We start from the raw sequence: 261,820 nt of genomic DNA, 5'->3' as shown, positions 1-261,820 counted from the left end.
GACATTCTCTCCTGAAGAGCATTTATTTTTAGTTCCCAGCATGGAATGCTTTCTTCATTGGAGGTGGCAGCTAGGAATTTGTAAGACATTTAAAGCAGCAGCCAACACACTTACTGCCACAGTTGCCTCTCTTTATCCATCTGCTGGACACCAAGAACGGTTTATGCCTGTCCGTAGAGGTGTGATCAATAGAGAAGTTTCTCTGGTTTCCACTTCTCTTGACGGCCCCATCCATGGATTCAAGGAAACATAGGTCAGCTCATCTAACCTCTAGTCCAACACTGGATCCTCCTTTTGCCAAGTGTTGAACCTCTGCTTGAAAGAGAACTCACTATCCCTAAAGGAAATCTATTTAACTGTTGAGCAACCCTAATCATTGACTAATGATTACTTCTACTGAGCCAAAATCGGCCTCCAATGGTGGGATGGATCAGGTCCCAGGCTACTAAGAGTTTAACCCCAAGAAGTTACTTGCTTTTGAGCTCCAAGCTGATTTAGTTTTCAGACAACCAACCTTTGCTCTCCAGTTTTAGAAACATATTCCTAGCTTAAAATTTCACTTCTTAATTGGCTATAAGCATATGCCTTCACTTGCCCTTAGCTTCACAATACTCACCATTTAGCCCTTCACATTTGATTTCAATTTCTCCAAAGCCAGTGATTCCAAAGATGATTTACTTGGATATATACTAATACTTATTTTTATGGTTGGTTGGTTGTTTTGTTTTTTTGGGCAAATGATATAAAGTGCTCTGAAGTCCCCACCTCAATTTTATCAGTAAGCAATTTCAGCATGCCATCTCTAAAAGGACTCTTTAAAGAAGAAAAAAAAAAAGGACCAAATACCATGATCACTTGGGTCAGGAAGATACCCTGGAGAAGGAAATGGCAACCCATTCCAGTAATCTTGCCTGAGAAATTCCCATGGACAGAGGAGCCTGGTGGGATCCAGTCCATGGTGTCAGAGTCGGACGCAAATGAATGACTAAACCAACAACCACTATGATCACACCCAACAAAACTGATCATTCTTGTTCAGAGCTTCCTGATTGTCCCATAAACTTTTTTTTTTCCCCCTCAAATCAGAATCCAAATTCTAAGGGTTTTAGGAGCTCTATGCCAGGACTTCGGAGGAGACCTATACATATAATTTTTTTCCATTATTTCAGTCTTATAAACTTAGTTTTCTTCAAATAAGAATCCAAAGTAGAGTCATATTTATTTGGTTGATGTGTCTCAAACCTCTTTTTAAGATATAAAATCCCCTCTTCTTTTCCCTGCAATTTATTGCAGAAATTGGTTTTTGCATCTTATGGTTTCAGTCTGGGGTTTGCTGATTACCTTCCCATGGTATCATTTAACATGTTCCTCTGTCCAAAAATTCCTTTCAAAATATATATTTAAATAAAATGTTGACTAAAAAGCAATATAGGTGTGTGTTATTTTGGCAAAATTGTAAAGATAGTAGGTATCGATTTGGCGGAATGCCATTCTTAATTGTTCCTTATGTGCCAAAGTACGAATCTTCACATTACCCTGAATGCTTTCTCTAAAATCAAACCCTCAAATCCTGTGTGGAAACCCTTAAGGACTGGTAAGGTGCACTGCTTCCCCCTCCACAAACTTCTGAGTACACAGATTTAGCTACCTGATTCCTTCAGGATGTGGGCTGGGCAGGCCTCCTCCAGACCCATATCTGACTGCCTACCTTTGTCCACTTTCCCATTCATTAGCATCTTTGTTAGAGCTGGCCTTCAAATTAAAGACCAAAATGTTAAGTCTGACCACTTTGTCTCTTAGTAATGCAAAAAAAAAAAAGATTAGTGCAATACACATCTACAATACATTTTTAAATATCAGTTTTATTTTTTCCTCATTGATACAGAACATAGCTTACTGTAACATCAAGTCTTAGTGGGGAAAAAAAAGAAAATCAGAAAGCAAAACCAGCCCCAAACAAAGATAACACACAACCATGACATAATTTGGCAACAGTCTAGGCTTAGAAATTTAAGAAGCTTGGAAGAGGAATAATATATTCCTCTTTTGTTAGTTGTGTCCTTGGACTTAAAAGACTATTTGGTATAAAGACTTTTTGTTATAAGCTGATGGTTGTACTATTTAAGAGTACAGGGAGATAGAAAGAGGAGCCTAGTTCATCAAGAGAGACACATTACTGATTAAGAGAGAAGAGCTCATGTACACTTGGCAAGACCAAGAAGTTTTTGTCTGTAAACTGTGTTTATATGATGGCTAAGGACATATGACTTATTCCTTTCATTCATAAATATAGAGGCAGAGCTATTATGGTCTCATCTACTCTGTACAACTCATACATTGTGGACATTAGAATAAGTGTGCAGAATGATAAAGGTGCTCCAGTTGAGGAAGCCGCCTACTGAGCCATGGCTGTACCAGATCTGCAGCCTGCATCTGTGCCCAACAAAGCTTCCAGAAAGTTCTGTCGGTGCTTAAAAGGCACAAAGGAAAGAGAACCTTTCCTCACTGTTTCCCTCCTCTTTAAGGAATGGAGTTCTTACAAAATACAAGGTGACAGGTAAAAAACAGATCTATGTTTCTATCCTGCTCTTTGTCGTATTGTTTCTAGAAGACTTGGTAAACGCTTGCCTTTCTTAAAGAAATGAGCAGCCTATAGGTATGCAACTTAAAAATTCAAGCGTTTACAAGTTTTCTGGCATGAGGTCTTTTTAAAGGTTATAAAATATATACTTAGATGCTTGACTCCAGGGGTTTTAAGACAGAAGGGTTTAATAAAAAAAAATAAGCATACTATATTAATGATCTGAGTGTGAGCAATAGCAAGGCTACAATAGCTAGAAATTATCAAGAAGAACTAGATACTTTTGTGGAGGATAAAGAATCTCAATGTATGTGGACTATTAAGAAAAAGGAATTAATGAAGTAGTTACTTTTAAATCTTTCATTTTGAGGCACGTGGGTCGAATTTATTATTGTCTAGTTTCACAGTATGTATTTGCCAATTTGTGACCTGTGTAAGGGCTTCCCATTTTGGCTTTAGAAATCTGAGGAAACGAAGAGAAAAAACTCCTTTCTGCCTGTCCTTATTACTTCATCTTCTAATAAGCCTTATCCGTTGTATATGACTACATCTACCAACATCTATCATCAAAATCTATGCCAGAGCTATGATTAATCCACCTATAACTGATGAGTGTTTTCTGGTTGTATTTCTCAAAGGCAAATGTTTCTGATATATAATACTATATATTAAAAGCCATATAAATAGAAAGATGGGGAAACAAAAATACAGACTATGTAAGTGATAGAAGAGTTTGTGCAGTACTAGAAGCAAAACAGAAGTTCACCTCAGTCAGAGGTGTGGGGGTAATTTCTCTTGCTGAGGCTCAGGTTTCCCTTTGATGGGTCTCTAATGGTTCATCTAAGTTCAAGTGGAGGAGTATCTTTCTTCTTTTAACCAAACATGCCCAGGTAGAGCTGCTTCTCTTTCCGATGGTAGCTGCTGAGTTCCAACTGTGTCCGCTGAAGGTACCTCCGGACGTTGGCGTCTTAGAACAGGACAAAGGAGGCAATCAAAGACAGACCCGTAATTGTACGTCCAGGTAGGAGAGGACTGTGAACACCCTTCCATTTCTGAAAATTTCTAAGATCTGCGTATATCACAACTATTCTATACAACAGTACATTTCCTTCATTAATACCACTTTTAATCTCTAAAGAATCTTATACAGGGACTTCCCTGGTGGTCCACTGGTTAAGAATCTACCTTCCAATGCCGAAGGTTCGATCCCTAATCAGGGAACTAAGATCCTCTCTAGCTGTGGCACAGGGACTTAGCTGTCCCACAACATGTATTATCAGCTATTTTCAACAACATGTGGGGCAACTAAGTCCCTGTGCCACAACCAGGGAGGTCACGTGTGGCAATAAACCCTGATGCAGTCAAATAAATAAATATATATTTTTAAAAAATTATTGTACAAGGCTGAGCTGGTTTCTAACTTAATAATGAAAAGCAGCTGAAGAAACAGTAATTTTAAGAGCACAGCCTCTAAACCTACTATACATGGGTGGCAGTTAATCTGTGTACTTGAAAGAAACATGAGCAATGGTTCATATTTTATATCTTTATTAATTCATGACTTTTCCAGGCTTCCCTGGTGGCTCAGATGGTAAAGAATCTGCCTGCAACGCAAGAGACCAGGGTAACTAACACTTTAATGACTTTTCCATTCAATTAGAGTGGTGAGTTATTTTACGTTTGGGGACCCCCTCACTTCAGTAGCTGCTCTAAGCCATAATGCAAACTGGGAGACAATTTTCAGAGCTGACCCACCAACACAGGAACAAGTTTATCATTCTCTTAACAATATCCTTTTTGCCTTGGAAACAAGCCTCAAATTCTCAGGATGCCTGTTCTTCTAGGTCATACCTGGGGTTAGCTGAGCTAAAGGATGAAAGGACAGTCATGCAAAAGCCAGACCTCAGCTGGAAAACTGGTAGAAACAAGGATTATCAAGTTTATTCACTGGAATCTAGATCCTATTTTAGTCTCCATCTAGGAACTGAAACTTGGAATTCATGAGTAGAAGGTCTGTTTGTTATACATCGTCATACATCTTTTTATACTTTTTTAATATTGAACGTGTGAATATATTATTACTTATTTTCACAATTCAATACATTGGAAAATGAACTAAAATCCTCTCCCACAGATACTACCTCAGTGGGACTATTTTTTGTACTTCCCGCTTCAGCCCCCTTCTCTCACCTTTTGGCTTCCTATTGACAGCAGCCATGAGGTAGTGCCGGGCCTGGTCATAGTCCTGCAGGTGGAAAAAGGCCACTCCAGCCCGATACAAGGCCTTGGCATTATCAGGCTGCCGCTCCAGGACTTTCTGGCTGTATTCTTTCACCCGTTCATAGTTTACTGGTTCCATCTGAAGAAGACAGGCTAATGGCAGCAAAGGGAAGGGAGAGAGAAGAGGACCTTGTTACAAGATGCCCCATTGCCCAACACAAGGAAGCACCAAATGCAGGATGCTATCAGCAACACTCACTCACCCAACAAATGCATCTGCATGTCCACCGTGTGCCAGACATCATGCTAGCCGCTGGGGATACAGCAGTGGATACAAGTTTTACATACCTCACGGCCTACTTCACTATCTGTCAAATGCCCATTGCGTGCTGGGCTGGCCAAAAAGTTTGTTTGGGTTTTTCTGTAACATGTTATGGAAGAACTCGAAGTTTTTGGCCAACCCAATACCTAGCGTGGGTCAGGCCCAGCTATAAAAGTTGATAAGACTAGGGCTTCCCTTATGGTCCAGTGTTAGGAATCCGCCTGCCGATGCAGGAGACACAGGTTCGATCCCTGATCCGGAAAGATCTCACGTGCCACGGAGAAGCTAAGCCCTTGTGCCACCACTAGTAAGCCTGTGCTCCAGAGCCTGGGAGCTCAACTGCTGAGCCCACCCACTGCAACTACTGAAGCCCGAGTGCCCTAGAGTCTGTGCTTTGCAACAAGAGAAAGCCACCCAACAGAGAAGCCCGAGGCACCGCACCTGGAGAAAAGCCCGCGCAGCCATATTAAATCAGTAATTTTTAAAAAGTTGATTAGACTATACTTTAAATTTATGGGGACTTTCCTGGCGGTCCAGTGGTTGGAACTCTCGGGGGGCAGGGGTTTGATCGCTAGCATGCCACGTGGTGAAAAAAGAAATTATCCAAAACTCTTCATTGTCTCTCTTCTACTCAAGGCTCTCTATCTTGACTCTCCCATTTCACCACAATTCTTGTCCTGAAGTCCTAGGAACAACAACGACTGCCATTAATAGTGTGAGTAAACAGTAAGCACTGTGCCAGGGGCTTGTTTAATCTTCTCATCCACCCTCTGAAGTCAGTATGTGTTAGCATCTCCATTTAATGGATGAAGAAATCAAGGTTCACAAAGGTAAAGTAACTTGTCTAGGATCCCACAGCTTTTAGGTGGAATGAGGAAGAAATCTGAACCAAAGACTAACTCAAAAATTACCCTTCTTAATGATGATATATTATCTCCCAAATTCCTTGGATAAAAGGATGGGACCTCAAAATACAAATCTGTGTAGGAGACAATGTTCAGGTCAATGTTCTGTCTTTCTGTAATTAAAAAGGGAAATGCATTTCCTGTTTAACAACTGTGGGAATTACACACAGCATTATTAAATCATGTGCTGGGAAGGAAGGAGTATCAGGGCTGTGTCTGCATCCCTTCTACAACCCCACCAAGTGGCAATATGGTTCATACTTAAGTATTTCCCCAGCGTCAGCTAACCCATCACTGATGGGTTACCAAGATGTAACCCACTGTTCCTTCATTCTACAACTAGTTCTGGGGTAATGACCATGTGCTAGGTGGAGGTAGGAGCAGGAGAAAAAGAGGAACAAGACAGACACCTTGGTGAGTGATTAGAGCTTGCATCCTAATTCCCAGGCAGGAGGAACACGCTAACAAATTCACTTATTTATTAGTGCTTTGTGAAAAATAGAACTGTACTGGGACAGAGACTGAATTAGGTCAGAGTGATGCTTGATCACAGAAGGCATCCCTGAGAAAGTGACTTTTGGGCCAAGATCTGAATGACAGGGTCATTCAAGGGACAGGGCATTCTAGCCAAGAGAAGAGATCCTACCAAGCTGGAAGGTGGGTGTGTGTTTTGTGAGTTCAGTCTACGGAGGAGCCAGATCAAGTCAGGTTGTGCAGGTGAAAGTCAGAGTTTGAATATTTTCCTAAGTATAATAAGATGCCGTTGGAGGGTTTTAGCGATGAGGTCTGATTTCTTTATCTGTGAAGTAGGGAAAATCATTACTACCTTGCAGAATTTTTGTGAAGATGAGAGGTACTATAAATAAACTGCCCAACACATAAATTTCACTCTCATGTAAGTGAAATTTCTTAATTTTAGTGAGTCTTTAGGAAACATCTACCAAGCGCCTCCAAGCAGAGGGTCTACAGATGGATAAGCCAGTCTCTGCCTTCAGGTCCACCTGGACAGTCAAGATGAGTATCTATCTCATTTCCTTGATTTCTGACCAATTCCCCAAGGTGTATTCTATTCTCTAACATACAGTATTCTGCAATAAGAACTTAAGTACAGAGGCTTCCCTGTTGGCTCAGTGGTAAAGAATCCACCAGCCAATACAGGAGACATGGGTTCGATCCCTGATCTGGGAAGATCCCACATGCCAGAGAGCAAGTAAGCCCATGTCTCACAACTATTGAGCTTGTGGTCTAGGGCCCATGAGCCACAACAAGAGAAACCACCCCAATGAGAAGCCCAAGCACCTCAACTAGAGTGGCTCCCGCTCGCCAAACTAGAGAAAAGCCCTCGCAGCAACAGCACAGCCAAAAGATCCAGCACAGCCACAAAAAAATTGGACTTGCCAGGTTTAATTTTAGCTCCACCACTTACTAGATGTTCCTTAAATCTACCTCAAAGGATTGCTATGATACTTAAGGTTTATATGTATATGTGTATCAAGGGCTTATACATGGCATTTCATAAATGTCACCTTAATGAGCCTTCCCTGACCACTACCATGCCTATGGCACTCACTATTGCCATTTTCTTTCTTTTGGCTATGCCACGCTGCATGTGGGATCTTTGTTTTTCCACCAGAGATCGAACTGGCACCCTCTGCTTTAGAAGCGTGGTGTCCTAACGACTGGACTGCCAGGAAGTCCATACACCCATTTTCTGCTTTATCCTTTTCCACATTACTTATCATCTTTGTCAACTACAAATTGGTGCTTGCCAACAGCAGGAGGCTGAATCCTGGGCTACTGCAGCTGTAGGCCTTGACACGCCCTGAGGGAGTTCAGAATGAGGCACTTTGTGCCCCAAGAAAACAGGTCTTTAGACTGAACTCCCCCTTCACGAAAATCTTATATACTGACCTCCCCACACTGCCTCTTCGGAGCAGTTTTTTTTTGGGAGCTGTCTGAGGTGCTGTCTCCTGGGCTGCAGTCCTCATTTTGCCCCAAGTAAAACTTAACTCAAAACTCTCCTTGTGCATCATTTTCAGTCAACATTGTCTAATACACAAGTTACTTCTTTTGTTAACTATCCATCTCCCCATGACAGCAGGGACCTTTATCTGTTTTACTATACTGCAATATCCTCAGTATGCTGCTACTGCTACTGCTGCTGCTAAGTCGCTTCAGTCGTGTCCGACTCTGTGCGACCCCCTAGACGACAGCCCACCAGGCTCCCCCGTCCCTGGGATTCTCCAGGCAAGAACACTAGAGTGAGTTGCCGCTTCCTTCTCCAGTGCATGAAGGTGAAAAGTGAACGTGAAGTCGCTCAGTCGTGTCCAACTCTTAGCGACCCCATGGACTGCAGCCCACCAGGCTCCTCCGTCCATGGGATTTTCCAGGCAAGAGTACTGGAGTAGGGTGCCATTGCCTTCTCCAATCCTCAGTATATCAATAAATATTAATTTATTAAAAAAATAATTACTGAATGGACTGAAATAGTAGCTACTATAATTACGGTTACTTGAGTCTAAGAATAGCTTTGGACACATACTGTAAAACAGCTAGAATTTCACCAAATCATTGAGGACCAGGGTAGTAAAAAAGAAAAAAATTTAAACAATGATTACAAAGTGTATACTTCAAAACAAACTTAATTAGCTCTATGGTTACTTTGCCTGCCGCAGAACAGACTTCAGAAGTCTCCTTTCTTTCAGCAGATGAATCCTAGTGATACTAACTCTGGACTATTTCTCCATGCAAGGCCAGCTGGATATGGAAGGTACAAGTTACCCAAGATATCATCTAGCTGCTTTATATAGGAAGGAGGAAAACGAGGAAAAGCTATCCAAAACATCTAAGATGGATGACTTACACCACCAGCTGAAGCAAGTGCCTTCTTTCCTAAATTTTAAATATTAAAGAAACAACAGTCTAAACGTAGGTTTGATACTGTGCAGGGTCTTTGGGGCTCCTGGGCACAAGGGCTTTTTGTGTCTGCCATTTCTTCGATTATAGGAAACAGTCAGCATTCAGCCTCCACGACCTTCCCTGAGGTCTGAAGGGCAGACTCAAGCAATTGTTAATTAGGGAAGGGTGGGGCTGGGAGACCAAGGAGAAACAGCCAAGAGCAGCCTTGAGGAAAGGTCCTGTTTCCCCAACAACAGTCTCAACAATATCTTAAGCTATTTTGTGGATACAGAAACGACCTCCAGGTGGGAGAAGCTAACAATTAACAATGGTATGCCACCCAGGAGCAGTGTAGACCCCAGACCAGCTGAACTGGAAGGTCAATGATGCTTAGCCTTACTTACCTCACCACCAACCCATTAGAAAAAACGTCCATGAGATGATTACATTCTTTGGACAATTTATATAAAACCTCACAGTATCTTCTCCAGGTGGGGACTCGTGGTTTAGAGGGCAGGAGCCTGCTGTGTTCCCCTTTGCCTGGCAAAACAATAGAGCTATTCTTTTCTACTTCACCCAAAACTCTGTCTGTGAAATTTGATTAGGTACCAGTGTACAAACAAGCTGAGCTCAGTATCAGGTTGAGTATTTTCTCTATGTGTGTTAGTTCCTCGATCGTGTCCAACTCTTTGCGATCTCATGGACTGTAGCCCTCCAGGCTCCTCCATCCATGGGATTTTCCAGGCAAGAATACTGGGGTGAGTTGCCATTTCCTTCCCCAGGGGATCTCCCCGACCCAGGGATTGAATCCATGTCTCCCGCATTGCAGGCAGACTCTTTACCGTCTGAGCCACCAGGAAGTCGTGCAAAATTCCTTAAACCTATTAGCCATCACCTGGGAGTCTGATAGAAACGCAAATTGGTACACACAACTCACAAACCTCAGAACTATTAAATCGGAATCATGGTAGGCTCAAGAAGTTGTGTTTATCAAACTCTCCAAGTGAAGTCTAGAAGCACCGAAACTCAATTAGAGCCCCATAGATTGAAAGTATATTGCAATTCATGGTAGAATAACTAGATAACGACAGAAGAGCCGTCAGTGTTTTTCCCAATATTCTCAAACTTTCATATACCGGCCTTGACACTCTACCCTCCCGTCGGCCCTGTTCTTACCAGCCAGGTTGTTGTAGCAATCTGTCTGGGTGGTGTGAAGTAGGTTTTCTTGTTCAGGTGTGAGGGCCGGGCCCTGAGGTCCCAGATTAGGTATCGGGGAGGGCAGACTTGGATCCAGACCCCGCAGCTGCAGCAGAGCTCGATGGTACCCACTTACAGCATCCCGGTACTTCCCTTCCCGGTAACACTGGTTCCCTTTCTCCTTGTACAGCTGAGCCTCCTGCAGGCGTTTCTCCATAACTCTGTCGCCCAGTGCTCTTGAGGAACTGGGACGTGAAAGAACAACCGAAGCTCTAGGAATAGGAGCGAAGCAACCAATTTTGGCAGCTGACTTAAAAAAGCAAGGAAATTCTCCTTCTCCAGGAGGCCTCTCAGGGAATGACTGCTTGATTCTACTACAGCCCCTTCCTTTCTTCTCTGCAGTTACTTTTTAATCTCTGCAAGTGCAAGCATCTGATCAGGAAGTAGATGTGGGAACAGCAAAGCCTGAGATTAACTGATTTCCCAAAGCGGCGACTCCCGGGTGAGAAAAAAACCACGAAAACTATAACGCCGTAACTAAGGAATCGTGGCCGGCGTCTGAACGCCGGCGGCTCTTGTTTCCTCCTTTCGTTCGGACACACCTCCCTGACTCGGAAGCGGAAGGGAGTAGGCGGGAATAACGGCTAAAAAGGGTCTAGGGGGCTTGCCTCCATCCCAGCTCTTTGTTTGCACTTACTCAACAGCATTTGTTGACTTCTGGGCCCGAGTTGGGGAACCGAGGTGAACACAGTCCGTGCACCCCAACCACAGGCCGATGGTGATGCAGCCGTAGCGCCGCCCAGCTGCAAGCCCCCTTACCCCCAGCGGCCAGTTCCCCGCCCCCCTGCAACAGGCCAAACCCGTAGTCTCTTCGCCGCACTTCGCTTTACAAGCCGGGACCACGGAGAGGACAGGGTCCAGCCTCCCGAGAGTTTAATGTCTGAAGGGTCGCGCGCATTGCACCACGCGCCCAATCAGAAGCGGCCCGGGAAAAGGAATCCCACAGACACGACCCCGCCTCTCTAGCCTTCCCTGCGGACCAACCCAGTCGGGAGAGGGGAATCCCCCTGGCTGCTTCGCCAATTGGGGAAAAAAAAAAAAAAAAATCTGCAAGATCATAGAAGACCAATCAGAATTGCAGATGACGATTCAAGCTGGCCAATAAGGCGAGGTCAGAGTGTGTGTTGCTGGGTAGAAGTTGAAGGCTTGAGGAAATAGGAGGGCTGGGGTTACTGTATTTCTTGGGTTTGGAAAGTCCTTTTGTTAACTAACCAGAAAGACAATTGCCAGCAGGAGTTCACGTTTCAAGAGTCTCCTTTCTGGCTTTTTTCCCCTCAAGAAGTGGCTGCATGTATAAACTAAGGGACAAAAAAATAAATAAATAAACTAAGGGACAGAGACTAGCTAACAAGCCCTAAGACGACAGCACGATCGGATCAGACGGGACTGGCGGTGGGGGGGTGGTGGTGGTGACGGAGTGGGAGGCGCGTGTGGCGAAGGAGCGCCAGGCGGCTGCGCAGCCCCGGCTGGAAGTACGGAGAGTGGGGTACGCACACGCCTCGTTGCGACGAGGCACTTGGGCCGAAGCCAGTCTTTCCCCGACTCCGGCTCCGGTGCGGCTGCGCCGTGAAGCCGCCGGCGGCGATTGGCCTAAAGGGCGAGAGGGGCGGGAGGTAAACGGAGGGAAGTCCGTAGTCCTGGGCGCGCGCCCGCCCGCGGCAGAGAAGCCGACGGTCGGCAGGAGAGGAAGCAGCTTCCCGCTGCGTTGTTTTGGGCTCCGGGGGCCGAAAGGGGGAGGGAGGAAGGGCGATAAATAAACACTACGTAGCGGAGGCTGCGCGCGGCCAGCCGCCTGCCAGCCTGCCTGCCTGCGTGCGTGCGTGCGCTCGCTCTCGCGGGTTCCGTGCTGGCGCGTGAGGCGGAGGCGGCGCCTGCGCAGTCGGGCTCGGTCGACGGTTCGCAGGGGAGGAGGTGGCGGGAGGCGGAGGAGGCGGCGGCGATGGAGGTGAAGCGGCTGAAAGTGACCGAGCTGCGGTCGGAGCTGCAGCGGCGCGGCTTGGACTCGCGCGGCCTCAAGGTGGATCTGGCGCAGCGGCTGCAGGAGGCGCTGGACGCTGAGATGCTCGAGGACGAGGCCGGCGGTGGCGGGGCCGGGCCCGGCGGGGCCTGCAAGGCGGAGCCTCGGCCTGTGGCCGCGTCGGGCGGCGGCCCGGGCGGGGACGAGGAGGAGGACGAAGAGGAGGAGGAGGAGGACGAGGAGGCGCTGCTTGAGGACGAGGACGAAGAGCCACCCCCTGCCCAGGCCTCGGGCCAGGCCGCGCAGCCGCCGCCGGAGCCTCCGGAGGCGGCAGCCGTGGAGGCCGAGGCGGAGCCCGATGCTTCCGAGAAAGCGGCGGAGGAGGCCACAGCCGAGTCAGGTGGGGTAAACGGTGGCGAAGAGCAGGGCACCGGCAAGGGGGAGGAAGATGAACCGGAGGAGCGGAGCGGGGACGAGACGCCGGGATCCGAGGCGCCGGGTGACAAGGCCGCAGAGGAACAGGGTGAGGAGCTGGCAGCGGAGCCGGGCTCCAACCTGCCGGGTGCGCCCCTGACCCAGCAACGAGCCCTGCACCGCGGGGTCCGGATTCCCATCGCCGTTTGCCGGGACTCCCCAGGGGAGGTGGTTTTCGTCCTCTCTCCTCCTTTCCGGAGGGTTTGTCTACCTCTGGTAGCCCCACTCTTTGCAGGAGGGAGGTTCCTTCCTAACTTGATTGCTTACTTGGTGGTAGTGAATGGAAATAAAGCGGTTTCCCATGCGAACTGCTTACGAGCTACCTGTTGGAGCAGTCTCCCGCGGTGCTGGTTATCTTTTCCTAAACCGAGAATGCGCTGAGGAATTGTTGATTACATGGACAGCCAGACGACTGTTGGAGGCTTCGGCCTTTGGGCCACCGGACTGTTTACTTTTTCGCCATAAAATTAAGCAATAAGCTAAGTTCGTCAAGAGTTCGCCCCATCAAAAGCTCATTACTAGAGTTTGAGCTACGCCGAAAATCTGGAAATCTAACCTTGTTCTTGCTTTTGCAGCAGTAGCTTGCTTCAAGTAGCTTGCAGTGTGAGGGTGTCGAGTTTAATGGTTAACTACGAAAGAGAAAATCTTAATCTAGAACATTTAGAATAAGTTAGCTAACGTTTCTTGGCTAGGGGTTTTACCTTGTCTGAATTATGATTAAAATTTAATCTTTCATTTGAGTGGATATCGAAGGGCAAATTTGTATGTTTACTATACACTTAGCTAGCCTTTTACATTTTGGGTCCCTGATTTCCTGAATTGAAATGATTGGGGTGTTGGTGGGTCCATTGAATAACCTTGTGGAAGAGAATATATAGAGGTGCCCCAGGGAGTTAGTGACCTTCCTCACTTCCTTTGAAGTGATTGGATGATTACAGCTGATCCATAACTATCTGTCAGAGTGGGAGGAAAACTAGAGCTGCTTCCCATTCTTACTATGAAGTGGCTTGCTTTTAGTTCCTTTTATAATACAGTTTTTAGGCTGCTGCTGGGTATGATGGTATAATTGGAACCCATTCTACAACAGTTACATGCAACTTGCAGCTTGTGCTATGTCCTGGAACAAAAATCCCATTACATAATCTTTGTCTTAATGTGTACCCCCAAAGAGCAGGTAAAAAAGCTTGAGAGGTAAAGAACTTCTTTAGAGAGGTTATTATAAAAAACCTTTAGTGTTAGTATTGCAAACCACAGAAGTCCAAGAAAAAATTCTGTTTTTTTTTTTCCTCTTGTAAAGAATGTTACTAAATATATGACAACACCTTTCTGCCCCAAATTATGTGAGGTAAAGATGCAGTATTATTTATGGCTCTCTTGTGACTTAATGGTTTGTTCTTGCAAGTTTCAGTAAAAATCTATGGTAAGAGCTCTGTATAAAGTGCCAGAGTTCATTTGCTATGTAAGTAAAGCTGTGTATGGCTGTGCATTTTAAAGCTGGAAAGTCAAACTCTTCAAAAAAGAAAGAAAGAAACAAATTGAGGCTTCTGTACCACAACACTGGGAAAGTGTTGAAAAATATATATTAAGTCTCTAGCTTAAATCCAAATCTGATAGTCAAGAATCAAAGTTAAGCTATGAAGTTTTTAAAAAACTTATGGCATGTTTCTTTTATGTCATGTAAGTGGGAAAATCTGCAAGTTTGACCTGATTTAAGCAGATAAATTTAGAATGCAAAAATTGGCTAACTTTCAGTATACTTTTTGACTAAAATTAGCCCATAATGTCCTTTTAAAATAAATAAATAAATAATCCCATCCAATGACAGAAAAATAATCTTTGGAAATAAAACATTCTGTGGATGCAGTGGGGATAACCTGGCTCTTCTGACTAGGCAGATATGCCGGTCCTCCTTTAGTTTCTGTTGGTTCTGAGCTTATTCTACACTCCAGTATGAAAACTGCTGATTTTCTTTCCCTCATTTTTGTAGGAGATGACCAAGATAGTGAAAAGTCAAAACCAGCAGGCTCAGATGGTGAGCGGCGGGGGGTAAAGAGACAGCGGGATGAGAAGGATGAACATGGCCGAGCTTACTATGAATTCCGAGAGGAGGCCTACCACAGCCGGTGAGGGAAACAGTCCCTTTCATTGAAGGCAGTCTCTGCTCCAATTTTGGTATACCTGAGGTTGACTGGAGAGTTTGGAGAAAGGGGGTGGATTAAAAACGGAATAGGTTCTTATAGGCCTAAGTCTTTGATCGAATCTACCCTGAATGCTTCCGTTGCCCTTTTCTCATTTGCTGAAAGAAGCTGCCTGCTGGAATTCTATATTCACTGGTAGTTTAACAGACCTAAAGTCATGCAGACACCTCTCGAATTAAAGGACTTTGGTTACATTATATTTGCTTTTCTCTCATACATGTAGCTCCAAGTCTCCACCACCCCCAGAAGAAGAGGTGAAAGACGAGGAAGAGGATCACACTCTTGTGAACCTGGACACGTGTATGTATAAGGCAGACAGATTGGGGTTTTTAACCAATCAAAAGAGATTTTGGGGATTAAAAACTTTCTGGCCTGCAGCTTTTAAGAGATTTAGATTTTGTATCCATGCTTGAGAACTGGGTACCTTTGTGTTATTTTGGAGGCTGAAAATGTTGCCCATTGGAGTAAAAAGATTGCTTCTTTCTTAACAGATACCTCCGATCTCCATTTTCAAGTCAGCAAAGACCGCTATGGAGGACAGCCACTTTTCTCAGAGAAGTTCCCCACCCTTTGGTCTGGGGCCAGAAGTACTTATGGAGTGACAAAGGGGAAAGTCTGCTTTGAGGCCAAGGTAGTGTGTACACTACCATTAGGACCATTCATTTATTAAATTAGTCATTAAACTACTCTATACTGGACTTGCAGCCACCAGTATTTTATCAGAGAAAGGTACCATACTTGAAAGATGACCTTAGCTCTAGTAACCAAGGAATTAACCCTCATGACTTTGGTTTACATTCATTGACGGTTGTTTTTCTGACGCTGAGTTGTGATAGTTGTTTTTGGTTCGTATCAAAATTTTGTCTTCATAACTCAGACTTTGCTTGAGTTGGTCAGAATATCTGAAAAGTTCCTTTTCTGACTTGTCCAGGTAACCCAGAATCTCCCAATGAAAGAAGGCTGCACAGAGGTTTCTCTCCTTCGAGTTGGATGGTCTGTTGATTTTTCCCATCCACAGCTTGGTAAAGTTACCTTTAACTTAATCATGTTTGTGTTTGCTGCTCTGTGGGAAGTTTGAGTGTAGGTAAACTAATTTGCTGATTTTTCTAGGTGAGGATGAATTCTCTTATGGTTTTGATGGACGAGGACTCAAGGCAGAGAATGGGCAGTTTGAGGAATTTGGCCAGACTTTTGGGGAGAATGATGTCATTGGCTGCTTTGCTGTAAGTGCTCCTGAAAGTTGTGGGTTTGTAGCAAGGAGTGGATGGAGGGCCCTGGAGATCCCTTTGCTTCCCATCAGCTGCGTCTCTTCTGCAGTTGATGCGTTGCTTGCATAGTTGTGTAGCAGTTGAAGTTGGGGGAAAAAGATTGAACTGCGAGATTAATCAACTGCAAGGCCTGTGTGCCCATAAATGCTCTTGTCTTTTGTTATAGAATTTTGAGGCCGAAGAAGTAGAACTTTCCTTTTCCAAGAATGGAGAAGACCTCGGTGTGGCATTCCGTATCAGCAAGGAATCCCTAGCAGATCGGGCCCTTCTACCCCATGTCCTCTGCAAAAATTGTGTTGTAGAATTAAATTTTGGTCAGAAGGAGGAGCCCTTCTTCCCACCACCAGAAGAGTTTGTGTTCATCCATGCCGTGCCTGTTGAGGAGCGCGTGCGCACTGCAGTCCCTCCCAAGACCATAGAGGAGTGTGAGGTATGCCAGAGAGGGTGCAGAACCTTGGTGCTCATGCTTGGTTGGTCACTTTTCTGCTCAAGCTTTGCCCAACTGGGAGCTGGGGAGGATGTTCTTAAGCTGGGCTTTGTAAACATGACCCTCAGGTTTGTTTGTTTGTTTTTATAGCATTCCTGGTTCTGTTTACTTGCAGGTGATTCTGATGGTGGGACTCCCTGGATCTGGAAAGACCCAGTGGGCACTGAAATATGCAAAAGAAAACCCTGAGAAAAGATACAATGTCCTGGGAGCTGAGACTGTGCTCAATCAAATGAGGGTGAGTTGGTGGGAGGGGATAAATCACTCTGGTGTTCGCTTTTAAATACCAAGAAACTTATATAATCTTTTCCCAATGGAGTTGAATCTTTCAGGTGTCTGAGATCAGGGGCCCCACAAATAAGGAAATGAGTTTTTGGTTTTTTGTTTTCTTTTCCTTTGCTGTGTTATCAGATTTCTGAAAGCTGGTGAAGCCTGGGGTGTTTCAGGTATATCCAGATTGAGACTGGAAATAAGTCCTGTAGGAAATGGACAGCATTGACAGCTCTAAGGAATGGCAGTGAACCGATATGGTGGCATTGGTGGCATTTACCAGTGACTCTTGGGCTTTAACTTACTTTGTAATTTCTTGTTTCTCTTCCTCTTAAACTCATCAGATGAAGGGGCTCGAGGAGCCAGAGATGGATCCCAAAAGCCGAGACCTTTTAGTTCAGCAAGCCTCCCAGTGCCTTAGTAAGCTGGTCCAGATTGCTTCTCGGACAAAGAGGAACTTCATTCTTGATCAGGTATTGTTCAGAAATTCAAAAGAAATCTAATTTAACAATATTCCCAAAGATAAAAGATTTGGTATCCATTTGATTTTGGTATTTGATAAAATTGTTCAGAGTCAAAATAAGGTGCATATATAAAGACTAAATTAAGGAACAGAATCAGGTTACCCAGTTATAACCAAGAATTATGGTTGTAATTTTTTTTGAATTGAGAGATACACTTCTCAGTGTTTTTACAAGAGAGTATTTGGACCCAGGCTGTAAAACACACTATAGAGGTGATCGAGTGTTGTAGCTTTGGATTCATGACTCCACCACTTACTAGGTCTGTGACCTTGGACAAGTCTTGGTCTCTCTGACTCTCAAGTTTCATGTTGGGTAAAACAGGATAACATCATGTAGCTTTTGAAGAATTCAGAGACTGTATAAATAGTCCTCTTAATCTAGTGCCTCACTTGTGAAGGATTCTCAGTAAGTGTTGGTTGAATTTAACTTTTACTCCTAAAACATCTATTACTTCTCCTGTCCCTAGTGTAATGTGTACAACTCTGGCCAACGGCGGAAGCTGTTACTGTTTAAGACTTTCTCCCGGAAAGTGGTGGTGGTTGTCCCTAATGAGGAGGACTGGAAGAAGAGGCTGGAGCTGAGGAAGGAAGTGGAGGGAGATGATGTGCCTGAGTCTATAATGCTGGAGATGAAAGGTGGGCTAACCTCTACAAGTTAGAGATCCTGGCCTTGGTCCATGCACACCTCCCTAGGGCCTCTTAGCACCTGGAGCATTCTTCACATGTGTAAAGTATAAATCTGAGGAATAAATTAATGAATGTGATCACTTGTGGATTAATGAATGAGCAGAATGAATGGTGAAGCAATAACCCCTTGATTCATTCTGATAAAATACAAAAAAAAAATGGTGATAGGTCACAGGATAATCAAAACCCAAGGCAGAGGCTCCAGTGAGTCAGTTATTCATTCAGTAAATACTTAGGAGTGTCTGCTATTTGTCCAGTACAGTTCTAGACCTAGGGAAAGAATGAATGAAATGAAGCTCTGCCTTCACTGAATTTATATTCTAGAGATGGAACATTCTGATGGTTCAGATGGAAATGGTAGTGGTTGGAGTGAATGATCTCAGCAGTATGTTTTGATTTCTATATCATATTAGGCTTGTTTTGTTTTTTACTTTTGTTGTTTGTTGGTGTTGATTTTTGGTATGTGCCGTATAAAGCCTTACAGCAAGGTTCCCTGGAAGGCAATATTAACCTTCTTTATTGAGCTGGAGTTCTGCTCTTCACCTCTGAGTTTGGTTTTTCCCCATGCTGCCTTCAGCTCCTGGCATCCCACCCAGAGCCGTCAGCTATTGGCTCTTTGAATTCTGATAATGCCTGGGCATGGGAGCTGGTTTCACACTAAAGAGCTTAAGTTTACTCAGAATGAACTAGACCAGTCCATAACTGATTTGGGGGCACCTGGAGAAATTTAGTTCAATCTTATGAATCTAAGGGCTAATTGGATTCACTTATCAATCAAGAGCACCTCATTGAACTGAGTTCCACTGGGACTCAGCCTCTGAACTTGATGTCCAGAGACTAGCAGCCCGGAGACTGGTGCTGGCCCATCCCACACAGGTGGTTAGTGAGACCCCTGTACTCTTGCTTCCTGTTCTCCTCAAATGGATGAGTAAGTGCCTTCAGGCTTGGGTCAGTTTCTTCTTGAGTCTCTTTTAAAAGTGTATTTCTTATCTAACTACACCAAAACTTTCTCAGTTACTTTTACCCTCTGGCTGCCTGCTTCTGTCCTGATAAGAAACCTTAACCCAGTTCACTCTTAATTTATTATGGATCACTTGAGAACTTGTAAATCTACAGTTTGCAGATAGCCCTTTGCCTGGGGCTGTTGCAGTTAGCGAGAAACTTGTAGAATGAACCGAGCACATTTTTGTGCATTTATAGATGAGGCTTAGAAAATCTTGTTCTTGCTGTAGTGGAGTTTTCATTATGAGATATTACCCGTTTTTGCAGTTGGAGGCCCACAGAGCTTCTCTCTTACTCTTGTAGCCAACTTCTCTCTGCCTGAAAAATGCGACTATATGGATGAGGTGACATATGGGGAGCTGGAGAAGGAGGAAGCTCAGCCCATTGTCACTAAATACAAGGAGGAGGCAAGGAAGCTGCTGCCCCCCTCTGAGAAGCGGACAAACCGCCGGAACAATCGAAACAAGCGTAACCGGCAGAACCGAAGCCGAGGCCAAGGCTATGGTAAGTCCTGGGGACCTGCCAGCCCCAGCCTCAGTCTGTTCTCTGTGCGAAGTGCAGCTGGACCCACAGGAAAGGCCAGGCAACCACATCGGGTCACCAACATTAAGGACATCCCTTTATGGAGCTTATTTCTTCTGTGTCCTTTACTCCTAGCTTCTTGTGCTTTTCCCATAATCTTAAAACAAAAGGTAGTTATTTTTCAACAAAAGTATTTGTTTCCTTGAAGAGCAGTGCTTGAACCTGCGCATTTATCAGTTTTCGTTTTTACATATGGATTCCCCCTTCACTCTTGTAGTTTATCTGAAGGATTTGTGCAGGATTCTTTTTTTCTTTGTCTACTGGGTCAACCCAGCTATGTAGATCAGAAAGTGAATGCATTATTCAGTAATTTGGGGGATTATGAAGTAAGTTAGCTTATTAGTGAAATTAATTTCCTCTCTCAATTATCTAGTTTTGTCAATTAACCCCCTTGATCCCCTTCCCACAGTGTACATTCAAATGTGTGTGTGTGTGTATAATTTTAAGTGTAAGTCAGCAAAAAATTTTTTGAGTGCTTGCTATGTGCTAGGCCCTGGGAATACCAGCAGTTCCTGCTTTGGAAGAGCTTGACATTTAGACTTTGTTCAGTTGTATAAAATGGGTTTGGGCTGTGTGATACCCAAGATCCCTTCCAGGGCTGAAAGTCTGCACCTCCACAAGTGGCAGTTTCACTCGTGTTTCTAACTCTGCCATGTGTCCTTTGCCATCTTAAATGTTTTGCAGGAATTGGGGAGCTTCAAAAAGTGAAACCAAGGTGGCTTAGTTTTTCTTACATCTCTATTCCTCTGCCTTCCCCCCTCAGACTTTTTAAAAGATCCTGGCTGGTGCTTTAATTAACATTGTGTGAGCCTGACAGAAGCAGGCCTCCTATTCCCCCAGAATTGCCTTTGGCTCCAACTTTTTGATTTCCACTCAGATGTGGAGCCAGGACCCCATGCCAGCTGTCTGAGCGCGCTCTCCATTTCTCTTCCAGTGGGCGGGCAGCGCCGAGGCTACGACAACCGGGCCTACGGGCAGCAGTGCTGGGGGCAGTCTGGAAACAGAGGGGTGAGTGCAGCTCTCCTTCTGCTCCTCCCTCTGGGCCGCGACAGCCATTCCTGTTGGCTTTGGGGAGCAGAGTGGTTTGGGCTGTTTCCTCAGGGCTTAGGGTTTTGCCTGTTTAATTTGTTCATCTGGCAGAATTTATCCTGGGAAGATGAAACCTGTATATAATACGAAGCAAAGATATATCTCATTTAAGATGGGGGATAGCAGTGGATTGTGATGCTACAGACCCATGCATCTTCACTCCTTCTCTCTCCTTTTCTCAGGGTTACCGTAACTTCTACGATCGGTACAGGGGAGACTACGATCGATTCTATGGGCGAGATTATGAGTACAACAGATACAGAGACTATTACAGACACCAGTATACTCGGGATGTAAGTATCATCTGGGAATGGAGAGATGAAGGGGCGGGCAGGACAGGGGGAGGAGTATCGTGCCTCTCCGTCCTCAGCCCGCTGTGGCTCCACGTGACGGGGTCTCCCCTCTCTTCTAGTGGCAGAATTACTACTACCACCATCCCCAGGACAGAGACCGATACTACAGGAACTACTACGGTTACCAAGGGTATCGGTGAAGCCCCTGCCATTGTCGCCTGTCAGCCACGAAGCTGAATCTCTGGGGGTGCCAAGCACCCCTCAAAACACAACCAAGGAAAACAGGGGCTGTCGGGGTGGGGCTGAGCTGCCGGGGAGGGGCGGTGGGGGGAGGGTGCGCAAGCAGGGGTGGGGGAGGGGGGAGGTGGAAACAAACAACAAAACTGTACATTTTTTTTAAAGTTTGTTGAAAAGAATATTGTCTTATTCTATAAAACATTTCAAACCTAGTTAGATATTTGTAATCAAAAAAAAAAAACATTTGCTCAGAAAGCAGCACTTAGGGCTGCCTGTCCTATATACCCTGCAGTCGGACAGGAAAAGAACTGAATATGTCACCCTTCTGACATTCTAAGGCAGCTGGACTGGCAGCTGAGTAAGGGAGAGTGATGGTGAGGTGATGCGGAGAGGGTGGGAAGCGTTCAAGGGTGCCCACTCTCCACAGCAGGCAGGAGCGGGGCAGAGGGCGAGCTTGTGACTGGGGCAGTGAAAATAAACGATTGGCTCTTATCAATCACTTGCACCAACTAACCGTTTGTATTTTCTTTACCGACCTTTCCCTCTCGGGATATCTGGTCCGGTGGGCTGGGAGGCCATAGTGTCCCTATTTCCACGTGCCTGTGCCTCTGTGCTGTTCGGCCAAGGCATGGCAGCTACCAATTGGGTGGTTCTATTATATAGGATCCCCAGGCCAGGGAGGCATGGGGACTGTTGGTGACTGGAGAGTAGAATAGTTTGTAGCCTCTCTGTACCCGTTTATGGATTTCCATAAAATCTGGGAGAAGAGTTGGGATTGCAGCCCCCAGTCTGAAGATGTGATCTGCCGGTCTCTGCTCTCTTGTCTTCCAAGGCTGAGACAGGCGGGAAGTCTCTGAAATCATCTCTGTTAGAGAATCTGTCCTCTTCTAGTTCTAGAGAAGGAACGTTTCTCAGGGTTTCAGCTCACACAGAAACGAAGCAGGATTCTTTTCACTGCAGCAGGATATGTATATAGGTGAATCCTGTGGTGTGGGCTACTGGGCCCAGGTGCTGAGAATAGCGACTATTTTATACAGTGTGGAGGGCCAGGGCCCTGCTGGCTTTTTTGATACACAGGTAGAGAGTGACTAGAAAAGGGGAGGGTGGGGGGGGTGGGAGGCAGCTCAGTGGGGCTGCTGGAACTTGGGAAGAGCGTGAATGTGAGCGTGTGCATGCACAGGAGCACCCCTTCCCGACTTGTGGCAACAGGATTCCTCCTGGGGCGTCTTCCCTGCGTGGCCCAGAGAGACATCTAGCCAAGAGACTTCAGTTGGGATAGTAACTTTACCGACATCCTCCTAGTTCTTGACAGCTTCAGGTCGCTGGTTCAAGAATTTGGGTGGGATGTGGGAATGCTCTTTGAATACTGAGCTTCAGTTTTCATTCACCTTCCTGCTCAGCATTGCATCAGCCAAGAGCTTACTCAGCGAACACCTCACATTGCTCCACTTCCTGGCGAGGGGACTCCCAGGTTGTGCTACTAGAAAATACTTCACTTCCACTTCCTTACCTGGGCAGTCCTCTGTTGAAAATTTTGTGCTGAGATTTGATCTCCTTTCCCTCTCTCACGGTTACTGCCGTGCCCAGGAGGGTGCACAAGCCCTGGTTCTGGCCCTCTAGTCACCTGTCTAGGACACCCTTCTGCTCCACCAGGACCTCTGACCTAGAGGCTGGAATGGGTGCTGGTAGGCAATATGTTTGCTTGCTCACCATGACATCCTCTCTTTCTCTGGACACCTGCTGCTTCTGTGGGTTTGTGTGTGGCAGTGGGTGAAGTGATTGCCTGAAGTTTTCTGTAACCCACTTTTTATTACCATTAAGGGGAGTGTTTGAGAAAGCTTTAGTGCTTATAGTGTCAGGGCAAGGAGATAAAGATTGGAGCCCAAAGAGATTCCCCTTAGGGAGGGCAAGATTATAACAGAAAATTGACTCTCTGGCAGAAACTGCCAGCCCTATTCAAATGTTTAGTCCTGCAGCAAATAGCATCTTTTTATAATCTACAGCACGGTTTGGGGATGCTAGGCCCTCAGGGTGGGGAGGGGGAAGGACAGAATTTAAGCCGCTTTAGGTTTTTTTGGGGGGCGGGGGGTACTTGCTGTTCACTTTTGACACTGGAAAGTCGTCTTTTCATAAAAAGCTCTTTCTAGGTGGGTGGAGAGTGAAACTGCCACGTCCTTGTCAGTTTAGTCCAAGAGATCACTCGCAACAACAGTAGATGTCTGGGTTTTGTTTGTGTTTGTCTTTTTATTATGGAAAAAAAAAAAAAAAACAATGTTAAGGGGGGAAATGTGGATTAACAGGAGGGATCCCTAGCCTTGTTTTCCTTAGAAGACTTGTTTAGTGTTTTATCAGACGTCTGTTGTAGGTGGAAAAGCTTGTGAGAAAAACAACCACCACATGGAGCCTGTAAATGTTTTTGCACAACCTGTAAAGCATTCTTGGAAGTGGCCAGTAAAAAAAGGGTTTTACCGTTTTAAAAAAATGTAACTGTGTCATTGTTTACATCTGTAACTTTCTCCTCCCCTGTTCTCATTACAACATTCTGGCAAAAATGTAGGCACGGTAGCTACCAGTTTTAGAATAAATAACCATTTGGATTGAATTCACCTTCTCTTCTGTGGCTGCACTGACTGGGTAGAGTGTGTCATTGGGGGCTTTCCTTATGTCTGATGCTGCTCCTTAAGCTGTACTGGGTTCCAGCTAAGGGTGGCTTTCCTCTTTCAGAGCAATTTCTCCCTTCCATTCTACCATGCTTTCACTGGGGAACCAGCCACACCTTCACTCAGGGTTTGTTGGCTTACTTAAGTGCTTGCTTTTACTAAGAGTTTGAACAATTGGTGTAGAAGAAAATAAGTTATGACTTGTGTGTATTTGGTGTATACTAAAACCAGTTGAATGAGGTTAAATGTAGGGTTGTCCATTTAGGGGCCACATAAGTTTATTTGTGAGTAATTACCACTTAGGGAAGCCTTGGTGGCTCAGTGGTGAAGAATCTGCCTGCCAATGCAGGAACCGCGGGTTCAGTCCGTGGGTCCGGAAGATCTCCTGGAGAAGGAAATGGCAACCCACTCTAGTATTCTTGTTTAGGAAATCCCATGGACAGAGGAGCCTGGTGGACTACAATCCACAGAGTCGAAAAGAGTCAGACATGACAGCGACTAAACAACAAATTACCACTTAAAAGGAAGAGCCTACTTATTCAGCAGATGTTTGATGGAGATTCTTTCCTAGTGAATTTGTAGAATGAGAGGTAACTTTAACTGACAAAAGCATTTGTATCACTAGCAAAAAGCATTTGTGTCACTAGCATGGAACTGACCTTGATTGTAATTTCTAATGGTCAGGGACTTACTAAGGCTGGGATACCACAGGCTTATGACATGTAGGGTTTTAAAGTAGTGATGATATAAACTGCTGTAACGCCTCCCTTTGGACATGACACAGATTCTCACTCTAGAGGCTTATAGCTTCGAGTCCAAAGGCTATCCTTGATCTCAGTGTCTGCCCATTCTCTAGGATGCTTAAAGTCACTCAGTGTTATAGCTACTCATTTTAAGTGGTTATTTATAGCTTATGCCTTGTCTCTATTAACCTCTAATCACCCCCACCCTTTCCCTAACTAGGGCTGCAGACATTCACATCTAATCTGATGAGTTATGAAAATCCAGTATGTAGAACTGAGCATAGGCTGCTTTTAAAAAACAACAACAAACAAACATCACGTACATTTTTTTAGTACTCCTGATTTTTTATGAAGTGTGAGCAGATGTGGAAATTTTCACTTACTCTTCTGGAATTTGCCCAACACTGTGATAACAGGAAAAGAGAAAGATTGTTTTATGCCCTGCTTGCCATTTTGTTAGATATTTAAATGCCTGCTATATGCCAGACACTGACAGGATGCAGAAATTAAAAAAAACTTGATCCTTCGAGGAGTTTTCAACAGGCACTAAGAACTAAGCGGGATTCCCTGGTGGCTCAGATGATAAAGAATCCGCCTGCAATGCAGCAGACCTGGGTTCTATCCCTGGGTTAGGGAGATCGCTTAGAAGAGGGAATGGCAACCCACTCCAATATTCTTGCCTGGAGAATCTCCATGGACAGAGGGGCCTGGTGGGCTACAGTCCATGGAGACTCCAATATTCTTGCCTGGAGAATCTCCATGGACAGAGGGGCCTGGTGGGCTACAGTCCATGGAGACTCCAATATTCTTGCCTGGAGAATCTCCATGGACAGAGGGGCCTGGTGGGCTACAGTCCATGGAGACTCCAATATTCTTGCCTGGAGAATCTCCATGGACAGAGGGGCCTGGTGGGCTACAGTCCATGGAGACTCCAATATTCTTGCCTGGAGAATCTCCATGGACAGAGGGGCCTGGTGGGCTACAGTCCATGGAGTCACAAAGAGTCGGACACGACTGAGCGACTAAGCACAGCACAAGAACTAAACAGGTTCCAGAACAGAATCTGGGTAGGTCCCCACTTCAGGAGGGAGACCAGGTTACTTTCTCGTTTCTTCCGCTCTAGGATGAGGGAATTAAATATCTCCAGGGCCTATTAGGGATCAGGAATTCAGCAGCAGTTCCCCAAGTTCACCGGGTAGCCCTGTAGACTCTGGAGACATGCACAGGAATCTAAGTTATTCCCTTGGTTTCCTCTCTATTCTCCCCGTGCTTGTCTTCTGTGTGACAGTGTGAGGAAGCTGGGGGTGATATGCTTTCTCTAATATAGGTCACCCACGCCTACTGCAAAGCAGCTCCTACCCCTAAGTGTATCCCAGGACACAGCATGAGCTGATCTAGGCTTCCCCCCGGAAAGGATGTATTCCTGAATGGGGGGTGGGGAATCTTAATCCACGAGGAGCAGACATCCTGAGACTACTACCTTCTCTGCCTTGGCCTTGGTCCCACCTCCGTATGTCTTTCCTTCCCTTGGAAGGAAAAGGCTGCTAGAAAAGAAGTATTCTGGGGCTTTATAAGCCTCTGCCAAGGCTGAGCCCAGGAGGCGCTCGTGAGACAAGCCTCTGACCGGGCAGCTTGCTGGCTGGACCACTACGAGGGGTGGTAAGCGAACCAGGGGCGGGGACATTAATCCTAGCGGATGTGACAGAATGGGCCTGAATAGGAAGTGGGAGAATAGCAAGCCCCAGTTCTACCAGGAAGCCAAAACTGAACAACTTAGGGCTTATCCAACTCCTAGGGAGAACGAGAACCAACCAAGGAACAGCACCCCCAAGCCGAACGGTGCGGCAATTGTCGTCACACTTGTGTTTCCGCTCCGAAGCAGTTTCCATTAGGCAAGCTGTAGGGACCTAGATCCTCATAAGATGCACGCGACCGGCGCCTACTATATCGGCGTGCTTGCTGAGGTTCCCTTGTCCCAAGATCCTTGGTTATAGCCGCCCGTGTGCCTTCACCCGGATCGGGTGGACGTCGGCGTCCAGCCTCCGGGTTGGGGAGAAGTGGGTATCGAGTTGGCGCGGACACAGGCAGCCATTTTGAGACAGATGAGCACGGAAGGGACCATATTGAGACCGCTGGATGCCTGGGGCCGCCATTTTAAGTATGGGCCCAGCGGAGAAGCCCTGTACGCTGCAACGCTGTGACGTGCGACCGCCATATTGGCGCGGGCCCCATGGCGGCGGCCATCTTGGAGGGGGCCTGCTGTGGGCGCAGCCATCTTAGAAGTAAAACCGGCCCCTCCTCAGGAACTGGAACTGAGCTCCTCCCCTCTTGCTGGGTACCTCCTGTCTTCGACTTCCCTCGGGAATCCCTTCCTAAGTTCACCCGGTTCGGTCTGTTTTCTTTTTCATTTGTCTTCATTGCGTTCTTGCGTACGTGTAGGAGTGCTCTCTGTAGCCTCTGAGTGCCTGTTTGTAACAATTCTTCCCCTTGAGACCCTTTTGCTCTCCATCCCCTCTAACCCGACGGATCTCTGATCCTAGAGAAGGTCTAACGCGCTTTGACTGGCCCTGTTCCCTGGTTATGGCAAGCTTTTCTACCTGTCGCACCCACCACCAAATCTATTGACTGATGAGCCTCTCCCCCCAAGAACGGTAACACAGGAGCTGTCCTCTGAGACTCTGGATGACTTTATTCTTCACATGGCTTTAGCCTCCCAATAGCTCCAAGGTGAGACTGAGAGCAAGCACCCAGCCCATCCCTCTCTCCATTGTCTGAGCAGGTCACAGAGGGAAGCCGGCGGGACGCTGACGGAGTCTGACAGCCCTTCTGTGGGTGGAGCTACGGGTGCCCCGAGTCACAGGGTGCTTTGGGTCTGCCACAGTGGGCGAGGAAATGGAGTCAGCAGACAGGTGAGGGAGGGCTTGGGCTTCAGATAAGCTCACAGGGTTGGGCAAGGGCCAGGGGTGGGATGCAGGAATCCTCGGGGGCTCACGACAGTTACTGACATAAATAAGGAAGGGCCCGGGAGAGGGAAAGGTGAAGAGTTGTGAAGAGGAACAGGGCAGCTCAGAGGAGAGCACAGAAGAATTTCTTCTCCCGGAAAGGGTTCTCCGAAGTGGGCACAGGGGTGATGAGGGGATCCTCACAGGCGTGGGCATCACAATAAGTCATCAGGTCTGCTGCTGCCTTGGACACCTGGGGCACAGCCAGGAGGGGAATTGTTAGCCAGAAATCCCAAAGGGGGCTGCAGCCTCCTTCCCCAAATAGATTATCTTTTGCCATCTTTAGGACTCCGTAAGACAGTCTTCCCTCAGCACCCACAGAGACCTGGAGCCAGCTTTCCTTACAGACGCCAAGACTCCTTCCATGATCTCAAGGAGTCAGTGAAAGAAAGCCTCTCTTAGCCTCAGGTTTGGGTACCTAGGTACAGCCTTCCAACTAATGGGATCCAGGGCCCCACCCACCTTTATCCGGCACAAGCTGGCTTCAATCTTAAGCTGTTCCACCATCTTGCGGGCTTGCCCAATACTCATAGTGCTGTTCACAGGGGTCTCCCCTTTCATCCTGGAGGAAAGAGACAGCTCAGAGCGTGCTAGGGGGCCCTGCACAATCTCAGCTGAAGGTCCCCTTCCCCCATTACGCCTCATCAACCATTGCAAGGCTGGGTCATATGCCCTAATATTTTACCCCTCTCTTATCCCCAACCTCCCTGGCCTTTCCCATCTCCCAGTTCCTCAGCTAAGGAAATAGAGAAGTGAAGTGAGATGCTCCCAAACTCCTACAAGGGCTGGGCTTCAGATCATTAAACATATGGATGACTGCAGGCTTTACAGCCCTCAAGCTATGTGTTCCCAGCTCTGAAAACCACAACTACAAAGAGCCCCGCCCTAATGAGGAGGGCACATAACCCCCACCTGCCCCCTTGAGCCCCAAAGGGAGACAAGCTGGATGCTCCCTACTCACCTGAGGCCACAGGCAGCGACAGTCCTGGGGAATCTGATCAGTGGGGTGCACCAAAACCTTCTGCCTGAGATGGGTGCCCCCACCTTGCAGGGAGTTGCAGCTGAGAGTATCTGACGCAGCAGCAGAAGCAGCTAATACAGAGAAGGCCACTGGAGAGGGTCAGGTCAGAGGCCAGTGGAGGGCTGGTCCCTGTTTCTGCAGCTCCAGCACTAGCTGATACCTGAAGGATGAAGGATGCTAGAAGGAGCAGCTCAGATCCTGGCATATACCAACTGTCTGGCCAGTGGGGGAGCCTGGCTGCTGCCTGCAGCCCCTGTGCACACCCCCACTGTTAATGTCTCACTGCCTGCCCTTCCCCATTGCAGGCATCCAGAGTCTGGGCTAGAGCCCTCCCCAAAGGAGCTGGAAGTAGCTGAGCCCCAGGCAGACACCCCCCTCAAATGTGGTGGTCTGGACCTGTGACAGCCCCTGCAGTGAAGTCAGTACAGACTGCGTGAGACCCTGCTCATTTGAAATTCTGACATCAGCTGGCCAGTCGCCCCCTCCATCCCTCCTCCCTCTACTCTGACACAGCATTTAGCACCTGAATCTTCGTTTCTCTTCCAGGGACCCTCCATTCCCCATATCCAGGAAAATGTGATGAGCTACAGGTTTCAGCTTCTAGATCACCACTTAACGTTCTAGCTACAAGTGGAAAATCCAAGGGCAGCAAGGTCCATCAGAAAGGATGTCTGAAGAAATGGCAGACCAAAGAGAAGAAGCTGGGGAAAAAGAGGCATGCAGAGACCAGATCAAAGAATCCGACAAAGAAGAGGTAGGGGAGAGTCGGTGGGTGTTTCTGGAAATAGATGGGCTTACTGGATGCGTGTGTGTGTGTGTGTGTGTGTGTGTGTGTTGGTTTGAGAGATTGCCTCTTACGTCTGCAGCGTTGTGCGTGGTGCTGTGGGGAGTGCAAAGATGTGCGCAACACTGACCCTGCCCTCTGAGGAATCTTGTTTGGGGTGAATAGACATATACAAAATAGAAAGTGCCACCCACCAAGACCTAGTCTAGATAATGCGCTGTGGGAACTCAGAGAAAAAGTCTGGTTAGGGTCGGAGGAGGTCGATGACGCGTCTTTAAAGCTGGAGACAAGTCACGGGCCTGAAATGCTACCACTCTTGTCAGTAGGTGCCAGCCAGCCCGCCGGGGCATCACGCAAAATTCCCAGGTACCTGCAGATTGCAACGTTCCCGGGGTGAATGCTCTCTGCCTTGGAAGCCCAAGGAGATGTGCGCAATAAAAATCAGCTCCTGTTGGACGCCCGCCTCTCCCCTCTTTTGGGGTTAAATGATAATGAAGGTGTAGGCGGAGTGCCGCGATTGCGGCCTCGAGGGGCTGGCTGGGAGGGATGCTGCTGACTCATAGCATTTCCTGGAGCATATCTTGGAGCCTAGAGGGAGATGCCTATCCGCTTTGGTTTGGGTTACCAAAAGGGGAGGGGGCAACGGACCATGGGGAGGGAGAGAGCCGGCGCTTGGAGGTGGGAACCTGGCCTCCTAGAAGGCCCCGCCCCCTGCGCTGGGCCCCGCCCCGGACGAACCCCGCTCCCTTGCGCTAACAGAGGCGGCCGGCGGAAGGGGGCGGGACTTCCCTGGGAGGCGGAAGAGCCTTCTCGCCGTTGCCCTGGCAGCGCGCGTGGCTGGTGAGTCTGCGGAGCTGCCGCTGCGGGCTGGATGGTTTCTATGGTGGTACGGTTGCGTGGGGGCTCCGGGCGCAGTGCCCGTCACCGAACCGGAGGGGTCTGGCGGGGAGCGGCCGTTGGCCGCAGGACACCCTGTCCGGCGTGGGGCGAGGTCTTGTCTGGGAGCGAGCGCAGCTCCAGGAGGAGAGAAGCAACTTGGGAAGCAGTAGTGGCTGCGGTGAGGTTGCTGGCTTTGAGTCCAGCTGTGCGACCTTAGGCAGGTCGCGAACTGTCCGTGCAGCCACCTCGCAGTGTGGAATCGTGTGCATAAGTCCGCCTTAGAAGAATTTTAAGGCGTTCATCCTCTGTATGTAATATGTTTCTATGAATGACCATCAAAGTGGCCTGTCCTAGAATCAGGTGACCCGAGGATGGGTTCAGCTGAGGAACTCTAGCACAGGGGGGTGGTGAGAAAGCTCGGTGGAGGAAGGGAAGGGATAATTGGCTGAGAAACACAATCAGTTGGAGAAAAGCCATATGAAACAAAGGCTTTGCTATGTCTTGCTGTCTCTGGTTCCTCAAAGCCTTTCTGGTCAGCGTGTCCTTTTTGTCTTCACCTCCCGCGTGAAACAAGCCATTCTTTCCCCTTCTCCGTCTTTTTCCAGGAACCACCAGCTGCTTCGTCCCATGGCCAGGAGTGGCGTCCAGGTGGCAAAGCACCTAGGAACCCAAAGCCTGAACCCGGGGCCAGACCCCCTGCACTCCCTGTCATGGTCAATGACCCACCAGTACCTGCCTTACTGTGGGCCCAGGAGATGGGCCACGTCATGGCAGGCCGTGCCCGCAAGCTGCTACTGCAGTTTGGAGTGTTCTTCTGTACCATCCTTCTCCTGCTCTGGGTGTCTGTCTTCCTCTATGGCTCCTTCTACTATTCTTATATGCCGACAGTCAGCCACCTCAGCCCCGTGCATTTCCACTACAGGTGAGAAGGGTCTTCTATCAAAGTAGAGGAATCCTGTGAGAGAATTGTTGCGAGCACCGTTGGCACTTGTTGAGGACAACCCTCTTATTTACATACGAGGACACTTGAGCCTAGTGCACTTATATTGATTTATAGCCCAAGGTTGGGGCAGGTCTGGGCTGGTAGGGCTCTAGGGTCCTAGTCCTGTCTCTGGTTAACTGAAATCTGGTTTAAAAAAAAAAAACAAACACAAAAAAAGCCCTCTCCTAGACTGTCATTATGAGGGTCAGTTCAATTTAGGCTGGATCAGACCTCTCTCAGGGCTACTGTAGACTTTTGAGCTAACCCAACCTCTTAAGTCATCTCAGAACTAATCTGGCCTTCAGTAGAGAAGATATGAGGAAAGCGGTATTTGCCTTTCACATTATTTCTTCCCACTCCTGTTTGTCTGCTGTAATAGAGCTTATGAAAACAACAAGGTGTCTGGGTTCATAAACTCTGAGAGTCCTACTTATCTGAGTCCTCAGTTCCTTCCCATTTTACAGATCCTGCCAAATTTTCTCCCCTTCTTTTAAAAATGACTACAGGACCAATCAAGAGTTGCTATTAACAATGGTCCAAAGTTGTTTTCTTTTTCTTTCCATGTCCTGAATCCCTGGTCATGAGCCATAATTTCTAAGGCATAGCTGCTTAAATTTTTAGGAGGCATGGATCTCATGAAAGCTATGGCCCTTCATGTCATAAGAACCTACTTATTGATACATGCAATTTTGCCTACAATTGGAAGGGTTTGTGAGTAAAGGGTTTAAGAGTAAAGATCATCTGTGGGTCCCTTTGGAGGAATTTTCTTGAACTAGGGCCCAGATCAGAACTCTGGAATCAGAATCTAAAGGGGTGGTACCCAGGAATCTGTTTTATTTTTTTAGGAATCTGCATTTTTATCAGCTTCCCAAGTAAGTCTTTAGAAACACTTAAGTCTGAAACTAGTCAAGTAAGTGTCCATAGGTTCCCATTTAAGAATGTCTACCTTCATGAGAAGAAATAAACACAAGTAGCAGGAAGAGAATTTAAAAGACTCATTCTAGTGTCTTGAATCTCCTGGCTGCACTTCTTCTCTGTCTCTCTATAACAGAGAAGGATGCCTGTTCTGGAAGAAAGGATGGGGGACGGGAAAGGGAGTCCCAGGGGCCCAGGAGCTGTGTGGATAAGTAAGACAGACTATAACTTAGCAGAATATCATCCTTATTCTCATTTAGGACGGACTGCGAATCCTCCACCTCCTTACTCTGCTCCTTCCCTGTTGCCAATGTCACACTGGCTAAGGGTGGACGTGATCGGGTGAGTATGGGAGCTGAACAGAGGTTTCATTAGCGCTTTGATGACTTGAAACAAGAACACTTGGGAAAGACCTAGGTACCAGGGACTGAGTAAAAGAGACTGAAAGGAAAGCTTTCAAGGAAAGGTAGGTTAAAGAAAAATTGAAGTCCAAATGAATTGAATGGGTTATTCTTTCCTCCTTAAATTGTTTCAGCCAGGCCATATCTGCTAGATAAGGGGTGTTTTAGATCTAAATGAACTTAAAGAAACCAGCTATCTCACTGAACTAGGATAGAATCCACCCAAGAGTTTTGAAAGTGTGTTATTAATTATGACACAACTGAGAGATATACGTAACCTTCCATTACGAAGGGTACCGTGCCAGAGGACTGGCCAAATGCCAGTATATCTTCAATAAACCTGAAAGCCCTGGGAAATGCAAAGTGGGAATGCATCCTTTATTAGGCAAGTTGGTGGAAGCTCTGCAGAAGGGTAGGATCCCAGAACACTTCAGAAGGACTTTGGAGGATCAACAGTGTTTCTGGTCACCAGAGGATTTTGACTTGTCAGCAGCATAATGAGAAATAATCAGTGGTCAGACTAAAAGTTTAAAAATCATTTGAAAATGATTTTTAAAAAATTGTGCTTGGGAGGATACTGACCTGAAGATAGAAAATATGGAGGATAGAAATAAATGGTCATTCTGAAGGGAGGAATGTAAGCTATAGAGTTTTGGACCCCTTGGGGTTGACAATGCAAATAACCCGGAAGACTGTGTATCTTGTGATACCTTCCAGTGGACCACCAGAGTACCACTATCCAGAAAGCTTACCAGGTGGGATGAGTGGATCCCAAATGGGGATTTCAAAGTGGTGAAGTGGAGAATTTCCTGGCAATGCAGTGGTTAGGACTCCGTACTTTCACTGCCGAGGGTTCTGGTTCAATTCTGGTTCAGGAACTAAGATCCTGCAAGTTGCATAGCATGGTCAAAAAAGAAAGTGGTGGAGTGGAGTGTTGGGCACTGTGAGACAGAGGATTATCTGTTTAGTTCTGCTACTCAGGAAAGTAATGTGGAGAGTACTATAGAATATTCTGTGAAAACATTGGTTCAATCTGTTTTTATGGCTCAATAATAATAATAAATGGAATATATTGAGAGGGGAGTAGAAACAAGGCCACAGTACATCTACACCTGGGACGGTGCATGCTGCTGTGTGGCTTCCTGTTGTAGATCATAATGGTTGGTGACACAGGGAGCCTAAAACCATCGGGTACCAGGCTGCTGGATGAGGAAGGAATGGAAGGATGAAGGGTGAGGCCCAAGTTCCCCAATAAGTAAAGCAGGTTGACCATTTCATTGATTTCTGGTGAACATTTTTGAATGAGTGAGTGAAATAATGGGTCTGTTTTGTGGGTAACAGCTTGTTTAGAAGTAGATTTTGTCCTGCTTCAAAGAGCTGACAGGATTGACGGAAATCTCTACATTGCATTAAGTAGCAAAGATTCAGTTCCTGCATTTCAGAAGAATTTGTGAAGAATTAGGTCTTCTGGAGACTATGGTGATGGTGAGGCTCAAAGTGGGAATGGAGGAGAGTTTTCTGTCAGGCAGACAAATGTGAGTAAAAGCAGAAGTCCTTCACAAGATTCTGGTATTAGCGATTTTTGGATCCCCTTGGAGGAGATGACATAATTACTGGCTTAAAAAGAAAAAAATATATATATATATATCAGTTCAGTTCAGTCGCTCAGTCATGTCCAACTCTTTGCAACCCCATGGACTGCTGCACGCCAGGCCTCCCTGTCCATCACCAACTCCTGGAGTTTACTCAGACTCATGTCCATTGATTTGGTGATGCCAACTCTAAATAAATACATAAAAATCTTTATTGCTATATAATTTGAATAGTATACAAGCCACCCATTCAAAATGTACAGTTCAGTCATTTTTAATATATTCAGAGCTGAGCAACCATCACCATAATCAATTTGAGGACATTTTCATCACCCCCCAAAAAAAAACTCATACCCACTACCTAGCAGTCACTCCCCATGTCCTTCCTGCTCACCCAGAGAACTACCTGTTTCAGTGTTTCAAAGAATTTAGTGAAGCAACCAGCTTAGATTCACCTGACCTCTACATGGGGATAGGACTCTCATGGGATCCATTTTTTTCAAGACAATTCAGACTGAAGGGACTTCCCTGGTGGTTTAGGGGTTAAGACTCTGCACTTCCAATGCAAGGGGTGCGGGTTCAATCCCTGGTCGGGGAACTAAGATCCCATATGCTTCACAGTGTGGTCAAAGAAACGAACAACAAAAAGGTAAAAAATAATAATTCAGACTGAAAATAAGAATGTATATAAAGAAAGATTTTGATCAGTGGATTTTCACCTGTTACTCTAGGGATAAAATGCTCAAAGTACCTTCACAGCAATAAGTCTAGATGTTTCACTATTAGGGTTGTGTGCATTTGTGCTAAGTTACTTCAGTCTTGTCCAACCCTATGGAACCCTGTAGACTGTAGCCCACCAGGTTCCTCTGTCCATGGGATTCTTCAGGCACAAATACTGGAGTGGGTTGCCATGCCCTTCTCCAGGGGATCTTCCCAACCCAGGGATCGAGCCTCGGTTGGCAGATTCTTTACCATCTGATCCATCAGGGAAGCCCTCACTATTAGGGTTAGGGTACTCTTTTTTTCAAAAAAAAATTTTTTTTTTAATCCATTCCCTCTTTGGTTAAAACCAAAAGCTTTACCATCACCCTTGGAATCCTTGTGGATCACCCTGAGGGGGTCATGCACAGGATAAGCATAGTCTAATATAGGATTAGAGGAGTATAGGAATGGTCAGGAATAACTAGGGTATGTTTGGTGGCAAATCTTTAATCTTTTGAGGTTAATTCCAGTGAAGATGCCTTCCCATTGTGTCTCAGGGTTCTACCAAGAGGACCAAGGTAAGGGACCCAGAAGGACAGAGTTACTGTGGGAGAGCTGGCTAGGGAAATGGTGAGTGCTTCCGGCACTCTGCTAATTAGTAATTTAAGTGAAGGCAGGCTGGGCCTGAGGGGATGGCCTCATGGGGACAAAGAGGCCTGAGTCACAGATGGCCCAGTTAGCAACATGACGGTTCACTTTTGGAAAAGAAATGTGACACAACTTTTCTCGAACAGAGTGATTCAGGAGTGTAGATACTGAGGACCTCAGAAGTGGGAGGGATCCAGCTACCAGAAGGGGGCAGCAGGTTCTTGGGAAGAGGGAGATTTGAGAGGCCTGTTTTGATAGCGGAGGGAATCATATTTGGAAGGGTAGCTGGGAGGTGGGACAGGGACAGTGCAATTAAAAAATTTTTTTTGAAAGAGATGCTGTCCACCTTGGGCAGGTACTGATGTATGGACAGCCGTACCGCGTTACCTTAGAACTTGAGCTGCCAGAGTCTCCTGTGAATCAAGATTTGGGCATGTTCTTGGTCACCATCTCATGCTACACCAGAGGCGGCCGAATCATCTCCACCTCTTCACGCTCCGTGAGTGTCCATGGCCTGTCCAGGAGGTTGTGGAGAACGATAACAGATGTCAGAGTATCTGGGTGGGGCTTAAGGAGAAAACATTCTGAGGTCTGAGACACAGACACAGCATAGCAAGAGGTGTCAGGTTACCAGATAAGCGCCCCCTCCTGCCGCCAGACATCCGATGAGCACATCCATCTTTGAGTGGAGCCGCCCTGAAAACGGGCTTTTTTGGAGCCAGACAGACCAGACTCCGTTCTTAATTGTCAACAGAACCGTCTCATGAAGCAAATTCCTGAATGTCCACGTGGGAGAAGAAAGCCTCAGATGGTACACTGGCACGTGTACTAGTTCCAGTGTACCAGAATAGATGGTACACTGGTCTAGGTTATAGAACCATTCTGGGGAAAGGTAGATGACAGATGGTGTGGGGCTTCACCTGGGAGGCTTTCTTAGAAGAGGAGACTTTGTTGTATTGGAATAGAGACATGGTTGGGAAGGGCAGGGCAGGGATGCCTTCAAACTTTTGCAATGAGGGGGTTGAGACGTGGGGCGTGGTAGGAAGTGAAAGGGACTAGGGGACCTAAGGAAGAATCCGCCTTCATACCCTGCTCAGGGGTGGTTTTGAGGGTAGGCACCCATGCCCAGCCTCTACTCCCTGTTCAGGAGTGGTTTTGAGGGTGAGCGCCCGTCCCCAGCCTCTCTTCCCTGGCCCTGGCAGGTGATGCTACATTACCGCTCAAGCCTGCTCCAGATGCTCGACACGCTGGTCTTCTCGAGCCTCCTGCTGTTTGGCTTTGCGGAGCAGAAGCAGCTCTTGGAGGTGGAGCTATACCCAGAATACAGAGAGAACTCGGTAAGGAGAGGAGAGGAGGACAGGAGACAGCCCTCCCCACAAGCCCAGGATTTTACCCGAGGAGCTTCCGGGCTTGGGCAGGAGGGACCGCGGTGGAGGCTGGAAGCAGGCCTCAGACTGGGCTGGTACGAGTGACAGCAGGGTCCTGGCCTGATGTGCCGCCGCCACCACCCCCCTGCCCGCAGTACGTGCCGACCACCGGAGCCATTATCGAGATCCACAGCAAGCGCATCCAGATGTACGGAGCCTACCTCCGCATCCACGCCCACTTCACTGGGCTCAGGTGAGGCAGTGCCCACGTGGGCTGGGCAGCTCTCCTGGGGCTGTCCTTAAGAGGGTGCTAAGCAGAGGTGACAGATTTTACCTGGGCTACAGGTTCTCAGCCCTGGCTGCACATCACATATCAGGAGCCTGGGGAACTTTTAGAAAAATACCGATGCCTGGGCCCCACCCTCAAGACTAGGATTTGTTACGGTCATATTTGGCTGCCAGACTCTTTTTTTAGCATTTATTTATTTGGCTGTGGCAGCTTTCAGTTGCAGCTTGTGGGATCTCGTTCCCTGACCAGGGATCGAACCCAGGCCCCCTGCTTTGGGAGTGGAGTATTAGCCATTGGACCTTAGATAGGGAAGTCCCCAGCCATCAGACTTTCTGAAAGCACCCCAGGGGGAGATCATGTGCAGTCAGAGTGGAGAAATGCTGTCTTGAACCACTGGCTCAGTGGGTGGGAGGCAGAGGGTGGAGACCAGCTCTTGCCAAGCTCTGGTGAATTGCCCTAGAAATTACTTCTGGGAAATGAGAAGGCTGGCACTCCCTGGTAGCTGCTACTCCCCTCCTGCCTACTCCCTGCCTCAGGTACCTGCTGTACAACTTCCCGATGACCTGCGCCTTCGTTGGTGTCGCCAGCAACTTCACCTTCCTCAGCGTCATTGTGCTCTTCAGCTACATGCAGTGGGTGTGGGGGGGCATCTGGCCCCGACAGCGCCTCTCTTTGCAGGTCTCAAAGGACCCCTTCCTCTCCCTTTCATGGTTCTTCTTTGGGGAGTGGGCCGGGGCATGTTGGGGGCTGGGGCGGAAGGGCCCAGTCACTCTGGTGAGGGAAGGCAGTCCTTGCTGCTCAGGAGTTTCCCCTCCACAGGTAAACATCCGAAACCGAAAACGTTCCCGCAAGGACGTCCAGCGAAAGGTCTCTGCCCCTCAGCCAGGTAGAGGTGATGGCTGGGGGCTGGGAGAGGGGGGGCTCCTGTGCCATCCAGAATGAGGCTTTAGGTGCTCACCTACTAAGCTAAAGGTCAAGAGAAAGGCGGATTGGGGTGAAGTTGGCACTGCCATCCAGGCACAGCCACCCTAGTCCTGCTCTGTCCTCTACCCCCTTTGGAGGCACAGGGCCCCAAGGCCAGGAGGAGACCCCCCAGCTGTCACCTGTTACAGAGGACGGTGAGAGCCATGCGGATCCCTCCAGGACAGGTACAGTGCAGCTGCCCAACCCCCTTCCTGACTCCTCCTGAGTCCTCCCCTTCAGCCTCCTCCAGACTGACCTCTGCCTTCCCCCCTGGGGCTGCAGAAGGCCAGCTGTCTGAGGAGGAGAAAACAGATCAACAGCCCCTGAGTGGCGAGGAGGAGCTGGAGCCCGAGGCCAGTGATGGTGAGGGACCCTGTGCGGCAGGACCCCAGGGGGCATGTGGGCAGGGCGGAGGCTACCTTGGGCGGGGGCAGGGACCCCTGGTCTGGAATTTCCCCTTTAGGATTTGATTTTCTCTCCCCTGGCCCAGGTTCAGGCTCCTGGGAAGATGCAGCTCTGCTGACGGAGGCCAACCTGGCTGCCTCTGGCTCTGCCCCTGCCCCAGAGACCGTGGGCAGCTCAGAGCCCTCTGCGGGCTCTGTCCGACAGCGCCCCATCTGCTCCAGCTCCTGAAGCGAGTAGGGCCGAGTCCCCACATTCTGGCCCTTTCCCACCTGCTCCCTTTCTCTCTCTGGGGCTCCCCCAATAATAAACTATTTTCGTGCCAGCTGCCTCCCTGACTCTGAAGTGGATTCAGGGTCATTTAAAAACCTGGTGTTCCCCAGGCATTCCCCTCCCGGACTGGAGGAAGTTTTCTTGTCAGGGGCCACAGATGCAGAAGACCTCCAGGCCCTGGACTATTTTAGGCACAGCTGTTTTCATTCATCAGCCTGGAAGTCCAGGGAGTGAAAACCTGCCCACTCGGTCCTCTCCCTCTGGGGAGGGGGATAGCATAGGGTGGGGCTGCAAAGCTGGGATACATCATTCTGGCCTCCGCACCCCTCCCTTTCTCAATCCGTGGGGAGGCAGAAGACAGGAAATGACTGCCATGGATGTGGTATGATTTTTTTACCGAAACAGCATTTTGTGGCCCAGGCCCCATGCTGTCTGTAGCTGTTTTCCTCTCTGATACCAGCCAGGTGGCCCTGTCCCTTTCGCTCCCCTCCTCACCCCTTCACATGACTTCAGCCTTTGGATTCTCAGCCCCTGGCTGCTTTCCACATTCCACTGCTCTTTCAGAACCCAGGCATCCTGACCTCCAGCTGAAACTGCTGCATGTGGCTTCCCCCACCCCTGGCCCCGTGACTCAGGCCTTCTGAAGGGACCGGCCCTCTTCTTGGCACTCACCAGGGAGGGGAGCAGGGGAAGGGGGGCCAGGTGGTGACATCACAGTCGAGGGGTATAAAAGCTTTGGGCCGAAACAGAATTGAAATTGAAGACACTGACAGAACGTGACCACACAGCCTGTGTTCTTGGGGACCTCTTAGGAGCCCCAGCCTGCTACTCACCGCACCAAGGCCTACCTGCTGGTAAGGGGGTGCCTGTGAGATAGAAGTGTGGAGGGCAGGGAGGGACCAGGCCTTCGACAGGTGGGGAGGGAGGGCTCCAGGGCCTCTGTGTTCCTCTCTTCTCCGTCCTAACTTCCATCTCCTTTCTGGCTTTGTACATGTGTCGCTGACTAGCTGGTTGCTCTGGGTGGCAGCTGGTAACCATTCCACCTTCCTTACCCAGGCGGTGTAAATCATTTCCTTCTCTTCTCCGCCACAGCTCCCCCCAGCACTGTTTATTCATTAACTATTTCCAGCACTTCACATGTTGCTGATCGCACCTCTCCCTGTCGGCTCAGACCACATTTCATTCTTTTCCCCAAAACCAAGCACATAAGCTGTTCAGAAGCTGGATGGACACAAGGGTGTGTCGGAGTCATTCCCACCTCTTGCTTGTTCTCCCGGTTCCCTGTCCTGTTTCCCTTTGCTTACAGGTTTTGTTGAGGGACGGGGGGCCTGCAGGGTCTGGGAGCTGAAGAGCCTTTATTCTTTCACCTTCCCTTCCAGATTCCATGCCGCACTCTCCCTGCCTTCTGTGGCTCCTTGCTGTCACCTTCTCCCTGGTTCCCGGAATGCAGCCCTTGGTGGCCGGAGACTTGGAAGGGGACGAGCAAGATGAGACACCGTTACCGGCCGTCCCCTGTGACTACGACCACTGCCGCCACCTGCAGGTGCCCTGCCAGGAGCTGCAGAGGGCCGGCCCGGCAGCCTGCCTGTGCCCCGGTCTCTCCAGCGCCCTGCAGCCGCCGCACCCGCCACGCCTAGGGGAGGTGCGCGTGGAGGCCGAGACGGGCCGCGCCGAGGTGCACTGGTGTGCTCCCTCCTCCCCGGTCCACCAGTACTGGCTGCTGCTTTGGGAAGGCGGCGGGGCTCCGCAGAAGGGGCCCAGCTTCAACTCGACGGTCCGCCGAGCGGAACTGAAGGGCCTGAACCCTGGGGGCACGTACGTCGTCTGCGTGGTGGCCGCCAACGACGCGGGAGAGAGCCGCGCTCCCGGGCCCGGGGCGGAGGGCCTCGACGGCGCCGATGGCCCCAACTTAGGGCCCTGCGGCCGGCTGACCGTGCCGCCGCGGCCGCTCACTCTGCTGCACGCGGCCGTGGGCGTGGGCTCGGCGCTGGCCCTGCTCAGCTGCTCCGCCCTGGTCTGGCACTTCTGCCTACGCCAGCGCTGGGGCTGCCCCCGCCGAGGCCGCCCTAGCCACGCAGGGCTTTGAGGCTGCCCGGGCTTCCCCAGGGGGAGATGACGGCCCACGAAGGCCAGACTGAGGCTGGCACAGAAGGCCGGGCGCTGGGCCCTTGCTGAGTGGCTTCATGCCCCCAAACTTTCCACTCTGCTCCAAAGCTGAGGTTTAGAAGGAGTAGAGAAAGCTGACAAGATCTTTTCTTAGTGGACCAGATAGTAATTTAGGCTTTGTGGTTCCAGGGGATAAAATCACAGGTATTGTGTAGGTACTTACATAACCATGTAACAATTTAAAAATGGTTCTTAGCTCGTGGGCCTCACAAATCAATCTACAGCCAGGTTCCACGTGTGGGCCCTGTCACTGTGGTGGCTTCCCATGAGGTTTTGAGAATCAGCTGCTGTGGGAATGGGAGCCTGGGGCTAGAGACCACACCTCACTTGCTGCCTTTTGCTTAGATAGTAAGGATGCACACTGAGTTACAATCCGCTGTGTCTTAAGTCGGGTAGAACTAAGTGACTGACATGGGGTGGAGAAGAGGAGGATTGTCCAAGTGGCTGTCTGGGACAAGCTTGCTTATAAAAATATATTAATAACAAAGGATTTTCCCTCCCCCCATTTGTGTTTACTGTGTATTATCTGTGTTTGTTGTATAACATTAAAGGAAATGTAAAAGGAAGATGTTTTCATTTGTCATGATCCTTTTTGTTTAAACTTTTTATTTTAGAGTATAGCTACAGCCCATGGGGTTGCAAAGAGTCAGACACGACTGAGTGACTGCACTTTCAGAACATAGCTATTATCATCTTTTTCAATTCCCTGTCCTTGGGACTTAGCTGGCAGCACAGTGGATAAGAATCTGCCTGCAAGTGCAGGGGACATGGGTTCGATCCCTGGTAAGATCCCACATAGGACAGAGCACCACAACTAGAGAGTAGCCCACCCCACCGCCCACCCCACCACACACTGAAACTAGAGAAAGCCTGCGAGTAGCATCAAGGACCCATACCAGCCAGTAATAAGTAAATAAATTAAAAAAAAATTTTTTTAGAAACCCAGGCCCATTCACTGGGAAGGCAGAATCTTAGCCATGGGACCACCAGGGAAGTCCCTTGAGTTTATTTTTAAATTAGCTGGATGTAGAAAAGTCTAGGTTGCTACAGAGTTTATTCCTCACTTTTACTGCTCTTAAATCTTTAAAAAATTATAAACATAACACATATTTCAAGTAAAACTTGATAAAAGGAGAGTTCTCCTCAAGAGGTAATCACCCGCAGCAGAGCAAATCTTTCCCTAAGCGGTGGAAATATATTCCTGATTTCATTCAATATATTATAGACAATGTTCCATTGGTAAATCACAGCCTCCTTGGTTATGTGAATGGCCTAACTTTCCATCGGAGAATGCTCCTCAACTGACACTTCCCATGGCTCCTTGTTAGAACATTTGTCTTCAGTGTTTGCTGTGGACATCCTTGTTTGTTGGCATATCCTCACATGATTAGGTATTTCCACAGGGTACTTACCCAGAAGTAAGTGAGAGAGGTAGTACTATACAATTTAGTCATTCTTCTCTTTTTTTGTTGTTTAGTCCCTATGTCATGTTCAACTCTTTATGACCCCATGGACTGCAGCACACCAGGCTTCTCAGTCCTTCGCTATCTTTTAGAGTTTGCTCAAACTCATGTCCATTGTGTTGATGCCATGCAACCATCTCATCTTCTGTTGCCCCTTTTTTCTGCCCTCAATCTTTCCCAGCATCAGGGTCTTTTCCAATGAGTAGGCTCTTCACATCAGGTGGCCAAACTATTGGAACTTCAGCTTCAGCATCAGTCCTTCCAATGAATATTCAGGGTTGATTTCCTTTAGGATTGACTGGTTTGATCTCCTTGCAGCCCAAGGAACTCTAAAGAATCTTCAGCACTACAATTCGAAAGGGTCAATTCTTCGGAGCTCAGCCTTCTTTATTGTCCAACTCTGTCGCATTCATACATGACTACTAGAAATATCGTAGCTTTGACTATACGGACCTTTGTTGGCAAAGTCTCTGCTTTTTAATACGCTCGCTATCTAGGTTTGTCATCACTTTCCATCCAAGGAGTGAGCACGTTTTAATTTCACGGCTGCAGTCACCGTCTGCTGTGATTTTTGGAGCCTAAGAAAATAAAATGTCACTGTTTCCACCTTTTCCCCATGTATTTCATGAAGTGATGGGACTGAATGCCATGATCTTAGTTTTTTGAATGTTGAGTTTTAAGCCGGGTTTCTCACTCTCCTCTTTCACTCTCATCAAGAGGCTCTTTGGTTCGTCTTCACTTTCTGCCATTAGAGTGGTATCTGCATATCTGAGGTTGTTGATATTTGTCCCAGAAATCTTGATTCCAGCTTAGCATTTTGCATGATGTACTCTGTGCCAGGGTTCCCTGGTGGCTCAGATGGTAAAGAATCCGCCTTGAATGCAGGACACCTGGGTTCAATCCCTGGGTTGGGAAGATCCCCTGGAGGAGGGCATTGCAACAATCCACTCCAGTATTCTTACTTGAAGAATCCCCAAGGACAGAGGAGCCTGGTGGGCTACAGTCCATGGGATTGCAGTCAGACAAAACTGAGTGACTAAGCATGGCACAGTACTCTACATATGTTAAATAAGCAGGGTAAAAATACATAGCCTTCACAAACTCCTTTTCCAATTTTGAACCAATCTGTTCTTCCATGTCCAATTCTAACTGTTACTTCTTGACAACAGTTTGTCTGGTATTCCCATCTCTTGAAGAATTTTCCAGTTTGTTGTGATCCACACAGTCAAAGGATTTAGTGTAGTCAACAATTCGGAAGTTGATGTTTTTCTGGAATTCCCCTGATTTCTCTATGATCCAACAGATGTTGGCAGTTTGATCACTGGTTCCTCTGCCTTTTTAAATTCAGCTTGCACATCTAGAAGTTCTCAGTTCACCTGCTGAAGCCTCACTTGTAGAATCTGAGCATTATCTTGCTAGCATGTGAAATGAGCACAATTGTACAATAGTTTTAACATTCTTTGGCATTGCCTTTCTTTGGGATTGGATGAAAACTGATCTTTTCCAGTCCTGTGGCCACTTCTGAGTTTCCCAAATTTGTTAACATATTGAGTGCAGCACTTTAACAGCATCATCTTTTAGGATTTTAACTCAGCTGGAATTCTGTCACCTTCACTAGCTTTGTTCATAGTAATCTTCCTAAGGCCCACTGGACTTCACACTCTAGGATGTTTGGATCTAGGTGAGTGACCACACCATCATGTTTATCTGGGTCATCCAGACCTTTTTTGTATAGTTCTTCTGTGTATTCTTGCATACATTCTTAATCTCTTCTGCTTCTGTTAGGTCCTTGCCATTTCTGTCCTTTATTTTGCCCATCCTTGCATGAAATGTTCCCTTGGTATCTCCAATTTTCTTGAAGAGATAATCTTTCCCATTCTATTGTTTTCCTTTATTACTTTGCACTGTTCACATAAGAAAGTTTTCTTATCTCTTCTCACTATTCTCTGGAACTCTGCATTCAGATGGATATATCTTCCCTTTTCTCCTCTGCCTTTCACTTCTCTTATTTTCTCAGGTATTTGTAAGGCCTCCTCAGACAACCATTTTGCCTTTTCACATTTCTTTTTCTTGGGGATGATCTTCATCACTGCCTCCTGTACAATGTCCATAGTTCTTCAGGCACTCTGTCTACCATATCTAATGCCTTGAATCTATTTGTCAGCTCCATTGTATAATCAGGAGATTTGACTTAAGTCATACCTGAATGGTCTAGTGGTTTTCCCTACTTCCTTCAATTTAAACCTGAATTTTGCAATAAGGAGCTCATGATCTGAGCCACGGTCAGCTCCCAGTCTTATTTTTGCTGACTGTATAGAGCTGCACTATCTTCAACTGCAAAGAATATAATCAGTCTGATATCAGTCTGATTTCAGTCTGACCATTTGGTGATGATCCTGTGTAAAGTTGTCTCTTGTGTTGTTGGAAGAGGGTGTTTGCTATGACCAGTGTGTTCTTTTGACAAAACTGTTAGCTTTTGCCCTGCTTCATTTTGTACTCCAAGACCAAACTTGCCTGTTATTCCAGGTATCTCTCTCTTTTTAAAAAAACAAAAAACATTTATTTATTTTATTTGGCTGTGCTGGGTCGTAGTTGTAGCATATGGGATCTAGTTCCCTGACCAGGGATCAAACCTGGGCCCCTTGCATTGAATGCATGGAGTCCCAGCCCCTGGACCACTAGGGAAGTCCCTCCAAATATCTCTTGACTTCTTACTTTTGCATTCCAATAACCTATGATGAAAAGGATATGGGAATGACACACCACTCCAGTATTCTTTCCTTGAGAACCCCATGAACAGTATGAAAAGACAGAAAGATATGACACTGGAAGATGAGCCCCCCAGGTTGGTAGGTGTCCAATATGCTACTGGGAAAGAGGGGAGAAATAGCTCCAGAAAGAGAGTTGAGCAAAAGCAGAAACAACGCTTAGTTGTGGATGTGTCTGGTCATGAAAGTAAAGTCCAATGCAGTAAAGAACAATATTGCACAGGAACCTGGAATGTTAGGTCCATGAATGAAGGTAAATTGGACATGGTCAAGTAGGAGATGGCAAGAGTGAACATCGACATTTTAGGAATCAGTGAACTAACATAGACAGAAATGGGCGGATATAATTCAGATGACCATTAGATGTACTATTGTGGCCAAGGATACTTTAGAAGAAATAGAATAGCCCTCACAGTCAACAAAAGAATCTGAAATGCAGTACTGGGTGCAATCTCAAAAATGACAGAATGATCTCAGTTTGTTTCCAAGGCAAACCATTCAACATCACAGTAATCCAAGTCTATGCCCTAACCACTAATGCCGAAGAAACTGAAATTGAATGGTTCTATGAAGAGCTACCGGAGAAGGCAATGGCACCCCACTCCAGTACTCTTGCCTGGAAAATCCCATGGGTGGAGGAGCCTGGTGGGCTGCAGTCCATGGGGTCGAGAAGAGTCAGATACGACTGACTTCACTTTCACTTTTCACTTTCATTCACTCGACAAGGAAATGGCAACCTACTCCAGTGTTCTTCCCTGGAGAATCCCAGGGACAGGGAGCCTGGTGGGCTGCCATCTATGGGGTCGCACAGAGTCGGACACGACTGAAGCGACTTAGCAGCAGTAGCAGCAGCATGAAGAGCTACAAGACCTTCTAGAACTAACATCAAAAAAGATATCCTTTTTTTTTTTAAATATTATTTTTTTTTTAGGGGGCCATGTTCTGCAGTATGTGGGATTTTAGTTCCTGACCACGGATCACACCCATGCCCCCTGCATTGGGAGCACAGAGTCTTAACCATTGGACCACCAGGAAATCCCTAGTCATTTTTCTCTTATTGGAACTCTAGAATAAATTTAGAATATATTTGCTATCTAGAATATACTCACCACATTGCCACAAATTCTTTGTGTACGTTTGATTCCTGTATTTCCTCAGCATTTCAGTTCAGTTCAGTTCATTTTAGTCGCTCAGTCGTGTCCGACTCTTTGCAACCCCATGGACTGCAGCCCGCCAGGCTTCCCTGTCCATTACTAACTCCTGGAGCTGACACAAACTCATGTCCATCAAGTCAGTGATGCCATCCAACCATCTCATCCTCTGTCATCCCCTTCTCCTCCTGCCTTCAATCTTTCCTAGCATCAGGGTCTTTTCCAACAAGTCATATACAAATAGTGAGGGTCTACTCCCTCATTTTTTTCATAATTTTTCTTACCTACTATCTTATTATTAAAGACTCATTTATGCACTCATCTCACACGCTAGTAAAGTAATGCTCAAAATTCTCCAAGCCAGGCTTCAGCAGTATGTGAACCATGAACTTCCTGATGTTCAAGCTGGTTTTAGAAAAGGCAGAGGAACCAGAGATCAAATTGCCAACATCTGCTGGATCATGGAAAAAGCAAGAGAGTTCCAGAAAAACATCTATTTCTGCTTTATTGATTATGCCAAAGCCTTTGATTGTGTGGATCACAATAAACTGTGGGAAATTCTGAAAGAGATGGGGAATACCAGACCACCTGACCTGCCTCTTGAGAAATCTGTATGCAGGTCAGGAAGCAACAGTTAGAACTGGACATGGAACAACAGACGGGTTCCAAATAGGAAAAGGAGTACGTCAAGGCTGTATATTGTCACCCTGTTTATTTAACTTATATGCAGAGTACATCATGAGAAATGCTGGACTGGAAGAAGCACAAGCTGGAATCAAGATTGCCGGGAGAAATATCAATAACCTCAGATATGCAGATGACACCACTCTTATGGCAGAAAGTGAAGAGGAACTAGAAAGCCTCTTGATGAAAGTAAAAGTGGAGAGTGAAAAATTTGGCTTAAAGCTCAACTTTCAGAAAACTAAGATCATGGCATCAGGTCCCATCACTTCATGGGAAATAGATGGGGAAACAGTGGAAACAGTGTCAGACTTTATTTTTTTGGGCTCCAAAGTCACTGCAGATGGTGACTGCAGCCATGAAATTAAAAGACACTTACTCCTTGGAAGGAAAGTTATGACCAACCTAGATAGCACATTCAAAAGCAGAGACATTACTTTGCCAACAAAGGTCCGTCTAGTCAAGGCTATGGTTTTTCCTGTGGTCATGTATGGATGTGAGAGTTGGACTGTGAAGAAGGCTGAGTGCCAAAGAATTGATGCTTTGAACTGTGGTGTTCAAAGCATTTGTCCCCCTGCTGTGTAGTCTTGTTGATTTCTTAGCTTTCCACTGCTACCTAGGCTGTTTAGGCCGCCTAAAGAAAACTCTTGAGAGTCCCTTGGACTGCAAGGAGATCCAACCAGTCCATTCTGAAGGAGATCAGCCCTGGGATTTCTTGGGAAGGAATGATGCTAAAGCTGAAACTCCAGTACTTTGGCCACCTCATGCGAAGAGTTGACTTACTGGAAAAGACTCTGATGCTGGGAGGGATTGGGGGCAGGAGGAGAAGGGGACGACAGAGGATGAGATGGCTGGATGGCATCACTGACTTGATGGACGTGAGTCTGGGTGAACTCCGGGAGTTGGTGATGGACAGGGAGGCCTGGTGTGCTGCGATTCATGGGGTCGCAAATAGTCAGACACGACTGAGGGACTGAACTGAACTGAACTGAGAGACTTCCCTAGTAGTCCAGGGATTAAGATCCTACACTTACACCACAGGGAGCACAGGTTTGATCCCTGGTCAGGGAACTAAGATCCCACATGCCACATGCCTGGTGCAGCAGAGCCAAAAATACAAAAAAAAAAACAAAACAACAAAACCATGAAGACACGCTTTACATACATTCTCACTTAATTCCTATCACAATCATTCCAAGAGATGGTGTCACTTTTTCACAAATGAGAAGCAAGCTTGAGGTTTTAAACACTTTGAAGCTACAAGTCAGGATTTCAGCCCAAGTTGCATCAAAAGCTGATGCTCTTGACCCCACTACAGAGAGACAGCACAGCTTAGCCGTTTGATATCGCACACTGCATGGGTTTGAATCCTAGCTCTCCTACTTTACCAGCTCTGTCACCTTCGGTAAATTAGCTCACCTTTCTGTGTTTGTTTCCTGTGACTACGAATAGTATCTACTCATATGGATTATTGGGATGATTAAATATTAATTAACCATATAAAATTCTCTAGTGCCTCTATTATCAATATTAGTAACTTACTATTAGTCTGCCTCTAATAAACATTTAAAAATAAGTTTTAGGGACTTCCTTGGTGGTCCAGTGGTTAAGGCTCTGTGCTTTCACTTCAGGGGCCACAGGTTAGCTCCCTGGTGGGGAACTGAGATCTCACAACCTGTATGGCTTGGTCAAATAAGGAAAATAAAAGTGAGTTTTAACTTAGGCGGCCTAACAGCCTAGGTAGCAGTGGAAAGCTAAGTAATCAACAAGACTACACAGCAGGGGGGCAAATACTAATAGAGAAAATAGTGGTGCTGGGAGAGAGAGATGTGGTGGTCAAAGCACGCTTTCTTTAGAAAGCAAACCGCAGGAGCTTCCATCGTGGTTCAGTAGTTAAGCTGAGGCACTTTCATCACAGGAATGCAAATTTGATCTCTGGTCCGGGAATTAAAATCCCACAAGCCATGCTGCCAAAAAAGAAAGAAAGGGTCTGTTTTGCAATCTGCACAAGTTACCCTCAAGCAGTGAAAGATGAACTCCGTGCTAACTCTCTTTACCCAGTGCAGCTTGCCAGCCTAAGGCTGGTGCTGTTGTTATGCTCACTTTATAGATGGAGAATTAACAAGACACGGTAGGAGGAAGCCATTTAGGTGACTGAGGTATCATGGAGAAGTCTTAACCCAGGAGGTGATGACAAGATCAATTATTGCGTTTTGCAAAGATCCCTTGTGGCAGTCGAGCGGAGGATGGCTCAATTCTCCGGAGAGGATGAATAGGTCAAAGGGTGCATACATTTCTAAGGCTCCTGATAAACACTGCTTGCGGTGTGCTTAGGGGCCATCTGGGGAGCTGTCTTCATTCGCCCATGGGTTTCAGGACAGCATCGTTCTTTTTCTCTAGCACCAGCGGGCGCCCGGACTTGGGCAGGGGAGTGTTGGCTGCCTCCTAGAATGCGACTCCCAGGCACCGCCCATTCGCGTTCCCTCAGCAGCGCCAGGCCGGCGTTTCTGGCACTCGGCGGCACCCGTCCACGCCCGCCCCCACGTGACCCAAACAGATTCGGGCACTTCCGTCTCGCCTAGGCTTTCTTCTCGTAGGTGTCCGCGGCTGGTCCGCAGCCGGTGAGTGAGCAAGCACCCGGCTGGGGCGGTCGCGGGCAAGGTTGGGCGCTGGTGGGAGGCGCCTCGCGCTGACCCCCTTCGCCGTCTTCGCTCCCCTCTTTCCCCAGGTCCCCGCGGAAGCGGCGGTGGCGGCGTCATGGCTGAGCTGACGGCTCTGGAGAGTCTCATCGAGATGGGCTTCCCCAAGGGACGCGCGTAAGGGAGCCCCCTAACCCAGGGCCGCGGGGGTCGCGCACCTGCCCAGGCCTTTACCCCAGTGTGGCCTCAGGCTCTACGCCCCAGCCTGATCGTCGCCATGGCTCGTGGGCGCTATTCACGGTGTTTCTGCCCTCAGGGAGAAGGCTCTGGCCCTCACAGGGAACCAAGGCATCGAGGCTGCGATGGACTGGTGAGCGCTCAGACCGGTGGCAGGGGACGGGGAACTGCTGGGAGGGCAGCCTGAACGTTAACCTCCCTCCTGACATTCCCTGCCAGGTTGATGGAGCACGAAGACGACCCCGATGTGGATGAGCCACTAGCCACCCCCCTTGGACATGTCCTGGGACGGGAACCCACCCCCTCGGAGCAAGGTGGCCCCAAAGGTCCTGACTGAGGAAAACAGTGTGATTATTCAGGAGGGCCCGAGGAGGAGGATGAAAGGGTAATAATACTGATTGATTGTTTGTAGGACCTGGGTCTGCAGTGGGAGAAGGCAAACCTGTTTTGACTGAAGAGGAAAGACAGGAACAGACGAAGAGGTAGGAAGAACAGGCTCACGTTTCTGAGAGTCACTTTCCACCTCTCCCCACTACACAAATCTGGTCAAAGAACTCTCACTTCGCACGTTGTTTTTTCTTGGCCCTTTCCTTCTTTGTTTTTTTGGTATCTGTTTTGGGACTGTGTTTCTGGATTTTGTTTTCTGAGTCCCTTGTTATAAACTCACTTTCCCAATTTATATACATGTCTCTTGAATAGTTTCCTTTCTGCAACATAGGATGTTGGAGCTGGTGGCCCAAAAGCAGAGGGAGCGTGAAGAAAGAGAGGAGCGGGAGGCATTGGAACGGGAACGGCAGCGCAGGAGACAAGGGCAGGAGTTGACCGCTGCCCGACAGAGGCTACAGGAAGATGAGATGCGCCGGGCTGCTGAAGAGCGGAGGAGGGAAAAGGCTGAAGAGTTAGAAGCCAGGTCTGGATTATTGGAGTGTTGGCTAAGACATGGCAAAGGAATCAAGATTTGCTTTGTCAATGTCTGACCTCCTTGTGTCCTGTCTGCATTCCAGACAAAGAGTCCGAGAAAAGATCGAAAGGGACAAAGCAGAGAGAGCCAAGAAGGTAGGTAATTGGGTGGAAATCCAGGATGGTTTAGTGGAGGGGCCAGTAAATCCCCTTTTCTAGCTTCAGAGGGCGAGGATTGGCTTAGTGCCTGATTATTGAACTTTGTCTTCTAGTATGGTGGTAACGTGGGTTCTCAGCCATCCCCACCAGCAACAGAGCCAGGCCCTGTTCCCTCCTCTCCCAGCCGGGAGCCTCCCACAAAGCGGGAGTATGACCAGTGTCGCATACAGGTACTGATTTGGATTCCAGTCTTGCTCCTGGGACCCTTTGTTGGCTTACAGGGCACCCAACCGAGCCCAGCCCAGAGCTTTTTTCAGTTACTTTTCCTTTGCCAAACCTCTCCCTTCTTTGTAAATGACTTTTGAAATCCTACCTCCTCTGCTCTGAGGGAAGATATCAAATTTCACTTGTCCCAGTCTTCTTTAAACCCATACCTCTCTCTTACTCAGCAGTTGCCTTTTTACTTGTTCATAGTGTTTTCATTTAGATTATGCAGCTGTTTGCATGATGTGTGATATCTATCCAGATGTTTTATATAATTTTGTATTATGTTTTCGTTAAATTGTGAGGGAGCCAGGGGTCTCTTTCTTCATTGCTGAGTAAAGCACATTCTAAGTGGTTGTTCATTAGGTGCTTTCAATAGTAATTATCCTGGTCCAGTCTCTCTAAGTGGAAGAAGCCAACTTTGCTCTTTTTTCTTACTTGCACACCTCACTCAGTTAACGATATTCACAATACTGTATCTTTTCTTGCCCTTTAGGTCAGGCTGCCAGATGGGACCTCACTGACCCAGACGTTCCGGGCACGGGAACAGCTGGCAGCTGTGAGGCTCTACGTGGAGCTCCACCGTGGGGAGGAGCTAGGCGGGGGCCAGGACCCTGTGCAGTTGCTCAGTGGCTTCCCCCGGCGGGCCTTCTCAGAGGCTGACATGGAGCGGCCTCTGCAGGAGCTGGGTATGACACGTGAGATCTGAAACCAGGACTTGGGGGATAGCGGATGCTTGAGGAGAAGGGATGCAAAGAAGGGACTTTGTATAGAGATGGTGTGAGGGCAGAATGTGGGGCAGTGGGGGGAAGCAGATATCTTTGGGTTCAAATCTGTTTTCTTCCATCTTCAGGACTTGTGCCTTCTGCTGTCCTCATTGTGGCCAAGAAATGTCCCGGCTGAGAGGCCTTTATCCCACCATCCCTCTTTGACCTCTCTTCATCTTTGATAAAGCACTGACATTGCCTTCTTAATAAATAGACTCTCCTGAGTTCTGTATGTGCCTGACTCCTTCCTGAATGGCTGGGAGAGACAAGGAAGGCTTTCAGAATAGACACTATGCTTTATCTTAAATTTCCATGGGAGACTTGTTTCTAATCTCCAGGCCTGATTAGTTGTCTGGGAGGTTAAAGTGGGGCGTACATTGGATAGCATTTTTTGCTCTATGAGTAAGACAGTACCTAAGCTTGAAATCTTTACTAGCTATGTGCCTTGACTTCTTAAGTCTAGTTTCTTCTTTAGTAAAACCTAGATAATAGTACCTGTTATTTGGGGTTGTGGGGGTTACGTAATGCTTTAGCACAGTGCATGACACCTAACAAGTCCCCAGTTACTAGCTACTAAAAGAGTAGTTTTTAAAATGTGGCCATTCATAAAAAGTATTGAGTGCTTAATATGTACTGTGTATTAACTGAGATATGAAAGCACTATTATCTAGCAGTGGGTACAGTTATTCCATTTTAGAGACTGGACGTGAAAGCGCATGACATGTTCAAACTGACACAGGCAGCAAGTAGTAGAACCTGAACACACTCCTGAGGAGCCTGACTTTCAGGCTCAGGATCTGAACTGCCAATGCCAAGCTCCTGCATTCTAGCCTCTCCTGCTGTTGCTGCTCACCTCATCTCCGTGCTCCCTCAAGCAGCTGCCTCCTTCCTCTCATACCCTGGCTAGGAAAGAGGCCACAACTAAATTTAAAAGATCACACATGACAAATGTGTTTATGATTTCACAATCTAGAAGCACAAAACTGCACCACTGCTCATACATGGGAGCAGACCTCAGTGTTAGCAAGCTTTATGCTTTATGTAGTGTCCAGCTTTAATGAAAACAGCCTCCCCTGCGCCCCCACTGTTGCAATAGTTTAGAACCACAGGATGGAAAAATAAAAAGGAGAGTGAACTTATTGACTTGGCTGTGGGGCTGCCACCCCACTGACAGCTTTACCTCATCCCATCAGTGGCATCTCCAATAGATTCTATGACCACATTCAGACTGAAAACGACTGCAATGAACGCCTTATGGGAGGAAAGCCCCAGTGCATTTAGTGAGAGGCTGTCCTGTGCCTGGCACTTACATTCCTAAGTTCACCTTCTGACCACAACTCTCAAGATAATTGTCACCTTTATGATCAGGACTTCCCAAGTGGCCCTAGGGGTAAAAAACACCCCCCCATCCCTCCCTCCGCACCAATGCAGGAGATGTAAGAGACGCTGGTTCGGTCCCTGGGTGGGGAGGATCCCCCAGAGAAGGAAATGGCAACTCACTCCAGTATTCTTGTCTGGAGAACCCTGTGGACAGCTGGAGGGCTACAGTCCATAGGGTCGCAGAGTCGGACAGGACTTAAGTGACTTAGCACACACGGGAACAGGAGGACTGAGGCTCAGAGAGGTTCTGTAACATACAGGAGTTGAAACAAGATCTGTCTCAAAGTACACTCCGTTTTACTAGTACCACAGTGGCCTCCAAAACTTAAGGCCACAGAAGGCATCATGGCATATGTTAATTGCTAGAAGCCCCTCTTCAACCTCATTCGAAAGACAGGAACCCAAAGTGTCTTCTATGGGTGTTTATTGCACAAGAGTTTCCAGGCTACGTATAATTTCAAGAACATCATTTGGTTATCCACTCACACAAACCACAGATCTGACTTGTGTTTTGAAAATGTCGTCGCTGTGCCGATTGGGCTTCAGCCTCACATAGGGCGGGCGTGGCAGCCGGCAGCCGGCAGCCGGCAGCCGCACTCCAGCCAGGCCGCAGCACCTACCCGCAGAACACTTGGCTTTTATGGGCGTCCAACCGCAGGGCTCACTCTCTGGATGGAGGAACATGATTTATTGGTTCCTTCAGTTAGCCACAGCCCGCGATGTGGACGTTAAAACGTAGTCCTTGCAAGCTTTGGAAGAGACCGCGCTCACCCGGCGGCAGCTTCCCAAGTCGCGGAGATGCCTGCGCTTGGCATCCGGGTCTGGACTCCCCGCCGGCCTACGGAGGAGTCAGGGCGGCTTGGGCGCCTGCGCTGCAGCGTAAGTCCCGGTGCCCAGGGGAGCAGGTTCTGTCTCAGGCTGACCTCCCGCCGCCGCCGCCACTCATCCAGTTCTTTCTCCAAGCGACGTTCTCTTGCGTGGCCGCTGCTTCCTGCAGAGTGGCCAGCAGCAACTCTTTGGTCCTGGCCGCCTCGTCCCTGCGCTGCGGGTCCTGCTCCGGCATCTCCTGCAGGCAGAAAGAGTGGTTCGCAGCCCCGGCCACCAGCCCGGGGTTCTCCGCCCGCCCACCCCACCTCTGCCTCCCCAACTGCTCCCACCTTCAGCATCGCCTGCTTCCGCTCCTCACCCGGGGTCACAAGGGCAAAAAGCGCGGTGCCCACGCCAGCCCCGGCGCCCAGCATTGCGCCGGCGAGCAGCAACTTGCGCAGGGTCTCCATGGTCGACCGCGCGACCAGCGAGACGACCTCTGGAGCCTCCAGTAGCCTATCCGGGCCGCCGCGACGACTTAATCTGCGCAGGCTAGAGCGCCCCACACAAGATACCATAGAGACGGGCCCGGGCTAGAGAGGACCTAACCGGAGAAATGTTTCGAATCTGAAGCATCTAGGTCTTAAGACTAGGTTTAGCTGAGAAGGTTGAGCACATCAAGAGGTGTTGGGACCCAGGGCTGAGGGTGGGACCCCTTGTCATGAAATCCCGAGTAGGATTGCTAACGGGAGAGTGTCTTCATGGTTACTGGGAGTTTCACAATTGCCCGGTTCCAGAATGTCCAGATCAATAGAGGGCTAAGCCTGTGCTCTGTAGTTTCCTAGGATTACTTGTGCTTTATCCAAACCGCAGTATGTAATGACGTCCACGTGTTTATAAACATCAGTTTGTTGACTCCCTTCAATCTCTTCAATCCTGAACAAAAACTGAAAAACCAAGTGTACCGGATGGGGAAAAGGATATATTAATACATTTTCCTTTTATTTTACTTAGTAAAAGCAAACATTACCCTTCTCTTAGGTAAATAATCTTGGCTTTTTTTTTTTTTTTAAACCATGAAAACCACGGATGTTGTGTAACTTACCGAATTCTAGTTTGGTGAAGAAAACACCTCTTAGTTGTGTGACTCTGGATAAGTCATTTAAGTTCTTTGTTTTACGGTTTCTGCATCGGAAAATGAGGCTAATAACAGTGCATATGGACATGTTAATGGACATGAATTTGAGCAAACTCTGGGAGATAGTGAAGGACAGGGAAGCCAGGCATGTTGCAGTCCATGAGGTCGCAAAGGGTCAGCCATGACTTAGTGGTTGACCAACAACATCTCACAATTTTAGGATAATTAAACAATTTATATGACATGCATTTAAAACAGTTTCTGGTATCAACTACAGATTGGCACTTGCCAAGAGCATTTGCCAGTGACTGAACAGCAACAGTCACTGTTGGATGGGTGGATGGCATCACTGATTGGATCAACATGAGTTTGAGCAAGCTTCAGGAGTTGATGATGCACAGGGAAGCCTGGCGTGCTGCAGTCCATAGGGTCACAGAGTCGGAGGCGACTGAGCTAAATGAACAAAAACAAGAAGGGCATTTGCCATCTGCCTGTGTTGCTGCAACTGCTGACTTCTACACTCCCTAAAGGGAATTCAGGGTGGAGAGTGAGGCACTCTGTGCCCCAGGGAAACTGGTGGAACAGGTCTTTTAACTAGTTAGATATTTTCAGGAACTGATTTCATGATCTCATTTCTTGCATCTCCTCTAGAAAAGCACTAAATCCCTTCATGCTGATGTCAGCTACTCCTCCTGACTAGCAGAAAACCTTTTATAAAATGAGTGCTTGATTGCACTGAACTCCGCCTTCACCAAAATCTTATATTTTGACTTTCCCCACTGCTTCTTTGGAGCAGTCTCTCAGACCTGTCTGAGGGACTGTCTCCTGGGCTGCAGTCTTCATTTTGCCCCAAATAAAACTTCACTCACAACTCTCACGTTGTGCTTTTTTTTTTTAGTTGACACTATATAAATATTCATTAAATAAGATACCAAGAAACGTGAACTTGGGAGACCCTGTAAGAATCAGGAAATTTCAAACTCATTATTGAAGCTCTTTACTCACAGGGCTTTAATCCAAATGCCCTCCTTAACTCCTACTCCTCCTGCCTTTCTCTGTGTCACCACAGAGTGAGTGAGCTTCCCTGGTGGCTCAGACCGTAAAGAATCTGCCTGCAATGTGGAAGATCCCCTGGAGAAGGAAATGGCTACCCACTCCAGTATTCTTGCCTGGAGAATCCCATGGACAGAGAAGCCTGGCAGGCAATACAGTCCGTGGGGTCGCAAAGAGTCTTACACGACTGAGCGCCTAGCACTTCACTTCATCCCACCTCCTGGCGTTGTCCCCTCCCCTGGAAGGCCCATAATCTCCTTGCACGTCAGCCTCCTCTCCTCAGAAGTGATTAAGGGGCTCGGCTCCAAAGCGATTAAAGGAGCAGTCTGTGGGGTGCACTGGGCAGGGGTGCTCTACTGAGTTCTACTGCCCTGCATTCTAGAATCAGCACCCATGGCCCTTGTGCCGGGGAGCAGTGAGGATGGGCCTTGGCCTAGAGATAGCCCAGGCTCTTCCCAGCATGCAGAAAGTCCTAGACTGACCAACCGGCTTTGGAAGGAGAGAGGGGAAATTGACAGGGTTGAAGGTCACCAGGATGTTCAGGTTAGTACTTTCCCACCTTGTGTCCTGCTGTTGGTTCACCCTCCACTTCGGCCTGGTTCCCCTGCTGTGCCCATCCAGGTTATGTGTCCGCAGACACGCCTCCCCTCCATTGTGGTGGAAGCCTCTGAGGTGAGTGAAGAGAGTGGGGAGCTCCGGTGGCCACACGAGGAGCTGCTGCTGCTGACTGACGATGAGGAAGAGGAGGTCGAGGTGTTCTTCCAGGACCAAAGTGAAGAACCAGGTGAGGGAGGAGGCTCGTTCAAATGGGGCTGTTGCAAACTGAATGTTCTAAGCAAAACAAGAGGGACAACTTAGTTGTGTCCCCTGCATTAAGCAGCACCCAGTAGGTGCCCAGTAAACATCGTGAAGAGAAATGTAGAGGTGGGAGAGAAAAGTCAAGGTGGCTGAGGGACTTCCTTGACGGTCCAGGTCCAGATCCATTGGTTGGGACTCTGAGCTTCCACCTCAGGGAGGGGGAGGAGAGGGCTCAGGTTAGATCCCCATGGGTGGAATTAAGATCCCATGTGCCGTGCAGCTTGGCCAAAAAAATGAAAAAAGTCAAGGTGACTGGCAAAGTTGATGAATTTTTTTTATTTTTTATTTTTGCCCACCATGCCACACAGCTTGTGGGAGAGTTAGGCTCTTCATTTCAATTGCTGTATTATTTTTATAAGCAAAAAGAATTAAACAAATTTACCTCAAAAACAACAACAACAACAAAACCCAGTCAGGTACCAGGTATATTTTTCTCTGTTCTTTTATTATGTATTTTTCATTGTTAATGGGTTCTTTAACTCCCAGGCTGGACTTGGAGCTCCCTGGACCCTAAGTCTCCCTTAAGAACCTTTAACCCAGAACTCAGCTGGGGGCAGGAACGGGTAGATCAAGATGCTTCCTGGATCCCAGAGGACACAGACTGTCAGGAAGCCCCCAATCCCTGTCCTCTCTGGGACCCACCATCAAGCTCCCATGTCTGCAAAAGCTGCTTTGTGGAATATTCCCATTTCCTGCCTCCCAGGAGCTGTGAGGGTAAGTATCACTTTCTCCCTCAAACATTTTACCTAGGTTTTTGAAGTCCTTCCATCCATCCCTTCAGTCTTCCTCATCTACAAGTGAGAAAAATGGGGCTTAAAGGTTAGACCCCAGGGTCACACCAGTGATAGTCAAGGAATCTGGAAGAATTCTCATCTGTGCTTTTAAGATTTCAACTAGTTGGAGATGGGAAAGAATCCACTTGTACGTTTTCTATTTAGCACTCATTTTGTGCCTGGCACTGCTAAATGTTTCACCTGTCAATTGCATGTAATCACATAACTTCAGGTATTATTCCAGCCTTGCAGGTGAGTAAATGGGGCACAGAAATATTCAGTACCAGGTGCACCCATCTAATAAATGTGGAAACCAGCACCCAAATTTTCCAGTCATCTTGCAAAGACAAAAGTTTCCTCCACCTCCTCACCCAACGGAAAACACTCAGATCAGGTCTAAAACATCTTTAGTCAGAGCCTTGAACCATGTAAGCAAAGTAGGTGATGCCCCTGAAAGGGCCCAGCTCCTGTACAGTCACAGTCCAGCCCTGGGACCCTTTCTCTAGGCAGGGGAGCCGCACATCAGGATCCTCATCTGAGAACTGAATCAGGGTCCCCTGGGGGCTTAGGACCCTCAGACATTCTGCCAGGAGCTGGTAAGCCCCAGGCAGACCACCCCGGGCAACAGCATCCCAGGTGCCCTTGTCCAGTACTAGCTGAAAGGAGCCCGAGGAAGCCACTGGCTGCAGATTCTGGCCATCAGCCTGCATGAAATGGAGGCTTGACTCAGGGTGTCCAGGGCACAGGGGTGTTTGGCCTTGGCCACCTTCCAGTAGACTGTTCATGTGGGCCACAGCTACGGGAGAGAAGTCCACCCCCAACAGGTCCACGGGGTGCGGGCATTTGGTATAGAGGCCTGTACACAAGCTGGAGGTCCCACAGCCCACGTCCAACACCCGGGGTGGAGAGGCAGCCCATGACTTCTCCAACAGCGGCAGCAGGAGCCCCTGGGCTTCTTCGTATCCAAAGAACCAGTCGAAGGTGCGGACGCTGCCCTGACGCTGTTGGGCGTGGAGCTTATCCCAGAGGGAGCGGTCCGCCAGGCAGCTACCAGCCAGGGAACCTGCGGACGAGGGGAGGACACGCATCACCCAGCGCCCGGTTCTTTCAAACTGCTGCAAAATCGGCGCCATGTGCCCTGGGGTTTTAAGCGTCACAATTTCAATGACCAGGCTCTTGGGTAACGAAGAGCCCAGCTTGCCCTCCCAGTGTCCACCTTCCCTACCCGCCACGGTGCGGCGCGTCCCCGCCGCCAGGCTCGCCAGATGGAGGGTTCGGCGCAAAGCAGCCATCCGGAGGTGCCGGCAAGGTCGCCCAGAGAAACTTGCGTGAAAATGTCGCCCGTACTCCGGCTGGGGCCTGAGATCCAAGTGAAGATTTGCAAAATCCGCTGTGTGGAATGACGCGTAAAGCTTTCCTAACCCTACAGCTTCGGAAAAAAAGAACGCGGACACAAACTTAGTACAGTACGAATGACCTTTATTGTTTGCAGCGGGAAGTGGAAGAGGGGATATGGCAGCTCCGGCTCTTGGGGTGGCTCCACAGACCTGAAATCAAAGGAGAAGGTGTGAGTACCCCCGGGAGGAGTCTGCTGAACCTCGGTTCTGCCCTGCTCCTTGGAGCTCTGTGTCCCGGCGCTTGAGGATAGAACCGGCGGACTGCTGGCCGCCGATACCGAAGACATGACGCCGAGGGGGCCAGAGCCCGTTCCCTCTACCTCCGTACATTACGCGGATCGGGACTGCACGCCCGACCCGCGCCAAGAAAAGGAGGGTCCACAGGCACCGTCCCCGCTCCCCAGGAACAACAGCCCGATACCAACGCCTACCAGAACACACTCAATCAGTCGCCACCCTCGAAAAGGCTTATCCGCCCGCCGGGTTCGTTTATATAGTGCCAGGGCCTGCCCCCGAGTTGCGATTGGCTAGCACAGAGCTGAGGGCGGGGCGCACACGGACCCTGCGCACAGCGGAAACGTGGACCCGGAGCCGGCCTAGCGGCGCAGCTATGGGCGCACCGAGTGGAAAGATCAACCGGCCGCGAACGGTGACTCTGGGACCCCCGACATGGTTTCCCAAGCGTCCCAGAGCCTTTATTTTCTCCCGAGATGGAGTCTATGGGCCAGTGTCGCCGGCTGTGGGGTCCCAGGTCGCAGGGCGCGGCCGCCCTCTGATTAAGCATCTTCCTCTCCCCAGGAGCTGAAGAAGAAGCTGTTCAAGCGACGACGAGTGTTGAACCGGGAGCGGCGACTGAAGCATCGGGTGGTTGGAGCTGTGATAGACGAAGGACTGATCACGCGGCACCACCTCAAGAAGCGGGCGTGAGTGCCAGACCCTCTCTCCCTGCGTCCTCCCGCATCAACCCTCCTTCCCTCCTTGTCGAGCTCCGGAGCAGCTTAACACCATTTTGCTTTCCTTGTGTACTCACACTTATGCAAGGAAAGTTTGTGCCTAAACTTTGTTAGCTTCTCATTGTACCTGTAACTTGCAACCTTTTTTTGGTTCTTGGACCCCATTGAAAATCTAAGGAGAACTGTGGCCCCAGCCTCCTCAAGTAACATACATTCACACAGATTTCCTATAAGTAAATTTAAAAGCGTACACATGAGTGTGCGGTAAATCATTCGATGAATTTTCACAAAGGTTCGTGTGGGATATTGCATATAAGTTTGAAGGCCACTTGAGTTCTTGTGGAAGACTTCCCATCCCATTCTTTCACTGACTTGTTTACTATAATATTTACTTTATGAATTGGCATAATAAATATATTTGGTCCCTGTCGGGTTTCTGACAGAGCTGAAACCATTGGAATTTCCTGAGTGATAAGAGTGCCTTTTATTTCAAAAGGATCCCCTTTTGAGCACATCTAAACTTAAGCTGGGCTTCCCTGTTGGCTCAGAGGGTAAAGAATCCGCCTGCAATGCCGGAGACCTGGGTTTGATCCCTCTGTTGGGAAGATCCCCTGGAGGAGGGCAGCCCACTCCAGTATTCTCGCCTGGAGAATCCCCATGGACAGAGGAGCCTAGCAGGCTGCCATGGGGTTGCAAAGAGTCGGACACAACTGAGCAAAAAACTAAGCACATATTTATGCTAATAGTGATTTAGGGTGGGGCTGGTCTTCCAAAAGAAGACGTGATTAGAGGATTGGAAATTTAAACCCTATGCATTGACCTTTGGGAAGGGGGCAGGTGCTGGAGATTAAGCTCTATAAAACCTCTTGATAGCTTCCTGATTGGTGAACAAGTGGAGGTGCTGAGAAGGTTTAGCTGGAGAAGGCATGGGAATTCTGGTCCCTTCCATACCTTGCCCTATGCCTCTCTTCCATCTGACTGTTCCTGAGTTGTTCAATTCAGTTCAGCTCAGTCGTGTCCGACTCTTTGCGACCCCATGAATTGCAGCACGCCAGGCCTCCCTGTCCATCACCATCTCCTGGAGTTCACTCAAACTCACGTCCATCGAGTCAGTGATGCCATCCAGCCATCTCATCCTCTGTCGTCCCCTTTTCCTCCTGCCCCCAATCCCTCCCAGCATCAGAGTCTTTTCCAATGAGTCAACTCTTCACATGAGGTGGCCAAAGTACTGGAGTTTCAGCTTTAGCATCATTCCTTCCAAAGAACACCCAGGGCTGATCTCCTTTAGAGTGGACTGGGTGGATCTCCTTGCAGATTGGATCCTGAGTTGTATTTTATAGTAAATCAGTAAATGCAAGTATGTTTCCCTGAGTTCTGTGAGCCTTTCTAGCAAATTACTGAGTTTGAGAAGGGGATCATAAGAAGCCCAATTTATGGCTGGTCAATCAGAAGTCTAGGTGACAACCTGGATTTGTGATTGGCATTTGAAGTGGGGGAAACCCTGTGGAACCAAGCCCTTAACCTGTGGTGTCTGATGCCATCTCCAGGTATATAGTGTCCAAATCAAATTAAATTTGTAGGACGCCCAGTCTGTGTCCACTGCGAATACGGAGAATTACTTGATGTGGGAAAACCTACCATATCTGGTGGCAGAAGTCTCAAGAATGAGAGGAGGAAAAGTTTCCACTCGATACTAAATTTTAGCAATTAATGTTACTTTATGTATGTGTTAAGGTTAGTTTTAAGTAAGGTAACAGTTCTTTAACTTAGATCCAAAGACCTTTCCAGTAACCAGAACCACTGTGTGATCTGTTTTGGTTCAGATTCATCTGGTATTTTTGCTCCTACCAACCCTTTAGGTCCAGTGCACGTGCCAACATTACTCTGTCTGGGAAGAAGCGCAGAAAACTCCTCCAGCAGATCCGACTTGCCCAGAAAGAGAAAGCAGCCATGGAAGGTGAGGCTAGGGCCCAGAAGCTGGGGTGATGTAGCCTGGATTCATTCGGGTTCTTTAATGCTTCCTCTTTTCCTTTGTTCAGTGGAAGCCCCTCCCAAGCCAACCAGGACTAGTGACCCACAGCCCAGATCAAAAAAGAAGACAAAAGCCCCCCAGGATGTAGATATGGAGGACCTTGAAGATACGAGCTAAATCTGAATCTCACACCCCTTTCACCAGAAGATTCTCAAGCTGGAGCCAAGAGGACTCGATGGTTATTTCAGATAATTTTGGAGAAAGCATTGCTCCTTTTCATTCTCCCTGTATTCCTCTTCCCTAATGGCCTACTGACCTTCCCTGGAGGGATGTATTGAGAAAAAGAGTAGAAAAGAAAAATTGGAGAGGGAGTCCTAAGCAGTCGACTGCATTTGTAATAAAGCCCCCTCGCTCCCACTGAGATGTGTGTGATTAAATGTGGGAATTGGGATGGGAGAAGGAAAAGGGGCTGTGAGTGTGGAAACAAGACAACTGGAAAACAGGACTCACAGCGCTTACTTGAGCAAAGGCAACAAGAAGCTAAGCTCCCTGGTGGCCCTGTCTCCCCAGTGACAAAATTTCTGACAAAACAGGATTATTGTAGAGATGTCAGAGGAGGCAAGGCTCCTGATATCAGCCTTGCCACCTCCACTGTGTGACCAGGGTGGACAAGTGACCGTGATTATCTCTGCTTCCATTGCTGATTACATTTTTAATAAAGTGAACATTATTTTTCCCTTTTTATGCTCAGAAATTCTGTTTGTTGGAAGCCAGGGCTGGGGTGGTTAATTAAAGTGAGAAGCTGAATGTGCAGAGATGTGGTCACGGGGGAAAGAGCAACTCTCTCCTTCCCCTGTTTAATCAGTGCAAGCTTCCTGGAAGAAGGGATTTTGAAAATTTCAAACCTTCAGTAAAGTTAAGAGATGAGCACAATGAGCCCTTATGTATGCACTCTACCTCGGTTTACCAGTTTTTAACATTTCTCTCGCTATGCTTGATCTCTCTACCTGCTTGCAAATATGTGTTTGTTCAAGTACATATCACTGTTGTCTTTGCTGACTCATTTGAAAGTCAGTTGCAGGTGAGATTTTATCCCTAAGGCTATGTTTCTATATAGCTAAAACACCTAAGACATTTAACATTAGTGGAATAGCTAAAATTCAGTTTTTCATATTCAAATTTCCTCAGTTGTCCCAACAATATTCCTTATAACTGCTTATTGTTTCCTCAATCCAGAAACCATTAAGAATCACACATAGTATTTAACTGTCATGCCCCTTTAGTCTCCTTCAAATGAGAAGAGTACTCCTACCTTGTCTTAGATGACTGGTATTTTTTGAAGAGTCCAGCTCAAATAAAAGAGTATCTCACAATCTGGGTTTGTCTGAGTGTTTCTGTGCATTTCCTCATCATTAGTTGTAGGTTAGGCATTTCTGGGAAGAATTTGATGTAGGATATTGTGCACTTCTCATGGCATATCATCAGGAAGTATGTGTTGACCGAAAAATACACAAGATTGCGGGCAGGAGAAGGGGGCAACAGGATGAGATGGTGGGATGGCATCACCAACTCAATGGACATGAATCTGAGCAAAATCTGGGTGATAGTAAAGGACAAGGAAGCCTGGCATGCTGCAGTTTATGAGGTTGGAAAGAGTCGGACGCGACAGCGACAGAACGGCAACAAAAAGTTGAGAATTATGTTTGATTTGGCAGACTTGCAGAGGACTTAAAAGCCCAGAAGACAGCCTCTCAGATGACTGAAGGACTGCTCCCAAGAGGTAAGGGAGGAGCCTAGATAGAGAGTTTTTGTGACAAAAATCAGGTAGTCAGGGACTCCCCTGGTGGTCCAGTGGCTGACTGAGCTGTCAGTGGGGCCCTGGGTTTGATCCCTGGTCAGGGAACTAGATCCCACTTGCCATAACTAAGACCCTGTGCAGCCAAATAAATACAAATATTTTTTAAAAAATCAGACCATCAAGGATTATCATTAATTAGAATTAGACTTCTCAGGACATCCCTGGTGATTCAGCACTTAAGAGTCCACGCTTCCAATGCAGTGGATGCAGCTTCCATCTCTGGTCAGGGAACCAAGATTCCCACAAGCCTCAGCCAAAAGAGAAACTTACAGCAAAACACTAGACCTTTCGAGTTAATAAACTTAGTGCTCTTTTGTTTTTTCACTCTTTTGGTATGCACCTTAACTATCTATGGCCAGTATCCTATTCTTTTCCTTCCTGAATTCCCTCGGGGTTCACCTCTGGGGATGGCTGCAGAGGTTGTCCTGGTTTGATGGCCAGAGACCCTTACGGGTGACTATAGTGGCTGACTGGTTGATGGTCACAAGATTTTTTTTCTGATATGGCAGGCAGGCAACATTTTTTGTTCACATGTAATGTCAGTTTGTCTCATTGGTGCTTCTAAGTGTTAAGTGGGTCTCTGTTAGATTTCTCCACTGTTAAAGTATTCTTTTCCTTTATAATTAATAAGCAATCCATGGGGGCTTCCCTGGTGATCCAGTGGCTAAGATTCTGAGCTCCCAATGCAGGGGGCCTGAGTTCAATCCTTGGTCAGGGAACTAGATCCCATATGCTGCAACTGAAGATCCTACATGCCACAACTAAGACCTGGCACAGCCAAATAAATGAATTAATAAATAAGCATTGTTTTAAAAAAGCAGTCTATGAATGATACTTTGAGACTATATGATTTTCCTATTCCCAATGACATCGCAACAATGGTTTTAGTATCCATGCATTCGTGTTACTCATTTGATATACTCTGTAAAGGAAACCCCTACTCTCTTTTTTTAAAAAAATTATCATTTAGGTTGTTTTTCAATGTTTTAATCATCTGTTACTATCAATTTTTCATGCTCAAAATCATACCAAACTGACCAGCCAGCCTCTTTAAGGAGCTTCCTGTGGCTTCCCTTGTGGCTCAGCTGGTAAAGAATCCTCCTGCAATGAGGGAGACTTGGGTTCGATCCCTGGATTGGGAAGATCCCCTGGAGAAAGGAAAGGCTACCCACTCCAGTATTCTGACCTAGAGGATTCCATGTATAGTCCATGGGGTCGCAAAGAATTGAACACGACTGAGTAACTTTCACTTTGTGTCCTTTTGGGCTTTCCAGGTGGCTCAGTAGTAAAGAACCTGTCTGCCAACGCAGGAGACGCAGAAGATGTAGGTTCCATCCTTGGGTCGGGAAGATCCCCTGGAGGAAATGGCAACCCACTCCAGTATTCTTGCCTGGAGAGTCCTATAGACACAGGAGCCTGGTAGGGTTGCAAAGAGTCAGACATGGCTGACCTACAGAGCATGCATGGATGCTGTGTCCTTTTGATACACCATCAGTATTTGAGCACTTCCTTGCTGTCGGGCACAATATGTTCCAGGCTCACTTGCTTCTCCTGGGCTAAAACTTGGTATCAGCCATTTTCCCAGGGAAACAGTATTATGTCCAGTTTTGAATACAGAAAGGAAAAAGTGCTAGTGTGAAACTGAACTGTATTCAAGTGAAGTAAAGAGGGGAGAAGCTGAGGGGAGAAGGAAAGGCAATTTCAACATCTTGGTATCCCCATTACCCTGAATAATTTTCTTCTACCCCTATGCCTAAGGTGGGAAGGAGCTTGCTGAGGTCAAAGTAGAGTTTCTGTATCTGGTATTGTGCTAAGCTCTTAATACAAATAATCTGCAGTGATCTTTGCAAAAAGCTTGTGAGAAACATACCCATTTTACAGATAAGGAAAGGGGCTCCAAAACAGCTGAGTCACTTGCTCACGGTAACATTGCCATTAAATAGCAGACAGGAATCCAGATCTAACTCCAAAACAAGCACCCTTAGATTATGAAATCTTTAAGGGCAAGAACCACATAACAGTCTCATAGCTGGAAGAACTCCCCTGGTTCAAAAGTCACTTCTCACAGATCAAAAGTTGAGGCTGAGAGAAGGAAAGTGTTGGGTCCAAGTCTGAAGCAGAGCTGGAAGCAGAAACTGTCTCATATTTACTTTCCTAGAACACATATTTTATGAATGCTTGAACTTCTAAAATCTAAGAACAAATATAGAACCACCAGAATTAATCATTTAGCTTTTAAAACACAGTCACAGGGCTTCCCTGGTGGCTCAGAGATAAAGAATCTGCCTGTCATTGCAAGGGACATAGGTTCGATCCCTAGTCCGGGAAGATTCCATATGTCAAGGAGAAACTAGGCCCATGCCCCACAACTATGGAACCTGTGCTCTAGAGCAACTACTGAAGCCCGAATGTCCTAGAGCCTGTGTTCCACAACAAGAGAAGCCACTGCAATGAGAAGACCCTGCACTGTGGAGCCCAAGATCTGCTATTAGAGTAGCCCCTGCTTGCCAAAACTGGAGAAAAGTTTGCGCAGCAGTGAAGACCCAGCACAGCCATAAGTAAATAAAATCTTTTTAAAACCCTATTTTAAAACACTGTCACTTCAAAGATACCTTTAGGACCTACCATCTGCTGTTCTTCTAACTCACACTTCCATTGAGAACAGTAAGCTGTCTGGTTAATAAATACCTCAGAACCTACTTTCCCTTTCTTTCGTCTAAGCAACTATTAGGAACCTACTTAAAAAAAGACAACAAAAAACCCCCCAAACCTACCAAGTGCCAAGCAGACACCATTGTATGTGATGACGGTGAAGCCTTTAACAAAAGCGGGAACTACCTGTTGCCGAACACTTATCTTCTAGAGTTCACTGAAGAAAGAAAATAAAAACAGCAATTGCATGTATAACGTTTACCTACCATTGCAGACACCAAGTGTTATACAGTAATACTATTTCCTGGTTTCAATTTTCACAACAAGCCCCTGGAGTAAGTGTACTATTAACCATCGTAATTTCCAGAAAAGGAAGCAGGTACAGAAGGCAATGGCACCCCACTCCAGTACTCTTGCCTGGAAAATCCCATGGATGGAGGAGCCTGGTAGGCTGCAGTCCATGGGGTCGCTAAGAGTCGGACATGACTGAGCGACTTCACTTTCACTTTTCACTTTTATTCACTGGAGAAGGAAATGGCAACCCACTCCAGTGTTCTTGCCTGGAGAATCCCAGGGACAGGGTAGCCTGTTGGGCTGCCGTCTATGGGGTCGCACAGAGTCGGACACGACTGAAGCGACTTAGCAGCAGCAGCATAGACAGCTTAACTGAAGCACACAGTCCGTTAGCGGAATAGCTGGAATTTGATCTCGATAGACGGGTTGGAGAAGGCTCTCTTGATAAGGAGTATTAGGTCCTTAGAAAGTTATCAAACTCTCTGCTGCAGGTGGGAGAAGGTTCCTCCTCTGGGAGACTGGGGAGCCTGAGAAGGATTGTGGTGACAATTTAGAGCTGGGAGGACACCTTCAGCGTGGCCAGCTCAATTTATTTCAGGCTTCCTCCCGTTCATCTCTTTTCTTGTCTTCCCTTCACCTTCTTTTAGGGGTTTTCTCTCTTTACGCTTCTCCTCCTTCCTCTATCCTTTAACTGCTTTTTCACCTTGTCTCTGGTTACTGATTAAAAGGTTTCCTAGAGCTTCCTTTTTTTTTTTTTTTAACCTCGAGAGTTGAACATTTTGTATTTTTGGCTTAATTAGGAAAATTAATGAAATCCAATTAAATGGTCTCAGATAGCTTTAGAGAAGTGAAGTCGCTCAGTCATGTCCGACTTTTTGTGACCCCATGGACTGTAGCCTACCAGGCTCCATCCATGAGATTTTCCAGGCAAGAATACTGGAGTGAGTTGCCATTTCCTTCTCCAGAGGATCTTCCCGACCCAGGGATCAAACCCGGGTCTCCCACATTGCAGGCAGACGCTTTACCCTCTGAGTCACCAGAGAAGCCCTTCAGATAGCTTTCAGTTCAGTTCAGTTCAGTCGCTCAGTAGTGTCCGACTCTTTGCGACCCCATGAATCGCAGCACGCCAGGCCTCCCTGTCCATCACCATCTCCCGGAGTTCACTCAAACTCACGTCCATCGAGTCGGTGATGCCATCCAGCCATCTCATCCTCTGTCGTCCCCTTTTCCTCCTGCCCCCAATCCCTCCCAGCATCAGGGTCTTTTCCAGTGAGTCAACTCTTCGCATGAGGTGGCCAAAGTATTGGAGTTTCAGCTTTAGCATCAGTCCTTCCAATGAACACCCAGGACTGATCTCCTTTAGAATGGACTGGTTGGATCTCCTTGCAGTCCAAGGGACTCTCAAGAGTCTTCTCCAACACCACAGTTCAAAAGCATCAATTCTTCGGCGCTCAGCTGTGTCAAAGACCCTTGAGAGGGGCGGGAGGGTGGAGAAAGGCTGCGTAGAAGGTGGGTCGACTTCCCGCTGTCACCGACGCAGCCTCTAACTGGGACGCCGACTCAAAGCGGAACCAATGTGTGAGGGTCACGAACAGCGCCGGATTGGTTTTCTTGAGAAGCCTTTTCGCTGGTTCCTTTCGGGTTTCCAGTCAGCGCGCATGCGCTCCCTGCGCTCCGCCGCTCCCGCCTCAGGCTCGGTCTAGGGCTCCGGGATGTCTGCGTTGTGCGACCCTCCCGGGGCCCCAGGGCCTCCCGGTCCTGCCCCGGTCACTCACGGTCCCGCGCCGCTCAGGTAGTCAGAGCCCCTGGCATCTTTCCCTCCCACGCGGTCCCGCGCCGACCCCCAGCTTTCTCGGCAGAAACCCGGATCCTACCTCGAGAGCTCGCGTCGGGGTTCTCAGAGATTCCTGGTCCGGTCTTCCCCGAACTCAAGGACTGCCTCACCAAAACTCTGGGCTACAGTGCCCGCACTCCCAAGGTCTCGGTACTGCCTGCCCCTAAAGCCCAGTGTATAGTTACCCCCCTATCCTGGCCTTGCTTTTCCAAGAGTTGGGAATATCAATTCTTGGGAACCCGGGTGACCTGTCCTTTTTAGACCCGAGCTAACCCAGAGTCCCCTGACTTCATGGGGACTCCCTGAGCACCCAGGCCCCCCAGAATCCCACAGAATGCTTTCTTCTAGCCTTTCCCTCGCCCTCCAACGGAGACACTCCCCTCACCGTTGAGTGGTTTTGGTTTTTGTTTTGGAGGAACCAGAGAGGAATGGCACAGTCAGAGCTTACCAGTCTCTAGAGGATGCTGTCTTCTTTGGCAGAAAACTCACAAAGAGGAAGGGAATTTTGTCTCTCCCCATGATACTGCCTCCTGAACCTCTTAAGACTGAACCCGTATGTTTTAGGGTGGGAAGGGCTGGAAGGCATTACCTTGTCTCTGCCCTGGGCACCTTGGTTCCTGGGGCATATTGAGGGTACTGGGACGGTAGTGGTTGTTGATGTGGTGGAGTCCAAGTGGTGGGTGGTTATGGTGCTTGCAGAATATGGAAGGAAGTTTGGGGAGGAAGAGCCCTTAATGAGGGGCAAATTTGGGCTTAGAATTTTCTTTCCATTAAGGGCAAAATCCAGGGTACTTGAGTTGTATGGAGGGGGGAGTGCTGTAAAGCTGAAAAGGTGTGTTTAAATCAGATGTTATAGGAACACAAAATATACTTATTCAATTCAACAAATTATTATTATTTCCCATATTCCAGGGGCTCCAGGAGAAGGGGATTCAGTGTTGAAGAGCAGAGAACTGTTAACTACCCTCTTGGAGTTTAGAGTCTGATTATTTAACCTTGGTTTCCTTCTCTGTAAAATGGGATCATAATGGTATCTACCTTACTGGGTTGTTACCTGTATTGAAATAATACACGTAAAGTACTTAAAAGAGAACTTGATCTATTCCAGGAGTTACCTAATACTGATTCTGTTGTTATTAAAAGAAAAACAGCTTGCATTTATTAATTAGCGTGAACTAGATATGGTGCTTCCATACTTTGTGAACATTATGAGGGAGGTTCAGTTATCCCTATTTTACATAGAAAAATACTGAAGCTCACAGAGGGAATGTAACTTGTTCTACATCTTCCAACACTCTCACCCTGCTTTTTTTGCTTCCTTACAGTGCTCAGGAGCTGTCCCAGGAAATTAAGGCTTTTCTGACTGGTGTAGACCCTGTTCTGGGCCACCAGCTCTCTGCTAGGGAGCACGCTCGCTGTGGCCTTCTCCTGCTCCGCTCTTTGCCACCTGCTCGGGCTGCCGTGCTCGACCACTTGCGAGGTGTCTTCGATGAGAGTGTCCGGGCCCACCTGGCTGCCCTGGATGAAAACCCCGTGGCTGGCCCACCTCACCTCCGTCCACCGCCACCTTCCCATGTCCCTGCTGGGGGTCCTGGTCTAGAGGATGTGGTGCAGGAAGTGCAGCAGGTGCTGTCTGAGTTCATCCGGGCCAACCCGAAGGCCTGGGCACCTGTGATTAGTGCATGGTCCATTGACCTCATGGGGCAGCTGAGCAGCACTTACTCAGGCCAGCACCAGCGTGTGCCCCATGCCACTGGGTCTCTCAATGAATTGCTGCAGCTGTGGATGGGCTGTCGGGCCACACGCACATTGATGGACATCTATGTTCAGTGCCTCTCGGCTCTCATTGGCAGTTGCCCAGATGCCTGTGTGGATGCCTTGCTGGATACCTCCGTCCAGCATTCCCCACACTTCGACTGGGTTGTGGCACATATTGGCTCCTCTTTTCCCGGCACCATCATCTCTCGAGTTCTCTCATGTGGCCTTAAGGACTTCTGCGTTCATGGTGGGGCTGGAGGTGGAGCTGGTGGCAGTGGTGGAGGCTCCTCTCAAACTCCCTCTGCAGACCCCTTCCCTGGATCTCCTGCCATCCCTGGGGAGAAACGGGTGCCCAAGATTGCCTCAGTTGTAGGCATCCTAGGGCACCTGGCCTCCAGGCATGGAGACAGCATCCGACGGGAGCTCCTCCGAATGTTCCACGATAGTCTGGCAGGGGGCACTGGTGGCCGGAGTGGGGACCCCTCCCTTCAGGCCACAGTTCCCTTCCTCCTGCAGCTAGCAGTCATGTCACCAGCTTTGCTGGGCACAGTCTCTGGAGAACTGGTAGACTGCCTTAAACCCCCAGCCGTGCTGAGTCAGCTGCAGCAACACCTGCAGGGATTTCCCCGAGAGGAGTTGGACAACATGCTGAACCTGGCCGTGCACCTGGTGAGCCAGGCCTCTGGGGCAGGTGCCTACCGCCTGTTGCAGTTCCTGGTGGACACAGCCATGCCTGCCTCTGTCATTACCACCCAGGGCCTGGCTGTGCCAGACACTGTACGCGAGGCATGTGACCGGCTGATCCAGCTGCTGCTGCTGCACCTGCAAAAACTGGTTCATCACTGGGGACCGTCTCTAGGGGAGGGGTTGTTGAGCTCACCGCCACCCCCTCGCCCCGTGCCCTTTCTAGATGCGCTCAGAAACCACGTTGGAGAGCTGTGTGGAGAGACGTTACGTTTGGAACGGAAACGCTTCCTCTGGCAACACCAGCTCCTCGGCCTGCTCTCCGTCTATACCCGGCCTAGCTGTGGACCTGAGGCCTTGGGCCACCTCCTGAGCCGGGCCCGAAGCCCTGAAGAGTTGAGTCTGGCCACTCAGTTATATGCTGGGCTGGTGGTCAGTCTCTCTGGCCTCCTGCCCCTGGCCTTCCGAAGCTGCCTGGCTAGGGTACACGCAGGAACTTTGCAACCTCCCTTCACGGCCCGGTTCCTGCGCAACTTGGCGCTGCTTGTGGGGTGGGAGCAGCAAGGTGGTGAGGGTCCTGCGGCCCTAGGGGCCCGGTTCGGGGAGTCTGCCTCAGCTCATCTGTCTGACCTGGCTCCTCTCTTGCTCCATCCTGAGGAGGAAGTAGCCGAAGCTGCTGCCTCCCTCCTGGCCATTTGTCCCTTCCCCCCAGAAGCCCTGTCCCCTTCCCAACTCTTGGGACTGGTGAGAGCTGGAGTGCATCGCTTCTTTGCTTCTCTGAGGCTGCACGGCCCCCCAGGTGTGGCTTCCGCCTCCCAGCTTCTTTTGCGCCTCTCCCAGACCTGCCCGGCGGGGCTCAAAGCTGTGCTGCAGCTGCTAGTTGAGGGAGCCTTAATTCGTGGCAACACAGAACTATTTGGAGGGGAAGTGGATGGGGACAATGAGACTCTCTCCATTGTGACAGCTCCTTTGGCGTCTGCCTCCCTGTTGGACACAAACCGGCGGCACACTGCAGCTGTACCAGGTCCTGGAGGGATTTGGTCTGTGTTCCATGCTGGAGTCATCGGTCGTGGCCTTAAACCACCCAAGTTTGTCCAGTCACGCAATCAGCAAGAAGTTATCTACAACACCCAGAGCCTCCTCAGCCTCCTGGTGCACTGCTGCAGTGCCCCTGGGGGTACTGAATGTGTAGGCTGCTGGGGGGCTTCCACCCTGAGCCCAGAGGCAGCCAAAGCAGTGGCAGTGACTTTGGTGGAGAGTGTGTGTCCTGATGCAGCTGGTGCAGAGCTAGCCTGGCCTCCTGAGGAGCATGCCCGGGCCACTGTGGAGCGGGATCTCCGCATTGGCAGGCGCTTCCGGGAACAGCCTCTGCTCTTTGAGCTGCTAAAGTTGGTAGCAGCTGCTCCCCCAGCCCTGTGCTACTGCTCTGTGCTGCTGCGGGGGCTGCTGGCTGCCCTCTTGGGCCACTGGGAAGCCTCTCGCCACCCTGACACAACCCATTCCCCCTGGCACCTGGAGGCATCCTGCACCTTGGTGGCTGTCATGGCTGAGGGAAGCCTCCTGCCACCAGCCCTGGGGAATATGCACGAGGTATTTAGTCAACTGGCACCTTTTGAAGTGCGTCTGCTGCTGCTCAGTGTCTGGGGCTTTCTCCGGGAGCATGGGCCCTTGCCCCAGAAGTTCATCTTCCAGTCGGAGCGTGGTCGCTTCATCCGGGACTTCTCTAGGGAGGGTGGGGGTGAAGGTGGACCCCATCTGGCTGTGCTGCACAGTGTCCTCCACCGCAACATTGACCGCCTGGGCCTCTTCTCTGGCCGTTTCCAGGCACCTTTACCGTCCACTCTCCGGCAGGGCACATAGCCTTTCCATGCTCCAGAAGCCGAGGGAGGTTGAGCCATGAGAGAGGGGGCCAAGGTGCTGCAGAAAGGTGGGAGGTTTCTCTTCTAAGACCTTGGCTTAAAAGAGCGCTGTCACTTTCTTCCTCCCCACCCTTTTTTCTAAATAAAATTTGCCAAGTTGAGAAAAACAGGGTTCAGTGCTTCTGTCTGATGTTTAGGACCAGCCAAGTCGGACAGCGCCTGACTCAACAATCCCGCCCCCTCCCTCAAGCTCCGCCCTGGCACCGCCCCCATGAACATTTAGCGTAACCCTCCTTCCGCCAATGGGACAAACGCCCGGCTTCTGTGCGGTCGGGCCAATCAGGAGGCCGGAAGGGGCGGGCGCTAAGATACGTGGCTCAACGCGCGCTGGGGGAGGGGAAGCTCCGGGTCAAGGAGCAAACCCGGCACAAGATGGCGGCGGTAGCGGCAGTGGAGGCGCGTAGGAGGCGGTGAGGAGCTCGGATCCCGGGGGCGCGCACGGGACGCCCCCAGGCCCCTAAATCCCGTATCTTTCCTTTCTGTATGTTATCCTGAGACTCCGCCATCCCCGGCCTCGTGAGGACTCTTTGTTTCTCTGGAGCTGGCCTCAGGTTTCCCCAGCCTCCTCGCATTAGATCCGCGCGGCGTTGGGGGCCCCTTATTTCTGGGGCTCCGGACCGGTGGCTTTAGAAGGCCGCAGCCGTGCGTTTTTCTTGGTCTGGGCCGCTCTCAGCCGCCGCCCTCCCTGGCGGATTGCGGCGGTTAACGCTGCCACCTCTTTCCTGCAATGCGCGGGGCCGTCGGGGCGGGGGACGAGATGCGGCCAGGCCTCCGGGAATGCAGCCTGCTGCCCTGCGGCCCCCAGCCGGGCTGGAAGCACCGTAGCCAGCAGTCTTGCTTTCCACTGCCCTTGCCCTTCTCTCGAGAGGCCCGGACCCTGCCCTGCCCTGGTCTTCACGTGGACACCATCCCTGGCTTGTTCGGTGTTCACGGTCGTTGGGCATGGCTGGGGCAGGATCTCGTAAGTTCACAGTCAACCTGGACGATGTTGCTCAAACACAACAATGATTTGGTCTGCGTTCTCTAGTTAATATTACGGAAAAAACGGCTTGAAGCAGTCAATCAGTGCCACAAAGTATTTACCAGGATCTAACGGATGTATTAGGGTGGGGAGAGGCGTGTACTGTTGGCAGCAGTGGAAAAGCATGGATCGTAAATCCTATTCTGGAAACCTGTGATCTGAAACAATAAACGGGTGCACCTTTCCCTGCGACTCATTCCTAACCTTGACTTGTGACCACTTCTTGCTCAGAGGCGTTCGAGGCCTTCCGGATTTCTTAGGGCCTTCCAACAGGTTACATCTGAAAAATCTTCAGAAATCCTATCCACATTGGCATCTCTCCAAACCCATTTTACAGATGTTGCAAATAAGACTCCAGAAAGTATTTAACTCATGTACTTCTGCTTACCTCTGCCTTGGGCCGGTATAGACATGGGGTCAGTGGCTCATAGTGTCTGCTGCAGTCACTGCTGCTTGTGGTGTAGGGGTGGGGGGCGCACATGCCTTGCTTTTGAGTTTTCTGGGAGCATTTCTTCTGCTTGTTTTGCTGCTCCTTGTTCCTGCTTGGCCTATTAAACCACAAAGCCTGGTGTTTCCCTCACCTTTCTGTCTGGCCTGGTATGCTTTGCCCTTTCTTTTGGAACTGGAGGGCTTACTCTGTTCCATAATCTCCTTCCTGGTGAATTTCTTTACCTTTAGCTTTACCGCTGATACCGAGGCTAGTGGTGGATACCGTGTGTTTAGTAGGCCCTACTCTCTGGCTAGCAGGGTTTGAGTGGTGAGAAGTCTGTTTTGTTTTTCCCTCTCCTATATGGAACACTTTCTCAAAGTGTGCTCCTAGATCAGTCACTGGGAAAAAATGCAGATTCCCTGGGACCTAGGAATTTTCATTTAACAGTCACTGCTCATAATTCTTAACAGACACTAAAGTTGGAGAAGGCCTGTTTAGGATGTACTCAGAATGGAGAATATATCCTTAACAAACTGACTTGCTTAAGTAAGCCTGTTAGTCCCTTGTCTGTCACTTGATGGCATGTTGGGGAAGTGGCAGGTTTGTAGTAACCTTAGGGTGACGGTCCTCAGTGAGGCAGGCCCTGCTGGTGGTTGGTGCACTGTGCTGTACATCGTGCGGTACCTGAGCCCCAGAGTCACACAGAGTTCAATCCCGCTGGCACCTCATACTGTCTGTTCAGTCTTGGATGAATTACTGAATCTTTTATGTCTCAATGTACCCATCTGAGATCAATTCCAATCCTACCTTCACCAAGAAAACAAAGGGAAAAGAGTTAGTGCATAAAAAAGTTGGTTCTGAACACTGGTTGCCCATTGGGACTGTTTTGTTATTGTTCAGTCCGTGTCGTGTCCAACTCTTTTGCGAGCCCATGGACTGTAGCCTGCCAGGCTCCTCTCTATGAGATTTCCCAGGCAAGAATGCAGGAGTGGGTCGCCATTTCCTTCTCCAGGGGATCTTCCCCACCCAAGGATTGAACCCACATATCCTTCATTGCAGGCAGATTCTTTACCACTGAGCTGCTCTGGAAACCTTAGAATTATTTAGGGGAGTTTAGAATCTGATGCCCAGGTCCCACTTCAGGTCAGTTAGATCAGAACTTTGGGGTGAGACCTGGGCATTGACACTACTGAAAACTACAGATAGAGTTAAAAACTATATAATGCAGTTAGCCAGGCTCCTAGATGTATATCAGGACTCTATACAAGTTGAAAGTCGCTCAGTTGTATCCGACTCTGTGACCCCATGGACTATACAGTCCATGGAATTCTCCAGGCCAGGATACTGGAGTTGGTAGCCTTTCCCTTCTCCAGGGGGTCTTACCAATCTACGGATTGAACCCAGGTCTCCCACATTGCAGGCGGATTCTTTACCAGCTGAACTACAAGGGAAGCTCAGTACAGGTTAGCTCTTGTTATTCTTTTCAAGCTCAAGTGGTGATAGTGGTGACTTATGTCAAAGATACAGGAGTGGAGGTCTGAGGAGCACGATGATTAGAGCGTTAGGGATGTTAGGACCCCAGGAAGTGTGGCCAGCAGGCTAGCTGAGGGTATATCTTTAACTTTTTCACTGTCACTCCCCCCAGCGTCTTGCCCATGGAAAGGCATGGCGTGACTTTGTTTCTCTGTTCTACACATAGGATACTACCACCTCCCCTGGGATTGGCTGTTACTGTGCCTTTCCTCCGAGAGGCTGATGTAACCTGAGTCAATACCTGGCCTCTGAAGGCCAGGGATCCTTTGTCCACTTCCTCTGCCTTTTGAAGTGAAGGTGTGAGTGAGCCAACTCCTCAGGCCTTACACTTAACCCTGGGTCCAGTGTGCCTTCTTTTGTTGTTTAGTAGGAGTCTTAGCTTGCTCTCCTTTTAGGGTTGTGGTGGGGAAAGGCCTTCACCTCTGAAGTGGGGCCCTTTCTGACCCTGCTCTGATTATTCCCTCGTCATCCTTTTCCTTCTAGGTCTTGGACCGCTTTGGTACTGGCCTGTTTAGGGGTCTGTCTGGGAATTACCTTCGCTGTGGATAGAAGCAACTTTAAGACCTGTGAAGAGAGTTCCTTTTGCAAGTATGATATTTCTGGGAGACTGGAATGGAAAGTAGGGTAATGTGGGAGGTGTCTGGCAGGTGAGGTAGCGTGGGTCACTGCAGCTGATAGAAGGACTTAGGGGCCTTGGGGAAGCCCACCCCCTTCTCAATTGTTTCACTTGACAGGAGGCAGCGAAGCATACGGCCAGGCCATTCCCCCTACCGAGCCTTACTGGACTCTCTGCAGCTTGGTCCTGATGCGCTCACAGTCCATCTGATCAACGAAGTCACCAAGGTCAGGGGAGAAAAGGAAGAGTCAGATGGGGGTGGAGAAATGGCCGGGGGGAATTGGGGAAGGGGAAACCTATGGCCCACATCCCATGCCATCTAACCATGGGACTTTTACTTTGTGAGGAATTCAGGTTTCAGATCCCTTAGGCAAAGGGCTAGAAGGAGGAGATCCAGGAGGAGATCCCCTCAGGAGAGAAGTGGGTTCAGAGGGCATTCCTTGTGTAGCTCCTTCCTTTCTCCACTCCCTGACCTCTGCCCCCACAGGTGGTGCTGGTGCTGGAGCTCCAAGGACTTCAGAAGAACATGACTCGCATCAGGATCGATGAACTCGAGCCCCGGAGGCCCCGATACCGTGTGCCGGATGTCCTGGTGGCCGATCCTGCAACAGCTGGGTAAATTTCCCCTGAGAAACAGCCATCTCCATGGCCCTTTCCTCCTTCCTAAGGAACCTTTATTTGGCAGCTGACTTTCTTTTCCACATTGGAATGATAAATGAATAGCACCTTGCTGCTCTCAACCTTCCTTCATCTCTTCCTTTGTTTCAGTTGTTTTCTCTGTTGATTGACTGACTGAGCCAGGTGGCCTGTGGGATCTTAGTTCCCCCACCAGGGATTGAATCTGCACCCTCAGCAGTGAAAGCAGAGTCTTAACCACTGGACCGCCAGGGAACTCCCTTGCTTGGTTTCTCTTTCACCTTTTATCTTTGTGCATTCAGCAGACAAATACAGCTTTCTCAGTATAAGAGGAAATCAGCAAGGCCATGGAACTTGCCTTCCAGGAATACAGTGTCTCTGTAATTGGTTCCTCCCTTCCCTTCCTGTCCCATCCCACTGTCTTGTCTGTTTCTTCTCTTTTCTTTTCTGTTGTCTTTTTTTCTTTCTTTCCTCCCTCCCTTCCTCCCTCCTTTCCTCCCTCCTCTCTTTCTCCCCAGATATTCAGGATAGGATTAATCAAGTACTTGGGCCACGACACACTGTCATTGTTCCATGCATGGCTCTCTGTTAAGTATTTAACGTAGAAAATAGCATGATAAACCCTTCACCCAACCCAAACACATACATCTTACTGCCCCGTACCCCTGACTCCTTCAGAGGTGATTGTTACTCGAAAGTTTATTACTCCCTTGGTTTTTTGTTCTCACAGTTAGGTTATGTGTATATGTATATAAACATACATATACATATACATACATACATATGTGCATGTGCCTAAGTGATAAATTCTGTGATTTTGTTTGTTTTTGAGCTTTTGTTTGTTTTGAGCTTTGTAGGGAAAGTATTTTAGTAAATGAGATCTTTTGGGATTTCTTTTTTTTCACTTACGTATTTAACTCTGTTGCATGTAGCTTTAGAAATTCATTTTTACTGCTGTATAATACTATGTTATATGAATATTTCCCAACTTAACTTCTCCATTTCTGTGTTGATGGGCATTTGGGTTCTTTCCAGTGTTTTACTCTTCACAGTGTTGGCGTGAACGTTCTTGTCCATGTCTCCTGTCTGCCTGTGCAGGAGTTTCTCTGTGATGTATAGCTAAAAGAAGAACTACAGAGTGTAGAACATGGAAATAATCAACTTTCCAAGATAAAGCCAAAGTGGCTGGCCAATTTACACTTCCACCAGCAATATATGAGACTTACTGAACTGCATCTTCTCCAACGCTTGGTACTATTGGACTTAACTTTTGTCAGTGAAGGGCTGTAGGATGATACCATGTGATGGTCTTGGCTTGCTTGTCTTTCCAGTTTATTAACGATACATTGAACATGTCCTCATCTTTCTATGTTTATCTGTCATTCTGGTTTACTTTTCTGTGAATTGGAAGTTTACGGCTCTGCTCATTTTCCTTTGATGTTGTCTTTGCTGATTTGTAGAAATTCGTTAGTCTTGATACCAGTTCTTTATTATGTACATGTTTTACAGCTGTATTTTCCTGGGTTGTAGCTTATCTTTTCACTTTTGTAAAATTATAGAATAATTTTAGATTTATAGGAAAGTTTCAAGAATATTATGAGACGACTTCTATACCTTGAATTCCTATTTTCCCCTGTTATTTAACATCATTGTTGTATATTTGTCATGCCTAATGAATAGATCATTATTGTTAACTAAAGTTCTTAAAAAAATTTCTTTTTAATTTTGTTTTCATTTTTTTTTAGTTGAAGTGTAGTTGATGTACAGTATTATGTAAGTTACAGGTGTATAATGTAGTGATTCACAGTTTTTAAAGGTGTTACTCCATTTATAGTCACTATAAAATATCGATTATATTCTCTGAGTTGTACAATATACCCTTGTAGCTTAAAGTCCATATTTTATTGTTTCCTTAGTTTTTAGTCTTTTTTTCTGCCTGACAGTCCCATTTAGGATTCTGTTTTACATTTAGTCGTCAAGTCTGCTTAGACTCCTCTAGATTGGGACAGTTTCTTAGACTTTTTTCTTGTTTTTGACTACCCTTAAGGTATCTATCAATAAACCAAAATTCTGAAGTTTATATTGTCAGGTATATTAGCCTGGTGTTCACAGTTTCTAAGTTGTGTTTAAATAATCTGAACCTCAGGGTCAGAAAAACGTTTCTTTATAGTTTCTTCCAAAGGTTTTACTTGAAAATTTTAAGTCATAATCTGTCTGGAGTTGTTGTATCTGAAATGAGATAGGATTGTGGTACCATTTGTTTCCTCTACAGAAAATGTGTTTTTCCTATTATTGTTAACATTTTTCCTCCTGACCTCACTGAACTGCCACAATGTCTATTACATTTCAAAGTTCTGAGTATGCCTGGGTCTGTTTCCAGGCTCTTTATTTGGTTCCTTTGGTCAAACTTGTCTGTCCCTGTACTGTTAACCACACTTCCTGTATAGCTCTTAGCACTTGCCCTTCTTCTAAGTGTCATGGCTACTCTTGGCACTCTGCATGTCCTTAGATCCTTTTTGATCTCTTTCCTAGGCTGTCTGTCTCTGGCCGGGATGACAACAGTGTGGAGCTCACCGTCGCCGAGGGACCCTATAAAATCATCTTGACGGCACGGCCATTCCGCCTTGACCTGCTGGAGGACCGCAGCCTTCTGCTCAGTGTCAATGCCCGAGGACTCTTAAATTTAGAGCACCAGAGGACCCCCAGGGTCTCGTGAGTACAGGGGTCAAGCACTGAAGGAGACCTAGTGTGAAAGAACCTAGAGGTGTTGAGGGGTCTGGCACTGGGGCCCTGGGAGGAGATGAGGTGGCAGTGCAGCCAGGTGGGGGCTGGGGCTGGGAGAAACTGACCAGCAGGGAGGGTAGGACGCAGACCTGGCTCGATGTTTTCTCCATGTCCTGTACAGACCAGGAGGCAGTCACATTGTCCATTGTCTGTACCCTGGGCACCTCCTCAGGGAGGCCTGCCTAGATCTGCCTTTCCCTCTTCCCCCTCTCACACCATCACATTTCCCAGATTTATTTTCTTTCTTTTTTTTGGTTTTTGTTTTGTTTTTTTTTTTTTGTTTTTTGTTTTTTATTTCTTCCCCTGCCCCATCTCTGGAAGTTTGTCGACTGAAACTCACTTTTATGTTTCTGTTTTTGTGTTGGTTTTGTGCCTCTTTTTCCCCTTCCCTACCCATCTCCTCCTGCCCCAGTTTCTCGGATAAAGTTAGTCTCACGCTCGGTAGCATTTGGGATAGGATCAAGAACGTTTTCTCTAGGTAAATCCATGACCACTGGTACTGTATCTATTCTTCTGCCCTTACCCGCCCCTCACTCTGGCCCCCAAGGAAGGTGCCCCGGACCTTTCCATGCCCTTCCCTTTATTCGCCCATTTACCCCAGCTATATGGTCTCTGGTTCCTGTCCTCCATTCCCCTAGCTGGGAGTCCCCTGGGAGAAGGAAGATGAAACGTTGAACGTCCTTGAGGAGTGTAGGGAGCTCCTTGCTTTGCCAGAGGGTGGAGAGATGCTGCCTGTTGCTGGGGTTCCTGGCTCTCAGCTGGCATGCACTGAGGCCCTGGGCAGAGCTGCTTGCCAGCTGCCTTTGAAAGCATTCTTTGGCAGAATCTGTTGTTTTAAGTCCCTGCATATAAGCCTGACCGTGTGTAGAGGCTTGACCATGGTTGTGACTCACTTGCCTTTGCAAAACTGTGTGTCAGCCCAAGAGGCTGAGGCCCAGCAAGGGAAGGTGGGGCCAGAGTCTCTTGGTAGAGGCAGCAGGGCCAGGACTGGCGTTCCAAACCCACGCCCTTGAACCTGCCTGCCTGTCTCTTCTGGAACACTGGCAGAGGCTGGTGGCTGGGCCTGTGTTTGGAAGGCACCTCCGGGTGGCATTTCCTTCTCATTTCCCTTTCTCATGTCTCTCCCCATCCTCTGCACACTTACCTGCTCACTGGGGGTCCCTCTCCAAGCTTTGACATTCAGTCCGTTCCTCCAATGCCTTCGTTCCTTTGGACCCTTGGCTCTCTATTCCCTCACCCCTCCTTCCACTAGCCCCTCGTCCCCGCCCCCTCTGGATTGGAGCAGACAGCTCTCCTACCTTCCAGGCAAGGATCAAAAGAACCAGCTGAGGGCGATGGGGCCCAGCCTGAGGAAACACCTGGGGATGACGACAAGGCAAGTCGGTGAGGGTGGGTAGTTGGAGCACGGGGCTGGCTGGGAGGTCAGAGGGGAAAGGCCCACAAGAAGTTTGAGCTTAGTCTTGCCATTAGGGATGGGATTTAGAAAACAGGCAAGGAAAGAGAGAGAACTGGTGTGTGATTGGGCAGTGGTCCACTTTCCTCCTTCCAGCCAGATGAGACCCAGGGGAAGCCAGAGCATGATGAGCCGGGAGCCTGGGAAGAGACATTCAAAACTCACTCTGACAGCAAGCCTTACGGTAGGGGCTGGGAGAGCTTTGGGCAGGGGCGCAGGGAGTCCTTGTCAGGCAGCAGCTCCGGAGCTTATCTTTTGCTTCTCTTCCAGGCCCCATGTCTGTGAGTTTGGACTTCTCTCTGCCAGGCATGGAGCATGTGTATGGGATCCCCGAGCACGCAGACAACCTCAGGCTGAAAGTCACTGAGTGAGTCCCACGGTGACATCAAGGTCGGGGGAGGGAACCGGTCAGAAGTCAGGGCTGTGGGGAATGTGCATACAGATTGGATACTCCAGATGAGCCTGGATCACTCCCCATGCCCAGGGTGCCTTTGGCGGTCAGATTTTCTGCTTGGAGAAAGGGCAGAGGGGCCAGTGTTCATCCTGTGTGTGCCGCGGTCAAGGGCTGGTCTGTCTGTCTGCCTGCAGGGGTGGGGAGCCGTATCGCCTCTACAATTTGGATGTGTTCCAGTATGAGCTGTACAACCGCATGGCCCTGTACGGGTCTGTGCCCGTGCTCCTGGCACACAGCTCCCTTCGGGACCTAGGCATCTTCTGGCTCAACGCTGCAGAGACCTGGGTTGACATATCCTCCAACACTGCCGGGAAGGTGAGAGCACAGGCGTGGGGAGGGATCAGTGGGCCTTGAGCCAGATGTACGTGCTGGGCCATTTGCTTTGAAGAGGCTGGTAGGGTGGCCTGTCTGGATACCTGTTGGGGATTGGGTGAGAGACGGGCCTTGGCCTCGTGAGCAGCCTGTGAGTTCCCCAGGCACTCCCTGAAGACACAACCCATGGGGAGGGTGTTTCCCTTCCTTCATTTATCATCAATACGTTTTTATTGAGTTTGCAATAAGAGCTAGACCCCTTTATCCATGTGGGGAATATACTGTATGTTGAGTTAGGAAAGGAAGAGGACAGAGGTTAAATAGATAACAGGTCTAGATGAGCTCAGTGGTGGTAAGCGCTGCGAAAGAAATACAGCGGTTGTGGGGGGAGGATGGGCAGGGCTGCTTGTGAGGGGGCTGAGAGAAGCCTCGCTGAGGAGGTGACGTTTAACCCCAGCCCGAAGTGGCTCAAGGAGCCCGCTGTGAGAGCACTCAGGAGAACACGGGCTTGGGAAGCAGGAGGGTGGGGTCAGACCTCTCTCTGGTCCTCCCTGCAGACCCTGTTTGGGAAGATGCTGGACTACCTGCAGGGCTCTGGGGAGACTCCACAGACGGATGTTCGCTGGATGTCTGAGAGCGGCATCATCGATGTCTTCTTGATGCTCGGGCCCTCTGTCTTCGATGTCTTCCGGCAGTACGCTAGTCTCACAGGTATGTGGCCCCCCTACTCCGTCGGCCTGCAGCCTGCTTTCCTGATCCTTGTCTCCCTGAGATGGGTGACTGTGCATTTTCAGCAGTCCTGTGCCTTGGCCTGTTCTCTGGCCCAGTTCCCATGTATCTCCCTGAATTTCCGGGCATCTCCATTGGCTCCAGGTTGAGCCTGACCCCGCTGTGACCCCGTCCCCCCCCACCCCGAACCTGCAGGGACCCAGGCATTGCCCCCGCTCTTCTCCCTCGGCTACCACCAGAGCCGCTGGAACTATCGGGATGAGGCTGACGTTCTGGAAGTGGATCAGGGCTTCGATGACCACAACCTGCCTTGCGATGTCATCTGGCTGGACATTGAGCATGCCGATGGCAAGCGGTATTTCACCTGGGACCCCAGCCGTTTCCCTCAGCCCCGCAACATGCTTGAGCATTTGGCCTCCAAGAGGCGGAAGGTAAGAGGGCTGCAGCCGTGGTTAGTTTTCTCAGGCACGATATCCCTGGAGAGCTCTGACCACCTGTGGTCCTTGCCCACAGCTGGTGGCCATTGTGGACCCCCACATCAAGGTGGACTCTGGCTACCGTGTACACGAAGAGTTGCAGAATCTGGGTCTGTATGTTAAAACCCGGGATGGCTCTGACTATGAAGGCTGGTGCTGGCCAGGTAGGTGGGTCCAGAAATGAGGGGGGACAATTGGGAGACCAGGGAGCTTGCGTGGAGGCCAGTTTGCCCTTCGTGGGTTTAAAGCCATCTTTGACTTTTAGGCGCAGCTGGTTACCCTGATTTCACCAATCCCAAGATGAGGGCCTGGTGGGCTAACATGTTTCACTTTGACAATTACGAGGTACGGCAGCCTGTCTTTCCCACACTACCTCTTGGAGTCAGTCTCTGCCTGCCAACCCTGCTGTGGTTGGTTGCTTGTAAGATATCAGGGCCCTTGATGATCCTGGGAGGACCCTGAGAGGTGCATCTGTCTGAACTCCCAGGAGCTCTCTGCTCTCACACTGTTTGTCTTCCTCCCCTCTGTCCTCTGTTCCCATTTTCTGCCTTGTGTTCTCAGGGCTCGGCTCCCAACCTCTATGTCTGGAATGACATGAACGAACCATCTGTGTTCAACGGTCCTGAGGTCACCATGCTCAAGGATGCCCAGCACTATGGGGGCTGGGAGCACCGAGATGTGCATAACATCTATGGCCTCTACGTGGTAAGGGACTGAGGCGAGACCGAGGCCCGAGAACTGGCGCTGACGGCAGCTGGTTTTGCCCCTTACCACCGCTCTTTCCTGTTCCCATGCAGCACATGGCGACCGCGGATGGCCTGGTGCTGCGCTCCGGGGGCATCGAACGCCCCTTTGTCCTGAGCAGGGCTTTCTTTGCTGGCTCCCAGCGCTTCGGTAAGATTTGGAGGAGAGATTTGGCAGAGGGACCTGGGTCTGGTTCTAGGGGAGGTCTGTCCATGCAGCCATCCTTTGAGTGGTATGCTTCCTTCCAGCTGTGCATTGAAAGGGAGGCAAGGCATGGGGTGGCCAGTCCCTATTTGAGTGCTCTGGCGAACTCTGCCACTTTCAGCAGGACCTTGGGGGCCCCAGAGCAGGTGTGACAGGTCAGAGAGGTCAGCTGTCTTAAGGCCGAGCCCTTAACTGTATGTAAACTCCCTCCCTCTTCTCTTCCTCAGGAGCCGTGTGGACAGGGGACAATGCTGCTGAATGGGACCACATGAAAATCTCGATTCCTATGTGTCTCAGCTTGGGGCTGGTGGGACTTTCCTTCTGTGGAGGTGAGAGGAGGAGGAATTTGGGACCTTGGTTTGGCGGGAGAGGGACAAGGTAGAGGGCACAGATGAACCCTAGGCTTGAGCAGAGAACCGATAGTCCAGGCCGGGGCCTCGGGGAGCTCCTTAGCCCTCCTTCACCCTCTTTCCAACTTGCTTTCTCCCTCCCCTCTCCAGCGGATGTGGGAGGCTTCTTCAAAAATCCAGAGCCAGAGCTGCTTGTGCGCTGGTACCAGATGGGTGCCTACCAGCCATTCTTCCGGGCTCATGCCCACCTGGACACTGGTCGGCGGGAACCGTGGCTGTTACCGTCTCAGTACCATGACATAATTCGAGATGCCCTGGGCCAGCGATACTCCTTACTTCCTTTCTGGTACACCCTCTTCTATCAGTCCCATCGCGAGGGGATCCCAGTCATGAGGTAAGGCATTCACTTGGGTCTGTGGAGAGTGGACTGAGGTGGCTCGGGTTCCATCTCTGGGCTCTTTTCTTCATTCGCCAGGGCCTTGTAAAGGAGGGAAATCTGATTGCAAGGGGAAGAGTGAGAGGAGACCAGTGGGGATGAATAGCAGTAAACGTCCCTGAGTGCTTATTGACATGCCAGGCATCATCCATCATGACCTGCAGAGCCTGAAACAAGTTAGACAAGTGTCCTACCCTTGTGAGGAAGACAGAGAGACGTGTAGACAAATATATAAATTTGAAAATTGCCAACACTGACAAGCTGTTTGTAAAAAGTAGAACACGGTAATGGAATTAAGTTCCACAAACAGGCCATGTAAAGATGAGGCCTGTCTGATGAGTAAGACAGCCACTTGTGGTCCAAGAATGTTCCAAGCAGGAGAGATTGCAAGTGCATACATATGAAATGGAAACCAGTTTGGTGTGTTCCAGCAGTAGGAAGAAAAAAAAACAGCGTGTGTCAGGGGTAACGAACCAGAGGGAGAGGTAGGTGAGGTGGAGTGGAAAATACGACCTGATCCTGGAGGGCCTTGTAGGCCAGGATAATAAAGTGGCCACTGGAAGGTCGCTCTGCAGAACATTTTCCAGAAGGAGCTGGGGAGGAGGCAGCAGGGAGGTGGGTTGGGAAACCAGATATCTGGTCCAAGGTTAGGTTGCATAGCTGAAGCCTTACTGGCTGCCAGATCCGGGTCTTAATGCCTGTGCTCTTCTTATTGCCAGTTCCTGGGGTAGCATCTTTGACTTCCACCAAAACTGCAGGTGTCTTCCTTTCTTGTCTTGCTTCCTTCCTAGGCCCCTGTGGGTGCATTATCCTAAGGATGTGACCACTTTCAGTATAGATGATCAGTTCCTGCTTGGTGAGAAACGAGGACAGTTAGTGGTGGGTTGGGGTAGGGCTGAGAAGAAGCAAGCACTGTGGGGGATATGTCTGTGGATGTGCAGGAAGGGAGGAGGGTCAGAGGCTGCTGGTGCAAAGGGGCAGGTTCTTTAGGGCTCCCTCTTTGGGAACCGATCCTCCAGTTCAGAGTGGATTCTGCTGTGTTTTAGGGGATGCATTGCTGGTTCACCCTGTATCAGACTCCGAGGCTCGTGGTGTGCAGGTCTATCTGCCTGGCCAAGGGGAGGTGAGTTAAGGAAGGGCATGGTAGGGAAAGAAGGTGGAGGTCAGAGAGAGTGAAGAGAGTGGGTCTTCTGTGCAGCGAGTGACCGAGGCTATCTTCTGCACCCACAGGTGTGGTATGACGTTCAGAGCTACCAGAAGTATCATGGTCCGCAGACCCTGTACCTGCCTGTAACTCTAAGCAGTGTGAGTATGCCTGGCCCAGCTGCCAGCTCCATGTGCCTCTAGGTTTCCAGAAGGGGAGAGAGTGTGTATGGTGGAGTCCAGTTCCTAAGGGGGCACAGACTTGCAAGAGGTACAGCACCACTGCTTCATCCTGGCACTGGTCTTGCCCTAGATCCCCGTGTTCCAGCGTGGAGGGACCATCGTGCCCCGGTGGATGCGAGTGCGGCGTTCTTCAGACTGCATGAAGGACGACCCCATCACTCTTTTCGTCGCACTCAGCCTCCAGGTGAGCGCGTGGGCAGGGAGCTGCCACCTCCATCTGTCCACCCTCCTAGGAGGCAGTCCCCCAGGGCAGGTGCCCCTCACTCCCTCTGGGGCTCAGGCTCTCACCTGTCCCACTTCCTGCTCAGGGTACGGCCCAAGGAGAGCTCTTTCTAGATGATGGGCACACGTTCAACTATCAGACTCGCCATGAGTTCTTGCTGCGTCGATTCTCATTCTCTGGCAACACCCTGGTCTCCAGGTAAGGAGGAAGAGCTTTCTTCCTTGGCAGCCTTTGCAGGAGGAGGAGGCTGGGCCCCGGGATGCACACAGCTCATCGTGCTCTCCTGTCTTGACCTTGCTCTGCTCTCCTCCTTTCTGCTCTGATAATTGTTTTCCTGCTGGGTGTCCATTTTTGCTTCCTCCAGCTCCGCAGACCCCAAAGGCCACTTTGAGACGCCAATCTGGATCGAGCGGGTGGTGATAATAGGGGCCGGAAAGCCAGCAACCGTGGTACTCCAAACAAAAGGTGAGTGATCTGGCCTCCGGGTTGGGGACCCCCCACCTACAGGAAAGTAATTGCTGTTGATCCTGGCACTCTTTCTTCCTCCTCCATCAGGATCTCCTGAAAGCCGCCTGTCCTTCCAGCATGACCCTGAGACCTCGGTGTTGATCCTGCGCAAGCCTGGCGTCAACGTGGCATCTGACTGGACTATTCATCTGCGATAACTGAAGGGATGTTGGGGTGGGGTGTGAGGGTCATGATAGTTACTCTTCCTTGTGCCCTGGAGTTTGACCTTCCCCAGGCTTCACCTTTTTGATCTCAAGATCCAGGTTCTGCCAGCATCTGGGCAGGATGAGAGGGCTATCCCTGGGCTCTGAATTTCTTTTGTGATCTCCCGACCTCTCCCACCCCATTGACTCTAAATCTCCCTTCATCTCCAAATATCCTGTTGCTCTAACTGGAGCACGTTCACCTGTGAAGACCTGGGGATCACAGGGCTCTTGCTGCCCTTCACTTTCTTTTGGGAGCCCTCAGTCTCCTCCACACCTTCTCCATTTGTTTCCCTTGCGTGTTGATGCCATTTCTTGGAAGAAGATGACGGCAGCTTTTGGCCTCCTCTTCTCCTTCCCCTTCCTTCCCCACCAAACTGCTCCTCCGTCCTTTTATTTCTTCCTCCTGGTTCTTTTCTTTTGTCAGCCCTCCCCTGATACACTGGGACCACCCCTTTCCCTGAGAAGGGATGAATGGATCAAAGGAGTGAGGTTGCTGGAAATCATTCTCTTCCCTGGCATTCCCAACCTTTCCTCTCCCTGCTTCTATCTAGAGCTACTGCAGTTCTGACAGGGGCGTTCTACCTCCCCTGTCCCCTTGGGGGAAAGAAGTTTACACTCCTCAAGATGGGGGTGGGCAAGACTTCTTTTGCCTCCTAAAATTTTGTCCCCTTGAGGGGCATTCAAGATGGAGAAATCAGTTGTGGTTTCATGGAATCACGGTCACCTGTATTTATTGCTGGGAGGAGGCTGAGGGTGGGGGACATGATCATGTGTGCCCAGGGCTGGCCCAAGGCCCTGGGTAGCGGGTGGGGGAGAACTCACTGGGGACAAGTTGGGGGGATATTTGTGGGAATTTTTTTTTTACTTCCTTTTGGCCCCCAGCTGTGACAGGTTTTGATAAAAGGAGAAACAATAAAGAGAGAAACCATTAATTACTGTTGGTGTCTGGATTCTAGTTCTGGCCTGAACCACAGACCCTTAAAAGCCCAAGGACCTGACATTTTCAGCTTATGCCTTGTTGGTTGAGCAGAATGACTGAGTGCAAGCCTTCATCAGCTTGCTTGATGGCCAGTATGTCACGAAGGAACCCAGCAAGATCGTCAGACTTTAGTGGGGCCTCGTTCATAGTGGTGACTAGAGCTAATGGGGTCCCTCTAGAAACAGCTGTATGTTAGATGGTCTCACACTTAAGACTGCTTTTCTTTTTTTAAAATTTATTTTTGGCTGTGCTAGGTCTTCACTGCTGTGTGGACTTTGCTTTAGTTGTGGAGACTGGGGGCTGCTCTTCATTGCAGTGCATGGGCTTCTCATAGTGGCTTCTCTTGTTCCAGAGCATGGGCTCTAGGGCACTCGAACTTCAGTAGTTGTCGCTCGTGGCCTCAACAGTTGCAGTTGCCAGGCTCTAGAGCACAGACTCAATAGTTGTAGTGCACAGGGGCTTAGTTGCTCCTCAGCATATGGGATCTTCCCAGACCAGGGTTTGAACCTGTGTCTCCTGCATTGGCAGGTGGATTCTTTACCACTGAGCCACCAGGGAAGCCCAAGACTGCTTTTCTTTAGCAGTATTAAAAAAATTTGCGTTTGTATCAGTGACAGGAGATGGTTTCCTCCATTTTGCAGATTGGCCACAGTCTTAGAGATTATTTTAACAAGAAACTAGGTTGGTTGGTTTGGGAAAATTACTGCTTAGGATGGTTTATGCCGGTGAGGAGTTGGGGGTGTGTTCAGGAAATTCCTCAGCTCAAGAAATATTTCCAGTTAATTCCCTGGGAGATAGCTCATTGCCTTGGCATCCCACCCCCATCCCTATTGTCATACGTTTATGAAGTGTGGGTCAGAGGAAAGAAAAAGTACAGAATCCTGGAGTCAGGTATCTAGAAGGCACATAGAAAATTGCACAGTGGGGATTACATTATTTGGGGCAATCTTCGTTCCTTACCTGTAAGATGGGGACAAAAATCTATCTCATACCTAAGTGGACAGGTAATGTGACAACGCTGAAGAGCAATTTGCTCTTAAACTACTGCTGGATGTGCTGGGAAAATGCTATTGATGTAAACTCTTCATCCCAGCAAGGGACCTGATTCCAAGTGGACATACTAGAACATCTACAAGAGGTTGATTAATCATTAATGAAATGCCAGAAATGAATGCCCTTTGCTATTTTCCAGTTCATTACTATGTTAGTTTTGCATTTTTGCCATGATCAAAATTCTGCAACATCGATTTTTAGAGTGATAGTATTCTAAATTGTGGTCTTCCTTGGTTCATATGGTAAAGAATTTGCCTGCAGTGTGCAAGTTCCAGGTTCAATTCCTGGAAGATCCCCTGGAGAAGGGAATGGCTACCTACTTCTACCAGACAGAGGAGGCTGGAGGGCTATAGTCCATGGGGTCGCAAGGAGTCACACAGGACTGAGTGACTAACACACAGACATCCTAAATTGTATTAAGACTATCAAAGGATTACAGTGAGGATTATATGAGACAACCAGAGCACAGGCTTGGCGGTTCAGTTCAGTTGCTCAGTTGTGTCTTGACTCGGCAACCCCATGGACTGCAGCATGCCAGACTTCCTTGTCCATCACCAACTCCTGGAGCTTGTTCAAACGCGTGTCCATCAAGTCACTGATGCCATCCAACCATCTCATCCTGTCGTCCCCTTCTACTCCTGCCTTCCATCTTTCCCAGCATCAGGGTCTTTTCCAAGGAATCAGTTCTTCGCATCAGGTGGTCAAAGTATTGGAGTTTCAGTTTCAGCATCAGTCCTTCCAATGAGTATTCAGGACTGATTTCCTTTAGGACTGACTGGTTTGATCTTGCAATCCAAGGGACTCTCAAGTCTTCTCCACCACCACAGTTCAAAAGCATCAATTCTTCCTTGCTCGACATTCATTATAGTCCAATTCTTACATCCATACATGACTACTGGAGAAACCGTAGCTTTGACTATATGGACCTTTGTCGGTAAAGTAATGTCTCTACTTTCTAATATGCTGTCTAGGCTTGGCAGGGCTGTAGATTTCACTTATTCGTGTAGCAATTATTTATTGAGCTACTGTCACTGCGTGCAGTGACTGGTGGATGGGTGAGTGAATGAATGTAAGAAAATATGCTCACAGGGACTGGAGATCAAGGCGGAGGGTCTCAAAGCCACTCCCACGTTACCTTACTTGGCTCCTGACCACCGGTCAGGCACGCTTGACACGCCGGATATGACGTCACCCACTCCCGTGGTTCCCAGAACTAGGCAATGGGACCGGAAATTACCCAGAGGGAAGGGGGTGTGCAGACTGACCGGAAGTGGGCCCAGACGGGCGCTGCCAGCGCTAGCTCCCGGGAGCCGCTCGAGAAGAGCGTGAGGAGGGCGGGACACGGGGCGGGGCCGCTGCAGGGGCGGGGCTTTCAGGCTGGCAGGCGGGCGGGGGGCGGGAACCCCTTGTCCCCGCCGGACCCCGCCTGCCCCGGCGGCGGCGGCGGCGGCGGCGGCGCGGCCATGAAGCTGAAGCTGAAGAACGTGTTCCTCGCCTACTTCCTGGTGTCGATCGCCGGCCTCCTCTACGCGCTGGTGCAGCTCGGTGAGCGGGGCGGGGCGGGGGTGCGGCGAGTCGGCCGAAGGGCATCCCGCCGCTGTGCATCCCGCCCTGGGGATGAAGCCCCGCGCAGACCCCATTCATCCGGCTCGGTCCTCCGACAGCCCCTCTGTGGCCCCTGGGCGCACTCCCCTCTCCAGAACGCACCGCGGCTGCCCGCCGCACCTCGGGTGAAATCAGACTCCTTCCCAGAGCCTGCCAGGCCCCGCGTGATCCCGTCGCCGTCTGCCTCTCTAACCCCATTTCCCATCCCTCTCGCTCGCTCTGCTCCAGCCACACTGGCTTCATGACAGTTTCTCGAAAACCCCACGCTCGTTGCTCTAAGCACTTAACCTGTCTGTGCTGTAACCTTTTCTCCCAGCTCTTCCCCAGCTGCCTCTTTCTCATCCTTCAGGTCTCAGCTCGCTGACATGTCACCGCCTCACAGAGGCTTTCCTTGACCACCTTAGCTAAAAGTCATACTTCTTACTCTGGGTCCTCTTTTAAGTCTCCCTCCTATTTGTTTCCTTCATAGCCCTTACCACAGTTTCTAATAATTTTATTAATTTGTTTCTTTGCTTAGTGTCCAGCTCCTCCACTAAACTGAAACCTCCATGAGGGCAGGGACCATGTCTGTGTGGTTTCCTGCTGCAGCCCGGGCACCTAAGGCAGTGCCTCCCAGGAGGAGCATTCAATAAATATTTATCCAGTGATGGAATCAATGAATTTAATGAGTCTTTGGTCACACAGCCAACGGAACAGATTGAACCCTGCCTCTTATGCAGGGATTTAGAGACTGGGCCACTGCATGATTCTCAGGTATTTGAAAGACTGCCCTGTTTTAGGAGATCAACTTGTTCGTTATGCTTCCAGAAGGCAAAATTAGGCCCAGCAGGTACAAAGGATGGAGGCAGGTGATCAGCTTAATAGACAGATGAAAATTGTAATGGATGGAATTGTTAAAGTTGGAGAGGCACTGCTATTTAAGGCAGCGAGTTCCTCACCACCCTAGGTGTAGAAAAGCTGTTAGAGAAGTTGTAAGGAGAGCCCCGCATTGGTTAGTTGAATGGGAAGGTTAATAGCTCTTTGGGATGCTGAACATCCTGTGGTTCTCTGCCCCCATCCCTGTTTCCTGGGACCAGGCCAGCCATGTGACTGCCTCCCTCCCCTGCGGGCAGCAGCGGAGCAGCTTCGGCAGAAGGATCTGAGGATTTCCCAGCTGCAAGCCGATCTCCGTCGCCCACCCCCTGCCCCTGCCCAGCCCCCTGAACCCGAGGCTCTTCCTACTATCTATGTTGTTACCCCCACCTATGCCAGGTATGGGCTCTGACTCACCCAGGATCTGCCTGGACCAAGAGGCTGGGGTTGATGATGAGTTTCAGGAGGCACTGGGCCAGGGGATGTTCTTCAGGCTAAGGCATTGCCAAATGTCAGGCTAAATGAACCACATCATTACTCAGAGATCTTGGGGAAATTGTTTTTTTCTATAGACAATAGACAGGAGGACTTCCCTGGTGGTCTAGTGGTTGAGACTCCGGGCTGCCATCGTGGGGAGTGCGGGTTCAATCCCTGGTTGGGAGCTCTAGGATCCCGCATGCCATGTGGCGTGGCCAAATGTGCCATGAAGTAGTGTAAAAAATTCCTGAGAAATTTTAAGATACAACAATAAAGTTTCAAAGAAATTCTGAACTTGAACTTGCCAAGTGAGTTCACTCTGACTCCTTAGGGAACCTTTGGTGAGGAAGTTTGAGAACCCCTTGACTAATGTAAAGTAGAGAAGGACTTGGCCATTCAGTCATATGGTGGTCTAGAAATAGTTACACCAGTTGTTACGTAGTGTGTTTACTCTCTGTCCCACACTGTGCTAAGTGTGTTCCTTTTTTTTTTTTTTTTTTTTTTTAATAAAAGGTAGCTTTATTAGTGATACAAACCAACTGGGGAATGTGGTTTTGAAAGGAGCCAAAAGGGCTTGCTGACATCTGCCTGGAATCAGATGGCTGACCCACCTAGGCTAGGCATCTTAAGACCCTCCCCTCTCCATGCACACACTGCCAACCCTGGGGCGGGCAGGCCCATCTGAAGGGCAAAGAAACTTACAAGAGACTCGGGGATGACCTTGGTTCAATCATTTTAGTCTAAGAAGGCACTGCCCTCTGCCCAGCAATAACAGACATCAGGAGACAGTGTCTATAAGACTCCCCCACCTCAGACTCCGGTTCTGTATTATCTACAGAACCGGAAATCAAAAGGAGACTTGGACTTCTCTGGTAGTCCAGAGGTTAAGACTGTGCTGCCAATGCAAGGGGCACAGGTTCAATCCCTGGTTGGGGAACTAAGGTCCCACATGGCATGCAGCATGGCCAAAAAGATAAAAATAAAAAAATAACAGGGCAGGTGAGGGAATTCCCTGGTGGTCCAGTGGTTAGGCCTCTGCGCTTCCACTTCAGGGGGCACAGGTACCGTCCCTGATTAGGGACCCAAGATCTCACAAGCTGAGCTACTCACCCAAAAAATAACAACAGGGAGTTTGGGTGCTGGTCAGGGAAATGTCATGAGGGTGCTAGGAGTGGCCCAGAAGAAGACATACGTACCTGCTGGAGTGGGCAAATGGTGGCCACCCCTTTCCCTCCTGCATCTTTCCCACTGCAGGTTGGTGCAGAAGGCGGAGCTGGTGCGGCTGTCTCAGACCCTGAGCCTGGTGCCCCGGCTGCACTGGCTGCTGGTGGAGGATGCTGAGGGCCCCACCCCATTGGTCTCGGGGCTGCTGGCTGCCTCTGGCCTCCTCTTCACACACCTGGCGGTCCTCACCCCCAAGGCCCAGCGGCTCCGGGAGGGCGAGCCAGGCTGGGTTCGGCCCCGAGGTGTAGAGCAACGGAACAGGGCCCTGGATTGGCTCCGGAGCGGAGGGGGTGCTGTTGGGGGAGAGAAAGACCCACCCCCACCAGGTACCCAGGGAGTTGTGTACTTTGCTGACGATGACAACACTTATAGCCGAGAACTCTTTGAGGAGGTGAGCACCGGCTCGGGGCTGGGGAAGCAGGCCCGGTGGGACCCACTTCATCACTTTCCCTGGGTGGGGAGTGGTGGGGCAGAGTGACTTAAGTGGTCCTTGCTCCTCCTATTCCTCTGGGCCACTTCCTGTATCTTTTTTCCCGACTTCCGCTAGATGCGCTGGACCCGTGGTGTCTCAGTGTGGCCTGTGGGGCTAGTGGGCGGCCTTCGATTCGAGGGCCCTCGCGTACAGGATGGCCGGGTTGTTGGTTTCCACACGGCCTGGGAGCCCAACAGGCCCTTCCCAGTGGATATGGCGGGATTTGCTGTCGCCCTGTCTTTGCTGTTGGCTAAACCCAATGCCCGGTTTGATGCTACTGCTCCTCGGGGCCATCTGGAGAGCAGTCTCCTGAGCCACCTTGTAGATCCCAAGGACCTGGAGCCGCGGGCTGCCAACTGCACTCGGGTAAGGGGATGGAGGTAGGCATAGAAACCCGGTTCTGGGATGGACAGGAGATGGGACAAGTGGAATGAGGCCCTGCGGAGCAGGATCAAGGATGGGTGTTTGAACAAGGAGAGACCCTGCAGAGCTTGCTTACTCTACTGAAGGGGAAGTCAGAGAAGGAAAGTGGTCTCTTGGCACCCCTGAGACAGAGAGAGGGTAAGGGATTAGGCCCCATTTCAGAGGCACTGGCTTCCCTTGTGGCTCAGATGGTAAAGAATCTACCTGCAATGCAGGAGACCTGGGTTCGATCCCTGGGTTGGGAAGATCTCTTGGAGAAGGGAATGGCAACCCGCTGCAGTATTCCAGCCTAGAGAATTCCATGAAAAGAGTATATAGTCCATGGGGTCGCAGAGTTGGAAATGACTGAGTGACTAACACTTTGACTTTCAGAGGCACTAAAGCCTCCCCCTCCCCCTGCCCTTCATACTTGGCAGCCAACATGGTGTGTGTCCAGGAGGTGGGAGGATCCGTTCTATCCTGAGTGCCCCAGAGGCTTGGCTGAGGCTGGGCCTGGCTCTAACTGAAACCTCCCTGGACAGGTTCTGGTGTGGCACACACGGACGGAGAAGCCCAAGATGAAGCAGGAGGAGCAGCTACAGCGGCAGGGCCGCGGCTCAGACCCAGCTGTCGAGGTGTGATGGTGGCCCTACCCTGCCCACCAGCTCACTAGGCACAGAGCTGTGGGACTGTGCCCCTGGCCCGCCCAGGATGTGGTTTTCCAAGTCCTGACCCCTCAGAGCCAGGAGCGGCCCCTCCACCCCTTCAGCCCCTCCCCTGGCCTGCCATGTGGCACTGCCCACAGGCTAGGGACAAACAGCCCTCCTATTGAGCCAGACTGGCCCTGTCTGGGGCGGAGCAGAAAACAGACAGACTCAGGAGGGAGGGCAGCTGAGTCACTGGGTAACTTATTGGGGCTGGGCATGCACTGGGGGGGCTGGAGGAGCTGGGCTGGACCCTCCCCACCTGAGCATGCTGACCACCCCCCTCCTACCTCCAGAATAAAAACTCAACCTGGCGGGGCCTCTGTGTTCCTTCACTTCCCACGTCAGGTTCTTGCATTTGATTCTTACCAGGGTCAAAACCCTTGGGTCCTGGCTTCTCCATCAGATGGAAATCAGTTCTTTCAGGGCCCCCCACCCCCTTGAAGAGAAAGATCAGGAGCTTTAGTCCAAAAGCTTTATTGAGTGTGCACCAGATGTAGCCTACAGGCCTTCCCATGTCATTTCTCCCACCTTGGTTTTGTTCTTTTTCTGTCCCCTGGTGGTTCTGGCCATGGACTAGGCCCCAGGACACCTGGTTTTCTCTCCTACCCCAGTCCAGCTCATTGACTATCCTTAACCCTCTAATCCCAGATTCCCCCCTCCCTCACGGGGAGCCTATAAAAAGTTGTGAGCTTTCCAGTCTTGTCCATCCCTCCCCTTCCCCCCACCCCCATCCCCAACTTAAGTTCTAGGCCTCAGGCAGACCCTCCTTGGGAGGTTCCTCTTCTGGTGGGGCCTCCCCAGGTGCTGGCCTATGGGGCCCTGCTCCCTGTAGCCAGGCTGTTTTCAGCATGTCTTTCAGCCCAGCAGGAAAGAGGTAGCCCTGGGCCTCTCCCTCCCCATCAATGACTCCTCCGAGCCCCTCCAGTGCTGTCTGCAGGTACCGCAGGCCCAGAAGTACCAGAGTCTGTGGGGGGAAGCAAGAGGCAAGAGGTCAGCAAGGGTCAGCAGTTCCAGGGGTCGCTGGGTTGGAGGCGGTGAGGAGGCCTCAGAACCTCTGCTGACTCACCTGCAGCAGGAAGGTAACAGCCAGCATGTTGCCCAGTGTGCTTGCCAGCCCCTGCAAGTGCCCCAGTAACACCTCGTGGCATCCTTGGGACCAGAGGTTGAGGTTGGGCTGTCGGGGATCAAAGAGGGGGTGGGCGTGGGGGTCTGAGAGCTGGCTTTGCAGGCAAGGCCTGGGTGAGTGGGGATTACAGCAGGAGAAAGGGACCCCATCAATCAGATACAGGCCTTCCACATTGCTCTGGATCCGGCTGCAAAGGGAGGGGCAGGGGTGTTAGGATATCTGGAGATAGAAGCCTGAGGGAGAAGCTGCAGGGTACAGAAATTGAGAAGGGAGAAACGAGGGAAACATTTACCAACTGCTTTACTATGCCAGGCAGGCATAATTCACTGTTGTAATCGTTACAACAACTCTGTGAGATGGTAGTTTTATCATCTCCAGTTTACAGACACATGGGCCCAGAGCAGTTTGGTACCATGCCCTGGGTCACACAGCTGTTGCCCCATTCCCTCAATCACTAGATGAATTATTGCCTATCTGGGTGAGGTGGGGTTTCAAGGAAAGAGAAGGAGGAGGAGAAGGAGGGGAGAAGTAAATCACTCACTCAACCACGTTGGGGTCATTGGGATCCAGGTAACGGTTGCTGACCCACTGGATTCCAAACCAATCCTTGTAGCCATGACGGCCACAGCAGTGGTGCCTCAGCTGAAGCTCATCCAACAGCCGTTTGGCTTGACAGTGTCCGGGCACCTCTGTGTCCTTGTAGTGAGCCAAGGCAGACCCCAGGCCCTCCTCCAGGCCCATGTCCAGAGTCCCAGGTAAAGCCAGGGCTAGTCCCAGGGCGAGGACCAGGAGCCCCCCACCCCCCACTGTGCCAGCCACCAGCAGCGGGCCCAGGACCCCTCGCCAGGGAGGGTATTGTTCTGCATCCAGACTGGCCCGGCTAGCTCCTGAACCCACCAGTCCTGTGCCCAGAGCCACTGCACTGGCCGCCAAGGCAACCTGGGGCAGGGCAGAGAATGGGCAAGAGGGAGCCAAGAAGGTACCAAGGTGCCACAGCTGGACCAGGAGGTGCCCGCTACAGAGGAGGGTGAGGCCACCGACCAGCACGAGCAGCCAGGAGAGGAGCCAGAGCCCCTGCGCCAGACGGATGCGGGGCTGGAGGGGCAGGACCAGGGGCAGCACCGGCGCCATCTCCCATCTCTGCCCGAGGGACAGCAGAGATGTCAGGGGCTGGGGTTGGCCGTGGCAGGATGCTGCGTCAGCCCGGCCCGGCTTGAGCTGGGCTAATGCCACCCTGACCCCAATACCCTGGGCATCCTCCCGCCACAGCCTTAATAACCCGCCGCCCGGGTCCTCAGCCAGTCCCAGTTCGGGATGCTTCGGCTTTGCCCCTGAGGGAAAGCCCCGCCCCCGGGCAAAGGGCCGATTTCGTGACCCCGCCTCTGCCCCCTCGCGGAAGTGGGGAGGGGCTGGTCGGTTCTGCCCCCCAGAAGCAAGGGGCTGGGGGCGGAGACCTCGGGCCCCGCGCTCCTTCCCGGGTCCCCGGGGAGTCCGAGGGCCAGGATCCCGGAAGGGCCCGGAGGGCGGTGGCCCGAGGGGACCTGTGGGGGGGAGGGGTCAGAGGGTTGGCCCCGCCCCCGTAACGAGCCGCGAGGCCCGGACAGGGAGGGGTTACCAGGCGGCCCGGCCCCCCCACCTCGTCCCGCCCCCCCTCCCGCGCTTCCTGGCGGCTCCGCGTCCGGGGCCTGTTTGTGCTGCGGCGCTGGGGCCCGGGACGGCCCCGCCACCCCACCCCCGGGAGCCGAGAGCGGCCCGGGGAGAGTCCGAGGCCCCGGCGAGCCCCAGAGCCTGCGGCCCCCTCCCCACAGCGCCCCCTCCAGGCCCTTTGCCCGCGCCCGACAGCGCCCACGGGGGGGTGGCTCGGCTCCCTCGCGCGCGCGCCCCGGGGTGCTTCCCCTTCCCCTCTCCCTGGCCATGGCCCCCGTGGCTTAGACGCCTCCTCCTCCGCCGCCGCCGCTCGGAGCAAGCCGGGGGCCGGATGGACGGGGCCGGGGGGCCCGGTGAGTACGGGGCGGGGCGGGCGGCGTGCCCCTTCCCGGAGCGCCGGCCAGTCTGGCGCTGCCATTGCCCGACGGCTGTCCCGGGCGTCCCCGCGTGCTCCTTGCCCCCGGGGGCTCCGAGCATCCTTCACTGTTCTCAGGCCGCTCCCCCTAGTTACTTGGGTCCTCCAGCTGTCATTTCGGACTTCGACAATGCCATCCTGCCCCCCGTATTACTCTGGGCCCCTCCAAAGTTTCCGAATCTCCTGTGTTACCCTGGGCTTCTTTCCCTGCTTTGTTGGGTCTTTTTACTCCTGACCTCCTCTGTTACCCTGGAACCTGCGCTGGGATCTCTGCTCTCCGCTGCTAACCCTCTGCTGTCACTCCGGACCTCTTCTGAGTCCTCAGGATGACTGTCCTCTGAGTCCCCCACTTCTCTCCTGGTGCTCCCTCGCAGTTTCTCTGCCTTCTCTGGAGTCCTACGGTTACTCTGGGCTGGGCCCTGTCGTCCCTCATGCGCCTCCGTCTGTGGTTCCCACGTTCCTCGGCAGAACTCCATATTTCCCCCCTGGTACTCCATGGTACTCCCTGTCTTTGCGGAGGCTGGGACAGGCAGCAGGAAGGGAGCTCTGCCAGGTTCCTCGCCTGCCCTGCCAGAAGGAGGCCCTTGATCCTTTTCCCACCGTCTCCTCCCCTCTGGGAGCGCTTCCAAGCCTGGAGTTGCTTGGAGGGGGCAGTCCTATTGGACAGATGCAAAGTTAGAGGGAGAGAGAATCCCCTCAATAGCCTTTCCCCAGGTGTGTGTGGGGGTGGGGGGGGCGCGCGCGGGGGAGGGGGGTGACATGCTGACGGCTTCTTGCCCCTTTCCCAGGTGAGGGCCCAGCTCAGGAGGCCCTGCAGTCCTTGAGCCGGCGGCTTCAGGTGCAGGAGAAGGAGATGGAGCTGGTGAAGGCAGCCTTGGCAGAAGCTCTTCGCCTGCTGCGGCTGCAGGCACCCTCCACCTCCCTGCAGGACCCTGGCACCCTGGGCCCTCCAAGGGACAGGTATGCATGTAGTCACTCCCTCCTCCTCCTCCTCCTCCTCGATGGGGCCTCTAGGGCCATCAGGTTGATGCACTGTCTCTCCAGCAGCCCCGCAGCGCCCCCAGGACTGCCACCCACATGCAGCCCCTCCTTGGTGAGCCGAGGCACCCAGACGGAAGCAGAGATGGAGGTGGAACCATCCCCTGGCCCCCCCGGGCTGAGCAACGGGCCCCCAGCCCCTCCGGGGGGCAGTGAAGAACCTAGCGGGACCCAGTCTGAAGGAGGGGGCAGCAGCAGCAGTGGCACGGGCTCCCCTGGCCCCCCAGGGATCCTCAGGCTGGCTCAGCCCCCCCAGCGCACTGACACGTAAGTCTCCTGTGGTCGAGGCTGGGAGGGGAGGGCGGGGAGGGGAGGGCGGATAGGGGAGCCCCAGCGGCAGGAATGACGTTCACCTGCTCACTGTGTTCTGCCCAGGCCACGGAGAAATTCTTCCTCCTCATCGCCCTCAGAGCGGCCTCGCCAGAAACTCTCCCGGAAGGCAGCTTCCTCTGCCAACCTGTTATTGCGGTCAGGGAGCACAGAGAGGTGGGCGAGGCTCCCCCACGCCCGCCCCGCCCCCAACCCCCCCACCCCAGGCTCAGGTTCTTGACTTTCCACATCCCTCACCTGGCTTCCCTGGGTGGGGTGGGGGGCCTCATTGCCCAACAGGAAGAAAGGAACAAGTGCTCCTGGGGCGCCTGCTGTGTACCCAGCACTGTGCCAACCCCTCGACCTCCTCCATCTCATTCAGTCCCCACGACATCCTTGGGGGGTAGGTGGTCTCATGCTGTTCATTGGCCAGGTGAGGAAGCAGGCTCAGAGAGGGTAAGTCATTTGCCTGGGGTCACACAGCTAGAGCCAGGATTTCAACCGAACTCTTCCTGACTCCAGTTGCCCCTGCCCTCTCCACTGTATCACAGCATCCCTTTCAAGTTCCCAAGAGGGTTTTCCAAAAGTATTCATGGTTTCCATGGGTGACTCTCCTCAGATTCCAGCTCTCTTCCGCCACCCCAGCCTACTACGCTTTAGAGAGCAATTTAGAAATTCCAGTGGATTGTCTCAGAGTGTGTACAGGCTCCAGGACACCTGAGTGTTTATTCTCACCCTATCCTTGGCCTCTCCTTTATTCTCGGAAGAGAGGTTGTCAACTTATTATCCTCTAATGACAGTGATCTGTGGAATTCCCCTTTCACTTTCCCCTTGAGAGATAAGGACTTGCCTGCTGACCTCTCAGATCCCCAAGAGGCAGGGCTGTGGACCTTCTAGAGTCACTATGGGCCCATTTTACAGATGGAGAAATGAAAAGGTTGATAGGCAGAGGCCTGGTGGTCTGGAAGAAAGTGTCACCGCACACTACCTCTTACAGCGGTGCTTGGCCCCTTTAGTCTCGGTCTTCTCACACCTTACATGGAGCCCATCTACTCCAGAGCCCTCACTGCTCACGATACAAACTTAGAGTGTGCAGAGGTGACTGTGATCTCTAGGGTGATCTCTTTTCTTGTGTCCTGCCCCTCCTCAGTTCTGTCTTGGGACCTGACTGCAGTCCCTGTGCTTTTCTCTTTGCCCAACAGCCGTGGGGGAAAAGACCCCCTCTCCAGCCCCGGCGGTCCTGGCTCTCGGAGGAGCAATTACAATTTAGGTATGTCCAGAGGGATCTGGAAGAAATTGGATGATGGGGTTGGGGCTACAGCCCCAGGAGCTGTTTGGGGGAGAGCTGTGAGGTATGGTGGTTGGAGCTCTGCCCTGACTTTCCTAGAAGGGAAGCTGCAGGACGGTGGTTGACACCTGCTCGTTTTCACTGTAGAAGGCATCTCAGTGAAGATGTTCCTCCGAGGCCGCCCCATTACCATGTACATCCCGTCTGGCATTCGCAGCCTGGAGGAGTTGCCCAGCGGCCCACCCCCGGAGACCCTCAGCCTTGACTGGGTGTATCCTGCTCCCTTCAACCCCCTGGCAACCACCCTTCCCATCATGAACCCTCCCCACCCCCTGCTTTTTTATGATTTCCTCCTGGGTCTGCAAGGAGAGGGAGACGTCTGAATCCTCGCCATCTATCCTCTGCCAGTGGCGCTGCTGGCCGGAGCTCTGTCTTTCTCCTCTTTTCCTTACTGTGCCCTTGGTCCAACCCTTTCCTTGACCATGATCCCCACTCCAGGTATGGGTACCGGGGTCGTGACTCCCGCTCTAATCTGTTTGTGCTGCGCTCTGGGGAGGTGGTCTACTTTATCGCCTGTGTGGTGGTGCTGTACCGGCCTGGGGGAGGCCCCGGGGGCCCTGGAGGTGGTGGCCAGAGACATTACCGGGGGCACACGGACTGTGTTCGATGGTGAGGGTCCGAGGGCTGGGGAGTGGGCAGCTCAAGGCGTGGGGAGGGTGGGCTTGGCAGAAAGAGGGTCTTGGGTGGATGTGGAGAAGCAGGAGAGAAGAGTGGGCTTGCTGCTCTGCAGGCCCAGGGACAGTGTACTGGGTGGTCTTGAGAGACCGACCCCCTTCCCTAGAGTTACTCCTCCCCCACTTAGCCTGGCTGTTCACCCTGATGGTGTGCGTGTAGCCTCAGGACAGACAGCCGGCGTGGATAAAGATGGAAAGGTAAGGCCACAGTCAAACACCAGGGTGAGATCCCGGCCCAGCCCTCCTTCACACCCCTGACTCCTTCTCCTCCACCAGCCCCTGCAGCCTGTGGTTCACGTCTGGGACTCCGAGACGCTGCTAAAGCTGCAGGAGATCGGACTGGGGGCCTTCGAGCGGGGTGTGGGGGCCCTGGCCTTTTCAGTTGCGGTGAGCTGGCCCTGGTGCCTCGAGGCCCTCATTTCCTTGTCTGGGAACCCCCTTCTTGTACTTCACCAGGAAGCCTCAGAGGTCCTGGCCTTCCCGAGCCCTGCCCAGCTGGTTCTCCTAAGAGACATGCGGCCCCTTCTGCTCTCTCAGCCTGTCATAGCGCCCCTCGCCTCATTTAGACCCTGAACCCCCTGACTGCCAGGCCTCACTCAGCCCCTCCGGTGTGTCCTCTGGCCTCAGGATCAGGGTGCTTTCCTCTGTGTGGTGGATGATTCCAATGAGCACATGCTGTCGGTGTGGGACTGCAGCCGGGGCACGAAGCTGGCTGAGATCAAGGTGAGGTGTCCAGGGGGCCTGGCGGGGCGCCGGGCAGGGTGGGGTGCAGAGAGCTCCAAACTTCCCAAACACGAATCTCCCTTCTGGCTAACTCCCCTGGAGCAAGCCTCCTAGCCTCTCTGAGGCTGTGAAGTGGGGATCACAGAGGTTCTGACCTCACGAGGGACAACGTGTAAGGCATTAGCAAGTGACGGAGAGTGGCGCTCTTAGGGGACCAGGGCCTTGGAGGAAGGGTTGTCCTGAGGGTTCTGGCCCTCAGTAGACCAGTTGTCAGGGTGCCAACTGAAGACAGTCTGGTAGAATGAAGGTATACAGGGCTTGGGGTGGCTGAATCTAGTATCTTCCCTTCAGAGTACAAATGACTCAGTCCTCGCCGTTGGCTTCAACCCTCGTGACAGCAGCAGCATCGTCACCAGTGGGAAATCCCACGTCCACTTCTGGAACTGGAATGGTGGAACAGGGGTTCCTGGGAACGGGACCCTCACCAGGAAACAGGGTGTCTTTGGGGTGAGGCGTGGATGGGTGCGGGATGCGGGGGAAGGCAGAGTGCAGATGAAAGCATTGGTCTGAGTACTATAGACCCTAATGCTACCCAACTCCCAGTGGTCCCGTGACTTGTAGTCTTTGCCCTACCCTTTGACCTCTGCTCTCTGCTCGCCTCGCCCCTAGAAATACAAGAAGCCCAAGTTTATCCCCTGCTTTGTGTTCCTCCCCGATGGAGACATTCTCACTGGAGACTCAGAGGGGAACATCCTCACCTGGGGGCGGAGCCTCTCAGATTCCAGGACCCCAGGAAGGGGTGGGGCCAAAGGTACGTGATGGGGGTGGCATCCTGGAAGGCTAGTTCCCCAGATGGTCTGTGAAGACAGAGGAGAGGATTTCCCATTCTCTTACCTGGGAAGTTGATGGGTTCTGTCAGAGGGTGGGGCTCTCTAGGCAGCCAGAATAGAAGGGTAGTGGGCAGCATGGCAAAGGGAGGAGGCTGGGGCTTTGGAGTCTGCCAGGTTCTGGGCTCACCTCTAGTTCTGGCCCTTAGGAAGTTACCTCACTTCTTTGAACCTTGGTTGTTCAGTCTGTAAATTGGGGAGAAGAGCCAAGGATCAGAGAGAGCATTCCGCGGGCACTCAGCAAGTGGGAGTTATTACTCTATTGTGACCACCTAGGCTGCTCTTGTTCCCTCCTTCCCTGCACCCTACAAGCATGACCACCTGGACTTTGCCAACAGAGACCTATGGGATTGTGGCCCAGGCCCACGCTCATGAAGGTTCCATCTTCGCCCTGTGTCTCCGGCGGGACGGGACTGTGCTGAGTGGTGGTGGGCGGGACCGCCGGCTGGTCCAGTGGGGGCCCGGATTGGTGGCCCTTCAGGAGGCGGAGGTGATGGCTGGCCTGGGGTCAAGGGAAGGAGGGGGACAAGGAATGGACAGGGGGCCCCTGACGTTCTGTACCCCCTGCAGATTCCTGAACACTTTGGGGCCGTGCGGGCCATTGCAGAGGGGCCTGGCTCTGAGCTGCTGGTGGGCACCACGAAGAATGCATTGCTGCGGGGAGATCTGGCCCAGGGCTTCTCCCCTGTAATCCAGGTTTGGGGGGGCCAAGGGTTTGGGGAGCAGGGAGGGAAGAGCTGTGAGGGAGGGGCAGAGATGACAGCCGTGCTCCGCTGCAGGGTCACACGGATGAGCTCTGGGGGCTCTGCACACATCCCTTCCAGAACCGTTTCCTCACCTGTGGCCATGACCGGCAGCTCTGCCTCTGGGATGGGGAGGGCCATGCGCTGGCCTGGAGCATCGACCTCAAGGTAGAGAGCTCTGTGTCCCCGGATCCTCGCTGTCACACCCACCGTGACTTCTGTGGCCACCACTCCTTCCCCAACATCCGCTTCCCTTTTGCTCCCAAAGGCAGCCACCTTGCACTGGTATGACTGTACGGGCTGCTAAAATATTTATTCTTCTGTACTGATGGTGCCAGTGTCCCTAAATACTGTCCGCCCCCCAACCCCTAGACCTCTTGAGCCAGCAACTAATGGTCAATCTCCCGCACAGCTGGGGGTATCAGTTCTGGTGGCTGTCTTTTGAGTAGCACCTCTGTTTAGGCTCTAGAGGCAGCCTGCCTGCCATCCCAGGTCTCTTGTCCCTCTCCTCCTTGGAAGGGGAGAGGCTTTGCCATTGTTATCAAGATGACAAGGTATCCATCTTAGTTCCCTCACTCGAAAGGCATCTTCTTGAATTCACCTTCTCCCCTCTCCCAGGAGACTGGTCTCTGTGCTGACTTCCACCCCAGTGGGGCAGTTGTGGCCGTAGGACTGAACACAGGGAGGTGAGAGGGAGCCAGAACTCCTGGGAGGGGAAAGTAGGAGGTATGGGAAGGGTTTCTGGTAATGGGGGGCAGTGGAGGACTGTGATCGATGCCTGTTCAGGAGCCCCAGCTGCACCCTCCCATTCCTCAGTGCCTTTTCCTGCAGCCTGGGTCTCCCTTGCTCTCCTGTGGCAGCTGTCATCACACCCTCCCCCGTCCACTCCCCCTCCTCTGGGAGTGGAGGAGGTGGCAGCTCCAGATAGAGGAGCCGCGGGGATGGGCGGGGCATAGGGGAAACTAACACAGGGAAGTGACAAGCTTACAGAATCTACAGAGCCCTGTCTTTGGGCCCTTGGACTCCTTTTCGGAAGGTATCAGGAGCCCCTCAGCTTTTATCTGCTCTTAGCCCCTTTCCACTTACCAGCATATGAATGCAATGGCAACCTCCCTGTCTGTATCATAGCCTTTCTTTTGGTGTCTCTGAGGCTCTCTGACTTGCCAACCCGCACCCTGCTCGGGACAGGTATCCTCACACCTGTTTTCCACCTCCTTCCCTTCCAGGTGGCTGGTTTTGGATACAGAAACCAGAGAAATTGTGTCTGACATCACCGATGGCAATGAGCAGCTATCAGTGGTCCGGTACAGCCCAGGTGGGAGCCACCTCCACCCCGGACCTAGACTCATCCCTGGTCCTTCCCTCTCTGAGTGACTGTCTTTGTAGATGGGTTGTACCTGGCCATCGGTTCCCATGACAACATGATCTACATCTATAGCGTTTCCAGTGATGGTGCCAAGTCCAGCCGTTTTGGCCGCTGTGTGGTGAGGAAGCTGGGGTGGAGGGTGGGGCATTGCCATAGCAGGTAAACTAATGCCCTTCTGAGGGTGGAGGTGGGAAATGGTGGCTGCATTTTTAGTCTCTTGACCCTTGCTCCCAGGGTCACTCCAGCTTCATCACTCACCTTGACTGGTCCAAGGATGGGAACTTCATCATGTCCAATTCTGGGGACTATGAGATCCTTTACTGTGAGTGACAGTAGGGGAGGGCATGAGGAGAGGGGAATTGGAGTGGGTTTTATTTATGTGTGTGGGCTCTTGGTTGGGAGGGGATGAAGGAAATGTGGGGGAGCTCCCAGTAGAGGGCCTGAAAATGTGTTTATACACAATAGGACAGAAAAACCACACACACAGTTTAACACCATGTTTTGTTCCCACCAGGCCTTAAGAGAGTTGAAAAATGTACTAGGAGAAAGATTGTTTTGGAAAAGTTTCTCAGGACAGGTGTGGAGGGGTTGACTTAAATCTAGAGAGGAGAACTTCAGATGAGAACTCAGGAAGCACAAGGGGCTGGGTTTTGCCCTGGGCTGAGGGCTACCACTCTGACCAGATCACATGCCATGGCCTCAAGCCAGTCTTTCCAATTTGGCCTCCCATGTCATCCTCCCCACGGAGGACTGGGTGAGAACTGAGCTGGGTGGGCTCCCTCTCCCCAGGGGACGTGGCTGGAGGCTGTAAGCTGCTGAGGAATCGCTATGAGAGCCGAGACCGGGAGTGGGCCACCTACACCTGTGTGCTGGGCTTCCATGTCTACGGTGAGAAGGGGCACAGGGCCGTGGAAACTTGCGTGAGTGTGGGGGGACAAGGTGCAGCCCGCCTGGGGCTCGGAATGCTGGACATGTGTAGGGGGTGGACGTCAAGAAACTGGCAGATCCAGCCCAAGAGGCCTCCCCCACCCCCGCCCCACCGGCCCTCGGGACTGGGAAGGATTGCCTGGAACGTGGTGGGTGGGTGGCCGGGCTGCCTGAGCTAGGGGGAAAATGGTGCAGCTCTGGACCGCAGGTGGGGGCGGGGAGGTCGGGCTGAGGCCGGCTGCTGTGATAGGCGTGTGGCCAGATGGCTCGGATGGAACTGACATCAACTCCCTGTGCCGCTCCCACAATGAGCGCGTCGTGGCCGTTGCCGACGACTTCTGCAAAGTGCACCTCTTCCAGTACCCGTGCGCGCACGCCAAGGTGAGGCCTCCCGGGGCCTCCGGGGCAGGGCGGGCGGCCGGGGTCCCGCGGCCGCTGCAGCTCCATCTTCTTTCCGGCCCAGGCACCGAGCCTCGTGTACGGTGGTCACGGCAGCCACGTGACCAGCGTCCGGTTCACGCACGACGACTCGCACCTCATCTCGCTGGGCGGCAAGGACGCCAGCATCTTCCAGTGGCGAGTGTTGGGCGCTGGGGGCACGGGGCCGGTGCCCACCACGCCCTCTCGAACCCCCTCCCTGTCCCCTGCCTCCTCTCTTGACGTCTGACCCACCGGCCCTGCAGTGTGGCCCTGCCCCACCCACCCAAATCCCCCAGGACCGGGGCGACCCTGTCCTCGACTTCGAGACATTCCCAAAAGTGCATTTCCCTGGAGGGGGCGAACGGCACCCCTGCACACACTGTATAGACCCGCTGGCTGAGCCGGGCAGCCCCAGCCTGGGCCCTGACTCCCGCTGCCTGCTGAGGGGCAATAAACCAAAAGCAAAGTCGCCTCCCGGTCCTTTTGTGGGGCGCGGCTGGGCGCCTCGGGGCTTTATGGGGGTGGGGAGGAAGGCAAAGGGGAATGCGGAAAAGGTGAGGGAGCGTGGACTTTTTATGCAAATAATAGGCGAAGCCTCTTGCAAATAACTGCGAGGCTCAAAGGCGCTACGAGTTTTTCGCGGCCGCAGGCGGAGCTGCAAGACTCCGGCTAGCAGAGAGTTAAGCCCGACTCCTCTCCCCGCCCTCGGAGGCGGGGCCGAGCCGCCACGGAAATAGCCGAGTGCTGGGCCGCGGTTGGCCGGAGGGAGCCGAACTTTTTCCGGAAGTAGCCGAGCTTTGCGGTCTTGCTCTCCGACCGGAGCCGAGTGCTGGGCCTTGTTCTCCGGATCTGCCGAAGGTGTTCCGGAAGGAGGCGAACCCCGAGGCGGGCCGGCAAGTCTTCGCGGCGGCCCTCAGAGTCCAACGTCTGGTGGGACTCGGCGAGGGCGGGGGTAGCTGCAGCCCGCCTCCGGTCCGGCGAGATCCGAGCTCGTTCCGGAAGAAGCCGAGCGGACCGGCGCCGGTCTCGGCGTCCCGGGCGTGAGCCTATAGAGGCGGCGGCGACAGCGCGGGCCGGGATGAGCCGCGACGGCTGAGGCTGCGGAGGCGCCGGCTGCGCGGGCCCGACTGAGACTTCTGCGAAGCGCTGGCCCCGCACTCAGGGCTTCGCTTCGAGTCCTGCCCTCGGGAGCCTTCCGGACCCCTTTGTGCGGCCGGAGGCGGCGGCGGGAACGGCCATGGCGGCCAACATGTACCGAGTGGGAGGTGAGTACCGGGCGTTAGGGGCTTCGGGGCTTGGGGCGGGAGAGGTTGGGCGCTGGGGTCAGAAAGGCTCGGCTCCCAGTGGCGCGGGGAACCGCTTCTGGGGCGGCGTGGTCCAGAGCGCGGACCGGAACCGGAACCGGGAGCATGGGGAGCGAGAGCGCGGGGATCGCGACGCGGCCGGGCTCCAAGACTCCCGGGGAGGCTGCGGGCGGCCCGACGTCACTCTCAGGGCAGCGTCTGGGCCGCCGGGGTCGTAAAGTGGGCTTGCGAAAGTGGTTCCAAAGGGGCTGACAGGGCAGGCAGGGGGCGCGAAGGGCCGGGGCGACTGCTTGGCCACCAACGGGGGAGCGGCCGGGAGGTTTCCTCTTCCCAGGCGTTATTGTGCGCCTCGGTTCGCAAAGGTGGGGGCCCTGTACAAAGTGAACAATTGCTCTCTTGACCGAGACTGGGATGCAACTTCATCGCTGAGTTCCGGGGACTGCTGAGCAGGGGAACCCCCTGCTTCTCTTGTCTCCTCCTTAAGGCTCACTTTTGAGCGGAGGATCTGATTTAAGAACTGGGTGATTAGGGTTGGAGGGTGGAACGTCTCTCCATTATTTTCTGCTAGTCTGTACACTTCCACATTTCAGCGTCCTGTCTACCTAGACCCTTATCTCCTTTTGGTCTACTCAGGCCTCCTTTCGCTCCTCCCACTCTGGTGCTGGACTCTCCCATCTACTCCTCTGATCTTCCCGGTTCTTCCCCACCCCCTCCTACAGATTACGTCTATTTTGAGAACTCCTCCAGCAATCCTTACCTGGTTAGAAGGATTGAAGAGCTCAACAAGGTGAGTGGAGCAGAGGCCCGCCACTCCCCCCCAACCTCCGTTTTCTTTTTTCAGAGATCTGTAACTTCAGGTGAACGAGAGACAGAGATAACACAAACCCTGTCCTAAGTACCCATGCATATTCATTCATTCATTTATTCCACGCATTCAGGAAAGGCTATTAAGAGCTTAGTGGGAACTTTACTGTTCTGTTTTTTGGGGGGCCGAGGAAAGGGATTTGGAAGTCTGTCCTTAAATGTGAATCTCTTGATTCATAATTTGAGTTTTTCTTACATCCTTTAGAAACTTGTTCACTGATGTTAGTCTCTTCTTTATGCATTTCCACTTTCAAATGATTAGTTTTCACCACCGTTTTTTCTCTCCTTAGACTGCAAATGGAAACGTGGAGGCAAAGGTTGTGTGCCTCTTCCGGCGAAGGGACATTTCTAGTAGCCTCAACAGCCTGGCTGATAGTAATGCCAGTGAGTGTCTTTGTCCCCACCCCCGGTTTCCCTGTCTCCCACTGCCCATGATCTGAAGCCTGGGCATGTCCCTGCAGGTGTTCTCTTGTAGCATGCCCAAGGCAGGGGTGTGAGTTTGGGGGTGGGAAATGCCTGGTCTGCAGAGGGAGGCCTGTTTTTACATGTTGGGTTAGAAGCAAGGTGGAAAGGCCATGATAAGGAAAGCCAGAATTTGGCTTGTGTGTGAGTGTGTATTTGTGAATTTGTCTTTGTGAATGGTGTATGTAAAAGCGATGATAGTATTTAAATCGGGGATGAGGAAGCACTTTAGAGAAGCAGACCTCTAGGGGGACAGTTTCGGTTATATTGGAATGATAGGTGGTGACTGTGAAGAGAAGAGACTGTACTGAGAAGCGTGCATAATAGGAAAGCAGGTTTTTGGTGTGATCATGAGGTGGTAAGGCTACACTGATGGGAGAAAATAGGAAGCCAGGAACATTTTCTTGCGCTTTTCCTCTATTCTCACCTAGCCTAGCTTCTCTCACCTAACCCTGTACTCCATTTTACATCTTGCCCTTTTCTTTTTATCCTATCCTGCTTCTCTTGATGCTTTCATCTTTTTAGATACATAGCCTTCTGTTTTCTTTAGTTTCTTTTTCCTTTCCTGCTTTGGCTTTCTTTCCCCTTTCTCTTGTTCTTCCTTTCCAAATTATTTTCCTTATTTTGGGCTTCTTTGAGCATTGGGCATGAAGGGGTTAACGAGGACTTGGGCCGACCAAGTTCTCTGGCTCTCTGGGGTTTCCAACCCTGTCTGGCAGGGGCTGACCTTGGTCTTGTCCAATCGGAAAGGCTGTGGGGGGTGTGGTCCCCCTTGCCTTAGCACAGGGTTTCCGGAGCACACAGGCAAGGGGTGGAGCCTACTGCACACCCCTGCCGCCCCCCCCCCCCCCCCCTTCTCCTTGAGGTTGGGAACAATGCACCAATGAGCCTGGGCCTGTGGCTCTTCTGCCCCCTCCCTGTTTGGTTGGCACCCAACCAAGTTAACCCTTTCCACTAAGGTTTCAGGGCAAGTTGCAGCTCCTTGGGGAGGAAGGTGTTGGCACTGGCTTGAGAGGTACTGTCCTTGAGAGCCCCCAAAACAAACCATTATTAGCAAGTAGAAAACAAGGGAGTTAGGGTTGCATGTGATGTTTAAGAGCCGAGTCTCCTGAAATTTGCAGAGGAACTGGTAAACACAATTTTGTGTGATGCTTTTATTTATTTATCTTCACTGAATTTCTGGACCCCAGGCTAGTTTAGCAAGAAAGAGACAAGTGCGATGTTCTCGCTGGGCTTGGTGTGGGCAGATGTATGCTATATGAGTGGCATCTGAGCATTGGCACCTGGGTTTGCCGTGTGTTTCTGTGGCAGCCTTTGTACTCTCAGCATGTGTGTGTTCAGTGTGTCTGACTCTTTGTGGCCCCATGAACGTAGCCTGCCAGCTTCTCTGTCCACGGGATTTCCCAAGCAAGACTACTGGGAGCAGGTTGCCATTTCCTTCTCCAGGGTATCTTCCCCACCCAGGGATCCAACCCCGTCTCCTGCATTGATTGGCAGGCAGATTCTTTACCCCTGAGTCACTTGGGAAGCTCTTGTACCCTGAGCAGCTCTTCCCTAAGAGCACTCATTAGTGATGAACAGTTGGGAGCACCTGTGATGGCGACGGGAGGGCTAAGAGGTAAGGGTGGTGTGGTAAGGATATGGAAGGCAGGTCCCTGAGGAATATGAGGAAAACATTAAATATTTTCCCTGGCTTAGAGTTTTTAAGGTGGCTTCTTTCTGAATTAGTTTCTGACTTGCTTTCTTCCTCCTAAATCTCCCAGGGGAGTTTGAGGAGGAATCGAAGCAGCCAGGGGTGTCAGAACAGCAGCGACATCAACTGAAGCACCGAGAGCTTTTTCTTTCTCGGCAATTCGAATCATTGCCAGCCACCCACATAAGGTATGGGGCAGTCAGGGCCACTTGGCTTGCATGCACTTATTTAGAAGGTGGAGAGGAGGGGCTAGTGTGCGGGAGATGCCGCACAGAGGAAATGAGCTCACCCAGGGCTTTCTGACTTCTCTCCCGTAGGGGGAAATGCAGTGTGACCCTCTTGAATGAGACAGATATTTTGAGCCAGTACCTGGAAAAGGAGGTGAGAAAGAAGTGTTGGGAAAAGAGGGAGGGAAGTGGGTATTGCCCCGAAAGGCAGGAAGAAAGTCTGACTGGGATGAGGTACAGGTTGACAGGCTGCCTGTCTTGGGAACTCTGGATAACCCCTGTGCCCCCTGCCTATGAGGACTGCTGCCCTGCTTACCTTCTCTCTTTCTGTCTCCAGGACTGCTTTTTTTACTCACTGGTGTTTGACCCTATGCAGAAGACACTTCTAGCTGATCAGGGAGAGATCCGAGTTGGTTGCAAATACCAAGCTGAGATCCCAGATCGCCTGGCAGAGGGTATGCAGCAGGGGAGACTGGGTTATGACCACTGGGATGTCTTTAAGATCAAAGTCTCTGAGTGGTAGGCCTTGGCTTTGTGTGGTGCACAGTCTTCGTGGCTCTTTGTTAACGCCCCGGGCAGAATGGGACCTTAGGAACCTGAAGGGGGCAGATGGGCACACTGGGAAGAGAAGTCTGAGAGTTAAGATGGCTAATAGCGTCCAAGGAGGAGATGAGGTGTTATTGTGTCAAGGCACCTATTTTTCTCCTGGATGATACCACTTCCCCACTCCCCAGGAGAATCTGATAATCGGAACCAACAGAAGATGGAGATGAAAGTCTGGGATCCAGACAACCCTCTCACAGACCGGCAGATTGATCAGTTTCTCGTGGTGGCCCGGTGAGGGGTGGGTGGATGGGGAAGATGGGCTGTGGGCGGTGTGGACATAGTTCTGAGTCATGTTCTTAAGAGATGGACTTTAATTATTTTTGGCCTGGGTGTTGTCCTCGCACCCCCCCCCCCCCCCACCTCATCTGGCTTCATTCCTCAGCCCACTCGAACTTTCTTCTTTCCCTGACTTCTCACTCTCTCCTTTAGAGCTGTGGGGACCTTCGCAAGAGCCCTAGATTGCAGCAGCTCCATTCGGCAGCCAAGCCTGCACATGAGTGCAGCCGCTGCCTCCCGAGATATCACCCTGGTGAGCAAAAGTTGGTGGGTAGTTGGGTGGGCTGTGTTTTGTGGGGACCTGCAGAGCCTCGGAACTCTGCAGGGAGGAGGTTATCTCTGAGGTGGGGGGAGTACTTAAAGAGCAGCAGGGGAGTGGTGCTGAGAGTTTTAGGTTGTCAGCATTGCTTCCCACCTTTCCTGTAGTTTCATGCAATGGATACGTTGCAGAGGAATGGCTATGATCTGGCTAAGGCCATGTCAACCCTGGTGCCCCAGGGCGGGCCAGTGTTATGTCGGGATGAGATGGAGGAATGGTCAGCCTCAGAGGCTATGCTGTTTGAAGAGGCCCTGGAGAAGTATGGGAAGGATTTCAATGATATTCGCCAGGACTTTGTAAGTAGCTGGAGCTAGGAGGAGAGGTGGAAGAGGTGGCAGGTGAGGGAACCAGGCTCTGGGGCCAGATCCCAGCTCACCCTTCTTCTCTCCATCTCTTCAGCTACCCTGGAAGTCACTGGCCAGCATAGTTCAGTTTTATTACATGTGGAAAACCACAGACCGATATATTCAACAGGTAAGGTCTGGGCTGGGGAGGCTGGACCAGAGGCCCCCTGCTCACCTCTGCTTTTGAAGTTGATGACACCCCCCCCACCCCCCGCTGAGATGCTCTGATCCTTTTTTCTTTTTCTCCTTCCCGCAGAAAAGATTGAAAGCTGCTGAAGCAGACAGCAAACTAAAACAAGTCTACATCCCTACCTAGTAAGTATGATGGGCAGGGTGTGTTTCCTCTCTCTGCCCGTAACCTGTGCTTTTCTAAGTGATGGGGGGTGCACAGGCGACAGGGGCAAATTATTATGGGGACAAAGTGGAAGCCTTTCCTTGACCAGTTCCTGGTTTCTCTCCCATTAGCACCAAACCAAACCCTAACCAGATAATCTCTGTGGGCTCAAAACCTGGCATGAATGGGGCTGGATTCCAAAAGGGCCTGACTTGTGAGAGTTGCCACAGTGAGTTCCAGAGGGGGATAAGGGATGCCGGGGGTGAGTGGGGTGTTTGCCTGAGAGGCTCAAGTGGCATTTACCTCCTGACTATTCCCTCCGCTCCATGCTTCCACAGCCACACAGTCTGCCCAGTGGTATGCCTGGGGCCCACCCAACATGCAGTGCCGCCTCTGTGCTTCCTGTTGGATCTACTGGAAGAAGTACGGGGGACTGAAGACCCCAACTCAGCTTGAGGGGGCTGCTCGGGGCACCACAGTAAGGATGGATGAGGAGCAGGTTGGGGAGAGCAGTAAGCTAATTGATGTGAGCTTTAGGCGAAGGCCAGAACACCCAGCTCCAGTAAGGTGATGGCTTGACTGCGGGTGGTGGAGGTGGGACTTGGTGTAGTGGTTGGGGAGCCAGGTGGTCAGGACAGCAACAAAGAAATCAGGTGGGAATAAACCCTCTGCTGGCAGTGGAAGAAGGGAGCCTTGGTGACTGACTATTTTCCCTTTATCCTATGTCCTTCCAGGAGCCACACTCGAGGGGTCATTTGTCCAGACCAGAAGCCCAAGGTCTCTCCCCCTACACAACCAGCGCCAACCGGGCCAAGCTGCTGGCTAAGAACAGGCAAACATTCCTGCTCCAGACCACAAAGCTGACCCGTCTTGCCAGACGCATGTGCAGGGACCTGTTACAGCCAAGGAGGGCTGCCCGACGACCCTATGCCCCTATCAATGCCAACGCCATCAAGGCAGAGTGTAAGGGCAGGAGTGCTGGGCTGGTGGCAGGTTCCGGTTGCTGTGGCCAGAGACCAGGGTTTTCTCTGGGTGTTTAATGACAGCAGAGGTAGTAGGCCGCAAGGACTTGTTAGGAGATTAGACATGGTTCCTTGGGACTTCCCTGGTGGTGCAGGGGTTAAGACTCCCAATGCAGGGGGTGCAGGTTCAATTCCTGGTTAGGGAACTAAGATCCTGCATGCTGCACAGTGTGACCAAAACAAAAAGACAAGGCTCCTGGCCCCTGAGGAGACCTGAATAGTGACGCACCTTCAAAAGCTTTCATCTTTGTTCTCCAGGCTCCATTAGACTTCCTAAGGCTGCCAAGACTCCACTGAAGATTCACCCTCTGGTGCGGCTGCCCCTGGCAACTATCGTCAAAGATCTGGGTAAGGGATGGGGAGCTAGATGACTCAGGGTGGGTTTATGATGGGGAGCTGCTAGGTGGTGTCTGGCTTTTATTAAAGACCCTTCTCTTCCCCTGCTTTTTTCTTTCTCACTGAGTCCAGAGAGGCTTAGTCTTAACTGTACTTTTCTAGGATAAAAATGTTCTTCTCATAAGCTATCCAGTATAATTACATACTGATTGATGGAAGAACATGTTCATATATGACTTTTGAAATACTGCTAATTACTTGTCAGACCCCTCTCCCATCACTACTTTCGGGTATTCATAGAGAAAGTGTGAACGTTCTCTAAGGTTTCTTTTGATTTTTTTCTGACAGTGGCCCAGGCACCTCTGAAACCAAAAACACCTCGGGGTACCAAGACACCGATCAACAGAAATCAGCTGACTCAGAACCGGGGACTGGGGGGCATCATGGTGAAACGGGCCTATGAGACTGTGAGTGGGCCAAGTGGAGTTGGGTGGGCTTTTATAGCTTTTATATCTGATAGGTGTCTGGGAGTCCCCTCTCTCACTGTGTTGCCCCACCTTTTTCCAGATGGCAGGAGTTCCTTTCTCTGCCAATGGAAGGCCTTTGGCCTCAGGGATTCGCTCAAGCTCACAGCCAGCAGCCAAGCGTCAGAAACTCAACCCAGCTGATGCACCTAATCCTGTGGTGTTTGTGGCCACAAAAGATACCAGGTAGGGAGCCCTCCATGGGAGGGGCCGAGAGGTCAACAACCCAGATGGGTGGGTATGGGAAAGGAAATAGGAGGATCTGAGCAAGAGCAGCTCCCCGAGACTGGGTTGCAGGGAGGGGGGATGCTGGGAAAAGATGGGCTGGAAGGTGGCATTGTAGTGGAATGTGGAGCTTCACCTTGATGGTCTTTGGTTTTTTTTGCTGCCTCTTCTCTTGCCGGCCAGAGCCCTGCGGAAGGCTCTGACCCACCTGGAAATGCGGAGAGCTGCCCGCAGGCCCAATTTGCCCTTGAAGGTGAAGCCACCGCTGATGGCAGTGCGGCCCCCAGTCCCTCTTCCTCCTTCGTCACATCCTGCCAGCACCAATGAGCCCATTGTCCTGGAAGATTGAGCACCTGTGGGGAAGGGAGGTGGGCTGAAAGCTAGAGGGTGGGTGCACAGGGCACCTAGCCTCCCTTCCCTCTAGTGTCAAAGGGAATGAGGAGTGAAGGAGGGAGGGAGCAAATGAGTGTGTCCTTGGAGGGGCCGGGCGCCCTCTGGTGTTAGCACTTGGAGGCTTGTCCCCTTCTAATGCCTCTCCATGCCTGGTGGTGGAGGGCAGACTGCAGGAACTTGGCTTATTGTGGGAACCTAGCCTGTTTTGGGGGGTAGGACCCACAGTTGTCTTGGACAGTTTGGGGGGGAGGGTTTTTTAATTTTTTAAAAATTTTGCCTCCCTTTGTGAAAGGGGATAGGGGAGGGGAAGAATAAACAGATACCAGGTGGTGGTATCTGGTTGGGGGAGGGGGGCGTGCACTGCCATGACTGCCATGTCTTTTTTTTTTTTTTCCTAATTGGGGGTTTCTCTTGCCGTCCGGTGTCCGGACTTTCCTAATTGGAGTTTGAGGCCCCTATGCTGGTATCAATCCCAGCCTATGCTCGCTCTTTCCTTCCCTCCCCTTGTCCCCTCTGCCTTTTGTACGCCAGTTCTCAGAAATAAAGACCTTTTGTCTGTTTTTTTAACCTCGGATTCTGTAATTGGTTCTTATAGTAACAAATAAAAAGCTGTTTTCTTCAGCTCCTCCTGGCTCAGCTATTCTCTGCTTTGTGTGTGATGGCTTCTGTAGGAGGAGGTGTTTGTGTGTGTCTGGTGGCTTCTATAGGAAGGTGTGTGTGTGTTGGGGTGTGTGCCTTGGATTGGGAAAATAAAGGACAAAGCACAATAGAGAAGGTGCAGATGGGGCTTGCTCTGGGAACAGCTTTATGTGCTATGTAGCCTGGACAGGTGGCTTGGTCCCATTATTGCTTTCCTGTGGGGTCCAGACTGCTCCCCAGCTCCCTACAGTACTGCAGCCCAAGCACCATCTTGGCCCAGCTTCATTAAAACAGTTGGGATGTGCTGGTTCTCAGAATTGACCAGTGGATTCCATAGGAGGGAGGGGGTGTGCGTGTGTGTGCGTGTGTGTGTCTAGTTTCTTCTTTATTTTCCAACTCTTACTCCCCCTCTTCTTTTTACTGAAGGAATTCTGGGAGTTGCTAGAGGCCAGAGCAGGATGTAGTCCACTTTGGAGGGTACTGTAGGATCATGCCACCTACTTTTCTGCTACTTCAAGGATCCCCAAGGCCAGCCTCAGCAGCTGCCTTGATATTGAGGTCCCCCTTGTGGTGTTTCCTGCCTTTTCGGGTTTGGGAGACAGATTAGACACGAGCTGGTTCCAATGAGAGGAGCACCTTAGTAGAGAGAAGTTAAGCTTACTGTCGGCTCCTTGAGCACTTTCTTTAGAGATAGGGAAAAGCCTAAGCAGCAGACTTACCTCGAGTTTAGTTTGAGACACCTGACCCAGGTCGGCTACTCTCTTCACAGCCCAATGCTGTGGGTTGATCAACACAGCAGGAGCTGCGTAGCCCAGCTGATAGGCCCCTCTATCTCATGGTCCCTGTCTCTGGGGCCTCCTCAGTTCCCTTGCTCTCTTCCTGGCCTAAGCCAACACCTCTGGTGTCGGGAGGAATGACCACTACAGCGGTCTGCCGTGGTATCAGCACCCTCCAATGTTTTTACGCAGTTGCCATCACAGCAGTTTACGCTGCATGCCTTTAAATGGTCGGGAGGCTCTGCCATCTGATGAATACTCCACGCAGACGGCTACTGAAGAAAGGCCATCTGGCTGTGGGCCCGTGGAGTTCTAAAGGTGCGCGCGGGGAAGAGCTCCTCAATCAGGGCTAGGAAGCCGGCGCAGAACAGCATTCTGAGAAAGAACCGACGGTAGAGGGAAGAGGATAAGAGTCCTCAGAAGGTTTGGAGACTAGGAACAGCCCGGGCCACGTGAAGGACCCGCCTTTATCTACCAGAGAAATGGCAATCCAATCCCATGGACAGAGGAGCCTGGTAGGCTACAGTTCATGGGGTCGCAAAGAGTCAGACACGACTGAGCGACTTCACTTTTATATATGGGGTTGAGGATACAGTCCCATGGGTCTCTACTGCCCCTCGAAGAAGGGCACAGCCTGCCCTAGGTCACCCAGCAAGGAAACCGCCGGCTGTCAAGGAGGGTGCCCGACAAGAAACACGGCTCAGATCTTGTGGCTGCCGTGTGAATATTCATGCTCTTGGGGCCAATCAACGTCTCAACCGCTCAGAGCACACCAATTGGCTTACCGCATGCAGATAAGCATCGTGGACAGTTTTCCAAAAGCTGGTAGAGACCTAACTCCGGCAGGACTCGGAACCCTGAGCCGAAAGAGCTCGGTTTTAGCAGGCGTGTACCGCGCGATTGACCGACGGCACGTCACTTCCTATTGGACCGGCGGAAGTTGCTTCCGAGAGCGTTGCCATTTGTAGGAGGGAGTTCCGGTCGTGGCTGAGGTGGTTGCATTTTGTTAGTACCGGAGAGTCACGATGGCTGCAGTGGATTCAGATATCGAGCCGCTGCCTCGTGGGGGTTTCCGCTGCTGCCTCTGCCACATCACTACAGCCAACCGTAAGCGGTGGCTACTCGGGGGGCGGTTTCGTTTTTGGGTCCTAGTGAAGATAGGGTTACAGGTCATAGTTCTTGCCAAGTCTGTTGGTAGGGTCTCACTTCCGTTTTCTCTCCGCCGTCCGGAGGGATTACAAAGTGGGGAGAGTCCCAGCACCTTACACCCCAACGTCCCGGTATCTGAAATCTCCACGACGGAAATTTCGTTATTTTATTCCCTCTTTAACTGTCAGGTATTGGACATCGAGCTCTAGGGCGGGGAGAGGGAATTTAGAGAGGTGAAGAAGCTCACAATCTAGAGATGGAGATAATTTTCAATACCCTTTGTTTGGAAAGCTGCAGGATCACAGAGAAGGTAGTAGGGAAAGGAGCCCTACAAGAGGAGCTCCCCAGAGATGGTGAAGTAGCGTGGTGAAGTAGTATACTTCCAAGTGTACATGTGTGGAAGGTGGGTTTGGAAAAGGAGACCACGTCCTTTTATGACAGTGCGAGAGGCCCAGTGAAACCTCAGCTTCCACTTCTGAAGTCTGGAATCATAATCTCACCTAAACATCTTTCATTTTTCTTTTTCATTGTGAATGAAAAATGCCCTACCACTGTCCAGTAGGGCAAGCCAGAAATCCAGGATAGTCTTCTCTGGCCCCACATAACACTTGGTGATGTCAAACAGCTGACTCAAAGGGAAAGAGAAAATTAAAAAATCAGCTAAGTTTCTCCACATTCATCATGTCCCAGACTCTGGTGAAGTGCTATGTGTGAATAGTATCTATGTGGTAGGAAGTATTAATATCTCCATTTCATACCTGAGGAGACATGAATAGTGAGGTTAAGTTACTTGCCCAAGATCTCATACAGCTTAACAGAGCTAGGATTTGTTTCTTGGTAGTGTGACTTCTGATTCTGCCCTTGGAATCTCTGTATTATACTCAGAAATGATAAGTGGGAGATAGTGTAGGGTCCTGATTTATTTAGTTCATCTATGTATTGAAGTCAGGAGGAGAAAGGGACAACAGAGGATAAGATGGTTGGATGGCATTACTGACTCAATAGACATGAGTTTGAGCAAGCTCCAGGAGTTGGTGATGGACAGGGAAGCCTGGCAATCCATGGTGTTGCAAAGAGTTGGACACGACTGAGCAACTGAACTGAACTGATATATGACCTAGATAAGTTACCTGTTAGTTTCTTTACCGTGTGCAGGTATTGCTCTATCTTACACTTATAGGTGGTTTAAGAAATACTTGTGTACAGCCAGTTCTCCTGGGGACCACTTAGAATGCACTGTACAGACAAATGGACAAGAGAGGAAGCTGAAAGGAGCCAGGACTTTGTTATTCAAAACTCACATTTTCAGCGGCTTGGAAGAATCACTAGGATCCAAGTATGCAGAGAACAAAGTCAGAGTAGGTACACTGAAGCGCGATTCAGATGCTTTTGTCTCACGCTTGTCTTTGCAGGACCCAGCCTTGATGCCCACCTGGGAGGCCGGAAGCACCGGCACCTGGTGGAACTACGAGCTACTCGAAAGGCCCAGGGACTTCGAAGCGTGTTTGTCAGTGGCTTTCCCCGGGATGTGGATTCTACTCAGCTCTCTGAGTACTTCCAGGCATTTGGACCTGTGGCCAGTGTTGTCATGGACAAGGACAAGGTAGAGTGAATGACTCTGGGGGTAAAGAATGAGTCACGTGTGCTGCACACCAGAAGAAATGAGGGAGAGAAACCAGCAGACTGTTTCTGCTGGTTCCTAATGTGACTTGCCTTAGCTGGGCACTGCAGTACTTGGGGGCTAGTCCAGCTTTGTGTCTCTCACCCTCACCCCCGACCCCTGCTGGGATTTTATCAGTTTGCCAGAGTTAGTCACTGGGGACCTTGTTGGTCATTTATTTATTCTCTCAGTCTTTCATTTGCCAAATATTTGTTAATTGCTAATTTTGCACTAGGCTTCCCTGTCAGGGAACTAAGATCTTGGGCAAGTTACTTAACCTTGCTATTCATGTCTCCTCAGATATAAAATGGAGATAATAATAGTACCTACCGGGCATGCATGCTCAGTTGCCTCAGTCATGTCTGACTCTGTGACCCAATGGACTGTAGCCTGCCAAACTCCTCTGTCCATGGGATTCTCCAGGCAAGAATAGTGGAGTGGGTTACCATGCTCTCCTCCAGGGGATCTTTCCAATCCAGGGATCGAACCCCCATCTGCATCTTCTGCATTGGAGGTAGATTCTTTACTGCTGAGCCACCGGGGAAGCCTTAGTACCTACCACATAGATATTCATATATAACACTTGGCTGCGAGTCTGGTACATAGTGAATGTGGGAAAACTTAGCTGATTTTTTAGAGAACTTTATTTTTGGCTGAGCTAGGTCTTCATTGCTGTGCATGGCTTTCTCTAGATTTGGTGAGCGGGGGCTGCCCTTCATTGCAGTGCACGGGCTTCTCTTGTTACGGGGCACAGGCTGTAGGGCACGGGCTTCAGTAGTTGCAGCACATGGGCTTGGTAGTTGTGGCACAGAGACTTAGTTGCTCCATGGCATGTGAAATCTTCCCAGACCAATGCATGTCCCCTGCCTTGGCAGGTGATCTTTACCACTGAGCCACCAGGGAAGCCCTTTAGGGTGTTCTATATAAAAGGTCATGTCACCTGAAAATAGTGATAGTTTTGCTTTTCCTTCCCAATCTGATGCCCTTTATTTCTTTTTCTTGCCTAGTGGTTCTGGCTGGGACTGTGCCAAGTAAGAGTGGTGAGAATGAACATCCTTGTTCCCGATTTCAAAGGAATAGCTCTCAATTTTTTACTATTGAGAATGATGTTTACTGTGGGTTTGTCATATACGACTTTTATTACGTTGAAGTACATTCCTTCTATGCCTGTTTTATTGAGTTTTTATCATAAATGAATGCTGAATCTTGTCGTATGCTTTCTCCTGCATCTATTGAGATGATCATATTTTTATTCTTCAGTTTGTTAAAGTATATGTCATGTTGATTGATTCATGGATGTTAAACCATCCCTTCATCAAGGAAAGATATAAACATCTGAATGCAGAGTTCCAAAGAATAGCAAGAAGAGATAAGAAAGCCTTCTTCAGCGATCAGTGCAAAGAAATAGAGGAAAACAACAGAATGGGAAAGACTAGGGATCTCTTCAAGAAAATCAGAGATACCAAAGGAACATTTCATGCAAAGATGAGCTTGATAAAGGACAGAAATGGTGTGGCCTTAACAGAAGCAGAAGATATTAAGAACAGATGGCAGGAATACACAGAAGAACTGTATAAAAAAGATCTTCATGACCCAGATAATCACGATGGTGTGATCACTCACCTAGAGCCAGACATCCTGGAATGTGAAGTCAAGTGGGCCTTAGAAAGCATCACTACGAACAAAGCTAGTGGAGGTGATGGAATTCCAGTTGAGTTACTTCAAATCCTAGAAGATGATGCTGTGAAAGTGCTGCACTCAATATGCCAGCAAATTTGGAAAACTCAGCAGTGGCCACAGGACTGGAAAAGGTCAGTTTTCATTCCAATCCCACAGAAAGGCAATGCCAAAGAATGCTCCCGCACAATTGCACTCATCTCACACGCTAGTAAAGTAATGCTTAAAATTCTCCAAGCCAGGTTTCAGCAATATGTGAACCGTGAACTTCCTGATGTTCAAGCTGGTTTTAGAAAAGGCAGAGGAACCAGAGATCAAATTGCCAACATCCGCTGGATCATGGAAAAAGCAAGAGAGTTCCAGGAAAGCATCTATTTCTGCTTTATTGACTATGCCAAAGCCTTTGACTGTGTGGATCACAATAAACTGTGGAAAATTCTGAAAGAGATGGGAATACCAGACCACCTGATCTGCCTCTTGAGAAATCTGTATGCAGGTCAGGAAGCAACAGTTAGAACTGGACATGGAACAACAGACTGGTTCCAAATAGGAAAAGGAGTACGTCAAGGCTGTATATTGTCACCCTGCTTATTTAACCTCTATGCAGAGTACATCATGAGAAACGCTGGACTGGAAGAAACACAAACCAGAATCAAGACTGCTGGGAGAAATATCAGTAACCTCAGATATGCAGATGACACCACCCTTATGGCAGAAAGTGAAGAGGAACTCAAAAGCCTGTTGATGAAAGTGAAAGTGGAGAGTGAAAAAGTTGGCTTAAAGCTCAACATTCAGAAAACGAAGATCATGGCATCCGGTCCCACCACTTCATGGGAAATAGATGGGGAAACAGTGGAAACAGTGTCAGACTTTATTTTTCTGGGCTCCAAAATCACTACAGATGGTGAGTGCAGCCATGAAATTAAAAGACGCTTACTCCTTGGAAGGAAAGTTATGACCAACCTAGATAGCATATTCAAAAGCAGAGACATGGAGAAGGAAATGGCGACCCACTCCAGTACCCTTGCCTGGAAAATCCGATGGACGGAGAAGCCTGGTAGGCTACAGTCCATGGGGTCGCAAAGAGTCAGACACGACTGAGCGACTTCACTCACTCATTCAGTGAACGATAAGAAAAATTTTAAGTCTACTACTACTAATGTAGTGAAAGTATTGCGATTCAAAACACTTGTTGAACCTGGGAGTTTGAGATATAAATCCTGGTTCTGCCACTTCCCTCAGGTACTTCCCATACCCTTTCTAACCTCACTTTTTTGATCTGTAAATGAAGACATGTAATGGTGTCTGTGTCAGGGTTGTTCTGAAGACAAAATGAAGCATCACCTTGTAGGAGCTTAGCACAGGACTTGATACATTACAGTCATCCCTTAGTATCCTCTGGGGATTGGTTCCATGACCACCTGTGGGTATCAAAATCCTCTCTTGTTCAAGTCCCTCATAAAAATGCAAACACGTGGACTCCCTCTCAGCAGTTTCTGCCTCTAAGGATATGGAGGGCTGAGTAGAATATGTATTACTCGAATGACTTAAAGTTACCAAAAGGGAGAGTCCAAAGGAATCTTTTTTCATGGTGTTTCAGCTGATTTTATCAAGGCACACAGATGCTTTGCTTGCAGCCTTAAGCTGTCTACTTGGTGTTCCCTTGAAATAAGCTTTTCCTATAAAATAACAAATTGTGTAACTCGGGCTAAATTTGTGGTGTTGGTAGCCATCAGTCTGCTCTTTGGCGCACAGATGGCTGGCTGAGCTTTCTCCAGAACCATAAAGATCTTTTAAAAGGTACTAACTGTAAGGTTAGTGTAGCTCAAAATAATCATTCTCTTAGTTAAGTGCTCAGTAAATTTCCTGACGAAACACATAGTTGCCTAATTTAAAAACTCCAGGTAAAGCTGCTGCCTCACAGGTTTTATCAGCTGTTTCCGCAGGATAGAGGGTCGAGTTCAGGTTCTCAGGGAGAGCAGTCCCCTGAGCTGTAGGTTTTTTCATGTTGCAGACGGAGTGCTCTGGGCGGGCTAAGGTTCACCACCTTTGTTCTTCGTCCCTCCTCAGAACGGCTCCCTAGAGAGCACGGGGCCATCTTAGTTTGATCTTGACGTGCTTTATGAAGTACTGGAACCATCTTTCTCTACTGTATAAGGCTGGGGATTGGTAAGGTTCAGGATAGTCTCGAGCTGCCCAGTTGCATAATAACCAGGAGTGGGAAACAATACTCAAAAGACTAATATTGATGTATTTAACGATCTTAAGTTTTTCTCTTAATATTATAATGATGACATTATAACTGTATAACGTGGAATCAAGACATTGTTGGTTTAATCTCATAAATAGGAGCATACCTCATAAATATGTTGTTTAGGACATGTGTCAAGTATTGTGTGCTTCCTTTTAGAAAAAAATACAACCACTTAAATGAATCAAAAAACAAAACAAAACAAAAGCAGAGACATTAACTTTGCCAACAAAGGTTCGTCTAGTCAAGGCTATGGTTTTTCCTGTGGTCATGTATGGATGTGAGAGTTGGACTGTGAAGAAGGCTGAGCGCCGAAGAATTGATGCTTTTGAACTGTGGTGTTGGAGAAGACTCTTGAGAGTCCCTTGGACTGCAAGGAGATCCAACCAGTCCGTTCTGAAGGAGATCAGCCCTGGGATTTCTTTGGAAGGACTGATGCTAAAGCTGAAACTCCAGTACTTTGGCCACCTCATGCGAAGAGTTGACTCATTGGAAAAGACTCTGATGCTGGGAGGGATTGGGGGCAGGAGGAGAAGGGGATGACAGAGGATGAGATGGCTGGATGGCATCACTGAGTCGATGGATGTGAGTCTCAGTGAACTCCGGGAGTTGGTGATGGACAGGGAGGCCTGGAGTGCTGCGATTCATGGGGTCGCAAAGAGTCGGACACGACTGAGCGACTGATCTGATCTGATCATCCCTGAAATAAACCCCACTTGATTGTGGTGTATGATCCTTTTAATGTATTATTGTATTGGATTTATTAATACTTTTTTTGAGAAGTTTTGCATCTGTGTTCCCCAGAGATAATGGCCTGTAGTTTTCTTTTTCTGTATTGTCTCTGTCTGGTTTTTATATTGGTGACATTGACTTTGTAAAAATAAGTTAGAAAGTGTTCTCTCCTCTTCAGTTTTTTGGAGTAGTTTGAGAAGGATAGGCATTAAATTTTTGATCCTTGACTTTTGTTTTTTGGGAAATTTTTTGATTACTTTTTCAGTCTGTACTAATGATCAGTATTCAGATTTTCCATTTCTTCGTGATTCAGTCTTGGAAGGTTGTATAATTCTAAGAATTTGTCCCTTTCTCTAGGTTGTCCAGTTTGTTGGTGTATGGGTGTTCATGTTCATAATATTCTCTTGCCTTTTGTCTTTTTGTGGTATCCACTGTTATTTCTCTTCTTTCTTTTCTGATTTTATTTATCAGAGCCTTTGCTCTTTTTTTCTTGGTGAGTCTAGCTAAAGTTTTGTCACAGTACCACACTGTCTTAATTACTATAGAGGGCTCCTTTTTATAAGCAGAATGAGGTTCTAACTTTACCACTGAAGAGAATGTAAAAGAATATGGAATGGGAACTTCCGTGGTGGTCCAGTGGCTAAGACTGTGCTCCCAATGCAGAGGGCTTGGGTTCAATCCCTGGTCAGGAGACTAGGTCCCACATGCCATAAGTAAGACCCAGTGCAGCCAAATAAATAAATTAATTAAAAAAGAATATGGACTTTAAAAAAAAACCCAAAAAACAGGGTTTATATGTTTATGTTTACACCTAACACAGTGATCATTACATGGATTCTTAATGTTAAAAGAATCTAATTAAAGCAGGAAAAGTTAGGGGGTGAGTTTAGTGTAACCAGTGAAATGTCATTGGGATGACTGGGGTTTGATGAAATAAGTAAAATGAAGTTTTTCAGATGCAGGGTTGGTGAGAATAAAATGTGTGCAATTTGAGTGAGAGAGATAATTGCTTTTCTAAATATGTTCCCCAGCAGGAATTCCCTGGTGGTCCAGTGGTTTGAACTCTGCACTTTCACTGCTGAGGGCAAGGGTTCAGTCCCTGGTTGGGGAATTAAGATTCCATAAGCCTTGTGTCACAGCTGAAAAATAAATAAGTATGTTCCCTGATGTCCTGGAAATAGGAAGCAAATATTTCCAATTTATAGTGTGGTCCCCATTTTGAAGAGTCTCACCTACTGTTAGACCATGTGTTTGGTTTCTTGGTTCCAGAACTGTCATCATTGTCCCTGTTGTGGTTTGACAGGGGGTGTTTGCCATCGTGGAGATGGGGGACCTGGGTGCCCGGGAAGCTGTTTTGTCACAGCCCCAGCACAGCCTGGGAGGACGTCGCCTGAGGGTCCGGCCACGGGAGCAGAAAGAGTTCCAGAGTCCAGCCTCCAGATCTCCCAAAAGAGTGGCCCCTGACAGTCACCAGCTGATCAAAGCACTCGCCGAGGCCCCGGACGTGGAGGCACAAATGGTGAAGCTCGTGGGGCTGAGGGAGCTCTCCGAGGCCGAGCGGCAGCTTCGGAGCCTTGTGGTGGCGCTAATGCAGGAAGTCTTCACAGAGTTCTTCCCTGGTGAGTCACTGCCCCGCTCTGTCTGAGCCCTCTGTGTTTGCATCCCCAGCCTCCCTCAGCTAGTGGTGTTCACTTGCTTGCTTTTCCATCTTTGTGCCACGTTATGTTCTTCTGCCACTTATTCCCTGCAGTGTCTCTTGACTTTTATTCTCTTCTCGGCACCCAGGCTGTGTGGTCCATCCTTTTGGCTCCTCCATAAACAGCTTTGACGTCCATGGCTGTGATCTCGACCTCTTCCTGGATCTGGGGGACTTGGACGAGCCCCAGGTATGTGACTGTGGAGGCAGCTGTGAAGAGTTAGTAGGAATGGTCGTGTGACGCTGGGCGATCCCTTGACCTCTCATGCCTTAGTTCCTGTCTGTAAAATGGGGATAATAGGACCTGCATGAAGGGGTTATTATGATTGGATAAACGTGGATGTGATTGGATAGGATAAAATGAACATGGAATAGGTGACATTTGTAACGGGAAAAAAAATTTCAAAATGGCAGTAATATCTTACTGGAAGAGAGATATATGTATGAAATGACATACAGTAGTGGATTATGTTTTTGCTTATCTGTGATTTGTAACATCTAATGTACAGTTTCTGCCTTGGGAGTAGGAAAGGGTTATTATTTTTTAAATAAACTATTTTTTAGAAATGTTTTAGATCCATAGCAAAATTGAGCAGAAAGTACAGAATTCCCATATATCTCTTCCCTGCAAAAGGTTGTTTTTATTTTTTTTTGACTGTACCATGTAACTTGCAAGATCTTAATTCCCTGACCAGGAATCAAACCTATGCCCCCTGCAGTGGAAGTGCAGAGTCCTAACCACTGGACCACCAGGGAATTCCTCCTTTAGTCTTATTCAATCTGAAACAGTTCCTCTACCTTTTTTTGCTTTTCCTGACTGTAATATTTTTGTAAGATGTAGACTGTTTATTTTATGGCATTAAAAGTTTAATTTTAAAAAAGGCTTGTAAAGATTAAAAGAGTTAGTACTTTTATAAAGCCTTTAGAATAGGGCCCAGCCCATAATAAATTGTAATAGATATATCTTAGAGATGGAATGTTCCCCAGTTAGGTGCAGCAGGAGAGACAGTTACTCAGCCCATTTCCATCCACAGCCAGCCCCAAAGGCTCCAGAATCTCCCTCCTTGGACTCGGCCCTGGCATCCCCACTGGATCCTCAAGCCCTGGCCTGCACCCCAGCCTCCCCTCCAGACTCACAGCCTCCAGCTTCTCCTCAAGACTCGGAAGCCCTGGACTTTGAAGCCCCTTCCTCCTCACTGGCACCTCGGACTCCAGACTCTGCTTTGGCCTCTGAGACCCTCGCCTCTCCCCAGTCCCTGCCTCCAGCCTCGCCGTTGCAGGAGGACCAGGGAGAGGGGGACCAGGGGAAGGCGGTGGAACTGGCAGAGGCCCTGAAGGGGGAGAAAGCAGAAGGGGGAGCCATGCTGGAGCTGGTGGGATCCATCCTTCGGGGCTGTGTTCCTGGAGTGTACCGAGTCCAAACCGTGCCCTCTGCGCGGCGCCCTGTGGTCAAGTTCTGCCATCGGCCTTCAGGTCTCCATGGTGACATCTCCCTCAGTAACCGGTACCTTTGAGGTGGTGGGGGAAGGCCAGCTGGTACTCTGGGGAGGGGGAGGGAGGCGCCCTGCACCAGCTGAGCCTTGAGGTTGTCCTTACTTAGTCCCGTCTCTCTTTCTGACACTTATCTCATGTCTGGCTTTCATTTCAATGTTTGGAAAGTATGTTTCTTGGAATACTGATTTTAAGGATTTAGGAAAGAGTTCCATGGTTGAGTAAGTTTGGGAAATACTAAGTTAACACAGGCCAGTTTCTCCCTTCCCTCCTCTCCTACTTGCTCTTTCCTCCTTCTCGGTCCCTGTCTTTGTTTCTTTGCATAGTAAATGTTCTAATCAGTCTTATTAATAACATGCTCTGTGACTCTCCAAGATATTTATAGGATGTAATGTTTCCCAAACACATTTGATGTGTGTGTGTTTTTTTTAAGAAGCAATATTCACTTTTTTTTTTTAAATTATTTTCGGCTGCACTAGGTCTTCATTGCTTGCAAGGGCTTTCTCAAGTTGGGGTGAGCGGGAGCTACTCTTTGTTGTGGTTTGTGGGGTTCTCTTGTTGCGGAGCACAGGCTCTAGGCACGAGGGCTTCAGTAGCTGTGACACAGGGGCTTCATTGCTCCAAGGCATGTGGACTCTTCCCAGACCAGGGATTAAACCCATGTTCCCTGCATTGGCAGGCGGATTCTTACCGACTGCGCCACTAGGGACATCCCATTTGATGTTCTTTTGTACACACTCTCTCCAGATCACGTCAAAGAAACACCTCGGGAAACCCTCTTTTGGCCATCTTCCAGCTGGCCACCATTACACAAGTCTGGAATGATAGCTGGGGGGGTGACAAGCTCCTGAGCCCTGACACCCTGTCTGCCCTCTGTCTTAGGCTCGCCCTGCACAACTCCCGCTTCCTGAGTCTCTGCTCTGAGCTGGATGGGCGAGTACGGCCCCTTGTGTACACTCTGCGCTGCTGGGCTCAGGGTCGAGGGCTGTCAGGTGAGAATGAATCAGGACAGACCGGGGGCTGCGTTGGTGTCGGGGCAGAGGCAGGGATTCGGGGAGGGAAGGAAGTGGGCTTGAGAAAACTGCCAAGGAGGGGGTCAGAACTGCCTCTGATCTAACCAGAATTAATTATTTATGCAGGGAGTGGCCCACTTCTCAATAACTACGCCTTGACCTTGCTCGTGATCTATTTTCTTCAGACCAGGGACCCTCCTGTGTTGCCCACTGTGTCCCAGCTCACCCAGAAAGCAGGTACAGCAGCCCAGCCTTCACCCGCCCTATCTCCTGACCTTTATCTCTCTTCTTCATCTTAGACATACGGAGCTTCCTGGGAATGAGATCTCTGCTGTCGCTACCATATCCACCCCCCAAGCCCCCACCCATCTTCCTGCTTTCAGGCTGAGCTTCACCTTTTTTACTTTCATAGGCGAACAGGTGGAGGTTGATGGCTGGGACTGTAGTTTCCCCAGAGATGCCTCAAGACTGGAGCCCAGCACCAATAAGGAGCCTCTGAGTGAGTCTGGGGAGCCTGGGAGAGGACTAACAAGTGGTGTTAATGACACAGTTATTGGCACACAGCAGCCTTGTGGGTTAGTTAATATCATTATTGCCGCTTGACAGATGAAGAAACTGTGCCTTGGAGTAATGAAGTGGCTTGCCCAAGGTTATACTGCTAGCAGGGGGAAGGGGCAGTATCTGGGGGGCACTGTGGGGAGAGAGGTTTGACCTCTTGTTTATTAGGATCAGAGGAGCCTGGCTCTGGCACTCCTCTGAGCCACTTGGGAGGGAAAAGGCAAGTCCAGCTCAGGGAATGGCTGTGGCGCAAGGCTGATCTCAGTTCTGGCCTCTAAGGGACCCCTTTTGCCTGCTCTTCCTCTTTCCTCCAGGTTCCCTGCTGGCCCAGTTCTTCTCCTGCGTCTCTTGTTGGGATCTTCGTGGCTCCCTGCTGTCCCTGCGGGAGGGTCAGGCACTACCTGTGGCAGGGGGCCTGCCCTCTAATCTCTCGGAGGGCCTGCGCCTTGGCCCCATGAATCTCCAGGACCCCTTTGACCTGAGTCACAATGTGGCGGCCAACGTGACCAGCCGGGTGGCCGGGAGGCTACAGAACTGTTGCCGAGCGGCAGCCAATTACTGTCGAAGCCTCCAGTACCAGCGGCGGTCTTCCCGGGGTCGGGACTGGGGGCTGCTTCCCCTTCTGCAGCCCAGCTCCTCCAGCTCCATGCTTTCTGCGACACCTATCCCCTTACCGCCTGCTTCCTTCACCCAGCTCACTGCTGTGCTGGCCCAGGTGTTAAGGGAAGCCTTAGGGTGCCATATAGAACAGGGAACCAAGAGACTGCGGTCAGAGGGAGGTGGCCCTGGGGAGCCCCCCCAGGGAGGGACAAGCAAAAGAGCAAAACTAGACGGACAGAAAAAAAGCTGTGAGGAGGGGCCAGAGGAGCAGCAGGGATGTGCAGGGGAGCATGGTGAAGATGGCGTGGAAGAGATGGTCATAGAGGTTGGAGAGTCGGTGCAGGACTGGGTGATGCGGAGCCCTGGGCAGCCAGGGGAGCTGCCCCTGATGACCAGAAAGCATCTAGCCACCAGAGAAGAGGGGCAGTCAGGCACCGCAGCGCTGGCCAAGCAGGGGCCCAGAGGACCTGAGGCAGCCTGCGAAGGGTCTCAGGCCGAGGCCGAGAAGCAGGTGTCGCTCGCAGTGAGCTGGCGCTGCGCCTTGTGGCACCGTGTGTGGCAGGGGCGGCGGCGTGCCCGGAGACGCCTGCAGCAAAAAATCAAGGAAGGAGGTGGAGCTGGTGCTGGCTCAGGAGCAGAGTGGCTGGCAACTGAGGCTCAGGTCACCCGGGAGCTGCGGGGACTGAGCAGTACTGAACAGAGGCCAGAGGCTGAGCCACTCCTGACCTTCGTGGTGTCCACCTCCCAGGCTGACCAGAGTCTCACTGTGACCCCACTCCAGGATTCTCAAGGCCTGTTCCCTGATCTCCATCATTTCTTACAGGTTTTCCTCCCTCAAGCACTTCGAAACCTGCTTAAGTGACGATGGGAACCCTGAAAGGCAATAAAGCTGCTAGTTTAATGAACAGTAGTTTCCTCTATTTCCACCTGGTGATAATACTCCTTCCCCACTAAGTGCTTAGTGCAGCCTCAGAGGTACCTTGTCTCGTCACCCTAAAACAGGTCTGTCTCCCAGGCTGTTTCCTTTCATGCCCAGGGCAAGTGATTGGCACCTGGACCCTCTCAGTACTGAGTTCTGGAAAGATGGAGTGCTGGGTGGGTGGCTTGAGCTGCACCTGGGAAGAACCAAGTTTCCTTCCTCATTTACATTACTGCCCAGATTTTGAATGGTGATGGGGCTTGAAATTTGGGTTCAGGGTTATAAATCCATTCTCTTCATATTGGGTAAAAAATGTTCAGATCTGAGCATGGGTAAAGGACAACCCCTCATTTGAACTGTCAGCCCCTCCAGGGTGATAGGACTTGGCTGTGTTCTCCCTCAGTTCCTCCCCTGTTGCGGGTCCCGGAAGAGTGCCTCTTCTCTTATTAACAGCATCTCTGAGCTGCAAGGTGGTTTAATGAAAAAAGCCTCACTTTTACGGAGGGTTTCAGACCTGGGCTTGGGTTAGATGTACAATCTCTCCTCTAGAAAGCTGGAACAAAAGGAGCGTGGGACTCCGTCATCTCCACGCAGTTGCCACCCCAATGAGTGTCACACGACCACGATATTGTGGGTCTGGCACGACCTCTACCAAATCACCATGGGCCAGGCGACCCGGAGGGAAACGCCTCTGGTGCCCCGCGAGATGCCGAGCTGGCAGCTCTGCCACGTAGCAGCAGAGGGGCGGCTTTCCAGCCAGGACTCAGCGTCTCCGCGCGGTCTACCTCCACGTCCTGACTCGGATTGGCCATCCCCCACTGCGCCGGCGCGAGTTTTTTCCGCGCTGGCCAGCAGGCCCCACCCACTTCTTTTTCCATTCAGCTGCTGCGGGATACCGAACTGTCGTGCGTAAGCCTTCTATGCCGTCCTCGCTTTCCGGCTGCTGTTTCTCCACGGCTCTCCCCTTCCCTCCTCCCTTCTCTCCCTGACGGCTTACTTTGCGGCAGCGCGGAGAGCCCCACCCCCTTTCTCTGCGGAATCACCATGGCTGCTGGGGTAAGTTTGCCGGCTCCGGCGATCCAGGTCATCCTATCCGACGCCATCCTCTGCCCGAGCGGGCTCAGCCGGCGTCAGAGGGGTTCTGCAGCTGAGTCGGGAACTGATCCGGGGTTTAGAGATAGTACTGTTCGAGAGTAGGGCCTCCAGGCCCCAGAGGGGAACTGAGGCTAGGGCTCTGGGAGGCCGAAGAGGTGAAAGGGTCTGGGGTAAAGGAGAAAACGGATGCCGGATTCTGGCAGTCTGGAGCTTGATAAAGCAGTTCGGGTTCATTGCCGCCTCGAGACGTGGGATCCGGGCAGGTTGGCAAAACTTTTGCGACCGTTTTGTGGGGCAACAGGAGGGACAGGGCGAAGAGGAGGGTCTTCATGGGCAGGTACGGCTGGCCACGGTTAAGGGTGGTCCGGCGGGGAGGTTTGGGAGCGAGAAGAGTCTCCGGACAGGGAAGTCAGGCCAATTGGACCTCTCTGGCCAGGTTAATAGAAGAGGAGAAGGCAACCCGGAGAACTCACTGCGGGACAGGACCGAAGAGATGGAATGCGTGACAAGAAATGAAAGGGTTTTTAGGGAGACCGAGTTGATTTAAGATGCCATTCGGTTCCCGTGGCTATTTGGAGGGGGCTCCGAAATGTCTTGGACGATGTGTGTGTCTTGGAAACAAGGGTAATACTTCTGAAGGGTGAGCGGCTCAGCAGTAGTGAGGCACTCGGGAACCATGAATGAATGAACAAGGGCTCTGGGAAGGGAGGGCTGTGTATTTGTCGGCAGATGGAGTCTGAGGTACTTAGAAGTTCTGTATTTCTTGGAAATATATTTGAGGGGAAGAGAATGCTTCTAGAGACGTCCTTAGAGAAGGTCAAATCTGTCAACAAGCTTTATTTAGCAGTCGGTGTGTAGTTCTGTCCTCGGTATTTCAGGGGACTCTGGTTACACTTGAAAGCAGACGTGGAAGAACTAACTTGGTTCACCAGAGGGAGTGAGGTGAAACGGATTGGGATTACTCAGGGAAGTCATTCCCTGGAAACGTTTAGGACTGGGACCCTTCTAGTCATTAATGTGTTATTCCCCATCTTTTCCCCACAGACCCTGTACACATATCCTGAAAACTGGAGGGCCTTCAAGGCCCTCATTGCCGCTCAGTACAGCGGGGCTCAGGTCCGCGTGCTCTCCGCACCACCCCACTTCCATTTTGGCCAAACCAACCGCACCCCCGAATTTCTCCGTAAATTTCCTGCTGGCAAGGTGAGTAGGGAAGTGGAAGAGGGGCCTTTGGTCCTGAGAACCCAAGGAGAGCTGAGAAGCCATCACTCTGAAAGTGGCTTCCATCTTTAAACGGGATCTTTTCATGTTATTTTTTTTCCCTACACATCAGAGACTTAAAAAAAAAACTTTTTATTTTGAGATAATGGTGATTTATTTGTAGTTAAAAATAGTACAGAATTCTTCAGTGATTTCCTGTAAAATACAAGCTTCGAGGCAGACTGAATGGATTTTGACTGATTTCAGTGCAAATGTCAATAGGTCAGTTATCTGCTGTGAGTGAAATTCTTGCCCCAAGAGGCTTACTGAGGTAGATAAATAACCATGCTAAGTCGGTGGGGTAGTACGTGGTAATGCTCTGGATAATATAGACAGCAGTAGAGGACTTGGTTTCTTGCCTTTTGCTTATTTGATTGAGGAATTATGTAAAAATATCTAATAATATCTAAATTTGGGGGGTTTCTTATGTGAGTTCACATTGTAGGGGGTTGCAAGTTAGTCATGTAGTTTTGGTTCTTGAGTTTCAGATATTAAAAGAGTTTGGTTAGCAAGGGATATCAGCCTTATATAAAAACTTCTATTCAAAACAGTTGAGCCTCCTGGACTTGACTAGTGAGAAACTGCTGTGTATTTTACTTTTGACTATTTTGTCACCAGGTTCCAGCCTTTGAGGGTGACGATGGATTCTGTGTGTTCGAGAGCAATGCCATTGCCTACTATGGTAATCTGCAGTGGCTGTGGGAGTGGGAGGATCTGGAGGTGGTGAGGCGTAGGGGAGGGTGGGGGAGCTGGAGTGGACAAAAAGAGGAATTTCCAGGCACCTGGACCGGTCTTGGCATAACCCCAGAGTTCTGACCTTCATGTTCTGCCTCTGCAGTGAGCAACGAGGAGCTGCGGGGAAGTACTCCCGAGGCAGCAGCGCAGGTGGTGCAGTGGGTGAGCTTTGCTGATAGCGACATAGTGCCACCAGCCAGCACCTGGGTGTTCCCTACCTTGGGCATCATGCACCACAACAAGCAGGTGAGCCTTGGAGCTTGGGGGAGACCACGGGCTGGGGTGGCATCAGCTTCCTGAGCATCCGGGAGGAAGGAATAGGAAGGGCGATGCCAAGAACACCTAAATAGTTAAAACCTAATCTTTGGGATGTAAGCTGGGAGTGCTGGGGAGCGCTGGGCCATTGATGGTCTTTGTCTAACAGACCCAGTGGAGGTGGGAGGTCTGAGTGGACAGACCAGAGATTTCTGCTGTAAAAAGATTGTATCAGATGGTAAGGGAGTATAGTTAGACCAGATGACCTCTAAGGTGACTTCTAAAATTCAAAGACGTATGACTATGATTAGTACAGTTTGAAATGAAGCCAGACTGCACCCTGAAGAAATTTAACATTGAGAGCTTCATTTGTGATACATTTGCAGCGAGCCAGGACTCAGTGGAATAGCTATTTTGGTTCTGTTATTGGGGGAGAAGGGCAGGGACAGGGCTTGCTACCCACTGCTGAGTCTGATCATTTTAAATCAATAGGCCACAGAGAATGCAAAGGAGGAGGTGAGGCGAATTCTGGGGCTGCTGGATGCTCACTTGAAGACAAGAACTTTTCTGGTGGGCGAACGCGTGACGCTGGCTGACATCACAGTTGTCTGCACCCTGTTGTGGCTTTACAAACAGGTGAAATTTATAAAGAATCTGGGTCGGGAGCGGGTAGGTGAGGGTTAGAAACAAAGGGACAAGTCTGCCAGGTTGCCTGTATTTTGCTGATGTGAGAGGGTCTGAGGTAACAGCTAGTCCTTTTTTTTAAATATTTGTTTGTTTATCTAATTGTGCTACGTGTTAGCTGGGCATGCAGGATCTTTTTTTAATAGCTGTGCTGGGTCTTCATTGCTTCCTGGGCTTTTCTCTAGCTGCGATGAGTGGGGGATCCTCTGCGTCATGGTGTGCAAGCCTCTCATAGCAGTGGGTTCTCTTGTTGCGGCACGCAGGCTCTAGGGTGTGGGCTTCAGTGGTTGTAGCTTCCAGGCTCTAGAATAGTTGTAGCACAAGGGTATAGTTGTTCCGTGGCATGTGGGATCTTCGTGGATCAGGGCTTGAACTCTTGTGTCCTGCATTGGCAGGTGGATTCTTTACCACTGAGCCACCAGGGCAGCCCCAACAGCTAGTCTTGAGGACCACTGTTACTGGGAAACCGGGCTTGCCTCTTGAGGGGCGTTGAGCCAAAAAACTACCAGGCCAGAGATCAGGATAAAGAAGGATTTATTATTATTGCTTGTAGCAGGTAAGGAAAACACCAAGCATCTGTCCTAACACGAAAATTGGAAGTTTCAAGCTAAGGTGAAGGAAATGGAAACCCCCAATATTCTTGCCTGGGAAATCCCATGGACAGAGGAACCTGACGGGCTATAGTCCATAGGGTCATAAGACTCAAATGTGACTGAGCATGCATGCACACGCATACTCATGAAGGGGCTTGGGTGGCTAATGGTTTAAACCTTAATTGAAGTCATGAGGGTCAGAAAGTGTCATCATCATTGCCCCTTTGGTTCCAGTTGATCCAGTAGTTGAGGGCTTTAGACTAATCTTTATCACTGAAACAAGATTGGGAGTCTTTACTACTGATATGATATCTTTGCTGTTGTTAATTTTCTTTCTGTAGTCTTTTGTTCCTGTGATCTTTTATTCCTTTGATGGTTGATGGTTTAATCGCTAAGTTGTATCTGACTTTTGTGACCCCAGGGACTGTAGCCCACCAGGCTCCTTTGTCCATGGGATTCTCCAGGCAAGAAAACTGGAGAGGGTTGCCATTCCCTTCTCCAGGATATCTTCCCGACCCAGGGATTGAACCCTCGTCTCGTGTGGCTCCTGCATTGCAGGCGAATTCTTTACCACTAAGCCACCAGGGAAGCCTTTAAGATCATTTATTACTATGACCTGTTCAAAGACAAGTATTATAGCCAAGTTCAGGTCACAGAATGGCTTAGGCCAAAAATGACTTATATTATGTTGAGAAAGTCATGCCTGGTTCTCTTTTAATGTGGACCCCCTAACCCCATCTTCTTACATCACAACTGCTTCCCCTCCTGAGAAGTTCGGTACTCTTCTGTCACCCGTAATTTCCGTTTGGCAGCTGTTATGTATAGTTTGTTCCCATGTTTCTAGGGCAGCCTGTTTGTGTTTAGTTGTGAAGACAGAGTTGGGGTTGGGGCTTCAGCATTAGGATATTTGGAGGCAGAACTTGGAATAGTTCTTGGCTTCAGTACTCATTGGCTGTTGGGGGAGGTGGGTGTCCGAGGGGGCTGTGTGTGTGAATTCCATTAGTCTTTTTCTCCGCATGGAATCTGTAAAACTAAGGTAGTAATAATCACCATTGAGGTTACTGGTTAAAGAAGATGGCACATTGCTGGTTCTAAACAGCAGTCCTTGAACCGATGCTGGTCCAGAATAGTAATGTGATAACCGCAAAGAAACAAGCACCTACTCTTGTCAGAGCCTGTGCCAAGGCCTAACAGGGACCATCTTAGTGAGTCTTTGCATGTTGTGTGGGCCAGAGAAATGTAGCCCGCCGAGGACATGTAGCTTGAGAGTCGTGGGGCAGGATTTGAGAACCAGCCCTACAGAGGTGGTGGTGGCGTGGCCCTGATTGCATTGTTTTCCCTCTGATCTTGGTAAATGGAAACAACGGTAAATGAATTTTTCATGAAGCTGAGTTTAAGGACTGTCGTTCTGAAATAAAACATTTTTTTTGCTGTCAAATATTTACTTTCTGAACTTTGATGATACATGTATTTCTCACATATCATGCAGTTCATGTAGGTAGTTTTTGTTATTTATTTGGCAGAGGGAGTTGGTAGCCCTCTTTTGGTCCCAGCCTTTTCAGTTTTACTGACGCATGAAACTGTAGGTATGAAGTGGCTTTGTAAAAGGAGTAAGGGATGAGTAAAGTATTCCTGCCAAGTCCATGCATAGTGAATGGACGGTGGGACCAGCATCCATTAAACTGGATAGGGCTGCTAGAGAGAGACCAGTAAGGTAGGTGGGCATAGCCCTCCTGAGAAAGCTGGTGTCTGGAGGCTGAAAAGGAGCTGGAGCTTCAGTGTAGACAGAAGCATGGGGCTCTGGCTCTGGCTCAGACACATCAGGATGTTTCCCTCCGCTGACTTCATGTCCATTCTCGCCTCCTGGCAGGTTCTGGAGCCTTCTTTCCGCCAGGCCTTCCCTAATACCAACCGCTGGTTCCTCACCTGCATTAACCAGCCCCAGTTCCGGGCTGTCTTGGGAGAGGTGAAACTCTGTGAGAAAATGGCCCAGTTTGATGGTAAGTCTGAGGTCCAGGGACATGTGGGCAGGATCAGGGGACTGGTTTGCTCAGTCTTAACCCCTTGATTTCCTGTCTGGGTTTTGGGTTATGTGGACGCACAGAACATAGGGCATCGTGTGTAGTAGCTAATCTTGTGTGACACTCTTACACATTGTTAATTCTTACACACCCATATGCTGGCACTCTTTTGTGTTAACACGTAGAGTCCTGGTGTGCATGTATTAGTTGCTGAGGGCTGCAGTCTTGCTCAGGGACGTACAGTGAACTGGCGGCAGGCACTGTAGCATCTGGATCCCTTACTTGGCCCCCTAGCAGTTTTCCTCCCTTTACTATGCTTGTACCTGGTTTGGGAGGGATGTGGAAAGAGGCCAGACACTGACTTTTCTCCCTCTCTTTTGCACCAGCTAAAAAGTTTGCAGAGAGCCAGCCTAAAAAGGACACCCCACGGAAGGAGAAAGGTTCTCGAGAAGAGAAGCCAAAGCCCCAGGCGGAGCGGAAGGAGGGCAAAGAGGAGAAGAAGGCGGCTGCCCCCGCTCCTGAGGAGGAGCTGGATGAATGTGAGCAGGCGCTGGCTGCCGAGCCGAAGGCCAAGGATCCCTTTGCCCATCTGCCCAAGAGGTATGGATGTTGGAGGGCTTGGGATTTTAGATTGTCCATACAAAATTGAGTTGCTTATCAACAACAGATGGGTGCATTTTCAAAAAGCAAGTTTCTAGTGCATCTGGTATTTGAGAATATCAGAACTTCTTTCTAGCAAAGAAAGCAGACGGGCCAAGAATTCAGTGTGGAGGTGACTTGCTCATGACTTGTTTGGTCTTGGGTGCACTTGTTGAGATTTGAGATGGCTGGGAACTGGTACATCGAGGGGTGCAGGAAGGGTGAAGATGCAGAGAGTGCCTGGCATCGGCTCTGCTGGGCTGGCTTTGCTCAGGCAGCAGACACTGCATCAGTAGCCTTTGATTGTCTTTTTGCTGCACCAGCCTGTATCAGAATTGCTCACTAAGAGAAAGAATGATGACTATGGCTATATAGTGCTTGTCTGGTTGTTTCCCAGACGAAGGGAGTTAAACACCTCAAGGAGAAAGAGGCAGATGAGGTGGGTGGTTGTGTAGGGTTCTTGGAAGAAAGAGTACAGTAGAGGGGAGATTTTTAGAATCATATCTTTCTTCAGCCGCTGCTCTAAGTCACCTTATTAACGAGTTTCAAGCAAGATGAGAAATGTCTTTTCTGTAGTCACATGACTTAGTTCTCTTTTCTGTTTTTCTTGCCCACTCACTCTGCCTTTCCCAAAGCCATCTGTCTTGTCACTAGTTGGTCCTTTGGGATGCAGGATTGTTGGACCTCCCCCTTTTGTAGTGCTTTGTATATGGATGAAGGAGCACACACTGGAGGTGGGCATAAGAAGTATGTGTGGTTATAAGCGACAAGCATGGTACTGGATAGTTGCTGTAAGAAGCCGCTGCTTTCCAATTTGGGGACCAACTTGGGCTGTAGCCGAGATATCTTCCTCCCAAGCATGAAGTGGTTCCATACAAGAGGTTGCTGATACAGCTGCTCTTTAAAGATGTGTTTCTGAACCGTTTAGCACAAGACCAGGTCAGGAGTGAGCGGCATTTTTGGTGTGTGATAACCAACCCAAACTGTATATGCTGTTGTAACAGATAGCTGGAGACATTCACATATTTTGGGTCTGTACACTGGGCAGAAAATAAATCAGGCAGTAAACATTAATAAATCTTTATTGAACTGTGCATTCTTTGTTACTGTTTTGGCATGTCTATTCATACCTGTTGGTGGCATTACCATGGTTCTCTCCTGAGCTGCCCAAATGCTTTACCCCAGGATTCTTAAAGGGGGTGTCTTCAAAGACAGACAAGACTCAAGTCCAGAGTTAACTTCAGTTATTTTAAGGCTTTTCAGCTAACTTGTTTCAGGAGCTGTTTAGAGCCTGTGTTCAGTTGAGGAGGAGAAATGGACACATGGTCATGAATAATAAAGTTCAGGAGGAAGTGAAAGAAAACTCCCCGGCTCCACTTTCTGAGGTGGTTGAGGCAGTAAAGCTCCTCAGATGAGGTCTCTGATGTGCATTTGGGAAGACCCTAGGACCTCTGGTTAAAAGACAGTTCTTGGCTACATTGTAACAGTGAGCAAGTCACACTACTTAACCGTATTTGTTTATAAAAGGAGGGATGGTAACAGTCTCTGACTCTAGAAGTTTGTTGACTTATTTATACTAATAATTGAACAAGTTAAACATTAAGTATAACGGTGTTTAAGAGATTTATGTAACTTTCATGCAGTCGAAAATCATTTAGCCATTAAAACATTTGCAAAACATTCTCAGTAGCCAGGCAATGAACAAATTGTGTAAGGCACAGAGCTACATGCAGCGTCTTTGGAACACCACCAGTGGGAAATACATTAAAATATTAAGGCATCACAAGTGATCTTCTTCAGTCAGCATCTATTTTTATAATTGGAAAGAACAAAACGGAAGCCCTGCTTACCATGGTGGGAGACACCTCCTATTCTGATGCTGGCATCCTTGGTGTCTGTCCCTGTGCTAGATTGCTTCAGAGACCACCTGGGGGGTTTTTAGCACCTGAACTTGTTTCTGGGCAGAGTAACTAAAGGACGCGGTTGTAGGATTTGGCATGGAGGCCCTTTGAAAACATTCATCTCTTACATTGCTGTCATATTGTAGTGTGTGTAACCCGAAGAGGCCTGTGTGATGGGGGTGGGGGTGTGGGCAGCGACTTGGGTGAGTCAGGAACCAAGTGTGACTCATGGAGAGGAGCCCTGGGAGGGGCCAGACAGGAAAAAAGAGGAGTTCTCGCTGTGAGCCTCCACCAGGGGGCAGCAGCTCCCACATCTTTCTTGGGGCAGATGGCCCTGGGGCCCTCCTGGGCCCCACCCACCCCGGGCCTTGCATACCGTGTGCCTAGCTGCCCTGGCCCCCTCTCATACCCCTCAGCTCTCCTCCCTTGAGGAGATATGCATCTGCCAGTCCAGTGACTTCCTGTAAAGCAGTACGTTGGAGTGAAACGCCCTTAGCTTCTTTCATCCTGGCGACATCTGTTGCCTCAGTAGGACCTTCCCCACCTTGACTTCTTGCTTTATTCCCTCCGTGCAGTACCTTTGTGTTGGATGAATTTAAGCGCAAGTACTCCAACGAGGATACGCTGTCCGTGGCGCTGCCGTACTTTTGGGATCACTTTGATAAGGATGGCTGGTCCCTGTGGTACTCTGAGTATCGCTTCCCTGAAGAGCTCACCCAGACCTTCATGAGTTGCAACCTCATCACTGGTGAGAAGATGGCTCTGGGGGGAGGAAGGGAGGCCACGGTAGTGGGCGATGTGATTTCAAAAGCTGAATGTTCTTCTTCCCCTTTAGGAATGTTCCAGCGATTGGACAAACTGAGGAAGAATGCCTTTGCCAGTGTCATTCTCTTTGGAACCAACAATAGCAGCTCCATTTCTGGGGTCTGGGTCTTTCGAGGCCAGGAGCTTGCTTTTCCGGTGAGGAAGGTGCAGGGAAGGTGGGGCAAGGATTTGGGAAATGCACTCATATTCCTGAGTCAGAGGGAGTCCTGGAGAGTTCAAGGAATGTGTCCATGAAAGAGCAGTCATGTTCACAGGCGTCTCAGGCTCTGATGATGGGTGTCTGAGCTGGAAGTAACAGGTATGGAACAGTGTCTGATGACCTGACCACATGCTTCTTACCTGACTTTTTCTCCCCAGCTGAGTCCAGATTGGCAGGTGGACTACGAGTCATACACATGGCGGAAACTGGATCCCGGCAGCGAGGAGACCCAGACGCTGGTTCGAGAATACTTTTGCTGGGAAGGGGCCTTCCAGCATGTGGGCAAAGCCTTCAATCAGGGCAAGATCTTCAAGTGAACACCTCTTGCCATCGCCCAGCCGCCTGCACCTGCCCTTCAGGGAGAATGGGGGTCATTAAAGGAAACTGAACATTGAACCCTTCCCTGTGCTGCCTCCTTTGTGGGTGATGGCTTCTTCAGAGGGGAGTAGATGTGTTGGAGCAGGGTTCTGTCTGTGCCTGCAGGACCTCCCTGCGCAGGAGAGAAGTCTTCAGAAGAGCAGAGAGGCCGCTCCTCAGTTTTTGTTCTACTGCGTTGCTTCTTCCATGATGACCATCTTCTAGCCTAGCTGGGAAAGATTGGATGTAGTTAGGAGGTGGTGACACGGGGCTTTGTAACTACCTAATTCCAGACCCTCCCCTGTGACGGGGAGAGTACCTGCTGGTGGGGTGAGAGCGCAGCACGCACAGCCACTTAACATGACTCCCAGCAGCCATTCCCAAGGATCAGAGTTTTAACACTTCAGACCAACAAGACAAGGCACAGATTCCTTGGAACAGATAACTGGCCTGTGGGCCCAACTTGGCAGCGGATCATCTCTGGGGTATCCCTACTTTCTCACAAGGAAGTGGGGTTCCAAGATTTAAGTAACTTGCCTGTGATCACACATCTTAGGTGGTGGAGGCAGAATTTTGAACCCAGTGGGTGTCCCTGGATCCTGTACCATAAACACACCCTGCTGCTTCCTGGAATGTAGAGCAGTCATAAATGTCATTTAACAACCCTGCTCAGACCAGTGCTGGTTGGGGTTTTTTTTTTTAATCCTTTGAGCTTAATTTTTATTACACCCTTTTCAGAGATAACTTGCCCTTCTCTGATGGTCTTTTCTGTCTTGTAAAAAGCCTTATGGATCTCCCTGTAAATTTAACAGCTCAGGTGAAGTTGGAAACCTGGTTTGGTTCACATTTTGAGGCATATGCAGAAAGTCTTGAGTCTGGTCTCCAGGTTATAGGTAACTGGTTATTTTTTCCATTCCTGTTAGTCCAGGCACAAAGAAGGGGATTCTTGGCTAGAGAGGGGAACACAGTGATCTCTCCTGGTACAGGTGGGTACCTGGTACAGGTGGGTATGGGCTGGTAGCTTTATAAGACCTTGACTGCAGTTGGGGTTCTGTGAATAAATGATTGGGAACCTAGTGATTTGGAATCCAGCTGGGTGGGGATGGGTTGATTCTTGCTCAGACTTTGCTCCCTGGTAGCTCTGTCTTGAGTTGGATCCAAACCTGCTACCTACCTGTCTTGCTTCTGAATATTCTGGGCTCCTCTAGGACAGGACCTAAGAGTGCTAGGTGCTGGCCAGGATGTGCCCTAGGCTGGTTGCTGTGGCCTCACAGAACCTGTCAGACCCCTCCCGGATTCCATTTCTCTCCACACCCCCTGCTCTTTGTCTTGTGTAATCTTCCCGACCTTCCTGGTACCCTTAATCTTCCCAGGACCTTGGAGACTGAGGCAGGAGAAATCGAGCCGGGCAGGTAGGTTTGAAGGGTTAGCCTGAGAGGCCCAGGGGAAGCGGCGGCGGTTCCGCGGGGTGGGCCGCAGCTCGAGCTGCGGCGGGCCTGGCAGCCCACGTGGACAGCGGAGTTCTGGCGTGGGGGGCCTGGACCGCCTCCCAGCCTCCTTCGGAGACTGCAGGAAGAGTGACTCATCCACACGTCCTGCCTCCAGCGCCTCTAACTCGGGCGGTTTGGTGCCGGGAAGTACGGCCAGGTTGTTGGAGGCCAGGCCTGCGCTTGGAGGAGGGCCAGGACCCGCAAGCCAGAGGTGGGGTGGGAGGCCGAAGGGAGGGGGTTGTGGCCTCTAGAAGGCTTGCTGTTGGCCTCCCAGAGGGAGGCGGGGTGAGATGGGAGGGCCTCTACCCTGCAGGGGTGGGCTCGAAAGAGATGAACCGCAGGAGTTTCTAGCGGCAGATGTGGGGCGGGGTAAGGGGGAATACATCTGTAGCTAGTTCGGTCCCCACCCTGCCCCGGGGAGCCCTGAGTCACCGCACCGCCGCAGGCTGGGGACTCGCGCCCTGCAGGATCCAGCTGGGCGCCCCCCTCCCTCGCCCTCCGCGAGGCTGGCTGCAGCCCCGCCCTTTTCCCCGCCCCTCCCAGCGCGGGGCGTGGGCGTGGGCGCTCCCGGCCCCGCCCGGCTCGCCACCCGCAGCCAGTGAGAGCTTGCGCGGTGGGGAGGTCTCCCGTGGCAGAATCACTTTCGTGACGTGCAGGGGAGGCTCGCGCAGGAGCTGGCATCCCCGCGCCCAGGGTGCGGCTCAGGCCGACAGGCGCTGGGGTCGCGGGGTGGAAAGGGATGAGGGCGCTGCGAGTGGGTCGAGAGCTGAGGACAGGGCAGGCTCTTGGAGAAAAGGGATGGGGGAAAGAGGAGACTGTTTCATCCGCTTACTGGACAGATTCTCAGCGCCTCCAGAAAGAGAGGGTGAGAAACTGGAGAGGGGCCAGGGCTCAAGAGGTGCCTTTGACTGCAGATAAAATCTTTACAGAGGCTAGAGTGTCAATGGGAGGCCGAGTCTTGGTTTAGCTTGTAGATAAACCAGTAGATACTGGTCAAAGCAGCCATTTATTTTAGCTTTGTTGGTGCTTCTGCTTAAGTCACTTATTAAAAAGTCAAAAGCCTTTTAAGTTCTTCCAAGAAAGACCTAGATTATCTTTTCCTCATGTCCTGGTTGGAGCCGGAGCTGGACAGCTGCTGCTCACACTGGGTCGGACCCATCCCACCAGCTGCCCACATGCCCCAAGTGTGCCAGTTCCCCTTTTGAAGGGTGGGGGAAGGGTCTAGAATGTTGAAGGGAGAGGCTTGAAGTGCTTTGAAGACTCCACCCAGTCATTTCTGAAACTGATACAGTGGTTTTCATGGCAACCTTTCATGGCATGTCCTCAGAATGCAAACTTTCCCTCCAAACATGAAATGGATTTTCCTGGGTGAGTGTGGCTTCCCTGGTTCACGCATCAGCGGTACCTCCGGGACACTGTCACTTCCCCCACGTGATTTGATCGGTTCTGTGTATGTCAGAATGTCATTCTGGGGCATCCACTGTCTTTATTCTTTGCCTAATGCTATGGAGCTAAAATATTGGCGCTCCAGAAAGGTTAGAGAAACTATGCCACCTGCTCTTGTCTGTTTGCTCTAATCAGGCTGGCATGGCTCCCAGAGGAGGCCGTGTTTTACTCCAGTGGACTGACTGGGGTGTCCCAGTACCTCAGCACCTGAGGGATGGGTGGAGTGGTGGGTGATGGCGGTTGCTGGAGAGTAACCCTATATTCACTTGAATCTCTTGTAAGAGGGAGAATGTCGTGGGTAGTTAGGGCTGGGTCAATGGCAAAGGTATCCTTGGTGACCCTGGATCTCTAGACATTACTGGATTTTTTTCATTCTTGTAGCCCCCTCCCCTGCTGTAACCACCCCTTTTTGTTTTCCTAATTTCCTCGGGATTCCAAAGACAGCCTGTTGACCTTACTTTGTTTTATACAATGGGCAGGCTTTGCACTGAGCCAGAGCTGGATGGTCATTCAGTGTTTGGGGCTATTTCTGATCAGATCTCCCGTGGAATGTGCCTCCCTCTACTTCCAGCTGCCCCCTCCCCTCCGCAGCAGGAACAGCTGTCATGTGAGGGCCTCTCCCGCTGGCTCAGCCCTTTTGCAATCATCTGGCTGGCTCTGCCAGGATGGGGGTGGATAGTGAGGATGGGCAGAGCCAAGGGGTAAGCGAGGGGACATGGCAGGTCAGGGGAGCCATTGGAGGGTAGGGAGGGCTATGGAGTGGAAGGCAGAAGGATTGCCAAGGCCTGCCTGGAGGAGTGGGAGCCAGGTCGGGGAGGTTAGGGCACTCATCAAAGGGACACGGGGGCCCACACTGGAATTGGAAGCTTTCTAAGTTGTAAGGGAGAGTTGGTTATAGCGGGACCTTGGCTGGTCATTCTCCACGGAGATCTGCATTTCCCTGACTCACAGGGGAGCCTCGGGGTGCCTTCCTGCCTGTCGGCCTCTGTGCGGGGACCTGAGTCACCGAGTTGCCTGGGGTGTTGGCTGCCCTACGGTGGCCTTGCCTGTGCCCATGCCCCGCCCACTTCTACTGTTAGGACAGGGGTTAGCAAACACACCCCTTTTATCCCACTGTGTTCAATAGCAACTCTCCATCTCTTTGACTCAGTCTTACAGAATGTACCTCTGGGAGACCACAGCACGTAGTCCCTGTCTTTCACCCAAGAGGAAACTGGAGTCCAGAGAGGGAAGTGACTTATCAGGGGTGCATGCTTCTCTTTCCACAGTTCTTGTAGCCGCTCAACTGAGTCACTTTTGCTCCCAAAAAAAGAGCAGAAGGGTGCTTCTCCCAAAAGTGGTGGACAAAGCACACTAGGTTTCGGAAGCCAGAAAGAGGGTGGTATCAGCCCGAGAAGGACAGCCCCGACCTGAGTAAGGCTCGTGGAAGTGGAGCAGGTCCTAGGGCAGGGTCAGCCCCAGCGATCCAAGTCCCTGGGGCGGCGGGCAGAGGGCACAGGGTGTAGCAGAGGCGGGACTTCGAGTGACAGGAACCTCAACTATGTGGTGACTCAGGCTCTGGGCAGCCTAGGCCCTTCCTTCCCCGCTCAGTCTGATCCCCTTAAACTGGACTTGGGAAGTGTGAGCAGAGGACGTAGAGGGAAACCCGGGCTGGTCTCCCCTTCCCCGGGGAACTGGGGGGAAAGCAGAGGAATCTGGAAAGTGTGGGAGAAAGGCAGAGTCCAAAAAAGGGGAGAGGAGACTGGTGCTCCCCTCTCCCGGCGCCTCCCTCATGCTCCCCGCTCCCTGCTGGGGAGGGGAGCTGGCTGGGGCGTTGGCTGCTTCGTTCATTCCAGCTCCCTCCCTCGGCTCCTGTTTACAAGTCCGTCCGCCCAGTCCCTAGCTCAGCTTTGGGCTTTTTTTTTTCTCTCCCTCCCTCCCTCCCTTGACAGTCTCATTCAGTCCTGTTTTGCCACTTCTTTCCCTTAATCCTGGGTCCCCATTTCCTGTTATCTTTTTGCTCCCCCAGCATCCTAGCCCCAACAGCGCAGGGCCATCTAGGAATCCAGTTGTCACTGTGCATCCTCCCACCCCACTCTCCCTGCTCCCTTTTTGCCCCCCTTCACTTGCCCGGACAGCATTTCTTTGCCTTCTTACCTCCCAGTCTCTCTACTCAGGGCCCTGGGTCTTGTCTCTTGTTCTCTAATCAGCTTTAACTTGGGTTCTGCTTGGGCCTGAAGATCTCAATTAGGACTGAGTGTAATGGGAGGGTTTCCGGTATCCCAGCTGTCAGATCTGAGCAATTCAGGAACTCCTTATTTGAAGCCTGAGCTTTAAATACAGGCTAGGATTTGAATTGAGCTGGAGGAGAATGGGTTGTCTTGGCTTCCTATGTTGAGTTTGAGTTTGGAGTTTGAGAATTGCTTAGAAAATAATGTTTGGATCCCAGAATCACCCAATAAACTTGCTGCTCCACTGGGGAAGATGATAGATTAGGAATCAAAAGTCAGAGACTTCCCTGGTGATCCAGTGGCTAAGACTCTACTCTCCCATGCAGGGGGCCCGGCTTCGATCCCTGATCAGGGAACTAGATCTCACATGCCAAAACTAAGATCTGGTGCAGCCAAATAAATATATATTTTTCAAAGAATTGAAAGTGAATGGAGACGGGCCTGGTGCTTGGCAGGGATGCTCATGTCTGAGCTGGTGTGTTGTATAGGGTGAAGAAGGGGGTCTGGGAAATGCCCTGTGACTCAAAAAAGGGGTGACAGTAATTTCTGTGCTCCTAAGGCTGACATGCCAAAGGGCCCTCAACTGGACGAAAAGTCTGCTTTCAAAGAGATTGAGAACAGATTGCACCTTTCACTTCCTTCCTGGGATCAGAGTTTAAAAGCCATGATGACTCGTAGAGCAATCGCATCTTTTCTTCCTCATCATGCACTGATTTCAGAGAAGAGGACTGTGGGGAGAAGGGAAGGGAAGGGGAATCCCCTGGCACGGGGCCTGCCCACAGAGCGCCCCTTTGGGGTTGCTATGGAAACAGGCATAATAAGAACAAAACAGAGGCATGTTGCCTGGCAACACAGGAGTCCAGGGTTCATCACACACATACTACCTACAAATCAGGGAACCCCCGGGGAGGGAGTGGCACTTTTGGCGAAGCTGGGGTATCCCAGTGATGACAAGTCCTAGAGCTGACCTTGCTTTTCCAGTGGGTCTGGAGGACTGTGTGGTGTGGGACACTTCTGAAGGGCAGTGGAGCACCAGCGGGAAGGCTGAAGTCCTCTCAGATCACTGGGTAGCTCTTACTTTGATGGGGAAATCTGAAACAATGTTCAGACGGAGGGAACTCCTTTTAACTAAAAAATAGTGTGTCTTTGTGGGGGGAGTAAGATATGGGTGTAAAAGATCTGGAAGAAAAGATGACATCCAGTTTTTCCAAAGCATGGGACTCACAGTACAAGGTAGAGTAGCATCAGAGGCTAGATCCTTCTGGACTGAGCACCTGGGGGCAGGGATTCCATCTTGTCAAGGACTCCGTTACCTGTACCACCACCACCACCATCACCTACCCCTGGCCCAGTGCTGGACACAGTAAATGTTTGTGCAAAGCTGCATGAGAGAACTACACATGGGGGCTGAGAGTGAGGGGAACCTCGTGCGGTACAGGATGCTGTTGTATAAAGAACAGGAACTTTGGGGGGAGTTCTCTGGTGGGCCATTGGTTAAGACTCCAAGCTTCCAATGCAAGGGGCGCAGTGCAGGTTCGATCCCTGGTCAAGGAACTAAGATCCTACATGCATGGCCAAAAAACTTATTTAAAAAAAGAAGAGCAAGGGCTTTGGGGCCAGTTATATCTGCAGTTCTTTCATTCATTCATTCATTCACTTTTTTAGCAAAGTGTTCTGGCGTGATTGCTAGGTGCCAGCCACTGCTGTAGACACAGAATACGCAGCAGGAAACAAACAATGCCTGCTCTCCTGGAGCTTAGATGTGGATGGGAGCTTTGAGTCCAGCTTCTGAAGGTTATGTGATTTTAGGTAAATCACTGCCCCTCTCCCAGACCATTTCCTTCCTTCGTGTGAGGATTAAATGGGCTGACACCCTAGGTGCCTACAGCAGTGTCAGACAAGATCACCATGAAAGCAGCTCTTGGGGAGGAGGGGTGAAAGGCGGGGGCTACAGCAGTAGGCAGAAGGAGAAGGGGTGGCAGAAATCTCTCAAAGTGTTGCGTCTCCAGTTGCACCATTGAAGACTGTTGAAAATATTCCCTTTCCCTGCCAGCTTTGGTGTGGCAAGTAGGGTCATGGCTTTTTAGGGGCAGAGTCTAGTTTACCCCTTCTGTATCCTCCTAGCCTAGAAGCGGGGAGGAGCCACTCCCCAGGACCACCTCCCACCGGGTATCCTGACACTCGTGCCCCTGAACCAAGTACCTGGACAGTAATCCCTGCTCTGCAGCTGCTCCCCAGACCGGCCTCTCCTGCCTTCTTCTCTGTTGACCAAGAGGGTGGCCAGAACAAACAATGGAGCTGATAAGTTGGCTCTGAGCCCAGGACACCAGCCTCTGCTCTTTCACTCCTGGGGGGTTGAGGGAGTCCCAGCTGAGTTGAAGGCGCAATATCCACACCCTCCCACACTCTTCCTTTCCTGTTCCAGCCCCTCCCTCCAAATTCCCATGGCCCTTTGTGCAGACCCCTATCTTTGTGGCATATGTCATATCGTAGCTATCTTTCTGAAAAACCTGTCGATCAGCTCCCATTTTAACATGCATTGGAAACTCTCACACTTTCAAGGAACCAAATGATTCATTTTGTAAAGTTAATACTCCTCTGATAAATTGTTAACTGTGGTTATTTTGGGGGAGAGGGACTAGCTTGGGGTGGAGGGAATCATCTACTTTTTACTGTTCTGCTTTTCTGTACTGACATCCTTCACCCTATAGAGGTATTGATTTTATCTCCGAAACAGTAACAAGGATTAATCAGACTTGTAGGGTCACAGGCCACTTTATCTGTATTCTTGGTCTATATTTAAAAAGCTGAATACATGTTATTTAATATGAAATAAAATTTAAAAAAAATTGATACTGGAAATAATTAGCTGTTGGTTTTATTTTTTTAAAGCATCCCAAAGTTGAATTTTTTTTTCTTTAAATAAGGTAGGTGCTGGGAAAGAGAAGCAGACCACAATGGAGGTGGAGGTGATTCTAAAAGTCTGGGTTTCTGATTCTGTGCTTGTGATACAGGTGGTGGAACTGCCTCTGCTCTAGGTTTGAGTCACTGTGTGTGTGTGAGAGAGAGAGAGAGAGAAAGAAAATACAAGAGTTTGCCAGTGCCCAAGTCTGTGCTTTGACTATGTGTCTCTGCATGTCTGTGCCGGTCTGAATGTCTACACACGTGTCTCCACCTTTCTGTGTCCATTATCTGACTGCCTGCCTGTCTGTGGCTCCTTTGGCTGGGTCTTCCCTCCCCCACGCCTGTACCCTATGCCGGTAACTGGACCTGGGACACAGCCCCCAGGGCTGGCAGCGGAGTTGGCTGTTGGGTATTTTTAGCCTGTAAACATGTTTGCCATTTCAGAGGACAGGGCCGCTGGTCTCAGCCCCAGCCCACTCAGGATGGTACAGCGAGCCAGGTCTTCTCAGGTCTCCAGCCTGGGGTCTCACTTCCCCAGCTTTCCAGAGGAAAGAAAAACTGGCTCCACGTGGGCAGTGGGTGGCCATCCAGAAGGGAGGATAAGAGGATTCATGGGGGAGAAGAGAATGAGGGTGAAGCCAGAAGGCCCCCCGCACCCCGTCATTAAACGTTTAATAAAATCTCCGTGTAGTTAGAAGTGGCTGTGGGAAATGGCTGTAAAATTGGAAACTCAGCGTCCAGGGGAGTGGGGCGGTGGAGGAGGGGGTCCGAACAGAAATAGAGGAAAGTGGGGGACAGGGAGGTAGGCAGCGCGGACTCTGATCCTGCAAGAGGTGCGGGCCTGACTCCCGTGTCGCTGCAGCGGCCAGAGCTGCACGGTGGCGCGTGGGGCGCTGGTGACCCTGACTCCAGCAGGTGGGGCCAGCGTCTCCAGGCCGGTTCTGGGGGCGGGGAGGGGCTGAGGGGCGCCCAGAAAGAGGGAGGGCGAGAAGTGGGCGCGGCTGCGTGAAGAACCAAGTGAAGAACCTGGGGCCTAGGATTAGAAGGGTAGTGGACAGCGTTGAGAGAAAACTCAAAGGTCCACTTCAGGCTGGAGGTTGCGGCTGAATCACTCAAGCCCCTCCAGGCGCCGGACCCCTTGGGTCCTTCCTGCAAAATGGGCTGCTTCGCAGGTCCGGCTTCCAAGAGTTTCTTGCAGAAGAAGCCACCCGCCTAAGTCAGGGGGCAAATCCAGGCCCGGCGGGGTCGGGGTGGGCAGTGGATGGGGGCTGGGGAAGGCAGCACCTCGGATGTGCCGCGCCCCCGGGTCCCCGCGACCCCCGTGCCCTCCCAGCAGCCCGCTCTCGGGTCCCAGCAGGGTCGGCCCGGCTCGCCCGTCCCAGCCCAGCTGCGGCCCCGCCCGGCCCCGCCCTCTCCCTACAGCTCTGGGCAGACCCGCCCGCTGGAGCCGGAGTTACAAGAGCCGCCTCCGCGCGCAGGGGCCCGGCCACTCGGAGCAGCTCCGCCGCGGGGACTGCACCGCCCGCCCTGCCGGACCCGCCCCGACCGGGGCTCGCCGCCTGCAACAGCCGCAGCACCGCGACCTCGGGCTCCGCGCCGGCTATGGCTGTGCCCTGGGGCTGAGCGCGCAGGTAGGGGCCTCCGGCGCACCTTGGCGCGATCGGGGAACGCGACGCCGGGAACGCGGGAGGGGAGGTGGGTGGCAGGACTTGGGCGAGGCTCTTTGGGTGGGTGTCACTGTGAAGGCTCAACTTGAAGCAAGGTGGGCAGCCCCGGGCCGCCACCGGGAGGCCAAGCGTAGTGTCCTGGAAAAGGAGCTCCGCCTCTGGAGTTGGGGCGCTGGAAGGGGCGCAAGTCGGGCAAAGTTGGAAAAATCCTCCGAGGAGCGGTTTGCTCCAGTCCGTCTGTCTCTCGAGGGCTGATCGTTGTCCCTGCTGCACGGCCGGGCTCCGGTTCTTTGCCCAGTAACCCGTCCCACCCCCTCCTTCTTCATGGGGCGGTGGCTCGGCGAGCTGCTCCGCGCCTATTCCGTGTTTACTGGAGAAGTTTCCGAGATCGCGGCGCGGCCCCTCGGCCCCTCCCGGCGCCCCTGCGCCCCCGCGCCGCGCACCCCGTCCGCCGTCCCTCCCCGCGCCCCACACCTCCGCCCCTGACTTCGCGTCCCGAGTCCTCCGTGCCCCACCCAGTTCTGCACCACCAGCCTCTCCCTTTCTGGCTCCCGGCGGCCCCTCAGCCTCCCTTCGGCTGCCCCGCCCTAGTCTTGCCCCTCTGTGTTCCCAGCTCCAGAAAAAAATCCCTTCTTCCTCTAGGGCGGCGGAGCCGGGAAGTTTGCAGCGCGCCCCGCGGCGGGACGGGTGGGAGTGGGGGTGGGGGACATAATTGGGGAGATTCTTGCACTGGGGGTGGGCGGGGAGTGGGGTTGTGCAGCGGTGCGGCCCTCGGGACCGCCCCTTCCCCTTCAGAGGCGGCGCTCTCTCCCCAACCCCACTCCCAAACCCGTCCGGGCGGGATGGCCCCCGCCCCAGCGCCTGGCTCGGCGCCAGCAGCCTGAGGAATGTGGTGGTTGGAGCCGGTGACTAATTCAAACCAGAACTCGGGGAGGAGTGGCGAGGGGTAAAGGGGAGGGGGGCGACGCGGCTTGTGTGGGAGGCGGGGGCCGCAGTCCGGCGGGCGTAGGGGCAGGAGGGCTCAGCTCCCCTCCCCGGACCCCTCCGCTCCCGCGGCGCGCTCTTGGGGCGAAGGCGGAGGGGCGAGGTCCTGCTGGGGAGTTGGAAAGTCTCCGGGCTTAGGGTGTGTTCGGAGAACTGTGTTATATAAGGCTTTCCTATGCCGGGAGAGGGTGTGCAGAGCGCGAGGGCTGGCCCTCCGCTGGCGGGCTCGGTGCCCCCTGCAGTGCCAGGGCCCCGGGATGCGGGGGCGCAGCCCTTTGGCGTCGCTGGCCACGAGGGACACGTGGGTCTGAACAAGGCTGATTCGGCTCCGTGGGTGGGAGGGGAGCCTAATGGGCAGAAGGGGCATCCAACTGGACCCCTGCACTACGTGGGGAGGGCACTGGCGCCTCTGCACGTTGTGGCCCCAGAGAATTGTGAGCCTCGTGTGTGCCTTTCGCAGGGCGTGGCTGCCACCCAGGAGGTGGTGAGGTGCCCCCAGGGAGCCTGCTGCTGGGTGCCCTGTTCTGCGGAGGGGATCTCTGAAAGGCACCGTGGGATCCTCCTGTGCCAGCGAGGTCCTTAGCGCAGGTCCTGGACCTTTGGGGGAAAAGGGACCCAGATAGTTACCTCCGGGTTCTGAAACAGTTTCCTCGACTAGGATCCAGCCTCTGACTGCAGGGATTGTGTGCCCTGTGCTGCACAGCCTAGAACATGAGAGAGACTGAGTTGATTTGGGGCAACACAGTGATGCATTGGAGGGCTGGGGTGATATTAGAAGGCAATGGAGTCAGGGGAAAGGAGAGAGGTTGAAGATGCATTGGAAGGCATTTTAGGGCCCCCTCACCAGGGCTGGGTCTAAATTCGGGGAGTAGATTCTCCTTTGGTGCTCTCTCTCTTCTGCCCCGAGGAGGGAAATCCCTGGGGCAGGGTGTGGCACTCACTTCCTTTCTGAAGCTCAGTGGGGAAGCTTCCTTCTGGTTGGCCCCCAAGGATGATGGGTTGGGCTAGCCCTTGATTCGGGTGTGTATGCCGAGTGGGGAGAGAAGGGAGCCCGCGGCTGAGGGGTGAGGTGGGGGGGAGAGGATGGGCAGGGGGGTGGGGGCATGAGAGGTGGGCTAGCAGAGGACGAAGGGTCTGGAGTATTGGCAACGGGGATCGGAGGGTGTCTGCGGCCCTCCCCAAAGCCTTGTCCTTAAAGGTTATACGCAGCAACATTGTTCAGGGAGCCAGGACACATAAGAAGCCACATAGGTGGGGCTTACTGCCGATGCTGGGGGGCCCGCAGCAGTGATTCGGGGGTCCTTGTCGGGGCAAGTTTGTGAACAGCTGAGGACTTGAACCAGCCAGACTCTGGTTGGCTCCCCTCCCACCCACGGAGCAGAGTCAGCCAGTTGAGGGGAATGTGACTGCAGGTCCAGGGCTCAAAGTGGGACCCAAAAGAGTGACTTCTGGGAGACCTGTGAAGGGAGATGGCCGTCATCGGTCAAGGGCAGGGAATGGGCTGGGGGGTCCCAGGGTCACCTTCATCCGAGGAAGGCCTTGGCTGGGGGTTTCTCAGGCACCACCGACTTGGATTCCTAGGCTCAGTTGGAATGGGCTGGCTGGCCCTGGCCGAGCACGCCACCCCAAGCCTGAGGAGCTGGTTTGAGAGGTTGGGGCGAAGCTGTGGAGGTGGAGGAGTGTGTGGGTCTCTGGGGCGTGGTCATTACCTTCCTCAGCACTTGGGAACCGCCTGGGGACAGGCAGAAGCAGACTGGGAGAGCTAGTCCGACTCCTGCTGGTAACTCTCCCCTGCTGACTCTCACCTCCCCACCACACCCAGGAAACCCCAGCTTCTCTCTCTCCCTGGAGCTGGGCTGACCAGGGGCATGTGCACACGAGGCAGGGGGGTCGCCCCTGGAGAAGGGTGGGAATGGGACGTTTCAACTGGTGTTTGCTAGGGCTTTCTGCTCTCCCATTGCCCCCCAACAGGCTTCATCCAGGCTCCCAGGGAGCTGGCATTTCCCCGGGCTCTGACATCCCGCTGGGCTCCTGGCCTTCCTGAGCTGACTGGTTTCCTCCGGGCTTGGGTGAGCCTAAGAGGCACAGTGTGGGGAGCAGGGGTCTCCTGCGTGGGCCACAGTGGGCTCAGCAGGAATGTGTGTGTTGATGGACCCCCACTTCCTCCCTTCAGCTTCCAGACGGCCAGATGGGCTGTTGTAGGGGAGGTCCCAGCTCTGGGGTCACTGTTTCATGGTGGCCTTGAGACTGACTGCTCGTGTCAGAGCTGAGAAATAAGTGTTGTTACCTGTGAGAGGGCGTCTCTGGCTGGCGGGCCGGTCCTGAATGTGTCACCTCTGCTTGCGTCTGGGGCGCAGCGGGCAGGGGGTAGCCGTGGGCCTCTGCCCCGATGGTGGTGGAGGTTTCATGGGGGCTGTGGGGGGAAGGACTCCAGTGAGTTTCTCTGTCTTGGACAGTTCTAGGCCCTGGAGTTTGTGTCCAGAGGCCTGAGGGAGGGTGAGCACAGGCCTGGGCGTGAGGCCGTAGCTGATGGAGGCTTCAGGGAGGGGCATCCTGCCCTGTCCCCTGGGGGCCGGAGCGGAGGTTCTAGGGGAAGGGGAAGCGCCTGGCTAGGCTGGGGGTGGCTCTTTGGCCGCTGGGCCGAGCAGCCTGGCCGCGAGCCCCTGCACTAGCGGGGCCCGGCCGCTGGGCGGAGAGCTGGACCGTGGTAGCTCCCAAACTGTAATCTATCCCCCAGGGCGAGACTGGGCGAGGGAGTGAGCTCACCCCTCCTCAACTCAGCAGGGCGCTTCCCACCCACCCACCCACCCCACATCCTTGAGCTGGTGTCTTCATCCTAGCTGTCCTGGGTCAAGGCCCACTCTTCTCTGGAGAGGTGGCTAGGTGTGGGGACTGCTCGCATGGGGAATGTAAAGCTGCCCCAGAGCCCCCCCACTCCAAGAACCCCCCAGTCCCACAAGGAAGTCCCTCTGGGTCAGGGAAGGAAGATAGAATCTCTCTTCTGGCTGGAAGCTTGAACTTGGAGCACTGGGGCTAGGGGAGTGCGAGGGGCCAGGGGACAGAGGTGGAGAAAGACCGCTGGGCCTAGTCCTGGAAGCAGCTGGCCCCAGGGGTGGGGGTGGGGAGCTGCCCTGGAAGCTGAGGTGCAGGGAAATTCCAGCATGGCGGTGAGGGGCCAGGGAGAGGGACTGGAGGGGAGGAGAGGGCTGGGTGATGAGGCTGGAGAAACTTCTTCCTGGTGGGAGGTGTGGGCGGGGCCAGCAGCCCAGGCAGCCAGGGAGGAGCTCGCAGGTGCACACAGACTCTGGACACCAGGTTAACAAGAAGCAGGCTCCCTCCGTGATGGACAGGGCTTGGGGCTGCCCAGACTCGAGTCTGTTGTGAGCTGGTGGAGGCAAGGACTGTGAGCCTACTCTGAGCTGGGAGGGGTTGGGGATTCAGGAGTGTCTCTGCATGCATTGGGTGGGTCGTTTGTTGGCCTTGCAAGTCTTTGATCATCTCGCCAGTGCCCATATTGCCCGTGTCTTGCAACATGTTGGTCAGATTCTCAATGATAATTCAACCTCCCCAACACACACACCCTATGCAAGTTGAAAGTGACCCTAGGGGTGCGCTGCCCAGAATCAGCTGACCTCAGAGTTCTTGGTGCCAGCGTAGACTCGGGAGATAACTGTGCAATCTACTCCATTTAGAATGGGACAGGGTTTTTTTTCAGACCGAGGTCTGGCAGCTGCATACATGGAGGTCCATTTGGAGGTTTTAGCACCCAGGAGAGAGGCCACCCCTCTCTTCCTCCTTGTCCTCTGACCTGGCCCCTGCCTGTCATGGCTGTTCCCATTTCCCAGTGATTGGGAGTGTTTGCCTTAACCTGCTGGGGCCTGTCTCCAGGTGGGCCTGTCTCTTGGTCTCACCTGCTGGGGTCCAGAGAGTCTCCAGGTGAGTTGGGTTCTGGATAGCTCAGGACTTTTGAGTCCTAGGGACATAGTGCTGATGAGCCTAGAACCACAAGGGCCCTCAGATCCTGGGCTTTGGGAGACCTGGGGCTCTGCCCATTCTGGGTTTGGGGTCTCCGAGCTGGGTTGGGACGAGGCTGGTGTGTGGGCACAGAGGCTGGTGGCCACTCACCTTTCCTCCTATGCTTGTGACACTTGATGGGCATCACTGCTTCCTGGGGGTCTCCTGCCCCTACCCGAACCTCAAGCCCTCTCTTTCTTGTGTTTTAACGTCCCCTGAAGCATCCTGGTCCCACTCTGTGGGTCTCTCTTTGGACGAGTCTGGAGGCCTGTCCGCCCCCCTGTGGGTGTGTCTCTCCGGCTCTCACTGGGCCTCCCTCCACGTAGATCTCTCTCGCCTGTGTATCTCCCTTGTGCATCTTTCTCTGTGGTTTCTCATCCTGTGTCTATGTTTATTCGTGTCTTCATCCCTTTCCCTGGTTAAGACTGTTGGCCTCGGAGTCAGAGATCCCTGGGCTTGCATTTCACTTCTGTCTCATACTCGGGCAAGTCATTTAACCTCGGGGCCTTTTTCTGCACTCTAAAATAAGGATATTAATTCTTAATCACATGGGATTGTTTGGGAAAGAAAGGGGACCCCAGGCATGGAACCAGCACAGTCCTGGGGCACTATGGGAGCTTGGCAAAATTCTTTCTCTTCACCTGGGAGGGGTTGTTTCTTTTAATGTGGCTCTTTCTCTTCCTCTTTACTGCCTGGTAGGTGTTCACGAGAGTAGATGGCCTCTCTGGGTGTGTCTCTCTTTTCTCTGAATATCCCAGCCCCTGGCCCTTGGCTCTGTGTGTGTTCATGGCTTTCTGGCTGGTGGAAGTCTCAGCTCTGGTTGTGAGTCATCTTGTTCTCACCTTGGGGTACTGCTTCTCCGGGGCCTGTGTGTCTGGTGGGTCAGTTTGCCCGTGTGCTGGGTAGAAGTGTTGCTGTCTGTGTCCTCCCCATTGCGGGCTGGCATGCTTCTTTCCGTCTTGGCATGTCACCTTTGATGTCCTGCCTGTGGAGGGCATATGCACAAACTCGGGTCCCTCTGCTGTGTATCTTGACTTCAGGTGTGGCGCGTGGAGGCACTGAGGCGTACGGACCTGACTCTCAGGGTGTGTGTGTGTGTGTATCAGTTCCTGTCGACTTGACGCTGACCCTGGCTGCGAGGTTGTCTTTGGCTGCTGCAGCAATTAGGCTGCACCCCATCCCTGGCTGTGTTCACACTGGCTCTCGGGCAGAAGGGATTTCCTGGGACCAGTGGGAGAACATGGCCTTCTAGGGGGTCACAGCTGGCGGGGACCATCTTCCCCGGGCAAAGGGTCTGCTTCCTGGTCTTCTCCTGGGTCTGCCTGGGTGTTGCCCACCCAGGGCAGAGATCTGCAGAGATGGCATGGGCAGAACCCTGCTGCATGCACATCCTCTTTGTGGTTTTGAATCATCAGGGCAGCTTCGTTCTTCTCTAGCTGCTTCTGGCCTGAATACTTGCCCTCTGTCCCTGCAGCCTCAGATGTGCCTCCTCTGCCTTGAAGCTGGAGTGTCCCTGCCACGTCACTCCTTTTTTTGCCCTCCAGGCAGCCCTCTGCCTTAGAGGGTCTCCACTCTAGCCCTTCCCACCATGAAGGTTGCTGTGAGCTGGTGTCAGGTGCCAGGGGCAGTTGGCAGACCTGGGCATTCTAGGGCCCCAGCATTCCCCCATTCTCAGGGCTCCAGACCCCACTCTCCCCATCTGTCAATAGCAGGCAGTGCCGTCCCACAGAACTTTCTGCAGTGGTGGCAGTGTTCTGTATTTGGGCTTGTAATATGGTAGCCATGCGTGGCTGTGGAGCTCGTGAAATGTAGTTCCTACAACCTATGGGCTAAATGTTTAATTGAATTTAAGTTAGGGCTTCCCTGGTGGCTCAGATGATAAAGAACCTGCCTGCAGTGCAGGAGGACCCAGGTTCAATCCTTGGGTGGGGAGGAGCCCCTGGAGAAGGGAATGGCAACCCACTCCAGTATTCTTGCCTGGAGAATCCCACCGATAGAGGAGCCACATGTGGCCTAAGGGTTCTTCCAGCTCCAAGGGCTTTGAGAGCTTCTGACCCTTGAGGAATGTGTAGAATTCCCCAAGGCTCCAAAGACTCTGCTTTGGGCAGCAGCAGGGTGGAGCCCCTAGCCCCCCGGGAAAGTTGGCTTCACCTGACATATGGGAGAAGAAGGAATGACCCCCTGGGTTTGCTACAGGCCCCAAGGGTGGGGGAGACCACGGGCTGAGATCCAAGTGCAGAAAATAGGCCCTTGCCACTGTGGCCTCGAATCCCCTGTCAGCACCCCTGTGTACCGCCAGGTCAGATGGAAGGGGAGGGGAGGGGAGTCTTGCCTGGCTGTGCCAGGAGGTGAGGCCTGAGCCAGGGCAGGCAGGGTGGTTGGCAGCCCCACCTGGCTGGGAAGCCAGTGGGTGCCCCGCCAGGATCAACCTGCAGCCTCGAGTTCAGCGCCTCCCGTTCTCACAAGCTGTGGTCCCTTCTCCACTCATGATGTCCTCCTCATTAGCCCCTGGGGTGGAGGCATGTGGCTGATCCCTTCTGAGCTTCCCACTTGGGCTTCCGGGGGCTCTGGGCCAAGCAGCTGGCAGGGAAGCCCATTGCTTCTTCCTGGAGCCCCAGCCCCTCCGGCACCCAGGGCCCTGGCCCATGAAGCGGGTTTTAGGTGTGACCCTTGGCGTGTCTGGAGCTGTTGCAGCCGCAGTGACTCACTGGGGAAGGAGGGAGGGTGGGGCTGAGATGTGGGCGAGGGTGAGCTTACTGGCTCTCCGCCCCCCTTGCCGGCTGCTGGCTCAGCACCAGGATGCGAGGCTGAAAAAAGGGGCCCTGCTCAAGGAGGAAGAGAGGGTGCCAGCGCACTCAGTGGCTTCGGGGAGCTGCAGAGCCCTTGGGTGGAAGCCTTTTCCTTCCCCTCCGGGTCTGGCTCCCCCCTTGTCTGCCGGGCTGGCTACTCAGTGCTGGAGGCTGGGGGAAGGACTGTTGAAGTCCTGGCTTTTGCTGTTTCTCTGTGGGAAGGGTCAGCTGGCCTTCGGTAGGAAGGGAGGAGGTGATTGCCCCAGCTGACACCTGTGCCAGCAGGCTGCCCGCTGGCCTCTTGGCCGGCACCTGCGCTGACATAAATACCACACGAGGGAGTACAGGTGGTTGGGGAATGGTGTCTGTGGCTGTCTTCATCGGTATTATGATCTGCCTGACATTGGAAGTCCTGCGTGCTCATGAATTTCCATAAATCTTATCCTCAAAGGCAAACTCAGTACCTTCAAGATCCCGTTTAGATTTCATCCCCCCTCCAGAAGGCTCCCAAACCTTCTGGAACATTCTGAGGCCAGATTAGTCACGCCCTGAGCACCTTGCTCATAATTTATATCTGGGACAGGAACTAAATCTTTTTTTTTTTTTTTTTTTTTTGCTTTGCCATGTGGCATGTGGGTTAGTTCCTTGATTGGGGCTGGAACTTGGCCCCTTGCATTGGGAGCTCGGAGTCTTAACCACTGGGCCATCAGGGAAGTTGCGAGAACTAGGTCTTTTAACTCTCCATATGTGGCCCATGGAGTGCGTTTGGAGGATACATCAGTGACGTTAGGTAACAACCTCGCGGAGCGTGTAATTCAGAGCTGGGCTGAGTGCCTCCGTCCCTTTCTGGTTTTCTCTGCAGCGGCCTGTACAATGATACAGGGGCGATTGGTATGCATGTATTAATTGATTGGTTGGCTGATTTCTGGATGTCAGCGGGTTTTCGGCTTTGGGCGAAACTCTCCACGACTTAATAGCGCCCCCTCGCGGTTTCACAGACGTGCTTCTGGGTGGCTGCCGCTGCCATTTTGTGTGGGTGGCTGGAGGCTGGAGGCCCGCCTGCTGTCTCCCCGGGTGCCCCCGCAGCCAACAGCTGTAGCTGGAGGGTGTCTTTGCTCCTCACCTATGGGGACCTGGCTCCGGGCCCAGCCGGGGCAACCCGATGGGCCCTGGCTTGCCACGTGCCTGAGATGGCGCCGCTGGACTGCAGCGTCTCAGGCTTGGGCCAGTGCTGAGGGGCCCGGGGCCTCCATTGCTCAGCCTCTGCCTGTAGCAGGGCCCCTGGAGCTCCAGCTGGCGAGTGTCCCCCTGGGCCCAAGGCCGGGTTAGACAGGGTGACCCAGCGTCGCTGACCTTTGGCCAGCAGCAGCCCGGCTTGCAGGTTGCCCATGACCCCCAGGGCTGGAGGCTCTGAGGAGGGGGGTCTCACACTGGTGAGAGCTGCACACCGGATGTGGTGTGTCAAGGGAAGAGTTACAGGCTCAGAGCCCAAGCATGTTGCTCTCTTATGGTGGACCCCGGCCCGCTGGCCTCTCTGAATCTCAGTTTCTCCATCTGCGCTGTAGTGCAGTAACATCTCCCTCCTGAAGCTGTTCCAAGGGACCCAGTGAGGATGTGGATTTGGGGAGGCTCCTGTGGGCCAGAGCTTTCCACTCATGCTCTTTCTCCTTCCTTCAGCCCTCATGGGGATCCTTTATTGTCTCCATTTGCACAGATGAGGAAATGGAGGTTCAGAGAAGTTAAGTGATTTGGCCTGGGTCACACAGCTGGCAAGATGCTGTGCCAAGATTGGAATCTGAGTCTGGCCTCTTCCAAAGCTCCTTCCCGTGATCCCAGCCTTGGAGAGTCACGTGTGAACGGAGTTGATGACAGTAGCGGGGTTGGGGTTTTGGTTTGGCCCCAGCGGACCGGACATCCAGCCATCTCTCTTGCAGAGCAGCTGGGGCGGGGCTGCGAGCGAGCCACCTGTTGAGTGAGAACCTGATCGTGACCTTTCCCCTAGACAGTGTGACCGAGATTCCCAAGAGATATCCTGAGGAGAGAAGAGGAAGGAGGGGCGGGCTCCTGGCAAGGCATCCGCTCCTGACCCAAGTCCTGCGAAGGTCAGTAGGAGGGAGGGGGAGGTGAGCGGGTAGGGAGTGGGGAGGGTAGAGACCTGGATGGGCTGTAGCACAGAGCATGGGGCGGGGAGGGGCTTGGATCGGGGTGAGGGGCCGGTTACCTCCGTTGTGGTTGCATCCACTGGCCCATTTCCGATTTCCCCCTTGTGCCTTGGGAGCTTGCCCACAGCAGAAGCCGGGACCTTGGAGACAGTGCCCCACTCCTGGGGGGCAAATCCCTGGCCTCCTCATCCCCCCATAGCCTTCCACCCCCACTGCCCTGAGCTCTGTTTCGTTATCCCAAACAGATGGAGAAAGAGGAGGAGACGACCCGGGAGCTGCTGCTGCCCAACTGGCAGGGCAGCGGCTCCCACGGGCTGACCATCACCCAGAGGGATGATGGCGTCTTTGTGCAGGAGGTGATGCAGAACTCCCCTGCGGCCCGCACTGGGGTGGTCAAGGAGGGTGAGTCTTCTCGGGGTGCGGGCCAGGGCTGGGGTTAGTGGGGAGGCTGGTGGAGGGGAGGGTGGGGGGGGCAGCACAAGCGGGTGGGTGGCTTTGGAGTGCCCGGTCTCAGTGGCATCAGGATGGTCGGTACCCAAGCCCTGCCCTCCCCTGCCCACTCTTTGTTGCTTGTTCATTCACAGTCCTCGTAGGAGGCGGTCCCGTGGGTTGGAGATGTTGTGCGTCCTCTGTTCTGACTCCACCACCCAGGAGCTTGGCCACTTTGGGCCAATTAGTTGTCCTCCTTGCCTCAGTTCCCTCATCTCTACCATGGGTGTTACCACACTTGTGAATCAGTCCAAGGGCCCAACGCAGAGTTCTGGGTTGTGGATTGTGTCCCTGAGACTCTGGGTGGTCTTACCCACGTCTTGCTCCCTCCTGCTCAGGGGACCAGATTGTGGGTGCCACCATCTACTTTGACAACTTGCAGTCGGGTGAGGTGACCCAACTGCTGAACACCATGGGCCACCACACCGTTGGCCTGAAGCTGCATCGCAAGGGGGACCGGTCCCCTGAGCCTGGCCAGACCTGGACCCACGAGGTCTTCAGTTCCCACAGCTCCGAAGTGGTTCTGGTGAGTTCCTGGCTGGCCGGCTGCTCCCTGAACTCCTCTGGCCACTCAGCTCCCTTTCCTGGGTCTCGCTTATCCTTCCTTGCTTTCACTCTCTCCCTCTGCTCTGTCGAGCCAGCCTATTTCTCCTATTCACGTGTGGCCGCTACTGCTGCTAAAAAGTCTTCCGTTGGTCTCCTCAGAGGCCCCTGTGTGTGGGGACCCACTGATCAGTCTGGTCCGAAGTGCTGGGAGGCAGGTCGGCTGCTTTGCGAGGATCTTTGAAAATTATTTTCTCGGTGCCCAGCTCTGCCTCCCAGACATCATTTTTCTGTTTCCAGAGGCCTGGACTCGTCTGTGAGTCAGAGGCTGGGCAGCGAAGTGCCTGAGGGACGTTTCTCTGCTCCTTCCAATGGCGTGTTTATTTAACAAATAATGAGTCCCTCAAAGTGGAAGTGTTAAGCCCAGCACAACCGGGCTCCACTGATGCTGTCCGAAGGGTCCCTGAGAGGTCTCCCCTCTGGATTAAACAAACAAGGCCAGGCAGTTGAGAGCTGAGAACTGAACTAAGTCAGCACAGAGCTGGTCGCTGGGAGGCGTCTGAGAAACTTGATGGGCTGACTCGAATCTAGAATTGGTTGTGAATCCTTCTCCCAGGCCCCAGTGTCTAGGAGTCTACTGTCCTCAGTCTTCCCCATGGCTTTTGCTTGCCATAGTTTCCCCAAATAATTTGTTTTCTTCCTGTGATGTGGCCGTCAGCCCCTCTCTTTAGCCCCTCATGCTGGGTCCCAGAAGGCTCCATGGCCCTCCCTAACAGTCCCGGCTTCTTTGGGGAGCAGGTGACTGTATTGTCGGCTGGGCTGTGGCCGGGCGTCTGTCACTCACGCAGACTCTGCTGCAACCTGTACGGGGCGTGTGTTTCTGCAGAGCGGGGATGACGAGGAGTACCAGCGCATCTACACCACGAAGATCAAGCCTCGGCTGAAGTCAGAGGATGGAGTGGAAGGGGACGCTGGGGAGACCCAGAGCCGCACCATCACGGTGACCAGGAGGGTCACAGCCTACACTGTGGATGTGACAAGCCGTGAAGGCGCCAAGGACATTGACATCAGCAGCCCAGAGTTCAAGATCAAGATCCCACGGCATGAATTGACCGAAATCTCCACTGTGGATGTGGAGACCCAGCCTGGGAAGACAGTGATCAGACTGCCCTCGGGCTCAGGGGCCGGGTCTCCCACCACAGGCTCCACCGTGGACATCCGAGCAGGGTCCATTTCCACTGCGGGCCCAGAGTTGCCAGGGGCTGGCCACTCGAAGGTCCAGGTCACCGTGCCTGGGGTAAAGGTGGGAAGCCCGGGTATCAGTGTCAATGCCAAGGGCTTGGACTTGGGTAGCAAAGGAGGGATCCAAGTCCCAGGGGTGGACGTTTCGTCCTTTCTTGGGGGCGTGGCCGTAGAGGGGCAGGGCCCATCTCTTGATGGGAAAATTAAGTTTCCCACCATGAAGGTGCCAAAATTTGGTGTCTCAGTAGGGCCTGAGGGCCAGGCCCCCAAGGCAGGGTTGAGCGTTTCCCCCCCTGAACTCTCTGTGGGGCACAAAGGTGGCAAACCAGGCTTGACCATTGGTGGAAGCATCCAGACCCCTCAGCTCGAAGTCAGTGCTCCCTCTGCCAATATTGAGGGGCTTGAGGGGAAGTTGAAGGGCCCCCAGATCACTGGGCCATCCGTTGAGGGTGGTCTAGGCCTGAAAGGTGCCAAGCCACAGGGGAGTTTAGGGGTGGACATCTCTGTGCCCCAAATTGAGGGCAGCATCTCTGGCTCCAGGGTGGAAGTTCAAGGTCCTGACATTGACATTCATGGGCCTGGGGGCAAAGTGAATGTACCCAAGGTGAAGGCCCCCCAGTTCTCTGTATCAGGTTCTAAGGGAGACAGGCCTGGCATTGATGTGACACTGCCCACAGGTGAAGTGACGCTTCCTGGGGTCTCTGGGAACGTCGACCTGCCTGAGGTTGTTTCTGGGGATCTGGAAGGGAAGTTGAAGGGTCCTAAAATCAAGGCTCCTGAAATGACTATTCAGAAACCTAAAATCTCCATGCAAGATGTGGATCTGAGCCTTGGGTCCTCTAAACTGAAAGGAGACATTAAGGTTTCTGCTCCTGGGGTGCAAGGTGATGTTAAAGGCCCTCAAGCGGCAGTTAAAGGTGCCAAAGTGGACATAGAGACACCCAGCCTAGAGGGAACCATGACTGGCCCCAAACTTAGTGGTCCTTCTGGGAAAGCAGGAACCTGCATGATCTCTATGGCAGACGTAGACTTGAATGTGGCCGCACCAAAAGTGAAAGGGGGTGTTGATGTTATGCTTCCAAAAGTAGAGGGGAAAGTCAGTGTCCCTGAAGTTGATGTCAAAGGCCCCAAAGTGGATGTGAGTGCCCCAAATGTGGAAGTTCATGGTCCGGACTGGAATCTGAAAATGCCCAAGATGAAAATGCCCAAGTTCAGCACTCCAGGAGTCAAAGGGGAAGGACCAGATGTAGATGTGAGTCTCCCCAAAGGTGATGTCAGTATTTCAGGGCCCAAGGTCAATGTGGATGCCCCAAATGTCAATATCGGGGGCCTGGCAGCCAACCTTAAAGGCCCTGATGTTCAGCTGCCTGAAGTGAGTGTCAAGACACCAAAGATCTCCGTGCCTGATGTGGATTTTCATGTGAAAGGCCCAAAAGTAAAAGGAGAGTATGATGTAACAGCACCAAAACTTGAAGGAGAGCTGAAAGGCCCCAAAGTGGACATCGATGTCCCAGATGTGGATGTCCAGGGCCCAGACTGGCACCTGAAGATGCCCAAGATGAAAATGCCCAAGTTCACTGTTCCAGGGTTCAAAGCAGAGGGCCCTGAAGTCAATGTAAACCTGCCTAAGCCTGATGTGGACATTTCTGGGCCCAAGGTAGATGTCAGTGCTCCAGATGTGAGTATTGAGGGACCAGAGGGGAAACTGAAAGGACCCAAGTTTAAGATGCCTGAGATGAATATCAAAGCACCAAAGATTTCCATACCAGATGTGGACTTACACTTGAAAGGCCCTAGTGTAAAAGGAGAATATGATGTCACAGTGCCAAAGGTTGAAGGTGAGATTAAAGTTCCTGATGTTGAACTTAAGAGTGCCAAAGTGGACATTGATGCTCCAGATGTGGATGTTCATGGCCCAGACTGGCACCTGAAGATGCCCAAGATGAAAATGCCCAAGTTCAGCATGCCTGGCTTCAAAGGAGAGGGCCCAGAAGTGGATGTGAACCTGCCCAAGACTGACATTGATATTGCTGAACCCAAGGTGGATGTTGAAGGTCCAGATGTGAATATTGAAGGACCTGAAGGAAAGCTAAAGGGTCACAAGTTTAGGATGCCAGAGATGAATATCAAGGCCCCCAAGATCTCCATGCCTGATGTAGATTTGCATGTGAAAGGTCCCAAGGTAAAGGGAGAATATGATGTTACAGTGCCAAAGCTGGAAGGGGATCTGAAGGGGCCCAAAGTAGACCTCAGTGCACCAGATGTTGAAGTTCACGGTCCCGACTGGAACCTGAAGATGCCAAAGATGAAGATGCCCAAATTCACCATGCCCAGCCTTAAAGGAGAAGGCCCAGAATTGGATATGAATCTGCCCAAGGCGGATCTTGACATTTCTGCGCCAAAGGTAGATATCAGTGCTCCAGATCTGAGCCTTGAAGGGCCAGAAGGAAAGTTGAAAGGCCCCAAGTTTAAGATGCCTGAGATGCACTTCAGAGCTCCTAAGATGACCCTGCCAGATGTTGACATGGATCTTAAAGGACCCAAAATGAAAGGCAGTCTCGATGTGTCTGCACCAAAAATAGAAGGTGAGATGAAAGCTCCAGAGATGGACATCAAAGGCCCCAAATTAGATGTTAAAGCACCAGATGTGGAAGTTCAGGGTGCAGACTGGAGTCTGAAGATGCCCAAGATGAAAATGCCTAAATTCAGCATGCCCAGCTTCAAAGGCCAGGGCCCAGATGTGGATGTGAACCTGCCTAAGGCTGACATTGATGTCTCTGGGCCAAAGGTGGACATTGAAGCCCCAGATGTGAGCCTTGAGGGGCCTGAAGGAAAGCTCAAGGGTCCTAAGTTCAAGATGCCTGAGATGCACTTCAAGGGCCCCAAGATCTCCATGCCTGATGTGGACTTAAACTTGAAAGGCCCCAAAGTCAAAGGGGATGTGGATGTGCCTGTGCCCAAGATAGAAGGTGAAATGAAAGTGCCAGATGTGGACATCAAAGGCCCCAAAGTGGACGTTGATGTCCCAGATGTGGATGTCAAGGGCCCTGACTGGCACCTGAAGATGCCCAAGATGAAAATGCCCAAGTTCAGCATGCCTGGCTTCAAAGGAGAGGGCCCTGAGGTGGATGTGAACCTGCCTAAAGCTGATATTGACATCTCTGGACCCAAGGTGGACATAGAAGCCCCAGATGTGAGCCTTGAGGGGCCTGAAGGAAAGCTCAAGGGTCCTAAGTTCAAGATGCCTGAGATGCACTTCAAGGGCCCCAAGATCTCCATGCCTGATGTGGACTTAAACTTGAAAGGCCCCAAAGTCAAAGGAGATGTGGATGTGTCTGTGCCCAAGATAGAAGGTGAAATGAAAGTGCCAGATGTGGACATCAAAGGCCCCAAAGTGGACGTTGATGTCCCAGATGTGGATGTCAAGGGCCCTGACTGGCACCTGAAGATGCCCAAGATGAAAATGCCCAAGTTCAGCATGCCTGGCTTCAAAGGAGAGGGCCCTGAGGTGGATGTGAATCTGCCTAAAGCTGACATTGACATCTCTGGACCCAAGGTGGACATTGAAGCCCCAGATGTGAGCCTTGAGGGGCCTGAAGGAAAGCTCAAGGGTCCCAAGTTCAAGATGCCTGAGATGCACTTCAAGGCCCCCAAGATCTCCATGCCTGATGTGGACTTAAACTTGAAAGGCCCCAAAGTCAAAGGGGATGTGGATGTGTCTGTGCCCAAGATAGAAGGTGAAATGAAAGTGCCAGATGTGGACATCAAAGGCCCCAAAGTGGATGTTGATGTCCCAGATGTGGATGTCAAGGGCCCTGACTGGCACCTGAAGATGCCCAAGATGAAAATGCCCAAGTTCAGCATGCCTGGCTTCAAAGGAGAGGGCCCTGAGGTGGATGTGAACCTGCCTAAAGCTGATATTGACATCTCTGGACCCAAGGTGGACATTGAAGCCCCAGATGTGAGCCTTGAGGGGCCAGAAGGAAAGCTCAAGGGTCCCAAGTTCAAGATGCCTGAGATGCACTTCAAGGGCCCCAAGATCTCCATGCCTGATGTGGACTTAAACTTGAAAGGCCCCAAAGTCAAAGGGGATGTGGATGTGTCTGTGCCCAAGATAGAAGGTGAAATGAAAGTGCCAGATGTGGACATCAAAGGCCCCAAAGTGGACGTTGATATCCCAGATGTGGATGTCAAGGGCCCTGACTGGCACCTGAAGATGCCCAAGATGAAAATGCCCAAGTTCAGCATGCCTGGCTTCAAAGGAGAGGGCCCTGAGGTGGATGTGAATCTGCCTAAAGCTGATATTGACATCTCTGGACCCAAGGTGGACATAGAAGCCCCAGATGTGAGCCTTGAGGGGCCTGAAGGAAAGCTCAAGGGTCCTAAGTTCAAGATGCCTGAGATGCACTTCAAGGGCCCCAAGATCTCCATGCCTGATGTGGACTTAAACTTGAAAGGCCCCAAAGTCAAAGGGGATGTGGATGTGTCTGTGCCCAAGATAGAAGGTGAAATGAAAGTGCCAGATGTGGACATCAAAGGCCCCAAAGTGGACGTTGATGTCCCAGATGTGGATGTCAAGGGCCCTGACTGGCACCTGAAGATGCCCAAGATGAAAATGCCCAAGTTCAGCATGCCTGGCTTCAAAGGAGAGGGCCCTGAGGTGGATGTGAATCTGCCTAAAGCTGATATTGACATCTCTGGACCCAAGGTGGACATTGAAGCCCCAGATGTGAGCCTTGAGGGACCTGAAGGAAAGCTCAAGGGTCCTAAGTTCAAGATGCCTGAGATGCACTTCAAGGGCCCCAAGATCTCCATGCCTGATGTGGACTTAAACTTGAAAGGCCCCAAAATCAAAGGAGATGTGGATGTGTCTGTGCCCAAGATAGAAGGTGAAATGAAAGTGCCAGATGAGGACATCAAAGGCCCCAAAGTGGACATTGATGTCCCAGATGTGGATGTCAAGGGCCCTGACTGGCACCTGAAGATGCCCAAGATGAAAATGCCTAAATTTAGCGTGCCTGGCTTCAAAGGAGAGGGCCCTGAGGTGGATGTGAATCTGCCTAAAGCTGACATTGACATCTCTGGACCCAAGGTGGACATTGAAGCCCCAGATGTGAGCCTTGAGGGGCCAGAAGGAAAGCTCAAGGGTCCTAAGTTTAAGATGCCTGAGATGCACTTCAAAACTCCAAAGATCTCCATGCCTGACATTGATTTAAACCTCAAGGGCCCCAAGGTGAAAGGGGATGTGGATGTTTCTCTGCCCAAAGTTGAAGGGGATCTGAAAGGGCCCGATGTGGACATCAAAGGCCCCAAAGTGGATGTTGATATCCCAGACGTAGATGTTCAAGGCCCAGACTGGCACCTGAAGATGCCCAAGATAAAAATGCCCAAGTTCAGCATGCCTGGCTTCAAAGGAGAGGGCCCAGAAGTGGATGTGAATCTGCCCAAGGCTGACATAGACGTCTCAGGACCGAAGGTGGATGTTGAAGTTCCAGATGTGAACATTGAAGGTCCCGATGCAAAAGTAAAAGGTCCTAAATTTAAATTGCCAGAAATGAATATAAAGCCTCAGAAGATATCCATGCCAGATGTCAGTTTGCATTTGAAAGGCCCTAAAATGAAAGGAGATTATGACGTTACAGTTCCAAAAGTAGAAGGAGAGATTAAAGCCCCTGATGTTGACATCAAAGGTCCAAAAGTGGACATTAATGCACCAGATGCAGGAGTTCATGGTCCAGACTGGCACCTGAAGATGCCCAAGGTGAAAATGCCCAAGTTCAGCATGCCTGGCTTCAAAGGAGAGGGCCCAGAAGTGGATGTGAACTTGCCCAAGGCTGACATTGACATCTCAGGACCCAAGGTGGACATTGATGCCCCAGATGTAAATATTGAAGGTCCAGAGGGGAAACTAAAGGGTCCCAAATTCAAGATGCCAAGCATGCATATACAGACGCACAAAATCTCTATGCCTGATGTTGGACTTAACCTGAAATCCCCTAAACTTAAAACTGATGTAGATGTTTCTCTTCCTAAAGTGGAAGGAGACTTGAAAGGTCCTGGAATTGATGTGAAAGCCCCCAAAATGGATGTGGATGTTGGTGATATAGATATTGAATGTCCAGAAGGAAAGCTTAAAGGGCCCAAGTTTAAGATGCCCGAGATGCACTTCAAGGCTCCCAAGATCTCCATGCCTGATGTGGACTTAAACTTGAAAGGCCCCAAAGTCAAAGGGGATGTGGATGTGTCTGTGCCCAAGATAGAAGGTGAAATGAAAGTGCCAGATGTGGACATCAAAGGCCCCAAAGTGGACGTTGATGTCCCAGATGTCGATATCAAAGGCCCTGACTGGCACCTGAAGATGCCCAAGGTGAAAATGCCCAAGTTCAGCATGCCTGGCTTCAAAGGAGAGGGCCCTGAGGTGGATGTGAATCTGCCTAAAGCTGATATTGACATCTCTGGACCCAAGGTGGACATTGAAGCCCCAGATGTGAGTCTTGAGGGGCCAGAAGGAAAATTGAAAGGCTCTAAATTTAAGATGCCTAAGTTGAATATCAAAGCTCCCAAGATCTCCATGCCAGATGTGGACTTGAATTTGAAGGGACCAAAACTGAAAGGAGAGATAGATGTTTCTGTGCCAGAACTAGAAGGTGATCTCAAAGGTCCTCAAGTTGACATCAAAGGTCCCAGTGTAGATGTGGAGGTGCCTGATGTTGATCTGGAGTGTCCTGATGCAAAGTTGAAAGGTCCTAAATTTAAGATGCCTGAGATGCACTTCAAGGCCCCCAAGATTTCCATGCCTGATGTGGACTTACACTTGAAAGGACCCAAAGTCAAAGGGGATGTGGATGTGTCTGTGCCAAAATTGGAGGGAGATTTGAAAGGCCCCAGTGTGGATGTGGAGGTACCTGATGTTGATCTGGAGTGTCCTGATGCAAAGTTGAAAGGCCCTAAGTTTAAGATGCCTGAGATGCACTTCAAGGCCCCCAAGATCTCCATGCCTGATGTGGACTTAAACTTGAAGGGCCCCAAAGTCAAAGGGGATGTGGATGTGTCTGTACCCAAGATAGAAGGTGAAATGAAAGTGCCAGATGTGGACATCAAAGGCCCCAAAGTGGACATTGATGTTCCAGACGTGGATGTCCAGGGCCCGGACTGGCACCTGAAGATGCCCAAGATGAAAATGCCTAAATTCAGCATGCCAGGCTTCAAAGGCCAGGGTCCAGATGTGGATGTGAACCTACCCAAGGCTGACATTGATGTCTCTGGGCCAAAGGTGGACATTGAAGCCCCAGATGTGAGCCTTGAGGGGCCTGAAGGAAAGCTCAAGGGTCCTAAGTTTAAGATGCCTGAGATGCACTTCAAGGGCCCCAAGATCTCCATGCCTGATGTGGACTTAAACTTGAAAGGCCCCAAAGTCAAAGGAGATGTGGATGTGTCTGTGCCCAAGATAGAAGGTGAAATGAAAGTGCCAGATGTGGACATCAAAGGCCCCAAAGTGGACGTTGATGTCCCAGATGTGGATGTCAAGGGCCCTGACTGGCACCTGAAGATGCCCAAGATGAAAATGCCCAAGTTCAGCATGACTGGCTTCAAAGGAGAGGGCCCTGAGGTGGATGTGAATCTGCCTAAAGCTGATATTGACATCTCTGGACCCAAGGTGGACATAGAAGCCCCAGATGTGAGCCTTGAGGGGCCTGAAGGAAAGCTCAAGGGTCCCAAGTTCAAGATGCCTGAGATGCAATTCAAGGCCCCCAAGATCTCCATGCCTGATGTGGACTTAAACTTGAAAGGCCCCAAAGTCAAAGGAGATGTGGATGTGTCTGTGCCCAAGATAGAAGGTGAAATGAAAGTGCCAGATGTGGACATCAAAGGCCCCAAAGTGGACATCGACGTCCCTGATGTGGACGTTCAAGGCCCTGACTGGCACCTGAAGATGCCCAAGATGAAAATGCCCAAGTTCAGCATGCCTGGCTTCAAAGGAGAGGGCCCTGAGGTAGATGTGAACTTGCCCAAGGCTGACATTGACATCTCTGGCCCTAAGATTGACACTGAAGGCCCAGATGTTAACCTTGAAGGACCAGAAGGAAAGTTGAAAGGTCCTAAGTTCAAGATGCCAGAGATGAACATCAAAGCCCCCAAGATCTCTATGCCTGACTTTGATTTACACCTGAAAGGTCCCAAGGTGAAAGGAGATGTGGATGTTTCTCTGCCTAAGGTGGAAGGTGATCTAAAGGCCCCTGAAGTTGACATCAAAGGCCCCAAAGTGGATGTTGCTGTCCCAGATGTGGACGTTCATGGCCCAGACTGGCACCTGAAGATGCCCAAGATGAAAATGCCCAAGATTAGCATGCCTGGCTTCAAAGGAGAGGGCCCAGAAGTGGATGTGAACCTGCCTAAAGCTGACATTGACATCTCAGGACCCAAAGTGGACATTGAAGGCCCTGATGTGAGCCTTGAAGGTCCTGAAGGTAAGCTCAAGGGTCCTAAGTTCAAGATGCCAGAGATGAACATCAAAGCCCCCAAGATCTCCATGCCTGACTTTGATTTACACTTGAAAGGTCCTAAGGTGAAAGGAGATGTGGATGTTTCTCTGCCTAAGGTGGAAGGTGACCTAAAGGCTCCTGATGTTGACATTAAAGGCCCCAAAGTGGACATTGATGTCCCAGATGTGGACGTTCACGGCCCCGACTGGCACCTGAAGATGCCCAAGATGAAAATGCCCAAGTTCAGCATGCCTGGTTTCAAAGCAGAGGGCCCAGACATGGATGTGAACTTGCCCAAGGCCGACATTGATGTCTCGGGACCCAAAGTGGACATTGAAGGCCCTGATGTTCATCTTGAAGGACCAGAAGGAAAGTGGAAAAGCCCAAAGTTTAAAATGCCTGAAATGCATTTTAAAACTCCAAAGATATCCATGCCAGATATTGATCTTAATCTGACAGGTCCAAAGATAAAAGGTGATGTGGATGTCACGTGCCCCAAGGTAGAGGGAGATTTTAAAGGGCCTGAAATTGACCTCAAAGGTCCCAAAGTAGACATTGATGTCCCTGATGTGGACGTTCAAGGCCCTGACTGGCACCTGAAGATGCCCAAGATGAAAATGCCCAAGTTCAGCATGCCTGGCTTCAAAGGAGAGGGCCCGGAAGTGGATGTGAACCTGCCCAAGGCTGACATTGATGTGTCAGCACCCAAGGTGGACATTGAAGGCCCTGATGTTAACCTTGAAGGACCAGAAGGAAAGTTGAAAGGTCCTAAATTCAAGATGCCAGAGATGAACATCAAAGCCCCCAAGATCTCCATGCCTGACTTTGATTTACACCTGAAAGGTCCCAAGGTGAAAGGAGATGTGGATGTTTCTCTGCCTAAGGTGGAAGGTGACCTAAAGGCCCCTGAAGTTGACATCAAAGGCCCCAAAGTGGATGTTGCTGTCCCAGATGTGGACGTTCATGGCCCAGACTGGCACCTGAAGATGCCCAAGATGAAAATGCCCAAGATTAGCATGCCTGGCTTCAAAGGAGAGGGCCCAGAAGTGGATGTGAACCTGCCTAAAGCTGACATTGACATCTCAGGACCCAAAGTGGACATTGAAGGCCCTGATGTGAGCCTTGAAGGTCCTGAAGGTAAGCTCAAGGGTCCTAAGTTCAAGATGCCAGAGATGAACATCAAAGCCCCCAAGATCTCCATGCCTGACATTGATCTTAACCTGAAGGGCCCCAAAGTGAAGGGAGATGTTGATGTGTCTTTGCCAAAAGTGGAAGGTGAGATGAAAGTTCCTGAAGTGGATATTAAAGCCCCCAAGGTGGACATTGATGTCCCAGATGTGGATGTTCATGGCCCCGACTGGCACCTGAAGATGCCCAAGATAAAAATGCCCAAGATGAGCATGCCTGGCTTCAAAGGAGAGGTCCCAGAAGTGGATGTGAACCTGCCCAAGGCTGATATAGATGTCTCTGGACCCAAGGTGGACATTAATGTTCCAGATGTGAACATTGAAGGTCCAGATGCGAAACTGAAGGGTCCCAAGTTCAAGATGCCAGAAATGAATATCAAAGCTCCTAAGATCTCCATGCCAGATCTGGACCTTAATCTTAAAGGCCCTAAAGTGAAAGGAGAGGTGGATGTTTCACTTCCAAATGTAGAAGGTGATTTGAAAGGGCCTTCTCTTGACATCAAAGGGCCGAAGATGGATGTAGATGCACCTGATATTGACATTCATGGCCCAGAAGGCAAATTAAAAGGTCCAAAGCTGAAGATGCCTGACATGCATGTAAACATGCCCAAGATCTCCATGCCAGAAATTGACCTGAATTTGAAGGGCTCAAAACTTAAGGGAGATGTTGATGTTTCTGGGCCCAAATTGGAAGGTGATATTAAAGCTCCCAAGTTGGATATAAAGGGCCCAGAAGTGGACATTTCTGGTCCTAAGCTGAATATTGAAGGCAAGTCAAAGAAATCACGTTTTAAGCTTCCCAAATTTAATTTTTCGGGCTCCAAAGTTCAGACACCTGAGGTAGATGTCAAGGTCAAAAAGCCAGATCTTGACGTAACAGGTCCAAAAGCTGACATTAATGCTCCTGATGTTGAGGTCCAAGGAAAAGTGAAAGGACCCAAATTCAAAATGCCTTTCCTAAGTATTTCATCTCCTAAAGTGTCAATGCCTGATGTGGAGTTAAATCTGAAAGGTCCTAAAGTCAAAGGAGACTTAGATGTTGCAGGTCCTAATTTAGAAGGTGATCTTAAAGGACCCAAAGTGGATATTAAGGCACCAGAAATTCATCTGGATGCACCTGATGTGGATGTTCATGGTCCAGACTGGAATTTAAAAATGCCCAAGATGAAAATGCCCAAGTTCAGTGTGCCTGGGTTAAAAGCAGAAGGACCAGATATGGCTGTGGATCTGCCGAAAGGAGATATCAACATAGAGGGTCCCAGAATGGACATTGAGGGCCCAGAAGTCAAAGTGGAAGGTCTAGACGGAGGCTTAAAAGGCCCCAAATTCAAGATGCCTGACATAAATATCAAAGCTCCCAAGATCTCCATGCCTGAAGTTGACCTGAATCTGAAAGGCCCGAAGGTAAAGGGTGATGTGGACGTATCTCTGCCCAAAGTTGAAGGTGACCTCAAGGGCCCTGAAGTTGACATCAAAGGCCCGAAAGTGGACATTGATGTCCCAGATGTGGACGTTCATGGCCCAGACTGGCACCTGAAGATGCCCAAGGTGAAAATGCCCAAGTTCAGCATGCCTGGCTTCAAAGGAGAGGGCCCAGAAGTGGACGTGAATCTGCCCAAGGCCGACATAGACATCTCCGGACCCAAGGTGGACATTGATGTTCCAGATGTGAACATTGAAGGTCCAGATGCAAAACTGAAGGGTCCCAAGTTCAAGATGCCAGAGATGAACATCAAAGCTCCCAAGATCTCCATGCCTGACCTTGACTTAAATCTGAAAGGACCCAAAGTAAAGGGAGATGTGGACATTTCTCTGCCTAAGGTGGAAGGTGACCTCAAGGGCCCTGAAGTTGACATCAAGGGCCCCAAAGTGGACATTGATGTTCCAGATGTGAACATTGAAGGTCCAGATGCAAAACTGAAGGGCCCCAAATTCAAGATGCCAGAGATGAACATCAAAGCTCCCAAGATCTCCATGCCTGACCTTGACTTTAATCTGAAGGGTCCCAAACTAAAGGGTGATGTGGATGTATCTTTGCCAAAAGTAGAAGGTGACCTCAAGGGTCCCGAGGTGGACATCAAGGGCCCAAAAGTAGATGTTGAAACTCCTGATATTAACATTGAAAGTTCAGAGGCGAAATTGAAGGGGCCCAAATTTAAGATGCCAGAGATGCACCTGAAGGCTCCCAAGATCTCCATGCCTGACATTGACTTAAACCTGAAAGGACCCAAAGTAAAGGGGGATGTGGATATTTCTCTGCCTAAGGTGGAAGGTGACCTCAAGGGCCCTGAAGTTGACATCAAAGGTCCCAAAGTGGACATTGATGCTCCAGATGTGGATGTTCAAGGCCCAGACTGGCACCTGAAGATGCCCAAGATAAAAATGCCCAAGATCAGCATGCCTGGCTTCAAAGGAGAGGGCCCAGAAGTGGATGTGAACCTGCCCAAGGCTGACATTGATGTGTCAGCACCCAAGGTGGACATCGAAGGCCCTGATGTTAACCTTGAAGGACCAGATGGAAAGTTGAAAGGTCCTAAGTTCAAGATGCCAGAGATGAACATCAAAGCCCCCAAGATCTCCATGCCTGACTTTGATTTACACCTGAAAGGTCCCAAGGTGAAAGGAGATGTGGATGTTTCTCTGCCTAAGGTGGAAGGTGACCTAAAGGCTCCTGAAGTTGACATCAAAGGCCCCAAAGTGGACATTGATGCTCCAGATGTGAATGTTCATGGTCCAGACTGGCACCTGAAGATGCCCAAGATAAAAATGCCCAAGATTAGCATGCCTGGCTTCAAAGGAGAGGGCCCAGAAGTGGATGTGAACCTGCCTAAAGCTGACATTGACATATCAGGTCCCAAGGTGGACATAGACACTCCTGACATTGATATTCATGGTCCAGAAGGAAAACTGAAGGGTCCCAAGTTTAAAATGCCTGACCTGCACCTCAAGGCACCCAAGATCTCCATGCCTGAAGTTGACCTGAATCTGAAGGGCCCTAAGGTAAAGGGTGATGTGGACGTATCTCTGCCCAAAGTTGAAGGTGACCTCAAGGGCCCTGAAGTTGACATCAAAGGCCCGAAAGTGGACATTGATGTCCCAGATGTGGATGTTCATGGCCCAGACTGGCACCTGAAGATGCCCAAGGTGAAAATGCCCAAGTTCAGCATGCCTGGCTTCAAAGGAGAGGGCCCAGAAGTGGACGTGAATCTGCCCAAGGCCGACATAGACATCTCCGGACCCAAGGTGGACATTGATGTTCCAGATGTGAACATTGAAGGTCCAGATGCAAAACTGAAGGGTCCCAAGTTCAAGATGCCAGAGATGAACATCAAAGCTCCCAAGATCTCCATGCCTGACCTTGACTTAAATCTGAAAGGACCCAAAGTAAAGGGAGATGTGGACATTTCTCTGCCTAAGGTGGAAGGTGACCTCAAGGGCCCTGACATTGACATCAAGGGCCCCAAAGTGGACATTGATGTCCCAGATGTGGACGTTCATGGCCCAGACTGGCACCTGAAGATGCCCAAGGTGAAAATGCCCAAGTTCAGCATGCCTGGCTTCAAAGGAGAGGGCCCAGAAGTGGATGTGAACCTGCCCAAAGCCGACATAGATGTCTCTGGACCCAAGGTGGACATTGATGTTCCAGATGTGAACATTGAAGGTCCAGATGCAAAACTGAAGGGCCCCAAGTTCAAGATGCCAGAGATGAACATCAAAGCTCCCAAGATCTCCATGCCTGACCTTGACTTCAACCTGAAGGGTCCCAAAATGAAGGGTGACGTTGATATCTCTCTGCCCAAAGTTGAGGGTGATCTCAAGGCCCCTGAGGTGGACATCAAAGGCCCCAAACTGGATATTGATGCTCCTGATATTAGTATTGAAGGCCCAGAAGGAAAACTGAAGGGGCCTAAATTTAAGATACCAGAGATGAACATTAAAGCCCCGAAGATCTCCATGCCTGACTTTGACTTAAATCTGAAAGGGCCAAATGTAAAGGGTGGTGTGGACCTTTCACTGCCTAAGGTAGAAGGCGATCTGAAAGGGCCAGAGGTGGACATTGAAGGTCCTGAAGGGAAGCTCAAAGGACCGAAATTTAAGATGCCTGATGTCCACTTCAAAACCCCACAAATCTCCATGAGTGACATTGATTTGAACTTGAAAGGACCTAAGATAAAAGGAGATTTGGATACTTCCATCCCTAAATTGGAAGGAGATCTGAAAGGCCCAAAAGTAGATGTTAAAGGCCCTGCACTGGACATAGATACTCCTGACATTGACATTCATGGTCCAGAAGGAAAACTGAAGGGTCCCAAGTTTAAAATGCCTGACCTGCACCTCAAGGCACCCAAGATCTCCATGCCTGAAGTTGACCTGAATCTGAAGGGCCCGAAGGTAAAGGGTGATGTGGACGTATCTCTGCCCAAAGTTGAAGGTGACCTCAAGGGCCCTGAAGTTGACATCAAAGGCCCGAAAGTGGACATTGATGTCCCAGATGTGGACGTTCATGGCCCAGACTGGCACCTGAAGATGCCCAAGGTGAAAATGCCCAAGTTCAGCATGCCTGGCTTCAAAGGAGAGGGCCCAGAAGTGGACGTGAATCTGCCCAAGGCCGACATAGACATCTCCGGACCCAAGGTGGACATTGATGTTCCAGATGTGAACATTGAAGGTCCAGATGCAAAACTGAAGGGTCCCAAGTTCAAGATGCCAGAGATGAACATCAAAGCTCCCAAGATCTCCATGCCTGACCTTGACTTAAATCTGAAAGGACCCAAAGTAAAGGGAGATGTGGACATTTCTCTGCCTAAGGTGGAAGGTGACCTCAAGGGCCCTGACGTTGACATCAAGGGCCCCAAAGTGGACATTGATGTCCCAGATGTGGATGTTCATGGCCCAGACTGGCACCTGAAGATGCCCAAGGTGAAAATGCCCAAGTTCAGCATGCCTGGCTTCAAAGGAGAGGGCCCAGAAGTGGATGTGAACCTGCCCAAAGCCGACATAGATGTCTCTGGACCCAAGGTGGACATTGATGTTCCAGATGTGAACATTGAAGGTCCAGATGCAAAACTGAAGGGCCCCAAGTTCAAGATGCCAGAGATGAACATCAAAGCTCCCAAGATCTCCATGCCTGATGTTGACTTGGATTTAAAAGGATCCTTAGGCAAGGGTGATTTTGATGTATCTGTTCCTAAGATTGAAGGGGCTTTCAAAGGCCCAGAAGTAGACCTTAAAGGTCCAGGTCTAGATGTTGAAGGCCCTGATGCCAAACTCAGTGGCCCACGTTTGAAGATGCCATCACTGGATATTTCTGCTCCTAAAGTAACTGCTCCTGACATTGATTTGCATCTCAAGACACCCAAAATTGGAATTTCTGGTCCCAAATTAGAAGGTGGTGAACTGGACTTCAAGGGACCCAAAGTTGATTTAGAAGCTCCAAACTTAGATGTACATGTGGAGAGCCCAGATGTTAACATTGAAGGGCCAGATGTAAAAATTCCCAAATTTAAGAAACCCAAGTTTGGGTTTGGGGCAAAAAGCCCCAAAGCTGACTTCAAGTCACCTACACTTGATGTGACAGTTCCTGAGGCAGAGCTGAACGTCGAGGCTCCTGAAATTAGTGTTGGTGGCAAGGGCAAGAAAAGTAAGTTTAAAATGCCGAAAATTCACATGAGTGGGCCTAAAATGAAGGCCAAGAAGCAAGGATTTGATTTGAATGCTCCTGGGGGTGAAATTGATGCCAGTCTCAAGTCTCCCGACATAGATGTCAGTGTTGCAGGGCCTGACGCCTCACTGAAAGTTGACATGAAATCTCCCAAGACCAAGAAACCTATGTTTGGGAAAATGTACTTCCCAGATGTAGAATTTGACATTAAATCTTCTAAATTTAAAGCCGAGGCATCTCTCCCTAGCCCCAAAATGGGGGGTGAAATCCAGGCGCCTGATCTGGATATTTCTTCACCAGGGATTAATGTGGAAGGTCCTGACATCAAGCTGAAGGCTCCCAAGATCAAGGCACCAGGTGTGGATGTCTCAGGGCCAAAGATAGAGGGCGACTTGAAAGGCCCCAGGGTGCAGGCAAACCTGGAAGCACCTGACGTCAACATTGAAGGCCCAGATGCTAAAGTCAAAGCACCATCATTCGGCATTTCTGCCCCTCAAGTATCCATCCCTGATGTGAATGTTAGCTTGAAAGGACCAAAGATAAAGGGTGATGTCCCCAGTGTGGGACTGGAAGGACCAGATGTAGATCTGCAAGGTCCGGAATCGAAAATTAAGTTCCCTAAGTTTTCGATGCCCAAGATCGGCATCCCTGGTGTGAAAGTGGACGGTGGGGGAGCTGAGGTCCAGCTACCCTCTCTTGAAGGAGGCTTGAGCGCACCAGACGTCAAGCTTGAAGGGCCTGAGGTGTCTCTCAAGGGGCCAAAAGTAGACTTGCCATCAGTGAACCTCTCTACGCCAAAAATCTCTGGACCTGACCTTGACCTGAACTTGAAAGGACCAAGTTTTAAGGGAGATCTGGATGTATCTGTCCCCAGCATGAGGGTGCATGCCCCTGGGCTTGACCTCAGAGGTGCTGGTGGAAAGGTGAAGGTAGAAGGTGATGGAGTGAAGGTGCCTGGAACTGATGCCACAGCAGCGCTTGACATTGGTGTGCCAGATGTGACCCTGAAAGGACCAAGCCTGCAGGGTGACCTGGCTGTCTCTGGTGACATCAAGTGTCCCTCGGTATCAGTAGGTGCTCCTGATCTAAGCTTGGAGGCACCTGAGGGTGGTATTAAACTTCCCAAGATGAAGCTGCCCCAGTTTGGCATCTCCGCTCCAGGGTCTGATGTGGACATCAAGGGGCCTCAGGTGACTGGAGAACTCAAGGGGCCTGGCATGGATGTGAACCTTGGAGGCCTGAACCTGAAAGGGCCTCAGATCTCTGGCCCTCAAATCTCAGCGCCAGATGTGGACTTGAACTTGGAAGGACCAAAAATAAAAGGCAGCCTTGGGGCCAGTGGTGAGATGAAAGGCCCCACGGTTGGTCTTCCGGGCATCGGTGTTCAAGGCCTAGAAGGAAGCCTCCAAATGCCTGGAATGAAGTCATCTGGATGTGATGTGGCGCTGCCAGGTGTGAATGTGAAACTCCCAACTGGGCAGATTTCTGGTCCTGAGATCAAAGGTGACCTGAAAGGTTCAGGGATAGGTTTCCGTGGAGCTGCTCCTGACATTGACGTGAAAGGGCCTTCATTGAATATGGCATCTCCTGAGTCAGATTTCGGTGTCAGCTTGAAGGGCCCGAAAATCAAAGGAGGCATGGATGTTTCAGGGGGTGTCAGTGCCCCAGATATCAGCCTAGGTGAAGGGCACGTGAATGTCAAATGTTCCGGTGGGGAGTGGAAAGGACCCCAGGTCTCCTCTGCTCTCAACCTGGATGCACCTACGTTTGCTGGAGGACTTCATTTCTCAGGACCAAAGGTAGAAGGAGGTGTCAAAGGAGGCCAGGTTGGACTTCAGGGTCCTGGACTGAGCGTGTCTGGGCCTCAAGGTCACTTGGAAAGTGGATCTGGAAAAGTAACATTCCCCAAGATGAAGATCCCCAAGTTCACCTTCTCTGGCCGGGAGCTGGTGGGCAGAGAAGTTGGGGTGGATATTAACTTCCCTAGAGTGGAGGCCAATGTCCAGTCTGGTGCCGGAGAGGGCGAATGGGAAGAATCCGATGTAAAACTTAAAAAGTCCAAAATCAAGATGCCCAAATTCACCTTCTCCAAACCTAAAGGGAAAGCTGGTGTCGCCGGCTCACCAGAAGCATCCGTTTCGGGGTCCAAAGGTGACCTGAAGAGCTCCAAGGCCAGTCTGGGTTCCCTGGAAGGCGAGGCCGAGGTCGACACATCTTCACCCAAAGGCAAATTCTCCTTATTCAAAAGCAAGAAGCCAAGCCACCGCTCAAATTCCTTCAGTGACGAAAGGGAGCACTCTGCTCCTACCACCCCCACGGGGACTTTGGAGTTCGAGGGTGGGGAGGTGGCACTGGAAGGCGGGAAAGTCAAAGGAAAACATGGCAAGCTGAAATTTGGTACCTTTGGTGGATTGGGGTCAAAGAGCAAAGGTCATTATGAGGTGACTGGGAGTGATGATGAGGCAGGCAAGTTACAGGGGAGTGGAGTGTCCTCATCCTCTAAGAAGTCCCGACTGTCATCTTCTTCTAGCAATGACAGTGGGACTAAGGTTGGCATCCAGCTTCCCGAGGTGGAGCTGACAGTTTCCACAAAGAAAGAGTAGCCGGCCTCTGTGTGTGTATATATCTGTATAGAACTCCATCAGCCTTGGGTGTGTTTGTATATAAACTCCAAAGAGAAACACGCCAACAGCCTCAGCGACAATGCAAAGATCTGGCCTCTGCCAGGGGCAAGTGCTGAAAAGCCAGCCGCCTTTAGGCTCCTCCCGGAGCCTTACAGATAGGTTCCAAGTTCTTCGTCCAGCCCACGTGCAAAATCAGCAGTATTTGCCTTCAGATTTCAGTTTTTTGTTTTGTTTTGTTTTCTTTTTTGCATTGAATGCTGAGAGCTCCTGTTTACTAAGCCAGCTTTTGTGTTTATTATCTTCATTTTTACTGAACATTGTTAGTGTGGGGGTCATGGAAACCCACTTTTTTCATTGTAATGACTTTTGGGGGCTTTTGTTAGTAAGGGTGGGGTGGGGTAGAAGGCAGTAGAGGGGAGCCAGACCTTTTTCTCCTACAATTGGGTCTACTCAAGCAGCAAACACCCAAAGAGGGCTGAGAGGAGCCAGCCGGTGGGGTGTGTGGGTGTTTCTAGAACTGTGTATCATTGCTTTTTGTTTCCCCAGGGGTGGCGGTCGGTCCCAGCCTGTTCGGTGCTCACGGGGGAGAGGGAATTAGAATCTTTTTGTAAATTAGGCCACCCACTTGCTCCACACGAGGGCCTTCCATTCTGTGTGTTGTAAGAGAAATGTTTTCTTCGTGATCGCCACGTTCCTGATATTAGTTCTGATTTCCTTTAACAAATGTTATTGTGATTAAGAAAATTTCCAGCACTTTAATGGCAAATTAATTGAGAATGTAAGAAAATTGATGCTGTCAAGGGCAAATAAAGCTGTTTATTAACCCGGATATTCTGTGCCTTTGCGTTCTGTGTTGGGAGGATGAGGCCTGGGGAGGCTGCAGGCCCAGTCCTGACAGGTCAGACTGGGTCCACTGAGTGGCGTTGCTGGTTGCAATAGTGGGTAGTGGGAGGGATTCTTTGCTTCTTGATTCTCACAGGGAGGCTGTTTGCACCACCGCTGAGAAATCGAGAGAGGCTGGGCATGTTGGCAGCCCAAAGCTCAGGACCTGCTCACCAATTTGGCATTCTCAGATAGGAATATACCATACAGAAATGATTCAGACATGAATGGATAAAAAGCCCTGTTAGAGTGACAGAAAAGGACCTGGCTGTGGGTCACAGGCCTGCCCGCTCTTCCTGGCTTGGCTGCAGGTTTGCTGACTGGCCTCATTACCTGCCATCCTAGGCCTCAGTATCCTCTCATCTGAAATAAGGGTGCTGATCTCATGTTACATATCTTTATGATTCCTTCTAGGCCATGTGAGGGCTAAACTTTATGAAAAATATCTTCTGACAAAAGTACCCCCCTCCTTTTCTTTTTGGTTACGCCATGCAGCATTGTGGGATCTTAGTCCCCTGACCAGGGATCAGATCCGTGCCCCCTACATTGGGAGCACAGAGTCTTAAGCACTGGACCACCAGGGAATTCCAAAAGGCCCCTTTTGATTTCTAGTTCTGTGGACAATGCATGGTGGGTGGAGGAGCCTCCTAGAAACTGGTTCCTGACGTCTGTCATTGCTGGGCAGAGGGCAGTGCCTTCTTAGACCGAAACGACCGAACCAAGCTCAGCCCGGTGGCCATGTCTCAGCATTTCCATCTTTCCACCAGCGGAGGCAGCTCTGTTCCTCTCCGGTCATCCCCGGAGTGGAGATGCCAGCTCCCACCCCCCCCCACCCTCTCCAGAGCCAGTTTGTCTGTGGGTCTCTGTGCAGAGCAGTGGGGTCTCCTGCCCAGAGTGAACTCCACCTGCTCTTATTTGGATTGCAAATGGGCCTCGGCCAGCTTCATCCAGTTACACCTCAGCCAGCAGAGTCTGTGTCCTTGGCAGGGGGGTACGGTTTGGAGCTCAAGGGTGAGTCTAGGTTTTGGAAAGGATAGGTAATAAGGGAGGCAATTGATTGCCTGTGGTTTTTAAATTTTTTATTTTTTTAATAAGTATTGCTGATTAACAATGTCGTGTTACTTTCAGGTGTACAGCAATGTGATTCGGTTATATACATGTATTCTTCAGATTCTTTTCCCCTATAGGTTATTACAAAATGTTGAGTATAGTTCCCTGTGTTATACATTAGGTTCTTATTGGTTATCTATTTTATATGTAATAGTGTACATCTGTCCATCTCAAACTCCTAATTTATCCCTCCCCTCCGTGGCTTTTTTAAAGCTGCTTTTGTGAACTGGAGAAGAGTTTCCTCACCTGTTAAAACAGGGATAGCATCCGCAGGACCAGAGTCTGTTCAGGTATTTGGGTTGTCTGCTGTGCAGGGACACCACATTTAGGCGTGTAGCATTCGTGTCACAGCTGTGTTTGTTTATTGGGAGCACGAGGGTGGGCATGGAGTCCTAGAGAGGCAGGTGTGAGCCCTTGCAGGCACACTGAAACGTTAGAGCGTGCATACCCGCCTACATGCATTTGTCTTCTAACTGGGTCTGGGCATCCCACAAAGGTGCTTCTTACAACCACAGCTCAAAGCTCAGTTCTCAATCCTTCCTCCATTCTCAAGCTGACACGGGTGTTGGGGGGGGACAGAGTGTGCATGCTCCCTGAGATATGTGGCCCTGGTGTTGAGAGAGGTTAAGTGGGTGACAGTGGGGTCCCCTTGTGTACACAGCCAGGGGGAAGCTCACTGGGATGCTGGAAAATCTCCCAGGCAGAACTAAGCAGGTTGTCTAATAATATAGCAATTTAAAAAAAAATTTTTTTTTTTCGCTTGAGGAAGGGGTGATGTAGGCTAGGGTGTCCCTCATTGTCCATTCACTCAGCAAGTAGTTTTTGAGCATTATGTGGTTAGATGTTGTCCCAGCCCCACCTGGTCTCAGAATCCTCCTCTGCCAACCTCCACAGACCTAATGCTGTCATGGATGTGGGACACTGGTCTGCTCTGAACACTGGAAATATACACACTTGTAAGCAAGGCTTCTTCTACCAGGGATGATATGGGTGATGGTGATGGGGCCTGGACTTTCAGGGCGAGATCTTATTGGCTGGGACAGTCAGGGGTGGTGGGTCAGATGGATGATGAACATGGCAGTGGGCCAATCAAAGGTGAGAAACTTCTCAGCCACCCTCATCCCACATCAGGCCCAGGATGGAGGCAGTAGCGGCCCCAGGACAGGATCCGTCGCCTCTGCAGTGACCCTGACCACAGACGAGGGGGCATGTAGGAGGTGCCAGGGGCTGGAGAAGCATGCGGAGGGCCCATCCCAGCAGACTTTTCTTGGCTTGTCCTGCCCCACCACTCTGAGTTCCCCCTTCGCTCTGTTCTTCTCACCTTCTCACCATTTACCCCTGCCCTCTCTCAGTCCCTGATGGGGATGGTCCAAGGTATTCCCCAAAGTCCTGCAGGGCCCAGATCCAGGAGGTCTTAACACTCTGCAGTCCCAGTGCCGGCATTCAAGGCCAGGAGTGGCCTCAGGAGACCTGGAGGGGGCGGGCCTGGGCTCCTCAGGGTCCTTGGTTGGAGCTCCAGGGCTGAGTCACAGCCCGGGGCCTGCAGCCTGTCAGTGCGCCTGGCTTTAGGCAGTGTGACTGACTGTGGATGTGGCTCAGGGGACACTTGGAAAGTTCATTAATTTTGAAACACGTCCCATGCTCACAAAAGACAGTAAATATTTTTCAGCCACTCAAACTCATTTCTGTATGTGTCAAGGTCCCTCCCGGAAATGTAGTTGAAGATAGTTCAGCTACAGAGACTTTAATGGGAACTCTTTATACAGTAGTGGGCCAGGACCAAGAAGCCAACAAGGGGTATGAGACCCCCAGGGGCAGCAGGAGGCTGGTAACCCCCAGGTTACCCCTGGACCTGAAGGGGCCCGGGAAGAGATGGTGTTCCTGGAATCCAGCCATGCAGGACCACAGCATCTGCCAGAACCGCCTGCCGGGAGAAGCAGGAAGAAACGCCCTGAGTTTCCCCCTGATGGTCGCTCGTGCTGGAGGGGAAGCGAGCCCAGTGTTACAGGTAGAGCGATCAGCCTCCTGGAGGCACAGAGTGAGGCAGAGACGCAGGGAGAAAGGGTCTGAGGGTGGAGGGCCAGATAGAGAACAGCCAGGACAATGTCTTCGTCCTCATTTTTCTGTTTGGCGAGTTTGACTTTCTATATATTGAGATTTCTTTGAATAGCCACAATTATGTGGGATACATCTAAGATATGATCATAAAATACTATGACCATTTTTGGTTTGAGCACACACAGTTATATTTGGGAGATGCTGCACTTCTGTGAAAATTTTACTGTTAAGAATGTTTTAGTCCTCTCTCTTTAGGAAGTGCTCTCAACATCACTTGTGCATTTAAAAAATACCAGTTTCCTTGGAGAAGTACAAATCCTCCTCTCTTGAGGGCTGCAAATAGCCAAAGGGCCTGGAAGATAACTCCAGGGTTCCTAGGACAGAATCCTGAAAAGATTCTGGGAGTCAGTAGGATTCTCCATGACCCTGAAGAAATGAAGCCCCCCCACCTTGAGCCTCAGTTTCCTTATTTGTAACGTGGATAAGGCATATATTCTCTAAGGCCCTTGCCAGTTCCAAGAGTCTCTGATCTTAACAGAAGCAAGGCTGGTTAATTACGTGGATAAGGCTGTTTGGGGTCAAAAGCGAAGCATGATTATCATGTAGTGCAACTAATTTTCCCATGTGACCAGTAAATTGTCTCAAACATTTTGAGCAACAGCACTGTTGAAATACTGCTATGTTTCCAGTGTCCCAAAGCCAAAGTACTGCACCCCCAAGACTCTGCACGTCACTGGCATATGTGTCTTGTTTCTTGAGTCCCGTCTTAGCTCTCTGGCATCGCGCTTTAGCTGTGATGTGAGAGGTGCAGCTAAGCATGTGACTGATTTTTTTTTAAGTGGATTTATTCACTTTAAACCTATACAGAAATTGCAAGAATGACACAGTGAATATCCATATAACTGAGACTTCCCTGGACGTCCAGTTAAGACTCTGGGCTTCCACTGCAGGGGACATGGGTTTGATTCCTGGTTGGGGGAACTAAAGATCCCACATGGCACGGTGCAGCCACACACACACACAAATATATCCATATAACTTTCACTTAATTTCCCAGTTTCACCTTGTTGGTTTTAATCTCTCTCTCTCTCTTTAGATGTTATAATTATCATTGTATCTGCTGACTCATTTGAAAGTGAATTGCAAACACCATGATCCTTGATTCCTAAGCCCTTCAGCATGTATGGACATTCTCTTACATAACAGTATCAGAGCCAAATTTAGGAAACTAAGCATTGCTACTATTATCTGACATATTGCCCATGTTTAAATTTTGCCAGTTGCCTCAATGATTACAATTTCCCTCCAGCAATGTCTATTTTCCCACTGAGGCCCCAACCATCCATGATCCCACATGACATATAATTGACATGGTCTTTTTAGTTTCTTCAACCTGGAACAGTTCCTTCACTTTTTGTTGTCATTTGGACACTGATTTTTGAAGTGAAAGGGGCCAGTTGTTTTGCAGAAACGTCCCCAATGTGGGTTTGTCTGAGGACATTTCTTCACGCTTTGGTTCAGGTTTTGCCTTCTGGGGCAGGGAGCGCACAGAAGTGGAGTGAGGTCCCCGCTCAGGACCCTCAGGACTCGGTCCCTTGATGAAGGAGGAGATTGCCTAGTTTCTCCATTGTAACAGTACCGTGCTTTTTTTCCCCTTTGGAATTAACAAGTAAACCCAAGTTTTCAAGAAAGAAGTCCAAGTTTGGGCAAGTTTATTTTGCAAGCGTGCTTGAAAGAGCTGGTGGCCTGCACGCCTTGGCCTTGGCGGGCTCTCTGGCTGGGGTTTGGAAACCGGAGTTCTGGCTTCGGGCTCCGCAGCACAGAGCAGCTCTCTGTCCGTCCTCCCAAGGACAAAGAATTCGGTGCATGAATGCTTGCCATGGGGTGGGAATGCCAGAGTGTTTACCAGCCTCTGAATGGCTGGGTGTCAGGCATTTGATTCCCAGGGCTGACCGATCCCAGCAGAGGCACTGCCCTGCATGGGCTGCAGGACGTGTGTGGGGAACATTCTGCTGAGCACGGTGATTTCAGTTCCCTTTAAAACCCTCTGTTGTTTTCTGCCACAAACTTGAGGCCTGGCCTTCATGGAAAAACTTGCCAGAAGTGAGGCCAAGTATCAGAAAGAGTTAAGGATGAAAAGACCTTCTCTAGGGACAGGGGACCTGCTGGCCCACAAGGTGCCCCTCTCCTGAGATTTCATGCTGGCTTCTCCCTGTGCTTAGTCGCTCCTGTCATTACTCTTTGCGACCCCATGGACTGCAGCCCGCCAGGCACCTCTGTCCATGGGATTTCCCAGGCAAGAATACTAGAGTGGTTGGCATGTTCTCTTCCAAGGGATATTCCTGACCCAGGGGCGGAAACCTGGTCTCCTGCAGCTCCTGCATTGCAGGCGGGTTCTTTATCTCTGAGTCACCTAAATATTGTGTGCAAAGCCCTTTTCCTCAAAGGAACCTGCAGTCTAGTAGAGGAATAATAATAATGATGATAATGATAGCTCTCAGTTCTGCTGCTTCCTAGCTGTGTGATCTTGGGCAAATTACTGCAACTCTCTGTGCCTCGGTTCTCTTATCTATAAAATGGCAATGATATGTTATCTCTCTCATAGCTTTCTTGTGAGGATGATGTAAGTTGACACATATAAGGTGCTTGGCATATAGTAAATACTGGAAGTGTCAGCCATTTCTATGGAATACTTACTTTGTGTTAGGCACTGTATATGTACTGCATATGCTTTATCTCTTTTGATTTCTGCAACATCCCTCTAAGGTGGGTATTGTTTTCCTCACATCGAAACTGAGGCCTAGAGAGTTTAAGCAATTATTTTCAGGGTCACACAGCTAGTGAGTGGCAGAAACTGGAGAACTCGGGGCAGCTTGGCTGGTTTCTGGTCCAGCCCAGAAAAGGCTGTTATTCATCTAGGGAGTAAGGGGAGGCTCCAGGCTTCAAAAAAAGTGAACTCTTGGTCTGGGTTCAACCTCCTCAGCAGCTGCCAACCCCTCCCACCCAGTATTACCCTAGGTCTTTTCCCCTTTGGAGTATTCAGAGTATTCACTCTTCTGGATGATAATAAACAAGGGAGAGTCCACAATCAAAGTGTTTGCATTGTAACTGGCCCCACCCACTGTCCCTGACCACAGTCCAGGCAGCCTGGAGGCCCCTTCCACCACCCTCTCCAGTGGAAGGGTTGCCCCCAGCTGTGGGAATGCAGGCCAGCTGAGGCCTGTTGGGCACATCTCTGGGGGAGGGCCTGAGAGCATGAGGGGACTCCAGAGAGTAGTTTTGGGCAGGACGTGGGTGTGTGTACTCAGTTGTGTCCAACTCTTTGGGACCCAGCGGACTGTAGCCCACCAGGCTCCTTTGTCCATGGGATTTTCCAGGCAAGAATACTGGAGTGGGTTGCCATTTCCCACTCCAGGGGATCTTCCCAACCCCGCATTGGCCGGCGGATTCTTTACCACTGCACCACCTGGATAGTGGCTCCCAAAGTGGACAGCCTTCCTTATTCCTTTTCCTGCCAGCTTCCTAGGCTCCAAGGCTGAGAGGCCTCTGGAGCCCAGCCTGAGAACTCGCTAACGGTCATCTGTTATGGGAGTGAGCCAAGGACTTGCTCAGTCCCACCCACCCACCACCAGCGCCCCACCCAAACGGAATGGGAAGGAACTGGAGGCTCCTTGAGGTTGGACCACTCGCTGTTTACTGTGGAGACTATGGGGGTCCGAGGGAAGAAGGAAGCAAAAAGCAATCTATAAGGGAAATAGAAGCGCGAGCCCGGGAGAGGATAGAGGTGGACAGGGCGGCGTGGCGGGCGGTGGGGGCCGCGAGGGAGAAGCCAGTAGGGGTGGAGCGAAGCCCCAGGAAGCGGGGAGCGGAAAATGGGGAGGTTTGGAACGAGCAGCTGGGAACGTGACAGGGCGTGGTGACGGAAGGAAAGAAGAGAGGCTTTACAGGGAGCAGGGACTGTGCCAAAGGGCTTTGAGGGGATTTTAGCCCTGCTCCCCATCTCTCTAAGTCCCTCCTAGCGCCTCAAATGAATTTACGACCTAAATAAAACAGCACCCTTGCAATGTCAGATTCTTCCACTCCAACCAGAAACTAGATGACACCTCTAAGCTCCCCATAATGTAGTCATGAGGCCGCTAGCGTACAAGGAGTGAGAGAATCACGCCGAGACCCGCGGTCCGGGAGAAATGAGAGGGAGCGGGGGAGTGAGGCACCCGAGAGGAGGGCGGAGGGCAGTTTCTAGGGAGCCTCTGACGCCACGCCCCCTTAGGCGGAGCAGCCAATCGCCAGGCTGCATCCGGTTCTCGTGCCTTGTTGCCAGGCAGATTTTTAGGCACCTCTAGGCCGCTGTGAGCCCCCAGCCTAGGTTTGGATGAGGAGGGTCGGGCGCCGGGCACCGCGGGCAGGGAAGAGGTGGGGAAGAAAGTGAGGGGGTGGGAGGCTTCGGAAAGTTGCTGGAGGCCAGTAACACTTCCCAGGAAGGGCGTGGCCGCAGGAGCTAGCCCCCTCTCCCTGGTGGGTCCCTAAGCCCGAAGCCTTGCGGGGACACAGGCTTTTCCCGTAGTCAATCGACAGCTTTGTGCTCTGAGAAACTCCTGCGCTGCGGAGAGCCAGGGCCCTGTGTGTTAATACTTTGGGATATTTACATGTAAAAAGAGGACTTTGGGGCCCTGAGGGGTGGGTCCGTCTTGGTGGTTATTTCAGGCCTTTGGGCAGGTCAGCTCTGAGTATTTTGGGAGAGGAGAGCCTTTTAGCAAAGCCTCACAAACAACGCGAGTAGGTGCCCGCGTGCCCGCCTTACTTTCTCCCCCAGGGGCCTGACGTGGCTTCTCGACGGTAACCTGGAGTTTGACCCCTGCCTGCTGCCTTTTTTGTTTTGTTTGACCACACCCCATGGCTTGTGGGGCCCCGACCAGTGGAAGCTCAGAATCTTAAACACTTAAACACAGAATCTTAAACACAGTTGCTCAGTCCTGTCCAACTCTTTGCAACCCCATGGGCCGCAGCATGCCAGGCTTTCCTGTCCTTCACCATCTCCTGGAGACTGCTCAAACTCATGTTGGTTGAGTCGGTGATGCCATCCAACTTATCTTATCCTCTGTCCCCCGCTACTCCTCCTGCCTTAATCTTTCCCAGCATCAGGGTCTTTTCCAGTGAGTCAGCTCTTCGCATCAAGTGGCCAAAGTATTGGAGCTTCAGCATCAGTCCTTTCAATGAATAATTCAAGGTTGATTTCCTTTAGAATTGACTGGTTTGATCTCCTTGCAGTCCAAGGGACTCTCAAGAGTCTTCTCCAGCACCACAGTTCGAAAGCATCAATTCTTCATTGCTCAGCCTTCTTTATGGTCCAACTCTCACATCCTTATGTGACTCCAGGAAAAACCATAGCTTTAATTATATGGACCTGTGTCAGCTAATTGATGTCTCTGCTTTTTAATATGCTTCCTAGGTTTGTCATGGTTTTTCTTCCAGGGAGCAAGCGTCTTTTAGTTTTATGGTTGCATTCACTGTGTTTAACCACTGGACCACCAGGGATTCCCATCCCCTGCTTGTCTTAAGGTGCCCCACTCCAACCCAGGTGAGGGAGAAGGCTTTTGACTACCTCTGGCTTTCCAGCCACTGCCCAGTGGGTTTTATCTGGGGGTGTGGTCTCCTCCAGGGCACAGGGCTGGATGCTGGCCTCCAATCTCTGGCTTAGTGGGCAGGCAGTGGGGAGGGCTGGAATGTGAGCAGGGAGGAGAGGATAATGCCAGGGGCCTTTTCTGCTTGTAAGAGTGCAAGTTCACTTACAACTTGAATTTCAAGTGGGCCCTTCAGGCAGATTAGGGAGGTCAAGTGAGAGTGTGGAGGCAGCCGCTGTGAATTGTCTAAATTCCTAGAAAATAAATTCTAGGAATTTAGCTGCAGGAGGGAGGTGTGCCAGGTGAGTACTGCCAGTGCCATGTATGGCTGGGGTTAGAGTTGGTGGTCCAGGAGGACTGGAGGGGAGGAGATGGCTTTTTGCTTCCCTTCCTCTATTCTAACACTCTGTATTCCAGAAGTTACTTGTTTCTTGAATAGTATCTAAGAGACAAATGAATGCTTTTAGCTAAGGGCTTTAAAAATTTATTGCTTCTTTTAATTTAAAAAAAAATTGCACTGCAATCCTCTTATGGAGGAGAACCAGTCCCTCTAAATACTGTTTTTGGGAACTGCCCTTTGTTTGAAGTAATTATTGTCCCTAAAAATGGGAAATTACACATACTGTTTATCAAAAGGAAATAAACACCTTGGACTAACAGAGTTCTTGCCACTGGATGGTGATTCCAAACCTTGCCAGCAACCCGGGGAAATGGCCCTCACTGCACGTTGGACCCACGCACGCTTTTGGTGTTTTCCATTTTTTAAAGGGGAAACTGTTGGATTCTGTGTGTTCCTCAAAGGCTGCTTGCCCTGTTTTTGTTATGTGATCACGGAGAACCTTTGATAGGGCTTTTCTGGAGGCCAAAATAAGTCCAGGAAAAAACATGGGGAGCGGGGCGTGTCTCCCATTCGCTTTGCTGTGACTCGAATTGGCCCCTTGGTTGTTTTGTGTTCACGGGTGTTTGGTGAGGGATGCTTTATTGAGACAGCATGTGGGTTCACACAGGGAAGAAAAGGTCTTGGAGGGGGCTCCGGGTGTGGCTCAGCCTTTCCTGCTCCACCCAAGGCCCCAGGGAGTGCTCCAGTGCTCCCCGACTTTTGACTCTGGTCATTGTCAGCCGAGGCAGCCTCTGGCCGGCCTCTCCAGCCACACCCAGCTCTTTCATCCCCTGCTCGCTCTAACCTCTTGGCTTTCAACAGACTTCTCTTCCTCAATGCTTTGAGTTTCAGCTTAGGGAATTTCCTCCTAGAAGTCTTCTTCCCCGAACACACAAAGGCCCCTCCACCCCACATCCTCCTATGGTCTGTGTGCCCATGTTGCTCTGTACTTTCCTGTTCTCAGCACAATTTGTATTAGATCATCAGTAACTGGTTGCTTGTCTGGCCACCTCCTGATATTAACATTGAAGGTTCAGAGGGGAAATTGAAGGGGCCCAAATTTAAGATGCCAGAGATGCACCTAAAGGCTCCTCCAGGAAGGAAGGCAGTTGGCTTGTTCACCATCATATCGCCAGCACAATGCCAGGCACGTGGTATGTGACTTGTGGCAGAAACACCATTAGCCCTTCTATCACTATCTTATCACTTAACACACTTCCTCTTATCAACATGGGCTCCTATTCTCCTTCTGTCCATTACTGGTAGTTCCTTGATCTCCAAGGCATTCGCTTAGACTTTGGGTGAAAACCAACCAACCAAAAACAAACAAAACAAAATCCAAAAGCAAACAAAAGAAGCAAACACCAGAACTGATTCCCTAATAGGTTATTACACAAGTTGTACAAATCAGCTGCTCTCCTGGAGCTATTGATGAGCCTCACTTAACTTCAGTAAAGGAGGGAAAGTCAGCAAATTTCAAAATCCACACTTTCCCAGTGTGCAGGACGGCCTTGTTAGGGGTGGAAAAGGAGATAGAGCAAAAGCTTGGAGAGTCAACCTTGTAATAAACTATAATGTAGAAGAATCTGAAATATATATATATATATATATATATATAACTAAATCACTTAGCTATACATCTGAAACTAACATGGTATAAGTCAACTATACTTTAATTAAATTTTTTTTAAAAATTAGAGACTGGAAAGGTGAAGAGCTGATCTAACCTGTGGGGTGGCAGCCTCAGAGGGATGCTGAGTCGGGAAGAGATCTGTGGGGGTTTCATAGGAGACAAAGGTGAGTCAGGGGTGGGTTGGAGATGGCCCCCACCAGAATTATAGCAGAGATTTAAAAAAATATTTATTTAACTGTTGGCTGCACACGGTCTCCATTGCTGCACTCAGGCTTTCTCTAGTTGCAGTGAGTGGAGGCTGCTCTTCGTTGTGGTGCATGGGCTTCTCAGTGCAGTGGCTTCTCTTGTTGTGGAATACAGGTTGTAGAATGCCCGGCCTTCAATAGCTGCAGCATGCTGGCTCAGTAGTTGTGGCACACAGGCTTAGTTGCTCTGAGGCAGATGGAATCCTCCCAGACCAGGGATCAAACCCATGTCCCCTGCATTGACAGGCAGATTCTTGTCCACTGTGCCACCAGGGAAGTCCAGAGATTTTTTTTTTGGCCACACCGCATGGCATGTGGGATCTTAGTTCTCTGACCGGGGATTGAACCCATGTCCCCTGCAGTGGAAGCAATGGAAGCGCAGAGTCTTAACCACTGGACTGCCAGGGAAGTTCCCACAACAGGTACTTAATGGCCAAGAATTGCAGTTGAGGAAGGGGGAGGGGAAGAAAGCTGGGGTAATAAGGAGGAGAGGACTCCCCAAATCTGATCAGTTTGGTCCAGTACCTGTGACTGGTATCTGAAATGTCACTTAAGACTGGGAAGTATGACTTTTGACTGTTCTGTTCCCAATTGATGACTTTGTTTTTATTAATTTAAAAAAATACATCTTTTGGATGAGATTCTGATGCCCCGACCAATTTGTTTTCTTAAGGGAGTAACACAAAGAAAGCACCTTCATTTTTCTCCCTCATCCCTTCCTTCCTAGTGAGATCTGTGACCAGAAACCCCAGAAGGATGTGCAGAGTTGTGTCTGCCCCCTGAAGCAAGTTGTGTTTGTTGTGGGGCCGACCCTGTCTCCGTGGCAGCTCACTGCCACCCTCCACCCAGCTCCCACTCTTTTTGAGCTGGACAGACGCAGTGACAGTGGCTCCGATGCCAGTGCAGACTGTTGCAGACTGAGACAAAGCCCTTGTGTATTTTGCTAGGAGGCACTTGGCCGTGAAGTAGTGACATGTGAGCAGGGGCGCATGTTTGGTGACATCCACGCCTTTTGGGTGTTTGTTTCTAAGACTTCTTTGAGGACAGTGAGACTGGCGTTTGGCAAATGTGTTTTTCTTTCTCAGGTTTGGGCAAAGTCCTTCTAGAAGTAGATCTGAAAAAGAAGATCTGGAGGCCTCGAGATCAGATATTTCCTGGGGAAGTGGTAGGGAATTGTGTATTTTAAAACAGTGTTGTGTGTTTGAGTAATGTCCACCTCCAAGTGCTAAGAGAGAGACAGTGTGTCAGCCCCGTGCAGATCTGTGCAAACGGCAGTTGACCCAGGTGCCCTGTGCTGATTCCTTGTCCACAGAGCAGGGTCATGGGCTGGGAAGGACTTCTCAGCTGAGGGTGGGAAGAAAAGATTATTACTTTAAAAATTAAAAAAGAAATTTGTTCAAATTTAGTTGATTAAGAATGTTGTGTTAATTTCTGCTGTATAGCAAAATGATTCCGATACATTCTTTCTCATAATGCTTTATCATAGGATATTGAGTATAGTGCCCTGTGCTATACAGTAGGACTTTGTTGTTTATCCATTCTCTACTGAAAGGATTATTTGCTATGTGAAGTGGTGGGTCAGGAAACTCCCGGTTTATTGTCTGAGTTCAAAGTGGAAAAGAAATGAAGTGGAGGTGGTTGTTAACTTGAGATCCAGTCTGGTCAACTGGGCATGGCAGTTTTAAAACCACTAGGATCTTCAGAACTCCGCAAAGCTGCTCAACCCGCCCTGTGCGTCTCCCTGTCCAGCTCTCTGAGGGACAGCACGTAGGTTTGGGAAGAACAGGTTCAGACCTGTCCCTGATCGTTAGCAGAGCCAGGCTTCACTAGCACACGTGACTCTCCAGGCCAATCACACGACCTCCCTCTCCTAAGACCCGTGTGAATTCGTATCGCAGGAAGCTGGCTGGGCCGGGTTCAGGTGGGGCAACCTGGGGCCTCGGAGGGATGATTTGAAGGCCTCAGGAGAGGCTGCCAGAACCTGAAATCTCTCTCTTGCTGGCTCGTCAAGGATGTCTGCCATTTCACTATTACTGAGTCATTCCTTTGTATTGTGGGGCCCCCTCCTTGCCATCCTTCTGTGAATACGGGTTGGTCTGGGATACAGGATTCCCTTAAACTTTCCCCTTTCCCCTTAACTTTCCTTAACTCTTTCCCCTTAAACTGTATATTTAATCTCTTGCATAGGCTCAGCTGGTAAAGAATCTGCCTGAAATGCAAGAGACCTGGGTTTGATCCCTGGGTTGGGAAGATCCCCTGGAGGAAGGCATGAAACCCACTCCAGTATTCTTGCCTGGAGAGTCCCCATGGACAGAGGAGCCTGGCGCAGTCCACGGGGTCACAAAGAATCAGACACCACTGGGCGACCAAGCACAGCACAATCTATTGCACAAACCACAAATTCAGTTCCGTTTTTACTTTTTCCAGCTTTATTGAGATGTGATCAGCATATAATATTGTGTTAGTTTTAAGTGTACGAAATAACGATTTGCTGCAAAATGATGACTCCATTAAGCTTAATCTCAGTTCTGCTTTTTCATGTTGGGTCTCTGGAGTCACTTCACCTACCCTGTTCCCTATACCATTCAGCTTAGACAGGAAACAAAGGGAAGCCAGGTGGCCTGGGGTGGGGAGAGAGGAGTGGAGGGAGGGGAAGTGAGGATGCTGGGGACCGGCAGGTTCTCTCATGGCTCCTGCACAGTTGGGGCTGCTGGGTCTTGCTCTGGAGACAGATGACACATGAAGGGAGAGACGGTCTCCCCGCTTTTGGCCGAGGTAGAGCACCGGCAGCTCCTCCGCGAGCTCCCCTCTCTAATCTCATTTTCTTCCATTCACTGTCTTCTTCCTGTCTGTATCTCTGTCCCCCTTCCTGCTGGCTCTCAGCCATCGTCATTCTTAAGTGGCCCTGTGCAGGCAGGAAGGGAACTCTCCTTGGTGGCCTTGAGCACCCAGGAGCTCCTAAGTCAGACCAGACTTGGCTGTCCCCTTTCTTCCCTCTGTAGGTTGCTCTCAATTCCTCCATGAGGCCTGGGTGGTGGCATTGCAGCTGACCAACTGCAGACAGCTTTTCCTCTTTCCCTGGCCTCAAAGAGCTGACCCCGATTTGGGCATATTTTATCAACCCCTGCCTCTCTCCCAGAGACCCCTCTGCCATCGACAAAGGAGATGATGCCATAAACTCCTCTATAATGTAAACTTCACGAAGGCATATATATATATATATATATATATATATATATATATATATAATATATATGTTAGCCACTGCACTGGGTCTTTGTCGCAATGCATGGACTTCTCTTGTGATTGTCACAGGTTTAGTTACCCTGTGGCATGTGAGATCTTAGTTCCCTGACTAGGGATTGAACCCATGTCCCCTGCATTGGAAGGGGACCATTGAACCACCAGGAAAGTCCCCTGAAGTCAGATATTTTGAAGATTCCCCAGAGTCTAGAAGAACAGTGCCTCGCCCTGTAGCAGATACTCAATAAATATCTGTTGAATGACCCTCCTCTTCTTGGAATAATCACCCTCCCAATGCTGATGGACACTTGGGTGGGCAGGTAGACATTTTTAGAGCTAACATTTCCAAAGATTTAATTTTTAATTTTGCTGTGTAGCAATTAATTTTTGCAAAAATCTTAAACAAGGGACGTTCTCCTTGTCTCAAACCCATTTGCACAGTCCTCTGTAGTGCTGGCCGCTGTCATCACCTTGGCGTGCCCCCCTTGCAGACATTGCTTGAAGTTTTTTGACATATCTGTTCAATAATCCAGATGTTTATAGTTTGGTGGGTTAAAAGAAATCACAAATAAGACCATACCATATTGTCTTGCAATATGTTTTTTTTCTGCCTTAACGAGATGTTTTGGAGATGTTCTGTGTAGGTAGAGACAGATCGGTATCATTCTCCTTCATGGTTGTGAATTATTGCATGGCCCAAATGAAGTCCTGTATATTGCATGTCATTTCCCACATCTACAAACAGCCTGGCACGTGCCATTTTGAGCACACGTAGAAGGATTTTCCTTGACTACCTAGCGGTGAAATTGCTGGGCAAAGGAGCACCGCATGTAGCATTTTAATAGCTGCTCCCAATCACCCTCCCAAAAGACTTGTATTCTTGTACATTCTGGGTATGAAAGCTCATGCTTTCTCTATATCCTTATTGATTTTTATTGAGCTCTGTTATTTTTCACCAATCTGTTGGTCAAAAAACCATGATCTCATTGTTAGAATAAAAATTTCAGTTCAGTCTTCTTGGCCAGGAAATTGTGAGTGATTCACATTAGTAACATGATCACATGTATAGTAATAGCACTATTTAACCACTATGTGCTTGGTTTCTATTTTACACTGAGTGAGTAAGGAGGTCTCTACTCTTTTGCTTGGGAAGATAATTATGTATCAGTTTTCTCCACACAGTTCTCTATAGTCTTATCCACGTAAAAAAACCAACATCTAGGGTCTTGGAGGCCCCCTGTGGAATGGCTCCCCTCCCCCGCACCGCGTATCCTCTCTTCTCTGGAGTGGCTCCAGCGAGTTCTTTGGTCACAGCCTGCCCTTCCTCCACGTCCTTTCCTGCCACACAGTGGTCATGTCCTGGAATGACGAGGCTGATTGTCCGGTCTGACACAGTAGTGCATTCTCTGAGCCTGCCTCCCAAGTTTCTCCTTTGATCAGCGCTGGACACGTCAGCAGAAGTCGTTAGTCTGTCCCTTGCTTGGCCTAGATGATATCAGGTCTATCTTCTGGTACATCAGAAGCTGTATCACTGGCTGGACCTTGTCTTAGTCTTTCCCAAGCTCACAGGTCACCTAGTCCAATGTTTTCCACAGAGGATTCCCTTTTATTTATTATTAAAAAAATTTTTTGGCCATGCCATGAAACATACAGGGTCTTAGTTCCCTGACCAGGGATCAAACTCAGTGTCCCCTGCAGTGGAAGTGTGGAGTCTTAACCAAAGGACCACCAGGGAGGTCCCAGGGAGGTCCCAAGGAGTTCCTTTTAAAAGGAAAAACTTTAAGAGCATTTACAATTTTACACCATTTAATTTCATGATTCTTCCCTGTGCCCACTTCAACATCTTGGGTTCTTTCTTCTATTTTCCTCCTCATCTGTATTTAGGAAAATGCTGAAATGGTGGCTGTGAAAGGACTTTTCTCCCTGAAAGGTTTCTCTGGGCTTGGTTCTCTGTTACTAACATGATACAGCTTAAAATCATTTATCTCTGGGGATTGAATTGGACTCACCACTTAGTACGGCTGAATTTAATAATGGTTTCTGCCCAAGGTTTACAGTTATTAGAGAGAACATAGGATTTTAAGGCAGTGTGACTTGTTTTGATGGTTTCAGATTAATTTCCTATTTGTATCAGAAATTCATTGCTGGATGATTTGATTATTTCTTTTCCTAAAGTCAGTTGAAAACAAATTTGTCTTTTACCCCTTTATCCAGTCCAACTGCTACAGAATCTTTTTTTGATGGTTTATTAATGGTAATATTATTCTGTTATTTCTAAAGCACTCTAGTTTTGGCTATGAGTTTGCCAACAGGACACAGCAATACAATCTATGTAATTAGCTTAGGACCATACTTCAGGATAACTTCTTCTTTTGGAGATCTTGGTAACTTTGCCTTGGACTTTTTTTTTCCCCTTTCATATTTTCTAATATTTGCTGCAAAACGTGAGTGGATGGTTTGATGGTTTTGAGTGTGGGTTCATGAAACACATGGCCTGGTTTCAAATCCCAGCTCTACAACTTCCCAGCTGTGCGATCATGGGCAACTTACTTAAGGTTTTCACGCCACTGGTTATTAAAGAAATGCAAGTACACTGAGTCCCCTACATAGGAACCTTCAAGCTGCGAACTTTCAAAGATGCCAGTGTGCTCGCCGCCTCCTGTTGTTGACAATCCTTCAGCTCTACCATCTCCCACGTCCTCTCCCTCCTCCAGCCAGTAACTCTTCTTGCCTGTTCACTCGATGCCAGCCCCTGTATGCTAGCTGTTATCCTGCAGTACTGTACTTTTCAAGGTACTTTACTGTAAAATTAAAACTTTTATTTTTGTGTTTTTTTTTAATACATTATTTTTGTGAAAAGTATTATAAACCTATTACAGTCTGGTACTATATAGCCAGTTGTGTTAGTTGGGTACCTAGGCTAACTTTGTTGGACTTGTGAGTGTGCTCTTGGAAAGGAACTCGTTTGTATGTAGGGGACTTACTGTGTCATTTACCTGAAAGAGCGAATACATGAAAAAAACAGCCTATGGAAGCTATTAATGTTAACTGTGTTCTCCACACACCGATTTCCATGTTGCTGCAGGACAGGATTCTGACATTGGCCAGGGAATCCTGCACTCATATAGGCTTTCTGTCCTGATGGGACCCCTACTTCGAGATGCTGGGACCCCTGCATTGGGGATCTACCACATAGATTTCAGGGACTCTTCATGGAATCCAGTCCACTGGTTAGCCCTCCTGCCCCATGGTGCCCAGTCAGGGTGGTACAGAGAAAAGATACACACTGGACAGTAACTCACACCTTCCTTTTTACACTTCCTTTTTCACTTAACAGCATCTTGTTCCTCAGTGTTGAATTGCACCTTATCTCTTTTCTTTTGCCACTGCCAAATCCTTGAGGACAGAGACTGGGTCTGCTGCACTGAGGCCCATGAAATGGCATTGTCCATCCCCATTATTTGAGGGTCACTGGACTTTAACAGAGGATGTCTTTCAGCTGATGCCAGCTCCCTTCTTAAGATCCTGTTATCTCTTCTACAGACAGAGCTTCCAAGCAAGGGGTGGGCTAGACTGGGATGTGGCGGGATATAAAAGTGGGCTCCTGGTTTTATTTATGCATTATTATTTTTAAAAAATTATTATTTATTTACTTTATTATTGTTTTTATTTTTGACTGTGCTGGGTCTTCGCTGCTGCATGTGGGCTCTCTCCAGTTGTGGTGAGTGGGGACTGCTCTTCGTTGCGGTGTGTGGGCTTCTCATTGCGGTGGTTTCTCTTGTTTTGGAGCACAGGTTCAAGGGCGTGTGGGCTTCAGCAGGTGTGGTACATGGGCATAGGAGTTGTGGTGCCTGGGCTTATCTGCCCCATGGCATGTGGGATCTTCCCGGGCCAGGGATCCCACCTGTGTCCCCTGCATTGGCAGGCGGATTCTCAGCCACTGGACCACCAGGGAAGACCTTTTTTTTTTTTTTTAAACATAGTACGCATTTGAGAAACATTAACTGGTTGGATGATTTGATGTGCGACTGGTAACAACCCTTGTCCTTGTTGTTAGAACCCATCACAGCCATCAGTCCTGGAACGCAAAGAGCAGAATAAACCCGAGGAAGCCACCAGCCAAGCCCAGGCAGAGTCAGTCTCCACCCCAAACACAGGTGAGAGAAGGTCACGGGGACTGAAAGAACGATGACTTGAATCGTAATAATGATGCCTCCATCCAGACATGAGGCTCATGGGAGCCTCCACAGGTGACCAAGCCTTCCTGGACCGGAAGTCACTCAGCAGTGAGCTGGTTCAGAACACCAGGGACCCCGCCCCTCCCTCTCCAGGACCTAGAAATTCCACAGGCGTCTCAGGGTTTCTTGATACTTAAGTCCTCCTCTCTCACCTTTCAGCTGTTTGAAAAGTCAATGGAAAATGCACTCACTCTGGAGGAATAATTGACTCCTTCCACAGGAGTCTCAGGGTTTCTTGATACCTAGAGCTGTTAACACTCGTGGTATATATGGAATGTTTACACAGTTATAGGACAGTATCTGGGTGTCCCTGTGGCTCAGACGATAAAGAATCCACCTGCAATGCGGGAGACCCAGGTTTGATCCTTGGGTTGGGAAGATACCCTGGAGAAGGAAATGGCAACCCACTCCAGGATTCTTGCCTGGAGAATTCCGTGGACAGAGTAGTCTGGTGGGTTACAGTCCATGGGGTTGTGGAGTTGGCATGACTGAGTGACTAACACACAGGACAGTATCTGTTGAACTTGGAGTTCAGAGTGGGGCAGACATCCGAGACTTAGAACTTCAGGGTTAGTATCTACTGGTGGAGATCTACTGGAGTCTAGGAAGAAGGCTTTTGGATCCTGTAAAGGAAATGCCTTCTCCAGAGGGGAGACGCCCACATGAAGGGCGAGATGAGAGGAAGAAGTGACCGTGGGAAGAGGAAATCCTGCTTGCAGGGGGCTTAATTTGGGCTGCAGTCAGGTCTTGGGCTTACTGTACTTGAGGTGGTTGCAAACACTTGAAAAATCAGATTTCCAGAAAATCGGGAATGCATTCAAAAGGAACAGCTTAGCTTCTCTTGAAATGGCAAGAAATCTTTGCCCAGTCTGCATCTCACGTTTCACCACCACCTGGAGCAGATAAGTCACAGCCTATCCCTGGGAAACTGGGGTTTCCTGTCCCTTTGTCCCATGGACACCCCCTCCACCTCCCTCCCCAAATTAGCCTTGCTTCCTGAGGCTAATCCCTCCAGGGGTTCCATGCTTCCCCTTCCCTCACCTCTTTCAGTCACCCCTACTCTCCCTGGCACCCCACCTCTATCCTGGCATCTCCCAATAATACGCACGCTCCCCTCCCCGCTTGAAGAAACCCTTCTTCAGCCCCTCCCCCTCCTTACCGTGGTATTGTTCCTGTAGCACCAAGCTGTTTGAAAGGTCACCAGCTTTTCCCATCACCTCTGCCCCCTGCCATGGGGCTTCCTCCGTCTCCACCCAGAGCTGTTCTCGCTCATCCTTCATTCTGCCCAGGGTGGTCTCAGGGCACTTGGTGCTGTGCTTTCTCCCTGCTGGAAGCCCCCTCCTGCCTTGGCTTCATGATTTCTGTCTCTTTTTTGTGAGCTCTTAGGGCTTCCCTGGTGGCTCAGTGGTAAAGAATCTTCCTGCAATGCAGGAAATGTGGGTTTCATCCCTGGGTCAGGAAGATCCCCTGGAGGAGGAAACGGCAACCCACTCCAGTATTCTTGCCTGGGCAATCTCACAGACAGAGGAGCCCGGCAGGCTACAGTCCATGGGGTTGGAAAGAGCTGGACATGACTTAGCGATTAAACCACAAAGTTCCCTGGCTAGGGATCGAACCCGGGTCCCAGCAGTGAAAGTCCTGAGTCTTAACCACTGGATGGCCAGGGAATTCTCTAGTGATTTTGCTTCTGTCTGCATGGTTAGGACCACTTCGTCCTCCTTTCCCAGGCCCCTTATGGCCTCCTCTTTTCCCATAACCTCACAAATGGCAGAATTTCTTGAGCACCTATCCTGAGCTCTTCATTTTTCTTGCTGGGGACTCTCTGGACAACCTCTTGGGGCTGCGGATACTTAACCCTGCTTTCCAGCACTGGACCCAGCTCTGCCTCCCCTCAGAAAGAAAACTCAGACCCCCGTTGAGTTTTTTTGCCTCTGATCAGCTCTGTAACCTTCTGCTTACCACAACAGTCATCCCTGCCACTCCTTAATATCCCCAACATCTTAAACTTTCATTATTTACTGCAATTGTCTCCTAATTGGTTTGCAGTCTTAAACCTTTCCTTCCAAAGAATGGAGTGGGCTTTAAGTAGAGGCCAGTCTAAAATAAAAATCAGATCATGTTTCTCCCCTCCTTAAAATTCTTCAGAGGCTCCTCTTGACTTTCAGGGTGAAATTCATGTCCTTGACTTAGCACCCAAGGCTGCCATGACCTGCTTCCATCTCATCACCCCGCCTTGTACCTTTCATCCCAGCCATACCCAAGTGCTTGCTGGTACCCAGGTTCATGATGTTGGTCCCTGCTCCTGTCTTCACAATGCTCCTCCACACTCCTTCTGCCCTCTGTTAATCTGGGCCTTCGAGTCACCCCAGACACCCCTGAGCCTCCGGGTCTGGGCTCTGTGCTCCTCCCGTGTGCTCTCCCGTAGTGCCAGGCATCCCTGTTGCAGCTCCAACAGTACTGGGCTTCTGCCAGACTTCACATCCCCTGAGGACCTAGGAAGGTCCCCAGGACAGCATGCCTGGCATGTCAGAGAGACGATGGCAGGAGCTTCTGGCTGGCTTCCCAGCACTCACGTGGCTGTGTACTCCTCTCTTGTTTTCTTGGGAGCAGCTTCTAGCCTCTCAGGGTTTGCATTTTCAGCACAATATTTTTTTCTGATATGATGTACCTTGACATTTATTAAGTGTCTCGAGATTTAAAGATGATGGAGACTTGACCCCTTTCCCTAAAGGATTTGTTATACACCAGATGCATCCATCACATGTATTCATTCAGTGAATATTTATCAACAGCCAGCATGGAAAGAGGTAGAATTAATGCAGCCAGGCACAGGGATTCGTGTAAAGTCTGCGGAGCTTAGAAGAACTTGCTGTGGTTTTTCATCTTCACAAGCTTTGCTTTAAATGACGGGAGAAAGATTACAGTTATCCTTGCCAGGCACTCCTCTATCAGCCAGGTCAGAGGCTTTTCCCTGGTCACAAATGTTTCCTTTGAAACCTGCTTGCATGGACTTTGAAGTCGGGGTTTTGTGTAAACATGACTTCATCAGAAACAAACCTTTCCTGTCCCTGCCATTGGCCTCCGGCTTTCTCTGCATCAGCTTCTCAAGAGAATTCTGCTGTGTCCCTTCATAGTTAAACACACAACAGAGCTCGGGGCTGGCTTTCTCACGGCAACGCTGCTGTCCGTTCTTGCCATAAAGTCTCTTTTTGTAAATAAACAGAAAATCAGTGTGTCTGATCTGAGAGCCATGGCTGGACTTGGAGATAAGGCTGTGGAGTTCACACCAGTGGGGCTTTTGGATGGAGACATCTAGCCCCATGGTGTTTTAAATGCTTAAGAGGGTTTTGGAAGATGAACTGCTGGAAAGTGCAATCTGTAAATGTCAGCTCCCAAAGTCGCCGTGCTGCATGTCACACTGTCTGGCATTGAGAGCTGGGTAGCCTAGTGGTTAAGAGCTCCACTCTGGAACTCTTGGGCTGCTTGGGTTTGACTCCTTTTTCTGATACTCTAATCTTCTAGTGGGGGTGAGTTCTAGTTTCCCCATTTGTGAAACCAGGATGATTTGAGTATTTCCCTTGAGTGGTGGTTGTGAGGATTAAGCCAGTTAGTAGCTGTGCAGGGCTTAGACACAGTAAGTACTCGATAATGTGAGCTTTTGTATAATTATGCCCTTGTATCAGCTTCTCAGGGGACGTTAAGCACCGTGACTTTCTCTGGGTCACCAAAGCTGTAACCAGGTCTTCCGACCTCTGGTGGCCCACAGCATCTCTGAGCCCATTGTCAATCCTCGTTGCTCACTTTGTATCTCTGACCATCTTATTCCAGTCCTTTTTCTCTCTTTTTTTTTTCCGTCTGCACCACAAGGTTCATAGGATCTTACTTCCCCGACCCGGAATGGAAACTGGCAGTGAGAGCCCTGAGCCCTAACCACTGAACCACCAGGAAATCCCCAGTCATACCTGTTCCGCATTGTTCTCTGTGCCTGGAATGGGATTCTGTTGCATCTCTTCCCCTCCCCCAGTGCTCTCCTTCTTCCTATTCTGAAGCCCTCTTGGTGGATTGGGTACAGGAACCATAGGGAAACTCTAGGATGATTTGATTTTTTTTTTTTTAATTTATAGATCTTTAACACCTTCTAGAGCTGTTGCCAGTGCACTAACCTGTGAGATTGCCATCTGTTTTTTTAAAATTATAAAATATGCGTAAGATTTACTGTTTCAGCCATCTTTAGGTGTACAGTTCAGTGGCATGAGTGCATTCACATTTGTTGTGCAACCATCTCTGCTCTCTGTCCCCAGAACATTTTCATCTTCCCAAACAGAAGCTCTGTACCTATTAAACAATAACTTCCCCTTTCTTCTCTCCAGTTCCTGGCAACCATGATTCTGTTTTCTGTCTCTATGGATTTAACTACGTTAGGTTCCTCGTACCAATGGAATCATACAACATTTGTCCTTTGGCGGCTGGCTTACTCCACTTAGCATAATATCTTTAAGGTCTATCCATGTTGTAGCATGGGTCAGGATTTCCTTTCTTCTAAAGGCTGAATTGTATGTAAGGTCACATTTTATTTATCTGTTCATCTGTTAATGGACATTTGAGTTGTTTCCAGTTTTTTTTTTTTTTTTTTTTGCCACTTCCCACAGCATGTGGGATCTTAGTTCCCTGACCAGGGACAGAACCTGAGCTTGCTGCATTGGAAGCATGGAGTCTTAACCACTGGACAGCGGGGGAAGTCCCTGTTTCCACTTTTTGGCTGTTGTGAATAGCACTGCCATGAACACTGGTGTACAAGTATTAATATGTATAAGTCCCTGCTTTCAGTTCTTTTGGGTGTTATACTCATTGGTGAAATTGCAGGCTCATAATGGTCCATCTTTTATGCACAGTTGACTTTATAAATCAAGATAAGAGCTTGAACACCTGCTGGGAGAATTCTCTTGACCTCCCTTCTCCCCCACCCCCACCCCGCCCCAGGCCCTCTCATGGACTTTATCTCCATCAGTGTCAACTCTACACTCAGGTTCTTCCAGCTAAAGCTCTGGTGTCATCCTGGACTTCTCAAATTCTTTTACATGTTTAGACAATGAGCAGTTCCCATTCAGTCCATCTTCTGTATCCAGAATTGAGTCACTTCTCTCCATCCCACCTTTGCTGCCCGGATCCAGGGCCCCACGGCTCTCATCTGGATCAGGACAATGGTTTCCTGACTGTTCTCCCTGTTTTGATCTTGGTCCCCCTGTGGTCTCTTTACGAGCGCAATTGGTTCAACCTTTTTAAGTCATTATCAGGCTTCCCTGGTGGCTAAGTGGTAAGGAATCCACCTGCTTATGCAAGAGATGTGGGTTCGATCCCTGGGTCAGGAAGATCCCCTGGAGAAGGAAATAGGAACACACTCCAGTATTCTTGCCTGGAAAATTCTTCATGGACAGAGGAGCTGGGCAGGCTACAGTGGCAAAAAGACAGACAGGATTGAGCGACTAACACTTTTAAGACATCAATCAGGTAATGTTTCCTGTTGACCTTCCAGCATCTCACTGTCCATCTCACTTGAGGCCAAATATAAGTGGTTGCAAAGGTCTGTAGGTCTCCACTGCTCTTCTGACCCTATTTCTCCTTCCCTCCTCAGCTCAGGTCATGAGTTTCCCCTCACTGTTCTGCCTCAGGGCTTTGGAGTTTTTGGAGAACTAGCCTCAAATGTTCTTACCTTAACAAACCCTTCACCCTCCAAGGTCACTTCTGGAGAGCGCCCTGCTCTGAAACTTTAAGGTAACAAGCTCTCACTGTCCTGATTCCAGGCATCACTCATGTCTTTTACCCATTTACTTAGCGCTTTCTGACATAGATTCACTCCCCAGTTTGTTCATTTCCTTCCTCCTCACTAGAATGTGTGTATGTGTATATGTGTGCCCAGTCGTGTCCGACTCTTTTGCGACCCCACGAACTGTAGCCTGCCAGGCTCCTCTGTCCATGGGATTCTCCAGGCAAGAATACTGGAGTGGGTTGCCATTTCCTTCTCCAGGGGACCCAGGGATCGAACCCACGACTCCTGCATCGGCAGGCCGATTCTTTACCACTAGCGCCACCTGGGAAGCCCCCTTGTAAGCTTCCTGGTGTCATGATGTCAGGGACTTTGGCTTCCTGTCATATTCTCAGTGCCTATAACAGTGCCAGGCACATACTAGGTGCTCAGTTTGTATCTGTTCCATGAATGGATGGATGGTGCTGTGAGGTCCCCAGTCGAATGGCCCATAGGTGTGCCTAGTCTCTGAGAGATATGCAGACACATCAAAGTCCCGCTGCTATCAGGCTCCATTCTCATCCTTGTGGTCCAGGGCAGCTTCAGAAGGAAGCAAACCGGGTGGATCACTTCTTGCAACTCTCTTTAGCCTTAGCAATTCTTATAAATGCCCCTGATCGCTGCAAAGATTTATCCTATAGCAAACAGCCCTTCAAAAACCTGTATGATATTCAGGTTCCCCAAACTGGACCCAAGGAGTCTTCGTGTTAGTCCCGCTCAGTCCTGTCTGACTCTGCCCTCCAGGCTCCTCTGTCCATGGAATTTTCCAGGCAAGAATACTGGAATGGGCTGTCATTTTCTTCCCCAGGGGATCTTCTTGACCCAGGGATTGACCAGGTCTCCTGCATTGCAGGCACATTCTTTACTGTCTGAGCTACTGCCGCCTATACAAATCAGCTATTGTTTTTACAACAACCTAAGGGGGGAAAATGGAAACAAAGTCTTGGTGTTTTAACCACTGAATTACAGCTAAGGAATGTCATGTGAGTATTGCTAGGGTGGTGTGTTTCCATTTGTGTGTGAGGTATGCTGGGTGCCCAGGGAGCCCCTGCAGTGATGGTCTTTAACTCTCAGTTGTTTAAACTGGGGTCACTGGTTCATGGGTGTCTTCTTGCAAATCGATGATAATTTCTTCCCCTGTAAGTGTGTCTGAATGAGATATATTCAGACTGCACAGCTAATAACCATGAGCTACAGTACAGACTGAAATACAGTACAGGAGAGAAATCTCCCAGGATCCAGGCCACAATTTCACATGGGTCTGAGTCAGCCTGGGGCAACGGGGTATGAAGCAGAGAAAAGAACATGGTCTCAGAGTCAGGAGACTGGAGTTGCAATCAGTCTTGGCTTCTGAACTAACCGTGTGAACCTGGGTTTGTTGGCCCACCCCTTTCTGGGTTTCATTCTTCCTTGATAAAATGAACCAGAGAATCTCTAAGTTCTCTTCCAATTCATACACCTCTTTTGTGAGGTATGTTGGGCAGAAATGCTCATTTGGACACCAGATAATGTACACTTTTGGCACCAAGCCCTGAGTACTGGCCATGAGGATAATAGTGACATTTACTGAGGTATCCATTTAAGGCTCATCTTCTCTGAGTGGCCTTTGCTGGGACTGTACCTAGAAATCACACCTCCATTTCTATCCTGTTTACCCTAGTTGGTTTTTCTTCATATTCGTCTCCTGCACTTTTGAGGAAATCTGATCTTTATTAAAGTCATTTCTTATTACCTATCTTCTACTTCTAAAAGTAAACTCTATGAAGAGGGTTTTGTTTGTTTGTTTTCTCTTAAGACTGTGCCCCAGTGCCTTGGAACAGTATCTGTCTCTTAGTGGGTACCTAATCAACATTTTCTGAATGATTTGGGCACCTCCTCTGCTTTGGGTACTGTGCAAAGTGCTTTATATTTTAATCAATAAGTGCATGAAGTAAGTATTATTATTCGCCTTGTGTATTGCCTGAGAAAATTGAGGCATCACAAAAATCAGATAACTTGCCTGTAAGTATCAGAGCTGAAACTTGAACCCAGGTAATTGCACACCTTGCTGGATTCATCCTTGGCCTTGGCACCTCTCAGCCAAGAGGGCTCTAGTGCCAAGTGCATCAGGTTGTACTGTGTCTCTGTTTTTTTCCCCATTCTTTTCTGCAGCTCCGTGTATGGGGATGGAGAAATTAACCTCTCATTTATTGAAAAGACTATCCGTTCCCCATTGTATATTCTTGGCTCCCTTGTTGTAAGTTAATTAACTATAAAAGGATGGTTTTGTTTCTGGGCTCTCTATTCTGTTTCATTGATTTATGTGTCTGTTTTGACTATTACAGCTTTGTAATATAGTTTAAAATCAGGACGTGTGATGCCTCTACCTTTGTTCTTCTTTCTCAGGATGGCTTTGGCTATTTGGAGACTTTGGGGATTTTTTTTTTTCTATGTCTGTGAAAAATGCGTTTGGAATTTTGGTAGGGATTGGATTGAATCTGAGGAATGCTTTGGGTAATATTGACAGAAATCAAACTCTCAGAGTCGTCCTTGACTACCTTTGCCTACTCTGACTGTACAAAGAACTCACTGTGCAGAATTATAGAACTGAGTGGTTTGTTAGCTCTCCTCTGGTTCCAGCAACCTCCTTGTTTTAAAGCTGAAGAAATAGAGACCTGAAACAGCTGAGTGCCTCTTAACTCCCATGTTATCTTGATCTATGGAATGACTGATTCATGAATTTTCAGCAGTCTGGGTGGTAAACCAGAAGTCCCTTGGCAGTCGTGTGGGAGCCTGCACAGTGTTGGGGGCCTACCCTATCCTGATACTATCACCATCTGCTGGCCCCTTGAGCCCTGGACCTTTGAGATCTGCCATTACTTGAGGTGCAGTTCAGTTTCCGGGAGTAGATGCTGGCTGAGGGCCCTGCCTCTGGTCAGGCCACTCCGAAGACAGTGCTTCTTGATGTGAAAACCACATCTGTCAAAATATCATCTTCTTCGTGTTCAGACGCACCAGTAGGATGGGTTTCAGGACCATTCTGTGGGCATTTTTGTGTCTTCCTGCTCCTGATGATTTGTCCCCAACTTTTCCTTCCTAGGTCTCTTAGGGGTTAAATGCTACCAGGAAGAAGTGGGGCAGTTTCTCCCCCCTTATGCTGCAAGTTAAGAATGAGGAATATTTTATGTTCATGAATAGGCTATTGCCTATTGGTATTCTGATCATAGATAAAATGTCCTTGTTCCTGTTTGTTACACATGGAATCACAGTGAACAGTACAAGACTGACTCTAATTAAATACTTGAGTGATGTGGTCTCTACCATACCAGGTGTAGAAATTCAGGGAAAAGAGTATTGGAAAGGATGGGATGATCAGGTAATAATACAAATGAAATAAGAACCAACGCTTATCAAGTGCTTTCTGTGTCAGGCACAGTAAAAAGCTTTGTGTGTCTTAACTCATTTAATCCTCACAATAACCTTGCAAACTCCATATATCCCCATTTTGCAGTGGAGGAAACTGAGGCCAAGAAAGATGAAGTAATTTGTTCAAAGTCATCGGGAGCTGGAAGGGCAAAGCCAGGGTTTGAATGCAGACAGTCCGAGTCCAGGGTCTTTTCTCTTAAATTCTGCACCTGACGGCTGTGATGAAAGTTTTGCGAAGAAGATCAGACTTGAACTGGACCTTGAAGAAGGAGAGGGCCAACAGTGTGGGAACAAATCTGAGAGATGGAGTGGGCATGGCAGATCCCAACCAGAGAGAAGGGACTGGCCTCACTTGGCAGAATGCATGTGTTGGGAAATAGTGGGGGAGATGATGGGACTGTAGGGTGGGGACATATTATAAAAGGTCTTAGCATCAAGGCAGAGCGTTTAGACTTGATCTGGAAGGACCTTGTCTTTGAGGAGTGTTGAAGGGTGACTTGCTAGAAGCAGACGTTTTGGGAGGCTTTTGGGTGGCGGTGGTAGGTCAGAGGGTAGGAGGTGTGCAGGCAGTAACGAGGCGCTGGAGGGTTGAGCCTGGAATGCTGGTCTCCGCTGAGCCGGCTCAGGAGGGAAGATGGATGTGGAGTGGGGAGTATGAGGGACAGCCTGGGAGAGCTCTCACCACCTGTGATCTCCATGATACAGCTACCTGCAGGTCAAGCTGGGGCTCTGCACCCCAAAGTCGCACACACCCGGCCTGGAGTGGAGGGGCTGTCCCACCACCAACGAGTGTCTGAGCCACCCCGCATCTGCCTGCCCTGCTCCACCCTCAGAGTGCAAAAGGGCTTGCTTTCTCTCTGCCCTCCAAGTCCACACACCTTCTTCCTGTGGCCACCCCAACCCAGGACCCCATGGAGAGGGAATTCTGGGAATTCCACATACAGGGTTGGCCAAAAAGTTCATTCAGGTTTTCCATTACATCTTACAGAAGCACGCAAACAAACTTTTTGGCCAATCCAATACCTAGTGGATTTCCTTCATTCTTCTCTTTTCTGCCTGAGCAATTTGATCGGAAAGGCTTTCACAGATGCAGCGTAAACTCTCTTAACAAATCAGTTGTAGCCAAACATCATAGCTGAGGATCTCTTGCCATCCCTGCAAGTTCTTAATACATCTCACCTTGTCTCTGAACCTCCCAAAGTTTCTCTCTGTCCCTTGCACAGGGGCATGTGATTTTCTACAGCTGCATCTTCTGTACTAGTTTTCTTGGGCCTCTAGGACAAAGCACTGTCAACCAGATAGCTGAACATCAGGCATTTGTTTTTGCATAGTTTGGAGACTAGAAGTCCAAGATAGAAATGTGGCAGGGAAGCTTTCTTGAGACCCCTCTTCTTGGCTTATAAATCATGGTCTTCTGTCTCCTCATGGTTGTTCCACTTGTAACTGTGTCTTTATTTCCTCTTGTTATAAGGACACTGGTTGTATTGTGTTAGGGGTCACCTTAATGACCTTATTTTAACTTAATTACGTCCTTAAAGTAGTCATGTATGGATGTGAGAATTGGACCATAAAGAAGGCTGAGTGCTGAAAAATTGATGCTTTCAAACTGTGGGGCTGGCGAAGACTCTTGAGAGTCCCTTGGACAGCAAGGAGATCAAACCAGTCCATCCTAAAGGAAATCAACCCTGAATGTTCATTGGAAGGGATGATGCTGAAGCTGAAACTCCAATACTTTGGCCACCTGATATGAAGAGCCAACTCTCTGGAAAAGACCCTGATGCTAGGAAAGATTAAGGGCAGGAGGAGAAGGGGGCAACAGAGGATGAGATGGTTGGATGGCATCACAGACTCCATGGACATGAGTTTGAGCAAACTCTGGGAAATAGTGAAGGACAGGGAGGCCTGGCAGTGCTGCAGTCCATGGGGTTGTAAAGAGCCAGACATGACTTATCAACTGAACAACAACTTCTTTAAAGACCATCTTCAGGGAATTTCCAGGCTGTCCAGTGGTGAAGACTCTGCACTTTCACTGCAGGGGGCCCAGGTTCAATCCCTGGTCGGGGAACTAAGAGCCTGAAAGATGTGGCGAGGCCAAAACAAAGCACCCACTTCAAATACAGTCACATTCTGAGGTAATGGAGGTATTTCTACATTTGGATTTGCAGGGCAGGAGACACAATTCAGCCCGTAACATTTTCCTGCTCATCCAAGTTACCTCGGGGTGAAAGGTCACCCAGCAACTACCCAGGCTGTGCAGGTTTTGTGTCCGGTTCCTCAAGGCAGGCAGCCTCTAGGCTTTCCTGTGAAGGTCCAGGGTGTTACTCACTGATGTGCAGTTTCCTAGGCTGGGTTGTCCTCCTCCAGGCGAGGAGCATTCCTCCATGCACACATTCCAACTTGGTCAGATCAGAAAGCATCAAATCCAGGAGGATTTTTTTTTAACTGAGTGCAGAATTCCTAGCATATCAGAGAGCTCAGGAAGGAAGGCCCTGCTTGAGGACAGAGGTCAAAACGTTGGAGTTCAGAGCCTCTGAGAAAGGGTTAGGCCTAATCCTGTTTGCCTGATTAGCCTCTGAATGAATGCAATGATTTAATGCAGGGGTCCCCAGCCTCCGGAATCTAATGCCTGATGATCTGAGGTGGAGCTGATGTAGTAATAATAGAAATAAAGTGCACAATACATGTAATGCACTTGAATCATCCCGAAACCATCTTCCACTCCCACCCGTCCATGGAAAAATTGTCTTGCACGAAACCAGTCCCTGGCGCCAAAAGGGTTGGAGATGCTGATTTAATGTAACCCTTGAGCTTTATTTTCTTCCACTCTTAGAGTATCAGTCACTAGGGGATCTGGAAAGGAGCAAAGAGACAAGATTGGTAAAGGAGAGGGTTCAGTGGCTTTCAGGGCTCAGGACAGCTGGCCAGAGGGTCCAGCCTGCTTCCATAGCAGGTGTGAGTCTGGACAGAGGCCTCCCTGCCTAGCACGAAGTGGGGGTCTGGGCAAGACTTTCCAAGGCCTAACTACTCCTCTCCTGCCGGAAATGCTAACCTTCTACAGATCCAGCAAAATCAAGCCACAAGGACACCCAGCATCTTCTCTCTCTCTTCTCTGGATCCCAGCTCCCAGGCACCTGCCAAATTGCCATCGCTTTTTATTAAAGTGAAAAGCACTTCACTGAAGTGAAATATTTGAGCTAGGAATACTCTAAAAAGCCATTTTGGAAAACTTTCAGGAGCGGTTTCACAGGCAAAACAAAGAAAGGGACAAGACTGCATGCAAAGCTGGATCACCTGCTTGGAGAGTTTGTTCTAGAAAGAGACTTGGATTTTACGCAGAGAGGAGGGAGGGAGTGGGAGGGTTGGGTTGGAGGGCTGAGGCCTGGCACTTGTCCAGGGTGAGTCCTCGGCACGTGACAGGCCCTTGGGGAGACATCTTAATAAAGGGGTCACAAGCCACCTGGCAGACTTCCAACCCTCCTGGTACCGGAGACAAAAATGCTGGCCTGGTGAGACTGTTTAGGTAATTTCCTAGCACATTTACCACTTCACAGACCCTGAACTACGCAAGTAAATGGATCTCTCTCTCTTTTTTTTTTTAAAGTATTAAAAATGTCCAACTATCTTATTACCGTAAGAGCTGAAGTAGGCGTACTTTGTAATCTTAACTGTCGACATTAGAGAAAAGTTTTTATCCCCAAAGGCCTGGGAGGTATTATTTGAAAGTGATTTTTGTACTGGCGTAAACTTTCTTCTTTTCTAAACATAGCTAAGGGTGGTCAATTTGGGAAAAGTAAAAGAGGGAAAAAAAAAGAAAAGAGACGTTTTTCTACCGGTGCTCGCCTGAGGTCTAGAAAGTGGTAGAAAGGACTTAAGTGAGACCTGAACCAAGTGCCCTGGGTCTGTTTGGGAGGGGTGGGGGAGACTGGTGGCCGGAGGGGTCCAGTTTTGGTGTGAGAAGGCCTGAGATGGGAGCAACCCCACCCCTCCCAGGCCCCGGCTCTTGCTGAGAGGAATGGAATGTATGTGTGCTGACCAGACCTGCCTGACTGAGTCTGTGGGAGGCACAGGCCATTGAGGGGCTGAACGCTTTGTGCTCTTAAGATAACACTGTCTCCTTGGAGGGGGATTCCCTTGAGCACAAGAAAGAGATTCCAAGCTGGTTCCCAGCAGGGGCTGCTGATTGGGGTGGTGGTAGAGGGGGCTTTTGGGATCCAGAGGCTTCTGAGTAAAACAATCTGCATGCTAGGCTTCCTTCTATATGCCAGGCTCCCGCCTGCATCAGTATACCCTTCCCAGTCCCCACCACCTGGCTTCTGCTCCTTCCCAAACACACCAGCGGCCTCTGGGCCTTTGCACATGCTACTCCTTTGGCCAGGAGTGCCCTGGCCACCCCCTAAGTCAATTAGCCCTCAGGATCTGGTGCAACCCTCACCCTTTCAGGAAAGCCTGGACCCTGGCCTGGGTCCCCGTCCCCTTTTACATGCTCAGAGGTCTTCCTGCCCCTCCTGCCTCTAACTTGTCCTCTCCTTCTCCCGGCCTGTGAGGGAAACTGTGGAGGATCACTGGCAGGGCTGAAGGGGTCCAGTTTTGCTGTGAGGAGGTCTTGGGGGCCAGCTCCACCCCTCCCGGCCCCTGGACTCTTGCTGAGAGGAATGGAATGTGTGTGCTGATAGATCGCCAGGCCCAGGCCTCTAAGAGCTCAGGAACCTCCTTATTGGTTGCCAGGTGTGGCTTCTGGCAAGTAACTCTTCAGAGGCCTGAGAGTGGGGGAAGGAGACTCCTGCTTTGTGCACCAGCTGGGACTGCAGGGGTGCTGCGGGCAGGCCCCTGCTCAGCTTGGTACCCAGGCTGCTCAGTAAGCCCTGTGGTGTGTGCTCCGTTGCTCAGTTGTGTCTAACTCTTTGCGACCTCCTGGACTATAGCCCACCAGGGTTCTCTGTCCACAGGATTATCCTTGCAAGAATACTGGAGTGGGTTGCCATTTCCTCCTCCTTGGGAATCTTTCCCACCCAGAGATTGAACCCGCATCTCCAGCATCTTCTGTATTGGCAGGCGAATTGTTTACCTCTGAGCCATCTGGGAAGCCCTAAACGCTTGTGGACCAACTGTCAAATTTGCTTTTGCTGGGCAGCTCCCACACACCTGGCACTTTATATTCCTCATCTCGTGTAACCTGCACAAGAACAGGTGAGGAAAGTCTCATGTCCATTTCCAGACAAGGGACTTTGGGCTGAGTACGTTCTGTGACTTGACTGAGGTCACACAGCTAAGTTGTTCGATCACCAAGTTGTGTCTGACTCTTCTTGACCCCACGGACTGCAGCATGCCAGGCTTCCCTGTCCTCACCATCTCCTGAGTTTGCCCAAGTTCATATCAACTGAGTTGGTGATGCCATCCAACTGTCTCATCCTCTGTTACCCCCTTCTCCTCCTGCCCTTAATCTTTCCCAGCATCAGGGTCTTTCCTAATGAGTTGGCTCTTCACATCAGGTGGCCAAAGTATTGGAGCTTCAGCTTCAGCATCAGTCCTTCCAATGAATATTCAGGGTTGACATTCTTTAAGATTGACTGGTTTGATCTCCTTGCTGTCCAAGGGACTCTCAAGAGTCTTCTCCAGCCCCACAGTTTGAAAGCATCAATTCTTTGTTGCTCTGCCTTCTTTACTGTCCAGTTCTCACATCCATACATGACTCCTGGGAACACAACTAAGAGGCCATAACAATTCCCAGCTTTCACACTGAGGGGGCATAAGAACCAGTGGGAGCTGCTTAAAAATGTGAGTTTCTTCACACTTCCTCCAAAATTCTGATTTTGTCATAGGATTTTTTTTATCGTGACAAAATATACAGAATGGAAAATTGACCATTTAAACCATTTTTAAGTGTATAGTTCAGTGGCATTAAATACATTCACTATGTTCTGGAACCTTCACCACCAGCCATCTCCAGAACTTTTTTCATCTTCCCAAACTGAAACTCTGTCCCCATTAAACAACCATGCCCCATTTCCCCTCCCCCAGACCCTGGCAACCACCACTCTACTTTCTGTCTCTGAATTTGACTACTCTAAGGACCTCTATTTGGAAGTTCTTGGTTCACGTAATGCTGAAGCCTGGCAAGCAGGATTTTGAGCATATATATTGGAGATGAGTGCGATTATCCAGTGATTTGAGCATTCTTTAGTACTGCCCTTCTTGGGAATTGAAGACTGACTTTTTCCAGTCCCGTGGCCACTGCTGGGTTTTCCAAATTTGCTGACAGATTGAGTGCAGCACTTTGATAGCATCATCTTTTAGGATTTTAAATAGCTCTGCTGAAATTCCATCGCTGCCACTAGCTTTATGGACAGCAGTGCTTCCTAAGGCCAATCGATCTTAAAGGAAATCAACCCTGAATACCCACTGAAAGGAGTGATGCTGACGCTGAAGGTCCAGTACTTTGGTCACCTGATGCAAACAACCAACTCACTGAAAGAGACCCTCATGCTGGGAAAGATTGAAGGCAGAAGGAGAAGAGGGCGACAGAGGATGAGATGGTTGGATGGCATCACCAATGCAATGGATGTGGACTTGGGCAAACTCTAGGAGACGGTGGGGAACAGGGAGGCCTGGTGTGCTGCAGTCCATGGGGTTGTGAAGAGTCGGACACGACTTGGTGACTGAACACCAAACAACAGGGACCTCTATAAGCAGGATCACGTAGCGTGTGTCCTTTTGTGTCTGGCTTATTTCACTGTCACAGTATTTTAAACAAGGGCCCCTGGCAATCCTCCTGTAGAGGTCTGGACCTCCCTGAGGAATTCAGGCAGAGGCTGGGAGGAGGGTGAGGGAAGCACGGTCCTGCAGAGGCTTTGCTGGCTGAGTTACACGGATGGGAGGGCTGGGGTGAGTCAGGGAGTGTGCACTGAAAGGCAGGAAGGGGGAGGCGGCCCTGTGGTGACAGAGGGACCCTGGGGTGGGCAGTGGCTGGCTTCTGGCAGGTATTGCTCAGGGTAGGGTGGACCCATGCCTAAGAGCTCAGGCAGGAGGACGGGAGGGACAGTCGTGTGGACTGGTCAGTTCAGGGAGGGCCCATGAGCCCTGGCTCACAGTCCGGGGTGAGGAACCCCCAAGGGAAGGCCAAAGGAGGGCAGGGGTTCTAGGTTTGGAGGACTATGTGGGGTCCACAGCGGTGAGACAAATCAGAGTCGCCTGGTGGGCGAGAGCCCCCTGGGCCAAGTGGAGGGTCCCACAGAAGCAAGTGTCAGACCCGCCCCAGGTCTAGAGGCCTGTGGTGTAGATGGCGTGGGAAGGGGGAGCAGGCGCGCCAGAGGGCAGGGTCGGAAGAGCAGGCGGGTGGGCTCCGGAGGACTTGACACGGAGCCAACCCTGTGCCCGCACAGGAGACTGCGCACCCTCCCTCTTGAAGAGGCAGATCCCTGACCCCAGGGAGCGGTCCAGGGCCCGCGGGGCGTGGGTGTGGCAAGAAAGGCACCCGTCCCCCGCTCCAAGGAGCACGGCCCGATGGGCCTCTCCCGCCATCTCATCTCTGTTTATTCACGCTCTTCTTTCATTTCTGAGCTCCCCTTTTCCTCTTAGCTTCTTTCTCCTAACTGCCGTGGAGGATGGGGGAGGCACCGGAGGCGCGCATGCACTGCGCCTGCGCACGCATCTCCCTCTCCCGCCCCCTCACCGCTGACCTGGCCGCCGTCTGCCTGGCCTCCTATTGGTTGCCTGTCCCGGGGCGGGTCTCCATCCATCTCTAAACCTCACTTTCCCGGTTTATAGCGTTTATCGTTATAGTACCAACCCCATAGGCCTGTCGAAAGGCTTAAATGAGAGAATTCCTGTAAAGGGTTTAGAACAGTGCTTGTCATAGATGGCTGTTGTCTAGTTGGAAGTCGTACCCGACTCTTTGCAACCCATGGACTGGCTCCTCCATCCATGGGATTTCCCAGGAAAAAATACTTGAGTGGATTTCCATTTCCTTCCCCAGAGATCTTCTGGACCCAGGGATCGAACCCGTCATCTCTTGGGTCTCTTGCATTGGCAGGGGGATTCTTTACCACTGAGCCACTAGAAAGCCCATAGATTAAGTGGCCATTATATCTATTTATAAAGGATATAAAAATATCCATTATTATAGGGGCTTCCCTGGTGGCTCAGACAGTAAAGAGTCTGCCTGCAGTGCAGGAGACCCGGGTTCGATCCCTGGGTGGGGAAGATCCCTTGGAGGAGGGTATGGCAACCCACTCCAGTATTCTTGCCTGGAAAATCCCATGGATGGAGGAGCCTGGTGGGCTACAGTCCATGGGGTCACAAAGAGTCAGACACGACTGAGTGACTTCACTTTCAAATATCCATTATAACTCAGAGGTTTGTGGTGTGGGGGTGTGACTAGCCGCAACTGTTTTTGTTTTGTTTTCAAGGCAAATACAGACTGGGAGAAGAGGTGGAAGACTTGCATTAATAGCTGCAGGTTGAACTCATAGCGTGTGTAGTGAGAGTGGTAACGGTGGGTGGTCCCTATGCCAGTTTGAGCCCCTGCCGGTCTTCTGTTGGGTTTCAGCCTCTCTTTCTCTCAGCTGTGTGAGAATATAGCAAGTAAGAGGTCGTTTTGCAAACCAGGAAGAGGGTTCTCGCCAGAACGCCGCCATGCTGGCACTCTGATCTCAGACTTTCAGCTTCCACAGCTGTAAGATATAGTCCTGTCGTTTAAGCCACCACTATGGTATATAGTATATGGTTCATTAGCAGCCTGAACCTACTAAGACACTTGGGATGCACAGACCCAACTCCCACAACCAAGAATTATCCAGCACGAAATGTTTGCAGTGTCCCTTTGAAACTCTGCTCAAGGGTAGCTTAAACTCTGCTGCAGCCAGAAAGCTCTCCTCCAAGGACTGCCTGCCTCCCCATGGCTCCAGATACTGACCCCTTTATCCTCATCCTTGTGGCTGCAGGAGGCTGAAGTTCTAGCCCAACTTCTCCTGTATTGGTGCAAATAAATCAGAGGTTCTTTAACTTGCAGCAATAGACCACAGGTGGAGCAGGCATCTGGGGTGTGGCAGGGAAGGTTACTCTGAGGGCTTGCAACAGACCCATTATCTCGTATTATCTATGTATTCAATTGAAATTCACCAGCTGGGTTAGCACGGGGTTATTGTGGACAATTTGATTCTTTAGAAGGTGAGCCACTCCCCCCTCCTCCTCCCGGAAAGCACAGAGATGAGAGAGAAAGATTTGCAGGAGATGATGATCTGCGGCAAACGGTCTTCACAAAGTTGTTGACCTTGCCCGCCTTCGATGACCACTGGTTGGACCCTTTACTTAGCATTCAAGCCTCAGTCTGTGGCTGTGTGATGAAGCAATTGGACGATTAGACAAATTTTAATCTTCTCAGCTTTTGTGGTTTTGGTGGTTAGGAACCAGAGCCCTAGTTACACGAGAATTTTCTCAACTCTATGAGGTTTTTCCACGTAATTTTTGGTTTATGATCCAGCGTTCGTACATAGATGAACTGTGCTTTCTGCTTTCCCTGCCTTGTCTACATTGTAAATCTGAACAGTTTCACATGTCACCTTCTCTGTCCCTGACACCTCTCCCCCTCGTGAAAAGACCCGTCCCTTTTGTCTGCACCCACACAGCCCCTTAAGTACTCTTCAACCATAGCTCTCGTTAAAGTCTGGTTATGTCACTATAATCCCAATATAATTAATGTAACTTGTATAATTCCCCCCAATGGAAGAAGGTTCTGGAGGGGAGGAAGGACATGTTTTCTCATCCTTGAGCCTTCAAACCTGGGGCTGTGTCAGATTGCAGGAAGTGTTTGCTAAGCTGAACTTCAAAAGACTAGGCCATATGCCACGATCTGATGGGTGAAAATGGCAAACCTCGGCCACTCGATATATAGATGGAAGAAAGAAAGAAATACACTGCTGTAAGTTCTAGCACGGTAATTGGAAACTGCCTGAGAGCATGTCCACATTTCTTTTTCAAGCCAGCTACAGCTGCTGGCATGCTTTCCTCAGTGTCAAAAGGACTGAGTGTTTCAAGATACATTTTTGGGATGCTGGGCGAGTCATGTGGAGAATAGAAACATCGAGACTTTAAGGTGTTTATAGGATATGCTTTCTGCTGAGATCACTGCAAATATTTGAATTGTAGAATATGTCTTTTCTTTTATATTTATTTATATTATTATATGATTTATTATATATTACTATTATATTTTATTTATTTTTTACCATGTGGCATGTGGGAACTTAGTTCCCCAATTAGGGATCTGACCCATGCTCCCTACAGTGGAAATGCAGAGTTTTAACCCCTGAATCACCGGGGAAGTCCTTGCATTTTCTTTTTTTTTAAATGCAATTACATTACTTTGAAGGCTATCCTTAAAGTGTTATGAACTAAGCTTCAAGGAAGGACCTAGGCTTTGCATAACCATCAAGTAAACCAGGTCTTTTAGAGGAAAACCTTGGGGACCGTAATGTGTACAAATAATCATAATTAACAAGCAAGTTGTTTGTAAATAGTTTGTTATCCTACGTAGTTTAAATGCTTCCTCATCTTAGATATACTGTCAGTTTGCTTAATAACCTCTGTTTAAATTATCACAGATTCTCAATCAGGGACATTTTTGAACTGATAAGGTTTTACTAAATTCATTGATCTAACCAGTATTTATTGAAAGTCCATTATATTCTAGGCCCTAGGAATAGCAATAAGCAAGATCAAGTCCTTGTCTTCTTGGAATATTCTAGTGAGGCAAGGCATAATGAGCATTGCAAAAATCCAAATAGCTAATATTCTGTATCATTAACTTGCTGCAACGTTAAGGCACTGTTGTGTTGTCCTGGAATAGCTGAAGGTGGATACATCATTAGGAGCACATTTCTGGTCTGTAGGACTTTGAGATTAAAAACAGAATGACACCTTGACCCTCACCTTGGATTTATTCCGTTAGGGCTGTTTACACTTACAGGATGGGAGGGCTTCCTTGGTAGCTCAAAGAATCTGCAGGAGACCCAGGTTTGATCCCTGAGTCCGGATGATCCCCTGGAGAAGGAAATGGCAACCCACTCCAGTGTTCTTATCTGGAAAATCACATAGACAGGAGCCTGGTGAACTACAGTCCATGGGGTCACAAAGAGTTAGATGCGACTGAGCATGCGCACAGTCTTACGGTGCAAACCCATTACAGCCACATCATCCTTTGGTTCATCTGCAGAAACATTTCAGAGGCTTTTTTATACCCAACACTTCTTTGCAATGAACAATGACGGTGACTTGCATAAGCAACAATTTAACATTGATAGGAGTAAAAAGTCGCTGTCAGGCTCGTCTTCACTGATCTTTGTATCAAAGGAGTTCAGCTGGAGTGTCTGTTTTTACTTACTCTGCCCGTTCTCTTGGCAGATTTTAGATACCAGATATTTTCAGAGTAAGTGATTCAAGAAGTAGGAAAATATATGGATTTGGAGTTAGAGGGCCTGGATTCACGTTATCCTGCAGTTTATTGGTCAGGTGACCTTATAAAAACTCCTCTAACCTGGAGTTCTTAGTTCCTTCATAAAAATGTGGCTAAAACTGCTTCTGCTGGTTACTTTGAGGGTGTAAGGACTTCATGAAAAATTTTAAATGAAAATGTCCTGGGTTGAATGATTGTGGGCTGTTGCTATGATTGTTTGCAACACAGTTCCATGACTTTTTTCAATAGTTTTCAGTTCTGTAGCTTTAATAAATAGAGACAGAGAAACCTGCTGACCCACTGGACATGGCAGCTGAGTTTTCAATAACTGTCAGTCCTAAGGAGGGATGAGGAGCAGGACTAGAGACTAGAGATGAAATGAGAGGGATGGGAAGAGATGGTGGGCATGAGGAACAGGTGTGTGGCCCAGTAGAGGGCCTGTGGTTATAGAGGAAAAGTTTTTTATTATTTTAATTGATTTGCAGTGTTGTGCCAATCTCTACTGTATAGCAAAGGGACTCAGTTATATACATAAAACTATAATTTAAAAAATATTCTTTCCTACTATGGTTTATCATGGGATATTGAATATTAAATTTCCTGTGGTATATAGTAGAAACTTGTTGTTTATCTATCCTGTATATAATAGTTTAAATCAGCTAATCCCACACTCCCAGTCCTTCCCTTCTCCACCCCTTCCCCCTTGGCAACCACAAGTCTGTTCTGTTTCTAGTTTATAGAAAGATTCATTTGTGCCATATTTTAGATTCCACATGTAAGTGGAATACGATATCATAAGATATCATATGGTATTTGTCTTTCTCTTTCTAATTTATTATTAGGTTGGTGCAACCTAACATTAATACTTCACTTAGTGTGATAATCTCAAGTTGCATCCATGTTGCTGCAAATGACATTATTTTGTTTTTTTATGGCTGAGTATATATGCACCGCATCTTCTTTATCCATTCGTCGGTCAATGGACATTTAGGTTGTTCCCGTGTCTTGGTTATTGAGAATAGTACTGCTACAAGCATAGGGGTGCGTGTGTCTTTTTGAAATATAGTTTTGTTTGGGTATATTTGCAGGATTGGGATTGCTGGATCATATATTAGTTCTAGTTTTAGGTTTTTGAGGAAACTCACACTGTTTCCATCCTGGCTGCACCAACTTACATTCCCACCAGCCGAGTGAGAGGTTAGAGAGGGAAAGTTCTTCATGAGTAGTTTCAGGCACTCTTAAGCTCTAGGGTGCTGCCTAGAAATGGGGTTGGTGACATGAGGTCCTGGGCACTCTGTTTTAGAATGCAGGAGGCCAAGAAGCCATTTTAGAAAGACTTCTATTTAAAAGTTGAAATGTCTGTCCCTTAAAGGTTTCATCTTCAGCCATTCAGGAAATTCTACTCCATAAAGTGACTCATTCATTCCCCAAGGGTTCCGAAAGCCAAGGTTTTATTGGACCAACCACAGAGACATCCATTCCTGGAAGATTGTTCCCATTTGGTCATGGACTCGGAGGGAATATTTTTGAATTCTCAGTTATGAAGAACTCAAAATACTCTTTTGAGATCAGTTTGAAAATCCTCAGATATTGTCCTTCCTTTACTATTGAGTATGAAAAGTGGAAATGCCTTATGATCTCCAGATTAAATCACCTTAATGTGCTTTAAAAGGCAAGTTAGAGTCCATTCCTACAGCAATACAGACACCCCCCTCTCCAGGATGTCCATGACCACCTTCCTTCCGGTTAATGGGGGATCCTTTGATTTTTTTTTTTTTTGTCTTTGATCCCAGCCTCGACCTTAAAATTCCACCGTCCTCATCTCACTGCTTCTGGCTAAGCCCAGAGCTCAGGGCTTAGCCTCCTGCTCTTCTCTATCCACTAAAGAAAGATTTCTTTTCTCTTGAATCATTTTTTTCCTTTTTCTTTTTTTTATTGAAGGATAGTTGATTCACAACATTGTGTTAGTTTCAGGTACACAGCAAAGTGACTCGGTTACACATAGATGCATGTATATGTCTATATTCTTTTTTAAAATTTTCTTTCCATTAGTTTACTGTAAGATAATAAATATAGTTGACTGGGCTATACAGTCAATTTTTAAGGATATGAAAAAAAAAGCCAACATTTTACTAATTATCTCATACAACTCAAAACGGGTGAAAAGGAAAAGTAGACATCACCCCAGGTGTGCCCCGTCCAAGGTAATCTCCACTTGGCCGAGTACACACTGTCTCTGGGAGGTTCTCCCAGGCTGAAGGCTTAGGGACAGGGTATCTGGCTCCAGATCTCCAGCTCCAGCTCCTGGTGGTCCACCCCACCTTTCTGTTGAACAGTGTCACAAGAGTCCCTCATTTCAGATACAGCAAATCTTAAGATCCATTGGCAGAATCCACTTCTTTAGCCGCTGTGGACCGATGACTCGCAAGGTAGTTTTCCTGTACGTAACCATGGAAACTACATTGGACCTCTGTGTACCTCAGTTTCCTCATCTGCAACATGGGTTAGAATACCATGAACCCTCACATACTCTTTTGCTCTCATCAGTCTGTGTGTCCAGCCTCCTCCTCAATTAGTATTTCTAGTTCCCCCTCTTGCGTGGGTCATTATTTTTTTGCCCAGGTGGAGAACTTATGGAGCAGTGTGGAGACCAGGAGGACAGAAGTCACTTTGGGGCTGTTAGCTGTGTGACCTGCCAATCACATGGCCCTCGGGACCGTAGTTTTCTCCTCTGAGAAATGGGGGACCACGGCTGTCTGGTCTCCAGGAGACTTTCTGGTTCTGACACCATGTGAGTCTCATGACCCTCTCCTGCCCAGGGTGACCCCTCTGATCCCAAGGGGACAGTCAGCTCAGGGTAGGCATTTGCTGCTTTCAGCACAGGGTGGCAACAGTAGGTTTTAGGGAGGGGACAGCCCAGAGAAGATGGACCCTTTTCCAGAGCCCCCGAGTCAGTTCCTCTTGGTCTGGCTTCCTTTTTTCCTTTGAAGTGTTGTGAAATCCCATCACATCATCAATGCCCACATTCAACTCTGAGTACCTCTCAACACCATTCCAACTTCAAGTATGAGCGATTTGGAGATAATCCCTCACTTGTGAGCTTGGGCACTCCTGCTTTTTGTCCTTGTATTATTATTATTTTTTTAATCTTTTACTTATTTATTTATTTTGGTTGGTGCCACACAGCATTTGGGATCTTAGTTCCCTGACCAGGAACTGAACCCACGCCCCATGCAGTGGAAGGGCAGAGTCTTTATTTTTATTTTGACATTTTCCTTTTGATGTGGACCATTTTTACAGTCTTTACTGAATTTATTACAGTTTGTATGCTTTTTTTGACCATGCCTCAAGACATGTGGGATCTTAGTTCCTGGACCAGGGTTTGAACCTGCACCTCTTGCATTGGAAGGTGAAATCTTAACTGGACCACCAGGGAAGTCCCTCGTGTGGAGTTTTGAGAGGAGCTAGGATAACCAACCATCCTGGCTTGTCCCAGACTCTTCCGGCTTTAGCCCTGGGAGTCCCCTGTCCCAGGAAACCCCTTAGTCCACACCTGGTTGGTTGGTTCCCAGCCCGATGGTCCCCATCAGGGCCTGGCCTACTTCCTCAGTGGGATGGCCTGCGGTTACATCAAGGAACCAGCAGGACAGTGAACCTCAGAATCAGCGGAGTGCTGGATACACAGATTTCTGTGCCCCACCCTGGAGGGTCTGAGTCAGTAGATCTGGAGTGGGGGCCGGGAATTTGATGTCATCAGGCCCCCAGGTGGGTCTGGTGCAGATACCACACCTGGAGAGACGCATGCTAGGCTTGGGGCAATGAAAGGAGACAGAGCTAGCTCCTGCCCGCACGGAACTTATGACACAGACAGGAGGAACCAGGAAGGGGACCCTTTGCCTCTGATAGGCAGGGGAGAGAAATCAGAGCTGTAAAGTGAGTAACACAAGTACCAGCCAATTTTTTCCCTCCACCCACCTCCGAAGTCATTCCATGCTTAACAAAGCTTGGCTTTGTTCATTCTGAGGGCTGACTTTACATTTTTTTGCAAGGGGCCAGCAGGGAGGGTAGGTGAGGGGGCTGAGGGGAACCATTGCTAAGGCCCATTGCAGCTCTGACTTTCCAGCCCCTGGGAACGTGAGGATGTAGCTCCGTCCTCATTCTTGGTGGGCAGCTGTCACTGCTGTTGCTTACGAGCTCAGCCTTATTCTAAGGTGAAGTGATGCTCTAGGGTCTTCAAGGGCCCTCAGTGATAAGGATGATGGAGGAGGACCTGGAGACTGAGTGGCCAGTAAGGAGCTCACATACTCCCTGGGCTTGGAGATGCTCCCTCGTTCCCTACCGCCAAAGGATAAAGTGGCAAAGGCAGCTCCTTCTTCATGTCTCTTGTTGTTATTTCAATTTTTTTAAAAGTTTTAATTAAAGGGTAAGTGCTTTATAGTATTGTGTTAGTTTCTGTCAAACAGCGACATGAATCAGCCACAGGTACGCCTATGTCCCCTCCCTCTTGAACATCACTCCCACGTCCCTCCCCATCCCACCCCTCTCCAGAGCCCCCATCTGAGTTCCCTGAGTCATACAGCAAATTCCCATTGGCTATCTATTTTGCATATGGTAATGTATGTTTCCGTGTTACTCTGTCCATATATCCCACCCTCTCCTTCCTCCCTGCCCAGCTCCCCGTTTCCATAAGTCTGTTCTCTACGTCTGTGTCTCCATTGTTGCCCTGCAAATAGGTTCATTGGTACCATCTTTCTAGATTTCATGATGGTTTGGTTTTTGATAGCTTCTTTGTTTGTGATCATTCTGAGGGTGCTGGCGGGCGGTGGAAGATGGCATTCCTTCCAAGCCCTTTTGTAGCCTCAGAGTTAACTTGGAGCTTCCGACTGTGCCCGTAGCAGTGTGTTTAGACACAGTCCTCTTGCTGGGATGTGTTCTGGGATCAGAGTGCCTACATCCAGACCTAGAATTCAAAGTACACCTCCCACTTCCAGGCTCCTCCAGTCCCCACTCCTCTGGGTGAGCCGAAACCTCCTGTGGACACCAGGCTGTAACCTTCATGGAAGGCAGTGGTGCAAGGCCAAGTTCAAGTCCTGTGTTCACATCCTGGCTCTGCTATTGACTAGCCAGGTCTTCAAGAGAAAAACATGGCAGGCACTGCAGCGGCTCTAACGAGGCTCTAATGAGAGGGGACTGTTCTGACAATTCCTTCCTACCTTCCCCAGTTCAGTTCAGTTCAGGCACTCAGTCGTGTCTGACTCTTTGCGACCCCATGGACTGTAGCCCGCCCGGCTCCTCTGTCCATCACCAACTCCCAGAGCTTGCTTAAACTCATGTCCATTGAGTCGGTGATGCCATCTAACCATCTCATCCTCTGTGTCCCCTTCTCCTTCAATCCTGCCTTCAGTCTTTCCCAGCATCAGGGTCTTTTCCAATGACTCCCCCAGATAATAGCAGCTAATAAGAAACTATAGGAATCAACAGACCCCCAAACCATGGACTCATGGAATCATAGCCCCCTCTGCAGGCAGTGCAGAGGAACAGGCAGCGTAGTGGGTAGGACCTCTGGCTCCTGAGAGAGGCTGCCTGCATCCAGTCCCAGCTCCTTCTCCCCTGCTGCCACTTACAAGCTGTTCTCTAGCCTCAGTTTCCCCCTGGCTAAAAATGGGGACAATAAAGCAGTGTTCATGGCAGTGCTGTTGTACAGATAAGATGGGATTACAAATGTGAAATACTGAGCGTGTAGGCAGGGCTTAATAGATACTATCTGTTATTGTTGTTACGCTCATCGAAGTGGGGTGTGTGATCTGCCCGTGCCTGCTCAGTCGTGTCTGACTCTTTGTGACCCTATGGACTGCAGCCCGCCAGGCTCCTTAGTCTATGGGATTCTCCCGGCAAGAATACTGGAGTGGGTAGCCATTTCCTTCTCCAGGGGATCTTCCTGAGCCAGGGATCAAACTTGGGTCTTCTGCATTGCAGGCAGATTCTTTACCATCTGAGCCACCAGCAGTCCATCTGCAGGCTCCTTAAGAATATATGAATTGCAGGACTTCCCTGGCAGTCCAGTGGTAAAGACTCCATGCTCCCACTGCAGGGGGCATGGGTTTGATCCCTAGTTGGGAAACTAAGGTTCCCCATGCTATCCAACCTATAAGATTAACACATATTTTTTTGAGACTAAAGGCTTCTGCCATGAAAATAAAAGATGCTTGCTCCTTGGAAGAAAAGCTATGACAAACCTAGACAGCATATTAAAATGTGGAGACATTACTTTTCCAACAAAGGTCTGTATAGTCAAAGCTATGGTTTTTCCAGTAGTCCCATGTATGGATGTGAGAGTTGGACCATAAAGAAGGCAGAGTGCTAAAGAACTGATGCTTTCAAACTGTGATGTTGGAGAAGACTCTTGAGTCCTTTGGACTGCAAGGAGATCCAACCAGTCAATCCAAAGGAAATCAGCTCTGGAAATTCATTGGAAGGACTGATGCTGAAGCTGAAGCTCCAATACTTTGGCCACCTGATGTAAAGAGCCAACTCATTGGAAAAGACTCTGACACTGGGGAAGATTGAGGGCAGGAGGAGAAGGGGACGACAGAGGACGAGATGGTTGGATGGCATCACCGACTCAATGGACATGAGTTTGAGCAAGCTCGGGGAGATGGTGATGGACAGGGAAGCCTGGCGTGCTGCAGTGCATAGGGTAGCAAAAAGTCAGACATGACTGAGTGACTGAACAACAACAAAAGGCTTCTGGTCTTCTAGAGAGGCTTGTTAATGAGGAAACCTTCCAGGCGATCACTAGCAGCTCTTCTGCCAGGTTTCTGGCTGAGCAAGAACCTGGGGTGGACATGAGGTGCGTTTCTGGAGATGAAAGCTGGGCTGTGGGGGGTGGGGTGGGGTGGCGTGGGAGCGACATTGGGTTGGGGGACAGCCTTTCTCTGCCCAGACATTGTTCCCTGGGCTTGTGTTCCCTCAAAACCTTCAGTTGTTCGTTTCCTTTAGTTTAGAAATCTTGCTCCCAGGATGGTTCTGAAGTTTTCTTGGAGGAGAGTTAAGTTGAGAGCTGTTCTTGGCACGTGGAGGTGATGGCACTGACCGCAGCTGGGAGGGCTGGCCGAGATGCTGGCTCCTCCTGGAATCTTGAACTGAGCTCCTCACCAACTCCTTTTTAAAAAGGTGATGAGCTCTTGATATTTACATCTGTCCGCACTCCTGAGTAACTGATGCTGCGCTAGGTGCCTGGGATGCAAGTATGAGAGAGTCGTCCCAGACTGTGGGTCCAATAAGCTGAAAACTAGGGATCTCTCTTTTGACAACTTCCTGCCTCCTCCCTGGTGGAAAGGGCAAGGAGGGTGCCCTGGGCACAGAACCAGTGGGAGCGGAGGCTCAGAGGTGCCTTTGGGAAGCGTGAGTGGCAGGGCATGGCTGAAAGATGTTTTGCGTGGGGGAGCCAGCCGGTGAGACACGGGCATCCTTATCTTTGGGGAGACCCGGGTGTCCTTATCTTTGGGAAGTGGGAGCCACTGGAGGTTTTCATACAGGGAAATGACACCAGCTGACTTTTGTTTTCAGCATCATCAAAACAATAGCAATCACAAAATCAGTATTAGGCACTTCCTTTGTGATAGGCATGAGCCAAATGCCTAATGTGAATTAGCTAGCTCACTTAATCCCACTTTGCAGAGTTCACAAAGCCCCGTCATGCAGCTGGGACAAACCCATATCTATCCAACACCTAAGCCCTGGCCGTGACCACTTCTCAACCTCCCTGAACCTCAGAGTCTGCATCTGTGATAAATTGCCTTGTAGATAGGGTTGTTTTATGAAATGAGGGACTATATGTGAAGCACTTGGCACAGTGCCTGGCACATGGTTAAGTGCTCAATAAACATTAGTCATTGCTATTTTTGTTATTGTTGCTGATCTGCTTTAGAGAGGGCCCCTGGCATGCTGGCTGTTGGGCGGTACCTTTAAGTTTGAAACCACATGGGCTGGTGCAAGGGAACTGGGCTAATAAAGCCAACCCCGGCCAGAGATGGACTTTTAATAGGGTGCTCAGCCAGCATCTGCCATGTCTTCCCTGTTTGCCATGGTTACTGACCTGGGCACCTGGTTCTTTTTCTGTGTTGCTGCTGCCTCTCTCAGCTCAGGTCTGGGTGACCCTGTTCCCTCCTGGCAGTGTTCCATGACAGCTTCTCTGAGGTCACCTCCTGGACTTGCTAGTTTTGTTTTTGCTCCTGCTGAGCAGAGGCAGACTCCACAGGTGGCAAAATGAAGGATGAACTGGAGGGATCAGAGGCCAGGAAATGGTTGAAAGTCTCCAGGGGAGACAAGTGAGAGCTGGAAGGACCCCAGCCATGGGAAGGGAGAGAGGACAGCTTTAAGACGTGTTCTGAGTTTAGAACTGATAAGATAAGTCTAACACATGAAGAGAAGAGAGACGAAGTGAAAAGGAAATGGTAGTTCTAACTTGAATGGCCCTGTTGTGTTCTTGGAGCTTCACTGGTGGCTCAGTAGTAAAGGAGATGTGGGTTCGATCCCTGGATCGAGAAGATCCCCTGGAGATGAAAATGGCAGGCAGGAGATGAAAATGGGAGGCAGGAAGTCAGATAAAGATTACGAGGGTAGACACTTGTTAAGTCACAGGACGGTGGTGGTTGTCACATTAGGTGTGGTAAGAGGTCATCAGGCAAGAGGATTAGCAATCAAATTTCTGTTCCTAAAAGGTCCAGTATTCTTGCCAGGGAAATCCCAAGAACAGAGGAACCTGGCAGTCCATGGGATCTCCAGGTTCATGGGGTCGCAAAAGAGTCAGATACAACCTAGTGACTGAACAACAACCATTCTATTCTTACTATGCTTCACTCAGTGGATCTCATTCATTCTCGTGGCTTTAAAGACCCTGTGTAGGCCGTTCATCTCCAAATTCTCCATTCCTTGAGCCCTAACCTTGCCCTCTTCACTTGAAGGTCTCTGAGGCATTTCAAACTCAGCATTTCCAAAATGGAGCTCCAAGAATGGCTTCCTCCCTCCTTCCCAAACCCGCTTCTCCGTCTCAGTAAATGGCGCTCTTCTCCCGTGTGTTCAGGGTGAGCATGTGAGTGCCATCCTCCACGTCTCCCTATTCCTCCTCTCTTGCATCTCACTCATCAGCAAGTCCCATAATGTGCACCTTGGGACCACATCACAAAGGAAATACACCTCTTCTCTCCACCTCTATTGCCACCCTCCTGGCCAAGCCACCACCGCCTCTCACCCAGGAGACTTCTAAGTCCACGTGGGGTTCTCACTTCCACTCTGGCTTCAAATTTCAGCCACGATGACCTTTTAGGAACAGAAATTTGATTGCTAATCCTCTTGCCCAATGACATCTTACCACACCTAACGTGACAACCACCACCATCCTGTGACAACAAGTGTCTACCCTTGTAATCATCTGACTTCCTGCCTCCCATCACTCACTTCTCTTTGGCCTCACTGGCTTCCTTGGGATCCCCGTAACATGCCAAATCTTTCCTTCTTTGGGTTCATCCTCCATGCCACTGTCTGGAATGGCCAGCTTCTTCTCATTCTTCACACTTCAGCATAAACGTTGCCTCTTTGATCACTGTCCAAGACCCAAGGAGACTCCACAGCCTTCTCAATATCCTCTTTAGCCAGTCATTTCACTCAGAGCACTCACTGATCACAACTTGGCATTCTTATTGACTCATCTTGTTTATTTTTTGTCTCCCCACCTGAGTGTCAAGTCTGTGAGGGAAACCTGGCACAGAGAAGGTGCCAACAGGTATTTGCTGAATTGATGAACAGGTGACTGATGGGGGTATGCACGTAGGGAACACAGAGGGCCAGGAGAACACTGATTTTCAAGGGGGTGGTGGAGGGGCTGTCCAGGGGACTTGAGAATGAGGGATAGAAGGGTGGAGTCAACAAGAGGAGAGGCGTGACACATTGGTTCAGTTCAGTTCAGTTCAGTCGCTCAGTCGTGTCCGACTCTTTGCGACCCCATGAATAGCAGCACTCCAGGCCTCCCTGTCCATCACCAACTCCCGGAGTTCACTCAGACTCACGTCCATCGAGTCAGTGATGCCATCCAGCCACCTCATCCTCTGTCGTCCCCTTCTTCTCCTGCCCCCAATTCCTCCCAGCATCAGAGTCTTTTCCAGTGAGTCAACTCTTCGCATGAGGTGGCCAAAGTACTGGAGTTTCAGCTTTAGCATTGGTAGGGGACCCTTTTGGCTACAGCTAACAGCAAATCTGTCCAGTGATGATGTAGACAAGAGGGATTTATTTTTAGTTTTAAAAATTGAAGTACAGTTAATTTACAGTATTGTGTAAGTTTCAGGTATATAGCACAAAGATTCAGAATATATATGTATATACTCTTTTTCAGATTCTTTTCCCTTATAGGTTATTACATCATATTAAGTAGAGTTCCCTGAATTATATAGTAGGTCCTTGTTGCTTATCTCTTTTATACACAGTAGTGTGTATATGTTAATCCCAGCTTCCTAATTTATCCCTCCATTTCCAGTTCTATTTCAGTTGCTCAGTCGTGTCTGACTCTTTGAGATCCCATGAACCACAGCACGCTAGGCCTCCCTGTCCATTACCAACTCCCGGAGTTTACACAAACCCATGTCCATTGAGTCGGTGATGCCATCCAACCATCTCATCCTCTGTTGTCCCCTTCTCCTCCTGCCCTCAATCTTTCCTAGCATCAGGGTCTTTTCAAATGAGTCAGCTCTTTGCATTACGTGGCCAAAGTATTGGAGTTTCAGCTTCAGCATCAGTCCTTCCAATGAACACCCAGGACTGATCTCCCATGGACTGGTTGGATCTCCTTGCAGTCCAAGGGACTCTCAAGAGTCTTCTCCAACGCCACAGTTTAAAAGTATCAATTCTTCAGCACTTAGCTTTCTTTATAGTCTAACTCTCACATCCATACATGACCACTGGAAAAACCATAGCCTTGACTAGATGGACCTTTGTTGGCAAAGTAATGTCTCTGCCTTTTAATATGTTCTCTAGGTTGGTCATAACTTTCCTTCCAAGGAGTAAGCGTCTTTTAATCCCTCCACCCACCCCCTTTCCCCTTTGGTAGCCATAGTTTATTTCTGTGTCTTTGAGTAAGAGGGGTTATTTTTTCTCATGGTTAAGATGGTCAGTTGCAGATCTCCGGTCAGTGTCACTGAGGTCCTCTTGACCTTCCCTCAGCTTCAGGAATCACATTCTCACACGGCTAAGTTCAAAGACAGGAAACAGAGCCGCCTGGGCAGAGCAGGAAACAGCAGTCTTGTCCTCATGTCTCCGTCTTATTTGTGGGGGTGGGTGGTGGTGGGGGGCTGTCCCCAGAAGACCCCAGCTGATCTCCACCTATGTCCCACTGGTCAGAAAGGACCTATGTTGCTGTTGGACTGGAAGCTGAAATAAAAGAATCTCCTTCCTGTGTTTGACCCAAGTTGGGATTCTGCCAGCTAAGGAGAAGGGAAATGGCTTTGAATAGGCAACGAACAGTGCTTACCCCATGTACCTCTTGCAAGGAAGAATCTTTTCTTCCTTGGGTCCTTTTCTGTTGGGTTCATTGCCAAAAGGAAGTCAAATGGAATGGGTGTTGAGAGAGTGGCTGTGAGCTTCAATGCTTCTAGACTTTTTATGACTCTTGAGAGGCAGTTCCCATTGAGTAGCCAGGCTGGGTTGTACACGGCAGGGGCCTTAGGAATCCTGGGGGGAAGTTCAAGAGATGAAAGTGGACTACCGGGAAGTTTGGAGTTCAAGGTAAGAGGAGAGATGGGACCTCTCTGGGCACAGGAGGCAGACACAGGAGGCCTGAATTTTCATTCGAGGCATACTTGAAGGTGTGTATAGGCAGAGCAGAAGAAGCCAGCAGGAGAGAGAAGGTGAGGATTTTGAAGCAAGATTGCAGTTGATTCCTGTGCCCTGAAAGAAACCTGGGGGTGAGATCACTGCACAAGAGGTGCTGGCTGTTACTGGAACACAGGGGAAGTTTTTCTGGAAAGACTCAGATGCCTTCTGAGACTGGAGGTGGGCAGGATGGTGAAGACCCCTGGGGGGGATGAAATTTCCTTATTTCCCTTGATATGACCACTGGCTTATTTAGAAATTGAATCCGTAACCCTGATCTTTACATCAACATTTGTCTTAACATTTGATATAATAGACTCTCAAGAGATCTCCCTGAACTGGCAAGGAGATAATGCCAGTCAATCCTAAAGGAAATCAAGCCTGAATATCCATTGGAAGGACTGATGCTGAAGCTCCAATACTTTGGCCACTTCATGCAAAGAATTGACTCATTGGAAAAGACCCTGATGCTGGGAAAGATTAAAGGCAAAAGGAGAAGGGAGCCGGAGAGAATAAGATGGTTAGATAACATGGTTAGATAACATCACCGACTCAATGCTTGGAATTTGAGCAAACTCCAGGAGATAGTGAAGGACAGAGGAGCCTGGAGTCCATGGGGTTGCAAAGAATCGGACTAGACTTAGCAACTGAAAAACAGCAACATACCAGACTCTAAAGAAACAGATCACACTTGTGTGATCGTACACTGGAGAGTCCAAGAACAAAGCCCATCCTCGGGTTTTCTTGTTCAGATGGATGCAGCAGCCCAGGACATGGTCAGAGGCATGGCTACCTCACAGTATGATCCCGAGGGCGGAGGTCACTGCACACACAGCATGGGGCTGTCAGATCCTGAAGCCAGTGGCCAGCAGGGTGGACAGCGAGAGCCCTGGGCTGGACAGAGAGGCCTTGGGATCCAGGTCCAGGCCCATCACGGACAAGCTGGGATTCGCTGGCACCTTCCAAGTCTGACATCATGCGCAGGGCTGTGGGTCACGGCGCCCGGCTCCTCCCTCCGCTTCCCACAGCTAGAGAACTTGCTGGCTCCGCACAGGAGTTAAGGGAATGCCTCCTTGCCCCCTCCCCACCCCTCTCTGGGGAGTTGTGACCCTGCTCAGTAGCCCCTGGAATAGAAGAGCGTTTTTCTTCCCCATTAGCCCTGGTCCGTCCCTCCTGGCATCTTTCCCCTTTGTTTGGGGGAATGGTGGCACAGCACCCAGCTCGTAGGACCGGGAGCCAAACCTCTCTCCTCTGTTTATTCCGATCGTAGCTATGGCTGCAGCAGAAAGCAAACAGCAGTTTGACTAGAGGCATGAGCTCAGTATTCCACAACATTGGAGGCTCGTGTCTGCTTACGTAGGTGGCATATAACACAACATTATGTAAAAATGAATATTAGCCCCAACAGGGAAAAAAAATGCATTTTTAAGGAAAAGTTCTTAGCAGGAGTGTGTGGATGCTGAGTTGGTAAGATTGACACCTCCTCAAAAACTCCCCAGCCCGTGCTGTCTCTGGGGTGTGGGTTCTGAAGGGAATACATCTGTCCAGGGATCATCCTCCTTATCCAGAACCTGGGGTAGGACTTTGGGCTTCATGCACATCTCACGGAGTCGCTGGGGGAGGCTGACGTTGGTGAGAAGTGAGGGGCAAAATGGTCTGATCCCGTCAAAGCTGCCACATTGGATTAGTCCTGCCCAGTTGGCTGGGTTGCCTGGACCCCACTTCATCATCTCTAAGAGGGGGCTCATGATAATTTCTCCCCTACAGGGTGACTATGGGGAGAGTCACTGAATTTATACCTGGGAAGTGCTTAGACGGTGGCCCAGAGTGAATCAGTCACGCAGTCAACAAACACAGGGTGCCCGGGGCTTGTTGCTGTTGTGCCTTGTGGGGAGGAAGCTCCAGACATGCCCTTGAGGAACCACCAGCATCTCAGTGGAGAAGGAAAATGGACACCGTGGACAGCAGCAGGGAACAGCGAGGCCTGGGGGACCAGCCCTTCCCGTGGAGTGGTGTCCTGGAGGGCCCGCAGCTGCTGGGTGGGGTGAGCTGTCAGCCAGCCCTGCTGCTTAATCTCCTGGCAGCCGAAGCAGGGAGAGAGGAGAATCTGGTATTCATCGTATGGTTGTTTCTAATTTCCTTCTGCTTTCGAGATCCTCTTCTGCGAGAGAACAATGCCCTGAGAGGCTCAGTCTTCCTCCGCTGGGCATCTGCCCAGCTCTGGGGGAGGTGGCGCCCAGGAGCCAGCCAGACACTTGCAGGCCAATGACATCTGATTCCCATCTTGAGAAATCTCTGGGGACAGTGGGGTTTGGTGGCTGGTTCAAATCCCCTCCTGTTATTTATCATTATATCCCCGGGGCTTGGAGTGAGTCCTCCTGATCTCATTTATGAGTGTTCTCTGAAAACGTTCCCTATTTGCCCAGGAAGGACAGTCCTTCGTGTCCCACCAGGAAAGCAGTACCATTGGAGGCTGGCTGAGCAGAGAGGGCTGTTGAACCCACGGGACTCCCTGTAGGCTCTCGAGACAGGAGCCACGAGGCTGCTCCATGCCACCGTGTCCCCAGGAAGATGGGGGAGAGGGCAGGGTCCTTGGGCACATCGTCCAGGTCACAGAACAGTGCTGGGGAGAGACCCTCAGTGGAGGATCCCCGGGGCTGGCATGGCCCCAGCCTCAGAAGTCCAGCTGGGGGCAGAACGCCCAGGACCAGGTCCAGAGAAAATGGGGTGGGGTTTCCTCATTCCTTTCTGTCATCACACTTGGCCTCTTACTTGTGGATTTGAGTATATTTATCAGCCTTGCTGGGTTACTCTTTCATCACCAGAAAACAGAGAAAATCCTAAAATAATGACCCACATGTGGAAAGGGGCAGAGACGGCAGAGAGCTATTTGACTCTGATCTTCAAGGCTGTTGAGAAAGAGGCTCTGAGGATGGCAGTGGGGAATAAGAGGTGTGAGGGGACAGCCCAGGTCTTCAAGGGGCTCCGGCAGGGGTCAGCTGTTCTCAAGATGAGACGAGACCAGAGCAGGCTTGCCCACACGGAAGTCCCTCATCAGAATTTCTGTCACATCCACATCCCATCACTTGCTATTTGTTTGATAACTGTCTTTAAGTAGGTTTATTTAAAAAACCTTACATTTAGGGCTTCCCAGGTGGCACCGTGGTAAAGAATCCGCCTGCCAATGCAGGAAACCCAGGAGATGCAGGGTTCCATCCCTGGGTGGGGAAGATTCCCCTGGAGAAGGAAATGGCAACCCACTCCAGTGTTCTTGCCTAGAGAATCCCGTGGACAGAGGAGCCTGGCGGGCCACCGTCCATGACATCACAAAAGAGTCGGGCACAACTGAGCACAGCATACATAACTCGTGGTCTGGTGGTTAAGAACCCGCCTTGCAATGCAGGGACGCTGGTTTGATCCCTGGTCCAGGAAGATCCCACATGCCGTGGAGCAACTAAGCCGGGGCACCACAGCTCTGAGCCTGTGCTCCAGAGCTGGTGCTCGGCAACAAGAGAAGTCATGGTAATGAGAAGCCTGGGAGCAGCAACAAAGATCGAGAGCAGCCTCGAAGTAAATAAATTAATTAAGAAAATAAATTTAAAAACTTATATTTAATTACAAAAAAATCTCTATATCACTACCATCAATGAAACCTGGACGTTTTCTAGTAAGCACTGAAACAAATTCATAACTGCTAAAGTAAAAATGTTCATCATGTACCACTAAAATCTTGATCGCCATCCAGGGCTTTGTGTAGGTTCTTGGCCTAGGCTTTTTAAAAAAGATTATTTATTTAAATTTACATTTGATTTACTATTTATTAATTTTGGCCTTGACACTCGTCTTTTGGGATCTCAGTTCCCCATCCAGGGATTTAATCTGGGCCCTCAGTAGTGAAAGTGCAGAATCCTAACCACCAGACCAACAGAGAACTCCCTTTATTTTTATTTAAAAAAATTTAAATTGAAGTATAGTTGATTTGCAATATTGTGTTAGTTTCTGGTGTAAAGCAAAGTGATCAGTTATACATATAAATATATATTGTTTTTCATATTCTTTTCCATTATGGTTTATTATATGGTACTGAATATAGTTCCATGCTATATAGTAAGACTTTGTTGTTTATCTATTTTATATATGGTAGTTTGTATCTGCTAATCCCAAACTCCTAATTTATTCCTCCCCTACCCCCTGCCCCCTTTGGTAACTGTAAGTTTGTTTTTCTCCTATGCCTGTGAGTCTGTTTCTATTTTGTAAATAGGCTTGTTTATATCACATTTAAAATTCCACATATAAGGGATATCCTACGATATTTGTCTTTCTCTGACTTACTTCACTTAGTATGATAACAATCTCTAGGTCCGTCCATGTTGCACAAATGGCATTATCGCATTCTTTTGTATGGCCGAGTAGTATTCCACTGTGTACCTATAGGGATAGGTATATATCTACAGGGATAGGCCTTTACACACCAGAGTGCCTCCACACTTGTGTGAGGGGGTGAGGTTGACATGGGCTACAGTAGGAAGGGGGTGATTTGCGTTGCCTTGTGACCCCATAAAGATGCTCCTGGAGAGCACCCTGATGCTTGACCAAGGTTTCCCTGGGATCCGTATCAGCATCTCCAACATGGGAGAATGACAGTGTCTCCTTCAGAGGCTTGGGGACGAGGGACTGAATTCATGTATTCACAGGCTGTTTAGAACAGTGTCCAGGGCATAGTAAGCGCTCAACAGGTGTTAACACCCACCGTGTGACTTGGGAGATTCTGACCGAGGGCTCTCCCAAGCCATCTGCCTGCCTGGAGACAGGCCAGGACTGACACGGTCTCAGGGCTCCCTCCTGCTCTCATGGATCTCTTGCTCTGTAACTTCTCCACTGGGACAGGTGTGGCCAGGTGGCCTGACCTTCAGTTCCCTCATAATTATAGGATTAAGCTAAGATTAGTCATATATATATGACTTATAGCATTAGTCATCATGAAACACCCTCGCTGATATTGTGGTCATCTGTGTCCACTGGAAGCGCTGGCATGGGCTGCCAGGGACCGACACTCCTGACCCCATGCTGGGGGCTTGTTGTTTCTGGTTCTGTACCTCCATCTGACCAGTACTGGGTTGTTTCTGGAATGGAGCTCGTGGCTTAGAGAGAGAAAGGAGCTGTGGGAGGCAATCCCAGGTTCCCTGGTGGGACTGGAATTTCTGCTTCAGGCCCTGGAATTTTGATTTCCTCTGTGGCCTGGCACTTGCCTTCCCCTCCCTCAACCCACCCCTTATTCCCTTATTCGTCTCTGATGCATCCTCCCCTCCCCCACTCAGATCCGTTTCCTCAACTGTAAAAGCGGGGGTTGCACTAGATCATATCTGTGGCCCTGTGAGCTTGAAAAAGCTATGATTCACCTCCCAGCCACCCCCTCACTTTTCCTGTGGGTTTCTTGATTGACAGGGAGAAGGAAGGTAGGAAAAAGAGAAACAGGGAGAGTCCTGCATCCTCCAGTGTAGAGACCCTCACCCACCAGCACAGGAGTATCGGGTCCACAGTGAAAACAGGACTGAGGTTGAGAAATGATGCTTTTAGGGATGGAGAGACAGAAGGGAAGAAATGATTTAAAAGACAAACGTATAACAAATGCCCCCAGTTGATAAATGGCTAGACAAATGACAATGTAAGGGAAATTTTAGGGAGCACAGGAAATGCATGGGGAAAGGTTTTTAGAGGGGAAGAGAAGGATGTGCTTGCAAGGTGATTACCGTGGGGGGTGTGAGTGTGAGTTGCTGGGCCCACACTGAGGGGGACTGCCATCTCCTCCTCCGAGATTCACTCTAAAAGATGCTGCTCCTCTCTTAGGGGCTCCTCCAGTGAAATCTCAGCGGAGCAGCCAGTCAGCAAGGGTGCCTGTTGATGCCGCCAAAGAGCAGGCTGGAGGGTCCCAAGACCTAGGCAGTCATTACCGCCTGAGCATTATCATGTGAGCCGGTCATGCTTCATTAATGTTTCCTGTGAGAGCTTTGCTCCTCATTGAATTAACAATCAATCTCCAACTTGACAGGAAGATACCACAAACATGAGATTATTAAAAGAAATTAATATGGAGTGTCTTCATGACTGTGGAGGTGGGCAAACATTTCTAAAAGAGAACACCGAAAAGCACTTTTTAACCATAGAAGAAAAATAGATAAATTGTACTTTATCAAAATTAAAAGCTTCTCTTCATCAAAGTGAAAGTGAAGTCGCTCAGTTGGGTCCAACTCTTTTCGACCCCCATGGACTGTAGCCTACCGGGTTCCTCCGTCCATGTGATTTTCCAGGCAAGAGTACTAAAGTGGGTTGCCATTTCCTTCTCCAGGGGATCTTCCCGACCCAGGGATTGAACCCGGGTCTCCTGTGTTTCAGGCAGGCACTTTACCCTCTGAGCCACCAGGGCTCTTCATCAAAAGCACTGTTAAAAACATGAAAAGAGGAAAACTCTAATTAGGAAAGATACGTGCAGCCCCAATGTTCATAGCAGTCTTATTCATTATAGCCAAGGCATGGGAGCAACCTAAGTGCCTATTGACAGATGAATGGCTAAAGAAGATGTGATATATACACACAATGGAATATTACTCAGCCATAAAAAAGAATGAAATAATGCCATTTGCAGCTTCATGGATGACCTAGAGATTATCAAGCTAAGTGAGGTAAATCAGACAAAGAAATGTGAATATATGTTATCACTTATATGTGGAATCTAAAAAAATGATATAAGTGAACTTATTTACCAAATGGAAATCAACTCACAGACACGGAAAACACACTTTTAGTTATCAAAGGGGAAAGGGAAGGAGGGACAAGTTAGGAGCTTGGGATTGACAGATATACATTGCTATGTATCAAATAGATAACCAACAAAGACCTACTGTATAGCACAGGGAACTGTACTCAATATTTCATAATAACCTATAATGGAAAAGTATATGAAAAAAAAATCTGAATCACTTTGCTGTACACCTGAAACTAACATAACATAGTAAATCAACTTCAAGTAAAAAAATAAATTTTTAAAAGGCAACTTTAAAAACATGAAATGGAAAGTCTCAGTTTTGGAATAAGATAGCTGCAATATATATATCTGTACATATATCATTTCCAGAGTCAATGAAGAACCACTATAAATCAATAAGAAAAAGGCAAACAACCCAATAAAAGCTGAGCAAAAACCTTGCAGACACTCACAGAAGAGCATGTACAGATGGCCAAATAAAGTATGAAAAGGGGCTCAATATCATTACTCATCAGCAAAATGCAAATTAAAACCACAAAGAGATACCTCTACACAGCCACCAGAAATACTAAAATAAGAGTGAACGCCAGGTGCCATTAAAGACATGGAACCACTGAAACTACGGTGCATTGCTGTGGGGGACATAGACATAACATAGCCCCGTCGGAACACTGGCAGATTCTAGCACACTTAAAGCTATGCCTACTCTCGAATCCAGTAATTCCTCTCACAGGTATATATATATCCAGTGCCTGGGCTGACCAAAAATTATGTACAGAGTGTTCGAAGGAGCTACTGCCCAATCCTGTCAATGAAGACTGGAAACACTGATTGTGGTACGATGGTACTGATTCATACGATGGAGCGCCACACACGCAACCTTGACAGATTGCACACTGTCTGCATCCATTCATCCGAAGTTCAGTGCAGTTCAGTTCAGTCACTCAGTCGTGTCCAGCTCTTTGCAACCCCATGGACTGCAGCACACCAGGCCTCCCTGTCCATCACCAACTCCCAGAGCTTGCCCAAACTCATGTCCATCGAGTCAGTGATGCCATCCAACACTTTCACCCTCTGTCGTCCCCTTCTCCTCTAGCCTTCAATCTTTCCCAGCATCAGGTTCTTTTCCAATGAGTCAGTTCTTCACATCAAGTGGCCAAAGTAAAGTCTTTTTTAAGTGGAGTTTCAGCTTTAGCATCAGTCCTTCCAATGAATATTCAGGACTGATTTCCTTTAAGACTGACTGGTTGGATCTCCTTGCAGTCCAAGGGACTCTCAAGAATCTTCTCCAACACCACAGTTCAAAAGCATCAATTCTTTGGCACTCAACTTTCTTTATAGTCCAACCCCACATCCATACATGACTATTGGAAAAACCATAGCTTTGGCTAGACATCTGAAGTTCAGGGAGAAGCAAAGAGAAACTATGATGAGTCTGATGATGGGTGTGTTTGGTGGGTATATGGAATGAGAAGGTGCAGGAGGGAACTTTGGAGGGAGACAGAAATCGTTTGTATGTGGACTGGGGTGGTGGGTATATACGTGCATATAAATGTAGATGATTATCAAGCATATAAAAGTAGATGATTTAGTAGATGAATGCATTTTATGTACTTTTTACATGTGATGCTTTGGTTTAAAACAAATGAAAAGGAATGCAGATTCTCATGTCTAAGGGAAGTAATAACAGTAATAATAATGTATTAAACACCTTATATGTACCAGGAGCTTCATATAGATTATTTCACTTCATCCACCCAAAGTCCCCTTTGGCCAGGTAACTATGCTCATTTTATAGATGAGGAAACTGAGGCTTAGAGAGGTTCACTAGCTTGTCTGAGACCCCCAGCTGGTAGGCGCAGGGGTCAGGACTTGAACTCCACAATCAGAACTCTTGTCGCTGCCCAGGGATCAAACCCATACCCACTGTATTGGAATCACGGAATCTTAACTGCTGGACCACCAGGGAAGTCCTTAGATACCATATCTTACAGAGAATTTCAGGGCTTTCCAGGTGGCACTAGTGGTAAAGAACCCATCCGCCAATGCAAGAGGTGCAGGTTCCATCCCTGGTTCGAGAAGATCTCCTGGAGGAGGGCACAGCAACCCACTCCAGTATTCTTGCCTGGAGAATCCCATGGACAGAGGAACCAGGAGGGCTACAGTTCATAGGGTTGCAAAGAGTTGGACACGACTGAAGCGACTTAGCACAGCACAGCACATAGAGAACTTCGTCATATATCCTAATATTCTAGGAACTCAAATCCCTTTTTCTTCTTTTTAAAATCCCTTTTATGCATCCTTTCCATGAATTTGTTCCAATCGGAAGAAGAAAGAACTCATGGTTTCCTACCCTGCCAGTTCATCCTAACTGTTCTGTGTTGTAAATTCTCTGAGAATGAAGTACTGATTATTGGCCATAGCAATCCGTGTTGTGAGCCAAGCTTGAACTCCAGCTGCGCTCCCCTTAAACTGTGAGGCTCTCGGGAAATCTCTCAAAGCCCTTGGTTCCTTGTCTGTACACAAGGGACTGCGGTACCTGCCTTGTAGTCTCATTGAGAGGGTAGAACGAGGTCGTACGTAGGAAGTGCTCAGCTCAGTGTCAGCCCCATAGCAAGCCCTCAGAAGAGGGTGGTGTAGAAATGTCAGAGTTTTCCCTTTACTGACTCCCTTTTAATAATTCCCTCCAACACTGTTATTATTTTTAATTTTTTGGGCAGGATGCACAGCATGTGGGATCTTAGTTCTCCCAACCTGGGATTGAATCTGGACCCCTACATTGGAAGTATGGAATCTTAACCACTGGACTGCCAGGGAAGTCCCTCAACCTTCTTAAAAAGACTTTACTCCTCTAAACCATTCAACACATGTTTGGGGGGAAAAAGGTTATGCTAATGATTTCTTCACAAAGTGGAGATACAGAGAGAAGGGGGCAGAATTGTAGTGCTTCAGTGAGGGAGAGGGGATGGAGGTCATTTTCAACCAGATTGATCAGCAGGATGGTATTATTTGTGTGGACCTTCAAAAAGGGGTAGGATTTGCACCTAGAGAGAGAACCGAGGTCATTCTAAGTCAGGGGAGGGAGAAGGAGGGGGTGCCTAGAGGAGGTGGGACTGGGGGAGAGTGAGCCCACCGTTTGGGTGAGTGCCTAAGATTTATGTTGAGACAGTAGAAGATCAAGTTGGAAAGGGAGACTGGCCCACCAAGAAGGACGGACATTTTCTAGAGGAACTGATATCGTGGAACATTCTTGAGCAGGGTGGGTGGAGGAGGAAGGTGGGGTGTGCAGACCCATGTGGGAAGTGAAATCAGCTCGGCCACAGGTAGAGATGAGTGGAGGGGGTGGGATGGAAGGAGGGTGCAGGTAGATGGCAAAGGGGGAGTGAGGACTCAAGTCTGGGAGCTCCTCTCTGGCGTGTAGGAAGCAGGAAGAAAGTTGGTTTGGAGACGATGATGAGAGGCTCCTTAATGGCTAAGACCAGAGGTCGCGCATCTCACCCCGCCCCGGTTCCTCACCACCTCCGGCCTGCTGTTGGCACGTTCTCAAGAACACACTGTCCTCTCTGGCCTCAGACTTGCTCGGGGCACCCGAAGGACAGACCCTGCCTTTCTCCGGGCTTCCTTTCTCCCCCTGCCACATGGGAACCCTCAGAGGGAGGCGTGTCAAGACCAAAACAGATTCCACTGTGGAATCACTTCCAGACTGACCCCTCCCAAAGGCAAGCATTTGTTAGGATGCTCTTCCAAGGGGTGGGGGGGGAACTTTTTTTTCTTCAGCCTGTGCACAGTTAACTAGAAAGCCCTCCTGATTTCGTGGGGGAGATGCAAACCGTGTTTTGAATAAAAATCGCTTTGCTATTGTTGTTTTACAGGGCTGTAGCCGAGGCCAGGAAGAAACCCGCCCCCTCCGAAGGTTGTTTTTGTGACGGTTCTTTGTAGCATTGTTCTAAAAATGGGAAATTACATATCGCCGTGCCAAAGGAAACAAACACCTGCAGTTAAAGGAACACCTTCCACGAGGTGGCTGTTAGCGCCCCAGCCAGTTCTAGAGGCAGGACTGCTGAGTGCCAGCTGTTCCTGGTGCATTTCGTCACTTTCCATGGGAGCGGGTTAGTAACCAGAGTGCGCTTTGGTGACAGGGCTTAGGTGATGGTTCCTCACTTATTTACTCAATAAACATCCTATCAAGCATCTATGTTGAGTCAGCCTTTTCACTACTCCTCTCCCTGGCGTTGTTAAAATTACTGGGCGTGTTGAAGACAGGCAGCAACTGTTTGACACTATTTTTGAGAGTCAGTATCTGACTCCTGCCCCCAAGTGATGAAGACACAGAACATCAGCTCCTCTCCTTCCTCTCCTTTCTTTCTCCATCTTTCTTCCCTTCCCCTCTCCCCACTTTTTCTTCATTTTTGTTGTTGTTCAGTTGCTCCGTCGTGTCTGACTCTTTGTGACCCCATGGACTGCAGCATGCCAGGCTTCCCTGTCCTTCCCCATCTCCCTGAGTTTCTTTATTAGTCTACATACACACACACACAAATCAATATTTTCAACACATCATTCAATACATTTCTTTAGGCAAAGAATTTTTCAAAGTTTCGGGTCACTGGGGTACAGTCTGAAATTCTAGTCTATGGTGTAGATATCAAAAGATAATTTTTGTTTTGGTTTTGAGTTAATACTTAACATCTTCAACATCAATGCAATTGCAGAATAGTCAGGTCTTGAAATTTATTGATCGTGAAGTGAATACATTTCAGATGGGTTTGTGGGTTCAGAGAATCCAGTTTCATTGGCCAATCTCATCTTTATGAGAAACAGGAAAGAAGAAAGGAAGGGTAAGTTTCTGATTTTGGGGAATGTGTTGATGACTTTGGTTAGAACTTCCTGCCCACAAAGTACTTGCCTTCCTCCAACAGGTTGGCCATAGAGTGATGGCCCTGACTTTGGGAGTCAGGGTTACTTCCCTGGCACCATTTGGTCATCAATGTGGTCCCACCGGGAAGAAGAGAGGGGGAATAAAAAGGCTCTCCATTCCTGTAATGTACTTAATCTACAGTCTTAGTTTCCACACTGGTCTTAACTTATCCACTAGAGGAAGAGTCCAGGAGCTGAGTTTTATTTTGCTTTTTTTTGCAAAGATGTATTTTTTCTTTAAAGTTTATTTATTGTATTGTTTTTTGACCACATCGGGTCTTAGTTTTGGTGTATGGGTTCCAGAGCCTGTGGGCTCTGTAGTTAAGGCACGTGGGCTTAGCTGTCCTTCAGCATGTGGGATCTTAGTTCTTTGACCAGAGTTCAAACCCAAATCCCCTGCATTGGAAGGTGGATTCTTAACCACTGGACCACCAGGGAAATCCCAGGAGCTGAGCCTTGAAGGAATCTTAAAGTTGCCAGATTTCGCAGATAACAATATTCAGATCAGATCAGATCAGATCAGATCAGTCGCTCAGTCGTGTCCAACTCTTTGCGACCCCATGAATCGCAGCACGCCAGGCCACCCTGTCCATCACCAACTCCCGGAGTTCACTGAGACTCACGTCCATCGAGTCAGTGATGCCATCCAGCCATCTCATCCTCTGTCGTCCCCTTCTCCTCTTGCCCCCAATCCCTCCCAGCATCAGAGTCTTTTCCAATGAGTCAACTCTTTGCATGAGGTGGCCAAAGTACTGGAGTTTCAGCTTTAGCATCATTCCTTCCAAAGAAATCCCAGGGCTGATCTCCTTCAGAATGGACTGGTTGGATCTCCTTGCAGTCCAAGGGACTCTCAAGAGTCTTCTCCAACACCACAGTTCAAAAGCATCAATTCTTTGGCACTCAGCTTTCTTCACAGTCCAACTCTCACATCCATACATGACCACAGGAAAAACCATAGCCTTGACTAGACAGACCTTTGTTGGCAAAGTAATGTCTCTGCTTTTCAATATGCTATCTAGGTTGGTCATAACTTTCCTTCCAAGGAGTAAGCGTCTTTTAATTTCATGGCTGCATTCACCATCTGTAGTGATTTTGGAGCCCAGAAAAATAAAGTCTGACACTGTTTCCACTGTTTCCCCATCTATTTCCCATGAAGTGATGGGACCGGATGCCATGATCTTAGTTTTCTGAATGTTGAGCTTTAAGCCAACTTTTCAGGTTGGTCAAAAAGTTTGTTTGGGTTTTCCCATAAGATCAATGCAAGATGCCTGGTTAAATTTGAATTTTAGATAAAATAATGAATTTTAAAATATATATATTATATATATAGCTATGTTCCAGACGTTGCATAGGGCATGGAGGATGGAGCTTGGGTCTTCAGGTGACTTTTTGGAAAGGGGAGACTAGAGTCTGGGGAGGCGGGAGTAGGGTTTGTTGCCTGTTCCAATATTAATGTGTGCTGCGTGGTAATGCGGGAAGTGTCACCCGAGGAAGGAGGTCTGCCGCTGGGAAGGTGGTCTGTCCTGGGCTGGTAACATTAGGACATGGGCCCTTTGCTCTCCCTTCTGCCTCATCCCCCTGGGTTGGGGGACTGATGAGAAGTGGGTTCTGGTTGTCCTTAGACAGCCCTGCCCAGGTATACCTCGTGGTTCTGTAGCCTCAGGACCTGCCTGAGGGACACAGTATAAGAGTTGCATCTCCCAAGGGCGGCTGCACACTAAACTGAGCGTCCAGACTGAGAGCTGCAACCAGAAGCACTTTGGTGGAGGGACTTCCCTGGTGGTCCAGTGGTTAAGAATCCACCTTCCAATACAGGGGATTCAAGTTCGATCCCTTGTCAGGCAACTAAGATCCCACGTGCTGCAGGGCGACTAGATAGCCCATGCAAACTATAGGTGTACCACCCTGAAAATACGCGATTTTGTCTAGAGAGTCCATTCACCATGACTAGAGAAGCCCGTGTGCAGCAACTAGAGTAGCCTGTGGGCAGCCAAAAAAAAAAGCATATTAGCAGGTTCATCAATCAGAGGCTAGTCAACCGAAAGGCATGCCCTCTCCTGCAGACGAGCATCAGGAAGGTCGGGAGGGGAGCGCAGTTAGAACCGCTAAGCGTTCTTCCACCGCTCTTTCTCTCCACTCAGAACCCCCTGTGCCTCCCTCTCGATGCAATCCATTTCCTTCTCTTTGGCCCAGGACATCGGGTTGGAGTTCCATGTTCTACACGACACCCACATTCTAGTGCCACACCCCAGATGACTCTCTCATCACCCTGGTGGAGTGTCGGGTGTGGCTGCATTCTTTCCTCCTAGCTAGAGACTATCTCTTGATTCATTCCGCAGAGATGGCTCACTGCATCCACTGGCTGTGAATGGACCAGCCTAACCTGGAGGGCAGCTTATTTCCAAGCCTTGTCCACTGCTGTACCCCCGGTGTAGGTGGGGGAAGCAGCAGGATTTGAGTCCAGAGCTCGGGCAGGGCCAGGCTCCCAGGAGGGCCTCCCAGGCTATCAGGGAGTCTGGACTTTATTCTGTAGCAGACTGTTAGCAGAGAAGGATTTTCATCAAAAGCATTGAAGATGACTCTTTGATTTTTGGCAATCATGGGAAGTATATTGTGGAAAGGGATGAGATTGAAATCTTAGAGGCCATTTAGGAGGTAGGATAACGGTCTCCCAAAATGGCCATGATCTCATCCCCAGAAGCTGTGAATACATTAGGTTACATGACAAAGAGAAAGGAGGGTGGCAAATGGAATTAAGGTTGCTAATCAGCTGATGCTGAGATGAAGTGATCACACTGGATTACCTGGCTGGGCCCAGAGCAGTCACAAGGGTCTATCCACATGGAAGAGGGAGGCAGAGGAGGAGGCCAGAGGCAGAAGAGGAGGCCAGAGGGAGAGTGGAGCCTGCACTGCTGACTTTGAAGATAGAAGCAGGGGCTGCAAGCCAAGGAATGAAGGTGGCCTCTAGAAACTGAAAAAGGAAGGAAACACACTCTTCCCTGGGAGTCTCCGGAAGGAGCACAGCCTGCCAACACTTTGGGTTTTAGTCCAGTGAAATAATTTTGAATTTCTGACCTACAGATTTATAAGATAATACATTTGAGGATTTAAAAAAAAAACATAAAGTTTGTGGTAGTTTATTACAGTAGCCATAGGAAACTAGTTCAGAGGTTATTTGCAATATCCCAGGCCACAGACAGCAAAGGCGTGGTACTGGGATCGGAGTAGAGAGAAGGGGGCACATTCAAGGTAAATTGAGAAAGCGGTGGACTCAGAGACCTATGGATGCATAAAGTCAGAGGTCAGGAGATCCTTCTTCTGGCCCCAGTGCCCTGAGGTCGGTCCTCATCTCCTCACTACCCATGAGATGAGAAGAGGGCCCAGGCTCTCTCCCTGGGAGCCCCTGACCGACAGCATTTCCTACCTGTCCTAGGGCTGACGGAGTATCCACACGTGTCACCAGCGTCGTAAGAGGGAATTCTAAAGGACACTCTGAGCTGAATCCCTCGCAGACACGCAGGATGCTTGGGTGCTGCAGACACACAGCTTCAGCTATTGTAGGAGTTAACTAGGTTCTTGTCATGGGCTTGGAATCCATTCATCTGATGGGGGACAAGTCTGAGTTTCAAGGCCCTGGTTGATCCATTCTGATGCTAGCAACTGTGCATGCTTAGCTGAATCTATCTTCAGATTTATTTCCGCATATACTAAAGGTTCATAATTTGGGTTTGCTCATGGAAATATGTTGGGTGGCTAACTCTCAATGATTCATTCTCACATTGTTTCCATGTGCCCACTGGTGTGTTCTGTAAGTGCCTGGGGAGGAACGCTCCCTAATTACACGCTGCAGAAGGCATTGTTTGTGTGGCCCTTTCATCATCAACTGATGTTTTCTTTATCATTTATCTGAAGCCACTCTGAACAACAACCACCCTATGGTGAATGACTACCCACAAAACCCCTGGCATCTGCAAACAGCTTGCTTGCATTAGCCATAAACTAGACATTATTTTACCCATATCATCTTGATAAAGTTGATGAGGGTTGGTTTTGGTTCCTCTTCCTGCCACATGAATCATTTATAGATTTTCCTGCCAGGCTAACTTCAATCCGCTCACGTGTTGAGGGTGTAAAACTGCAGCTTTCCTACAGATCCATCAGTTTAGGCTATATATTGACACGGCAAGGGCAAGTCCTTGGATTCTGCAGTGTTGCAATGATTCTGCAACGTTGATTCTGCAATGATGGCCATGTTTAGTAATGACTACTCCTCTTCAGCTTCCTTTAAGAATAAATCTAACTGAGATTTCTCTGGTGGTCCAGTAATTAAGATTCCACACTCCCAGTGCTGGGGGCAGGGGTTCGATACCTGGTCTGGAAACTAAGATCTTGCAAGTCACATGGGGTGGCCAAAAAATAAATAGTAATTGTTCTTTTGGTTGCAGGTTGTGGGAGTAATATATTTGTTTTTAAAAAATTTCTCCCAGATTCAGTTTAGTTTATAATATGATCAAGAAATGGCGTCTTTCCTCTGGGCTCTTCAAAAGTATGAATGCTAAAAGTAATATAGTGCTAACAATACATTTGTTGCTTTTAACTTGTTTGGCTTTATTGAGATACATTTTACATTTCTTATTAAAAAATTTTTTTTACTGCATTTAATTTAAAAAACCTATTTATTTATTTGGCCGCGAGAGATCTTAGCTGCGGCATGCACAATCTTTAGCTGTGGCATGTGGGATCTAGTTCCCTGACCAGGGATTGAACCTGGGTCCCCTGCATTTGGAGTGTGGAGTGTTAGCCACTGGACCACCAGGAAGGTTCCATGCATATTACATTTTCACTTTCCTTAGTTTGCGCATAATGCTTCTCAAACTCGGGAAGCTTCTATTCATTACACTGGCCTCCTTGCATTTTAGAGTTTAGCATATTCATAGTGAAAAAGGCTGATCATATAATTATATATTTATCTAACTAGGGCTGGACGCACTTCTCATCCTCTTTCTTCAAATGTAAAAATCCTTCTTAGCTTGAGGTCTGTTCAAAGATAAGCCATGGCCCCAGTGTGGCCAGGCAGAAAAGAAAAAAAGACAAAAAAGAATCCCATGACATTCTTTCATTTCTCTATTTTTTTTCTGCTTTCCCAAAACATGAGTCACACAGATATGTGCTCTTTCTGTGGCTGTGATCAGTTCATCTTGCATTCTGCTCTTTTAAAACTGAACGTACATTTCTGTGTGCTGACAGCGCGCATTCTTGGGATCGCCTACATTTGCAGCCCCTCTGAGGTGGAGACTCTCCCTGCCATATAATTGGACTTCCTTTTATCCCCAGATACCTGCTGTATTTGCCCTAGGTAAATATTTCCCTAGTTCTGAATAGGTAATTAAAATTCTGAACCTTTTATGGCCCTGGATCCTTATCTGCTTGAACAACACTCGCCTAGGTGGATGGCTCCCTGGAGGCCAAGGTATGTGAGTTAAAGATGACCTGGATGCAAAGGAACCCGGGGGACTCAGCAGTAGGGGAGAGGGGAGGCAGGAGGCTCACCACCCCCAAGGAGGCCCCACCCTCTACCAAGAATCTCTTCTGGAATTGCCAGTCCCCCTGACCCGCTCTGGAATTGTGGCAGATAGTGAGGGAGGGGTGGGATGGCTATAGTCTGAGTGTGTGTGTGTGTGTGTATGTGTCTGCATAAGCAGGCACGTAGGTGCATATTTTTGGGGGGGGGGGGTAGGTGGACATTTTTCATCAGCATCATTTCAGTTAATAGCTCAGGAAATTCCTGCCTTTGGGATCCTTCTCTCTACTGTAGGGCAGGGGTTGGGGGTCTGGCCTTGAATCTGGATTGTGTGAGGAAGAAATGAGAAATTGCAGAAATGCTTGCCAGGGAGTAAGCAATCAATAAAAGTAATTATTAGGTTGCTTGAGATGTTAAGAAGGGTGGATGGAGGTCAGAGGACCCGCTCCACTAGCGCCCGGGGCTCCTCTGTACCTTCCGGACCATCTCACGTTCTAGATTCAGCTGGACTCGCCCTCGCAATTGTTCGGGAAGGGAATTATTACTAATTCCAGAAGAGCTGACACATGCCTGGCAGGGTTCAGCGAGCAGCAACTTTGTATGACTGCCCGTTTTTCCTCAGAATTCTTATAAAAAAAACAAACAAAAAAAAACACAAAAACCTGAAAAATTAAGTTAAAGCAATCACAGTTGATACAAAAACAAACAAACAAACAAAAAAACCCAAAACACCAAACCTAGAAAGGAACTGCGTTTCATCATGTGTCCCGCGGATTGAGCCAGGCTGCGTGGAGCTGCAGGGCTCGGAAGCCCCGACCTGGACACCTTGGTAGACACTGCCCCCTAGTGGCCATGGTGGCGCCAGCTGCTGAGGGCGCGGAAGGCGCGTCCCCGCGGGACCACGTAGCTTCTTGGAAAAATCCGAACAGAAGAGATTTCTCTCTGCAACCCTCTCGTTCCGTGCCCTCTGCGGATGCCCTCTCTATTCCCGCTTTCCCTGTGCGCGTCCTCCACTTTCATTCAATATCTGGGGATGGTGTGGCCGGGTCAGGGACCGATTGCCCCGGGACAGAGGGTGTTTGGAGGGTGTTTATATCCACATGGGACTCGGGTTTAGGATGAGTTCTAGTCTTGCCTATTTTGGTCTAGGGCGATTTTTTTTTTTCTTCTTTTGAGGGGGTGCACCAGAGGGTATGTGGGACCTTAGTTTCCCGACCAGGGATGGAACTGGCGTCCCCTGCATTGGAGGCACTACTTTTTTTTTTTTTTTAATAAATAAATATTTATTTATTTTAATAAATATATTTATTTGGCTGTGCCAGGTCTTAGTGGTGGCACGTGGGATCTTTGGTCTTTGCTATGGCATGTGGAATCTTTTATCTGTGGCATGTAAACTTTTAGCTGTGGCATGTGGGGGTCTATCTAGTTCCCTAACCAAGGATGGAACCCAGGCCACCTGCATTGGGAACTCAGAGTTTTAGCCACTGAACCACCAGGGAAGTCCCTAGGGTGCATTTTTACAGCGACTGTCAACAGTTTCCAGCAGTTAATGCTGTGTGGCCTGTGCAAAGGCCCTAGGTAGGAAGGGGCTTGGCGACTTGGTTTTTAAAAAACAAAAAGAACTGCGGGCCAGCGGGGTGGACTGCAGAAAGGGAGTAAGCAGTGGGAAGGATGGGAGATGAGAACCAGTGATGGGTGCATTTTGCATTTGCAGTTGATGAGAAGAGTGTGGGGAAGCTTTGAAGAGCTTGACTTGATTGGAGTGGAGGAGAGGCTGTGGAAGGGGGTTTTCACATTGGTCCCCTCCATGCCCCTGCCTGATCGTCCTCCTGTTCCCCTTCTGCCTCTGGCTGCCTCCCCCATCTCCTCCAGTCCCTCCTGTCTCTGCTCAGACCTTGAGCCAGGGGATTCCTGGGCTGGCCTGTCCACGCTACTCTTTTTTTTTTTTTAATTTATTTGGCTGCGTCAGGTCTTAGTTGCTCCACAGCCTTCAAGATCTTAGTTCCCTGACCAGGGATGGACCCTGCATCCCCTGCTTTGCAAGGTAGATTCTTAACCACTGGACCACCAGGAAATCCCATGTCCACGCTACTCTTGCTTACGTCACTTCCTTTTTTTCTTTTTTCCAAACAAATTTTACCTATGTATTTCTTTTTGTCTGTGCTGGATCTTCGCTGCTGCGAGGGTTTGCCTCTAGTTGTGGTTCTTGGATTTCTCAGTGCGGTGGCTCCTCTTGTTCCAGAGTGTAGGCTCCAGGGCACGGGCTCGGTAGTTGTGGCTCCCGGGCTCCAGAGCACGCGTTCAATAGTTGGGATGCTTGGGCTTAGTTACCTTGCAGTATGTGGGATCTTTGGGATCAGGGGCTGAACCCGTGTCTCCTGCATTGACGGGCAGATTCTTTACCACTGAGCCACCAGGGGAGCCCCCTCCCTTTATTTCTTTTATGCTTTTAGCACAGGTTTACCTGTCTGTCTGCTTCTTTGTTGATTTTTGGGGGGCTGGCGATCTTCCCCGTCAGGTCACCGGCTCCCTGAGACCAGAGGCTGCCGTTGTCTTCACTCTGCTCTACTTGGGTCTCAGTGCGGGTGTGCACTGAGCAACCACTTCATGCATATTTGCTGGGTTATGAAATCTGCTCCCGGCTTCCTCAGAGCCCTGAGCGCCACCATGAACACATGGCAAGTGCCAGTAAATACCTGGGGATTGATTTCATGCAAGAAGGAAGGGGGTGGCCGATTCGCTTTTTGAGTGAAAGTTGGCTGGATGCGGACTCAAGGGATGGCGGGGAGGTCAGGGCAAGGGCAAGTCAGAGAAGGGCTTTGGGGTCAAATAAGAGCACCATCGCCAGTAGGCGGCAGTCACTAGGTACTGACCAGCCTGACCCCCTCCCACCCACTCTCCACTAGCCTCTTGGGGACAGAGAGTGACATGAATGGATGGCTTGACCCATAAGCCTCTGCAGTTTCAGCCTGGAAATAGGATGTCCTCATCAGGATGGCTGATAAAGGATGTAGAAAATGCACGAGAGGAGGGGTTCTGCTTGAAAAAAATAGTTTGAGAATAATTTCATGCGGCAAATGTGAAGTAAGCGAAACACTTAACCCACCCTCTCTGGGGACGTCCCCCAGACTCTGTCCTCAAAGTCCCCCCCAAGGACCCTGGATCCCTAATCAAGGGACTGAACCTGCTCCTCCCTCCAGCCTTTGTTTTCGAAGTTTCTTACAGGAATCGGATCCTTCCATAGGTGGGAAGAGACCATCTGCGCTGGCTGTGATTTGCAGACTGTCACGGGGCCAGCCCGCCCCTCAGAGCACCGTACTGCTCTGTCAAAACGCTTCAAAGATCCACCATTTATCTTTGGGAGATGGAACTTTCTGGAAAACTTCATCTCTGTTTGTGGTTATGTCTGGGTAGCATAATCACCTTAAATATTTCTTTTTCAACCCAAGAGTGGGATCCCAAAGGGCTTGGAAGAAACAGAACGCTGAATTTCATTACTAAATGGATGGGGGTTGGAAGGTCAGCCTGAGGTCAGCTGCCACCATGTCTAACATTCCCCCCGCCGACACCCCCACCGCCCCCACCGTTCCCTGTAGGTCAGGTTTGAGCAAGGCCCTGGGAATGGTTCCAGGCTGGCTCTCTGCCCGTGGAAGGGAGTATGTACTAGAAGCTGGCCTGGCCATCTGTGGACTGGAAGTGAGACAAGGCCTGGACTCTTGGGGATGCGTTTCCACAGCCACTGCCTTTCTTTTGTCTCTAATCTTACCCCAGCAAGGGCACACCTTTCATTCTAGCAGGTGAATAAAAAAGGCGGGGACACAGATGAGATGCTTGCTTGTACTTTATTGCAGGAGTCAGGCGGGGCTGGTGGGGATGGAGTGAAAGGAGCATCCGGGGAGTGGCAGGGGCCTTGGCAGGTGGAGATCTTCAGCTTCTGAATCCTAAGCACACTCTGGGCTTTGTATTATTTTCATCTAAAACAAACAAACAAAATCCCCAATACAATAGTGAATGAAAATGTCAAAGCCAGACCCAGAAACTTTAATATCACCTAAGAGCTTCAGTATTTGTGGGAGGAGCTAAGCTTGGATTATTGCTCAGAAGCTTCTCTAGTTTTAATTTTTTTAATTAAAAAAAAAATTTTTTTTTTTTGCCACCCTGACTAGGGATTGAACCCATGCCCCTTGCAGTGGAAGCTGGGAGTCTTAACCACTGGGCTGCCAGGAGGGTCCCTCAGGAGCTTCTTTAAAAAAGATAAGATGGCTGTGCCTGCTTCCCCAGGGATATTTGCACTGTGACTCTCCTCTCTGGATTAGAAAAGTGTCCCCAAAATAGGGACTTCTCAGGTGATGTAGTGGTAAAGAATTTGCCTGCCAATGCAGGAGACAAAAAGATGTGGGTTTGATCAGTGGGTTTGGAAGATCCCCTGGAGAAGGGATAGGCTGCCCACTCCAGTATTCTTGGGGCTTCCCTGGTGGTTCGGATGGTAAAGAATCTGCCTTCAATGCGGGAGACCTGGGTTCGATCCCTGGGTTGGGAAGATCCCCTGGAGGAGGGCATGGCAACCCATTCTAGTATTCTTGCCTGGACAATCCCCATGGACAGAGGAGGCTGGTGGGCTACAGCCCATGGGATCACAAAGAGTTAGACATGACTGAGTGACTAAGCACAGCACAGCACCAGTATTCTTGCTTGGAAAATTGCATGGGCAGAGGAGCCTGGCGGGCTACAGTCCATGGAGTTGCAGAGTTGGACACGACTGATCGACTGAGCATGCACGCATGCCCCAAAGTGGGTGACGCTGCAGCCCAGGGACACGGGCAGCAGGTGTGGAGGGAGCCGTGTACCATGAGCTCTAACACGCTGTCCTTGGCCTTTGGGGAGAGGGTGTCTACCAGCGTCTTCAGCTGACTTGTTGCCTCTTTCATGTCTTCGTCAGGGCTGAAATGTTCCAGGGCAGCCTCATAGCTGGAAGGCGTGCGTGCCGGTGAGGAGGTTTCCCAAGACATACAGAAGGCTGGGGCAGACCTCTGTGGATGCTGGAGAACAGAGAGGAGAGAGCCCCTGTATCCCTGTCCGTGTCTAGACTGGCCAGCTCCCTGCCAGGGCCTGACCCAGATGCACACAGCTGGGCCTGTCCACAAGAGCTAGTGGCCCTCTCACCCCCGGCCTGGAGGGTGACGCTCCAAGCAATTGGCTCTTTGGCGCCAAGTGGATGCCTTCTGGGTTGTGGCCAGCTTTTTGTGGTTTGCCTGAGCCTTCCTTGCGCTTCCTGGGTTGCAACGGGCAAGGTGGTACCGGCTCTTAACCTTAGAGTTTCAGGCGGAGCTCTGAGAATAGAAGCTGCTGATCTGAATTTTTTTTTTTTTTTTTGGGTGTGGTGTGTGGGGGCTGGGGAGAGGCCACAAAGGATTTTGGCTCCCACCGGAAACATGCCTCTTACTGATGGTTAGTGATGGTCTGAGCCCACGTGACAAAGTCAGGCTCTGGCAGGAAGAGGCACTTGTACCCGCCAAGCGTGAGCCCCCGAGCCTGGCCCGGAAGGGACATCCGCTGTGGGTGCCGGGCCTGTGGGCTCATCCACCCGCAGACACACCTCTGCCTCTATTCCTAGTCCCGCCCCCGTGTTCCTTTCATCTGAGGGCGCCCCCTCTCGTGCTCTTTTTAGGTCCCTGCCCCCAGGATCATGGGGCTTCCCAGGTGGCTTAGTGGTAAAGAATCTGCCTGCAATGCAGGAGATTGCAGGTTCGATCCTTGGGTCTGGAAGATCCCCTGGAGAAGGAAATGGCAACCCACTCTAGTATTCTTGCTTGGGAAATCCCCTGGACAGAGGAGCCTGAGGGCTACAGTCTATAGGATTGCAAAGAGTCAGATACGACTTAGCAACTGAACAACAACAATCCCTGGATCATGGGGAGAATCACCACGCCCAGCTCCCTGTTTGCCCTGTCTTCCCATTGAGTCTTAAATCCCTGTCCTTGACTTCGCCACCTTGTGTGCAAACTCCCTTTCCTGAACTCCGAGGTTCCACCCAAAGTGGTCACTCCAAGTCAGACCCTCTCCAGAACTTAGATCCCTGCTTTGCAACTTACTGTGTCATCAGGCAAGTTACTTTATCTTTCTGTAGCTCAGTTTTCTCATCTGAAAAATGGGGGATAATGTCCCCACTTCATAGAGTTGTTGTAAGAATGAAAAGAGAGAATATGTGAACGAGATTCAGCACAGGGATGGGCACAGATAAACCTTAGAGCTTATTACTGGTATTATATGTGCACACACACGGACATACAAACACATCCCAGACCCACCACCTACGTATTTCACCCTGTCTTGGTGGGCTGCACCTGGCGCTAAGATCTTCTAATTAACGTACATTTCAGTCCAAATGATGTTACTTCCCCTTTAAAACAGGCATCTCTGCACCGTACTTGTTCCTGCTGCCTCTTGGTCTCTGTTTCCTAACTCCCTGGCCACTCCCCAAGGTCATAAAACTTCTCTCGATTTTTCTTAGGGAACTTTGAAAGTGAAGGAGTTGGAATGTGTTTACATTTTGTTGTTGTTGTTGTAGGAGTAGAAGAGACAGATAGGGAGTAAAAAGCAGCCAAGTAACCCAGTTCCCAAAAGATCATGGGCTTCAAGGAAGATGGGATCCACATCCCCTGCCCCATCACTCTCCTCCTCCTGACAGCTGCAACTCTTCAGAGACTCCTAATCCTTTTTGCAGAGGACAAAAAAATGTTTAGAAATCTCCATTCTGAGTTGGCAGTTTCCAAAGGGAAGAACCCTATCTAGAATATTCCTCTCTGCCCAGAATGGGAGACCTTGCCTGGGGTTGGGTTTCTTTGGAAGCCATGAGGCTCCTTCCAGCCCCTTTGGCTACCAGGGTGATGTGTTGACCCCAAACCTGGAGGTCTCTTGGCATCTCGGGGTCTGTCCAGTCCTGGGCTTTGGGGAGCTTGTTAGTTACTCCTGTTCTGCTGGTCACTGCGTCTAGGTGGGATCTTCTCCATCTCTGCACTTCTGAGGTTGTTGGATATGGAAGATGGGGTCTTTTACATGTTTCATTACAGCCTCAGGGCTCTGCCTAAATTCCTAAGATGGGCTTGTTTGCCAGACCCAGCTTCCTGGCTGGAAGTCAGTATTCCCAGGCTCTCCCAGCAGCCACACAGAGAACATGGACAGCTGCCCCCTCTCCTGGGCAGTGCTGGGAGAGTTGCTGAGGCTGGCTTGGGGTGGAGGACTCGGGATACTTACCAGGTCTGTAGAAGAGAGTCAGGGTGACCAGGACGATGGCGATGGTGAGCTTCATGGTGGGCAGGAGGCTGGTGGGGGAGGCTCTGGCCCTGTCTCTGGATCTGGTCTCATGGGTGATGTGCCCACTGGGATACCTTCTTATACTCTCCTGCAGTGGGGAGGGCACGGCATGGGATCCACTTACGGGATCACATTGTTTACTTGGGCATCAGCTCGGTGGAAAAAGTAAATATTCTCGTTTCTCAATCCAGTTTCTGTCCCCAGTGAAACAGAGCTCACACAATGGGCCACCTGGGTGAGGGGAACCCAGAGTCCAACGTGGAGGCAGTGAGAGTGCCTGAGTCATAGGGTTTGGAGAGCTGGCCGCCTTTGCTATTCCCTTCGGACCTGAGTGCTGGGCAGTGCAGATGGACAGACAGCAGAGCCTGCCTGATCCTATCGTCCCAGGAGAAACTGAGGCCCAAGGCCCCATACCAGTGGCGGTGACAGGACTAAGACTGGGGTTTCCTGATGCTCCAACGGGCTCTGCTCCAAGGAAGTGGCTGGACTTCAAGCCTCTGGAGTCACGCGGTCCAGAGCGTCTTGTGGTCAGACTTGGGCGAGACCCTGGACTGAAGCATGTTGACAGATTAAGTTCTCCAGAAACCTAATGCCCAGGTCAGGTTGGAGGACGCACTGTGCCAGCCGGGTCTGGAGTCCTGCCTTCCTGATGACAAATCCATGGGCACTTCAGGCCTCATAGCACTTGACCTCTTCATGGCCTTAACCTCTCACCATTTCCTTCTTGAATTGTTCTCTCTCCTATGCTCCCACGACTCTCTGCTTTCCTGTTTTCCTCCCTGGCCATCCTTGTTCTTTGGATACTGATTCTTTACTGACCGAGCTTCCGTGTTGGTGGCTCCAGGCTGTGACCGTGGCCCCTTCTGACACCATGTCAGTGGCGGCCTCTTTTCTTCTCCAAAGCCTGTGCCTTAGAACACAGGCCTCCCCGACTCAGAGTCACCTCCTAAATGGCCTTCTGCCTCCTAGCTCTTCCTCCTCGGCCATCCTGGGAAAGGCCACTAGAATGATCTTTCTAAAGTCTGCTTATCGTATCCTCCTCCTTCTTGAAACACTTTTAAAGCTGCCTTGGGCGGATGCGATAAAATTCAAGTGCAACTTATGAGGCCCTTGTCCACTGGCCCTTGCTTACCATTTGAATCTCATTCCTCTGCTCTTCTGCGTGGAATCTTTTTTTTTTTTTTTTTCAGAATAAATTTGATAACAGAATTGTGGACTTTTCAGTTTACTTGTCAAACTGCTGCTGCTGCTAGGTCGCTTCAGTCATGTCCGACTCTGGGCGACCACATAGATGGCAGCCCAACAGGCTCCTCTGGAGAATCCTCCTGGGATTCTCCAGGCAAGAACACTGGAGTGGGTTGCCATTTCCTTCTCCAATGCATGAAAGTGAAAAGTGAAAGTGAAGTCGCTCAATTGTGTCCGATTCTTCGCGACCCCATGGACTGCAGCCTACCAGGCTCCTCCATCCATGGGATTTTCCAGGCAAGAGTACTGGAGTAATTTAGAGTACTAGAGTACTAGAAAGTAGAAGAGTACTAGAAAATTTAATTTTACATAATTTATAAAATCTCCACATCACTATCCTAAACTTCATTTAATTTTCACTTGAGTTTCTGTTTTAAATTTATTTTTAATTGATTGATCAATACTTTACAGTATTGGTTTGATTTCTGTCATACATCAACATGAATTAACCATAGGTGTACGTATGTCCCCTCCCTCTTGGATCTCCCTCCTACCTCTCACCCATCCCCACCCCTCTAGGTTATCACAGAGCCCCACTTAGAAAAAAGTGGTTAGATGCCACGAAGTTGGTGGCCATGCCTTAACCGTATGCGTGTGGTCAGGCCGGAGAGCCTCTTCTATCCTTGTCAAGGGAAGTGCTAACCTTCTCCACTTTCATACAACACTCCTGCGTGGAAATTTAACTCTGTCTTAGTACGTGCTGATTTGGGAACAGTTCTTGTTTTTCTCCATGCCTTTTTACCTTTGCACAAGCTGTGCTTCTTGCATGGAACACGCATCTGCCTTGTCTTCTCCAAATCCTATCTGTATTTCAAGATTCCATCAAGTGTTCATTCATTCATTCATTAAGTGCCAAGCATCTGCTGTGTTCCAGGCACTGTGCTAGGAGTTGGGAGTTGGCAGAGACATGGAGCAGCCCTGCCAGGAGCCCCTTCAAGATGAACTTGCCACCGAGCTGCGAGGAGTGAGGTCGAGAGCAGCCAGTGGCCGGTCCCTGGGGGTCTGCCCAGCTCCTGGGGATCTGCCCCAGCTGCAGGGAACTGCTGAGCCCTAGGTCCCTCCCTCCCTGGGGCGCAAACAAGGAGGGCACGTCGGTGCCATGTTGGACAGCTCCTGCAGGTAGTCCTTACTCCAGAGCACCCGCCTGGCTGGCCCAGCCTTTGCCAGGCCCGCACGGCCTGTAGGCCAGCTTCCCCTGTGGTCCAGCCCAGCTTCTGCTTGCTTCCCTTCACAGTTATTGGTCCCTAGTAATAATCTCGTACCCCAAACTCCACCTCAGCATCTGCTGTCAGGACAGTATTAACCCAAGGCAGGGAAGCAAGCATAAACTGAGCGGGCCCAGGTCGGCGGGGGCCGACGTGGAGCTTCACTCTGGTGGGAGGACAGACAGCAAGCAGACGGTGAAGCAAATGAGACACTCACAATGTGCTGAGCACTGGGGAGAATGAAGTGGACACCATGGTGGAAAAGGAGAGGGAGACTGCTTTGTAGGGGGATGGGGTGATCCTCTCTGAGCAGGTGAGACCTGCAGGGGGAGAGCGTCTGGGCAGCGTCTGAGACATCTTTAAATGTTCTTAAATGACTGGTATCAAATACCTTCACATTGATGAGCCTCTATCACCAGTGTCCACCCCCATATCTCCTTTTATCTTGTGAAGCTGAAACTCTATACCTGCCAAACAACAACTGCTCACCCCGCCTCTCCCAGCCCCTGGCGACCACCGTTCTACTGTCTGTCTCTATGATTTCGGCAAGCCTGAGTAACTCATAAAAGTAGAATCATGCAATATTTGTCTTTTTGTGACTGGCTTATTTCACGCAGGAGAACATCCTCAAGGGTCATCCATTGTGGCTTATTGCAGATTTTTATTTCCTCTTGGAGGGGAATATGATTCCATTTTATGTCTGGATCACATTTTGCTTATCTGTTCATCCATCGATGGACTCTTGGGTTGTGCCCTCATTTTAATTATCCCAGTGCTGCTGTGAACATGGGTGTACAATCTGGAAGGTGTTCATAGGGAGTAGCAGGGTTTGATTTCCCTTTTCTTTTTTCAAAAAATTTTTATTTATTCATTTGGTTGAGCCAGGCCTTTGTTGCAGCATTCAGGATCTTCAGTTGTAGCCTGTGAGCTCTTAGTTGCAGGAGGAGGGATCTAGTTCCCTAACCAGGGATCAAACTCAGGTCCCCTGTATTGAGAGTGCAGAGTCTTAGCTACTGGATCACCAAGGAAGTCCCTGATTTCCTTTCTGAAGAGATGTTGCTGACTACTGCCCTAAGGGGGAGGGATGA

General features: G+C 50.0%; 20 protein-coding genes and 3 non-coding genes across 62 annotated transcripts; 14 read left to right on the top strand and 9 right to left on the bottom strand.

The window, feature by feature from the left end:
• Nucleotides 1-1,842: 1,842 nt before the first annotated feature.
• TTC9C (tetratricopeptide repeat domain 9C) lies at nt 1,843-10,968 on the bottom strand. Of its 2 annotated transcripts, XM_006064526.3 has the most exons (4): nt 10,821-10,968; nt 10,103-10,395; nt 4,772-4,954; nt 1,843-3,548 (listed from the first exon to the last, which is right to left on the bottom strand). In XM_006064526.3, the coding sequence occupies exons 2-4, from the start codon at nt 10,338-10,340 to the stop codon at nt 3,454-3,456; spliced, it is 516 nt and encodes a 171-aa protein (XP_006064588.1). In that variant the 5' UTR covers nt 10,341-10,395; nt 10,821-10,968; the 3' UTR covers nt 1,843-3,453. The 2 variants fall into 2 exon arrangements, with proteins under 2 accessions (XP_006064588.1, XP_025142330.1); XM_025286545.2 differs by lacking the exon at nt 10,103-10,395 and having other exon boundaries at nt 10,821-10,940.
• Nucleotides 10,969-11,765: 797 nt separating this feature from the next.
• Nucleotides 11,766-23,852, top strand: HNRNPUL2 (heterogeneous nuclear ribonucleoprotein U like 2). 2 transcript variants are annotated; one of them, XM_006064527.4, is made up of 14 exons: nt 11,819-12,663; nt 14,602-14,737; nt 15,036-15,112; nt 15,304-15,443; nt 15,744-15,834; nt 15,923-16,035; nt 16,247-16,510; nt 16,683-16,805; nt 17,182-17,310; nt 17,828-17,996; nt 19,353-19,553; nt 20,566-20,639; nt 20,903-21,013; nt 21,133-23,852. In XM_006064527.4, the coding sequence occupies exons 1-14, from the start codon at nt 12,123-12,125 to the stop codon at nt 21,211-21,213; spliced, it is 2,250 nt and encodes a 749-aa protein (XP_006064589.1). In that variant the 5' UTR covers nt 11,819-12,122; the 3' UTR covers nt 21,214-23,852. The 2 variants fall into 2 exon arrangements, with proteins under 2 accessions (XP_044799561.1, XP_006064589.1); XM_044943626.2 differs by lacking the exons at nt 20,566-20,639; nt 21,133-23,852 and having other exon boundaries at nt 11,766-12,663; nt 20,903-20,981.
• A 2,339-nt stretch (nt 23,853-26,191) lies between these two features.
• BSCL2 (BSCL2 lipid droplet biogenesis associated, seipin) lies at nt 26,192-38,931 on the top strand. 15 transcript variants are annotated; one of them, XM_025286537.2, is made up of 13 exons: nt 27,433-27,562; nt 28,982-29,094; nt 29,223-29,430; nt 30,945-31,261; nt 32,497-32,578; nt 35,935-36,078; nt 36,782-36,916; nt 37,102-37,199; nt 37,772-37,913; nt 38,055-38,121; nt 38,294-38,383; nt 38,481-38,561; nt 38,662-38,931. In XM_025286537.2, exons 3-13 carry the CDS (start codon nt 29,344-29,346, stop codon nt 38,829-38,831), a joined length of 1,413 nt encoding a protein of 470 aa, XP_025142322.2. In that variant the 5' UTR covers nt 27,433-27,562; nt 28,982-29,094; nt 29,223-29,343; the 3' UTR covers nt 38,832-38,931. The 15 variants fall into 15 exon arrangements, with proteins under 15 accessions (XP_006064593.3, XP_006064594.3, XP_006064590.3 ...); XM_025286536.2 differs by lacking the exon at nt 28,982-29,094 and adding an exon at nt 27,942-28,063; XM_025286535.2 differs by lacking the exon at nt 28,982-29,094 and adding an exon at nt 27,942-28,077.
• On the bottom strand, nt 27,325-29,985 carry GNG3 (G protein subunit gamma 3). The gene is made up of 4 exons (XM_006064541.3): nt 29,831-29,985; nt 28,617-28,836; nt 28,118-28,217; nt 27,325-27,848 (listed from the first exon to the last, which is right to left on the bottom strand). Exons 3-4 carry the CDS (start codon nt 28,214-28,216, stop codon nt 27,720-27,722), a joined length of 228 nt encoding a protein of 75 aa, XP_006064603.1. The 5' UTR covers nt 28,217; nt 28,617-28,836; nt 29,831-29,985; the 3' UTR covers nt 27,325-27,719.
• A 151-nt stretch (nt 38,932-39,082) lies between the features above and the next one.
• On the top strand, nt 39,083-41,605 carry LRRN4CL (LRRN4 C-terminal like). The gene is made up of 2 exons (XM_006064543.3): nt 39,083-39,727; nt 40,253-41,605. The coding sequence occupies exon 2, from the start codon at nt 40,258-40,260 to the stop codon at nt 40,957-40,959; it is 702 nt and encodes a 233-aa protein (XP_006064605.3). The 5' UTR covers nt 39,083-39,727; nt 40,253-40,257; the 3' UTR covers nt 40,960-41,605.
• Nucleotides 41,606-49,574: 7,969 nt separating this feature from the next.
• UBXN1 (UBX domain protein 1) lies at nt 49,575-52,292 on the top strand. 2 transcript variants are annotated; one of them, XM_006064545.3, is made up of 10 exons: nt 49,575-49,723; nt 49,831-49,918; nt 50,058-50,111; nt 50,198-50,292; nt 50,391-50,460; nt 50,697-50,888; nt 50,983-51,034; nt 51,151-51,267; nt 51,798-51,990; nt 52,155-52,292. In XM_006064545.3, exons 2-10 carry the CDS (start codon nt 49,860-49,862, stop codon nt 52,202-52,204), a joined length of 882 nt encoding a protein of 293 aa, XP_006064607.1. In that variant the 5' UTR covers nt 49,575-49,723; nt 49,831-49,859; the 3' UTR covers nt 52,205-52,292. The 2 variants fall into 2 exon arrangements, with proteins under 2 accessions (XP_006064607.1, XP_006064606.1); XM_006064544.3 differs by having other exon boundaries at nt 49,577-49,723; nt 50,198-50,304.
• Nucleotides 52,293-53,855: 1,563 nt separating this feature from the next.
• LOC102395334 (ubiquinol-cytochrome-c reductase complex assembly factor 3) lies at nt 53,856-54,802 on the bottom strand. Its single transcript, XM_006064546.3, has 2 exons — nt 54,606-54,802; nt 53,856-54,514 (listed from the first exon to the last, which is right to left on the bottom strand). Exons 1-2 carry the CDS (start codon nt 54,723-54,725, stop codon nt 54,362-54,364), a joined length of 273 nt encoding a protein of 90 aa, XP_006064608.2. The 5' UTR covers nt 54,726-54,802; the 3' UTR covers nt 53,856-54,361.
• Nucleotides 54,803-56,255: 1,453 nt separating this feature from the next.
• Nucleotides 56,256-58,062, top strand: LBHD1 (LBH domain containing 1). Of its 3 annotated transcripts, none has more exons than XM_044943623.2 (3): nt 56,257-56,989; nt 57,083-57,230; nt 57,791-58,062. In XM_044943623.2, the coding sequence occupies exons 1-3, from the start codon at nt 56,840-56,842 to the stop codon at nt 58,060-58,062; spliced, it is 570 nt and encodes a 189-aa protein (XP_044799558.1). In that variant the 5' UTR covers nt 56,257-56,839. The 3 variants fall into 3 exon arrangements, with proteins under 3 accessions (XP_044799556.1, XP_044799558.1, XP_044799557.1); XM_044943622.2 differs by having other exon boundaries at nt 57,068-57,230; XM_044943621.2 differs by having other exon boundaries at nt 56,256-57,230.
• On the bottom strand, nt 57,566-68,435 carry CSKMT (citrate synthase lysine methyltransferase). Of its 5 annotated transcripts, XM_025286531.3 has the most exons (4): nt 68,378-68,435; nt 67,032-67,126; nt 59,303-59,624; nt 57,566-59,140 (listed from the first exon to the last, which is right to left on the bottom strand). In XM_025286531.3, exons 2-4 carry the CDS (start codon nt 67,050-67,052, stop codon nt 58,485-58,487), a joined length of 999 nt encoding a protein of 332 aa, XP_025142316.3. In that variant the 5' UTR covers nt 67,053-67,126; nt 68,378-68,435; the 3' UTR covers nt 57,566-58,484. The 5 variants fall into 5 exon arrangements, with proteins under 5 accessions (XP_025142316.3, XP_006064610.3, XP_006064611.3 ...); XM_006064548.4 differs by lacking the exons at nt 67,032-67,126; nt 68,378-68,435 and adding an exon at nt 59,625-60,078 and having other exon boundaries at nt 59,303-59,506; XM_006064549.4 differs by lacking the exons at nt 67,032-67,126; nt 68,378-68,435 and adding an exon at nt 59,625-60,078 and having other exon boundaries at nt 59,303-59,500.
• On the bottom strand, nt 59,702-59,850 carry LOC112585313. The gene has a single exon (XR_003109786.1). It is a non-coding gene; the product is annotated as a small nucleolar RNA SNORA57 (small nucleolar RNA).
• C5H11orf98 (chromosome 5 C11orf98 homolog) lies at nt 59,969-63,141 on the top strand. The gene is made up of 4 exons (XM_025286533.2): nt 59,969-60,123; nt 60,273-60,397; nt 62,287-62,384; nt 62,467-63,141. The coding sequence occupies exons 1-4, from the start codon at nt 60,085-60,087 to the stop codon at nt 62,574-62,576; spliced, it is 372 nt and encodes a 123-aa protein (XP_025142318.1). The 5' UTR covers nt 59,969-60,084; the 3' UTR covers nt 62,577-63,141.
• A 397-nt stretch (nt 68,436-68,832) lies between the features above and the next one.
• On the top strand, nt 68,833-73,505 carry INTS5 (integrator complex subunit 5). The gene is made up of 2 exons (XM_006043206.4): nt 68,833-68,995; nt 70,363-73,505. The coding sequence occupies exons 1-2, from the start codon at nt 68,916-68,918 to the stop codon at nt 73,337-73,339; spliced, it is 3,057 nt and encodes a 1,018-aa protein (XP_006043268.2). The 5' UTR covers nt 68,833-68,915; the 3' UTR covers nt 73,340-73,505.
• Nucleotides 73,506-73,657: 152 nt separating this feature from the next.
• Nucleotides 73,658-88,830, top strand: GANAB (glucosidase II alpha subunit). 2 transcript variants are annotated; one of them, XM_006043202.4, is made up of 25 exons: nt 73,658-73,808; nt 76,866-76,970; nt 77,117-77,225; nt 77,486-77,613; nt 80,167-80,346; nt 80,831-80,896; nt 81,724-81,793; nt 81,968-82,055; nt 82,142-82,238; nt 82,460-82,640; nt 83,195-83,348; nt 83,562-83,797; nt 83,880-84,006; nt 84,108-84,187; nt 84,404-84,547; nt 84,640-84,736; nt 85,018-85,119; nt 85,291-85,534; nt 86,368-86,432; nt 86,623-86,699; nt 86,807-86,881; nt 87,033-87,146; nt 87,271-87,383; nt 87,550-87,650; nt 87,741-88,830. In XM_006043202.4, the coding sequence occupies exons 1-25, from the start codon at nt 73,771-73,773 to the stop codon at nt 87,848-87,850; spliced, it is 2,901 nt and encodes a 966-aa protein (XP_006043264.1). In that variant the 5' UTR covers nt 73,658-73,770; the 3' UTR covers nt 87,851-88,830. The 2 variants fall into 2 exon arrangements, with proteins under 2 accessions (XP_006043264.1, XP_006043265.1); XM_006043203.4 differs by lacking the exon at nt 80,831-80,896.
• A 2,388-nt stretch (nt 88,831-91,218) lies between these two features.
• B3GAT3 (beta-1,3-glucuronyltransferase 3) lies at nt 91,219-95,980 on the top strand. The gene is made up of 5 exons (XM_006043201.4): nt 91,219-91,475; nt 92,612-92,786; nt 94,119-94,479; nt 94,636-94,926; nt 95,505-95,980. Exons 1-5 carry the CDS (start codon nt 91,394-91,396, stop codon nt 95,601-95,603), a joined length of 1,008 nt encoding a protein of 335 aa, XP_006043263.1. The 5' UTR covers nt 91,219-91,393; the 3' UTR covers nt 95,604-95,980.
• A 147-nt stretch (nt 95,981-96,127) lies between these two features.
• ROM1 (retinal outer segment membrane protein 1) lies at nt 96,128-98,349 on the bottom strand. The gene is made up of 3 exons (XM_006043200.4): nt 97,337-98,349; nt 96,736-96,982; nt 96,128-96,633 (listed from the first exon to the last, which is right to left on the bottom strand). The coding sequence occupies exons 1-3, from the start codon at nt 97,924-97,926 to the stop codon at nt 96,415-96,417; spliced, it is 1,056 nt and encodes a 351-aa protein (XP_006043262.1). The 5' UTR covers nt 97,927-98,349; the 3' UTR covers nt 96,128-96,414.
• Nucleotides 98,350-98,475: 126 nt separating this feature from the next.
• Nucleotides 98,476-107,761, top strand: EML3 (EMAP like 3). 7 transcript variants are annotated; one of them, XM_045165843.1, is made up of 23 exons: nt 98,476-98,795; nt 99,646-99,817; nt 99,902-100,162; nt 100,271-100,381; nt 100,505-100,660; nt 101,407-101,474; nt 101,640-101,763; nt 101,991-102,161; nt 102,355-102,424; nt 102,503-102,613; nt 102,854-102,949; nt 103,301-103,456; nt 103,619-103,760; nt 104,175-104,326; nt 104,407-104,532; nt 104,616-104,747; nt 105,198-105,265; nt 105,806-105,894; nt 105,966-106,063; nt 106,180-106,267; nt 106,735-106,833; nt 107,123-107,253; nt 107,336-107,761. In XM_045165843.1, the coding sequence occupies exons 1-23, from the start codon at nt 98,774-98,776 to the stop codon at nt 107,537-107,539; spliced, it is 2,847 nt and encodes a 948-aa protein (XP_045021778.1). In that variant the 5' UTR covers nt 98,476-98,773; the 3' UTR covers nt 107,540-107,761. The 7 variants fall into 7 exon arrangements, with proteins under 7 accessions (XP_045021778.1, XP_025142309.1, XP_025142308.1 ...); XM_045165842.1 differs by lacking the exon at nt 98,476-98,795 and adding an exon at nt 98,868-99,571 and having other exon boundaries at nt 99,905-100,162; XM_045165841.1 differs by lacking the exon at nt 98,476-98,795 and adding an exon at nt 98,869-99,571.
• Nucleotides 107,762-107,915: 154 nt separating this feature from the next.
• MTA2 (metastasis associated 1 family member 2) lies at nt 107,916-116,842 on the top strand. 2 transcript variants are annotated; one of them, XM_006043198.4, is made up of 18 exons: nt 107,916-108,557; nt 109,316-109,383; nt 109,751-109,844; nt 111,686-111,803; nt 111,933-111,996; nt 112,180-112,297; nt 112,577-112,679; nt 112,878-112,977; nt 113,151-113,339; nt 113,443-113,517; nt 113,644-113,702; nt 113,853-113,950; nt 114,060-114,199; nt 114,456-114,684; nt 115,002-115,091; nt 115,428-115,546; nt 115,647-115,789; nt 116,012-116,842. In XM_006043198.4, exons 1-18 carry the CDS (start codon nt 108,530-108,532, stop codon nt 116,175-116,177), a joined length of 2,001 nt encoding a protein of 666 aa, XP_006043260.1. In that variant the 5' UTR covers nt 107,916-108,529; the 3' UTR covers nt 116,178-116,842. The 2 variants fall into 2 exon arrangements, with proteins under 2 accessions (XP_006043260.1, XP_025142313.1); XM_025286528.2 differs by lacking the exon at nt 107,916-108,557 and adding an exon at nt 108,717-108,958.
• Nucleotides 116,843-118,582: 1,740 nt separating this feature from the next.
• TUT1 (terminal uridylyl transferase 1, U6 snRNA-specific) lies at nt 118,583-131,368 on the top strand. Of its 2 annotated transcripts, XM_025286527.3 has the most exons (10): nt 118,583-118,743; nt 120,198-120,388; nt 121,453-121,485; nt 126,409-126,724; nt 126,891-126,991; nt 127,836-128,305; nt 129,175-129,284; nt 129,432-129,542; nt 129,718-129,804; nt 130,178-131,368. In XM_025286527.3, exons 1-10 carry the CDS (start codon nt 118,662-118,664, stop codon nt 131,323-131,325), a joined length of 2,649 nt encoding a protein of 882 aa, XP_025142312.2. In that variant the 5' UTR covers nt 118,583-118,661; the 3' UTR covers nt 131,326-131,368. The 2 variants fall into 2 exon arrangements, with proteins under 2 accessions (XP_025142312.2, XP_006043257.3); XM_006043195.4 differs by lacking the exon at nt 121,453-121,485 and having other exon boundaries at nt 118,585-118,743.
• Nucleotides 127,485-127,557, bottom strand: TRNAG-UCC. Its single transcript has one exon. It is a non-coding gene; the product is annotated as a tRNA-Gly (tRNA).
• Nucleotides 131,369-132,282: 914 nt separating the features above from the next.
• On the top strand, nt 132,283-141,985 carry EEF1G (eukaryotic translation elongation factor 1 gamma). The gene is made up of 10 exons (XM_006043194.4): nt 132,283-132,438; nt 133,522-133,680; nt 134,356-134,419; nt 134,576-134,718; nt 135,220-135,363; nt 137,875-138,004; nt 138,412-138,625; nt 141,141-141,313; nt 141,401-141,525; nt 141,748-141,985. The coding sequence occupies exons 1-10, from the start codon at nt 132,427-132,429 to the stop codon at nt 141,904-141,906; spliced, it is 1,323 nt and encodes a 440-aa protein (XP_006043256.1). The 5' UTR covers nt 132,283-132,426; the 3' UTR covers nt 141,907-141,985.
• A 9,457-nt stretch (nt 141,986-151,442) lies between these two features.
• On the top strand, nt 151,443-244,726 carry AHNAK (AHNAK nucleoprotein). 8 transcript variants are annotated; one of them, XM_044943620.2, is made up of 6 exons: nt 151,443-151,627; nt 161,453-161,552; nt 161,858-162,014; nt 162,440-162,627; nt 201,071-201,170; nt 244,406-244,726. In XM_044943620.2, exons 3-6 carry the CDS (start codon nt 161,858-161,860, stop codon nt 244,411-244,413), a joined length of 453 nt encoding a protein of 150 aa, XP_044799555.1. In that variant the 5' UTR covers nt 151,443-151,627; nt 161,453-161,552; the 3' UTR covers nt 244,414-244,726. The 8 variants fall into 8 exon arrangements, with proteins under 8 accessions (XP_044799555.1, XP_045021775.1, XP_045021773.1 ...); XM_045165840.1 differs by lacking the exons at nt 201,071-201,170; nt 244,406-244,726 and adding exons at nt 163,531-176,442; nt 177,835-182,671 and having other exon boundaries at nt 151,467-151,627; XM_045165838.1 differs by lacking the exons at nt 201,071-201,170; nt 244,406-244,726 and adding exons at nt 163,531-178,413; nt 178,576-182,671 and having other exon boundaries at nt 151,467-151,627.
• A 10,065-nt stretch (nt 244,727-254,791) lies between these two features.
• On the bottom strand, nt 254,792-258,304 carry SCGB1A1 (secretoglobin family 1A member 1). Its single transcript, XM_006043192.3, is given in 4 exon segments — nt 254,792-254,942; nt 255,816-255,950; nt 255,952-256,007; nt 258,223-258,304. Coding segments are annotated over 4 exon segments (279 nt in total). The 5' UTR covers nt 258,278-258,304; the 3' UTR covers nt 254,792-254,909.
• Nucleotides 258,305-260,066: 1,762 nt separating this feature from the next.
• On the bottom strand, nt 260,067-260,192 carry LOC112585339. The gene has a single exon (XR_003109811.3). It is a non-coding gene; the product is annotated as a U6atac minor spliceosomal RNA (small nuclear RNA).
• Between the last annotated feature and the right edge of the window lie 1,628 nt (nt 260,193-261,820).

This window comes from Bubalus bubalis, chromosome 5 (genome assembly GCF_019923935.1).
Source record: "Bubalus bubalis isolate 160015118507 breed Murrah chromosome 5, NDDB_SH_1, whole genome shotgun sequence".
Classification (NCBI taxonomy): Eukaryota; Metazoa; Chordata; class Mammalia; order Artiodactyla; family Bovidae; genus Bubalus; species Bubalus bubalis.
This window is presented reverse-complemented; position numbering and strand designations above follow the sequence as displayed.

Bases quoted from the DNA above. Each gene is read 5' to 3' on its own strand.
- TTC9C (XM_006064526.3), bottom strand. From the start codon at position 10,340: ATGGAGAAACGCCTGCAGGAGGCTCAGCTGTACAAGGAGAAAGGGAAC. The intron at 4,955-10,102 runs GTAAGAACAGGG...TGCTGCCATTAG, and splicing joins TTGCTACAACAACCTGGCTG to CCTGTCTTCTTCAGATGGAA. The intron at 3,549-4,771 runs GTGAGAGAAGGG...TCCTGTTCTAAG, and splicing joins TGTCAATAGGAAGCCAAAAG to ACGCCAACGTCCGGAGGTAC.
- HNRNPUL2 (XM_006064527.4), top strand. From the start codon at position 12,123: ATGGAGGTGAAGCGGCTGAAAGTGACCGAGCTGCGGTCGGAGCTGCAG. The intron at 16,036-16,246 runs GTAAGTGCTCCT...CTTTTGTTATAG, and splicing joins ATGTCATTGGCTGCTTTGCT to AATTTTGAGGCCGAAGAAGT. The intron at 21,014-21,132 runs GTAAGTATCATC...CCTCTCTTCTAG, and splicing joins GACACCAGTATACTCGGGAT to TGGCAGAATTACTACTACCA.
- GNG3 (XM_006064541.3), bottom strand. From the start codon at position 28,216: ATGAAAGGGGAGACCCCTGTGAACAGCACTATGAGTATTGGGCAAGCC. The intron at 27,849-28,117 runs GTGGGTGGGGCC...GCTGTGCCCCAG, and splicing joins CCAGCTTGTGCCGGATAAAG to GTGTCCAAGGCAGCAGCAGA.
- BSCL2 (XM_006064531.3), top strand. From the start codon at position 29,344: ATGTCTGAAGAAATGGCAGACCAAAGAGAAGAAGCTGGGGAAAAAGAG. The intron at 36,917-37,101 runs GTAAGGAGAGGA...CCCTGCCCGCAG, and splicing joins CAGAATACAGAGAGAACTCG to TACGTGCCGACCACCGGAGC. The intron at 37,914-38,054 runs GTCTCAAAGGAC...TCCCCTCCACAG, and splicing joins GACAGCGCCTCTCTTTGCAG to GTAAACATCCGAAACCGAAA.
- LRRN4CL (XM_006064543.3), top strand. From the start codon at position 40,258: ATGCCGCACTCTCCCTGCCTTCTGTGGCTCCTTGCTGTCACCTTCTCC.
- UBXN1 (XM_006064544.3), top strand. From the start codon at position 49,860: ATGGCTGAGCTGACGGCTCTGGAGAGTCTCATCGAGATGGGCTTCCCC. The intron at 50,112-50,197 runs GTGAGCGCTCAG...ATTCCCTGCCAG, and splicing joins ATCGAGGCTGCGATGGACTG to GTTGATGGAGCACGAAGACG. The intron at 50,889-50,982 runs GTCTGGATTATT...TCTGCATTCCAG, and splicing joins GCTGAAGAGTTAGAAGCCAG to ACAAAGAGTCCGAGAAAAGA.
- LOC102395334 (XM_006064546.3), bottom strand. From the start codon at position 54,725: ATGGAGACCCTGCGCAAGTTGCTGCTCGCCGGCGCAATGCTGGGCGCC. The intron at 54,515-54,605 runs GTGGGAGCAGTT...TTCTGCCTGCAG, and splicing joins GGAAGCAGGCGATGCTGAAG to GAGATGCCGGAGCAGGACCC.
- LBHD1 (XM_044943621.2), top strand. From the start codon at position 56,840: ATGGCCCTTGTGCCGGGGAGCAGTGAGGATGGGCCTTGGCCTAGAGAT. The intron at 57,231-57,790 runs GTGAGGGAGGAG...TTTAACTCCCAG, and splicing joins GGACCAAAGTGAAGAACCAG to GCTGGACTTGGAGCTCCCTG.
- C5H11orf98 (XM_025286533.2), top strand. From the start codon at position 60,085: ATGGGCGCACCGAGTGGAAAGATCAACCGGCCGCGAACG. The intron at 60,124-60,272 runs GTGACTCTGGGA...TCCTCTCCCCAG, and splicing joins AGATCAACCGGCCGCGAACG to GAGCTGAAGAAGAAGCTGTT. The intron at 62,385-62,466 runs GTGAGGCTAGGG...TCCTTTGTTCAG, and splicing joins AGAGAAAGCAGCCATGGAAG to TGGAAGCCCCTCCCAAGCCA.
- CSKMT (XM_025286531.3), bottom strand. From the start codon at position 67,052: ATGGTGTCTGCTTGGCACTTG. The intron at 59,625-67,031 runs GTAGGTTTGGGG...CTTTGATTTCAG, and splicing joins TGGTGTCTGCTTGGCACTTG to GTCTGTGGAGCCACCCCAAG. The intron at 59,141-59,302 runs GTAGGGAAGGTG...CCTCGTCCGCAG, and splicing joins GACGCGCCGCACCGTGGCGG to GTTCCCTGGCTGGTAGCTGC.
- INTS5 (XM_006043206.4), top strand. From the start codon at position 68,916: ATGTCTGCGTTGTGCGACCCTCCCGGGGCCCCAGGGCCTCCCGGTCCT. The intron at 68,996-70,362 runs GTAGTCAGAGCC...GCTTCCTTACAG, and splicing joins CACGGTCCCGCGCCGCTCAG to TGCTCAGGAGCTGTCCCAGG.
- GANAB (XM_006043202.4), top strand. From the start codon at position 73,771: ATGGCGGCGGTAGCGGCAGTGGAGGCGCGTAGGAGGCG. The intron at 82,239-82,459 runs GTGAGTCCCACG...GTCTGCCTGCAG, and splicing joins CTCAGGCTGAAAGTCACTGA to GGGTGGGGAGCCGTATCGCC. The intron at 86,882-87,032 runs GTGAGTATGCCT...GTCTTGCCCTAG, and splicing joins TGCCTGTAACTCTAAGCAGT to ATCCCCGTGTTCCAGCGTGG.
- B3GAT3 (XM_006043201.4), top strand. From the start codon at position 91,394: ATGAAGCTGAAGCTGAAGAACGTGTTCCTCGCCTACTTCCTGGTGTCG. The intron at 91,476-92,611 runs GTGAGCGGGGCG...TCCTGGGACCAG, and splicing joins CTACGCGCTGGTGCAGCTCG to GCCAGCCATGTGACTGCCTC. The intron at 92,787-94,118 runs GTATGGGCTCTG...TTCCCACTGCAG, and splicing joins GTTACCCCCACCTATGCCAG to GTTGGTGCAGAAGGCGGAGC.
- ROM1 (XM_006043200.4), bottom strand. From the start codon at position 97,926: ATGGCGCCGGTGCTGCCCCTGGTCCTGCCCCTCCAGCCCCGCATCCGT. The intron at 96,983-97,336 runs GTGAGTGATTTA...CTCCCTTTGCAG, and splicing joins AATGACCCCAACGTGGTTGA to CCGGATCCAGAGCAATGTGG. The intron at 96,634-96,735 runs GTGAGTCAGCAG...TTCCCCCCACAG, and splicing joins CTGTTACCTTCCTGCTGCAG to ACTCTGGTACTTCTGGGCCT.
- EML3 (XM_045165841.1), top strand. From the start codon at position 99,289: ATGCGCCTCCGTCTGTGGTTCCCACGTTCCTCGGCAGAACTCCATATT. The intron at 99,818-99,901 runs GTATGCATGTAG...CTGTCTCTCCAG, and splicing joins CTGGGCCCTCCAAGGGACAG to CAGCCCCGCAGCGCCCCCAG. The intron at 104,748-105,197 runs GTAGAGAGCTCT...CCCCTCTCCCAG, and splicing joins CCTGGAGCATCGACCTCAAG to GAGACTGGTCTCTGTGCTGA.
- MTA2 (XM_006043198.4), top strand. From the start codon at position 108,530: ATGGCGGCCAACATGTACCGAGTGGGAG. The intron at 112,978-113,150 runs GTGAGCAAAAGT...CCTTTCCTGTAG, and splicing joins CCTCCCGAGATATCACCCTG to TTTCATGCAATGGATACGTT. The intron at 113,703-113,852 runs GTAAGTATGATG...CTCTCCCATTAG, and splicing joins CAAGTCTACATCCCTACCTA to CACCAAACCAAACCCTAACC.
- TUT1 (XM_025286527.3), top strand. From the start codon at position 118,662: ATGGCTGCAGTGGATTCAGATATCGAGCCGCTGCCTCGTGGGGGTTTC. The intron at 126,725-126,890 runs GTGAGTCACTGC...CTCGGCACCCAG, and splicing joins CTTCACAGAGTTCTTCCCTG to GCTGTGTGGTCCATCCTTTT. The intron at 129,805-130,177 runs GTGAGTCTGGGG...TCTTTCCTCCAG, and splicing joins CACCAATAAGGAGCCTCTGA to GTTCCCTGCTGGCCCAGTTC.
- EEF1G (XM_006043194.4), top strand. The intron at 133,681-134,355 runs GTGAGTAGGGAA...TTTTGTCACCAG, and splicing joins GTAAATTTCCTGCTGGCAAG to GTTCCAGCCTTTGAGGGTGA. The intron at 134,420-134,575 runs GTAATCTGCAGT...CTGCCTCTGCAG, and splicing joins CAATGCCATTGCCTACTATG to TGAGCAACGAGGAGCTGCGG.
- AHNAK (XM_044943615.2), top strand. From the start codon at position 161,858: ATGGAGAAAGAGGAGGAGACGACCCGGGAGCTGCTGCTGCCCAACTGG. The intron at 162,015-162,439 runs GTGAGTCTTCTC...CCTCCTGCTCAG, and splicing joins CACTGGGGTGGTCAAGGAGG to GGGACCAGATTGTGGGTGCC. The intron at 162,628-163,530 runs GTGAGTTCCTGG...GTGTTTCTGCAG, and splicing joins ACAGCTCCGAAGTGGTTCTG to AGCGGGGATGACGAGGAGTA.